The sequence below is a fragment of the Adiantum capillus-veneris genome, chromosome 4 (assembly GCF_014529385.1).
Source record: "Adiantum capillus-veneris isolate H3 chromosome 4, ASM1452938v2, whole genome shotgun sequence".
Lineage (NCBI taxonomy): Eukaryota > Viridiplantae > Streptophyta > Polypodiopsida > Polypodiales > Pteridaceae > Adiantum > Adiantum capillus-veneris.
In genome coordinates this window covers 171,069,589-171,357,946 of record NC_140934.1, presented here as the reverse complement: position 1 = coordinate 171,357,946, position 288,358 = coordinate 171,069,589, and positions in this window count along the sequence as shown.

Below are 288,358 nucleotides of genomic sequence, written 5' to 3'. Positions count from 1 at the left end.
TCTATGTACATTGGCAGCTCATTTCGGTTGCGATGTACATCAATCAGACATTGTTATTACTTTCTTGGATGGTGACATATTTGAGGAAGTTTATGTAATGCAGCCTCACAATTATGTCATTAAAGGGCGTGAAGATAAAGTGTGCAGATGTAAGAAAGGTTTTTATGGGTTGAAGCAATCTCCTCTTGCTTGGTATGAGAAGGATGTCCAACACTCATTTGGTCAAACAACATTTTTGTAACAATCCAATAGAAAGCACATATATTGTATGTAAAGTGTGAGGGTCATGTACTTCTCATTGTTGTTCTCTTCGGATGATTTGCTGATCATTGGACCAATGAGAGACATATTGTTGAATTTAAGGCTGATTTTAATGCTACTTTCAAAATGAAATATCAGGGGTTATTGCATCATTACTTGGGCATCCAACTTAAGTAGTGTGATGGTGGTTTTACCTTGTGTCAAACAAGTTACATGGAGACATTGCTATTTAAGTTTGGACTTGAGGATTGCAAACCTATTGCCACTCCCATGGAAATAGGTTTGAAATTGAGGCTTCATAATGTTGACGATCCTATCGATGTCACTCTTTACGAAACTTCTCTTGGCTACCTTATTTATGTATGCAACACGATGCCAGATATTTAGTTTGCAGTCTCACATTCAGTAGATTCATGCATAGCCCAGGGTCTAAGCATTGATAGACTGTCAAGAGGATTTTTTTCTACTTGAGTGGCACTTTACATCTTGGCTTGTTTTATCTTAAGGGGGGGTCATTGCCTCCAGACTTACCTTTTTTTCGGACTCAGATTGGGCCGGTTGTCTTGACACACGAGTGTCCACGAGTGGTTTTTGGTTCATGCTTGGGTAGTTTATGCATATCATGGTTGAGCAAGAAGCAACCTAATGTGGCCACTTCTAGTTGTGAGACTGAGTATAGGGAAGTCTTCAGAGCTATAGTTGAGTGTGTATGGCTCAGACGCCTTATGGTTGATTTGGGTGTTGGATAGGACACTGCCAAAACTATCTACACTGACAGTTAGAGTGCATTGGCAGTTGCAAGGAACCCAATTTTTCATGCTTGCGCCACAAAGCACATCGAGGTGCATTACCACTATGTTAGGGAGAGGTCCTCAACAAGAGAGATTATCTTGGCTTATGTGCCAACACATGACAACCTTGCAGATCTTTTCATAAGGGCATTTTCTCATGAGAAGTTCGAAGATTTATACAAAGCTTTGGGCTTACTCCCATTTGTGGCCTGATCATGTTCTCAGGGCATGTCATTTCCCTATACTCTATGTGCCATCTCTCATTCATCGCATCACTCCCAGGGGGATTTGTTACCATATACATGTGATAGTGATGTGTGTGAACACACTTAGAACCGCCGGGGCATTTTTTCCCTCACTAGCAGGTTTGTTCCCCCATGCATTGTATGTACACCATCACTCTAGGGCTATCTATCTTTCCATTGCACACTAAGTAATATACTCTTTGTTGTGTGCCTTGAGCTTCCTTCGTCTTCTCCAAGCTGTGTGTGTTTTCTTGCAACCATAATTCCAACAAGGGAGAAAGAGAGATTAGTGTAGATTTGATGCTTAATGTTAAGTTAGTGTTGAAGTAGATAGAGAAACCTTTTTTATTTTGTATGTTAAATGTTAAGTTAGTGTTATATTAGAGTTAAAAATGTCGTATTTGAAAGATGTGTAATCTTAAAAAAAGAATGACCAAAAAAGTTAAACATTAAACAAAAGACCTAAAAAAAGAGCTTTACAAGAAAGAGAGAGAGAGAGAGAGAGAGAGAGAGAGAGAGAGAGAGAGAGAGAGAGAGAGAGGAGGCAGGGATAGAGAGGGAGAGGGAGAGAGAGAGAGAGAGAGAGAGAGAGAGAGAGAGAGAGAGAGAGAGAGAGAGAGAGAGAGAGAGAGAGAATAGGGAGAGAAAGAGAGAGAGAGGGAGAGGGAGAGGGAGAGATAGAGATAGAGATAGAGAGATAGAAAGAGAGAAAGAGGCAGAAAATAGAGAGGTTAGAGAGGGAGGGGTTTAGAGAGAGATAGAGTGGTTACAGAGGGTAGGTAGAGAATAGGGAGGCTAGAGAGAGAGAGAGAGAGAGAGAGATAGATAGTTCTATTATCGTCCTGGGAGGTCAAATATGACCTATGGGACCAAATGAACATGTCACGTGGTGTGAGTGGAGTTCATAAGTGACTCTCGATGCTCAAAAATGGCTGAAATGAGTGTCGCAATAGAGAGTCCACATCGTGGTTGGGAGAGGAAGGTATGTAGGGAGAGCTCATGGCTGAATATATGGGGAAAAGAGGACCTAATGTGGTCAAAAGCTGAGCACTCAAGTAGTGTGTGGTACTCACTCTCTCGCACTTGACGAGGGCATAAGGTGCAAAGTCGATGACACTCCTCGCCAGTGCCCCAACGTCCTGTCTCGCAGCGTAGAGAATGGGAGCTAAGACGAATGGAGGCAATGGTGCGGATCGCACTCAACGGGATGGGCTCAAGGATGTAGGAAGGGGTTCGGTTACCTCGTTCCGAGAAGAAGAGAGATTTGTAGTTTGGGGTAACGTGTGTGGTGTAATGGTTGAAGCGAGAACCTCCAGATTTCTCCCAAGCCATGATACATTGGCGTTGTAAGAAGGCCTCATTAACTTGGGAGTCGATCGATGCATCCTTGACCAAGTGACATGCATCCCATCTTCCAAACCATTTCTTGATATCAAGCATCCACCCCGAACTTAGTATTTTGCTCTTGCATGTCTTTTGAACCTTTTGACTTGCTTCATATGCGATTCTAGGAAGTCGATGCAAAGGGCTACATTGTGTCTTACGCATGTACTCCACAACCCTTTCCATGCCCAAGACCTCAATGGGAAGCGATCCGGACTCAAGAAGTAAGAGCATGTAGGGTGTTTGTGTCTTGTGACTTGGAGAAAGTTGGTGAGAAAATGCTTTTGGACATTCTCAAACTCTTTCCAAGTAGACTTCCCGATGCTTCCACCCCACACCTCCACTCCATAAAGAAGCACCGGTGTCACCAATGTGTCAAAGAGGTACTTTTTGAGAGCCCAACACTTGATCTCTCCTGCATTGCACATGTTCTCAAATGCATAATAAGCCCTCTTTCCGGCTTCCAAGCGACGCATTGCACAATCCTTCCATTTATGATTGGATGGAACCTCAAGGCCAAGGTACTTGAAGTGATCTACCACTTCAAGTTTCTCATTGTTGTATACAATGCATGGATTTTCGTCATTGAGGGTCTTTACAAGCATAACCTTGGTTTTGGATCCATTCACGATCAGCCCGCTATGTAGGCAAAAGCGTTCCAAGACACTCATAAGCTTTTGTGCATCTTCTAAGGTATGTGCCAAGAGCACTACATCATCGGCATAAAGCAAAAGCATGATCACCGCATTTCCAATCTTAACCTCTTCTATGCCTTCTTGCTGCATAAAATCAAGAACCATGTATTCCAATTCATCAATGAGTAGCCCAAAGAGGGTTGGGGAAAGTGGGCATCCTTGTTTGACACCAATAGTGCTTGCAAAAAATTCTGAAATTCCATCTCCCATACGTAATCGACATATCACTTTTTGGTAGATGCGAAAGACTGCATGCATAAATTCTCTCGGCACTTGAAGGCTTTGCATACGTCTCCAAAGATTTCCTCGCGGTACCATGTCAAAAGCTTTCTTGAAATCCACAAAGCAACAATACAACTTTTTTCCTTTCAATCGAGACGCTTCCATAAGAACTCGAAGAGTGACAAGGTGATCAATAGTGCTATGATGCTTTCGAAAACCTGCTTGGCCAAGCGTACGTTTGCCATTCTTTTCAGCCCATTCACTTATCTTCATCTCCATGATACATCCAAATAACTTTGCCATCAAAGAACCAACCATTATAGTGCGATAGTTGTTCACATTGTTTACATCTCCTCCTTTGTGCAAAGGTTTGATCCAATTTGCACTCCAATCATGAGGCATGCCATACTGAAGTGCAAGGTTAAACATATCGCATATCCAATATCGTGTTTTCTTGCTTGTCCATTTAATCATTTCACCCTTGACACCTTGAAGGTCACCTGCCTTGCGAGTAGCAAGTTTCTCAAGCGCGCGGCATACATCTTCAATGGTAAAGAAGGGAGACATAAATGGAAGGGAGCTACAACCCTCCATCTTATCAACATTGGGTTGCTCATAGAGGTTCTTACAATGCATATACATATCCTCAAGAGTCAAGTCACCAAAGATCTTAACGCGCTTGCCTTTTAGATTTTGCCAAAACTTGCCACATGCATGTGCTTTCTCTTGTGCTAAAAGAAGTTGTTTTTCGACTTCCCACCTTCTCCTCTTCTTTTGAACAAGTGCTTTGTATGTGTGTGAACATTCCAAGTAAACTTCCTTGTCTTTGATTGCATCCAATCTTAGCAAGTGTTTTCGGGCTTGACTACATTCCATGTCAAACCATTTCTTCTTGGTGCTACCCTTCTTAGACCTTTTGCAAGACATGTGTTTCGCCGAAAAGCATTCCTTTGCACAAGAGAAAATTACTTCTTTGAAAACTTTCCACTTGCATTCTAATGTTGGGCTCCCTTGATGCTCTATCATGCTTAACATTTGGTCCACCATATCAGCATATATAAGTGCTCGTTTGAAGTCTAGACGTAGGTACAAATGATTCACATCATGATTGGAGGCTACATGCTCGGGCTGTTTACCTCACAAAGGGAGAGGGAGGGAGGGAGGGAGAGATAGAGAGAGGGATGTTAAGTACGGAGCCTGACTTACCCCTTGTAACTTTTTGTATTACAAATGCAAATTTGTAAGGACCTTGTTATGTGACGAAGCCATCGTGCGTGAAGAAAAATCACTCGTCGAAAATCAAAATTTTCACGGCCAGTTTTGAGCAAAGCTGGAGACTGCTGGCTTCATCGGAATATTCCTTTTCGTCGGAATATTATGGGCGGCCGGCGGCCGAAAATTGGTCAAAAATCGGCTGGTCGTTTGGTCGGTTGCCTGATGGTCGATAATCAATGGCCTGTGGGGCTGGTGGCCAAAGTCAATGTCCGATGGCCAATTTCAAAGGCGGACTTTTCTTCTCAAGGGAGGCTACACATGGGCGGAATGGAGAGTCCATTTGGGCTTGTCTACACAAGGGCGGCTACACACGACTGCCTCTCATGAGAGAGGGCAGCCCTTTTGGCCTATAAAAGAAGGCTACCTCTACACACATTTTGGTGTGTGAACTTGATGCAACAAGGTGGGTGTGAGGTGGTGAGAGTGAAGCAAGACGTGAGCTCTTTTAAGGGTATAATTCCTTTGTAACCTACTTGAAGTACTAAAGCCATTCAGTGGATGCTTTCCCATGGATGTAGCCCACATTGGGTGTTTCACGTATATCGTGCTCTCTCTCTCTCTCTCTCTCTCTCTCTCCATTCAGTAAGCTACTCAAGTATCTATTTAGCTACGTCCTATATCCTAACAAGGGAGGAGAGGGACGAAATAGAGAGAAATAAAGAGAGAGATAGATAGAGAGAAAGAGGTAGGGGGAGAGAGAGGGACAGGGAGGGAATAGAGAGAAAGAGAGAGGGAGGGAGAGGGAGAGAATAGAAAGAGGGGGAAGGAGATAGAGAAAGAGAGAAAGAGGGAGATAGGTATCTACCTCCCTCTCTATCTATACATTGGATAGATAGAGGACAATAAGAGTAGAGAGAGAGAGCAATAGGAGTAGATAAATCTCCTATTTCTCTCTCTACACTCTATTGCCCTCATCCTACCCCTCTCTACCTCTCTATAAAGAGAGTGCAGAGATAGATAGTTAATGATTAGATCCTAGGTTTCTTTCTTGTCTACCTAAGAAGAGATCCACCCCTCTAATCTATGAAAGGTTGGAGTTGTTCATTGCAATAGGATAAGTGGGACTGGGATTTATTATCTCTGCTGGTATACGTGTTTACAGGGTTTGGGGAACACCGTTAGGAACTATGGTTTTAATAATGGAGTCTTTTCAGAATTTCTTACGGCTTAACCATTATTAAGCTATTATGAGAAAGCTCGATAGGAATCGATGACAACTTAGCACTGTTAAACCCACTCCACTACTCTTTGTAATAAATAATACTCTAAACCACTGGTGTAGTTACTTGGGTGCATTTTTTTGAAGGCTTCTTGAAGGCTAAGAAAAGTAGTAATTAACACTAGGTTGGTAATGGGACACTTTTATGTCCTGTTAAGTGACCATTTTCCTTGAATTATGTCAAGAGTTTCAAAATGGATTTTGAGGTGCTATCTGTCTAGAAAGTTGTCTCATGACCTGAAAAAAACTCGACATTTTTTTGGAATATCAATTCCATCTTTAACCTTGTCCTTGCACAACATTTCACAACCTAAACTGTGTGAAAAAACGGGTCCTGTTTTTGGCTTTTTTCAACTTTTTGCAACTATACCCCTCTAGAATTCATGTTTGTGAGGTCTATAATGCTATAGAACTATCTTTAGTAGCCCTCAACATGTCGTGATGCTTCTAAGGAGAAATAAATGCTAAAGTTGTAAGTTATGACCAAATTACAAAAATTGTCAAATCCTGTTTTTTAGCCAATTTTAGCTCTTCTATGATTTTTTTGGTGGCTTTCATAATATCCAAATGCAGTTTTGATTTTCTATGTCGCATATTGTAACATAAAGCTAATATTCCTTGAGTTTTGGGGCACCTAATACCCTATTTTGCATAGTAGACAACGATGGTTAATTTTTTCAATTATAGAAGAAAACAAAACATTATAGTATATCAAGTATAGCTAGCTTTTTCAATATTGTTAGTTTCTTGTGACAACTACATGCATTTTGTAGGTAGTAACCATATTTAGTCATAAGGATCAAATTTGGCTAGATATTGAATAGTTTCTATGGGATTCTACAACCCATAATGTTGAACCCAGTTTTTTCATGTTTGCTGTATTTAGTACTTCATCTTTGTCCCCAAGATTCCCCTTGGTAAGAGATGTATTATTCTTTTAACATGCTCCATGGCTCCCTATGAACCTAAAGGACAATAGGGAACTAAGAAAACATGCATATATTATTTGTATTGAGTGTGGCTATAGAAACTTTGATGATAGGTTTGCAGAATGGTAGAAATTCAGCTTTTTTGTACCTATTTCTTTTGGCAAAACAAAAAATAGTGAGTGAGAAGCAATCATATGTTCTGATCACCAACCCATTGAAGTTAACTAGGGAATTTATCTCAAGTCCTACAAAAATCCCTAATCTTATTTTTATGCAACAAAACGTAAGAAATGACTGTTTTGATGAAAATGTACTCGTCCATCAACTTTGGAGGCTTGGTGTGACCAAAAGATGACAAATTTTACAAGTTTCTTATTTTTTCCATGTGTAGTAGGCCTTGAACTATAACCTCATGAAAGGATTTTACAAAATGAATGGATCTACTATGGTTTTGGAGGTTTTTTTCAAAACCTTGAAAGGACACTTTTATGTCCTATTAGGTTACCAACCTAGTGTTAAAGATTTAATCTCTATCTATCTCTACCCTCTCTATACATTAAATAGAGATATGCACTACTAGCCCTACTAGTTAGGTGTAATAGTATATATGTGTGTAAGATGTCCTAATACTTACCTACCTTGAATGTAGATGTCGGATGAGAGACCACCTACTACACCCCATCATTCTTTCTTTGGTTGATTCAAATTCCACATGGGCCCCCATCCAGGGGGGATGTCACCACCAGTGGACCCGACTCTTGAGCAGGCATGGCCCTCTTACACTTACGGAGGTGCTGGCCCATCTACCAAGGTTCCTCCTTAGACCTCCAACGTGCACTCTCTTTGCGAGACGAGTATCTCTGTTTGATGGAGGGATTGTTTGGCCGCTACACTCAACAACTTGCGGCCTACGGCCTTTCTCAGTAGGCCACGCCATGGACGTCGAGAGCCTCGCAGCAACATACCTCCTTCTACGATCCATTCTCACCGACCTACTTTCCTTCCTTTGTAGGGCCCCATTCCCCTTCCATCATAGGGCCCCACAACATTCCATTCAACTCTTGCTTCACCTGAGCATCATTGACAACCCACAACTGGTTGACGAACTTCTTCTAATAGTGCATCGACGTTTGTCTCAGGGCAGTGAGCACCGTGAGAGGCGGAGCAGTGGGGGATACTTTGGCTTTGCTTATTTTGATACCGAAGGGGGGATGGAGTCCCCTATTTTAGAGTGTGCCACTCTAGACACAAAGGACAAGGATACTGACGCACTTGTGCCAGATATGCATGGACGCTACTATAGAGTAAAGTATGCTGGAAAAGTGGTCTTTTGGAACAACACAGGTCATGGCATTTCGATTCCATCTTCAGATTCTTATACACTCAATATATAAGAATTGTTCTATAAAATTTAGAGACCAACAATCCGATCATGCATGCTACATTGAGAAAGAGTTGCATGCTCAATTTCCAAATGCCCCCAATGAGCGTTTTTGAGCACAGTGACTGGAGGGCTATATCAATTAACAAAAAAAAAGAAGTAATCAAGTATTCTTTGAAAAATAAGCAATCATGTATACTTCGGAAACAAGCAATCATTTGCAAATCTAGACAGGAGTTATCGTGCCAACAACATGGTAGATGCGGAGTGGGAGTGGGTAATGCAAGAAAAGGGCGAACAAGCTGCATAGTCAACAGTGCGATGCTAGGGCTAGAAAAACTCCCACACACTACAGTTCAAGAGACAAGCATCTTGGAAGTACAAATATGTAAGTTTTTTTAAAATTGGAGCCTCAACTAGTTTTTTTTTTTTTTAAGAATATGAATATTTTCTTTTGTTATTGCTACCACAGGAAAATATCACTCTGAGTGGCCACTCCTCCTTCTTCCTCTCCTCTTTAGGAGCCTTCCTAGTCGTTGCTTGGTCCTTGCCATTAATGAATTTCCCTCCCTATATCATCAACCATAATATAAGTAAAAAGAAGCATATAATTTAGAAGAATACTTGTCTTGATCTCCTACCATGTCTAGTGTGTTTGAGAAACTTGGTGCCTGATAGTGGGACTTCTTTACAGGATTGTGATTGTAGATAATGTGATGCACAAAAAAGATAAGTAAATTATCAACTTATGCGAGTATTGAAGAAAATTCGAAGAATCAAAACTCATAAGTATTCCCATGTAGTGTGTGAAGTGCTCGAGCTCCAAGCACTTGTCATAGCTTTCTTGAATTTGTTCAACTCTTTCTTAAAGTTGGAGAGATCATTCTTTCCCTAATGAATTTTATCACAGTAAGAAAAGTGCATGCAATGTGCAGAGGTGGATATTTGAAAGGGGAATATCTATTACAACTTGAAATTTTGGATCTTTAGGGTTTCTATTTGGGGCTTTGTTCCAGTTAGCAAGATTTAGCTTGTTTGCTTTTAGCATTGGCACCCCTTGACACATTGTACATATACTTTAGTGTCTTTAGGTCCCCCCTATGTGCCATTCTACCTTGTATCTACCCAACCCCTCAACATCTAGCTCCTCCCTAGCATATTGAGCTTTGATTATTGCAAGGATACTAGTGTGGTGGAATACCCAGTTTAACACATTGTGAAATCTTCAGTATCAACCTTAAAAGCACCCAACCATCAATTTTTTTCTCTAACTGCACACTAAAAGTTTTAGGGTTTTTCCCCCGTCTATGGTATGAAAAGCTCTATTCATGAGGGTTATTGATACTCTCTCAAGCTTTCTACCCTTCATGATTTCACTCTCATCTATTTTGATGACAAAAATGGCTTGCCCATTTACGTCAGTATATATGTTGATGATCATAAGAATTTTATCATTGCCCTCTGCAAAGTTTTCAAGTCAAAGAAAATATTGTTGAAAGAGTTAAACTTGAAGTCTAAGTTCTTCTTACCAGGATATATGTCATTGATGTGGAAAGGCTCTCCAACCATCTCCATGACCTTGGAATTTGGGCTTGGCCTATTGAGTAGTTGATGCCTTTGGAAGCAAGGAGCCCTTCACTCTTTACTGCTTCAAGTTTATATTGATGAGATTTTGGTAACCTACCCTGCTGATTGCAACTTTGTTCAAAGTGCCTCGAGCTTCATCTTTGTCAATATTAAAACTTTACAAAAATCCATTGATGGATTTCTACCTAGAGACCTTAGATCTTATTTCATTCAATAGGTTGCCAACAGCATGTGGAATCACTTCACAAAATGACTGTGATACACCTCTAATGTTTCTTTGTAACTTGGGGGGTACACTATGTAATCATGTTAATGTATAACATGAGTTCAATAGGAGGGATTTTCAAATGCAAAAATTTTAGGCAATCTAACAGAGATATTCCAAAATAAGGGGGTTTTATATTCAATTTTGGGAAAATTTCCTAAAACAAGGGGTCATTTTATTCATTCAGACATGTTAAAAGAGGGGGTTTTTTAATACCCCATCGGACGCACGTTATGTAGGGGGGTACTAAATGGTGAGCCCCCCGAGCCTTGTAAATAGTCTGGCTGAACTAAGAACCTAGGGTAAACACAAAGAAATACTATAGCAATCAAAAACCTGCAAAACAGATATCAATTGATTAAAAAAAAAACCAAGTTTACCTCACTACTTTGATTCTTCTACCGCCTCCACCTCCTCGCTTTAGAATCTCTATATTCTTTAATTTACTTGTCTTTGTCTAAGCCCAAGCTATGTCCTCTTTTCTTAATCTCACTGTATTCATCAATGATTTGAGATTCTGTAGCTTATCCTTGCTTTCTTGAATCTGAAGATTACGAGAATCCTTCAACTCTAATAACAAATGATTTTCCAGCTTAAGAATGTCCCTCTCTACTACCTACAAGGTTTTGCATATAGCCTAATAGCCCTTTCATACCATCTCCAACAAATCTCATCAATGAAGAACAATTGAAAAATTGTGGGGTTTATTTGGCGATGGGTTCGAAGGGATACAATCAGCCATCTATCCATAAACCAATGTGCTTCTTTGCTCTAATCTCAATGCTTCTATGGCAAAAGGAGGAGTTTCACAAAGCCTATTTATTTTTTGGAGAGGGGAACATTCATCTTTCAACTCGACATGGAGATGATATATACCTCTTTGAATAGGATTCATGGAGATGACGTGGGGAAGATGATGAACTGGATATGATGGAGAGAAAGGTGTAGAGAAAGAGCAGAATAAGCAAAGGTAAATTTAAAATTTGGACCAAAGAGAAAGACGGTGCATTAGGAGGGAGAATTTTTGAAAAGGGGACACATTCCCAAGAGATTTGAAAATGACACGAAATGTGGGCCCCCAAAAAGTGACATCGCGTACACCTAGTAAAAATATAAAATTTTCCCCCAATTTTGGGTTTAACAATTTCTTATTCATTTTTTCAAAAATGAAAAGTATTTTCTCTCTCTACCATTTCTTACAGGGAAAATTTGAGACCTCAAACTTCCCCAAATGAGTCGCGTCATAGCCAGGTCCCTCACCAGGATGACCATCACTTCTAGTAGATTTGGCTCTTGAGGTGGCATGTTCAAGCAAGAGATTTAGGTTCATCTATAGTTAGTTAAAGGCTTGTTAAAGGTGAGCTTGAGTATAACAAACATTTTGTTATTTGTAGGTATGGTGCTCTACAATTTAAGGGGGCAGGTCCATCTACTTAGGTTTCTCTTGGGGGGTTCACCTCTTAGATATGTAAGTACCACGTAAGCTCAAATGAATGAGTTTTTTAATTACAAGAATTTTAAAATTTTGACAAGATGATAGTAACAAAAGGGGTTTTTATAATTGATTTTAAGAAAAACCTGTAAGTTTTTTAAGAAAAAAGGGTCATTTTATTACCTTAAGCATGTAAGTAAAGGGTTTTTTTAATACCCTTGGAATGCACATTATATGAATAGTTTCTTAAAGGTGCACCCCCTGAGAGGTTCCTTAGCCAGTGATGGATCTGGACCTAAGTGCACACTTGCTTTATGAGAGGAGTACCTATGTTTAGTGCATGAATTTTTTGGCTACTACACTTCACAGTAGCTAGCAACCTATGGTCTTTCATAGCAGACTGAGTGAGAGAGGGACTCTATACGTCTAGAGCCTACATCTAGAGCCTTGCACCGACATCACCCCTTCTATCACGCCTTTGTACCAATCCACCCCCTTCCATCACAAAGACCCACACCATTCTACTCTATTCTTGCTTTTCCGGAGCCTTGTTGACAGTCCATGGGTGGTTGACAAACATCTTTGAGTAGTGCACATAGGCGTTCCTCTTAGGGTAGTGAGCACCATGATAGGTGGAGTGACGGGGGCTCCTCTTGGGATACCTCTTTTTTTGTGGTGGTGGTGGGGGGGGGGACGAGATGACCTTTTTTGGAGCGTGCCGCTCCAACTGCAGAGGATGAGAACTATCATGCACTTGTGCTAGATACACATGGGTGCTAATAATGGTGGCAAGATTGATATTGGTACTATGCAGGGCAAGGAATTTTTGTGTTACTTGTAGATTCTTATTCACTCAATGTATGTGAATTGCTTTATTAAGTTCAAAGACCAGCTTCTCGATCATGCACACTATGTCAAGGAAGTCTTGCATGCTTGCTTCTAAAACCCCTATAATTAATGGTTCTCCATGAAATGGTTGGACGGGTATACCGAGAATTTTCTTTAAAAAACTAAATCAAATAAATGGTGCATTGCATCCAACCAAGTCCTAAATCCATAACGAAGTTATTGTAGAGGCAATATGGCAGATGTAGTGTGTAAGTGGGCCATGTAAGAAAAGAGCGAGGAAGCAGCAACGAGCTCATCCCATAGAAAAAAATGCGAAGCGCAGGCTAGAAAAACTCCCACGTGCTATGGTTCAGGAGGCAAAGAACCCTTGAAAGGTAAATATGTAAATAATTTTTAATTGGTCAAGTACTATATAAGAGATGTTTTTTTGGTTATTCTTAACTTAGAAAAAATTCACTTTGACCCATCCTATTGGAGCGATAGTCAAGTATTGATAGAGACACGGAGTTCGATACTTGGCAATGGTTATTGGAAAACTATCATTTCTCTTGTGAGCAATTCGACTCAGCAACTGGATCTCTACAAGCGGTAAGTATAGTTGATGAATATGTTAGTAAATTTTTCTAAGTTATTGATCTATCTTATTTGGTTTTGGTTATTGTACAGTCTGAACGATTAGACTTATGAACCTTTGGACAAGGAGGAGGAGGAGGAGGAAGATGAGTACTTAGATTGATACCTTTTTTGTAGTCCTCTTTTACTAGAGTAAATATGGCACAACAAACACTCATTTTTACATAAAACTCATTGGAATTCTCGCTTTATTTGTAATTGAATTTTGGTATTGTTCTTTGTGATTCAATTTATGTAGGTAAGGTGTGATATGTATTTAAAGTATATTGTTAATTTAAAAATTTATTATTATTTTTTTGTACACTTTTTAAAATGCCCAATTGGGTATCTTTATTTTTCAAAAGCCGTGTAACTACAATATACACTCTAACATGCGCAATTATGTACTCAGTAATAGAAACGGATATATATCCGCATTTGTTACCACGTATATTGCTATTGGACCACTATTGCATCCTTTGTCATTGCTATTGTCGCTCATGCATTTTTTTAATCTTTCTATTTTCCTTTGTTAATCTGCAGCAATAGTGGCGATTCTTGAAATTTCCTCTTATTGTGGGGAACAAAGCTTTTCCTCAAGCCATCGCTCATACTCGAGACCTTTCAAAGGGCCACATCCATCCTAATCACCTTGTACATGCATGCAAGAGATCTACATTAATTCAATGTTTTTCAATAGACAAATTGCCTAAAAATGAACAGTATCTAGGTTGGAATAAAGTTAAATTATGAAAAGTGGAAGAAAGGACTAAAGCAATCATTTAAAAATAACTAATAAGTGTAAAAAATTAAAAAGACTACAAAGACTACTTAGGTAATTTCATTTTTAGTAGTAGTTGAAAAGTGCTTAGATCAAGTCTCAGCTTATTTTTTGAACATTTTAAAATTTTTGAATGTGATAATATGTGTGGTAATATCTTTGGTGATGGGTGACACTCTTAAAAAAGAAGTAGAGCAAGGTGTGCCACATTTTTTGTAGCATACCTTTCTCTTCTACTCCTCCTACTATAGTGCCTCCATCCATATTCTCTCTCTCTCTCTCTCTCTCTCTCTCTCTCTCTCTCTCTCTCTCTCTCTCTCTCTCTCTCTCTCTCTCTAAGCTCACACCCCTCTCTTTCTCTCTCCTTCATACATACATGTGCGCACCCGTGCGCGCGTGCACGCACACACTACTTACATTCCATGAAATTCTCTTGGGTAACCATAATTCATTTATTCAGTCTACACCTACCTTGGTCAACCCCATATATTCTCATGCATATTTCTTAAAGATATACACACTAACTTGACCTATGTGCTATTATGAAGCTTAATTTTGTCTCCTAATCACTACCTCTTCATGTTTTCTCTACTTCCTTTTTCCATCTCTTTCTCTCTTTTTTTTTCCTCTCTCTCCCCCCTTGCAAAGAAAGCTAATATAATGAAAAAAACCTTGCTATGAAAGTATCGACCTAGTGGGAAGGCCCCCCTAGACTACCTACCAAATTTAATAAGCGGGTACCACCCACTGTGTAAATTGCACCCTTCTTTAAAAAAATTCTACAACTAGCTACCCATTCTCACCCCTTACACCAAAACTATGGCGGGCTCATTCTAGTCCTCTAATTCCATTGCCTAAAATTCATTAATCCTATCATAGTCTATGTACCCTATATTGGTGCATACTAAGAGTATCTACATCCCTTGTTCATGGACACCATATCTTTCTTGCACGATCTCATGCTACTACCGTTGATTCTTAGAGGATGGAACCCAACTAGAATCCACTCATAGTCCACTAGCGTCATCTATATAACTAGTGAGCGATACATCCCTTTTTCCCTCACTTAGCCTTGCAATAATTTCCGAGAGAGTGAGTGTGAGGAACTGCTATGCATTTTTGTTGTGGTGTAAGGCTATCGGCTTTAACATGGAACTAGTTTTGAAAATTTTGCAGCTTCATAGGTTTCTTTATCACTAGTTTTGTTCTCTTACAATTAATGATGGCCTTTTGTTTGGTTTGAAATTATATCATGACCTATGCAGTTATTGAGGCTTACTTGATGTGGTGATAATATGGTGCATCTAGAGTTAATAGTTGGCTAACTTGACCAGTTAAATGGGGATTGGAACTCTTTTTCAATACGAAACTTGATATACCAAACAACCTAATTTTTGAAAAATAATTAGTGATGTGTTTGACTCTTTCTGCTAGTTGGCAGTGTTTATATAACACTTGTTGCATTATAACCTTCCTATTGTGTTTACTCAATTAATTATGCTATAAGGGATCTTCAAATTAATGTTTACTAGACTGAGATAGTATCTATCTAAACTTGAGTACATTAGAAATCAAGCGATTGACTCTAATTTGGTTCACCTTATGTTTTTCTCATTAGTTAACTGTGGTATGCAATATTTATCATGAAAATTCTTTTTTACTTTGAACACGATATTGCCATGTAGACTTATGAATTTGAAGTATGATGAAGCCTTAGTTTTTTGGGAAGTATACGGGTGATTTTAAGCTAATAACCTTGTTTTAGATGTTGCTGACCTGGCTACTCTTCAAATGTGATTGTTATCTAAATCCTTGTCATACCATTACTTTGCTACTTTTTTCTAGTATGTAACCTAATTCATTGCTAATAATATATCATTTTTGATAAATCGGCTAAACTTGTGCTTGGTAAAAGATGGATGCTCTACCTAATACACGAATGATAGACTAAGGACAAATGCACATTAACTTTATAAGGTTGGGTATAGGAATATAGTGTATTCACTAGAAATCTCGAGGAGTCCACTATGTAAAAATTGCATATAGCACGTGCGAACAAGAGGTATTTAAATAATCCCTTACCTGTATATTTTCAAGTATTTTATGTTCCCCTTATGTATGCAGTTTTGTTAAAAAAACTAGCCCTTATGTATGAAAATTCTCACTTTCTCAATTAAAAAACCCTTTATTATAAATCCCTTATTTTGTTCGTACATGCTATCTTACATATTTCCTAGTGGATGACTCGGGCTAGAAATTCTGAGTGGAGGTGGATTACTTAGCTGGCCGGCTGGGTGCTTTCACTAGTTGATACACTTTTTATACTTCGTGTATGTTAGGGCTTGGTCTCTACCTTGGAACACGATTATTTAATTGATATTACTTTTGGCTGATTCAAATGGTTGTAGTTGCTAAGAATGGCTTCTCAAATCACTTTTTAAATATAAATAAGGTTGTCTTAAGGACAAAATTTGAAATCTTGGATTGGGTAAAGGGCTATTTTAAGATAAGGCTTGCAAAGATCATGTGGATATTACTTGGAGAAAGTCATTTTGACTTAGAAACTTCAAATGGAAATAAGGGACTATTACTTGAGGTTTGTTCATACTTCTTAGACAATAAATTAAAAAACTATATCAAGATATTTTTGAAGAAAATAAAATGCTTTGTCACACATTAAATACAAGTTTTTCCACTTGCATCAGAAGGGGTAATGGCCTTCAGATGCATTACATTTACGTACTCTAAACTATATAAAAATAATTTATTTATTTTGGATAGTAGTCTAAGATAAAAACTTTAACTAAGACAAGGATAACATCTAATAAGTTCTTTGACACCTGTAATGCATATTCAAGGCTAATAGTTATGTTGTCTTGTTTGTATGGATACATGTGACAATGCTACCTTTACAGTAAGTGTTATATAAACACCATTAACAAGCAAAAAGAGTCAAACACATCAGTAATCCTAGAGGCTACACAACATCTACGACTAATTATTTTTCAAAAATTAGGTTGTTTGGTATATCAATATCATTAAAAAAAGTAGTTTCATTACTAGAAAAAGGGTTCCAATCCCCATTTACCCAGTCACGTTAGCCAACAATCAGTAAAACCATTTATTCATTCTAGATGCACTATTTTATCACCACGGCAAGCTAGCCTAAATAACTTCAAAGGTGATATAATTTAAAACCAAACAAAAGGTCATCATTAATTGTAACAAATTAAAATAAGTGAGAAAGAAACATGTGAAGTCGTAGTACTTTCAATCAGTTCCATGTTAAAGCCGATAGCATCACACCACAGTAAGGATGCACAACACTCCCTCACACTCGTAAGTGAGGGAAAAAGGGATCCCTCACTAGTTATATACTATGACAACAGCTGATTGTGAGTGGATTCTAGTTGGGTACGTGCCATCCTCCAAGCATCATGGGTATTAGTACGAGATTCTACAAGGCAGCTAGGGAATCCATGAATGAGGGCAGATACTCTCAATATGCACCAATATAGGGTACATAGACTATGGTAGTATTAATGAATGTCAAGTAGCAGAATCAGAGGATTAGAATGAGGACACCATCGTTTTGGTGCAGGGGGGAAAAATGGGTAGCAACAGAAAATTATTTTAAGAGGGGTGCAATTTACAGAGTGGATGGTACCCGCTTATTAAATTTGGTAGGTTGTCCAAGGGGGGAGTTTCCACTAGGTAGACACTTTCAAAGCAAGTTTCTTAAAAAAAAAAAAAATAGTAGCTTGCTAGGCAAGGGGAGAGTCAGAAAAAAGTGGAAAAAGAAAAGAGATGAAAAAAGGAATTAGAGAAAGCATAGAGGGGTAGTGATTAGGAACCAATATTAAGCTTCATAATAGCACATATGTCAAATTTAGTGTGTATATCTTCAATATATATATGATAGCATGTTGGTTTGACCATGGCAGTGTAGACTGAATAAATAGACTTTGGTAGCCCAAGAGAATTTCATGGAATGTCAGTATTATGTATGTGTGTGCGCACACCCACCCAATCCCAGGCACCGTACTCAATGAGTCCATAGTAGGTCCATTGGTATGGGCCTACTGCCTCATCAAATGGATGAGATTAATTAAATTTAATTTGATTCTAGGCCACTTAATGTGTGAAATGGCACATGTGATGGTGTTTAATAGTTCACATATTTAAAACCATTTAGAAAATATTTATTTATGAGGTGATAATTGATCTCCTTCAACGCAATAAAAATGTTGAAAGAAGAGTAAAGAATCATGTAGAGTATGCTCAAGCATGTGTTAATAGCGGCTTTAGCAAGCCTATTACTTTTTTTAAACAAATTCATCAAGAGGAATTTTCAAACAGGTAGGGTAGATTGAAGGAATTTCCAGTCGAAAGGATCTATCATTGATGCTAAGGAGATCATGTATCTATTTGTAAGTATGTGAAAAGAGAGTAGGCTTGTGAAGAGTGTTTGTCAGCCATGGCATAATTATTAAACCATTTATATCCAAAATAAGCAAGATAAAAATTACAAATTATAGGTACACAAAAATCCCATTGGAATCCCTTCATGTTTTCTAAGACATTGCCCACTAAATTGCATGAAAACATTCTTGAGTACCCAAGAAATGATACTAGAGAGCTATTGCTCTTCAAAGTGTGAAGGTGGTTTCAATTATATTTTTTAATCCATTTGGGCTTATGGGAAAATGAAATTTGAGAGAACCCTTGCAACTTAGAACTATCAAATGCCAATTAGACTATTTCGCTTAAAATGTTTATAAGAGAAACTTCTCGATCAAGAGGCTAGGAACATTTTCATAACATTGAGTGATATCAACCAAACAAAGGTAAAATATTTCGTATGGGAGATTAAGAGTGAATTTTGTGAAGTCCTTGATAAGCCACAATGGATTTGGTTAGCATATATTTAAGAAGTTTTTTCAAACATCCTTTTGATTTTTTGCACAAACTAGTTGAAACTTGGTGAGGATAAGATCAAGACAATAAGTAATGTCCATTGTAATATTTGTGTAAATACCATTAAAGTCATCAAAGATCCATCTAACCTTATGGAGAGCTCAAGCTTATGAATTTTATAGGTTGCGAACAACACTGATATTTTACTCAAATCCTTAGAATAGTAGTGGAGATAGCAATAGGAGATAAGGTGAGGGGAGTGAATTCAACCACATTACGTCAAATGTGGACAACATTCCAGAACAATTTTTTACATAAGACTGTAGGACTATTAGAAGCCCCACAATGAACCACTTTTGTGAGAGACTTTGTAAATAGCTACCTATTTCTAGGGTAATCCAAGAGTTTAGGGTGGATAACCATTTAGGTGAAAGTGAAGCATTTTTTTTGTAAGAAGCGATCTTTTACAAGATTGGCTAAGTCCATTTGGACTGTCATCTCCAGTTACAGAGTTTTGACTAAAACAATCAAAGTGACAAGTAACGCTAAAAGGGCTAGATGTGGATTTTTTAGTAAAATCGGGTGTGATTCAACCCTTTAGCAACAATTTTTTGAATTTTGAGATTGTCTAAGATCTTAAGATCATCACAAGTAAAAACATGTTTACCAAGAACATCAAAGTTTTTACCAAACTTATCATATTGTGAGCAAAGCATTCAGGAACAATATTATTTTGTAAAAGGTCAGTGTTGTATATACGAATTTTGATGGGATGGTGAAAGGTCCACCCAATCATGACATTGTTTAGCATATTATGGTGACCAAAAAGAGCATCAAAATTTTCACAAAAGATAGATTTAGGCAAAAATTAATCTAAAAGTTCATTGTGGTAGAGCCCATGTATGTAGACCAACCTTTCTCATGCGCCTTCTTGGAATTTTTCTTTCTCCCACACGGGCCAAAAAGAACCCACAAACCAGTTTAACTTAAATGTCAAGGAGGTGTTGATTAGGGGCATTACTCCCTCTCCCTCTAGTAAAACTTCTAGCTTTTCCTCTATTATGGCTAGTCGTGGAACCAAGGGTTAGGAAACAAGTTTCTATTGGGTGTGGTAACAGAGTTATCCCTTTTTAGAGAGGGTGTACTATCTTCTTCAATGCATGGCTTGAGCAAACTAGTCCCAATTTTGACCCCTTCAATATAATTGGCATAGGTAGTAAGGTAGGTGCCAGGTTCATCTCATTTTCTTTGAGAATATCAAGAATCATGCTTCTAAAAGCATTAAAAGAAATCTGGGAAATCACAAGGGTTTATGCATATCCCTTAAGCTAAGAGAAAAATATAGAAAGATGAAAATCCACTAGTTTTTCAGGGAAGAGATGCCCAAGATTGTTTAGAATGTACCAAATAGAATGGTCAAACCACATGATACTAGACTCATATGCTTCTTTAGTGTCAAGAAATTTGCATGCACACTTCAAGTATGGCCTATAGACATTCCAAATAGATTTGGTCAAATTACATGATACTAGATTCACATGCTGCTTTAGTGTCAAGAAATTTGCATGCACACTTCAAGTATGGCCTATAGGCATTCCGAAATAGATTTTGTGCAGTCATCAGCATTACTTTTGGCAAACTCCATGATCCCTTTTGTGCGGATATAGAGCCCTACATTAGAAGCACATTTAGCTTGATTTATAAAATTGAGGTTGAAAGGAGCCTTAATGAGTTCTCCTTTATCCAAAAACTATCCTCCTTTCAATATTTTAAGGCAAAAGCTCCTCAACACTAAATGCCAGAAGGTTAGCGAGATAAACCCAAGGTTCACTAAGTATGGAAGTAGAAAAGGCTTTATTAGGTAAAATCCAAAGTTGGTGGTCAAGCCCAAATGACTCTAATTTGATTTGTCTTATATATTAGAAGAAAGGGGAACACTTTAGAAAACTTAGGATCATTTCCAAAAGAGTAGATTCACTAAGATACAAAAATTATTTTGGAATTCTTTGAATGTTTCCAAAGTAGCTTTATCTCAACAAAAGAGACCACCTTCTTGTGGGACAATGGGGATGTTCGGAGTACCGACAAAGGCCGGATTTAGGCCACATAGATTTTTCAAAAAATTGGCAATCTCAACTCCAGACAAGGAAAAATGGGCCAATTATTGATTATATTGTTGAGCCAATATAAGAAACTAGGAGATAAAGAAGACAACATAGTATCAAATCAAAATGAGTGAGATTCTGGTAAGATAGAAAATCACTTCCACCTTTGTATCATTTGTTACTTAGGATAGTAGGTGCCCCAAAACTCAAGGAAGAAGAGTTACATAGTGAGAAATCTATAAACACACTCAAAATTGCCTTTTGATTTTACAAAGACACTTCCAAAATATTCATCAAAATGTGAATTCTAGTAGTGAATTAGCACATACATACTTTTGTAAATCGATCATAGCTTCCAATACATAGGCCTGCTTCCAGTTTATAGAAGCACAAGAGAACCTTTAGAACTACCTATTCTAGCTATGTAGCACTTTAGAGGTCACTAAGTTATGTTTTAGGGAAATGTAATGCCAATTTCATGAAAATTGGACAAAAACAACCCACAATTTTTTTTCTTAAGTTAGGATTGAAAAAGCTATTCAAACCAAACACTAGAGGTGGAATGAGTAGCCCCAAAAAATTCCAAGTTTTTTTCAATTCATAAGCTAGCTTTGATGGATATAGAGAACTTTAGAACCTCCTTGGCATCTCAAGAAATAATTCTAGGAAGTTGCTGAGTTAAGAGGACATAAAAGTATGCAAGGACATAAAAGTGCCTTGTTACCACTCTAGTGGTAAGGATGATTATACAAAATTTCAAATCCTAGATTAGGTAAAGGGTTAATGCAAGATAAGGCTTTCAAAGATCCTGTTGATACTACCTTGGAGAAAGTCATTTTAACTTAGAAACTTCAAATGGAAATAACGGACTATTTCTTGAGATTTGCTCATACTTCTTAGCCAATAAATAAATCAATATATATCAAGATATTTCTTAAGAATATAAATTTCTTTGTCACCCATTAAGTACAAGTATTACCACTTGCATCAGAAGGGGTGATGGCCTTCCGATGCAATACATTTACTTATTCTAAACTATATACAAATAAAACCTTTTCTGGATAGTATTCTAAGGTTAAAATTTTAAGTAGGACAACCTCGATAACAATCGATAGGTTCTTTGACACATGTATCAAGGCTAATAGTTATGTTGTCTTGTTTGTACGGATACATGTGACAATGTTACCTTTACTTAAAATGGTTTAGGTAATTAGCTATTGTTCGACTTTGAAGATCCTAACCTTGATGACATTCATAGCTCTAATACTTATGTATAGGATTATTGGAATCATGCATCATTCTTACTATATTGTACAAAAATGAATCTAATACTGAGTCATTCTTGTACCAATCTCTTGTATGGTTGTTGTAGGTGCTTGCTTGCTTCCTTATTTGTTTTAGATGTGTGATTATGGAGAGAGAAAAAGTGGGGGAGATAGAGATGTTAGTGTAGGTTCAATGTTTAATGTTAAACTAATGTTAAAATAGACGGAGGAAAGGAGAGAAAGAAAATGTTAAACAACAAACATCACAACTATATATTAAACTTGTTGTATGTTTAATGTTGAATTAGTTAAATTAGAGCAAGGAAAACTGTGAAAGATGTGTATGTTAAATTAGAGAGAGAAATAGAGAGAAAAAGTCAAACATTAGACATTAAAAATCACACCTATACATTAAACTTGTTGTATGTCTCCTAATGTTGATTGTGAGAGAGAGAGAGAGAGAGAGAGAGAGAGAGAGAGAGAGAGAGAGAGAGAGAGAGAGGAAAATTATAAATTAGTGTATGCTAAATTAGAGAGAGAAAAAGGAAAATAAAAAAAGTAATAAATTAGTAATGAATTAGAAAAAGTTATATATTAGTGTTAAATTAGACATTAAAAAATTAGAGAGAGAGAAAGTGTTGATATAGTATATGTTAAAATAGAGGGAGAAAAGGAGAGATTAGAGGAACACACACACACACACACACACACACACACACACACACACAGAGAGAGAGAGAGAGAGAGAGAGAGAGAGAGAGAGAGAGAGAGAGAGTTAAATAGTGTATGTTAGATTAGCAAGAAAAAAAGAGAGAGGAAAAGTGTTAAAATAGTGTATGCTAGATTAGAGAGAGGAAAAGAGGGAGAGAGAGAGAGAGAGAGAGAGAGAGAGAGAGAGAGAGAGAGAGTAGATAGAGGGTGTAGAAAGAGTATAGAGATAGATAGATAGAGTGTAGCGATAAAGAATGTAGAGAGAGAACCCAAATAGAGAGTAGATAAAGAGATTATAGAGTACGTAGATAGAGTACATAGAGAGATGATAGAGGATGTATGGATTAGATAGAGATTAGGTAGAGAGTAGATAGAGCACATAGTTTAGGTAGATAGATAAACAATGTAGAGAGCTCGAGGGGCTCACTTCAATAAAAAAGTGCATATCATGTGAGTTCAAAAGTAGGGATGATTTTATTATATATTTTTCACATGGTGTTGAAAAAATGATCTTAATTTTTTTTTTTAGATCGAATAGGAAAAAGGTCCCTTTCATTGGTGGAAAATTCACAGCTAAAGGGTTTTATAAATAGTCCTTGAACACAAATGATATATGCATTTTACACATAGTGACCCCCCCCCGCCCGAGGTAGAGAGTAGGGAGATAGAGAATACATAGAGAGAGTGTAGATAGATAGAGAGTAGAAAGAGTATGTAGAGTTAGAGTAGATAGAGGCTATAGATAGACTAGATAGAGAGAGTAGATAGCGGGTAGAGAGAGTAAATAGAGAGAGGATGTAGAGATTAGGTAGATAGAGGGTATGTAGATAAAGTAGAGATAGAGATGAGGTAGAGAGTAGATAGAGGGTGTAGATTAAGTAGATAGATAGATGTTGTAAATAGTTGAGAGATCGAGGAGGGTACATAGAGAGAGTGTATGTGTTGATATTAGGTAGATAGAGGGTACGTCGAGAGAGTGCAAATAGAGAGTAGATATAGGTGTATAGATAGAGTAGATAGAGGGAGAGATAGATTAGATAGAGAGTTAACAATATATCTACCTCTCTATCTACCTACCCTCTCTATATAATCTTTCTATCACTCTCTCTATCTACAACCCTCTCTATATAGAGGGTAGATATTAGGTGTAGAGAGGGTAGAGATATAGAGGCATGTAGACTAGGTATAGAGAGAGTAGATAGAGAGATAAGGTATAAAGGGTAAAGCACATCTCTCTCTCTATCTACCTAATTTATCTTCCTCTCTCTACACCTAATTTCTATCTACCTACCCTCTCTATATAATATACTTCTATTTGTAGATTCGATGTAGAGGATAGAGATATAGAGGTGTGTAGATTAGGTAGAGATAGGGTGTAGAGAGAGAGAGAGAGAGATAGATAGAAAGATTAGGTGTAGATAGATAGGGAGAGATGCCTCTCTCTCTAATCACCCTCTACCTCTACCTATCCTCTCTATATAGAGGGTACTCATTAAGTGTAGAGAGAGTAGAGACATAGAGGTGTGTATATTAAGTAGAGATTAGGTGTACATAGAGATGTAGATTAGGTATATATAGATATAGATAGAGGTACCTCTCTCTATATACCCTCTCTATCCTCTCTACATGTAGAGGGTATAGATAAATTGTAGGGTAGAGTTTATGTTAGATAGATAGGGTAGAGATGTGTAGAGAGGATAGAGATTAGGTATAGGGAGACTAGAGAGAGATTAGGTCAATACTTACAAACTAATCTCTTGTAGATGTCAGAACCACCTATTAGAGAGTAGCCCTTGTCTGCTTTCTTTGGTTGGTTCATGTCGTAGATGGGCCCTCCATCAGAGTGGATGTCACCTTTAGTGGATCCGGCTCTTGAGGTGGTAAGTTAATGCAATAAATTTAGATTTATTTGTAGCTAGTTAAAGGGGAGCTTAAGTGTAGCTATCTTTTTGTTGTCTACAGTTATGGCTCTCTTACAATTTTGCTGAAGCTTCTCATACACCTAGACTCCTCAATCTCAATCTTAAATCTGGATCTATAGCGAGCACTATCTTTTTGAGAGGAGTATCTCAGTTTGATGGTAGGGTTTGTTTGGCAGCTACAGTCCATAGTAGCTAGTGACGTATGGTTTTTCTAAGCAGAACACATGGTGGAGGAGGTAGGGAGGGACTCTATATGTTCATGATCAGAGTGTTGCACTAATAGCACCCCCTTTTATCATGTGTTCTTATCAACCCACCCTCCTTCCATCGTAGGGACCCACAACATTGCATTCTACTCCTGTGTTGTCCGAGCCTTGCCACCAATAGTCCATGGGTGGTCAATGAATATCTACCAGTAGTACATGTAGATGACCCCCTCCAGATAGCGGGCGCCATGACAAGCGGAGCATCGAGGGCTCTTGTTGGAATGCTTATTTTGGTAGTGGCGGGGGGCAAGCTCACCTATTTTGGAGCATGTTTCTCCAACTATAGAGGATGAGGACTGCAATGCACCCTTGCCATGTACACATCCATGGCACTACTATAGAGTGAAATATGGTGATGAGATGTATTTTGGCAACGTGCAAGAGAGAGCATTTTGATGCTACTTGCAGATTCTTATACACTCGACGTATAAAAATTGTTTTGTTAAGTTCAAAGAGAAACATTCCAAATATGCACAATATGTCGAGGAATTTTTTAATACTCTCTTTCCAAATCCCTCCAATGAACGTTTCTCCATGCAATGGTTGGAGAGGTATATAAAGAGATTTCTAAAAAATAAGCAATTAAGTGTATGGCGTGTTGTAGCCAATCATGTAGCAAATCCAGAGCGGAGTTGCCAGACAAAGTTCCATGCGCTATGGTTCGAGAGGCAAAGCATCTTGGAAAGACAAATATGTAAGCAATTTTTTTTATGAAAGCTTTTAAATAGGAAATTTTAACTTATGAAACTTTTTGGTTACCTTTAGCTTAGATCACTCTGACTTGTTATACTAGAGATGGTCAAATATCGAGAGAGACACATGGAGTTTGGTATTTAGTGATGGTTGTTGAAAAACAATCATATCTCTCGTGATAGCAATTCGACTTTGCAATGGGATCTCTACAAATGGTAAGTATAGTTAATAAATATTGTAATAATTTTTTTGAGTTGTCGATTTTTTTAATTTGGTTTTGATTGTTGTAGAGTCGGCATGATCAAACTTATGTACCTCTAGACGAGGAAGAGGAGGACTTAAATTGATACTTTTTTTTAGTTGTCTTTCACGAGTACAATGACGCAACAAACTCTCACTTGTACATAAAACTCATTCGAAATTTTGGCTTTGTTTGTGGTTAAGTCTCAATATTTTTCTTTTGTGGTTCAAATTATGTAGGTAACATGTGACATGCAGTAATCTAAAGTATGTTATTAATTTCAAAGTTTATACAAAACAAATTTGTTTGTAAACTTTTCAAAATGCAATTGATATTTGATATGTTTTATACGTATAAAAAGTAAAGATGCTCATTTGGGCCATCCAATTTGAATAGCCCAAATGAGCATCTTTGTTTCTGAATAGCCATACAACAATAATTCACGGGTAATGCAAGTGATAATGGACACAGTAATAGGCATGGATATATATCCACACCTACTGCCGTGTATATTGTTGTTGGGACCCCTACCACATCCTTTGCCACTATTATTGGCACTGTTAATCTATGGCAATAACAACAATTTTGGACTCCTCCTCTTATAATGTAGGTTGAGGGGTGTTCCCTCAAACCCCAAGTAGAGAAGCAAATGTACCCCTCTACACATTTCCCCAAGAAGGCTAGTGTAAAGACGCACATCAAAACAAAGTCTCTCTTTACAAACCATGTGTAATAAATCAGTTGCACATGCATTTAGCAATTTGACACATTGCCAACTTTCTTTGGAATACCATTCAACATCGAAAATGGGATCTACCAAAAAAGTGTGCCACTCATTAATACCTACTTCTCATATAGGGAGGCTCACAAAACAAACCTAGCCAATACTTACATAGTTATCTAAGGGTGGAATATTGTTATTCAACAAAACATAGTCAAGATGACAACCATAGGCTAACCATAACCATAAACTAGCTGGGTTGATGACCATTAGCTAATTATTATCATACTTCCTTTATAATAACAGTGAGAACCATAACCATAATAATTCAATGGTTATAACCATAACCACAATGGAAGTGATAACAAAGAGAAAATCATACATCCGTAGCCTTAACCATATCCAACTATTCTTTGAGCTAGGGATTTAATATTCACGTGATCACGTGAAATTTCTTGTGATCACAAGGTTTATTATCACATTCACATAATCACAATTAATGTGATCACAAAAAATTCAATAAGTGGTGACGCGAAAACCCACCAAAACCTCGCCGAAGTATGTGTTCTTCCTCATAGGCTTACTGGGAAACTATGTGAACCCTGAACCGGGCCCTCTTGGAAATGCAAAAATTTGAGTGGGCTTACCAAATTAGAAAATTTCTATAGGTTAATATAAGAGGAAGTCACATGATTATCTAAATTTATCACATACTTTGAAATGTGATCACTCAATGTTATTAAAGTGTTCATGTACTTGTGATCATGTTAATGAAATCCCTGCTTTGAGCCTTGTGTTTAAAACCTCCTACGTTGTTGTTGGGAAAAAGGCCCTATCTATGTATAAAACGAATGATCATATGTTGGAATTTAATAGCAACTTTGAACAAAATTCAATTTAACCTTCAACTACAACTGATTGGGGGGCTTCAACGACTACACATCTATACGTGCATCTATTACTAGATTCTAGGATGCATTGCATATGTAATAAGAAATGGAGTTTGAATAGTGATTCTACCTAGTAAATGTACTGAGATCAATTTGGATTCTTAAACTTTCCTTGAAATCAAGGTCTTTATTTAGAGAAAGTTGTCTAGGGCTCCGAGCTCTTTTAATAACAACCTTGTTGTAGAAAAAGGGGATAGGTGCCGGTTTACGTATTAAATATGGCTATATTGCAAATATTAGACATCTATTTTAGTCATGTAAGGTTCTATCTAAATGGTGGAGATGGTGCAAAAAATGGTGGGCAGATGCTTGGGCGGTGAAAATCACAAAGTACAATGTAACCTTTTGAATCTTTAAAACACAAGATGTAACATTTTTATTTTGTATATAGTGTTCTAGATCTTGGTTCTTATAATTTTTGGTTAATTTTTGGTGTATGAGAAAAGAGGGGGTTGTCATTTCTTGGCCTAAAACCCACATGGTAAAGATCCAAGGGTCAAATAACATACATAATTTATCCTTTATACATTATTTTTTTGGATCTGCGCAAACTATATCTTGAGTAGAAAATATATTTGTGTACAAGAAGCTATGCTCACCGCACAAAAATATTTTCTATACTCATCGGGCGTGGAAACCTTTGTATGGAAAAGAATATTGCACAAGGTAAAACACCCAATAAAAACTGGGTCCTTGTAGAGAAGCTGATGACCCCCAATTTAAGTTAATAATAATGCGAGTAATGAGACAACAACGCTTCAATGCATGTGTGGTTAGCGCAAGCGTAAAGAAATCTAGACCCTCAGATTGCAGGTTCTATCCTTGCTGGTGCACTCGCTTTTTACACCCATATTGTCTCAAAAAATGGCATATCCACAGCTTTGGACAAGATAAATGCGATTATCAAATTAATGCCTATACCAATCAATGCAAAGCAAGTACATTGTTTTATGGGACATTATGGTTATTACAGGAGGTTCATACACATGTATGCAATCGTCGCCAACCCTCTATATAGACTTACAATGATATTTGAATGGACAGATGAGTGCAAGGAGTCATTTAAGAAATTAAAAGATGCCATCGTATCCACTCCAGTGATAAAGGCGTCTGATTGGGAAAAAATCTTTCACGTTCATATTGATGCGTATGCATTTGCTATAGGATGTATTTTGGCTCAACGACGAGAAGGAACCATGGGTTTCCCAGTCTGCTATTCCAGCTGACAACTAAATAGTACTGAAAGAACTACACAACCACCAAAAGAGAGGGGTTTGGAATTATTTATGCTGGGAAGAAATTTTTGCATTATCTCCTAGCAAATAAGTTTGTGTTTTTCACAGACCATCAAGCCCTTTTATACCTTGTCAACAAAGCATGCAACATCGGGCGAATCGTAAGATGGTTCATCATACTGCTTGAGTTTGACTTTATGGTAGTGGTTAAAAAGGGGAAGATGCATCTCAGAGCAGACCACCTTTTCAATTGCCCAAATGGAGAAGCTCTAGGGGGAGTGGATTTGCATATCTCTTCAATATAGAAATGGTACCTAAGTAGTCCCAAGAACACAAGGTTTATCACAAATCCACATGACCAACACATGTGACTAAGGATAGAATAACAAAGGATTTCCTCACTACTATCCAAGGCATGTCTTGAGGGACTAGGAACTTCTTTATTTTGAGGTTGTAAGATAAATTTTGAGGTTGCCAGATATTTGCAAGCCAAATAGAGAGAGAGAGAGAGAGAGAGAGAGAGAGAGAGAGAGAGAGAGAGAGAGAGAGAGAGAGAGAAGGAGGGAGCACATCACACACGGATATCCAACCCTATTCTTCTCTATAGAACACAATAGATCATTGCCTTGTGTGTGCAGGCTCATAAATTGTATATCTACACAATTGAAGGTCAGTAGACATAAGTTAGTGATGGGCACGGACATCCGACCTACGTGGTCAGTAATTAACCCAACTTTCTCCCACTTGATGGTCAATGTGGGAGGACATAAAACCATACAACCTTGTAGTTAGTGGAAAATGCAGCAGCTTCACCTAATGCCCATCAACTAAAAATAGCATTGAAACTGATTGCTAGAGAGACTCTTGGTGAGTGTATCCCCTACATCCTTTGCATTCTCTAATCTAATGTTTCTTCACCAAGTCAAGGTTCTTGTTTACCAGGCAATCACAAATGAAGTGATAATGCATATGAATGTATTTTATCCTTGCATCAAACATCGGATTCTTAGTCAGGATTCTTAGACAAGGCAACAACACTCTGACTATGACAGTGTAAAACTGGTATCTTCTTCTCTAGTCCAAGGTATCCCTATCATAAAATCTAATATCGGACCAGGCATTTTCTCATATTAAATTGATCATTTAATGTGGGATAATAAATGGGAACAAGGGTTAGAACATAGACACGTGCTTACAGATCTATCTCAACACGGGGCCAATGGTAAAGGGGTTCAAATGAGAGATGGTATGTCAAAGAGCAAGGCTAGATAATGGAGCTTAAAGACCTTAGGGTTAGATTCATTAAAGACCTTAGGGTTAGATTCATTAAAGACCTCCAAAGGTTACTGTTAAAAGTTCTTTGACCTTAGGTAAGCTAGGACTGTGCTTGAGGTGGGAACCCGGCCCAAGCCTGAGGTGCTTGTCGTGCTTTCTTACTAAGGTGCTTGATGACTAAGGTGCTTGAGGTGCTTAATGACTAAGGTGATAAGTTGCTCCATGACTAAGGTGCTTGAGGGTAAAGCGTTCAAAAGTCAAATCATATCCCTACTCATGAGGGGGCGAGCCCTCATTCTAGGCCCTAGGGGCTAGAGAGAGAACACACACACCCTCACACAAGGCAAGCTTGGTACAAAGAAAGAAAATAGGACACTTGTCAAGATCCTCTTCATGTTGCCCTCATGGTGTGCCTAAAGCCTCTGCTTAGCCTCCCAAGGGGTCCAATAATAATTTAGTTAATTTAATTAATTGTTTTTCCTTTATAAAGTCCTCTCTCTCAAATGGGAAAGGGGGACACTTGTCCCAAGGCACGTGATTGTCCAGGCTTTAGGAGGTCCAATCAAATGTCAGATAGTGCTACAAGAGGGGGTCGACCAAAGCAAGGAGGGGGCTAGCTTGGGGGGTATACTCTCCCACACACAACGCACACACACACACACACACACACACACACACACACACACACACACACACACACTCATTGTGTGAAGTGCAAAGTGCAAGAGCTCCTTATCCTTCTCCAAGCTAGTAGAGAAGTTGAGAGCCTACACCAACACTCTTGGCTATGGAATGCAAATCCAACCAAGAGCCATGATTCAATACTTAAGCTTTCCATCTTCTCCATATTCATTACTAAGCTATTATGTATGCCAGCAAGAAGAGTGATGATAAGTGAGGAACTATTTCTTTCTCCTATGAATGTTTCTTCTTCCTCTTCCCTACCCTCATTCCCCGCTAGCTCTCTCCACCTTTGAATGTGTTTGAGGCCTTGGGACTGAGGCTGGAGATAGTTACTTCTTTTTACAAAGTCTATGTTATGCTCGTGATGCATGAAACTTTCCATCTTCATTGCATCACCTAGGTCATAAGGAACACAAAGATTGTATTGTACCAAGTCTTTATTGATGGGAAAATCTATAATACAAATGCCAATTGGAGGGGGACCAGTTCCACATAAATTTGGTCCTCAATTGTTGTCAAGTTCTGTAAACTCTCTCTCTCTTGCAAAAGTATTGTTCATGCCAAGTTAATAAAGTACTATGATTATGTTGCTACCATCAATTAAGTTCACCTTCTATGTTCTCAAAATAGTCTCACAAAAATGATCTCTTTAATTCTCCTAATTTCGTTGTTCTCAAAGTGTTAGGAAATATTACGTAGCTAAATAGATATTTGAGTAGATCATTTAATGGAGAGAGATTGATTTCACACACAAGAGATTATAGAGTAGAGAGAGAGAGATAGAGTACACACGATATATGTGGTTCACCCAATCTGGGCTACATCCACGGGAAAGCAGCCACTCAATGGCTTTAGTACTTCAATTCAAGAAGTAGTTTACAAAGGGATTATTCCCTTAATGGAGCTCCCGCCTTGCTTCACTTCACCACCTCACACCCACTTTGTTGCATCAACTTCACACTATGAAATGTGTGTAGAAATGGCCTCCTTTTATAGGCCAAAAGGGCTGCCCTCTCTCATGAGAGGCAGCCATGTGTAGCCGCCCTTGTGTAGATAAGTCCAAATCGGACCCTTCAATCCGCCCATGTTTGGCCGCCCTTGAGAAGACAAGTCCGCTTTTGAATTCGGCCACCAGCCACCAGCCACCGGCCATTGACTTCCGACCACCGGCCACCACCGGCCATTGACTATCGGCCATCGGCCAACCGACCGGTTGTTTTCCGACCACTTTTCGGCCGCCGGCCGGTCATAAATTTCCGGCGAAAAGGAATATTCCGACGAAGCTAAAGTTGCCCCTTATTTTTGGCCGTGAAAATTTTGGTTTCTGGTGAGTGATTTTCCTTCACGCACGATGGCTTCTCCTCATAATGGGGGCCTTACAAATGTGCGTTTTTACCACATAAAATTACAAGGGGTAAATCAAGCTCCATACTTAACACAAAGTTCATAGGCCATTCTCATTACACTGGTATCAGAGCTACTGGTTTCTCTTTTCTTGCTTAAGAAAAGAGGTCCTTCAGTTTTCCATGAAAGGTTGGGCCTGTTAATTGCAATAGGGTAAGTGGGACAGGGATCTATTATCTTGATTGAGAAGGACTTAGTTAGAGGTACACCGTTGGGAACTATAGTCTTAATGATGGAGCCTCTCGGGGCTTGCCTTTGGCTTTACCATTATTGAGCTACGAGCAAGCTCAACAAGAACCATAATCACTGAGCAATGTTAGATCCTCTTGACCACTAGTCTTTGCAATCAACAGCATCTAAACCATGGGTGTGGCTGCTTGATCGAGAACTTATTTTCAAAGGTGAATAAGAGTAGTGACTAAGGTTTCGGAGGGTACCAAAGCACAAAGTAATCTATACATAAGTTTAATTAGCATGGATGACAATAAATTTGATTTTTCATATGAAGGTGCTAATGAAGATACCCCCATATTTGTCAATTATCTTGTTACTAGGTTGCATCAAGCTATGGGCAACCCTACTTTGCAAGCCGAACCCAACAACTTCGTGCTTATGGGATTTCCCTTTCTCTCCAAGAGGAGAGAGAGCTTAGGAGTCCTCTTGATGAGGACCCCAAAAGAAGACTCTCTCCCATACAAGAGGAGGAATCCAAAGAACGAGAAAGGAATGAATCCCTAAGTTCGTTTGAAGATGTGGCTCCACAAAGATGGCGGTCTAGACGATCGCAAACTCCTTCCAAGAGGAAACGGTCAACCCACAGTCCTTCTCCTCATCACTCCAAAAGGGAAGAGAGGAAACAAAGGAAGAAAAGGGCAATAAAGAGGTCACCCTCTTTTCCTTCTTATTCATCTTCCTCCTCTTGCAATGAAAGTTATAACTATTCTCTTAGAGAATATAAGAGGGGAGGAGGAGGACATAGCAAATCTTACCTTGCATGGTGAAGGTCCCAAAAGCTATATAAGATCAAAGAGGGAGGAAATTTATCTCTTTTCTCACCTATGATGGCACCTTTGGTGCTACTGACAAAGTATTGGCCTTCATCCAACAATTTGATGCGGCCTTTGGATACAAGGGCTTCACAGAGTCCTCCAAGCTACGCCATGTAGCTATGCACTTCCAAAAATTGTCTCGTCAATGGTGGGCTAGCCTTTGTGGAAATGGTGAAGCCCCAAAGACATGGAAAACTTTACGAGCTTTCATCATGAAGCAATTCCTTGCAAACGATGCAAAGGACAAAGTGCTTACCAAATGGCGGAGTTTGAAGATTCTCTCCCATGAGTCTATCCACAAATATGTTGACAAGTTTTCGGATTTACATCACAAGGCTACCATCTTTCAGAAGATAGACTTTGCCAAGCAAAAGCAACAATTCTTTGTGGTATTACCTGAAGAGATGTCGAGTACGTTTACTCTCGACAGCGTGGTTCTATCACCGAAGTAATCCACCACACTATGGTTTTTTCACGCATCAATTTCCATAAGGGTCTAGATGGAATGTCAAGCCCATGGAAAGAAAAGACAAAAGTGATGCAAAGGGGAAAAGCAATGCCCAAAATGCTTCGCAAGGCAACTCCAACAACAACAACAACAACAACAACAATCGGTATAAGGAGAAGGGAGTTTACAAAGGTAAAAAAAAACTCTCTCCTAAAGAGCTCAAAGCTCTTTGTAAGGACCACAAATATTTTAAGTGTGGGGAGCAAGGACATGGCTATCCTTCTTGCCCTAAGAGAAATGCCCGCAATGAGACTCCTAGAGTTTTCACTATTAAATCTCCAAACGAGGGTGCTCATTGCAACAAAGGATCACCTCTCTCCTATTCTTGGGGAAAGGTAAGGAGCATGATTCCTTCATCTTGTTTGACCTTGGCTCTACTCACAATAGAGTTGGACACTAAGTTGGGCATTCAAGCTTTTGAGATGGGAGATATTGTAGCTGCCGATACCGCTTTCAAGGGACAACAAGCCTCCATTACTCCCTTGATTGGGAAGTTGAGGCTTCATGTCCAAAGCTATGTCGACAAAGAAGACTTTTTCATCTCTCCTCTCCAACATAAGGATGCTATCCTAGGGGCACCATGGTTTAACCGCATGGCTGCCAACATGAAGTTCCCTGAAAAGAGAATCTACTTTACCTATAGGGAAAAGAGAATATATATAGATGCTAGTGAGTCTAGTCGTACTATACACTTGTAAATCCTCCTGATTTTGATAAATCAATAAAGAGCTCAGTTTCTGCGTACATGATTTTTGTCTAAGAGTCCCTAAAATGTCCTAATGTTACATCAAATGTAAATGGTAGGAATCAAGAAGAACTAGACTTGTCTAATTTTCTAAAAGGATTCCAAGATGTGTTCATCAATGATATCCCTATGGAATTACCTCCAAAACAAGGGGATGATGACCATCGAATTGAGCTCCTACCAGGAAGCTCACGGCCTAACAAGCCTCCTTATCGAGTTTCCCAAGCTCAACAAGAGGAGATCATGAGGCAAGTACAAGAATTGGTAGACAAAGGGATGGTGAGGCCTAGCTCCTCTCCCTTTTTTTCTCCAGTCCTTTTAGTGCAAAAGAAAGATAGTACATATCGTATGTGTGTGGACTATCGAGCACTAAGCCATATCACTATCAAAAAAAAAAATTCCCGTGCCTCGGGTAGAAGGTCTGTTTGATAAGCTACAAGGCTCTACCTACTTCAGTAGGATTGACCTTAAAAGTGGCTATCATCAAATAAGGATAGTGGATGAAGATATCCTAAAGACCTTGTTTCGTACAACGTTGGTCTTTATGAATATCTAGTCATGTCTTTTGGCTTGAATAATGCACTAGCCATGTTCAATCGTTTAATGGAAAAAATCTTTAGACCCTATTGTTACCATATACATGTGGTAGTGATGTGTGTGAACACACTAGGACCACCGGGGCATTTTTTCCCTCTTTAGGAGGTTTTTTCCTTCGTGCATTGTATATACGCCCATCACTCTAGGGCTATCAATTTTTCCATTGCACACTAAGTAACACACTCTCTATTGTGTGCCTTGAGCTTCCTTCGTCTTCTCCAAGCTGTGTGTGTTTCTCTGCAACCCTAATTCCAACAATTGGTATCAAAGCAGGTCACGTCCTCCCGGGCTTAGTCGCCAGCTGCTCCAGCACACGCCTGCTCACTTTCTCCGATTTCAGTGAGCTTTGGCGAGCGTTCGCAGGTCGACAAAAATTTTGGGTGAGCTCAAAGAGCTTGGTCTACTCAGATTTTCGATTTGGGCTCATTTCGACATCCGTTTCCACTACAGGCAGTACTGCACATGCTATTTCGTCATTCTGTGTAGAATTTATGTCAGTGCCATTTTCTGCATAATAGGTGCCTTATAGTCTTCTACGGTTTGTGCTATATAGCACAGGATGTTCTCGCTCCGTTTCTCCTATTTTCAGGCAGTTTTCACATCAGGTGCAACATTTACCATGGCTGACAACAACAACACAGATATGTTCAAGATGTTTGCTGCTGAGGACAGGTTGGATGGGGATAACTACCCTATGTGGGCTTATATGATGCAACATGTTCTTGTGTCAAAGGGTGTCTAGAACATTGTGCAGGGCATTGATGTACGCCTGGTTCTGAGGATGTAGGCAATGTTGAGGATGTTGTAGGTCTTGCTGCAAGGATTACAGATGTAAGAGTTGTTTTGCCTAAGGCAGAACAAGCTCGTTGGGATGTTAAGGATGCGCAGGCTTATGCATTGATTGCGTTGTCTATGAAGCACACCATTGTTCCTCACATCCGTTTAGCGAAATCAGCAAAACAGGCTTGGGATATTTTAGCAGGTCTTTATGCAAAGCCGCAATGAGGCTAAAATTGCTTTGCTGCGTTAAAAGCTGGAGTCGAAGTGATAGCGGGAAAAAGAGCAATGCAATCGGGTGGCCTCTGTACTCGTGCACACTCCACAAACCACGCCTCATGCAAACAAGCAAAGAAACAAAACAAAGGGGGCACCACCCTAAATTAAGAGGTTTAGGGACCTTACACATAGTGCGCATAGGCAAGTGAGACTTCTGGCATTATGATGGCATCAAAACATATGGCAAAACACATAGAAACGAAGCTTAGGGACCTTATGTAGCATATATATACACAAGACATCAGCTTAACAATACAACGGCATCTGATCATACATAACAAGGATATAGAGAAGCAAGCCAAGGATGACATAATCCCTTATCAGAAACAATCAACCCAGCAAGTAGGTATGATCCTACTAGCAACACATCAATACCTTAGAGAATGATGGCGAAGATGGTGGCCATGGAGCATGAGAGAAGACTCCTTATTTAGGTTTTAGGGCTAGTAATGTAGCATACTAGAGGGAGAGAGAGAGAGGGAGAGAGAGTAGAGCTCCATCCATAGCTCCTCATTGTGAGCAATGTCGTCATAGCTTCGTTGCTTGGTGAAGTGGGTGAAGTGTTGGTTTTGAGTGAGAGAAGGCCTCCTTATATAGGTTTTTGAGAGGGTTTAGGATTAGGAATAAACATGCTTAAATCCACTGATTGGGGTTACTTTTTGCTTAGGGTGGTCAACAGATTGAGGTCACCTGATATGTCACCATCAAGATATTCTCTAGAGTGATGTGAGAGGGGAGGGTAAATGCTGATTTTTCTGATTGTGACACATGGGGATAAGGCCTTGACTAGCCTTTAAGAGCAGGTAAGGTGGCTGTTGAAACTGGAGGTTCTGCACATGTCAGGGGGGGACCTGCGGGGGGGAGGTGGCAGCTGGGTCCTCCTTAATATCAAATTCTCAAAAAATCCTCGACCATGGCTTCTTTTGACATGTGTTCTTTGAAAAAATCAGCATGTCTCTTTTCAACTCAAAAGTCTTTATCCCTGTTGACTCACCTTTACCATAAGATTTTCCCTTTTTCTCCTCCTGTAACTGCATTGTTGATGCCCAATCATTGCTTCTAGTAACAGTGAACTGTTACCTACCAAATACTTATGGTGCAGTAAAAAATATTTACCATGGGTAAGAAAAGTTACTGTAGGTAAAAAGTGATTTGTATTTACCATGTAGGTGAAAAATATTTACTGTAGGTAAAAAATATTTACTGTGGTAAAAAATATTTAATGTCGGTAAAAAAGTGAAAATGGAGTATGCTGTGTTGTGAGTCCACACGAACATCCTCGTATAAATTTCACTAGAAATTCACACCTAGAATGGGCTATTCTGTAAGATATAGGTTGTAGGCATGCATAAGAGCTCGTTCCCACGTATCTTCTGTCCATGGCACTTTTTACTCTTTGGTGCTTGTGAAGTAGATTTTTCTTCTCTTTCGAGATCCCTTGGACTAAAGTATCCTCATCTCCCCAACAACTGACTGTGCCTTTATTGCATCTTCAGAAGGGGTCCTAAAAACCATGCATCATATAGACCTCCCCCTTAAGCTAGAGGTATTTGATGCCTCTAGCTATAGGTTGTGCTACAATAGGGCTCTCTTGAATACTTACCCACCTGGTACCAATTGAATTTGCCATGTTACTGCTTTCTTGACTGATGCACCCTGTTTAGTCCTTTCTGATGAATAATTGTATCCATCCATGACTAAGAACTGGTCTCCTAGACCCTTGAAAGCCATACCCCATCCATTGTCAATATCCGCTTTCACTGGTAGCATTTTCTTTTTTTCTTTTTTTCTTCTCTTTTTTTCCTTTTTTTTTTCTGTTGAAACTACTATGTACATGATTGTTACCTTAGTTGGAGCTCGAATATGATGAGCTCTCCTCTGAAACATCCTTAGCATTGATTTCACCAGCATATGGCTGTGAAAGACGACATTGGTAGGCCTTCAATCGCCAACCATTTACCGGGGTCTGATGTACCTTACCATCTAGGTCACTTAGTTGGTAACTACCATTTGAGAACCTTTGTATCACTACAGAAGGGCCTTCCCACTTAAGCAAGAACTTACCATCCTTCCTGCGATCAAAGCGATTGTCGTATCTGAACACTAAAGAACCTTCCTTGATACCGTTCTTGACAAGGTTGCGATTGAACTTCTTTCGTTTCTTCTCTGCCTGGGCTGCATAATACTTTACTGCTGACTCTCGATCTAGCCCTAACCTCTCCAAATCGATGATTCTTCCTTCCACCTGCTTCTCTTGACTATCCTCTTGATGTGCTTTTAGAACTCGGAGGCTTGCTAGCTCCACTTCTATAGGCAATAGTGCCTCTTGCCCGTAAACCAAGTGAAAAGGTGTATACCCCAAGGATGTTTTAAAGGATGTTCTGTAGGCCCAAAGTGCTGCATCTAGGTGTTTGTCCCATGCCTTAGGATGTAAATGCACTTGCTTAGTGATGATTTTACATATAAGACCATTTACCTTTTCCACAAGACCATTGCACTGAGGGTAGTATGGTGTAGAGTGCCTGCGCTTGATTTTTAACTTGCTCATCAATTGCCCAACTAAATCAGCTCGAAATCCCGGTCCCCTATCCGAGAGAATCTCCAAAGGTGTGCCAAAACGGCAACAAAGGCATTCAAAAATGAAATCACTCACATCCTTGGCTGTGATGCGCTTTGTGGGACGAGCTTCTGCCCATCTGGTCATGTACTCCACCCCCATAATGATGTATTCCTTCCCTGATTGAGTGCAAGGTAGTGGCCCTATTGCATCTATCCCCCATTTTTCAAATGGCCCATAGGTTTTGATTGGATGCTGATTTTCATGGGTAAGACGCCTTGGTCCAGCTTTTTGGCAAACCTCACATGTGCGGCACCAATGTTGTACATCTCGATGGAGGCTTGGCCACGTGAACCCTACTTGTAAAATCTTTCTGCTAGTAATCTCTTGTGCAAAGTGTCCACCACACACACCTTCATGACAACTAAACAAAATATCCTTTATCTCTTGGGATGCAGGAACTCTCCTTAAGACAACATCTTTCCCTCTACAATACAAGTCCTCATTCACTAAGCTATAGCTGGTAGCCTTTTTTGCCAACCACCTACGTTCACTTTTACTCATACCAGAGGGTGCTTCACAATGCTCAAGAAAGTAAAGTAAATCATGCAGCTCCTCCTTTCCCTGGTATAAAGGACTTTTCACAAGGATAGCACCTACTATGAGAGTTTGTAGTTCTTCACCTGCTAAGGCATCTGCTTCTCAATTTTGATCTCTAGGTACAAAGTGCACTCGAACTTATTTAAAGCCCTTCAACAAGGCCTTTGCTTCCCTCATCTTAACAGACAATTTGTCATTTTTACAGGCCCATACACCAACCATTTGCTTAACAATCAACATGGAGTCACCAAAAACATTTAGCTTTGTGATGCCCTGAGAAAGACAACATTGCAACCCTAAAACAAGGGCATGGTACTCTGCTTCATTGTTAGAATGAACCTCTTTTAGTTGAAACCCTTTTGCAAAGATCTTCTCCTTCTCTGGACCTAATATTACTATGTTTGCTGATGCCTTGTCTTTGGTCCTCTTGTAAGCCCCATCAAAATACAGATTGTGTGCTCCCAGTAGAACTTCAGGCTCCGGGATAGGCGGTACCTTACTAGGTGCCTCTTTCTTGGCCTTCTCATAACACCTTTGTGTGAGGACATCTGCCAAACAAGCACGGGTGGAATCCTCTACTTGTAGTGTGTAGTCAAACTCTTGAAGCTGCACCACCCACTTTGCTATTCTTTGAGACAATTCCATGTGTTGTAGGGCATATGGAAAAACCTCCTCAGTTGTGATCACCACAAATTGTCTCGGAAGTAAGTAAGCCCAAAACTTCTCCACTGCAAACTTAAGAGCTAGCACCAATTGCTCAGTTGCGTTGAAACCCTTTTCAGCAGTTGTCATCACTCTACTAGAGAAGTAGACTGGTTTCATGAGAGATGTCTTTGGGTCTTTTTGCATCAAGACAACTCCTAGAGCTTCTAGGCCTACACTAGGATTTACATAGAATAATTCACCCCATGTGGGTTGTAGGACGACAGGCAATGAGCTCAAAATGGTTTTAACTTCTTGAAAGCACCTTTCACCCTCCTCACTCCATGTCAATGTAGTGTGTTTAGTGAGCTGCTGCAAAGGATAGATTGCCTGAGAAAGGAGATGTATGAATCGTCCCATGTAGCGAACCTTTTGAATGAAGGAGACTACTTGCTTCACGTTTGAAGGAGTAGGTAAAGCTAACAATGTCTTTACCTTTTCAGGGTCAGCCTCAATACCATCTTGAGACACAACATGGCCTAGTAGAGTGACCTTTCTCTCACCTATGTGGCACTTGTCTTTATTCAATTGCCCACCCAATTGGGCCAGACGGGTGAAACCTTCATCAACCTTGGACAGATGTACTTCCCTAGAGTTGTAAATGCAAAAATCATCAATGAAGACTCGTATGGACTTACCAAAGTAAGGTTGAAACACCAAGTTCATAAACCTCTGGAAAGTAGCTGGGGCATTAGTTAAACCAAAAGGTATAACTCTATAAGAAAAACACCCCCAAGGTGTTATGAAGGTAGTCTTTCTTTGGTCTTCATCTGCAATTCTGATTTGGAAGTAGCCTGAGTACCCATCACACACTGTGTACCTTTCATGACCAGCCACTTCATTTAGTATTTCATCTTGAAAAGGCAAAGGAAAATGGTCCCTTTTTGTGGCTGCGTTTAGAGGCTTGTAATCCACACATACCCTCCACTTCCCATTTTTCTTTGGTGCTACCACAACTGGAGACACCCACTCAGAATCTTCCACTGGGTAGATAAATCCTGCCTTGAGTAATCTTTTTACTTCTTTTAAGAGTGCATCTTGTTGCACTAGCCCTAATCTCCTTAGCCTTTGCACCACTGGTTTGACACCTTCCTTTAATTGGATATGGTGTTGGGTTACCGTCACTCGTTTAATGTGCTCGTAATCAGTTATAAAGAGGGCATCATGCTTCTTTAGTACCTGCAAATAGGGTTCTCTCTCTTCTTCTAGTAGGTCCTTAGCTAGCATCTCCTCTAAACCTGTGGCTTCTTCCTTGTTTAGAGAGTCTTGACCACCTTCTCCTTCTGGGTTTCGCAGTATTATACCCATGACTTCCAAAGAGCTAGCATCCTCCTCAGATGACTCATCCTCAGATGAAGAGCAGCTGCTTGTGCTCCATTCATCCATAGAAGTCTCCATCTCTAGGTCTTGTTGTCTACCCTGCTTCATGTCATACACAATTTTTTGTTGCTTGCCACCTACCTTATGATTTGGTCGCAACCCAAGGAAACCTGTCTCCCAATCTTGCCTAGCTTTCATAGCCATAAGCCAAGGTCTTCCAAGGATTAGCGGATAGCCCTCCCCCTTAGTTGGGATCACATAAGCATCAATTGAGATTGCAACACCAAAAGCTGAAACCTTCACTCCATTAACCTTTCCCACACAAGCCACCCTTACATTATTTGCCATCTTAGCTTGTAAGGAAGTTTGCTCGTTTACTTCCAAACCCAACCTGTGCATTAATTTCTCTGTCATAACACAAATCTCGGCTCCACCATCTACGTACACATTGGAGACTTGTTGACTCTTAATCTCTGCATCAATGACTGGCACGATATCCTTCATGCCTCTTGCACTAATAGACCCAACTGACTTTGCCTTAGCCCTCCTGGTGCTGACCATCTTAGACCAGGTTCTACGCATCTTTGGGGAAAGGTGGAGGAGTTGCTGCCATGAAGTCTTTGGTCCTTGCTTACTCACATCTGTTACCAGGTCGTAAGGTATGGATCCTACCCCAAGTGGAAAGTCTTCTACTCCTATGTGCCTCCTTGACCTACTCTTCCTTTTCTTGTCTCCTATCACTTGGGAGGAACCCTCATTCCCTTTATTGTGCTCTGAAGCTTCCATTTCATCAGTTCTTTGTCTCCTAACTCTCTTTATTGGCATGGCAACAGCTTCCTCCATTTTTTCTTTCCCTTTATCCTTACCATTGTCAAGACTAATGACAGAGACAGCCCTGTCCTCCCCTCCCGATGGTAGTGGAGGGATCTGTGCTGGTGCTTGTGGTGGTGGAGGAGGGGGTCTTAATATTTGGATTGGTGGAGCCACGTGTGCATTTTGTCCATTTAGTGGCCTAGCTCGAGGAGGAGTGACTTGCTGGCGAGGAGGCCGTCTTTGATTACCATTTCCTTGATAGCATCGTGGATGGGGGCAATAATACATGCCGTGACCTACCTCTCCATAGTTGTAGCAAATGTACTCACGTGCTTGCCTTTGTCCTTCTTGTCTATTTCGTTCATTTCCTGGCTGGGGAGCCCTTACACCTTGAACCAAATTGATGGACAGGCTCTCTAGTTGATTGGTGATTTGTTGAAGTAATACTTGTTGAGAGGACTCTTGGTCTGTTGCTCCTATCCCTGCTACTACCCTTGCCGTAGGTTGAGCTAGCGGTGGAGGCTCCATTCCCCCTTGTAGTTGAGCTTGGAATTTTAACTTCCTATCCTTCTCCCTTGCATAAGTCATAGCTTTATCAAAGGTATCTGGGAATTTACCTTTTACCTTTTCTCGAAGGATGGGGTAAAGCCCTGCTAGGAAACAGTCCTTCTTTAGGCATTCTGGCGCCCTTTCTCCTTCACCTAGTGATGCACACCATTTCTCCCACAGGTTGGAAAACTTTCCTTCATAGCTTCTATAGTCATTGGGTGATGTTTGGCGTAGCTCTAAGAGCTGTCTCCATATCTCCTCTGGAGGCTCATGGCGACGAAATTCTTCGATGAAGGCCATCTTTAAGGACTCCCAGTCTCTTCTTTCTTCAGGTGCCAAAGTTTGATACCATAATTTTGCACCTTCCCTCAAGACCAAAGGAAAGGCCCTTAACTTATTAGCTTCGTCATCCCTTCCCGATACCAGAAAGGCCATTTCCAAATTATCCAAAAAGTCTGGAGCAACCTCCCCAGGCTTACCATAAAAATTAGGGAAGGTCATAAGTGAGAGAGTAAACAATTACACAAACAGCTCCAATTTATTTTAAAATAGAGTATGGTAATTACAATTTGGAGCTTTAGCACAACTTAGCTCAAAATAGGATGAAGATCAACACATCAAAGGAATGGTAATAGTCTAGTAAGGGTAGAATGACAGGATGAGGAGAGCGCAAGATTTCCCCAAGTCTCTCGGCTCCAAACAACAGGGCTATTCTTTGCTGATAAAATATTTTTCTATCAATACAAATATTCACACGGATATGACGCACAAAATGGAAAGGAAACATGCTGGGATCATCATTCTCATTATTGGCATCCATACTTACACACAAGAGCCTAGCTTAGTTGCACCACCTTGGGACCAATGAGCCTGATCAGCCACAGAAGGTCAGCACCTCGGATCACTTTGACTCTTCCTAATGCATCTGTGAAGACGTAAGGCGTGATGGAAACACTTTGTACAATGCTGAGCCTTTTAGCAAGCAACAATTGGATGCTATTACCATAATCAGCATGACGAATGAAAGTGACACCATTAATGTGCAGCACATCATCAACTAAGATAGTTTCCTTAGATTGAGATAACTTCTTGAAAATTAGCAGCAAAGGTAGGGCAGGGAGGCTTTTCACCCGGTCTCCAAATCACTTTGGACAATATCCAAAGTGATCTTCACGCGGTCAGGAGGTTGGCTTGGGATTGGTGGTGTCTGGATTCACAAAGTGCACTGGGAGCACTCGCAGACGGGCGGCAATCTTGTAGGCAAGCCTTCGCCTCTTTGCTTTAGGAGGATTTAGAGGTGAGAGTCGTGGTTGCAAGTTGGAGGTTGAAGTTGGTTGCTCACTAGACTTTTTCTTGCCTGTAGTGGTCATGTAATCCCTTATTAATGAGATTAAGCCAAATGTTACCTTACGCTTGAGCACGCGCTGCGGCCTTGGGCCACTTAGGTGTAGAGGTGATCTTCCTCCTCTTAGTCGGCTCCTCAGGAAAGAGAGGTCTGGTGATGCTTTCTCTTCCCTTAATGTGTGTCACAGTACCTTCGTGTATGTTGATATAGAATATTTCAAGCTCGTGTGCGTTGGAGGTTTCTAGAGCACTCATAGGTTGAGAGGAGAGGTATATCAAACTCCTCTTCTCACTCTCCTTCGTTGGCGACGATCACGAACAAGGCATGTAGAAGAACTTACTTCTTGAATTTCAATGACACTGCAACTTGGTAACAAGACCTCAATGAAAGCTTTTAAGGCCTCTAAAGCCTCCTCCTCTTCTGTTCTCCAATTTGCAAACTCCTCACGCCATTTGTCCATGTTGTAGATTGCACATCTTCATTGCTTGTGGACTGAAGGTCTGTGTATCCCTCCTCAGTGGGGGCACCAAAATGATAGCAGGAAAAAGAGCAGTGCAATCGGGTGGCCTCTGTACTCGTGCACACTCCACTAACCACGCCTCATGAAAACAAGCAAAGAAACAAAACAAAGGGGGCACCACCCTAAATTAAGAGATTTAGGGACTTCACACATAGTGCGCATAGGCAAGTGAGACTTCTGGCATTATGATGGCATCAAAACATATGGCAAAACACAAAGAAACGAAGCTTAGAGACCTTATGTAGCATATATATACACAAGACATCAGCTTAACAATACAACGGCATCTGATCATACATAACAAGGATATAGAGAAGCAAGCCAAGGATGGCATAATCCCTTATCAAAAACAATCAACCCAACAAGTAGGTATGATCCTACTAGCAACACATCAATACCTTAGAGAATGATGGCGAAGATGGTGGCCATGGAGCATGAGAGAAGACTCCTTATTTAGGTTTTAGGGCTAGTAATGTAGCATACTAGAGGGAGAGAGAGAGAGGGAGAGAGAGTAGAGCTCCATCCATAGCTCCTCATTGTGAGCAATGTCGTCATAGCTTCGTTGCTTGGTGAAGTGGGTGAAGTGTTGATTTTGAGTGAGAGAAGGCCTCCTTATATAGGTTTTTGAGAGGGTTTAGGATTAGGGATAAACATGCTTAAATCCGCTGATTGGGGTTACTTTTTGCTTAGGGTGGTCAACAGATTGAGGTCACCTGATATGTCACCATCAAGATATTCTCTAGAGTGGTGTGAGAGGGGAGGGTAAATGCTGATTTTTTTGATTGTGACACATGGGGATAAGGCCTTGACCAGCATTTAAGAGCAGGTAAGGTGGCTGTTGAAACTGGAGGTTCTGCACATGTCAGGGGGGGACCTGCGGGGGGGAGGTGGCAGCTTGGTCCTCCTGAATATCAAATTCTCAAAAAATCCTCGACCATGGCTTCTTTTGACATGTGTTCTTTGAAAAAATCAGCATGTCTCTTTTCAACTCAAAAGTCTTTATCCCTGTTGACTCACCTTTACCATAAGATTTTCCCTTTTTCTCCTCCTGTAACTGCATTGTTGATGCCCAATCACTGCTTCTAGTAACAGTGAACTGTTACCTACCAAATACTTATGGTGCAGTAAAACATATTTACCATGGGTAAGAAAAGTTACTGTAGGTAAAAAGAGATTTGTATTTACCATGTAGGTGAAAAATATTTACTGTAGGTAAAAAATATTTACTGTCGGTAAAAAAGTGAAAACGGAGTATGCTGTGCTGTGAGTCCACACGAACATCCTCGTGTAAATTTCACTAGAAATTCACACCTAGAATGGGCTATTCTGTAAGATATAGGTTGTAGGCATGCATAAGAGCTCGTTCCCACGTATCTTCTGTCCATGGCACTTTTTACTCTTTGGTGCTTGTGAAGTAGATTTTTCTTCTCTTTCGAGATCCCTTGGACTAGAGTATCCTCATCTCCCCAACAACTGACTGTGCCTTTATTGCATCTTCAGAAGGGGTCCTAAAAACCATGCATCAGAAGATTATGCATGAGGAAGATGATATGGACACTTTCCTTGCTAGTGTCAAGGATATCAATGAGCAGCTTATTTCTGCAGGTGAAGTCATTTGAGACAGTTCCCTTGTGCAGACTGTTCTTGATGCCTTACCAGATTCCTACCAGACTTTTGCTAGTACTTGGAGACTGATGACCCAAGGAAATCCTGAAGTTGTGAAGTTTGATGCATTATGCACATTGTTGTTGCAAGAGTCACTTTCTAGAAAAAACAGGACTAGGCCGCGTGCACTTGAACAGGATTTTATTGCTTCTCAAAGAAAGGGTGGTTACAAAAATGCAACCACTTCTTATGGTTCTACTGCGAGTGGCAAAAATTCTGTTCCTAATGCTTCTGCTGGCAGTACTTTGTCTGGAAATTCTGGTGATAAGGGCAAAAAGAAGATGCGTTGCCATTATTGTAAAGCCAATGATCACTTGATCAAGTCGTGTCCTAAGTTGAAGGCCAAAGAGGCTAAGAAGAAAGAGGGTGGTTCCACTGCAAATGCTGGTTCCACTACAAATGCAGCCATTGTTGAGTCTTCTGTGAAAGGAGACTGTGTTGCTGATGTTGATGTAGAATGGGCTTTTAGCGCAGAGTGCACTTCCAATCCTGCTGTCCATGATGCATGCTTGTCAGTTTCTGCAGATTCACATGTTTGGTATTTGGATAGTTGTGCTAAAAAGCACATTACCTCACATCGTGAATTGTTTACCTCTCTCGAGTCAGTTCCTCATGGGAATTCAGTCACTTGTGCCAACAACGCCTCTTATCCAGTTCAGGGAGTTGGGAAGATTGTGCTCACTGCTGCTAATGGCAGTTCCTTCACACTTGTTGATGCACTTTATGTACCTGGGATCAAAAAGAATCTCTTGTCTGTATCCGCACTTGGTATACTTGGACTTGTAGTCAAATTTGTGGATGACAGATGTACAGTTCATGATCTCAGTTTTGGTGATGAAATTGTTGCATGTGGCCTTTTGTGACGTGGGCTGTATAAGCTCACTTTGTATGACAAGTGTGGACAAAATTTTGCAAATGCTGTTGTAGATTCAAGGGCTATTTCAGATGCGAAACTTTGGCATGCACATTTTGGTCATCTGAATTTTGCCAGTTTGCTATGTTTGAAGAAATTTGATATGGTTGCTTCTTTGCCGCCTCTTGAAGCACCTGTCAAACATGTTTGTGAAGGATGTATTTTGGGTAAGATGCAGCGTTCTAAATTTCCAAAGGATGGTTCAGTTCGGGCCACATGCAGGTTGCAGCTTGTGCATAGTGATGTTTGTGGGCCCATGCAAACTCCGTCCTTGGGAAATTACCTGTACTTCGTGACTTTCATTGATGATTACTCCAGGCATGCATGGGTATTTCCGCTTAAAGCAAAGTCCAAAGTTTTTATGTGCTTCAAAAAATTTCTGGCTATGGCTGAAAATGTCTCGAAATGTACTATGGGCACCCTCCGTTCTGATCGAGGGGGGGAGTATATGTCTCATGAATTTAATGCATTTCTGGCTAGTCGTGGGATAAAACACCAATGTACAGTGCCTTATACACCTCACCAAAATGGTGTTGCTGAGAGGAAAAACAGGTCACTGACAGAAATGGCACGATGTATGGTCAAAAGTCAAGCTTTGCCGCATTCTTTTTGGCTTGAGGCCATTATGTGTGCCACTTATGTACTTAACAGGTGTCCTACGAAAGCTTTGCAATCTATTACTCCATATGAAGCATGGCAACCTTCTATTGAGCACATGCGTGTTTTTGGTTGTTTGCATATGCTTTGGTGCCACAAGTGCAGCGCAGAAAATTGGATGATAAGGCTGTCAAATGTATTTTGTTGGTTATAGTGCTGAAAGCAAAGGTTACAGGTTGTATCATCCGCAAACAAAACGTATTCTGGTTTCTCGGGATGTAGTTTCATCGAAAGTCAGAGGCTCCTCAACATCATGTAAGCTAGACACAGCCAAAGCATAACAATCTGATGCATAAGATGCATGGTGAGAGCCTGAACGAGTACGACTAGACAAAGGTGCATCCAATTTACTGTCACGCATTAAAGTGTGCACCAGCCATTTTGGCATACCTCTAGCCTGCTCATTTTCAGCCCTTTCCTCATCAAGTACATCATGTACATCTGCATCAGTTATAGGCTGATCTAGAACATTTTCAGAAACCCCCATAGGCTGCACATTTGCCTCATTGGAACTTACAATCGTATTTCCACCACTGAAAAGAGGCAACAAAGTGTCATAAATGTCCTGTGAGCTTACATTACTATCTCTAGTACATGACAGCAAGGGCTGGAACAGAATCTTTCACAAACACGTGATTTGCCTCCTGGCAAAAAGGCCATTGGTACGAAGTGGGTTTACAAGTTGAAACGCAAGCCGGATGGTGAGATCGATCGCCATAAGGCTCGACTTGTTGCAAAGGGTTATGCACATCAAAAAGGCATAGATTATAAAGAGACTTTTGCTCCCACTTGTCGTATGACTACTGTGCGTTTTCTATGTCCATTAGTAGCTCATTTTGGTTGGGATGTACATCAATCAGACATTGTTACTGCTTTCTTGAATGGTGACATATTTGAGGAAGTTTATGTAACGCATCCTCGTGGTTTTGTCATAAAAGGACAAGAGGACAAAGTGTGCAAATGTAACAAGGCTTTGTATGGGTTGAAGCAATCTCCTCGTGCTTGGTATGAGAAAGCTGACACTCATTTGGTCAAACAAGGCTTTCGTAATAGTCCAACAGAAAGCACATTGTATGTAAAGCGTGAGAGTGATGTACTTCTCATTGTGGTTCTTTATGTTGATGATTTGCTGATCATTGGACCAAATGAGAGACATATTGCTGAATTTAAGGCTGATTTGAATGCTACTTTCAAAATGAAAGATTTGGGGCTGTTGCATCATTATTTGGGTATACAGTTTAAGCAGTGTGATGGTGGTATTGCCTTGTGTCAGAAAAGTTACATAGAGACATTGCTATGTAAGTTTGGACTTGAGGATTGAAAACCTATTGCCACTCCCATGGAAACAGGTTTGAAGTTGAGTCTACATGATGCTGGTGATCCTGCTGATGTCACTCTTTACCAAACTACTGTTGGCTGCCTCATTTATGTATGCAACACGAGGTCGAATATTTAGTTTGCAGTCTCACAGGTCAACAGATTTATGCATAGCCCAAGTTCTAAGCATTGGCAGGCTGTCAAGAGGATTTTCCGCTACCTTAATGGCACTTTACATCTTGGCTTGTTTTATCCCAAGGGGGGATCATTGCCGCCAAACTTACATGCTTTTTCTGACTCAGATTGGGCTGGTTGTTTTGACACGCGAGTGTCCACAAGTGGTTTTTGTTTCATACTTGGAAGTTCATGTATATCATGGTTGAGCAAGAAGCAACCTACTGTGGCCACTTCAAGTTGTGAGGCTGCGTACAGGGCAGTCTTCACAGCTACGGTTGAGTGTGTATGGCTCAGACGCCTTATGGTTGATTTGGGTGTTGGACAGGACACTACCAACACTATCTACACTGACAGTCAGAGCGCATTGGCAGTTGCGAGGAACCCAGTTTTTCATGCTCGCACAAAGCACATTGAGGTGCATTACCACTATGTCAGAGAGAGGCTCTCAGCAGGAGAGATCAGCTTGGCTTATGTGCCAACACAGGACAACCTTGCAGATCTTTTCACAAAGGCATTGTCTCCTGAGAAGCTTGAAGCTTTCTGCAAAGCTTTGGGCTAACTCCCCTTTGTGGATTGATCTTGTCCTCAGGGCATGGCACTTTCCTTTACTCATGTGCCAGCTCTCGTTCACCGCATCACTCCAGGGGGGGATTTGTTACCATATACATGTGGTAGTGATGTGTGTGAACACACTAGGACCGTCGGGGCATTTTTTCCCTCTTTAGGAGGTTTTTTCCCCCGTGCATTGTATATACGCCCATCACTCTAGGGCTATCAATTTTTCCATTGCACACTAAGTAACACACTCTCTATTGTGTGCCTTGAGCTTCCTTCGTCTTCTCCAAGCTGTGTGTGTTTCTCTGCAACCCTAATTCCAACACCTATTGCAAATTCACTGGAGTGTTGTTTGATGATATCATCATCTACCCCAAGTCCTTGGAGGAGCACAAGCAACATCTCCAAGTGATTTTTCAAGCTCTAAGGGAGAACAAGATTTTTCTCAATCAAAAGAAAAGTAAAATTTTCCTTCAAGAGATTCAATACTTGAGTCATATTATCTCTCAAGATGGTATCCGTATGGATCCATCAAAGTTAGAGGTAATAAAAGCATGGCCTAATATAAGGAATCTACATGAGCTAAGAAGATTTATTGGCATGTGTGCATACTATAGAGGCTTCATAGCAAAATTCTCTCAAATAGCAGGACCATTACATGAATTAACAAAGAAGAACGTTAAGTACTCATGGACTGCTAAGCAAAAAAATTCTTTTGACAAGCTTCTCAAAGAGAAGCTTACCTCCCAACAAGTACTTATGCTTCCGGGTCTCTCAAAGCCATTTGAGGGCCATAGCATATGAGAGCCGAAGGCTCAATATAGATGAACCGGTCTTGGGAATTAATGAAAAAGTGCTTTTAGTTGTTCTACATGTCCTAGGCACATGGAAACACTGTCCATTGGGGACTCCATTCATTTTGCAAAAAGACTACCAAAGTCTCAAGTACTTCATGATGCAAACCAAGCTTTTCAAAAAACAAATGAGGTGAGAAAAATTTCTTTCGCAATTTTATTTTCATATTGCTCAAATTGGTGGTAAGCACAATCAAGTGGCTGATACACTTTCACGGCAACCAAAAGTTAATGAGGCGTCTATAGCAACTCACAATGATCTATCTTCTATGATAGATGAGTATGCTACTAACCCTGACTTTAAAGATATAATGTCAACCCTTGCTTTGGGGAAGAAAGAGGAACCGTTCACCTTGCAGGATGTTTATCTTCTCCATGGAAATAGGCTATGTGTTACCCACTCCCTTCGTGAGAAAGTCATGTATGAATCCCATGCTCCTCCCTATATGGGACATAGAGGCATTCAACCTACTCTTCAAGGAGTAGAGACATATTTCTATTGGCCTACCATAAAAGTGGACATACAAGAGTATGTTTCAAAATGTGTGGTATGCCAAAATACCAAGCATGATAGAGGGAAGCAACCTAGATTACTCCAACCATTGCCTATCCCAAATTCACCATAGAAGAGTATATCCATGGATTTTATCTTTGGAATTACCCAAGTCTATCCATGGGAATACAGGAATATGGGCAATAGTCAAAAGGTTTAGCAGGCAAGCACACTTTATTCCTGTCATAAAGACTATTAAGGCACACCAAATGGCAAATCTCTTCATATCTCAGATTTTCAAACACCATGGGTTGCCAACATCCATCGTGTCAAATAGAGATCCTAGAATGACCAGTAATTTATGAAAATGTCTCTTTGAAAATCTAGGTACAAGATTGAATTTCTCTTCGGCCTATCACGCACAAACGGATGGCCAAAGTGAGATAGCCAATCTTACAATTCTTGATGTACTAAAGACTTATGTTACAGAAGTAGATCAGTGCTTACAATGGGGAAAATATTTACCTCTTGTAGAGTATGCGTATGATAATATTTTCCATCTTCTACGGGAAAAACACCTTTTGAAATCATTGAGGGAACCCAAAAAGTCCCTTGCTACTAAAAGTACATGGGAAGATCTTCACTGCCGATGAATATAGTCGTGACCTACAAGAATCTTTTCAAAAGATTAAGGAGTCTATATCCTTCTCTCAACAAAGGAAAAAAGCTGCTGCTGACAATAGAAGGGCCTTAACGTTTAAAGAAAATGATTGGGTCTTACTTAAGTTTCCCAAGGCTCGATTGAGGCAAACAAGGGGAAAAATTCTACGGGCCATCAAAAGTATTATGCTAAACTAGCAAAAATATACTATAGTCCTTTTTAAATCTTGAAGCCAATCAATGAGATGGATTATCAACTCAAGTTGCCCAACCATTGGCTCATACACAATTATTTTCATGTGACCCTACTTAAGCCCTACAAAGGAGAGCCACCAAGTGAACCAATTATTGAAGACCCTCCCAAAATCGAAGACCAAGAAGAGGTGCTACAACCCAAAGCTATCCTTTGGCATGAAGACAAGGTACTACGACATGGTAAGATTATCCAATGGTATCTTATTAAGCTCAAAATTTATCCTTTTGAAGATGCTAGATGGATGCAAGGAATACAGCTTAATGATAGTATGAACCTTGTCAATGCTTACAATGCTACATTAGAGTAAGCAAATGTACAAATTTCTTTCAAATGACCAATGTTTTTGTCTTATAACACTAATTCTCTTTTTATTGTGCACAAATTTAAATAGTATATATGCATGCTTTCAATGATGTTTGTGATGAGGACCTCTCTCAAACACCAAGTAGAATTAGTCATCCATCTTGGAAAGATATCATAGGGTAAAAAGGATCCTCTATCCACGTTAAGAAAAATTGACTAATTACTAAGGATTTATCTCTGCTACCTCATAGTCGAGGACGATTATGATTTCAAGAGAGAGGTAATTTCATAAGATATAATATCTAACCAAACCAAATGATTTCTCATATTAAACTGAGCATTTTATGTGGGAGAATAAATGGGAACAAGGGCTAGAATATAGACATGTTCTTACAAATCTATCTGAACACAGGGCCAATGGTAAAGGGGTGCAAATGAGAGATGGTTATTTATTCAGTGCGAGGTAGAGGTGCACTTTCTGGCCTAAAAATTTAGTATTTCACTAATAGTTCTTCACCAGTATATAATGACTCCTATTGAATTTACTTGAATTTATCTTGGAACATCTCTACTCATATTCTGACCCTTCACTGAGGGAATTCATCAAAAGTGTAAAATGATACTTTTCTGAGCTAGTAGATGATAATCGTACTTATTATCTCCTAACTAGTCGAAGAGGTCATTTTTGAAATTTTTTGGCTACCAAGGGTAGGGTATGGAATTAGGAAACTTAGAAAAAGTGTTTTGTGAGGTTACTTTGTGACCATAGAGGGTGAATTTAAATGATGGTAGCAACATAACATAGTACTTAGTTAACTTGGCATGAACAATACTTTTGCAAGAGAGAGAATTTAGAGAACATGACAACAATTGGGGACCGGATTTATGTGGATTCGGTCCCCCCGCCAATATACATTTGTATCATAGATTCTCCCATCAAGAGAGACATGGTACAATACAATCTTTGTGTTCCTTGTGACCTAGGTGATGCAATGAAGATGGAAAGCTTCATGCATCACGAGCATAACATAAACTTTGCAAAAGGCATTAACTATACCAAGCCTCACTCCCAAGGCCTCAAACACCTTCAAAGGTGGAGAGAGCTAGCGGGGAATGAGGGTAGGGAAGAGAAAGAAGAAACATTCCATAGGAGAAAGAAGTAGTTCCTCATCATCACTATTGTTGCTAACATACATAATAGCATATTAATGAAGATGGAGAATATGGAAAGCTTAAGCATTGAAGCATGGCTCTTGGTTGGATTTTCATTTCATAGCCAAGAGTGTTAGTGTAGGCTCTCAACTTATCTACTAGCCTAGAGAAGGAGATGGAGCTCTTGCACTTTGCACTTCATACAATGACAGTGTGTGTGGGAGAGTATACCCCCCAAGCAGCCCCCCTTCTTGCTTTGGTCGACCCCCCCCCCCCCCCCCCCCCCCCCCCCCCCCCCTTGTCTCTCATGCTTGAAGCTCATTGGGCCTTCCCAGGCCTCGCCAATCACATATAAGAGGGATATCAAGCAACAAGGGTAGGCTTGGGACAAGTGTCCCCCTTTCCCTTTGAGAGAGGACTTGATGAATGCTAAAACAATTAATTAAATTAACTAATTTATCATTGGACCCCTTGGAAGGCCAACCAATAGGCTTTAGGCACACCATGAGAGTGTCCTATTTGCTTTCTTTGTATCAATCTTGCCTTGTGTGAGGGTGTGTGTGTTCTCTCTCTAGCCCCTTCTTGTAGGGATCTTTGTTGACTTTGTGGAACACCTTACCCTCAAGCACCTTAGTCAGCAAGCATGACAGAGCACCTCAAGCTTGGGTAGTGTTCCCACAAGCACCTCAAGCTCCCTAGTCGGCAAGCACCTCAAGCATCTTAGTCAGCAAGCGCAACAAGCACCTCAAGCACCTTAGTCATCAAGCATGATAAGCACCTCAAGCACCTTAGTTAGCAAGCACGAGAAGCACCTCAAGCTTGGGTCGGGTTCCCACATCAAGCTCAGCCCTAAATTACCTAAAGTCAAAGGACTTTTAACACTAACCTTTGGAGTTCTTTAATGAATCTAACCCTAAGGTCTTTTAAGCTCCATTGGTTAACCTTGATCTTTGACATACCATCTCTATTTGGACCCCTTTAACATTGACCCCTTATTAAGATAGATCTGTAAGCACATGTCTAGATTCTAACTCTTGTTCCCGTTTATTCTCCCACATTAAATCATCAGTTTAATATGAGAAAATCATTTGGGTTGGTTAGATATATTAGATTTTATGACATTGATCTCCATAGTGGTATTAGAACAGAGGACAACAAGGGCAGGTGTTCTAAAATATTTTTGCAGAGGTGGTGGTCCTTTCAGCAAGGAGCTATGCACATGGTGTCCTAAAACACTACCCAAGATCCCGAGTTGGTGGCCTTGCAAGTATTTCTTGCATTCCAAAACACTATCGCTCAAGATGCAACAAAGGTAGCAAGTTGTTGGATTTGTTGGTGAGAGGTGTTCTAAAAATGCAGTCCAGTAGGTCCATCAAAGACATCCAATAGGTGCTTTTCAAAATATATCCCCCCCCCCCCCCGGGTTGCATGTGCTAAGCGAGCAAGCATTTCTAAATGATGTTGCTGCCAAGGGATAGTGGTCAAGGTTGCTTTCCAAAACACATGTGTCACTGAGCACCTTGCATAACATCTCAAAAGCGACTCCTGTCTTTGAATAGCTACAAAGAGCAATAGCAGTCACCAACCCACCTTGTCAAGAGTCCTCCGCATGTAGGAAAAGGGCAGTTATTTCTCATTGCCGTTGCTCAATTGTGTTTGTCATCAAATTTTTTTGGAGACTCAAATATGGAATCCAAAATCGACAGATTTGATGGGTCCGGATTTCAGACGTTAGAAATCAAATTAAAGGGATACCTCATGCAAAAAAACCTTTAGAGCGTCATCAAGCCTCTTTCAACACATGAAGCAAGAACAACAGCTATGGTAACGTATGCTTTATCTGCCAAACAACAAAGGAAAGACGAGCACACACTTAGTATTATTTAAGCTGTGTAGAAGATGATTATATTCATTATTTAAATGATATCACATATTCAAGGGAAGCCTAGATAGAATTTGAAACTCGTTTTGGTGCCAAAGTCAAATATTCAAAAATGAGCTTAAAGATGGAATTTTATTATTTAACCATGTGTGTTGATAAAAATATAGCGACATTAGCTAACACGTTTAAGAGCATCACGAACCCATATAGTTGAAGCCCCATTATTTGACAAAGATATTATTGTTGTTTTACTCAATAGCTTACTTGTTGAATTTTGTCAAATTGTGACGGTCTTGAAGGAAAAAGATCCTTTACCTTCTTAGGATGGTATTGTCAAGTCTTTGCAGGACGAGGAGAAAAGAGCATCCCGTGCTACTTCTCCTATGGTTCCCACAACATATGCGATCAATGTGTGCACTTCTACATCAACTTCAACAAGATCGCACACTAGTACTAGATTGCATGCTACTTCTCATATGGTTCCCATTGTTAGTGTTCATGCCAAGTGGACGGTCCTCCATCATTACCCATATCTTATTCTTTGTTTATATGGAAAGATTAAGGATCCGTGAACTATCTTCTCATCAAGAGCTCCACCAGATATGTGTTTTGCAGCATTGCACCAAACTTGCACTTGCACGCATGCATTTCATGCACACCCACTAGTGGTATCAAAGCTTGACGGGACTCGATCCACTCCCAGTGACATGTGCATAGACTTTGACATGAGATAAGGTTCAAAGCTTTAGCAGAGAGAGAGGTTCACTAAGTATTGGAGCTTGGACAGTGTGTAGAGTGAATTTATGAAGCGATTAATGTAGCGCTAGAGTTTGTTTAGAGAGAACTGTTTTTTTCAATTTTGAGTAGCACCACTAGTGGAGATTCTTAGTAGCACTTCAAGCAAGGCATTGAGTAGCATTAAATTTATTTTCAAGAAAAAGATTTGGTGGCCTTAGCAGCACTAGGTGGAAAGCATCATAGTGTTGGGTCTTGAAGGCTTCTAATGTAGCGCTACAGAAGGAGCGCTAGCAAGGAGAAGCAACAAGGAGACGAGAGAGAGAGAGAGAGAGAGAGAGAGAGAGAGAGAGAGAGAGAGAGAGAGAGAGAGAGAGAGAGAGAGAGAGAGAGAGAGAGAGAGAGAGAGAGAGAGAGAGAGAGCATTGGATCTTTTTGACAAGGAGAATTGTAGGAACAAGAAGTGGGTGTGTCGCATAGTGTTGGGTCTTGAAGGCTTCTAATGTAGCACTACAGAAGGAGCGCTATCAGGGAGAAGCAGCAAGCAGAGCAGGGAGACGAGAGAGAGAGAGAGAGAGAGAGAGAGAGAGAGAGAGAGAGAGAGAGAGAGAGAGAGAGAGAGAGAGAGAGAGAGAGAGAGAGAGAGAGAGAGAGAGAGAGAGAGAGCATTGGATATTTTTGACAAGGAGAAGCGTAGGAACAAGAAGTCGGTGTCTCGCATACACACACACACACACAGGGAATTCAACAAGCGAGTGTGTGTACACAGTGAGAGAAGAGGGATTGATTTCGGCACACACACAAATCAACATAGCATTCTTTCCCATACACACACACACTCTGTTGGATTTTCTTGATGGAACATCTTTTGGGGTTTTGGCATCGACATCAGCGTCAGCATTGTCATCGGCATCCAACAAGCAATTTTTGACGCACACATTAGAGTGCACATTGATGTATGCTTATTGTCGTTCACAATTTGATATTCTCTAAGTTTTTGCCATAGCCGGTCGGCTTACAGGTACAGGTGGAGATAGGTTCATGGGTGCTTGCTTGCTACGACTTTGCCCTCTTCTTTGGAATTTTGTCATGTATGGCATTTGTAGTTACTCATTATCGCTAGTCTTTTGGTTTTGTGATCCATTTTATGCCATTATGCTATCAAACTTCTATCAAAATTGGCATCTAGTATCTACCTCTTTATGCCATTGACAAATTTACCTATGGTTGGCAGATTCTTGCTCTAGTGGGAGCTTTATGCGTTATTATATGCGTGATTCGAACTTGTGGTGCTAATGTTCTCTGTCATTGAGAGCAATTTTCACTCGCAGTAGGGAGAGGCATCAATACATATTGCTTGCACTATTTTGGCGTATGTTTGTATGTAGATCCTACTACACTAGCAGTGAATAGCGTCGCATGTATGTTGAATTGTAGATACTACCTTTTGTACAATGTTGTGGATCCATTTTTTGGCTTGTTCTTACCAGTCTCTGCCATTTCTGAGACTCAGTCCAGAAGAGCCCTTTCTAAGATTGTGGCTAGCCATGTCTACATAGCCTTTTGCTAGGGTTGTTGCGTGAGATTTTTGGAAGCCGAGTACTGCGGGCTGAGTTACCTATTGTGAGGAATTAGGTTGATATAGATCCCCTTTTGTGGCCTCACCATTTGTTATGTATAGAAGGGTATAGGTACTTTGATGCCAAGTTGGCAATCATCCGGTGATAGTTTATTTGAGCAATACATGCCATTTTATGTCCAATGATCACTTTTGTTGGTTTATGTGCTATTTTTGGATCTGTTAAGCTTTATATTTTAATCTCCGAATAGAGGAGACTCGGTCAATTTTTTCCCGCGAGCCCTCCATACGCGTTCTTTCTGCACTTGATTATCCATTCAATGATTTTGTTGCATATTTTTTTGAAGTTTTTCTCCTATTTTAGGGCAAACCTATCAAAATTCTCTCAAAATTTTTTCCATAATGTTTTGGTCACGTTCTATGAAATTATGGATGCTAGTAGTGCTTTGTACAAGGAAAAGTACTACATCAAAAAGTTTAATGGCACAAACTTTGCAATTTAGAAGCAGCATATGCGCGATGTGTTGATCAATAAGGGTTTGATAGCATCATTGCATGAGAGAAAAGAGAATTCATACATTGATAATAAATGGGACAATCTAAATGAGCGTACTATGGAGACCATTTGCATGCACCTTGGTGAATTCATGCACATTACAGTTCACTAAGGAGATTAGATGCCAGTCTCTTGATGCACGTGGACATGGTGACGTGTATATGTCCAATGGCAATTTTTGTGACAAGGCACAATAGCGTGGTGGTAGCCGCTGTTGTTCTTAGGTCACAAGAACACTCGTAGAGCAAGAGCCATGGAAGAGACATGAATAATGTTGAATGTTATCACTACCATAAAAAGAAACACATGAGACTTATTTATTCATTATTTAAATGATCTTCACCTCAGATTTGAGCCATGATGCATTGCTAGCTCTTGACGAGTGTTATGCCTAGAATTGGATGGTGGACTCAGGTGCTAGCTTTCATGGGACTCCTCGTAAGGAATGATTCTCCATATATATTGCAACACATTGTACATTGAAGCTAGGTAATTCTTATCAGCTTCATATATGTGATATTGGGGACATAAAGCTTTGTATGCATAATGGCATCAAGTTTATGCTGTAGCATATAGTCCCAAACTGACAAAAAATTTAATGTCTATCGAGCAATTAGATGATTTGGATTACACTACCATTTTTGCACATGGTTCTTAAATCAACAATAAAGAAGACCTGGTCATGCTTAAAGGCAAGAATTCTAACTCGTTATATTGACCCTATGTCTCTTTAGTGAAAGAGAGTTCTATTTGTGTTGGCAAGCTACCATCTACAAAGTTGTGGCATATTCAGCTAGAACATATGAATCAAAAAGGAATGAAGGTAATGCAACATTATTTATCCCCATGTTAGATTACTCTAATTTTTCTTTGTGTGAGCATTGCATTTTATGTCAAACACACTAGGTTGACATCATCACCTTTAGATAAGGAGTTAGAATTAGAAAGCCCTCTAGATCTTGTTCATAGAGACTTATGTGGACCTATTCTTGTTAAGTCTCTTCGGGGGACACTATACTTCCTAACATTCATAGATTACTCTACTAAGAAGGTGTGGGTTTATATCTTTAAGCAAAAGAGCAAAGTCTTTAGTGTCTTTCAGAAGCTCTTAGCAATGGTAGAAAACCAATCAGGTAGAAATCTTACAAGCTGACAATGGAGACATATACATCTTCTCTAAGTTCAAGGACATCTACAACAAACGAGGCATTAGAAGAAAAATCACCATGCCGCCTTACACACCTCCGCAAAACGGTGTGGCAGAAGGATGAATAGGACTATCCAGAAACTGGTCATTTCTAGGTTTTCTATGGCCACTTTACCCTCGGGGGGTTCATCGGTACCCCCCTATGTAACGTGCGTTCATGGGGTATTAAAAAAAACCCCTCTTTAACATGTCTGAATGAATAAAATGACCCTTATTTTAGGATTTTTCCAAATTTGAATATAAAAATTGCTTATTTTTAATGTATCTTTGTTAAATTGTCTAAAATTTTTGCATTTTAAAACCCCTCCTTTGTAACTCATGTTAAACATAAAAATGATGAAATAGTGCACCCCCCAAGACTTTACCTCAGAAGTTTTTGGGGAAAGTTGTTATGACAGCTATTTAATTAACAAACCTAGTACACCACTAAAGTATAAGATTCCATAGGAGATGTGGATGGGCAAACAACTTAATTACACTAGGTTATGTGTATTTGGGTGTGAGGCATTCTCACAGGCGCCAAAAGAGCTTAGACAAAAGACAAACTTTCTCAACTATGGTTCCATAAGCATCATGAAAGTTGTGGGTGAATTGGTCAATCCAAATGGCATAACCAAAAACTCATAGTGTCAAAACCTTGTTCAGAATGTAGTTTTGGGTATATCAGCAAGTCTAATGTGCACTTCATGATACCTTGACCACAAGTCAATCTTTGTAAAGATACGAGCATGGATGAGTCTATCAAATAACTCATCCATCCTTGGCAATGGATACTTGTTCTTAACAGTAACTACATTCAATCCACAATAGTCTACGCACATGTGCATACTAACATCTTTTGTCTTCACCAATGAGATGAGAGAGGCCCATGGTGAAGGATTGGATAGTATAAAACCTCTACTAATATAGTCAGCAAGTTGATGTTCCACCTCAACAACCTCAAAATGACTCATTCTATAGGAAGGTTTACTTATAGGCTTACTGCTTGCAACCATGTTTATACCATGCTGCACAACACATGTTGATGGTAACACGAGTGGAAAATTATCTAGAGATACATCTTTGTACTCCATCAATAGATCTTTGAACTTATTAGCAAAATTTACTTGCTCTAGAGAGAGAGAGAAGTAGACATAGTTGGAAGAGAAGAGAGAGAAACCTACGACATTGAGGAAGTGTCATTCAAACATTATCAACATTTCAAAAAAAATGACACATGGAGTAACACAAAAGAGTTTTTATATTTCATCTTGAGAAGAGATCTTCATAATCTCGGACGATACAAATGAGTGGAGAGGAAGGAACATCCTTCTCTCCGAACAGTAGCACGTGCAAGCCATTGGATTGAACATCAAACTATTGTTCTCATAGCTACGTTTAAGTGATGATCTTAGACTATATAGCCACTCTCGATTAAGGACCACATATGCCCACTCCATATTCATGACTTGAAAACTAAAGAATGTGTGATAACCTTGAATCTCCAATGATACATCTTTCACTTGAGTATCCTATATCTCAGCGTCATGGTCGTTAATCATCGCTACTGTGTAACAGTGAGAACTCAGAGTCTAGGGCAACTTGAGATGTTTCACTAACTTATAGTTAATGAAATTGTGCAAAGAACCATTGTCCACCAAGATTTCACCCTCATCTTTGATAGACCCATGCATAAGCACCAACTTATGTGGATGGTTACTGCATTAAGGTTGTTATACAGCACTCGTACACCGCTTCGGTGTGTGTTACCTCCACATTGGAGAAACAAGAGGAGGAAGCAAGAGGAAACAGTTGCACCAACTTTATTCTTATCTTGGGTAACAAATCCCCCCTTGGGACAATCCTCTTTGCCGCGTCCACTCCCTAAACATGTAAAACATAAATTTTCCTTTTTAGCCTTCTCAAACTCTTCACTAGACAAAGGGTCCCTAGACCCCTTAGGTTTCTTGAATGCCTTAGATGCAACTACTATAAAATCTAGTTTATTTTTCCCATGTTGTGTGCATGTATTTACATGTGCAGTGCCAGGTAGGTGAGTTTTATGCAATGCTTTCTCATCGTGATTGTGTGTATAAGAGGAGGAAGCAAGAGGCAACAATTGCACCAAGTTCATCCTTATCTTGGGTAGCAGATTTCCCCTTGGGACAATTCTTTTTGTTGTGTCCACTACCTAAACATGTAAAACATATTTTTTCCTTTTTAGCCTTCTCAAACTCTTCACTAGACAAAGGGTCCCTAGACCCCTTAGGTTTCTTGGATGCCTTAGATGCAGCTATTATAAAGTTCAATTTATTTTTCCCATGTTGTGTGCATGTATTTGCATGTGCAGTGTCAGGCAGGTGAGTGTTATGCAATGCTTTCTCCCCGTGATTGTTGTGTACATGTGCTTGCATTGTTGCCTTCTCAAGAATCTAGGATCTTGGGTTTTGACATGCTTCTTAAGATCTGGTATCAACCCACGGATAAGTCCACACACTTGTTGAAATGTATCCAAATACTCTAGCTTGAGCATTACATCATGATAGTGTGAGATCTACTCCAATAGTGTCTTATGCTGACACATACAACATTTATCCTAAGTACATCAATTTCTATTTTCTTCATTTGTGGGTAGAAATTCTTTTCTAAACACAGTCTCAAAGGCTTCCTGAGTTTGTAGAATGATACCCCGCTCCTGGATAGCCATCCATCATTTGTAGGCCTTGGATTCTAGTGTCAGGCTTGTTTGCAGTGCCTTCACTGCATCTTGATTGCATTTACTATCAAGAAAATCACAAAAAGGGAGAATCCCTTGAAGACCTAGGAAGGCAAATTATGAAAAACAACTAGTCTATGTGTAGCACATGTGCTGCTTCAATCGACCCTCTCTCTCTCTCTCTCTCTCTCTCTCTCTCTCTCTCTCTCTCTCTCTCTCTCTCTCTCTCTCTCTCTCTCTCTCTCTCTCTCTCTCTCTCTCTCTCTCTCTCTCTCTCTCTCTCTCTCTCTCTCTCTCTCTCTCTCTCTCTCTCTCTCTCTCTCGCTTTGTGCATGCAATTTTTGGATAAGAGAAAAATAACAGAGTCAAGTGAAGCAACGACTACAACAAGTTGTTCCTATCTTTTTTTGAATAAGTTGGGAGGTAGCCCAATAGCATTGACCTTGCAGAGCAAGACTGGTCTAGGAAAAGTCTACAAAGATGTGTTAGTCTATCAGATCTGGGTTTCAAGCCCTTATTGTTGGGTCTAGCTTGTGGAAACATGCCTTTGCGGCAAGGAGATCTGCACATGATGTTCTAAAACCCTAACCAAGAGCCTGGGTTGGCAGTCTTGTAAGTATTTCTTGCGTTCCAAAACACTATCGCTCAAACACCAGAAAAGGTATCTAATCGGTGGAGTTGTTGGTAAGTGGAATTTTCAAAACACAGTCAAACAAGTGCATCAAAGACATCCAATATAGGTACTTTCCAAAATGCCCCACCCCCGGGTTGCATGTGCTAAGCGGTCAAGCATTTCAAAATGCTATTGCCGCTTGGGGATAGTGGTCAAGGTTGCTTTCCAAAACACGTGTCATTGAGCACCTTGTATAACATCTCAAAAGTGACTCCTCTCTTCAAATAGCTACAAAGTGAAATAGCAACCACCAACTCACCTTGTCAAGAGTCCTTCGCATGCAGGTGTAGGGCACTTATTTCTTATTGTTGTTGTTGCTCAATTGCGGTTGTCATCAAGTTTTCTTGGAGACTCAAATATGGCATCCAAAATCAAAAAAAAATGAAACGTTAGGATTTACCTCATGCAAAAAAACCATTAGAGAGCCATCAAGCCTCTTTCAACAGAAAAAGTGGGAACAACGACTACATAAACTTGTGATTTATTTGCCAAACAAAAAATGAAGGAATGATGACCTGGCACTCTGTATTATTTTAAGTTCTCTAGAAGACGCTTTTATTCATTATTTAGATGATATCACATGCTTAGATAGAATTAGAAACTCTTTTTAGTGCCAAAGACATATATTTAAAATGGAGCTTAAAGATGGAATTGTATTCTTTAACCATGCATGTTGATAAAAATATAGCAACATTAGCTAACACGTTAAAGAGCATCAGGAACCCAGCTAGTATATGTTGAAAATCCAGTACTTGACAAAGATCTTTTTGTCGTTTTACTCGATAGCTTACCTACTGAATTTTGTCAAATTATGACCATTTTGAAGGAAAAAGATCCTTTGCCTTCTTTGGATGGTATTGTTAATTCTTTGCAGGAAGAGGAGAAAAGAGCATCCCGTGCTACTTCTTCTATGGTTCCCACAACATATGTAGTTAATGTATGCACTTCTACATCAACTTGAACAAGACCGTCCACTAGTATTAGATCCCGTTCTACTTCTTTTGTGGCTCCCATTGTTAGGGTTCAGCAGGCCAAGCGGCTAGTCTCCCATCACTAACCATACCTTATTCTTTGGTTATAGCGGTGAGCTATCTTATCACCAAGAGCTCCACGACATCTGTGTTGTGTTTCACTGCACCGCACTCACACTTGCATGCGCGCACTCATGCCACTCACAAGTGGCATCAAAGCTTAATGATTCCACGACATCTGTGTTGTGTTTCACTGCACCGCACTCACACTTGCATGCGTGCACTCATGCCACTCACAAGTGGCATCAAAGCTTAATGATTCCTGATTTGCTCCTAGTAATGCATGCAAGCACTGACTTTGATATGAGCTACGGTTCAAAGCTTTAGCTGAGAGAGAGGTTCATTGAGTATATAATCTTGGACAGTCTGCAAAGTGAATTTTTGAAGCAATTACAAAAGCATTGGATTTTTTTTAGAGAGTTTTTTTTTGCAATTCTGAGTAGCATTGGTGCAGATTCTCAGCAGTGGTATAGGCAAGGCATTCAATAGCATTTAATATCTTCTAAGTACATAGGATAGGTGGTCTTAGTAGATAGCACTAAGTGAAAAGGCAACATAGAATTGGGTCTTGGAGGCTTCTACTGTAGTGCTACAGAGGGAGAGCCAACAAGAAAAAGTAGCAAGGAGAGCAAGGAGACTAGAGTGCGAGAGAGAGAGAGAGAGAGAGAGAGAGAGAGAGAGAGAGAGAGAGAGAGAGAGAGAGAGAGAGAGAGAGAGAGAGAGAGAGAGAGAGAGAGAGAGAGAGAGAGAGCATTGGATATTTTTGGCAAGGAGAAGTGAAGGAAGAAGAAGTATGTATGTCCCACACACACACACACTCACACATGGAATTTTGCAAGCGAGTGTCTGTATGCACATACACACATGCATACACCTTTGGCAAGCAAAACACAGTGAAAGAAGAGCCCGACATCCTTTCCCACACACACAAATCATCCGGACCTCCTCTCTCTCTCTCTCTCTCTCTCTCTCTCTCTCTCTCTCTCTCTCTCTCTCTCTCTCTCTCTCTCTCTCTCTCTCTCTCTCTCTCTCTCTCTCTCTCTCTCTCTCTCTCTCGGATTCGCTTGACGATGCCTTCTCTGGAATTTTTGGCATCGGCACCCACATTGATGTGCTCTCGACATCAGCATCCAATGAGAAGTTTTTGATGCACACATGAGAGTGCATAGTGATGTATGCTTATTGTGGTTCAAAGACAGATATTCTCTAAATTTTTTTATAGTCGTGTCGGCTTACAGATACAGGTGGAGACAGGTTCACACGTGCTTGTTTGCTAAGGATTTGCCATCTGCTCTGTAGTTTATAGAGAGATTGTTTTTGCAATACTAGTTTTGGCACATGTATGGCATCTATGGTTACTCATTATGGATGGTCTTTTGGTTTTGTGAGCCATTTTATGCCATTATGCTATCAAAATTATGCATCTAGTGTCTACCTCTTTATACCATTAACAGATTTTCCTACAATTGGTAGATTCTTTCTCTAGTGGGAGAAGTTGTTGTGCTCTATTGAGAGTGGTTTTCACTCCCCGCATGGAGAGGCATTAGTACAGATTGCTTGCACTATTTTGATGCATGTTTGTCCACGGATCCTGCTACACTAGCAGTGACTACCATTGTATCTAGATTGAGTTGTGAATACATCCTTTGGTATTCTGGCTTGTCCTTAGCAGCCTCGACCGTTTTCAAGATTCTCTCTAAAAGAGCCCTTCCGTAGACTTTTGCTAGTTGCGTCTAAATAGCCTTTTCTGAGGCTTGTTGCATGAGGTTTTTGGAATCCGAGCACTTGGGGTCAAGTTACCCAGTATGAGGTGGATTAGGCTAATGAGATCACCTTTTGTGGCCTTGCCATAGGTTATGTATAGATGGGTATAGGTGCTTTGATGTCAAGTTGGCAGTCATCCACAGTTTATTTGAGTAGTACATGCTAGTTTATGGCCAATGATTACTTTCTTTGGTTTATATGCACTATTGTTGAATCAATTCTTCTTGAGATTTTGATCTCCAAATAGAGGAGACTCTACGATATTTTTCCTACGAGTCCTCCATAATAATGCATTCTTGGCGCACTTGATTGTCCACACAATAATTTTGTTGCATATTGCTTTGAGGTTTTGCTCATGTTTTAGGGTAAAATCTGTCAAAATTCTCTCAAAAATTTGGTCATACATTTTGGTCACATTCTCTTGAATTATGGCTGCTAGTGGTGCTTGTGGCAAGGAAGAGTCACTACATCAAAAATTTCAATGGCACAAACTTTGCAATCTGGATTAAGCATATGCGCAATGTGTTGATCGATAAGAGTTTGATAGAGACATTGTGTGAGTGAAAAGAGAGTTCATACAGTGATGACGAGTGGGAAGATCTAAATGAGTGTGCTATGGTGATCATTTTTATGCACCATGGTGAATCCATTTACTTCACAATAATGGATAAAACCAATGCCAAAGATTTATATTATGGGATGCCTTATGTGCATCATGGGATGGAAAAAGTGCCTCAAATAAGATTTTCTCATGAAGAAACTTGTGCGCATGAACATGAAAGAAGGCAGTAGTCTTAGCTTTGATTTGAATGAGTTCAACAATGTCTTTTCTTAGGTTACTTCCAAAGGTCTTAACTTTGATAATGAGATGAAGGACACCTTCTTACTATGTTTGTTACCATCGTCATGGGACTCCACCCCTAAGGGAAAGCTTGTTTTCAGTATCTTTACTAGTGCATTGCTCACTAAGGAGATTAAAAAAATATATATCTTGATTCAAGTGGTCATGGTGATGCGTATATGGCTAGTGATAAACGTGGCAAGACAAGGTAGTGTGTTTGAAGTCGTGGTTGTTCTCAAGATTGCAAGAACAGACATAGCAAGAGACATGAAGAACATTGAATGTTATAACTCTCCCATAAAAAGAAACATGTGAATAATGGTTTTTGTGCATTACAATGTGGAAAGGGAAAAGAAAAATTGAATTCTCACACACCGAGAGCACCATGAAGATAAAAGAACTTAATGTTGTTGAGTCTCTAGTTGTTGAGACTATTGTGGTGAAGCCATCAGATGTGTTAATCTTCACCTCAAATTTGAATTCCGATGCATTGCTAGCTCTTAATGAGTGTTATGCCTAGAATTGGATAGTGGACTCAGGCGCTAGCTTTCATGAGACTCCTCATGTAAGGAGTGGTTCTCCACATATATTGCAACACATGGTACAGTGAAGCTAGGTAATCCTTATCAGCTTGATATATGCAATATTGGGGGCACAAATATTTTTGCATGTAATGGCATCAAGTTTATGCTACAGCATATCAGACATGTACCAATTTATTTGACAAAAAGTTTGATGTATGTCAGGCAATTAGATGATTTAGGTTATACTAATATTTTTTCACATGGTTCTTGGATCATCAAGAAAGGAAACATGGTCATGCTTAAAGGCCAAAAGTCTTGCTCATTGTATTCACTCTATGTCTCTCCAGTGAAAGAGAATTATGCTTGTGTAGCTAAGATGCTCTTTACAGAGTTGTGGCATAGCTAGTTGGGACATATTATTCTGAAAAGAATGAGGACACTATAGCATTTTGGTTATATCCTTGTGACAAATTACTATGATTTTTCTTTAGATGAGTATTGCATTTATGAAAAATAGACTAGGTTGACATCAATGCCTTTAGACAAGGACTTAGGAAGCCCTCTAGATCTTGTTCATAGTGACTTATACAAACCTATGCATGTTAAGTCTCTAGGGGGGCACTATACTTCCTAACATTCATAGATAACTCTACTAGGAAGGTGTCAGTTTATCTCTTGAAGTAGAAGAGCAAAGTATTTGGTGTCTTTTAGAAGCTCTTCACAATGGTAGAAAACTAGTCAGGTAGAAATCTTAAAGCTTTGCAAATTGACAATGGAGATGAGTACATCTCCTCTGAGTTCAAGGCCTTCTATAGATAAATCACCATGCCTTACACACCTACCCAAAAAAGTGTGGCCACTTCCAATAATGGCTCACTTCTATGTTTCCTACAACTACTTTACCTTAGGATTTTTGGGGGGAAGTTGTTATGTTGACTGTTTACTTGAAAAAACAGCTGCCAAGTACACCACTGAAGTATAAGATTCAACAAGAGATGTGGATAGGCGATTAACCTAATTGCAATAGGCAAGGAATTCACTGACGTGTTCACAATCATGTGATTACGTTAATAACACCAGTAATTACACAAGAAAAATACATGATCACGTAAATTGTTAATGTGATCCTGATGATGACCTGCAGAAACCAATAGAGCTGGTTAGCCCGCCGGGTTTCATCATTTTCCCTCCGGTCCCGTCGGTCTTTTTTATTTTCCTGGCAGGCCCGCCGGGAGACGAGCCCTCCAAGAAAATAAAAAAACTTGCAGGCATAAAAAGTAAAACCTCTTCTAACCTTAGTACTTTGACTAGGAAAATCTCTGGGGAGTGTATCTAAGCGTCGGGTACAGTCATCTACTTGTGAATTGACCTAAGGTTACAAAGTCACAGGTCCTTTTTTGGGCCAAATGTGATTCTTAATTTGGTAACCACTTCTAAAAAAAATTTAATCCTTCATCGAACATAAAGATACGAAGCCAAAACAATTGAGAATTTGGAGAGTCATGCTCATTGTGAGGAAGCCATTAGTCCATAAAAGGGCGGAAGTTGGTTTTATAAGGTGAGCATATGTAAATGACGAGTCGATAGTCAAGGTTCGGATGCCCTATACTAGTGTAGTGTGTATATAAAGATCCTTGAATTTTTGCATTTTTCACCATCATAGATTTGAGTTGATATACATTGTCACTGCACAATATGAGAGCTATAATCCTTAATTGGGTAAAAATAGATTTTATATATTGAATTGGATTCATAAGAGGGTTACAATCCTTGATTGGGTACAAGTAGTCCTCAATTGTGTGATTGTATTAAAGATTTCATTGTCTTGTTTTATGCATCGGCTTATATAGGGAGTGCATTATGTATTATGAAAGATTGTTAGTGCATGACATGACCAATCATAGGTATTATTGCTTTCGTGTGTCTTTTGCAAATAACTATCACCGTTTCAGTGTAGAAGTTGATTATTCTTTGTAGAATTTGAAAATAGATGTGTCATATTTTTAAAAAATTGAAGAGGATGTATAACTAATCATCATATTTATAATTGCATTGACAAATTCATAGCATTGTTGTATTCATAATACCGTGTAGAAAGTGCATTGCAATGTGTATGTTTGCTCACAACATATGTGATCGATATGTGGATTGGCTAGAGTTTATTGCAAATCTCATACTGTGTAGATATTATTACTTTCTTAGTGATTGTTTTTCTAATATATATTGAAAATAAGAAAAATGTTTTTAAAATTGAAAATCTAGTTCTCATGCCTTCAATATTAAATTAAAAGCAATGGAGAAAAATGTCGGCACAATTGGTACGAAGAAGGCAAAGAATAAAAAAGCCCCTGTCAAAGAGTGGGATTATGATCACAACATGTGCGGTCGATATATGGAGTGGCAATGTAAATTTTGCTTCACTACAAAATCAGGCTATGTATCATGTGTTGGGACCATTAATTTCTGGGTAGCATTAAAAAGAATTGTAAGCAATGTGAATATCCTTAGGCACTTGCAATTGCAAAGCGTTTGAGAAAAGAGCTCGCCAAAAAGGGTGGCAAGAGACAACGGATACACAGCTCTATTATGGATGCATGTCACGAGCAGTCAGAGCCAAATATTAACTCTACAGATCCAGTGGTGACAATAATTAACCGTGCCTAACAGCCTATGCAGGGAGAGGAAATGTGAAGTAGTGTTCCTTTTAAGCGTCACAATGAAGGTGGATCTAGACAAATGCGTCAAAAATCATTGCATTAAAGATTTCAAACGTAGTCTCTAGAAGAAGCACAAACCGCACTCGCCAAAGCTTTTTTTTATTGGAAGTGCTCTAGTCATGGTAAACAGCAATCATTGGAAGGCCGCATGGAAGAAAATTGGTGAGTTTGGCCCAAGATTTTCATCCCCTTTGTATCGCACAATACGAACTAATCTCTTGGACAAATGTTACAGCGAAGTCAAAGAGCATGTTTCCAAAATAATACTAAAGAATATTTTTCTTTCAGGATGTACAATTGTGAGTGATGGTTGGTCAAATGCTCAAAGAAGACCACTGATCAATGTAATTCTAGATTGTCCAAGGGAAAAAACGTTCATAAAGGCGATTGGAAATTTTGGTGCAATTAAAAGTGGAAAATAAATTTTTGAGGTCTTGATTAATGTACTTAAAGAAATTGGTGTTGAACATGTTGTTAAAGTAGTCATGGATAATGCAAAGAACTATAAAAATGCTGGCAAATTATTAAAAAAGTGCTTTTCATACATTTTTGCCAATGGTTGTAATACGCACAGCTTAAACTTGGTGCTGAAGGATTGGTACACTAGTGAAGAAACCACATATTCGCCAAAATAATTAATACAACGCGATAAGTTATGAAATTCATCTTGATTTGACAAAGAGTGCTAGATTTGTACAAAACGTACATGTCAGTGATGTTGAAACTTGATTTTGTACGCACTTTTATACACTGGAATCACTTCTCCGCAATAAGTGTGTTGTGATTGACACTTTCAACTGCACGGCCTTTAATGAATGCCAGCTTGAATAGAAAGAAAAAGTAAAAAAGAAAATCACATGTCTACGTGGGTCCATAAACAAGCCCACTTGGTGGAGGAGTGTAATGGATGGATACAATGTAATGATGCCCGTTATGTTCACCATTTGCAACTTTGATCGAAAGGCTTCAAATATGGGCAAAGTGTCAATGACATGGTGGTCAATCCAACAAAGTCTTGAAAATCTTGAGGAGCTAAAAGAGTCTGTAATAGAGAAGGAGTGGCGACTAGCATTCTCTATCAACCAACGAAGAATTTTGGCCAAGTATTTTCATGCAAGATGGAAGAGCGCTCATAGTTCACTCCATAGTGTGGCTTACATGCTCGATCTAGAGTATTGGAAGGTATTCAACGTGTTTTGATCATATACAATGCTTCATAGTAGCGATTATACATAATCTATCGATCTCAATTGTTATGCTGAGAACCTGCATCTTTGTTCCTAGCTAGATTTCTAATTATGCTAGGGGTGTCTTGTCGGGCTTGCTTGAATTTATACTCATTTTCCATGCCAAACATATAATATATATATATGTGGAATATCTTGTGAATAGATTATACATCGGATACTATTTTGCATTAAACAAATTTAACACACGAGGTGATAATAATAACACATGCCAATGTATAGAATCCACTCCATCCATCAATAATCCTTGTAGCATACTGGATACCATTAGGAAAAATATGAACCCTCTAGGGACCCTTTGGGATTAAGATTAATTAGAGGCCAGCCAATAGGAAGAGGGTGGTGGACACACTCTATACCCTAAAAAAGTACGGGGACAAGGTAGCCTTGCACCTCTTAATGGTCTCTTACCACTTTGACCTCTTTTCCCCACTTTTTGGCCCAGATTTAAAAATACACTAAAAATTTCAAATTTTCAAAAAAAAATCAAATTTCAAGTTTTTCCTCCTTAAAAGGTCCCCAAACCTATTTCATGGTCAAAAAAGTATTTTTGACCTCCAAAAGTAAAAAACGTGCACTAAAAAATCCAAAAAATTGAATTTTTTCAAAAAAATCAAAACATCATTTTCTACCTTTCAAAGTCTTTCCAAACCTATTCTATAGCTAAAAAGTGATTTTCTCTCTCTATAAAGCCTTTTTCAAGCTCTCCATTACTGCAACAGCCACATGCACCCCCTAGTCTAGCATTATCTCTCTGCTAGCTTTTTTCCACCTCCATTATAGCACCAAGCAAGCTCCTCCCCCACATTAAAAAATTTCGAAGGTCATTTGAAGGGCCTTGTAAGAAATTGTATTTCTCTCTCTAGAAACTTTTTTTAAAATGCACTTGCACCTAGTGAGTACGTCCAAAAGGACAACCAGACACTGTAAAAAGTAGATTTATATTCCCAATCGTCCTTGAAAACGGTCATTTTTTATTTAATGAGAGCGTCTTTTTCAAGAGGCAGGTGCGGCGCATTCAATGCAGCTGCTTTCGTCATCACTGAAAGTTGAAAAGTCACAAATTGTCAAATAGTGATAGATTTTGAGGCTTTTGACACCACCAATGTGTCCGGAACGCCAAAATACCCTAAAAACGAATGTCTACTTGTCTCATTCCGACATCCGGAGAGGCAAAAAATGTCAAAAAACCCCAAAAAATGGGTTTTTCACTTAAAGCGCGCGAGGAGGCATTCTATAATTCTAGAATGCCCCTCTACGCGTCGTTAGTACAAAGCTCCCTTTAGTGATTTTTGGACAATTATCTTTCAAGAAAGCCCCTTTTTAGAGGTTTTTTGATATTTTTCTCTCAAAAAGCTCCCTAAAAGAGGAAAAAAGGGGCTTTTTACTAACGGCGCGCGAGGAGGCATTCCAAAATTTTGGAATGCCCCCTCGTGCGCCGTTAGTAAAATGTTTCTTTAGGGGTTTTTGACATTTTTTGCCTCTTTGGATGTCGGAGCGAGGCAATTGAACATTCATTTCTAGGATATTTGGGCGTTCCGGACGCATTGACAGTATCAAAAGTTTCAAAATCTTCCACCACTTGATAGTTTTGTAACTTTTTGAGTTCTAGTGATGACGTAAGCCATATCAAATGCACCGCATCTACCTTCTGAAAAAGGTGCTCGCATTAAATGAAAGAGAGTGATCGTCTTCAAGGACCACTAGATTATTAAATGAGGAGAGGGACACATTTTATATTTTTTTAAATATAAATCTATTTTTCTACGTAATGTAGGCTCTTCTCTCATTGGAGGAACTTATTTTCCTCTCTCTTCCAAAAGGCCCTCCAAAAGACCTCCGAAATCTCCTAATGTCTCTTCCCCTTGCCCACGTACCACATAGTTTCACAGCAAACTGGCTCCTCCCCATCTCTTCCCCTTGCCCACCACATAGTTTCATAGCAAGCTGGCTCCTCTCCCTTCTCTCACCTCCATTACAGCATGAAACAAGATTCTACTCCTTCTACTTTCATTCACTCACACTACATGGAAACCTCTACTCCCGAAGGTGGCAAAAGTATGATCTCACATGACTTGCATTCCACAACAACAAGAGGTGTGAATAGTGTGTGGGCATTGCAAGGGTTCATCTCCAGCATAAAGATAGAATGGTAAGAAAACTACCCTTGTAGCTTACATTCATAGCTTAATATCATCTCCATCTTTAAGTTTATCATGCTAGAGAGAACAAACCTCTTTATGGCTTTCAATGTTTAGGCTTCACACCTCTTAACACTGGGTGGTGCTATTTTGTTGATGGCTTTGGTGTGCCATCTATAGTTGTGTAGCATGTGATTGAGTCTCACAATGCAAGTAAGTTGTGCTATCTATGGAGAGTCATGAAAGATTTTTATTATAATTTATACTTTGTATAGTTGTCATTAGATTATTAGAATGATATCATTTTGAACTTTATAACTTTGTGCTCACATAATCTATTGTTTACTTACAAAGTCAAATTTTTTTCAGAGGACATGAGCAAGCAATCATGTGCAGAGATGGAAACCACTATATTTTTGTTCCATGAGGAACCTTTCACTACCATGTTAGAGGATTTTGATAAGAATAGTAGAATTCTTGTAGAATCTTGAACCAATAAGTACTCTCTAGGAGCTCTTAGAAAAGCCATCCATATAGTACTACTATCTTCCCTAGTGTCATAGACACACAAATACTCAAGTGTATATGAATCTCTAGAAGAGGAAGAAAAATACTTGTAGGAGACGCCTAACAACAACAACATTGTCTCCGTTTGTAATTATTTTCATGAGGCTCGATTCCTCTATAAATGCAATATAAATATGTTTTTTTGTTAAATGGTGTCGCATTGAGTGAGAGTATTTAATTTAGATTACTGGAGTTTCATACAGATTTGAGAAATATTGTTGACCTTTATGGATATTTTGATTTTTGTATAAGACGTTTCAAGTATCAAGTCTTGATCACTCCACCATGAAGAACTTCAAGCAATATTTTGATTTCAGTTTAATCATTAATGGTTATTCTTATTAAAGTGGATCATAACCTTTTTCAAGATGTCCTCATTTGGGGATGTTTAATATATATCATTAGCAACATTTCACAAGTTGAGAAAGCTAAATTATTGCTTTTCAACATGTTATTGTTTCCATACTATGCCTATGCCAAGCTTGACTTAGCGAAATGACAACTTGAGATGGAGGTGTCGATGTATAGGGGTGACTTATTATTGATTCGTGTTTCATCATACATATATTGTAAAGCCTGTGAGTTTCCACCTTTTTAAGTAGTGTTGACAAGTTTTTGGTATCAAATGTTCTTAAATATCCCTATTCATGATCTATTGGTAGTTATCTCTTTGGTATTGCTAAAGAGTAGTGTTGACAAGTTTTTGGTATCAAATGTTCTTAAATATCCCTATTCATGATCTATTGGTAGTTATCTCTTTGGTATTGCTAAAGATGATACCAATCGCTACTACCTTGTGAACTTAATTGTTAAATTGCGAATTTGATTTTTACTATGTAGCTCATTTGGATAGAGAAAGTGTAACATAAATTATAGATACATGCATTGTTAACATAGAAGATATGTACCACTTGAGCCTATGTAAACCGCTAATCAAGAAACCTTTGGTTGGATACTATAACAATAGGGGTCACATGTGGTTTCAAATACCAAAGAAATGGCTTAACCAAAACATTCCCAAGAACATGAGGTGGACACAAGGAAGTAAAAATTGGCTCCTTGTTTGGTCGATTTCTAGTGCTGAATGTTTAGTGCACAGGATTTGTGAGGCCTTTGACCTGGGGAGTTCACTAAGTATATGTAACATAGCACATGTGTTCAACAGAAGGGATTTTATATTCTTGTAAAGTTACAGAAACATGTGTAGATAAGGCCTATAAGGGGTACTTTTAATCCATTCTGGTGAACGCACATGATATAGGAAAAGTTTACATAGTGAATGTGCCGGACCTTTGAACACAGAGAAAAGGCCGGGGGAGGGGAGGTGCTCTGATTACATCTAACACTAGACCTCTATCTCATGGACATGCATTAAAAAAAGTCCCTATTTGTCATTATAAGGCCCCAGGGACCCTCAAAAAGAAGGGCCACAAGGACGCGCAGAATGGCCATCCAGGGTCCCCGGATGGCCATTCTGCGCGTCCTTGTGGCCCTCACTACAAGCCATGCTTAACATTAGCGACGCTCATACTGCGACGCTGAAATATGAAAATTGTTGGCGTCGCTATGATCTTCGCTATGACCATCGCTATGTCAAGAGTAACATAGCGACGCCGGCAGGGGAAAAAAAAATAACCAAGGGCGTCCGAAAACTCAAATCTCAGATCTGAGTTTTCGACGCGCGCTCAAGAAAGCAAGGTAACTCTCTCTCTCTCTCTCTCTCTCTCTCTCTCTCTCTCTCTCTCTCTCTCTCTCTCTCTCTTTCTTCTCCACGCACACACACACACGAGGAGAGGAAGGAGAGCGAGGTATGCTCCTTCCCTCTCCTCACTCTCATGTTCCCTTCCCCTCTTTCTCTCTCCTTCTCTCTCTCTCTCTCTCACACACACACACACACACACACACACACGAGGAGAGGAAGGAGAGCCAAGTATGCTCCTTCCCTCTCCTCACTCTCATGGTCCCTTCCCCTCTTTCTCTCTCCCTCTCTTTCACTCACACACACACACACATTGTGTTTTTGAGAGAGAGAGAGAGAGAGAGAGAGAGAGAGAGAGATAGAGCGAGAAAGAGAGAGAGAGAGAGAGAGAGAGAGAGAGAGAGAGAGAGAGAGCACAAGCATAAACAAAAAACGCACACACACATGCATACACAAAGAAAGCACACACACATTGAGAGAGGAAAAGAGAGAGAGCTTGCATAAACCAAAAAAGCGCACACACACATGCATAATCAAAGAAAGCACACACACATTGAGAGAGGAAAAGAGAGAGAGAGAGAGCATGCATAAACCAAAAAACCGCACACACACACATGCATAATCAAAGAATACACACACATTGAGAGAGGAAAAGAGAGAAAGAGAGAGATATATATAAAACAAAGAGAGAGAGAGAGAGAGAGAGAGATAAAAGAAGAAGAAGAAGAGAGTTTTAACATCGTAGGAAAGTATCCCAAGAGACAGGCTTAAAGATCTAGTCGACAGGAGTTGAACTCAAGACATGTTATTCATAAGAAAAATGGCATAACCAATCTATCACACTTCGGTGATAGAATAGTTATACCATTTTTCTCCTATTTTTATTGGCATGCACACACACTCGAGAAGAAGAGAGTTTAATTTAACGTCGTAGGAAACTAATTAAAGAGACCTAAAAATCTAGCTGACGAGGAGTTGAAACCAAGACTTGCTATTCAAGAGGAAAATGGCATAACCAATCTACCACACTTGAGTGATAGAAAGGTTATACCATTTTTCTCTTTTTATTGGCACACACACATACACAAGAAGAAGAGAGTTTGAACGCCGTAGGAAACTATCCCAAAAGACGTTAAAGATTAGGGTTTTAGTAGACTTAATTACGTTAAATTAGATCTAGGTTTATTTAAATTAGATTCACTACAACACTAAATGAAGATATCGACGTGTATATATCGACGGCCATGCTTTTCCACGCGTATATCGATGACATTAGCGGGCGTCCCTATATGCGTCGCTATACACGTCGCAGTGTGCGTCGATATACGCATGGAAAGGCTTTTATTTGCTACACGTATAGAGATGCGTATATCGACGCGTATAGCGACGCAAAAAAATTTGGGGGAAAAAAGCAAAGCCCGCGCGCAGGGGCCATTTTCGCCTGCTCGAGTCTTGGCCGAAACCTGCTGCGTAGGTATTATGTCCATCTCAACCCTCCCCAACTCCTCTCTCTCTCTCTCTCTCTCTCTCTCTCTACCTCCACATCCTGTGTGTGTGTGTAGGAAAGAGAGAGAGAGAGAGAGAGATAGATAGATAGATAGATAGATAGTTCTATTATCGTCCTGGGAGGTCAAATATGACCTATGGGACCAAATGAACATGTCACGTGGTGTGAGTGGAGTTCAAAAGTGACTCTCGATGCTCAAAAATGGTTGAAATGAGTGTCGCAATAGAGAGTCCACATCGTGGTTGGGAGAGGAAGGTATGTAGGGAGAGATCATGGCTGAATATATGGGGAAAAGAGGACCTAATGTGGTAAAAAAGCTGAGCACTCAAGTAGTGTGCGGTACTCACTCTCTCGCACTTGACGAGGGCGTAAGGTGCAAAGTCGATGACACTCCTCGCCAGTGCCCCAACGTCCTGTCTCGCAGCGTAGAGAATGGGAGCTAAGAGGAATGGAGGCAATGGTGCGGATCGCACTCAACGGGATGGGCTCAAGGATGTAGGAATGGGTTCGGTTACCTCGTTCCAAGAAGAAGAGATATTTGTAGTTTGGGGCAACATGTGTGGTGTAATGGCTGAAGCGAGAACCTCCGGATTTCTCCCAAGCCGTGATACATTGGCGTTGTAAGAAGGCCTCATTAACTTGGGAGTCGATCGACGCATCCTTGACCAAGTGACATGCATCCCATCTTCCAAACCATTTCTTGATATCAAGCATCCACCCCGAACTTAGTATTTTGCTCTTGCATGTCTTTTGAACCATTTGACTTGCTTCATATGCGATTCTAGGAAGTCGATGCAAAGGGCTACGTTGTGTCTTACGCATGTACTCCACAACCCTTTGCATGCCCAAGACCTCAATGGGAAGCAATCCGGACTCAAGAAGTAAGAGCATGTAGGGTGTTTGTGTCTTGACTTGGAGAAAGTTGGTGAGAAAACGCTTTTGGACATTCTCAAACTCTTTCCAAGTAGACTTCCCGATGCTTCCACCCCACACCTCCACTCCATAAAGAAGCACCGGTGTCACCAATGTGTCAAAGAGGTACTTTTTGAGAGCCCAACACTTGATCTCTCCTGCATTGCACATGTTCTCAAATGCATAATAGGCCCTCTTTCCAGCTTCCAAACGACCCATTGCACAATCCTTCCATTTATGATTGGATGGAACTTCAAGGCCAAGGTACTTGAAGTGATCTACCACTTCAAGTTTCTCATTGTTATATACAATGCATGGATTTTCATCATTGAGGGTCTTTACAAGCATAACCTTGGTTTTGGATCCATTCACGATCAGCCCGCTGTCGAGAAATTTGCGGTCTTGCCAGAAAAGCACCGGGCTTATGGCTGTGAGAGTTTGTGAGAGAACTCAACAAAAACTATATGAAGGAGTTAAACCATAGATGCCATGAAGACTAGGGTTTGGAAAGAAGTGCAATCAAAGAAGACTCACTCTTTCTCTCTTGCATTCACACACACAAAGAAAAAACGCAAAAGAGAATGTCAAAACAATACGAAGATGAAAACATCAAGGCTATGGTCATATCGTATCATGGGTAATATGAAAGGGTTAATGGATGAGTTAATGGCATTTAATCTTGGCTGACCAAATAGGCTACGAATTGTTCTTTGGAATTGTAGTTTTGTGCTTACCATAATATAGATATTTTGTATGGTGATTGGGATTAATTGTGTGTACAAATCCTCTTGGTTCATAGCAAGATAACTACGCTTACATCAAAAGAAAAATTATAGTCTATGAGAGGTAGTATGATGGGATCCGGTGATAGAAGTATTTCATTGAGCCTTTCAGGGCCGAAGAGAAACACTATACGTTGTTGAAAGTGTATTTTACGGCTAATCCATACGTTAATTCTAGTAGATTGTACAGAGTGAAAGCGATAGAAATGATCATCATGTGGGTTATTCATCTAGGATAGTATGTGAGAAATGTAGATATGAGAGAAGTGAAGAGATAAGAATTTTCCCTCCCAAGCCCTGTTCTTGTCCGTAGACAATAAGGATACTGCGGGAAGAGATGTACCTGTAGCAAAGAGAACCTAGAGAGGATGAATTACTAAGAATGAGAGAGATAGGTTTGGTTAAGGAGATGAGATTAGATACATATATATGTATATGTTGGATTAGAGATAAAAATGAAAACAACAAGAAATCAAGAAAACATCAATGTAGAACACATCTTACTTGACAAACCCTTTGGCACCATTATTCATGGAGAGAGAAGAAGAGTGGATGATTCCACTTTGATTGATACACCAAGTGCAAGACGATCTTTGATTAGAGTTGATCTTCCAAGGTTAGCTTGTTGCAAGAATGGCTAGTCTCCCTCTAGGAGAAAGTGTAGGCTTGGGCTTATGTTAATGGCTAAGTACAATTAGGCATTACTACTCACTCCCTCAAGAATTCCTCTCATCAATGGCTTGAATGCTTGAGTTCTTTCCAAGGAAGAAGAGGTCCCCTTTTACAGGTGAAGGGATCCCACAAGGGTTTACACAAGAAGAGAGGAGCCAGTGTGAACAGGAATTGGAAAAGTTGGAAATGAGCTGTCCCTGCATGATGTGGGCAGACTGGGGTCCAGTATTTTGATCATATCTCCTCAACCGTAGCTCCAAATAAAAAAGTAAAAATATGGGCAAAAACTTCAGCTCATTAGCTACGATGTTCATTTTTAAATTTTTTTCCAATTCAGATTGGAACCTTGTGTAAAAAATTCATCAAAATAGGTCCATTTATGGCAGCAAAAGTCTTCATGTGGTCTCCTTAGCCTAGACTTTCATTTAATTCCAAAGGACACCTCATGCCATATGAAAGCATGACATTGCTCCTTGACAAAGTTTTGTAATCATGCTTGCAATAATGCATTAAAATAAGTGTATCTTTTAAATCATGCCACCTAGTGTCCCACTAGGATTTGATTCTCTCCTAGTAGCTATTTAAAAAGAAATATAAGAAAAGTATAAAAAATACATAGAATATATATATATTGGAGTTTACCCTAGATATAGGATCTAGCTAGGGTGTGAGATGATAATGAAATAGTAGAAATAAAGAATCAATGCTTTTTGTCCCAAGTTAAAGAGGCGGAGCTATTGATGCTTTTCCCATAGTATTTTCTGATGGTAAAGTAAGGATATGTTACCCTTGAGAAAAATAATCGGATGAGATAGAAGGCTTATTATTATACTTAAATATGCATATGTACACTATAGGAAATATAATTATGTATCTAAAAAAATACAAGATAGATCTTGTAGCATGCGTTCCCACTATGTACGTGTCACAGCACGACATCCACCCCCTCTAAACCTGCACATCCTCCGGTATGTGCCACATTGTCTCTTTGTAAGATTAGACCTTTGGTACATCTTCCTTGTCTTCTTCTTCACTGGATGATTCCAGAGCTTCATGTTCACTTTGATCTTCACCTATGTTTTTCTCTTCTTCCTCATCTATATCTTCTAGATCATTGTCTCCTCTTCTCTTAAACATTTTAATCCTTTTTCCTGCAATGGGAATCTTTACTTCTGTACCATCTAGTTCAGACAAGCTGTAAGTAGCATTTTCATGCACATGCTTTACAACATACGGTCCAAACCATCTTTTTGAGAACTTACGCATGACTGTGTGCTGGTTATCAAGGCTACTATCATACACTAAAACCCAGTCACCTTTGTCAATTGCTTTGCTCCTGAGTCGATGTCGCTTATCAAAATAGTCCTTGTTTTTCAACCTTGCATTTTTGAGTCGTTCTTTTGCAGCTTCAATGTCTCCAGGTCTTCTCTCTAGCTGCCTTATACGCAGTGCAAGGAGATCTTCCCTACTAAGCCCCTCTTGCCAAGGTAGTACATTCCATGTGGGAATTGTATCCTCAATCGGCATCACTGGCTTTTGACCATGCATTAGCTCCGCAGGCATGTAGCCAGTTACTGAGCTATGTGTTGTACGATCAGCCCATAAAGCATATGGTAACAATTTTGTCCACTCACCAACTCTTCCTTCGCAAGCCTTGGCCAAAGCTTTGATGATAGGAGGATGCCCTCTTTCACTCTTTCCATTGCCTTCAGGGTTGTAAGCTGTAGTAAGAGAAATCTTGATCCCTAATCTAGAAAAAAACTCCCTTGCTTCTTCGGCATCCAGTTCACCTCGATCTGCAGTGATTTTTCCCACACAACCATAACGGCAAATCACCTCATCAATAAGGAATTTGCACACAGCTTCTGTGGTCTTAGCTCTTAATGCTCTTCCTTCAACCTGGTTAGTTAGGTCCTCTCGTGCAAGAACCAAGTATCTCATCTGTAGAGTCCTAAAGGCATCGTGACTAGATCCACAACCCATTTATAGTTCATGGCTAGTGGATATGTAGGGTGCAATCCATCACGATGTCGAACATTTGAATACATTTGACAAGTTACACATGACTCTACAAACTGAGATACATCTTTATACATACCCTTCCACCAGTATTTTTCTTTCAACTTGGAGAAGGTTGCCCACACACCCCTGTGTCCAGCCCATAGACTCTCATGAAACTCTTGCATGAGCTTTACTTGAGTCTCTTTTTTAAATATAACCCGTTGTGGTGTAGCACCCTTTTGTTTAGGATGTTTCCACAAGTAACCATCCCTCAAAAAGTACCCATATGCTTTCCTGCGTATCCTCTTGAATTCTTGTTCAGACCAATCATCCTGTTTTTTTAGAGTACTCAAGTACCTTCCAATAGAAAGCCAATCACCTTCATAAAGATCTTTCAAGAACAATTCAAGTGAATTAGTCATGCAGACATTGTTACCTTTGACATGAGAGATAGAATAGAATTTTGTGCCTACATCAACTCCCTCATCAATCATTTGTGACTCATCTTCATACCTTGCCCTTGATAGCATATCTGCCACTGTATTGTCTTTACCCGCAATGTGCTTAAACTCGGGATTTAAGGACTTAATGTAGGCAATCCACCGCAACATAGCAATGTCTGGTGTTGAGCAGCTTGTAATCATCCCAAGAAGTGGTAGACAATCTGTTTCTACAACCACACATGCACCAATTAGGTACTATTTCCCACTTTTCAAGGCTGTAACCATACCCCATAACTCTCTCTTTATCTGTGGATAGTTTCTTTGGCGAGCACTTAGTACCTTTGCTCCAAATCTTACCACATACCTGTGTCCTTCTTTGTCATCTTGCCCTATTGCCCATCCAATCCCTGTAGGACTGGTATCTACTGTCACAATCACTGGCCTTTGACACTCATAGTATACCTTTCTCAAGGTCGTTGCTGACTGGAGTAACTCCTTTAGCTTTTTCATGGATTTTACATGTGCTTCTGTCCATTTAAACTTTTGATTCTTTCTAAGCAGCTGATAAAGAGGATCAGCTACATGTGCATAATATGGAATTCAAATAACATAGAAGACACATGCTCCCAGAAACCTTCTAACCTCAATGATGCTAGTGCATGTTTCTTTCATTCTTTGGATGGCATCTACCTTTGATGGACAAGGTTTCCTACCATATGGCCCGCACATGTGCCCCACAATGAGCATTTCTTTGACACCAAACATAGACTTTTTCCCTGACAATGTAAGATTCACTTCTTCCAACCTAGACAAAATTTTATCACAATCATTTATGTGATTTACCACAAACCTGCGACATCCCTTGAGATCCAAAGCTTCATCTTTGTCACTTTCTTCACATCCTTTGATAGGCAAATCATCAATGAAAGGCATTGTGATTTGAGGAATAAAGTCACGTAAGACCTTATTCATCCCATTCATCATATGTGCAACCGAGTTGGTTGCTCCCTGTGGCAAGGTACACAACCTTACCAAACCCAAAGGTGTCCTCATGGTTGTCAAGTCTCTGCTTTCGATTGCAAGCTGAAATTGATCATACCCTGAGTAGAGATCCCCCATTGAGTAGATTGCCCTCCCTGCAAACGCCTCTGCAAATTCATCCACAATTGGACCTGTACCTACATTTCTAATTGTCACTTTTTTCACTGGTTGCATATCTTGGATGAAGCGTACAGAACCATTCTTCTTTGGAACTGTGAACCACCTGTTTGAGTATGGAGCACAAGAAGGCTCCAAGATTCCCATTTTGATTTTCTTATTCAGTAGCTCTACTAACTTTGGCAAATGAGCCTTTGGAACCGGAATAGGCCGCAGATTCCAAGGCACATGAGGTATTGTGAAAATTACCATAGGAGCTACAATATAAGGATCAACACATCCTATCTCATGCGGCTCAAATGCAAAAGCCTTACCATGCTTTGAAAGCATTTCTTTGAAGCACTTTGTCTCCTCCTGTGTTAGAAACTCTTCGCAACCAATCTGCAACTCTTGAAAGGACTCCTTTGTTAAGGTATGCCCGATCTTTTTAGGATTCCGCAAACTTGGTTGTAAAGAAGCCTGTTCAATCTTTTCCTTGTTGTTGGGTGGTAAGGGTGAAGCTACTGGTTTCACCTTCTTTGCTACACTCTTGTATTTAGTTTCAACATGGACTTCTGGGCCAACTGTTTGGCTTTCTTTAAAGGCTTCTATTACTTGATACATTTCCATAGAGCAAACTTTCACAACTTCATTTTCAAGATGCAAACTAGACCTCATTATAGCATCAAGCTCACCCATAGTATCTACAAAAGAAACTTGTTCACACAAACCCAAAACATTTTCAGTAGGCTTTAGCAACCCACTCTTTTTCATGCCTATTTGTACATTATGCACATATTGCCTCTCATATCTCTTCAAATCTTCAAGTTTTGTAAAACATATTGATCCATTCCTTGTTACCAAGGAGCCCATCGAGAAAGTTTCACCTATTTTTGGATCAAGCGAGACCCTTTTTCTTTCTGTACCACTGCAATCCCGCTTTACAATGGTACTTGGCCAAAACCCATCATTTCTCTATGATCATGAAACTTTTTGCTTACCTTTGGTAGAGGATGTTCTCTGAGGTTGTCACGATTTCTTTCATGGTTTACACAGACTGTGAGAAATTGGACAGCTCGTTTACCATCTTTGCTACATATTCTAGCATATGTTGAACCATCGTCCATTACCTTTGTTTCCATTCGAACTCCCACAATGTAGGGTTGTCCAAGGATGAGATGATATGAAGATGTATCCTGTACAAAGAAGTTTTGGTCAATCTTTACATCACCTATTGTTACCTTCACACCTGGACATGCTGCATACAATTCACCGGATGAATTGTTTGCCACTTTTACCATCCAACCATGATCTGTGTCCATCGGCCATTTGCACTTGTTGTAGAGGCTCTTTGACATTATGTTTATTTCTGAACCATGGTCAATCAAGGCAACAAATGGCTCTTCAAGATCACCTACCTTGACCAAAGTTTCTGTAGTAGCCCTTGCCCAATGACTTCGTGAATAGTAACTCCTAGGAATATCTTCAACTTCTTCATCATCATTTGAGAAATACACTTGCTTCACTCTCCCACTAGATTGGTAGCATCCTACCATAGCTCCGTCATTCTCCTTATTTTGCAGTTGCATCCCTCGTGTCTTTCAGGTTTCCCCTTCAACCTGTGGACGAGAAACTTCAGCCAAGGTTTGCCTCTTTCTCTTGATGATGTCAATGATCTCCTCATGGAATTCACGCTTTGCAATGCCAAGAACTTCTCCCAGAGTAAACTCAATCTTGCTATTCAAGATCCTTTCCTCCAAGACTTTCTTTAAATCTGTAGCAACCTCAATATCAGATTGTAGTTTATAAGTTGGGCCTTTTGTCTTACCTTTCGTTGGCTCTTTCTTCTTTCCTGTTGTAGACTCCTCCATGAGTACTTCAGGTGGAGATTCTCCTTGTGTTGAGGGTGTTTGAGAAGGCATTGAGTCGCTTCTTCCCCCACTTCTAGAAGCTCTTTTTGATGGTCCTTCATCAGCATTCTCACGTCTGCGCTTCTCTTCTACAATTGCCTCATTTTGTTGGCATTTTGTAATATAGGCATGTACTGACAATAAGTCCACTGGATCATTCCATCCTATTTCTAGACGTATGCAATCACCTGCTTCATGTAGAATCTCTTTTGTAAGCTTTCCCTTTGTAGCTAATTGCATGACATTTGGCCAAATTCGACCATGATGGTCACTCACCTCTTCATCACAAAAATGTTCAATTTTTACTCCATAAGTAGCTGCCTCAACTGAAGAGGTGGCATGCTTGGTTGCCATATCTTCAACTAAGGTTTACATTCCCCCCTTCCCAAAGTTAGTTCTCAAGGGTAGACGTGTCTCTCTTAAGTGGATTTTACCATCCTTAAAAAAGACAACATCTTTTGACAAAGCATCACTAAAATCATCACAATCCCTTCTTACATGGTCTGTACTATCACACCAAATACATCTATTAACAAACCCTTCTTTGGGCTGTTGTCTTTGCCTAGGAAGTGGCCCTGATGGTTGGCCTTTTTCTTCAAGCTTTGCAAGCTTCACCTTCAAGTCACGCATTCCCTTCACAAGCTCATCTAGCATGGACTCATCAAACTTAGGAGCGATAAAAGTAGGCTTTACCATTTTGTCAGGAGTTGAGGTGGAAGGACTTGTAGTGTTTAGTACCATCTTGTCCCTTCTTCTTTGTCGTTTGGCAAGCAGTGAGACAGCACCTTCAACCTCATTCCAGTCGGTCTTTAGTCCTTGCTCAGCATCTTTATCTTCAAGAAGAAGCTCCAAATTTTCTTGAAACTCTTTACCTACAGCTTGTAAGAAAAGATCTGTCTTCTCTGCATCTAGTGTGGCCCTTTCTGTCCTAGTGAGTTGTGCATAGCGCCGCTCAAATTCCCTAAGTAGCTCTGTTATTGATAGTCCTTGCTTTGGCTTGACTACCCATTCTAAGAATGTCCTTTTGGTCACTCTCTCCGAGTCCTCCATGAAGTATTCCTCCTTTAAAGCTACTTTGATTTCTTCCCAATTTCTCCCATGCCCATCTTTAACTGCCCTAACATGCTCCCTAATTTCTGGAGCAACAACTAGCTCAAAGCTTTATATCATCTCACCTTCTGACACGCGATGCAGCTCCATCTCCTTCACATACTCGCGTAAGTACTTGGTTACATCTTTGCCATTGAACTGATCCATTCTGTTGACGACCACTTGTATGGCCTTCGTTGCTGAAATCTCCCTTCTTTTAGTAGCATGTTGTTGTTACATGAACATTGCAAATGCTGGAAACATTTGCATTGTTGCTAGGTCAAAATGCATATCCTGTTGCTCAACATGATCACCCATGGTTACCCACAAACTCTCACCCTAGCAGATTCGCGTCGGGTTCACCAAAAATATGTCGAGAAATTTGCGGTCTTGCCAGGAAAGCACCGGGCTTATGGCTGTGAGAGTTTGTGAGAGAACTCAACAAAAACTATATGAAGGAGTTAAACCATAGATGCCATGAAGACTAGGGTTTGGAAAGAAGTGCAATCAAATAAGACTCACTCTTTCTCTCTTGCATTCACACACACAAAGAAAGAACGAAAAAGAGAATGTCAAAACAATACGAAGATGAAAACATCAAGGCTATGGTCCTATCGTATCATGGGTAATATGAAAGGATTAATGGATGAGTTAATGGCATTCAATCTTGGCTGACCGAATAGGCTACGAATTGTTCTTTGGAATTGTAGTTTTGTGCTTACCATAATATAGATATTTTGTATGGTGATTGGGATTAATTGTGTGTACAAATCCTCTTGGTTCATAGCAAGATAACTACGCTTACATCAAAAGAAAAATTATAGTCTATGACAGGTAGTATGATGGGATCCGGTGATAGAAGTATTTCATTGAGCCTTTCAGGGCCGAAGAGAAACACTATACGTTGTTGAAAGTGTATTTTACAGCTAATCCATACGTTAATTCTAATAGATTGTACAGAGTGAAAGCGATAGAAATGATCATCATGTGGGTTATTCATCTAGGATAGTATGTGAGAAATGTAGATATGAGAGAAGTGAAGAGATGATAATTTTCCCTCCCAAGCCCTATTCTTGTCCGTAGACAATAAGGATACTGCGGATGTACCTGTAGCAAAGAGAACCTAGAGAGGATGAATTACTAAGAATGAGAGAGATAGGTTTGGTTAAGGAGATGAAATTAGATACATATATATGTATATGTTGGATTAGAGATAAAAACGAAAACAACAAGAAATCAAGAAAACATCAATGTAGAACACATCTTACTTGACAAACCCTTTGGCACCATTATTGATGGAGAGAGAAGAAGAGTGGATAATTCCACTTTGATTGATACACCAAGTGCAAGACCATCTTTGATTAGAGTTGATCTTCCAAGGTTAGCTTGTTGCAAGAATGGCTAGTCTCCCTCTAGGAGAAAGTGTAGGCTTGGGCTTATGTTAATGGCTAAGTACAATTAGGCATTACTACTCACTCCCTCAAGAATTCCTCTCATCAATGGCTTGAATGCTTGAGTTCTTTCCAAGGAAGAAGAGGTCCCCTTTTATAGGTGAAGGGAACCCACAAGGGTTTACACAAGAAGAGAGGAGCCAGTGTGAACAAGAATTGGAAAAGTTGGAAATGAGCTGTCCTTGCATGATGTGGGCAGACTGGGGTCCAGTATTTTGATCATATCTCCTCAACCGTAGCTCTAAATAAAAAAGTAAAAATATGGGCAAAAACTTCAGCTCATTAGCTACGATGTTCATTTTAAAATCGTTTTCCAATTCGGATTGGAACCTTGTGTAAAAAACTCATCAAAATAGGGTCCATTTATGGCAGCAAAAGTCTTCATGTGGTCTCCTTAGCCTAGACTTTCATTTAATTCCAAAGGACACCTCATGCCATATGAAAGCATGACATTGCTCCTTGACAAAGTTTTGTAATCATGCTTGAAATAATGCATTAAAATAAGTGTATCTTTGAAATCATGCCACCTAGTGTCCCACTAGGATTTGATTCTCTCCTAGTAGCTATTTAAAAAGAAATATAAGAAAGGTGTAAAAAATACATAGAATATATATATATTGGAGTTTAGCCAAAATATAGGATTTAGCTAGGGTGTGAGATGATAATGAAATAGTAAAAATAAAGAATCAATGCTTTTTGCCCCAAGTTAAAGAGGCGGAGCTATTGATGCTTTTCCCATAGTATTTTCTGATGGTAAAGTAAGGATATGTTACCCTTGAGAAAAATAATAGGATGAGATAGAAGGCTTATTATTATACTTAAATATGCATATGTACACTATAGGAAATATAATTATGTATCTAAAAAAATACAAGATAGATCTTTTAGCATGCGTTCCCACTATGTATGTGTCACAGCACGACACCGCTATGTAGGCAAAAGCGTTCCAAGACACTCATAAGCTTTTGTGCATCTTCTAAGGTATGTGCCAAGAGCACTACATCATCGGCATAAAGCAAAAGCATGATCACCGCATTTTCAATCTTAACCTCTTCTATGCCTTCTTGCTGCATAAAGTCAAGAACCATGCATTCCAGTTCATCAATCAATAGCCCAAAGAGAGTTGGGGAAAGTGGGCATCCTTGTTTGACACCAATAGTGCTTGCAAAAAATTCTGAAATTCCATCTCCCATACGTAATCGACATATCACTTTTTGGTAGATGTGAAAGACTGCATGCATAAATTCTCTCGGCACTTGAAGGCTTTGCATACGTCTCCAAAGATTTCCTCGCGATACCATGTCAAAAGCTTTCTTGAAATCCACAAAGCAGCAATACAACTTTTTTCCTTTCAATCGAGATGCTTCCATAAGAACTCGAAGAGTGACAAGGTGATCAATAGTGCTATGATGCTTTCGAAAACCTGCTTGGCCAAGTGCACGTTTGCCATTCTTTTCAGCCCATTCACTTATCTTCATCTCCATGATACATCCAAATAACTTTGCCATTAAAGAACCAACCATTATAGTGCGATACTTGTTCACATTGTTTACATCTCCTCCTTTGTGCAAAGGTTTGATCCAATTTGCACTCCAATCATGAGGCATGCCATACTGAAGTGCAAGGTTAAACATATTGCATATCCAATATTGTGTTTTCTTTCTTGTCCATTTAATCATTTTAGCCTTGACACCTTGAAGGTCACCTGCCTTACGAGTAGCAAGTTTCTCAAGCGCACAGCATACATCTTCAATGGTAAAGAAGGGAGACATAAACGGAAGGGAGCTACAACACTCCATCTTATCAACATTGGGTTGCTCATAGAGATTCTTACAATGCATATACATATCCTCAAGAGTCAAGTCACCAAAGCTCTCAACGCGCTTGCCTTTTAGATTTTTCCAAAACTTGCCACATGCATGTGCTTTCTCTTGTGCTAAAAGAAGTTTTTTTTCGACTTCCCACCTTCTCCTTTTCTTTTGAACAAGTGCTTTGTATGTGTGTGAACATTCCAAGTAAACTTCCTTGTCTTTGATTGCATCCAATCTTAGCAAGTATTTTCGGGCTTGACTACATTCCATGTCAAACCATTTCTTCTTGGTGCTACCCTTCTTAGACCTTTTGCAAGACATGTGTTTCACCGAAAAGCATTCCTTCGCACAAGAGAAAATTACTTCTTTGAAAACTTTCCACTTGCATTCTAATGTTGGGCTCTCTTGATGCTCTATCATGCTTAACATTTGGTCCACCATATCAGCATATATAAGTGCTCGTTTGAAGTCTAGATGTAGGTACAAATGATTCACATCATTATTGAGGCTACATGCTCGGGCCGTTTACCACACTTGAGGTCAATACATAACATCCTATGATCCGATTCCGGATTCCATTCACCAAGTGTAAAGCTTTGTATGCATTCTAGAGTGGCTTCCGAGAACAACATATAGTCAATCACGCTAGCACCGTTGTGCTTTCTACATGTAAAGTCATTGGTGCCTTGCCATAGAGATACACCATTTGCAATGAGCATTCCGGTACTATTGCACATATGTAGAAGTGACTTTCCATAGTGATCCACTTCTTTTGCATCATTAGAGCTTCGATTATACATGTATGAGTCATCCATTCTTCTTGAGACATGCGGCATGTCTACTTGTTGTGTGTCGTGTTGTAGCATATTTGTGCGAGCATTCATGTCTCCAAAAACAATGACTTCACCTTGATCCTTGTAATGAGCAATGTCTTCCTCTAGTTCAACAAAGGGCTGATCTCTATCCATATTCAAGCAAGCATAAAAGTTGGAGTCATTGTGAGGAATGTAGCAACCGGCCACAAACATGACTTGACCATTTGGTGGGCTGATTTTCAGCCATAAGTAGCATTTATACTTATCTTCTTTGACAATGGAAACATCTTTTAAACCCTTTTTGGTCATACATGCTACGCCTCCTTGGCCTCTTCGTTGCTTTGCATTTTTGGCCCACATCAAAGAATGCACATCGTATTTGTCAAATCCAAGAATTCGTTGCGCATCATGCTCCTATGTTTCGACAAGAAGTATCACATCGGAGTCATTGGTAAGCTCATCAATGCCAATTCCCGCATTCCATGGATACCCGTTACAATTCCAAAAGCTTATTCGCAAGCGTGAGTTGGTCTCATAGATCATGTGTCCCTATTTGTTGGGTGGACTTGCATCCTCCTTAAGTGGCTTTTCTTCTTGAGGTGATACCTTAACCTTCTTGCTTCTTTCCTCATATGCTTTGCGACGTACATTTTGTTGCATAATAGTGCGATCCTCATATACATTACAACCTGTTCCTTTGAGGTAGATCCAACCATTGTCAAGGATGATCTTTCTCTTTACCTCATCAGCCATGGTACATACAATAGGTCTTTCTCCCGAGCGAGGGACTCCTTGTTTTCCAACTCGATGTGCACCATAAGCCATGATTCCTGACATGCCAAAGTGTGTAGCAAAAAACTCTTCAACAGCAACTGCAAGAGATTGGGGTGTTTCCATGCTTTCCTCCTTGATTCCACAAATGACGATGTTCTTTGAGCGTTTTTGTCGTTCGTGCAATTCTTGAGTGTCCACATTCTCTACATTCTTTGCTTGGACAACGGCTTACGTGATAGGAGATGTAGAAACCACATTATCCTTACATATATCAGCCCATGATTTGGATGCATTTCTCATCTCACATACATCATGTCGTATTGTATCTATTGTTTCCTCTTTCAATACATGATCACTCTCGACTTTGCTCAAGCGCTCTTTCAATACATTCATGTCAACAAGAGAGCGTTTACATTCTTGAACTTCATTCTCAAGATGCATCAAGCGTGTTGTTTGCATTTCAAGAACCTTCTTGAGGTGCTCATTCTCCACAACGAGAACTCTTAAAGTACCATTCTCCATTGCAAGTGCGCGCAACTCTTCACCTTGTTTGTTGACGGTTTCTTGTAACGAGATCAAGTAATCCATGATCATTGCTTCCGTTGTTGTAGATGATGTGGTTGGATTAGCATCCAAATTCCTTGGAGATTTTGCATCATTCTCCATGGCGAGTGTGGCTTTTCCACCCTTGCAAGTTTTGTCTGACATTGCCTTCAAGTTGGCAACAAAAACGCAAAGTTTTGACAGTTTTTTCAGTTCTGAGATGCTGTTACAGCAAAGCCTTCCATTACACAAAAAAATTCTGTCTTTACATCAATGCGTAGAGGGCTTCGTGCTCTTCGATTGAGGCTATAGATCACCTAAATCGGAGTTCGGATGAGCAAGTTTCGGAGAGAGAGAGAGAGAGAGAGCGGTGTCAGTGTGTGTGTGTGTGTGTGTGTGTGTGTGTGTAGAGGAGAGAGAGAGAGAGAGAGAGAGAGAGAGAGAGAGAGAGAGAGAGAGAGAGAGAGAGAGAGAGAATGTGTGTTTGTGTGTGTGTAGGAAAGAGAGAGAGAGAGAGAGAGAGAGAGAGAGAGAGAGAGAGAGAGAGAGAGAGAGAGAGAGAAATGTGTGTGTGTGTGTAGGTAATCAAAGAGAGAGAGAGAGAGAGAGAGAGAGAGAGAGAGAGAGAGAGACAGAGCTAGAGAATTAATGTATGTTTAGGAAATTAAAATTAAAGAAAAAGAAATTAAAGAGAGAAATGAAATGAAATGTTATATTAACGTCTTCCAAGTGACCTATGAGACATGAGACAAGAAAGTTACAATGTGATGGATCTGATACAAAGTCAGAGTAAGAAGATGACAAAATAAAATATTATGGAATCCTAAACTGCTGGGTGTGGACTAAACGGCTAAACGAGCTAGTTGGGATATGTAGATCTCCTCCATGGTCAGTACTTTGACCGGGCGTTGTGCATGTCGAGCCAAAGTGACCTAGCTAGATCCTCTGATGCAGCCTCTGTCGATGTTGTGTAGTCCTCCGCAGTCGTGGGCGTCTAGATCTCCCTAGATCAGCCGCTCGTTCAATCATTAGAGAGATAGGGAACTAGAGAGCGAGAGAGAGAGAGAGAGAGAGAGAGAGAGAGAGAGAGAGAGAGAGAAAGAGAGAGAGAGAGAGAGATAGAAAATAGAGAGATAGAGAAAGAGAGTTATATATATATATATATATATATATATATATATATATAGAGAGAGAGAGAGAGAGAGAGAGAGAGAGAGAGAGAGAGGGAAGTGGAGCTCCGTGAGTTATGGCAGAGAAATAGGAAAATAGAGAAATAGAGAGAGATAGGAAAATAATGAAATAGAGAGAGAAAGAGAGATAGCGAGAGCGAGATCGAGAGAGAAAGAATGAGAGATAGGGTACGTAGACAGAGAAGAAAATATGGAACTAAAAGAGGCACAAGGGTTTTGCATGCTACATGCATTGCCATGTACACCTGGCAGTACACGTATGTGTCTACCCATATAGGATTTGACGAATAAAGATGAGATTTTGACCTGGTGGTCCTGATCTCCGTACACCTCTGGACCGAGGTGTAAGGAGATTGGGCAAGACTAGAGAATGCGAGGTAGTTTACATTGTGAGGAGTATATATATATATATATATATATATATTAAAACAACATTCATAATCATTGTAGATGGCAACGTCATCAACTAACATGGAGGAAAAGATTGCATGCTCGTGCACGCTCTGCAAGTATCAAATCCCGTGCAAGCGTAGGATATGTAATGAGCATGTGCACAAGTACGGAGAGTTTGCTAGAGAAACCGTACAGAATCCGCGATACGACTCCTACGGAACGGGCATTGATTTCCGCGACATAGCACCTACATCTGAGAGAGGTGCGCTAGTCTACCTCTCTTTGAAAGACAATTTATCAAGGCCACCACCGTTATCCTCCAGATGTCCATCACTTGCGCGAAGGCCAGCTTGGTCGCGTCGAATGTCGTCCTATGCATGTACAAGAGTGGCGTCGCCGATGGGAGCAACATGAGGGGCAACCTGTTCCATGAATGAAACGTTTGTCCATTCTCCATACGTTGCCGTACTGGGGTGATCTACTAATTAACCATTTGCTGGATCCAATGCATATATTCAAGAATGTGGGAGAGCTCCTCTGGAAGACAATAATGGGAATGAAAGACAATCGAGCTTCACAAGATGATTTGCAGTCGGTTGGAAAGATGCCAGAGCTGTGGCCTTTCACCAATGCAGCTGGTCAAACAAAACTTCCAAGAGCGCTATGGGTATTGCTAAAAAACGAAGAGCGACAAGTGAAAAGGGTGATTTCAGAGTTCAAGATGCCAACAGGATATATGCGATGTCTCAAGACAGCATTCACCCGTGACGATCAACTGTTTGGGTTGAAATCGCACGACTGGCATAAGTTCTTGCAATTCATTCTTCCAATTGCGATCAAGGGGTGTTTAACGGAGGAAGTGCGGACCTGCATATACAAGATTTCAGAGCTAGTGCGGTGGATCTCTTCCAAGGAGATACGAGAGGAATCTATTGCAGTCGCAAGGGCTAACTCCATTGAGGCAATTTGCATGATTGAGAAGTATCTACCCACGAGCTGCCTAACTATCCAAATGCACTTGCTCGTCCATGTAGTAGATGAGGTTGCAGTGGCAGGTACAGTCCACAGCCGTTGGATGTTCTTTCTAGAGCGGTTCATGAAAACACTTAAGGGTTTTGTTCGCCAAAAAGCGCGTCCAGAGGGGAGCAAGAAAAAGAAAAAGTCACTTACATAGTGGAGATCGTCCTCAGAGAGTACCGGCCTGCTCCGAGTTCTTCCATTGTTCCGGTTCGGTGGATCAAGGGTGTTGCACGGGACACCTTGAAACATCGACGAGATGCAGCTCGGAAGGCTTTCAGGACCGGCTCGCCGAAGCCTTCGGGCATCCCACACGAGACGTGGCTACAGATCAGGGACGATGACCGGAAAGCGGCCACGCGGTTCTGATAGCAGCGTGAGGCCGCGCAGGTACGACAGATGACTAGGGGGACATCTCATCTTGGCAGCGGAGGCTTCGACACCTTTCGCTATGAGTTTGTGAGTTTCTAATCCAATCTTAACTATGGAGTTTTTTAAAACGCGATGAATCATGTATTCTTATTACTTTGATTTTTGTATAAACGCAGAATCTTGCGATGCATCGAGCTCCGACACGCGAGGAGGAGTCAGATGGATATCAGAAGAGCCTATAGACTGGGAGGCCTTACAGTCTCGCTGATCGCTTGAAGTGAGACGTTAATATGTGTAAGTTGAGACGTTAATATGTGTAAGTTGATTTAATTAACACTAGAATGGTAACAGGACACTTTTATGTCCTTGGACACTTTTGTGTCCTGTTAAGTGACCATTTTGCTTGAATTATTTGAAGAGTATGAAAATGAATTTCTAGGTGCTATATATCCACAAATTTTCCTTATGAGTTGAAAAAAACTTAGCATTTTTTTTGAGTATCGATCTCACCATTAACCTTACTCTTGCACAACATTTTTGAACCTAAACTGTGTGAAAAAACGGGTCCTATTTTTGGCTTTTTTCAAATTTTGGCAACTGTACCACTCTAACCTTCATGTTTGTGAGGTTTAGATGTCTAGAGGTTAGGCCTTCATAGTTCTCAACATGTTTCGATGCTTGTAGGAAGAGCTAATTGTTAAAATTGAAAGTTATGACCAATTTACAAGAATTGCATAATCCTGTTTTTTGGCCAAAATTAGCACTTTTATGATTTTTTTGGTGGCTTTCTTGATATCCAAATTCATTTTTGATTATGTAAGTGTAATGTATAACATAAAGCTAATCTTCCTTGAGTTTTGGGGGACCTAATATGCTATATAGCATAGTATATGATGATGGTAGAGTTTTTTGATTGCTGAAGAATACGATACATTTTAGAGTAGCATGTATAACTTTCTCAATATTGCTAGTTTCTTAGGCCAATTGTGCGTATTTTGTAGGTAGTAACTATATCTAATCATAGACTACAAACTTGGCTAGATATTGAGTAGTTTCTATGGGTTTCTAGAGGTCATAATGCTAAACCCAGTTTTTTCATGTTTGTTGTATTTAGCACTTTATCATTGCCCCCAAGGTTCCAATTGTAAGAGATCCATTATCCTTTTGACATGCTCCATGGATCCTTTTGAATTTAGAGGCCCAAAGGGAACTAAGAAAACATGTATATAGTACCTGTATTGAGCGTGACTATAAAAACATTGATGATACGTCCGCAGAATGGCAAAAATGCAACTTTTTTGTACCTATGTTTTTTGCCCAAAAAAAAAATAGTGAGGTAAAAGCAACCACATGTTTTGGTCACCAACCCATTGAAGTTAACGGGGCATTTTATCTCATGTCCTACAAAAATCTCCACTCTTATTTATATGCAATCAACCGTAAGAAATTGCTGTTTTGGGAAAAATGCACTGGTCGATCAACTTTGGAGGCTTGTAGTGACCAAGGGATGAGAAAAATTACAAGTTTCTCATTTTTTCCATATGTAGTAGTTATTGAACTATAAGCTCATGAAAGGATTTTTCAAAATGAGTGGATCTACTATGGTTTTGGTTTTTTTTTCCAAAACCCTGAAAGGACTATATATGCTTTGTGAGACACAGACACGCTTCTGTGTCTCTTTTTTGTACAAACAGTTAGTGTTCAGACAGTTATTGTTTCCCTTATGGTTATGATTATTGTCATTGTCATTTTATAGACAGTTATTGTTTCTCTTTCTGGTTATGCTTATGGTTATTGTTAATTTTGTTTATGGTTATGGTTATCTGCATTATGGTTTTGATCAAAGTGGTTATAGCCGGTTATAGTTTGAAGTTATGGTTTTAAGTTATGGTTATGCTTTTAAGTTATGGTTATGGTTCGTTATGGTTATGCTTTTAAGTTATGGTTGTGGTTCGTTATGGTTATGCTTTTAAGTTATGGTTATGCTTTTCAGTTGGTACGGTTGTCTTTCATTGGCCTTAAATCTCATGTGAGATCCTACATGGATAGCATGTAGGAGGCGTATACATGATATGGTTTTTTTTTTTAATTTTATGTAAAAACAAAGGGAACTCTGCCGAAATTTCTGCGCGCGGGAGCATGGTTGATATTTTGGTGCTGCTCGCTTTCTTGTGCAGAGGGCAGGAAGTCTGGCTGTGGCTGTGTCCATCTTTTAACTGGGCACAGGACAGGCTACCTGCCCTCTGCCCAAGAAAAAAAAAATTGTTATGGTCATCGCTATGTGCGTGGCAATCTGTGTCGCTATATGTGTGGCAATCTGCGTCTCTATACACATCTATACCTGTGTCGCAAATAGCGACTGGTTTCACAACGATGCGGATAGCGACGCGCCGCGTCGATATCTGCGTCGATGACACCTTATTTTGTTGTAGGGATTAGATTAGATTTAGGTTCATTTTTAGTTAGATTTACGTTAGATTAGATTTAGGTTTATTTACGTTAGATTTAGATTTACGTTATATTATATTAGATTTAGGTTTATTAATTTAGATTTATATATGTTATATTAAATTAGATTTACGTTATATTATATTAGATTTAGCTTTATTAATTTAGATTTATATATGTTATATTAAATTAGATTTAGGTTATTTAATTAAGGTTAGAAGAAATGATGAGGAAATCGTTTAAGATAAGGTTAGAAGAAATGGCGAGAAAATTTCTTGCGCTCACAGCCTCGACAGTCCATGCGGACCAGTAATTCCACCTGCATGTTCGACATCTACTACCATACAATAAGCCGTCATGTTCAGCTAATGGAAGATAAAATTGAGCATACACAGAAATTAGTGATGCAAGATGACGATTCCAAGGGTCACACACACACACACACCACATCCCGTCAAATCTAGAATAAGAATTAAGTGCCTTGAGCAGACATCAGCTACATTGCAAGAATGACGTACCTGCATGCTACAAACAAAGATCTACTATGAAAAGATGTTAAGATGCTGTGAAATGCTACAACTAGAGAAGAGGCAAAGGGGTTTTGTCCACTACATGCAGTATCATGTAGACGTGGGTGTGTAGATTTCTTGTACCCACAAATATAGGCATTGACCAATAAAGACGAGATTATAACCCGGTGGTTCTGATCTCCATGCACCTCTAGACCTAGGTGTGCGGGGATTAGACATGACTAGAGAATGTGAGGTAGTTTACAGTGTGAACAGAGAGAGAGAGAGAGAGAGAGAGAGAGAGAGAGAGAGAGAGAAAAGATGAAGAATGTCAATAGAAGATTAAATTTGTTGTCCAGGTTATAAGAATTTTGCCCTCATTATGAGTAGTGACGAGGATGTGGGGCCGTCCAACCGAAACACCTATCTCTCAACGAGGATCTTATGTCCTTGTAACCATTGCAAGCATGCTGTGCGACGGACAAGACGCATTTCTTTGCAGCACGTTCGCAAATTCGGCGAGTTCGATCCATCTATTATAGATCTAGTTGTTGCCAATTATAACTCTTCGGACTCTGACGCTGGCCAACAGGCAGCTATCTTGCAACCCAATAGACGTGTTCGCAGGCGCTTTGGTCAAGCAGCATATGTGAGGCCACAAAATGTAGTCTCTGACAGCTCGGGGGATGATCATGCAGACCACATTTCCAACGAGGCAATGTTTGAGCCCGAAATTGATGAAATGATCGAGATGATCATGGATTCAGAAAGGCTTGTCTACGATGATATGAAAAGTGAAGCCGATACGCCATTGTATAATGGAGCACGTGTGTCTAGATTGAAAGCGCTCCTGGTTCTTCTCAACATGCAGACAAAGTTTGGATGGAGTGACACTAGCGTCACAGCGCTTTTCACGTGATCTATTAAAATAATTAGTTTACTTTAATAAAACTCTAAATGTATAATGATCTAATAGATTTTTACACAATTGTACCGTATTTTTATGTTGTGTAGATTGCTCAAAGAGCACATACTACCAGTTGATAATGTGATGCCAGATTCTCGAGAGGAAGCAAGAAAGATTTAATTTGCGAAACTTGGGGATGGATTATAATTCGATCCATGCTTGTCCTAATGACATTATTTTCAGAGGGGAATACATAGACATAGAGAAGTGTCCGAAATGTGATTCCGAAATATATCGAGTAGATCTCCACGGAACAAAAATTCCGCAAAAGGTTTTGCGACATTTTCCTCTGCTTCCTCGCATCAAGCATTTCTTCGAATGTAAGTCCATGGCCGCCCTAGCATCATGGCATGAGGAGAATAAATCTTCGGATGGTGTGCTACGGATTCCTGCAGATTGTGCAGCCTGGAAACATATAGATGGAACATGGACGGATTTTGCCAGGGAAGCTCGAAATTTGCGCTTAGGCCTGGCTATGGATGGCGTAAATCCATTTGGTCAAAGATCAACATCTTACAGTGTATGGCCCGTTGTCATCGTCAACTACAACATTCCCCCGTGGTTGACTACGAAGAAGGGGCACCTATGGCTAAGATTGATTGTGCCGGGGCGATATAAAGTGAAGAATATGGATGTGTATCTTCGTCCACTATTGGAAGAGCTACAACCATTGTGGATTGGCATAGAGGTGGTGGATATGAGCCGACACACAGGTCGATGGAATGCTTTGATCAGAGGCATTCTAATGTGGACCATGCATGACTATCCCTGACTAGCAGAATGCTCAGGTGATCTATTTACACTCCTCACTCAGACACTATAAATCTTGCTTTTTCTCAAGTTGATCTATTATCATGTGTATACATGTAGGGCTTCAAACAAGCGGATAAAGAGCATGTGTCACATGTGGACCTAGACTGAATGCACGTAGGGCGCCCTCACTGAAGAAGCAAATCTACGAAGGTCATCAAGCGTATCTTCTAGAGAATCATGTGTTACGCGACGGCTTTTTGGGAAGAGAGCCACCGAGGATGTTTGCACAAGCATGGTTAGAGCAGAAGGAGATGTGTGATGACGGATTGCCCCCAGGGATGAAGAGACTATCTATATGGTACGAGTTACTGGCCTCAACTCATGATCAATCACTTGCTCGATTCAATGCACATATTCAAGAATGTGGGTAATCTACTATGGGACCATCTGACCGGCAAGAAAGATACTTTGGGAGCCAGAGATGACCTTAGAAATGTGGATCGTATGGAGCAATATTGGCCTCAAAAAGCGTCCGATGGATCGATAAAACTCCCTAAAGCACCATGGATTTTCACAGGAGCCCAAGAACGCAAAGTAAAAGAGACCATTCGATCTTTGCGGACCCCCATTGGCGTAATGCACTCGCTCCGAACGTGTTTTACCAAAGAAGGAAAGCTTACCGGTTTGAAGTCACACGACTGGCATAAAATGTGTCAGGTATGTTCATAGTGGAGTATATCATAGTGAGAATTGTGTAACAAATTCATGTGTGGACGTACTTTAATATCATTGCTGCACGTGTTTTGTAGTTTATTTTACCGATTTCCATTGAGGGATGTCTGTCTCTTGACATCTGTAACACAATCTACAAACTTGCGAAGTTGGTACAATGGATCTCACAAAAGGAGATCAACATAGACTCCATACCATTCGCCAAACTAAATGCTGCGGAGGTTGTGTGTATGTTTGAGAAACATTTTTCTACTACCATGCTAACCATTCAGGTGCATCTTCTTGTTCACATAGTTGATGAGGTGGAAATAGCCGGCACAGTATATTCCAGATGGATGTTCTTTTTAGAATGTTTCATGAAAATGCTTAAGGGATATGTGCGTCAGAAGGCACATCCGGAGGGTAGCATGGCAGAAGGTTGGCTGGTATCAGAGTCCCTAGTGTACATTGGAGAGTGGCTAGACGGATTTGATAAAGCCCGGGACACGCTATGGCAAACCATAGATGATGAGCGCATATCTAGAATTGTCATGTGCAATCTCGGTATTGAGAAGAAGATGACGGAAGATCTAGAGGCTAAAATCAACCGATTTTGCATGCTTCACAATCCAGTCATGCAAAAGTGGATCTCACAATATGAGGATGCAAAGCAAGAGCAACAAAGGGCAAGAATCGAGTGGAGACGGGGAAGACGACCACCGATGCACTATCCGACGGGTCTGGAGAGCCTACCAGCATTCATGAGCTTAAGATGGTTGCACAGCCAACTGAAAAGCGCACAACAATGCGGTGAAGAAGTGACTGAGGAAGAGTGGGAGTACTCTAGGGGTTGCGCGACCAAGGTAAGTTTGCAATGTACGACAGTAACTTTCTAGATGTTTGAACGGCCACTCATAATCTTTGTTGGTTGTAGTATAAGTCATACACAGCAGCATGGTGTAAAGGTCAATATTTTAGGGTGGAACGGATCGACAAAAAACGTTTTACTCAAGATTGTGGAATCATGGCAAAATTTGAACAGTCTAGTCGACGACGGTCCTCTGATGCAGATCCTATGGTGGCAGAACTCACTTACTTCGGCACGCTACAAGAGATTTTGAGGATCGATTAAAGAGGATTTTTTGTCGACTTGTTCGACGTGCAATGGTTCAAGATAATCATGGAGGGTTGCAACGCTGCGTAGAGGAGAGTCTGGTTTTCTTGAGGTGGATTCAACTAAGAAATGGACTGACCTAAGAGACACCTTTGTACTACCCGAGCATTGTGAACAAGTAAGTATGTAAATAGTTAACGTGTGTTTTAGAATTTATGTACTTGGAAGCTCTCATGTAAGTTATGTGGCTCTGGCAGGTGATATTTCATCCCACAAAGTCTGCATCAAACTGGTGGTATGTCATAGAGGTAGCCCCTCGTAGTGCACAGACGTATGAAGGCTACCATGTGCCAATCACAGCGGCATCAATGGAGGAGATTGGAGAAGATGCTCAGTCAGAAGCCGTGGAGGTGGTGCCAGACGAACATCAACCTGTTACTCTCTATGGGTTGAATGCAGAGGATCTACAAAATGAAACAGAGGACATCTGTTTAAACGGAGAGCTCTATATAGATATAGGAAGTTATGATGAGCTATGCGAGGATGAGAGAGAGATCTCTTAAAGCCATAAATATTGTTTTGTAAATTCAGAGTTATGCACTTGCCTCTTTCATCACTCAAGTTGAATAGAAGAAAAACGCTTTCTATTGCGGCTAGCCTTTGAACATTCCAAAGCTACAAGCACTGGAGTGTTCTTGTATGATTCTCCGGCTCTAAGTATTTGCATCATTGCATCATTGTATTTATCTCTCTCTCTCTCTCTCTCTCTCTCTCTCTCTCTCTCTCTCTCTCTCTCTCTCTCTCTCTCTCTCTCTATCTATCTATCTATCTATCTATCTATCTACTTGTCCATGTTTTCTACTCCATTCATTCAATATTAAGTGTAAATGTTCGTGTGTTTAATGTAGGTATGGATGATGATGAGTTTCTTTCTTCTTTGTCACCCCAGCAGAGACAGTGGTACGTGGAGCGTCATCGCTCAGGCGCACCATCGCGCGTTCCTACTCCATCCACATCTCCCTCTGTTTCGGGGTCCTCAACGCGCTCTGAAGCTTCGGTGTCGACGAGACGATCTTCACACTCGTCTAGGCACCGGCGCTCTAGTGGTGGCAGTGGAGGTGGCGGTTGTTGTGGGGGTGGCGCCACCGATGCTTTGACACTGCCTCGTGTTCGACGAGGCTCTTTACCCTCCCCTTCTTTGCCCATCGCGACACCAGCCACGGCATCGCCATCGACACCAGGTTTTGCGCAGCTGAGTGCCGTTCCCCACAGCTACACACCACTAGCTACTCCTCCAGGAGTCACTCCAGTGAACACTTCTCGCTTCAGGGCTCATACTCCAGTGGAGACACCTGGCGTTCGTACCCCCGTTGACACGCCGCTAGAGACCCTTGTCGAGACACCCAGGTTCACGCGTCAGCGGCGAGAGGGCTTGCCTTACTCCGTCGACTTCAGCGGCGGCATCATCTTGGATGATTACTGCAAGAAGGTGATTTCGCGCATGCGCGGTCTTTGCTCTCAGGTGTTTAGACACTACATACTAGACACCTGGAGTGAAATACCGAAAGAATTAAAAGACAGAGTCATCAGCATGCTTCATGATGAGTTTCCCGTTCCAACACGGGATGACCGCTTCAATGAAGATGTGATGAAGGTTCGAATGCGCAAATACTGCAAGCATAAGCGTTCCGAAGTGCAAAAAGCAATCAAGCATGGATGGAACAGACCAGATTGGCTGGCCAAAGAAGATTGGAAGCATGCGAAGAAAGAAGCGCGCGAGAATCCCGACAAGTGGAAGCAACAAAAGGAGGCATCCAGAGCGCGAGTAGAGGCAGGGAGCTCGCACCACTTGGGGAGCGGCGGGTGGGCATCATTTGAGGCCGATTTTGTAAGTGTTTTCGCATCTATGTTTGATAGTTTAGGGTTTATGGGATTTGAAATTCTAACATAATGGATTATTTGTATGTTTTGACAGGGGTCATTTACAGGACGTGATCCCACTCCGTACGAGCGTGAGTACGCAGGCAGGAAGGGCTTAAACTCCCTTATAGACATCCCGACTTCTCACGACGACATGGTTAGTATTAGTGTTTATTCTTTTCTATTTATTATATTGTTTTATAAACGTCGCTCGCTATATGTTTAATTATACTTACAAAAAGCTATCTTATTGTTTTTTTTTGCAGAATCCGACAAATACGCCGCTTGGACGCGATGAGACGTCTGATTAGACGACGTCAGTTTAGCCATAGCTAGATATCATTAGTTTCTTTTTGTCCTAGCTTATGTATCATGAGACCATGTAACTATGTATTTTTGAAAACCATGTATATTTTTTAAATAATGACAATGGTTTGTATCTATTACATTTGCAATGATTAACAATCAAGTGATTTTGCTGCTGTGTACAATTGTCATTTATTTACTTCCATCAATTCACGCTTGTCATTTTTGTATCTTTATTTTGCAAACAATACGTACTATGGATGATGGAGTTAATGATTATATTGTCTTGTGGCTGACTATTTTGGGTCTATATTTACCTTTGTACTTTTTTTCAAAGGTAAATTGACCAATGAAACATTCAATATGGTTGATGGGTGGCAAGGCATTCAATGCCCTGCCACCAAAAAAAAATAATCTCGGGCGTCGCTACATTGTGCACTGCAGCGTCTCTATAAGTGTTGGTATTTACGGCCCTGCAGCGTCGCTATATGTGTCTCTATATAGCGACGCTCATAGCGACGCATATAGCGACGTTCTCTTATCGACGTTGTTAGCGACGCTTTTTGCGACGCCGGGGGATTAAAAAACCCAATGTATTTCCGTCGCTATAAGCGTCACAAGAGTACACAACCTCTTGTAGTGCCTTCTTTTTGAGGGTCCTTGGGGCCTTATAATGACAAAAACATACCAAGAACAAAGGTAGTGGACACAAGGAAGCAAAAAATGGTTGATGAGCATGACAAGGGTTAGGTATTTTCCATTGGGAGGGGGGAGTTTGCTATGAATACATCAAATTGCACACTTCTATCTCATGGCCATGGATAAAAAGAGATTTTATTTGCCATCTTAAGGCCCCAGGGATCCTCAACAAGAGGGGCCATAAGGGCATGAGAATGGCCATCCAGGCCATAGCAAAATGGTGGGGGGAAGCTCTTGCTCTGTGTACATCCAACATAGCATCTCTACATCATCCTCATACACAATAATTTTGCATTTTTTTTCATCGTAAAAGCCCCCAGGGCCCTCAACAAGACTGGCCACAAGGGCGCGCAAAATGCCCATCCGGGACTTTTGGATGGGCTTTTTGCGCGCCCTTGTGGCCAGTCTTGCTAAGGGCCTTGGGGACCTTTACAATGAAAAAAATTGCAAAATTATTGTGTAGGAGGATGATACAAAGTTTATGTTTTTTTTTTTTTAAAACAAGTGTTGAACTTTTAGGCTACTTTCAACAGCTTCTAGCTTCCAATCAGCTCCGAATCTATTTGGGCTTGTCTCACATGAATTCATTCATCTCGTCACGCTCTTCGACATCGTGTGATGCAAAAAAATCATATCGTGCTAGGATTCTCCAAAAATCAACGTGCAAGTTGGCAATTTCTAAAAAAATGATGTAAAACAGACATTTCTTACTGTTTTCTTAATCTACGGGCTCCAACAAGCATTAAAACCATGGAATCTGAAAATACTCAAAGAACCAATGTTTTTATTGTGGTAAGGACTATATTTCCTACTTACAAAACTTCGCCCTAACACCTTCAAAAGTGGCTTTCAAGGAGTGCCCTCAGTCAAAATTTGAACTGAAGGAAAACAATCAGAATGAACTCCTAGACTGTGTACAAACTTTAAAATAACCAAAAGTTTCTTCAAAAAAAAGTTACTGCTAAAAATTGGAAAATAGGCTTCCCTTGGACTTCCCACTACGATAGAAATCAAAGGGTTCAAGGTATGGTGTCACAAGTGCATGGTAGGTATCTCACCGAGGTTTTTTTCGTCAAGATCTCTAGTACTTTATCATGTCTTCTCATGTATAATCTTACCAAACAAAAACAAATTTACACTTTAAATGACTACAAATCTTATTTAACTTATCAAACAATCTAAAATATGATAGACCTAGAGTGCTCTTACACATAAACAAACAAAAAAGTCCAAATTTCTTCTCATTAACTTTGATAAACATACATTCGTGAACAACTTCCAATGGGTAGTGCGGTCATAGTTCTTACATCCAATCCATGACATAATATGCTCATGGGTGACCTATCAAATAAAAATATCTTTGGTGGGGGTGCCCTCATGTTAGGAAAAGATGTGTTGCTGATGAAAAGCTATTGTATTGTCCTACTAGGGATCTCTCCATGTTAGCATAATGATTTTTGGCGTAGTGGGAGCCACATTGCTTGAGGAGAGCTTTGTGCCATCGTAAAAGCTTCGTGTTATGCCAGTTCCTTGAGCCATTCTTGCAAACAACACCACTCAACTAGCATAGTAAGAGGTCACCTTGTATCATGACATGTTAGAGACATGTTCTTCAAACAAAAACATTCAACATTAGCAAGTTGTATAATAAAGACACTTGTTAAGTATATGATGTACTTGCAAGTATTTCCATCCAATAATCCTAAAATATACATTAGGATGAGATTACCCACCTCTAATAAGCATGGACTTGAAGCACCTACGTGCAAGATGTAAGAAAGAAGGCTATTTTAGAGAAAAAGTGGTAACACTTGACCTCTCTAACCTGCAACCTTTCAATATTTGTGTACAAAAGCAACCTTTGTGCTAAGCACTACAAAACAAGTAGAGGAAACACCTTAAACTTCAAAGTCTGTGATAAGAAGAACACAACCACACATCCTTTTCTTGCAACTGTTGTTGGAGAGTTTCAACCTCCCTCTTCGAAGAGGCAATACTGTGTTGTAATGCCACTCTTTTGAGCTGAAGAGCTTGACATTTGTGCATCCAACAAATGCAAAGATGCACCTGCACCCATACACAACCAATTGCAATAATTTAACAAGCATACTTCTCCCCTCCCAAGATATTGAAGAACCATCAACATTCGTCTCACCGATGGTACGACATTCCTGGGATGACCTGTGCTCACCCTCACGTGCGAACTTCGGTGCAAACACCATCGATAAGTAAATATGTACGCTTTTGGTGTGCGGAGGACATGGTAGTGCAGGCATACAATTTGTGATGTCCATGAGCACCATGTCAGTTGTTTCTTGAGGAAGCAAAGGATGAAAAGAGAGGGCGGGGAGGGAGAGGGAGGAACATTGGAGGAGAGAAGGGGGTAGAGGAGGAGAGGGAGAGAGAGGAGAGGAGGAGGAGAGAAGGGATCAGGGAGGGATGAGAAGGGAGGAGGGAGGAGGGAGGAGGAAAGAGGGAGAGGACAGGGAGTGAGGAGAGAAGAGGAGGAAAGAACAAAGGTTTTTTATTTTTGGGGGGGATTTTCTTTTTAAAAATGGGCTTTCAGTGTTTGTAGGTTTAAAAAAAGGTCAAAAAATGTTTTTGTTCATATGTATATATGTTGGGGGGAAGTTTTAAGTAAAAATAAGTTTAAAAAAACTTTTTGAAAAAAAAAGTCAATTTTTGGCTCTTAGTGACCCACGTTTTTGCTGATGTGGCCACACTCCTTTACTCCCTTCACTTTCAAAAAGCGAGAGAGAGAAAGTGACCTCCTAGGTCCACATCTTACATGTGTCTTAAAAAAAGGCTAGAAAATCCTACTCATAACTAGCTTCTTAAATTCTCTTGTCCCCTTAACCCTACGCAACATTAGCCTTAATCCCTTAAAATTAGGATTCCTTAAAAGGCCCATGCAAGGTCCATATTTCTCCTAATGACTGGGAAGATGAATATGCATTTGAATGTGACGTGGGAAGAAACTCTAACTGCAGGACAATGTGACTAATTTGTGTCCCTTGTACAGGTGGAGGATTCACTTGTTGTGTCAAAGTTTTAACATCCTAGCTTAAACGATGAATACTTTTCTCCATTCAGACCTAGGATGCTTGTAGCTTGGGATGTTTGGGTTTCTATAGATAGCCATGTTATTTTGCATCTTCCTCTACCAATTGTATCATTAAAATATCTTTCTCCTTTTTTAATTGTATGTCGGCACCTTCAACTATCAATGCCAGCTCATCCCGTGTAAATGTGACACAACTCTCCCCGATATCATGGGTGGCTACAATTGTCTCCATCAAGGAAAAGTCTATTGTCATTGTTGTACATTAGTACACACAATATTATTGCAAAATATAACGCACAATTTACATTGTGCAATGGATGGCCAAAAACTTTCAAGTAGATCCTCTCGGTGTTATCTTTGATCTCTTGGTGAAGGCACTTAGATACTTTTCATCGTCCTTTTTTTATCTCCGTGTCCTCACATGGCCATAGTGTTCTAATCATATCCTTGGTCACTTCTTGATATCTTTTCATTGCAAAAGGTTTGGGTTTTTCCATTTTGATAGTCGTTGAGTAGTGCGCGTTGCTTGTTGTGCCGACATACAGTGTGTTAGAGATTTCATGCGCTAAAACACATTAACATCCACTTGTTGTTGATCATCTGGCACCGTTTGGCTACCACAAACTTGTTCTTCGTCAGCCATAGTATCTTAGAACTGCAATCGAAAAACAGAAAAATATTCAATATCTTTGAGAAAATTTTGTTTTCACAATTCAGCAGTCTCAAAGATACCACAATTGGCGTATCGCAAAAAACAAAATCACAACTAATCCAATTGAACCACAAGACAATTGACTAAAGACATACAGATTCAAATATACTTCAAATGACTCAATGAGGTGAACCGCCCAAAACCCACAAAATAGACTTCAATGCAAATAAAATAACCAGACAACAAGACAAAGTACAAAGTACAAAATGTTCACGCCAAGTAAAAATACAGTGCAAGTTCAACAAGTGATTGTTGGACAGGATTAGGGTCTGTCTTTAGATGCTCTTTAAAAAAGATAAAAACATTTGACGTGTTTCTTCTAGATTCCCCCTCTCTTAACTTCATCCAACAATCCACTTTTATTTGAATAGCCCTCATGGCATCTTGATCAGGGTCGTAAAATACTTATTGTGGGAAATAGACTTTCCTAGTTGCACTCCCAAAGTCTACCATCATGTGAAATAGAAAACTTAATGCATAAGTTTTGCTTGCTTTTGTGTATGCATTTGCGCATCGTGGATGATATATTTCTAAATCAATCCACGATTGCTTTGCAATATCTCCTTCCCCTGCTTCCTTTGTCTCCAAAATTGCAAAGTCCGATTGAGCGCTCGAATGCAAATAATTATTTGATACACGCTTGGTTGGCATTCTAAGCATCATGCACCAATAAATGATACCAACGCGGGGTTTATTTGTGCGAGTGAAGTCTAACATTATGTTGAAAGGATGCAGGTCGTTGTGCACTATATCAACTGAGTGAACAGCAGCAACGTCCTCAAATAGAGCGTGTAAGATTTCTGGCATCTGCTCAATCACTACTTTAATCAGTGTAGTCTCTATCTCTAGTAAGTAATGACTTGCTGGTGGAAGAGTCCTTTAGCCTTATTGTAGCCTATGCATGTAGCATTTGAATGCTCCGTGGGCGAATGGCAGGCGGCACATCATGTCCCCCAAGGTGCCCCCATTGTAGTATGGAAAGATTGTGATCCAGAGAGCCTCAATGGTAAATTCAATTCATCTTACAATGGAGGGTTGAAGTGTTTGCATTCCTTACTTTGTCTGAAAGCTATCAAAGTTTGCCTCACTCCCTCCCTTGTAGCACTTTCCTACATATGTGATGTACTCTAGAAATAAAGAAATGCCTTGAATGTGTATAATGTGCATACACCAAAAGAGCCTGCTCCAACCCTTGCACCTTCCACCAGGGCCTCTTGGGAAATGCCGATCAGATGAGCGCACTTGGAATTCAATGCTATGTGCATGATTGTGGCAGTGCCATTGGCATCTGATCGACCACCCACAGCCGCTGGCGCATCTTGGGCCATCTTCAATCTTTTGGGTAAGAAATCTTGGTCTTGAGAGTTCACCCGCTTCATCTTGAACTTTTGCTCCTCCCATAGTTTGTCCCACAACTCTATTTTTTCCATATCACAAGTGGAAGGGAGATCTTCTTTTAAGTCTCTGCAGCAAACTTTCATATTGCCCAACATTGTCCTGACCTTGTGGTGGAGGTCAATTTCTTAGATCCGTGTAGGAATCAACAACTCATACTGGCCTTCACTTTGTAGCCTGCACTCTGCGTTCTCCCATATAGCGCTAGTGAGGTCTTAAGTAACTCCTAAGAAAATCATCCAGATCCAACAGAACATGTTAAATACCCAAAACATTTCAAAATATTCTGATGGAATATAAGACATGAGTTTATATTTTGCACGTTATCACCTCAAAATAAATTGATTCAGTAGAAGACATATGCATTGTGATGTACATATTACCAATCTCATTTTAGCTCATTTTAAAATATTGATAGTACGCAAACAACTCATAAATTGAAAAGAAAGTTTTGCTCTATAAAAAGATTAAAATGAATGTCTTACATGCAAAATGTGTGCATATTCTTTTTAAATTGAAAGTATATTAACTATTTGTAGACATAGAGAAATAGTGTAGTGTGAATATTACTTATGTAAATGTAGCATTTAAAATAGCAACGATGATTGATGAATAAAAATTTATTTTGAATATGATTAGATAGTATATTTTCACAAGAACACTTAAAAACAATAATTTCAGACAATTCAAACATTTGTATATGAAATACTCTTCACAACCGTGTTACCAACCAAGTGTTTTATATACTTAATACTTTAAAAATTGAAATGCACATGCACATGCAAATTATATGGCGTTCATAAGGTCGGGTTAACAACTAGAATGCCACATTTATGCAAAAACAAATGCTTCTAACAAACGCCACTCAATAAGCCGCGTTACCGATCGAGTGCCGCCCGAATCTAAAGAGCAATAATGGCTTGCATACCAGCATCATATAGTCGCATTAACGATCGATGCCCATATGTTTTTTTGAAAAGGGGAAGGAAGGTTGACTCACCATAAGGATATCAGAATCGCCGTGTTACCGACGTAGCATCATGCAATACGATAAAAGGCACGTGACCATGCAATGCACACACACACACACACACACACACACACACAAAACACACCAAAATCGTGTGGTTAGGTACTGCGCTATTGCCGTGCACTGTGACATAAAGCACGCTCCCATAAAACTCTCTCTCTCTCTCTCTCTCTCTCTCTCTCTCTCTCTCTCTCTCTCTCTCTCTCTCTAAGTGGCTCAAGAAATAACACCCAGCAGGCCCAATCGAGGCCCTATATATTTAGTTGCGGACCCGCCGAGCATTAGGGTTTTCTCGAAGGGCCCGCACGTTTTTCCACCCTCTCTCTCTCTCTCTCTCTCTCTCTCTCTCTCTCTCTCTCACAGACACACACACACACATAGTGGCTCAAGAAATAACACCCAGCGGGTGCAATCGGGATCCTATATATATTTAGTTGTGGGCCCGCTAGGCATTAGCGTTTTCTCGGCGGGCCCACAAGGAAAATGTAAATGCCCAACGGGCTTTTTATGGGTTTTCAGGTTTCAATCAGCGTGTTTGTGATCATGTTGAGTGTGATTATGTAAATATGTTAATAAGACCTTGTGATCACACAAAATTTTAGGTAATTACGTAATTATTAAATCCTTGATGACAGGTTATATGTATTTGGGTGTGAGGCATTCACATGTGCCAAAAGAGCTTAGACAGAAGCTAAATCCCAAATCACACAAGTGCATCTTCATTGGATATGGTGGAGACAAAGAGATGGGATATCATCTCTGGCACCTAGAGTCTAAGAAAGTTATACATAGCTCACATAAGCATCATGAAAGCAATGGGCACATTGGTCAACCTAAAGGGCATAACCAAAAACTCAAGTGTCCAAACCTTGTTTGAAAAGTAGTTTGGGTGCCTAATGCAAACTTGATGATACCATGAACACAAATCTATCTCTATAAAGATACAAGCATGGGTGATCTTATCAAATAATGCATCCACTCTATGCAACAATAATTGCATTCAAGCCACGATAATCTATGCACATGTGCATATCACTATCCCTTCTCTTCACCAACAAAATGAGAGAGGCACATGGTGAAGGGCTGGGTTGTATAGACCCTCTATTGAGGTAGCCAGCAAGCTGATGTTTCACCTCAATAGCCTCAGAATGACTCATTTTATAGGGCGGTTTACTATAAAGCTTCCTAATAACAACCATATCTATGTCATCTTACATCACTACAACACTACATGGAGATATCAACGCGCGTATATCGACGAAATTAGCGGGCGTCGATATACGCATCGCAATGTGCGTCGATATACACGTGGAAAGGCTTTATTTCCCACGCGTATAGCGACGCAAAAAAATTTGGGGAAAAAAAGCGAAACCCGCGAGTAGCAGGGGCCATTTTTGCCTGCGTTCTGCTGAAATCTTGGCCTCCACCTGCTACGCAGGTATTATGCCCCCCCCCCAACCCCCCTCTCTCTCTCTCTACATCGTGTATGTGTGTGTAGGAAAGAGAGAGAGAGAGAGAGAGAGAGAGAGAGAGAGAGAGAGAGAGAGAGAGAAATGTGTGTGTGTGTGTGTGTGTAGGTAATCAAAGAGAGAGAGAGAGAGAGAGAGAGAGAGAGAGAGAGAGAGAATTAATGTATGCTTAGGAAATTAAAATTAAAGAAAAATAATTAAAGAGAGAAATGAAATGAAATGTTATATTAACGTCTTCGAAAGGCCAAAGTGACCTATGAGACATGAGACAAGAAAGTTACAATGTGATGGATCTGATACAAAGTCAGAGTAAGAAGATGACAAAATAAAATATTATGGAATCCTAAACTGCTGGGTATGGACTAAACGGCTAAACCAGCTAGCTGGGATAGGTAGATCATAGGAGATCCAGCAGCTGTCGCTGGCGGATCTCATCAATCTCCTCCATGGTCAGTAGTCTGACCGGGCGTTATGCATGTCGAGCCAAAGTGACCTAGCTAGATCCTCTGATGCAGCCTCTGTTGATTTTGTGTAGTCCTCCGCAGTCATGGACGTCTAGATCTCCCTAGCTCAGTCGCTCGTTCGATCAGTAGAGAGATAGGGAAGTAGAGAGAGAGAGAGAGAGAGAGAGAGAGAGAGAGAGAGAGAGAGAGAGAGAGAGAGAGAGAGAGAGAGAGAGAGAGAGAGGTAAGTAGAGAGAGAGAGAGATAGGAATTAGCTACAGAGATATAGAAAGAGAGTTATATATATATATATAGAGAGAGAGAGAGAGATAGGAAATAGAGAGATAGAGAAAGAGAGTTATATATATATATATATATATATTATATATATATATATATAGAGAGAGAGAGAGAGAGAGAGGTAGGGAAGTGAAGAGCGAGACAGAGAGAGAGATAGGAAAATAAGGAAATAGAGAGAGAAAGAGAGATAGCGAGAGTGAGATCGAGAGAGAAAGAGAGATCGAGATCGCTTTTTTGAGCAAGAACCTTGCAAGGCTTCTGAATCTTTCTCAAGTTGCTCATCCATCTCCACATTATCTTCTGGCTTGGACATGGAGGCCCCGTCCGGTTTACAATCAGGTAGAAAACTTTCATTGGGCTGAGAACTTCCACGACTTGTGCATGTGGTGAAAAAAACACCAGGATGGGCATAATATCCTTGGAAAAACCTGTGCAAAAAATTGCAAACAGACGGAACATTACAAAAATGACAAAAATGGTCATGCTTTAATATAGGATTCATCAAGTGCGGCATTGGAAAGCTTTCTCTGACAGGCTACCTCGGAATGGAGGCAGGTGGGTTCGTAGACAGAGAAGAAACTATGGAACTAAAAGAGGCAAAGGGGTTTTGCCTGCTACATGCATTGCCATGTACACCTGGGAGTGCACGTATGTGTCTACCCATATAGGATTTGACCAATAAAGACGAGATTTTGACCCGGTGGTCCTGATCTCCGTACACCTCTGGACCGAGGTGTACGGAGATTGGGCAAGACTAGAGAATGCGAGGTAGTTTACATTGTGAGGAGTATATATATATATATATATATATATATATATATATATTAAAACAACATTCATAATCATTGTAGATGGCAACGTCATCAACTAACATGGAGGAAAAGATTGCATGCTCGTGCACGCTCTGCAAGTATCAAATCCTGCGCAAGCGTAGGATATGTAATGAGCATGTGCACAAGTATGGAGAGTTTGCTAGAGAAACCGTACAGAATCTGCGATACGACTCCTATGGAACGGGCATTGATTTTCGCGACATAGCACCTACATCTGAGAGAGAGAGAGAGAGAGAGAGAGAGAGAGAGAGAGAGAGAGAGAGAGAGAGAGAGAGAGAGAGAGAGAGAGAGAGAGAGAGAGAGAGAGAGAGAGAGAGAGAGACAGGGAGAAAAGATTATGCGTGAAGGTCCGACCAATATAGAGCCATGGATGGAAGTAGAAAAGGGCTTACAGACAGAAGACGACGGCATGGAGGAGATGCTAGAGAACTTCTTCCAGACAAGCGAGGCGAACGCGAACGAAGCAGCACTAGAAGCCGTGTGCCTATCTCCTGAATACATATTGAGGAAGTTGGCACGTCAACCAATCTATGAAGGCGCCAAAATATATGTGCTTCGTACTTGTCTGGCGTTTTTGAATCTTCAATGAGTGTACAGGTGGTCAGATGCAAGCGTCACTGCTTTGTTTAGGTACGTAATTTACAAAAGAGATTTTCCGATTGCAACGGTGATGTGCTCCGAGAGCTTTTTAATTTAATGTGGCTTAAACAGGTTATTGCGGGAGCAACTTCTCCCGGCTGGCAATGAAATGCCCCCCTCCAGGCCAGACGCAAAGCAACTTCTGACCTCAGTTGGCTTGGACTACAACAAGATTCATGCATGTCCAAATGATTGCATTCTTTTTTGCAATGAATTCGCAGATTGTCTGTCATGTCCTAAGTGCGGAGAAATGCGCTACAAACAAGATGCAGTTGGTGAGACAATGCCAGCTAAAGTGTTGCAGCATTTCCCTATTATTCCTAGGATAAAAAGCATGTTTCTTTGTGGTTCCATTGCAAAGTTGATGTGGTGGCATTCTACGAATAGATCCACTGATGCAACATTTAGGGTGCCCGCTGATTCGAAGCCTTGGAGGCACATTGAAGATACCTGGCCACATTTTAAGAGTGAACCACACAATTTGCGATTGGGCATGGCAATGGATGGAGTCAATCCATTTGGCTTGAGAAGCTCATCATGGAGCACTTGGCCTGTGTGCCTTATCAATTACAACCTCCCACCGTGGCTTGCTATCAAGAAGGGTCATTTGATTTTAAGCTTGATTGTACCTGGTAAGTTCAAGGAAAAAAACATGGATTTTTATCTAGCTCCACTAGTTGACGAGCTCCAGGAGTTATGGCATGGGATCGACATAGCAGATGCGGTTGAACCAGTAGGACAACAACATGCAAGGATCCATGGACTTCTTATGTGGACTATGCATGATTGGCCAGGATACGAAGAAGCTTCTGGTAATGGTTATTGATTTACAAAATTCTCGCTATTCGCAAGCCCTTTGCCTTGGCCTGATTCATGCTTTGATATGTGCAGGACTAACAACTTCGCGATACAATGCATGTCCAATTTGCGGGCAGTCTTTGGATGTGCACTATTCTACCTCTCTTCGAAAGAAAATTTATCAAGGCCACCACCGTTATCTTCCAGATGGCCATCACTTGCGCGAAGGCCAGCTCGGTCGCGTCGAATGTCGTCCTATGCATGTACAAGAGTGGCGTTGCCGATGGGAGCAACATGAGGGGAAACCTGTTCCAGGAATGAAACGTTTGTCCATTCTCCATACGTTGTCGTACTGGGGTGATCTACTAATTAACCATTTGCTGGATCCAATGCATATATTCAAGAATGTGGGAGAGCTCCTCTGAAAGACAATCATGGGAATGAAAGACAATCGAGCTTCACGAGATGATTTGCAGTCGGTTGGAAAGATGCCAGAGTTGTGGCCTCTCACCAATGCAGCTGGGCAAACAAAACTTCCAAGAGCGCCATGGGTATTGCTAAAAAACGAAGAGCGACAAGTGAAAAGGGTGATTTCGGAGTTCAGGACGCCAACAGGATATATGCGATGTCTCAAGACAGCATTCACCTGTGACAATCAACTGTCAGGGTTGAAATCGCATGACTGGCATAAGTTCTTGCAATTCATTCTTCCAATTGCGATCAAGGGGTGTTTAACGGAGGAAGTGCGGTCCTGCATATACAAGATTTCAGAGCTAGTGCGGTGGATCTCTTCTAGTCATTAGTGCGACGCCTAGTCATTAGTGGACCAGATTTCATCTACATGCTTTGTGAGACACAAACACGCTTCTATGTCTCTTTTTTGTACAAACAGTTAGTGTTCAGATAGTTATTGTTTCCCTTATGGTTATGATTATTGTCATTGTCATTGTATAGACAATTATTGTTTCTTTTTCTGGTTATGCTTATGGTTATTGTTAATTTTGTTTATGGTTATGGTTATCTGCATTATGGTTTTGATCAAAGTGATTATAGCCGGTTATGGTTTTAAGTTATGGTTATGGTTCGTTATGGTTATGCTTTTAAGTTATGGTTATGGTTCGTTATGGTTATGCTTTTAAGTTATGGCTATGCTTTTCAGCTGGTACGGTTGTCTTTCATTGGCCTTAAATCTCATGTGAGATCCTACATGGATAGCATGTAGGAGGCGTATACATGATATGGTTTTTTTTGAAAAGTTTATGTAAAAACAAAGGGAACTCTGCCGAAATTTCTGCGCTCGGGAGCATGGTTGATATTTTGGTGCTGCTCACTTTCTTGGGCAGAGGGCAGGAAGTCTGGTTGTGGCTGTGTCCATCTTTTAACTCGGCACAGGCCAGGCTACCTGCCCTCTGCCCAAGAAAAAAAAAATCTGCTATGGTCGTCGCTATATGCGTCACTATGCGCGTCGCTATGCACGTCGCTAATAGCGACTGGTTTCACAGCGACGCATATAGCGACGCTCATAGCAATGGGCAGCGTCGATATATGCGTTGATAACACCTTCTTTTATTGTAGTGCATAGAACGTGTTGATGGTAGCTGAAGAGTGTGTGTGCATGGATGAGTGTGTGTGCAATGCGGTGTGTGCGTGCAAGAAAGAGAGAGAGAGAGAGAGAGAGAGAGAGAGAGAGAGAGAGAGAGAGTAGATGCTATGTGTGGGTGGAGAAAAACAAAAATGAGCTACTCCTTATTCTTGGTATATGTACAAGAATAAGGTGAGTAGTGAGCGGGAACCCATAGCTTGGGCACTCGGGCGCCGTATCGACTCTAGGGGTAGGCGAGTGTGCATACCCACGCTAGAACCTATATGTGAATCTCATAGACTACTATGTATAGTCTACAAAACTCCACTATGCATCATGCTAGTGTTAGTCACTGTATGACTAACAATCCTTGCTACAAATTCTCCCAATGTAGTTGTTAGGTCGAGCCTCGACACTAGTAGGTCACACATGAGACACCCGAATACTGACAAAACCTGCACAAACCTGGCTATACTCACCTCCCCTTCCCTATTTACAGGTACTTCATCATCAAGACAATCCATCACGTATGGATGTGTCAATGCTGACATTCAGATAGTTGCATCCCTCTCACCCATAGGCGGAATTTTGCATCCTATCGCCAACTCATAAGCCTCTAGCATGAGCATACCAAAGAAATCCATGTCTATCATCTCTGTCTGTGTCTCTAGGGAGTAGACCTGCTCTACCTTTGTCTGCACAGACTCTGATAACACCTATTGTGTCTCACTAGATCACTAATGCTCTACCACTTTCTTTATAGAGTCTACTGGCACATCTTGCGCAACTAAAATTCTCTTTCTTGTGAGTGCGATGAAGCTCACTTGCAAAGGAGACACATCTTGTCTCTCACTCAAAGAATGCCAGCAACAAAATTGAGACTATGTTGTCTCAACCTCAAACACATGCGGTTGGAATTAGGGTTGCAGGAAAACACACACAGCTTGGAGAAGACGAAGGAAGCAAGGAACACAAAAGAGAGTGAATTACTTAGTGTGCAATGGAAAGATAGACAGCCCTAGAATGAATGGGCGTATATACAATGCACGGAGGGAAAAACCTCCTAAAGAGGGGACCTAAGTGTGTTCACACACATCACTACCACATGTATATGGATGGTACCGAATCCTCCCTGGAGTGATGTGGTGAACAAGAGCTTACACATGAGTAAAGGGACGTGCCATGCCCTGAGAACATGGTCAGTCCACAAAGAGGAGTAAGCCCAAAGCTTTGAGAAAAGCTTCGAACTTCTCACGAGACAATGCCTTTGTGAAAAGATTTGCAAGGTTGTCCTGTGTTGGCACATAAGCCAAGTTGATCTCTCCTCTTGAGAGCCTCTCTCCCTGACATAGTGGTAATGCACCTCAATGTGCTTTGTGCGAGCATGCAAAATTGGGTTCTTCGCAACTGCCAATGCGCTTTGACTGTCAGTGTAGATAGTGTTGGCAGTGTCATGTCCAACACTCAAATCATCCATAAGGCCTCTGAGCCATACACACTCAATTGTAGTTGTGAAGACTGCCTTGTACTTAGCCTCATGATTAGGAGTGGCCACAATAGGTTGCTTCTTGCTCAACCCTGATATACATGAACTGCCAAGCATGAAACAAAAACCACTTGTGGACACTCGCATGTCAAAACAACCAGCCCAATCTGAGTCCAAGAAAGCTGTAAGTCTGGCAGCAATGATCCCCCCTTGGGATAAAACAAGACAAGATGTAAAGTGCCACTCAAGTAGTGGAAAATCCTCTTGATAGCCTATCAGCGCTTAGACCCTGGCGTATGCATAAATTTGATGACCTGTGAGACTGCAAACTGAATATCTGGCCTCGTGTTGCATACATAAATGAGGCTTCCAATAGCACTTTGGTAAAGAGTGACATCTGCAGTAGGATCACCAACATCGTGAAGACTCAATTTCAAACCTATTTCCATGGGAGTGGCAATAGGTTTTCAATCCTTAAGTCCAAAATTACATAGCAATGTCTCTATGTAACTTTTCTGACATAATGCAATACCATCACCACACTGCTTAAATTGTATACCCAAGTAATGATCTAGCAACCCCAAATCTTTCATCTTGACAGTAGCATTCAAATGAGTCTTAAATTCAGCAATATGTCTCTCATTTGGTCCAGTGATCAGCAAATCATCTACATAAAGAACCACAATGAGAAGTACATCACCCTCATGCTTTACATACAATGTGCTTTCTGTTGGACTGTTACGAAATCCTCGTTTGACCAAATGAGTGTCAACCTTCTCATACCAAGCAGGAGGAGATTGCTTCAATCCATACAAAGCTTTGTTAAATTTGCACACCTTATCCTCTTGTCCTTTCTTGACAAAACCGCGAGGCTGCCTTACATAAACTTCCTCAAATATGTTACCATTCAAGAAAGCAGTAACAATGTCTGATTGATGTACATCCCAACCAAAATGAGATGTCAATGCACATAGAAAACACACAGTAGTCATACGACAAGTGGGAGCAAAAGTCTCTTCATAATCTATGCCTTTTTGTTGTGCATAACCCTTTGCAACAAGTTGTTAGCGGGTACGCCGTGACGGACGATGGAGCACAGCGAGAACACAGACCAACAAACTGTCAATCCGAGGACGTAGCTGACCCGACTAGGGCATGGAGGAAATCTTTGGGTTGTCAACCCTGAGCTAGACACGAACAACACTCTACAGTCACTAATCCTACCACAACACTACCATAAAGCAAAGAAACAGACAACGCATCCTACGAAACACTACAAGCTCGAAACAGTCTCAAATCATATCAGAATGACTCGAAATCGGAGGGCAAGACTCACAAGGACATATCCTATATGGTCAAACACCTAAAACCTGAAAACAATAACTGTAAGACCTCTAATTGCTATCGCAATAGACTCAAAACAGCAATTTCCAAAGTGTCCGAAACTAATCTACAAAGACATCAACACGAAGAGCTTCTCTCCCTGATTCTAACGACTACTCGATCATTCAGAACGGATGTTTTTTGAGATACTTACGACCAAATATAGCTCGTAGCAGGGGGGCTCGCGATGTGGTCCTCGGCTTGCATTGCTTGCGTCGATGCGGAGAGCTCCTCGATGTTAACACGCTCCTACTCTCATATCTGCAATGTGATTAGTGTGCGTGACGGTGTGTGTGCGTGAAGCTCACTACTGTGTGCTGCAGAACCCACGAATGTATATTATTTGAGATAACGTAATGTGTTTTTTACAAAGCCTTAGGTTTCAACTTATATACAAAGCCTTCAAACCTAATGTCCGGCCAAATGACCTGAATTGTCCCTAGGCTTCTATAGAGCTTAATTACAAGAAACTGAGTTGGCTTTACTCATGATACAAGCATTTGCGGCCAAAATACAAGTGCCGATTTAAAATATGAGGTTCCCATAAACATTACAAAAGTGGCCGTAATGACTCAAAATAATAATAACGGGATATTCGATGACGTCCATGAACTCGTATCTTCATGTTGCAGCATCCATCTTCATCTTCATTACTTCATCACCATCTTCATGTGGAATTTTTACAGAATCTTTGAGGAATCTTAATGGAATCTTTGTGGAAATGTTGTTGAAAGGGCGTCCTTTCAACACTCTCCCCCTCCAAATTCTTGTCGTCCCTGACAAGACCCTATGTCTTTGTTGGCCTTGATGAGTTCCTGATGTCTTGGTGTTGGTTGAAGTTGTTGTGGCAGCCTCTTCTGCAGTTGGTTGCTTTGCGTGATATTAAAGCTGCCTTGAAGTTATACATGTAGTGTATTTGAAGCCTGGAACTCTCCCCCTCCGATTGGTTGTTGTATCTTGAATTGCATGAGGTTGTATCGACTTGTTGGTGCAACAGGTCATTGTCATTGTAGCTCTAGTTTGCTTTTCCTGTGGTTGTTATCTGGAAGTCGTACCTGTAAGTTGACTTGAAGATCTATCAAGCTGTTTTTTGGCCTCTCCCTTTTGACTTGTTAGTAGATTTGCAATTAGTAGTGTGGGGATATCGTGGTTCTTCTTGTTTTTGTTGTTATAAAAAATAAAAGAGTAAAAGTAAAATGTAGCGTATATACAAAATTAAGGTCTTGTATACCTGGATAAGACTAAAGGGAAAAAACCATTGGGAAAAAATGTCTTTAGTCATAATTAAATGTGAGGCTATATGTACTTAGGTTCTGCTGTTATAGAGTTATGCTGAGTTAAAGTACATATGGCCATATGGCTACTAGTATGGGCTTGATATACATGGATAAGTGTTAGTAGCTTGAAGTCAGAGTCATTGCTGTTGAGCAAAGGCTTATAAAACCTATTTCCGCTTGGTCATCGTCATTTGTTTTTGTAAGTGCATGGGTGGAATAAAAAAGAGTGCCTAATGCATATGTCCAATGATGGGACATCTATATGCTTGCACAGAGTTATGCATGTTAAACAAGATGTGGTGCGAGAGAAGAGTATTGATGGGTTCTTCATGGAGTTAGTGTAGCGAGCAAAACATATAACATGAGTGCTTCAAAAGCTTTCACTAATCACAGAAGAGTTTTTGTTGTCGAGGTTTCTCCACTCTTCCTCACTGTGTCAAGTGCGTGAGTGTTTTTGTTTTGGACTACTCCGCCTTCTCCACCTTATATATTATATGGACTTTGACTCTTATGCTCACCTCTTCCAGCATAAGAGACATGACTTTATGTATGCTCAACTCTCCAGCTTGAGCTTATACCTATTAGCTAGACTCATAGACCACAGAAAAATATTAACTTGAAGCTTGGGTCTGACACTTTGCTTATTTAGTGGCTTAGCTGCTCGACTCTAGACTCTTATGCCATGTAAGTTTAATGGCGACTTGGACTTACCTGATCGCGGCCTGAAATCCAATTCCATATGCTTTTGATGTTTAGGCCTTTCTCGTTAGTTTCTGTTTGAGATGCCATGTTGTCCAATACATTGGCATATATCTTCTCTTCATTCCTTGGTAGCAAATTGTGGTCGCTTGATGAGACAGGTATTGATGTTGAAGCAATGGTTGACGAAGTCTTCTTCTTCCAGATAGTGTTCTTCAAAACTGTGACCTCCGCATTTACCGTTGCTTTCTTTTTGCTGTTAAGAGGCTGTAAAGGAGTTTTGTATCTTTCTTGTTGTTGAGCCTCAATCGCGGATTTTGGAACCCACATTGTTCTTGGGCCTAGTGTGATCTCCTTTGCCACTTTCCTTGTTTCTTCTTTGACTTGATGGTACCTTGTCTTTAATTTCCAAATATGGCTGTTACTTTTGTAAAAGCCTTGCTCTTGTAGTAATTGACGAGGGATCCATCTATAGGCTGTAGTAATCTTGGGTGTAGCGGGTGGCTGTTCTTGATTTCTTGATTTTTCTTGCTTTTCCTGGGTGATTCCTTGATAAGCTACTACCTTAGGTAACCAGATTTGAAAATTACCCTCATAGAATCCTTGTGCTTCGAGTAACTCGACTGGAATGAATCTTTGGACTTTCTTGGAGGTGATCTTCACTTGACTTTGTTGGGTAGTCTGGTAGAATTCTGATTTCATTACCCAGACTTGTCGTATGGTTTGTCCAGTGGAAGACCTTCTCTTTTGCTTTTTCTACCTGTCCTTTCTCTTGGTTGAGTTATGTGATTGACGTTGACGACTTTGTTGATTCTTGATTGAGTGGTTGGCATGGGATGGATATCGCTAGGCTGTTATCTTGGGCTTGTTGACCCAAACATCTGAATTTCCTTTCTTGTAGCCTTGTGCAATAATTGACTCGCTTGATGTGATCCATCCTGTTACCTTTTCTTGTTGAGGTTGTTCCTGTGATTGTATCCAAATTGGATCATTAACTTTAATATGTGCCTTGGATACTAGCACTTGGTTGACCTGTTTTGACTTCCTTTGAAGACTTTCGGGCGATGGAAACTTCGGTTGATAGACTTTTTGCTTGGGTTTCCATTGTTTTGTTGATGGTTTGGCTTTTGATGTAGAGGCTTTGTCTTGCACTTGCATTGGCTGGGCTAGAGACTGTGGGCTTACTTTAGCTTTGCCTTTTCCAATAGCCAAGAATCTTTGAACTGTTGTAGGCTTGACCTCTGTAATCCCCATACTTATAACATCTACTTCAGGTGAGAGATTTACCTTCTGAATATCATAAAGCTTTGGCTTACCTAGACGTAACCACATGCCATATGACATGACATTAGTCGTGGAATTTGTATCAATTTCTTCCATAAAATTCATCTTGACTCCATCTTGTGCACTTAGCAAAAAGTTGATCTTCTTTGGTACTAGATTTCCTGTGTTCTCTTGAGTGACTTGAGCAATCTTTGGCCTGGACTCCTTGTCGTCTGAGGTTCCAGTGGTGAGAGATGCATCATGTGGTGGTGATTTGCATCTAGCACTTTGGATAGCTGTCATACCTCCCTCCGTTGTAGCAAGTGTAGCAATACCACCCAATGATATTGTAGACATCATTGAGGTATTCACTTCTTGCCTATCTGACCCTTCATTATATGCATCACAAGCAGGATCACCCATAGAGTCATTTGTCTTGACTTTGAGTTCATCATACTCAGATTCTTCATCTGTCTCACACATAACCCTTAGCATGTAGTAGGGGACTATGTCATACCCATTCTAATCGCAAAATTTTGTTGGTGTGGTCTCATTAACACAGACATCCAAAGTAGCCAATATCTGAGTCCACTCTAACGGTTCTAACGCCTCTTCCGGAAAAGGTTCCCTTATGTAAGCATCATCTTCTAAGACCCTCTCTAAGGAATTCTCATTTCTCCCAAAGTCACTACACTCCGATGCTCCGCACATCCACGGATGGTCTGTTGATCCACTTTGTGTTGCAGAATCAAAATCTTCCACGAGCGTTCTAGTTACATCTTGGTAACTATGATTTCTCATATTTACACGTGTTGTGGTTTCAGCATGTCTCAAGTATAGATAATCATAACCCCAATCTTGTACCATCTTGAGTTGTCTCATGAATGGTCTTCCAAGGATGATTTCATAGTTATTTTTCTTGCCAAAGTCAACTATGGCAAAAGTATGCGCATACTCTATACCACAAGAAGACACCACTATCGCTTCTAGAAATCCCATGGGTCTTTCCACATGCCCATCCGCTAACTTTAATTTTATTCTGGTTGTTCTAAAGGCGGGCCTACCCCATTTCTCCCATATTCTTTTTGTTGCTATGGCAATTCCTACTCCGCTGTCAAGTATAGATTTTTTTTCAATCCCATTGTACTCGGTAGGCAAAGTGGCATTACCATCTTCTCCTTCACAGTACTCTCCTACTTTGTTCAGAGGTACCGGTCTTACATTTGATCTAGGCTTCTCAATCTCATCTAGCTCTTTTTCCAGGAACCTTAACGGGCTTTTGATCCCAATTTTTTCCAAGCATTTTCCTATATCCGTCCACATACTTGGCCTGATTTTCAAAAGTTCTGACAACGTAATTGTGCACTTCACTGGCGTGGATAGCAAGTCGGTCAAAATTTTTGTGTCCAATTCTTTTGTCCCTCCTAGCCTTTGTGATGGAACTCTCACAATCTGAGACTTTGCCTCAATATCTCCCATGTACTGTGGCAAAGTTCTTAACGATGCAGGTCTACTGTCTTCGGAGGCTATCGATCCTACGTCACCATGATATGACCTCGCATCAACACTCATTTGTGGTCTATCTAATGTGATTTCAGGAAATGGTGCTGGTCCAGCATCCTCTTCTCTTTTTTTGGCATCTCGGACAACCTTCCATAACTCCTCTGGCCACTGCTCCTCAACTATAGGAACATAGGGTGGGAAATCCCTCATTGATTCATCTGTTGTATTTTGGACTACCCTCAAGTCTTGCGACCTTGGCAGTGGTTCTTCCCTATGATCTACTTCTTCTCTAGGAAATTCGTCTTCTTTAATGCTCTCATCTATGTGCACTGGGGTGACTATCCTATCCTTCACTTCTGGTGGAGGTGGTTCTAGCAATGCTTGAGCAGTTTCAATGAGCTGCTTACACATTTCTAGCCTCTGCTTCTCTAGTTCAGGATAAGGATAAGTCATCCATCTTTGTTCTAAGGTCTGTCTATTTTCCAATCTAGCCTCATAAGCCTGTAAAATTGCGTCTAAAGGCTCATTCACTTTGTCCACTAGGACAGATCCTCCTGAACTAGCACTCTTGGGTTCTTCAGCTGGTTTAAGGGTTTCAACTTCCCTTTGTTGTGTCTGTTGCTCTTTAGTTGTTCCCAACTCAGCTGTAACAGCCTTTTCTTCTCCTTTCTCCCTTTCTAGTCTCGCTTTCATTCTAGTCCTTCTTGCTCGTCTAGAGTTTCTACAGCTTTTGGAACTCTTACTAGTCTCTCCATCTGTAGGCTTCTGCTCTTGCACTTTTTCTTGTGCTCTTGTGACAACGTTTACTGGAGCAACTTGCTTACTTTCATCTTCTTGTTGCTTAAGCACCTGTTCTTTTGCAATTGTTTCTTGCTCTGTCGTTGTTGTCGTCTCTCCTTTTGCTATGGCTCGTTCTTTCTCTGATTTGCTGGTAGAAGGAAAGGTAACATGTGGTTGCATTTTACCTTTCTTTCTTGGATTCTTAGGAAAATCCAAAATCATATGTGTGATTTCACACTCATTACAATATACATTTATCATGATATCATGGTGTGGACAATCCTTAATCAAGTGATCACTACTACCACATCTGTCACATGGACGTATTGGTTGTTGTGGCAATACTTGATATTGAACTTGAAGTGGCCTCTGATCTACCATACATATTTCTGTTTGAAGCTCATGACTCTCATATGCATTTCTAGTAGCTATGGGTCTTTCACTTAAGAACACTTGTTTCGCTATAGGATGATATCTAGGTGGTTGAGAGTCTTAGGTCTATAGTCAGGACAATGTTGTGTCGGATGGTCCCCTCCACATGTCATGCACCTTCGTTGTTTAGGAACTGTATAGGCTGGTACTCTGTCAGAGTGGTTGATGCGTTGCATCACATTCTCTATGATTTTCTCCTCAATATTTACTTGGTTTTGTCCTAGATTCCCTCTTTGATCCTCAAGATCTGCGGTTTTCTTTTTCTCACTCGCATCATTCATCTTCTTCTGACCATCTTCATAGAATTCGAAATTGTCAACTAGGTCAACCGCCACTTTGGTCACCTCTTCCAAGGTTTGGTATCTTTTCATGTATAGGTCCTTTTGGAGATTCTCATTCCTAAGCCCTCTGATGAAGCATAGGATCTGACGTTCTGGCGTGGGTAACTCTTGGGTAGGAAATCTAGCAACATATTTCTTGAAACGTAGTATTGCATGTCGCAATGTTTCTGTTTCGTCTTGTTTAAATTCCTGAATCTTAGGAAGGGTGTTATGTTTTATGCCCCTCGTGGAGAATTCTTGAACAAATTCATCCAACATTTTCTCAATGGTTGTGGACTCTCTCCGGTTCAATAGTTCAAACCATGCTTGTGCATTGTCCTCCAATGTAAGTCCAAAACCCTCATACTGCGTGTGGAAGTCCTCTACTCGTTCTGCTCGTAGGACTTGCTTGAAAGCCGAGACATGGGCGTATGGGTCTCCTATGCCATTGTACTTTCTATTTACCCATTTCCTTAGCTAAGATGGTCTTATACTTTGGGGTGCAAAGTATGGAACCATACTCCTCTCTGATATCGTTTCATCTCCCGTTATCGCTCTAGGAGGAAATCTAGGTGGTGGTTCCCTCTTTGGAATTCTCTTAGAGGTTCCTGTGTTTTGTGGATGTATCTGAGGTCCTTCAGTGACCAAATATCCACTCATCTCTAATTTGGTTCGCGGATTTGTGCTTTCTACAGCTCTATATTCTCGTCCATACTTGTCAACAAATAAAGATGTCCATTGTCGGTTGACCTCGTATGTATAGACATATAAGAGCTTGTACTCTGTCAGCTCATCTGGGTAAGGCTCTAAGCAACTGTAAAGGTTGAATTGATTTCCATAAATATACCTATATAGTCCTTCACTTTCATGGTTATACGTCCAAACTCTCTCCACAAAATTGGTCTTTATGTACTGTAGGTTTGGAAGATCTATTCTGGGAGGGTGCTCATCTATCCCTGCAATCCATGTGCTTGTATAAGCTGAGTCTGAGTCTGAGTCTGATGTAGACATGACTTCTAGGCTTAACAGATCTAGCTTGCTGTAGTAATACCTCTCTCAGTGTGTTCAAGTGTTTTGGTCAGGGAAAATCCAAAACTATGTCCAAAACCGTGAGCGTTTTCTCACAATTCTCTCAAATTGTTGGTTTTAGACACCCCTGACTTCCGGATGCATTTTGAGGCCTTAAACAACGTTTTTTTCAAAACTGACCAAAATGTACGTTGTTTTGGTCACTTTACTCTAAGATTTGTAGTACTGCTCTCAAGCTACGTTTTGATAAAAAAAAGTTTTGGAATCGGAGTCCATATGTGAAAGTTACGACCAAAACAGTGAGATGTAATTTGGAAAGTTGCTCTATCTGATGTTTTTTCAAGTGGTCAGTTTGAGCCCAAAATTGGTGTGTGCACTCCTTAGGCAATGATAAACCCAGTGGTATACTTGGTTTCAAAAATTTTCTCAAAATTTTTTCCTCACTTGTCTATCGCGATAGACTCACCAAGTACCCCTTGCAGATGTCCAAATGCACTCAAACTTTGTGTACATGGTATAATGGGCCTTCTGAACCCAAATATGAAGTCAGATTTGAATTTTTATTTTTCTATAGTGAATTTCTGAGTCTATCGCGATAGACTCACCAGAGTGTTACTGGGATATAGTTTTTCAACTGTTTTTACAGATTTGAGTTTCCCCTTCTCTTGAGATACTACTCACCAAGTTTCAACCAATTTGGAATACTTTTCCTTTGTAACTTGCATCAAACAACAGTCTCTTTTCTGATCTTATGAAGTAATCCTCTTAGTAGCACTTACAATACTCCAAATTTACTCAAATTTTAACCATAGGCTCACAACAACATGTAGAACAAGGCCCTAAGGTCAATTTTCAAAAATTTCAATTTTTTGAAAAAACCCTAGTCTATCGTGATAGACTCAGCAGATTCTTCAATTTTGAAAATTTTCCAGATTTCTCTTCACCACTGTGTTCCCTATGCTCTGTACACCTTGCTCACCAATTTCCACTTGTTTTGGAGTTTTTCTTAGGTCTCTAACTCCAACTCTAGAATTGTGAGTCTATCTGATCACTAGAAAATAGACTTAGGATGACTTCCACCAATGTCCAAAATCCACCACATTTTGTGTGTAACCTCCTGAGAGGCTAAACAAGCTATGCTCCAGAGGGTTTTGAAAATTTCAATTTCTTTGGCCTTGCTTTGAGTCTATTGCGATAGACTCATCAAGTACCCCTTTTATAGGTCAAACTTGAACTTTGACTATACCATTGTGTTCCAACACCTCTCCTTAGTCCTCTTACCAATTTTCAAGTGGTTTGGACTTTTACTTTGTCAGTTAGACCAGATCTAGTGTTTTCTTCAAGTTGATCCTCTCAAATGGTCTTAGACCCACTTTATGATGTCCAAATGACTTCAAAATTTTTATGTGTCCTTGATAGCACCTTTCCAAGCTATGCCACAGAGGTTTTTGAAAAATTCAGTTTCTATCATTGGGTTCTTAGTCTATCGCGATAGACTCACCAAGTATGCTAAAATGACACTTTTTTCAAATTTTCTCTTCACAGATGTATTCCCTACCCTCTGTAGGTCATGTATACCAAGTTTCACAAGGTTTGGAAATTTGGTCAAGTCCCTTTACCCAATTTGTCTCTGAAGTCTGACTCAAAATACCAGACAAGTGCTTTGGTGGTCTTCTTGATGTCCAATTTCAAATTTGAAATGATGGTTAAGGTCTAGGTGAGGAGTGGATTCAAGCTATCTAGTCACAATTTCCAAAAACTGTCCCACTCAAAATGTCATGAGTTTATCGCGATAGACTAGGTAGATTGTGCAAGAAAAGTCAACTCAAAATTGTGACTTCACTTTTAGATTCCCCTTACTCTCTTGTGTCTATCCCTCAAATTTCATGCAATTTGGACACTTGGTTTGTGTTTTGGGCCATTTTTAGTGTTTTTGTCTAAACCTGAATCTCTATCTGGGCTTTAGATTCACTTCTAGTGATCCAAACACCTTGAAATTTGGTGTGTATGATATGTAGGTTCTGCTTAAGCTATCCCTAGGAGGGATTTGCAAAATAAGGTCCACAGCTAAATATCCCCAACCTATCGCGATAGGCTCATAAAGTTTCCCAGTTTTGGTCTTTTTACAAAGTTCTCTTCACAACTAGTTTCCTTATCCTCTGTATAGTGAATACACAAAGTTGTGCAATGTTTGGACTATTGGTCAAGGTCTTTTTACCACTTTGTCTCTGAACTTAGACTCTAAACACTAGACTTGAGGTTTAGTGGTCAAGCAGGTGTCCAAGTACACTCAATTTTTGGGAGCATCCTTGTATTGATGTGTTTTACATGTGGTGTGAGGGGTTTTGCCTATTTCTAAGTCTATCTCCAATTCACCAGTCTATCGCGATAGACTAGGCAGAGAGCCACTGGAAATTTTTTTTTTTTTTTTTTTGGACAGTTTGGTTCCCAATGCCCTTAGAAGCCTATCCCCAAAGTTTCATTCAGTTTGGACTTCTTTTCCTTTGGATTCAAGTATTTCACAGTTCACTTCTTTACACTCGAAAAAAGTAAATTCCCACTTAGATACACAAGCACTGATGCAAATGCTTTGAAATTTCACATACAAGCTCTAGAGCATATGCAAAACAAGGTCTTGAGGTCAAACTTTTTGTTTTTTGAAAATTACAGATTTGGTTTCAAATTTTTGTTTTTTGGGTTTTTTAGGGTTTTTTTTTTTTTGGATTGGACCAAATCTGTGTTTTCCCCCTACCTTAAGGTCTCCAATGCAAAAACAAGCACTGATATCAGCTTTCAAACAACCATTTTAGAGCACTTTTACCATAATCATCACAATTCCGCCTTTTGTGTTTTCAAGCACATTTTCATGTCAAAATTGCTCTAGATCAACATCAGATGTCCTACACTACCTAAAGTCCTACTTTGGATGGTTGAATGGTTGTTTTTGCTTTCTGGCAAGCAAATAGCTTCCTGCTTACCTTTTGCGTTTTTTTTTTTTTCAAGTTCTTCACAATCATAAGTCACAACCAAACACACAAACCATAAAACCTAATCTAAACACATAACAAAAAAATATAACCATACCTCAACCTCATGGTGGACCACCTCGGCGAGACGCAAGCTCCCTGGCTATCCCTCAATCAAGAGATCCGCTCTCTGACTTCCCACTAAGAAGGCAAATGGTGACAACACTCTAGAAAACTCTAGATAAACGCTATACTATCAAACACGAGTGATGCGGTCTACGCTAGTTTAGGCGCTTCATCCCCGACAACGACGTCAATGTTAGCGGGTATGCCGCGACGGATGATGGAGCACAGCGACAACACAGACCAACAAACTATCAATCCGAGGACGTAGCTGACCCAACTAGGGCATGGAGTCAATCTCTGGATTGTCAACCCTGATCTAGACACGAACAACACTCTACAGTCACTAATCCTACCACAACACTACAATAAAGCAAAGAAACAGACAACGCATCCTACGAAACACTACAAGCTCGAAACAGTCTCAAATCATATCAGAATGACTCGAAACCGCCTCCAAAACTTCCCTCTTGGACATGGTATGGCTCCGTACAACTTGTTGGAAGACATGAGAGGTAAGGGTCCTGATATTTCATGGCCTCAATTTCTTGCATTATGTCCACAAGTTAGGAGGGATTTAACAAGGCCAGTTAGCACTAGGAGAAAGGTAAAAGAGAGTGTGCCTGTTGTAAAAATTGCACAAGCTGAAATGAATGAGGACATTACACCGGTGCTAGACTGTTACATCAAAGGAAGATTGGTTAGGAAAGGTCTAGTGGATGGGGGTGCACAAATTTGCATCATGACAGAAGGGCTCATGCAAAGACTAGGCATGCACATCCAAGAGACACCTGAAATCAAAGTCAAGATGGCAAACAATAGCAAGGCTAGGTGTGTAGGCCTTCACCCTCAACAACCCCTCCCCCCCCAGAGTTCTCCCCCTCCTCATCATCCTCCCCCCGCCTCCTACTCCCGCCGCACAATATAGCAAGTCGTATAAAGTGGACAAATGAAATGAAAAGAATTATCATCACTAGAGGATGACAATGGAGATCATCTTGGAGAATCAGGACCTTTTTGAAGTTGTTAATGTCACAATGCAGTGCCCACCTTAAGCCAACCTTGTAATTGTCGTTAACACGCAGGAGATTGCTAATTGCAAATCCATTGGCCTAAGTGCAAGGGTGATGATGACCATGCAATTAGGTCAACTCTTGTTCAAATGTGATGAAACTTGATGGCTAGAATGTATAAGCTATGTAGAAGCTGTGTATGAGGTGAGATATTGAGTTGGGTGCCCAAACATGGCCTTGAGACATCCTACGCATAGGATGTCTCCTTATGAATTCTTTGGAAGAAGTGCTACTAGTATATGCCCTTAGCCCCTCTAAGTCCCCTTTAAGCCTTATTTCAATAAAAAAGTCAAAAAGATAGATAGAAACTCCATGTTTGGCTTTCAGAGCCTTTGAGTCGTTTTCTGACTCTTGGAGTGCTTTTCTGCGATGAAATTTCTTAATGTTAGTCTCCATAGCTTCATTTCCTGACGAATTTTTGCCAGCAGAAGCATTAGGAACATATGATTTTCCACTCACAGAAGAACCATAAGAAGTGGTTGCATTACTGTTACCACCCTTTCTTTGAGAAGCAATAAAATCCTGTTCAATTGCATGCTGTCTAGTCCTGTTTTTTTTTGGAAAGTGACTCTTGCAACAGCAATGTGCACAATGCATCAAACTTCACAACTTCAGGATTTCCTTGGGTCATCAGTCTCCAAGTACTAGCAAAAGTCTGGTAGGAATCTGGTAAGGCATCAAGAACAGTCTGCACAAGGGAACTGTCTGAAATGACTTCACCTACAAAAATAAGTTGCTTATTGATATCCTAATTTACACCAGCAAGGAAAGCGTCCATAGCATCTTCCTCATGCATAATCTTTGACTCCAGCTCTTTACGTAGCAATGCAATTTTTTGCCTCATTGCGGCTTTTGCATGAAGACCAACCAGAATATCCCAAGCCTGTTTTGCAAATTTCGTTGAACAAATGTGAAGAGTAATGTTGCGTTTTGCATAAAACGCAATCAATGCATGAGTCTGTGCATCCTTTACATCCCAACAATATTTTTCTATCGTAAGAAAAACAACTCTAACAGCAAACATCCTTGGAGCAAGACCTGCAACATCCTCAACATCGCTTACATCCTTAGAACCAGGATGTACATCAATGCCCTACATAATATTCCAGACGCCTTTTGACACAAGAACATGTTGCATCATGTAAGCCCACATAGGATAATTGTCCCCATCCAATCTGTCCTCAGTAGCAAACATCTTGAACACATTTTTGTTGTTGTCAGCCATGGAAACCTGATGTGAAAACTGCTCGAAAAGAGGAGAAATGAAGCAAGAACAACACATGCTTTATAGCACAAACCATAGAAGACTATAAGGGACCTGTTATGCAAAAAATGGCACTGATAGAAATTTTGCACAAAATGATGAAATAGCATGTGCAGTACTGCTTGTAGTGGAAACGGAGACCTCTGAACACTCACCAAAGCTCACAGAAATCAAAGAAAGTGAGCAGGCATGTGTTGGAGCTACTGGCGACTAACCTCGGGAGGACGCAACCTGCTCTGATACCAATTGTTGGAATTAGGTTCATAGGAAAATACACACAGCTTGGAGAAGATGAAGGAAGCTTAAGGCACACAACAGAGATTGAATTACTTAGTGCAATGGAAAGATAGATAGTCCTAGAATGAATGGGCGTATATACAATGCACGAGGGAAAAAACCTCCTAAAGAGGGAAAAAATGCCCCAGTGGTCTAAGTGTGTTCACACACATCACTACCACATGTATATGGTACACACATACATGGGATATACCAAGCCATTGTGGGTTCCTCTGGCAATCACGAATGAACCACAATGCATCTGAAAAGACTCCTCTTTAAGCAGTGGTTGACACCCAAACTCTTCTAACCATCTCACTGAGATCAAGCTCTATCTCAACTAAGGAACATAGCACACATGTCGTGGAGTATATGATGCACCACTAGGCAATGACAAGAAAACATCTCATGCACCCTCTATGTCAAACGTTGAACCATCATCCAAGTGTACACAGCCAAATCTTCCACTAGAGAAGGTGTTAAACCACTCACAATATGGCATGGCGTGGAAAAATACATCCTCATCTAACCAATGGGAATAAGTGTCACTACTCAAAGACCTGTAAATAGGAGGAACGCTAAAGGCAAACATGAAATCATCGTCACTGGCATATGAATCCATCACTCTTGCATGTATCAAAATCTTATCTACATCTTGCATACATCTCCGCTGCTATCTCATACGTTTGAAACAATGGCACTTAATGTGCTTTATGTGACCACAATGCCAACATCGCATATATCGACAAGAACGAGACCGTCGTCTCTCACAAGTCATCACTGTAGACTCTAAACTATCACACATGTCTACAATATGGATGCCAAGAAATAATGTCTCCCTTGTAAACTGAGCAAAAAAACTCAATTACAATCTCTACCATAAACCATGCCAAATTGGCAACAAAGTGGGAGATAACTCGACCACTACGGAATCATGAAAAGCATGATTAATCTCATAAAAACCGATGCTCATATATACATAAAATCATCTCCACAATCTACAAACTGCAAGCTCACTACGTGGGACAAACAACTCAACTAAGCGTAAAACGCATAACCATACACGCAAGTAGTGAGAGAACTAACTCAAAACGCATCCCACAAGAGAAACTACCTGCAAAAATTTGCAGAGAACCAATGAAACTTGTGACTATCTATCTAAAGCTACACAAGCATACGCAATCCTCACTCATGCAAGAGTGGGTACAAGAACACTAAACTATGTCCAAGCTCAAAAAACCTGTCAAAGTGGGAGTAAACACTCGATCAATGTCAAAGTGGGAGTCAAACTCAACCACTAAACCATCAGAGAGTAGAACTACAAATACGCATAGAACATGGTGAGAATTTGGGAAAAATACCAATAGAGTTTCCCTTGAAAACTGAGTAAAAACTCAAAAAATCTCATCAATACCACTTAACAGATCCACAAATGGTATACATGCACTACCAAAACTTTGGCAAACTGGCTCACTCCTAAGTGAGTGGCTCTATGACCGAGCTACCTATCCAAAAATAGTGTAAACCTATGAACCTGGTACTTGCAAGCTATATCTAGCTCAGGTTGTATCCACATATGAATACATGGCATAAGCTGCACAATATCGTGTTAAACAATGCTTTATGGAATGCCCAACACAATCATACATAGTCTGCATTGCAAAGTACATGTAACCTATGAGAAAAACATGTGAAAACGACTTCCATCACCGAATGGAAGTATGCTAGATGCCATAGCCGCCTAAATCGGTGTCGAATCCACTATCGATCCGATGCCGAGTCGATAAAAGCAAAAAATTTATGCCAAGCTAGATAAGGACACCAAAGTCGGACCGATGCCAAGTGATGCTTGAGCTTACTAGCCAAAGCTCACAAACGCTTGTGTGTGTATACATGAGTGTGCCAAGTGCACACACTCTCTCCTCTCTCCATGACCAAGAGAGTTGAGGATCTCTCTCTCTTTCACTTTCCCTCTCTCTTGTGAGGTTGTGTGTGAATACACCCTTGCACACAAAATTTTAAGAAAACATTTTCTCTGTTGATTCTCTAAAAAACTGCCGACTACACTGCACAGAGAGAGAGAGAGAGAGAGAGAGTGTGTGTGTGTGTGTGTGCGCGCGCGTGTGCACATGCATGCAACACACGCAATTCCTCTTCTCTTGCTCATGTTGCTCGCTACCCAAATTACCTGCACAACGGCCGATTTCCCCCAAATCTCATCTCGATGGTGTTCACAAGAAGATTTAGAAATTTTGTCATGTAGGAAAATGGAGTCTTTTCCAGTGTTTTTCATACAATGAATAACATCATGAGCTTCTGTTCGAGACGCACCGCATACCTAGCTAGGTCGATTGGGGACAGGGGATCACCGGCCCCGTGGGGGGGGCGGTGGTCCCCTACCCCCAATCGTACCTAGCTAGGGATGTGGTGCCTCCCTCACAGAAGCTCATGATGTTGAGGTAAGTGACAATGTGGGAATTTTTGTGAGAATTTGTCCAAAACTTCTTGTGGTTGTTCAACTCAATTCCCTACTTCCAGTGATTCCCAAGAGCTTGAGTTGCTATCGATTCAAGCTCAATCCAATGTGCCCAATTGCACTAAGTTTCTCTTCAATGTTCTTGCAGTGCTATTCAACCGGCTCAATTTGCTTGAATTTTCTTTCTTTTCCTCCATTTACCCATTGGCATTTCATTGCTTGCAAGGCTTGGTGTTCCCAAGCTGACTCTGTACACTTGCATGATCTCCAATGTGGTAGCTTCCTCCTGATGGCTAGGAGGAGGGGTAGTTTTCTGCTTTGGTGACAAATTGAAGCCAGCTTGGCATCCCAAGTAGCAAAAGGGCATCCTTAAAGGGATTCAACAAAAGCCTTCTCCAGGAATCCAGTCAGGTGGGGAGCATCACCAACCCAAAAAGCAACTATCTTTTACCAGTTGATCAATGCTCCCGATGCACAATAAAACATCTCGAGAGCCTACTCCTCACACTTGTGAAAATTGGCCTCATTGTCCTCGAAAAACATGCATGAGTCATCAATAAACTCATCATCCAGAAGATCCTCTCCATGAATGGGTAATTATAGGCCACTCAAACCAACCTCCTATGAGGTCAAGATTCTTCTCATCACCTCTTCATAGAAAAGAAACAAGAAGGGGGCAAGAGGGCACTTGTACCATACTAAGCATGTAAGCATGAATCATTCCCCTCAACCTCGTACTAGCAACACCTGACTATGAGCATGCCTATATAGATAAGACACCCCTTTGATCCATGCATCTAAAAAACCCATCATGTGAAAAGTGCGCTCCATGAAGTCCCAGTCAACTCTATCATAGGCCTTCTCAAAGTCAAGAAGGAGAACCACAAGGTCCTCTCCTCATAGGTGAGTGAGGGTGGTCCCCTCCCAAAATTTAAAGATGTTGTCAAGGGATGCTACGCTCCTGGACAAATCCCATCTGAATCTCATATATGATGTTCTCAAGTAGTGGCTGAACTCCCAAACTCAGAGCCTTTGCAAGTATTTTGTAGGCTGATGATGGGTTTCCACTATCAAATCTCATCTAGAGATCCTCCCTCCTTAGGGATGAGGTAGATCAAACCCTTGCTCATGCTATCAGGCATCTTTCCAGTCTTTAAAATGTGATGGTATGCACTACATAGGTCCTATCCAAGAACCCGCCTCCCATTACTCTAAGAGAAAATTGGGAGTCAAACCATCCTCTTTTGGGAAGCTACCATGAGGGAATGCTCTAAGAGCCTCCTGAAGCTCCTCTGGCAGGAGAGGGTTCTCAGGCATTTGTTGCATCTCCTTAACAATGAGGCAAGGCATCTATGCCCACATGAGCTCTTTGCATGCATCCGTGTGCTTTGAATGTGAGAAGCTCTTGGTAAAGTTCAGTAGCTATTGCCCACGGTATGTCCTCAGGCTCTATGGCAATCGTCCCATCTTGTCTCCTCAATTGGAAAACACTGGTGTGCACATGACGGGGACCCACCATCTAAAAAAGATAAAGAAGAAAATTGAGTAAGGTGCATCAGGCTACAAAGTGGTGGCCTCTACCCAATTGCAAAGTCCACGTGAGAAAGCCCAAATAGAGGTATCGTAGCTATTCCACATCAAAGGATATCCAAATTCAAAGGGAAAATATAACTTTTGGTCAATTTTTGACATTAAGTCCTAAGCTGAGAAGACAGTGATCCACCAGTGTTAGTGCTATGCTTCCTTAAGCCAAAAGAGGTGGCACATGTTGCGTTGAATATAATGTTAAGAGTGGGAACGTGCTTCCTTTTTTTGGATGCTTTCATCAAGAAAAAGAAGAGACAGATCCAAGCATACATTGATGGTGGGGCTCATATATGTCTTATGATGGAGTTTGCCATGAGGGATACATGTGTTAAGCCAGTTGCTAGCAAGTCAATGTGTACTTGAGGATGGATACTCGTGCTATGGTGAGATGGTTGGGTAGAGCTCAAGATATGAAAGTACCCTCTCCGTTGAATTACTGCAACATATTTAGAGCATCTCTTATAGAGATATATCACATAGATGTAGAGCTACAAAGGGTGGATCACTACTGCATTTGGTCAGGTGAGGCAAGCTGTCGCATAAATGTAGAGGTAAAGAGGGTGGATCACTAATGCACATGGTGATGTGACACAAGATGTTGACCAATGTCACCGTGAAATGCGTTTCACTAACCTTGAAATGCAAAACAGTTGAAGCATTTCGCCTCGTAGATGTTCGGGGGGTGGACTATGCAATCATGTTAATGTATAACGTGAGTCCGAAAGGAGGGGTTTTTTAATGCAAAAAAATAGGCAACTTAACAGAGATACAATAAAATAAGGTGTTTTCATATTCAATTTTGGAAAACAAATCCTTAAGTAAAGGTCATTTTATTCATTCAGACACGTTAAAAGAGGGATTTTTTTAATACCCCACGAATGCACGTTATATAGGGGGTTACTGAACGGTGAACCCCTCGGGCGTAGATGAAATGCCAGAAGATAAAATCTCTCCATAGAAACTTGGCCATAAAAATTTATGTTTTCTCTTTTAATTTTTATGGATTATAAGGTTGAGAAATGGAATGTAGCTTGTGCCTTTTGTCTGCTACAAGCAACAATATGTTTAACCTATTGAGCGATTATCTTGCGAAGACCTTGTTGGTCCTATCTCTTTTCAGCACATCCCACACAAATTCACCATAAGAGGTTGACAATCTCTTTCATTATCATCCTCAGAGGTCAAATATGACCTATGGGACCAAAGGTACACGTGATGTACTATCTCCAAGCGGGCTAGGCCGTTGCAAATCCAGGCTTTGGAAAAACTTCAAATGGCCATAACTTCATCGCTTAGTCTCCTATTTGGGATCTGGCTTCGAGAGCATGCTCTCCACCTCAAAACCCTATCCAATGTTTAGTGTTGCTATTGTCAAATTCACTAATCATGGTGCACATTTGCCACCAACTCCCTATCAAAATACAACTTGATTTTCACCCTATTGACATGATGCTTGAGATGCTTATTGTTCATTCTCACAAGTAGGTAAGTGTAGGGTGCATAGTAGAATCCAATGGCCTCGCAAATGGAGTACATGGCGTGCAAAATAGAGTAGACAAGAGAGAAGGTGGATAGGATAACGCAACAATGGATCAAATGAAAAAAATGAGTTTTTTCCATTACATTTTAGGCCTTTACAATCAATTACAATCTGTTCACATGAGGGTTGCCCCCCCAAGTTGGGAAGACCCTAACAATTGCCCCCTTCAAAACTTGATGTACTCATAATCATAATCATAACCTGTAGGCTCTACTCATACATCTAGGTGTAGTGCTTGATACATCATGGAGGTTCTCATAATGAGTTTATTGCTAAGGTTCAAAAGAGCACTCATCCTAGGCTCACAAGGTAGTCCGATATGCGGGTCATAGGGAAGGTCTTACCTACAGCATCTTTCATCATCATATCATCATGGTATTGTCTAATCCCTTACCAACATCATCATATTCATATAAGAATGACTTGAGGGCTTTTCATCATACAAGGTTATGCAATCATCAACAGAAAACATTGTCATAGACATGATCATAAAGGTCTTGAAGGAGAGTGTGAGGTTTTGTGCCAAGATCATGTACAATCATAAGAAAAGGATTCCATTAATTTTTTATTTTTATTTTTTTAAAGGATTCAATTAAAAGTCGTTATCTGTGAGCATCATTATTTATGTGTGTCGTGTCTCCGCCTGCTCAGCCGGGTTGTTGAGCCCTCTTTCGCCGCCCCCTAGGGACCCTGTGTGCTCCATCACTACCATCCTAGCCCTTTGATAAGCTAATATGCAGTCGGTTGAGCCGCTGCACCCTCTCGTGAGAGTTGCCAACACCGCCATTGGAAACTATCACCACCACCCCTTTGATGGGCGGCGCTACTCTCCGCCTCTCATACCACGAACTTCAAAACCTCCAACACTCATCTTTTATGAGCTTCACAGCTCACAGTACATAGAGTATCAATCTCTAATAAAACAATGCACGCAGATCGTTGGGAAACTCTCATGCACACGGAGCTCACCAATCCCACAAAACTCAAACCACCTACCGCACCACAAAACTTGAACCATGTACTTATCATTGTCTTCATGCTGAGTAACCTCAATCTCCAATTTCCCACGTGCAAGAAGCAGGGAGGACAACTTGGTGCTCTGATACCACTTGTAGGGTGCGCAATAGATGGAGCAAATGAAATAAAGAGTTTTTCCAGTAGGCCCAGTGTTCGGGAAAAACTTTGTCTCAGCTTAATATCGTGCCGTTTTCAATTTCCAAAATGCCGGTTCACGGCAAGGGAAAAAGGAGAAATTCCGCCCCATAATAGAGAAAAATAGTGTAAAAACCTGAAAAAGTAGCCTAATTTTCTAAAATTTCCTCTTAGTGCAAATTCAAGGAAAGGAATTTTGTATGTTTGGCAAAGTGATTTTTCCCGAACACTGAGTAGGCCTCCCCCCATCTCAGAAAAAGGAAAAATCGTTGTATTGATAGCTAGTAAAAGGACTCCAGCATGGCATGAGAAGGTATATCGTCACAGAATTGGGAAGGTCGAGCACGATTCAGTATTAGTCAGTGAGGCCTACTCCTCACCCTATGCGTAGTGCTCATCCTCCCTCTCACAAGGCACCACCTCGCGCTCTTTCTCAACACGCCCCTCCACCAAGTGGCGGTGGGAGTGGCTCCCACCTTGGTGTCCTTGGGGCCACCATCGCTCAAGGAATGGCTTTGGGACTGGGCCGCAAACTGTGACGCATGAGCATGTAACCCCTGATGCACGCAGCTTCCCCAAATCTGACCATAGCTAGTGGGTCAAACGCGTGCACAAACCAGACTAAGTCCTTCCAAGATTGCATCGATGCTTATGGCAGTGACATTGGAAAGTGTCGTTGTGGACCATCATCATCAATGACCCTGCAATGCAGCATGGAGGGCGGCAATGGAGTAAAAGTTAGGGGAATTGAATGGAATTATGGTTGGTCCTGTGGTGTGAGATGTACAATCTATTCTGCTAGAATCCTCAAATGGATTATTTTAGTAATTTGATTTGGTTCGTGTTGTGATGGCAATATTGTTTGGTCTAGAGAGAGAGAGAGAGAGAGAGAGAGAGAGAGAGAGAGAGAGAGAGAGAGAGAGAGAGAGGGGGGGAGACCCATCGCCAACTCTGCCTGCATCTTGTGCTACCTCCTGTGACAAGCACATTCTTCCTTGGGCTCTATGAGAGAGAGAGAGAGAGAGAGAGAGAGAGAGAGAGAGAGAGAGAGAGAGAGAAATTTTCCATGCTGCGTTAACGTCCTTGTAAACTTGGGTATGAAAAAAAAAACCTACATAAGTGGGATTATACCAAACCTGTGTCTTTTTGAAATTTTTGGAATCTTTAAGTTTTTGGCCTTTTAATTTTTTTGAAGCCATTAGGAATACCTTTTGATTTAGGCCTTTATAATCAATTATATTCTTGACATGAGGGGTGCCCGCCAATTGGTTGGGCTGTGACCCTAGCAGTAAGTACCATTGGGGAATTCCTCCTGTACCCTATATGGACCAGTCCACCTCTTTTTTAACTTTTTTGGAAGGTAAAATGAACATAGCTTTCATACTTCATGACCAAATCTCCTTCATGTATACTTTTCTCTGGCAAGCTTTTGTTAAACTTGGTGACTCTTTTCTCCCTTTGGCTTACATAAAAGTCTACAACCGCTTCCTTGTTCATATGCAAAGTCTCAAGGCAATTAGTAATTTGATCCTATAAACATCTCTTCAAGAGCCTTGTCAACATGCCATATACATTTCAAAGCTCCCAATTGTGCATGATTATGCAAAACACTTTCTTACCATAAACCAAGTCAAAGGGAGTGAAACAAGTAGCAACTTTGTAAAAAGACCTATAAGCCCATAAACATTTCACAAGACTAGCTTCCCACTCTTCCAACTACTTGTAAATATACTTGGTGAGCATGTATATTTGGTGAACATGTTGATGATTTTCCATTTTCACTTTCAATCATGCCATTGCACTGAGGATGATACAGGGAGTAAGACACATGTTGAATACCCAACTTCTCAACCAAAGCACGCATTAGTTTGCTACTAAATATTTGACCACTATCCCCATGGCACATCAAAATGGTAGCAAATATAGCCAAACACAAACTCCACTACATTATGAGCATTTACTTTCTTGACTACATTTGCTTCTATCCATCTGGTAAGATAATCAATGGCAACAACTACATACTTCTTCCCGCTTCATAACATGGGAAGAGGATCAATAGCGTCAAAACCCCAATTCTTGAATGCACCATGAGATTTGATAGCTCCTTGTGACTCTGCTACCAGTTTTCACGGCTAGTGACACATATAGACCTGTTACATATTGCATATGCAAGTGGTTACAAGATGATCTTCCATGGCCATTTGATTTTTCTCCCGCTTGACATACTTGAACTATATAGCTTCAGCAATATTCAAAACATTTCTAATTGAATAACTACGAGCCTAGAAATCAAAAACTCTATGCACTGCTTCAATCCCAAGTACTCTGCTTTGTTCTTGGTATGAACATTTTTGAGATCATTAAATTTGGAAAATACCACTTTACCTTGAGGATTGTGAATGGAAACTCCTCCATTAGATTTGTGCACCACTCTCCTATAGGCACCTTCGAACCAAATCAGAAAGACTCATTCTATCTCTCACTCTTCACCTACTTCTTCTCATACTACCCCTAGATACACAAGTAAATCTACACTCTTGCTCACCAAAATGTCTACTTAGCTAGACGTGCTAGTATGATTAATCTTAGATTCAAAACAAATCCTTCATTAGGGGAATTTTGAGGTCACTTTTGTGCCCTATAAGAATATGTAGAGAGAGAATATATACTTTATTTTAAAAATAGTGAAATGTTTGTAAAAAGGTGAGTTTGTGTCCTTTTTACCTCCACCGAAACATGTCATTGTCAAATCTTTCTAGGATCTTTCGTATTCTAAAAAATACTCCCTCCAAAACTAACGAAAACGTCAGTTCTGGCCCAAAATTCAAAATTTCCAAAAGCTGAAACAAACCTTTTCTGTGTCGTCTTCTTCCTCGTATCTGCACAGGTTTTTCCTATAGTACTATCTCTAACAAATACTGTTAACAGACTTCCATGAGGAAGAGAAGAATCTTATACCATCTACACATTGAGCTATATGAAGAATATTGTCCAGTGCGCAAGAGAAACAAATGTACATAGGTGTCCTCGTCCATATTTGAAGCAATGCGGCAAGATCAAAAAAATCACATTGATCTCTGGACTGATGGAAGATTGTATCCAGTGGACCCAATGACAAAGAGCACTCCCCCATTCTCAAATTGTTCATCTTTGATAAAATTTGTGGGTGATGGTCAAAGAGGGTTGCTGGGTTATACACAGAGTCTTGCGGCAGAGAGAGATATTCTTAAGTTAGAAGATCATTTGACCAAACAAATGATAAATACTCTTAAACAACAACTTGAGGAATGTAAAGAGAGCAACGAAAAGCTACAAACTCAGCTCAAACAAGCTAGAAGCAAGAATACAATGTTAGGAAACAGACAAAGAGAAAAGAAGTTAAAGAACATTGAAGCCTTGAGACATGGTGGAGGAGGTTGTAGCAGGAGAATCAGAGCAGCAAGGTATTGTTATTTTATATGATTCCGCTTATGTTAGGTTGTTAATCTTTTTGTTAGGTTGTTATGCTTATTTTATATGATTCTGCTTATGTTAGGTTGTTAATCTTTTTGTTAAGTTGTATTGTGATTCTGCTCCACATTATTATGCTTATGTTATTGTTATTATGCTATTGTTCTTTATTAAATGATTAATATTCAGTTAACTTTAATTTAGTTTGCTTATTTTGTTGGTGTCATTTGGACAATAATCAGTTAATTTTGTACCTTTTGATTTAGGACTTTGCTACAACCAAACTCTGCATCAAACATGGAAATGGCAGCTAAACATTATTGTGATGTTTTACCTCTCAAGGTTGCCAAAAATATTTTCACAGAGAAGAAGTTTAAAAAGGCAAAGGAGTAGTGCATTGAGGGATTTTTGCAGAGCTCTTGCTTGGACAAGGAGGATGTGCAATATACTATGGATAAGGTAGGCATTAGCAGAGATGGTTATAGCAAGCTGTTCAGAAATATGAAGTCAAGGTTAAAGCAATGTAAGGTCAGGTCCTCTTTGCTTCCAAAGCCATCCATTGTGCAGCAGGCAAGGAAAAAGATCAATGAGAGGATAATGGAGATGTTGGGTGAGCCTCACCACATTCATGGTACCTATCATGGTAAAAAGAGGGATCTTCAATTTGACGAGTTCAATAATATTTTCCTTGACTTGAAGACACTTCAGAAGGAAATGATCAGATTCTATGAGCTGGAGCATACAGAAGCAAATGGTGTTGTCAGTTTTGTGATAAAGCTTGATGAATGTGAGATTGTTAAGAACAGAAAAATTGAGAGGATTTCCATAACTTTAATGAACAGAGCATTGAAACCGAAGGATACCAAGTACTTCAGCGTGCAATCGGAGAAGAATGTCTGGTGGCTAGGTGCTTTTGAAGTAGAGAGTGAAGACTTTGATGTTCTGGATTGGGTTTTCCATCAAACAACAATACCTGAAGTCATTAATGCACAAGAATTAGGGGAAGAGCTTGAAGTTGAAGGGTTTGGAAGTTACAGGGTGGAATGGCACATGGGAGGAGACCTTAAAACCCTTAAATGTATGTACAATGTCTCCAAAGGAGCTATGGCAAAGAGCCCTTGTCTGTATTGTATGGCATCAGCAAAAGAATGTAATCCTGCAAATTGGAACAAAGCACCCAATAGGCATACTCAAGATCCAAACTTCAAAGCAGTTTTAAATATTCCACTTGCTAATGTCCACATATGCACTCTGCATGCTCTTTGCAGAATTGTGGAGAAAATTGTACATCTCTATGTGGGGTTTGCCTGGAAGTTACAGCCAAAAGCAGCTAGAGATGCTGCAATCAAATGTATTGAAACGGTTTTATCAGAAATTGGCCTTCACAGTGGTAAGGTTAAGATTGAAACAGACCTGAAGAGGTCTTCAAATGGAAACAATGTGCCTAGAAAGGTATCTGTTGGTGGTGTGAAGGCCAGAGCTTTCCTAGGGTCTCATGGCAAACTAAGAAAGGTAAATGCCAAGAAGGGTTCATCCAATGTGAAGTATAACCAGTGGAAAGCTCTCCACAATGCCATCAAAGATCATGGTCTTGAAGGTACATCAAGAAACAAAAAGGCAGAGGTATGGGAATCACTAGACAAAGTATTTTCCTACTGTGATAAGACATCCTGGGGAAAAAATGATGTGCCAAATTTCAAGAAAGTGCTCAATAACTTCAGAAGTGCAATGAAAGATGCTTGGGATCAGGAATTCACACATTACATGGTAAGTTTTTTATTCCTTTTTAATATGTACATACTTTTAGTTTGGAAGCATATGATTAATCTCATACTTACTAATTATTGACACACTTTTACTTTGCCAGCATATAATTTACAATCACACTCCCTGGTTTGTAAAGAGATGGGGCTCCCTGTCCATATGGTCTACACAAGGCATGGAGAAATCCCATTATCAAGCAAGAACCAAGTTTTTCAAGCATACAAGACATGGAGGAGGTGCAGTGAAGGCAAACAGCTTGCTTGAGGTTTTCCAATGGTTCTATAGACAAATATGGCATAGAACCAGATCAAAAATGACAAAGAAAGCACTACTGAACTCAGATTTAGCAAATGCCTTACACAGGAACAAGCAGAAAAGACAAAATTCATATAATAGTTCATCTACAAATGAAAAATTCTTACAATGGCTAGCTACAAGAGAGAGACAAGGTAGAAAGTGGGCCAAGTCAGTCTTTTGATGAAGGTACATCAACTTCACCCCTAAACTTCAGAAACTTCTGCTTATTGTAGCCTATCATTTGTCTCTTGAGGTCCCCAGAGTGGGCAAGCACATAGGATGCCATTGTTGCAAAATAACCAGCTCTAGAACCAGTAAGGCTAGGGAAGAATCCAAAAATTCTGATGGCTTCCTCCTTTTCCACCAATATTAACTTCTCTAACCCTGGAGGAAGCTGATATGAACCAACAACCTTTGTAAGTGCTTTAATTGCAAGCATTGGCAGCAATGGTTCTCTTGTAAACTTGTTATGGAATATAATGACAGTCTCTTTGTTGAGCTTCCCAATAAAGTGTCCCAAGCTCTGGTTCCTTCCTAAATTTAAGGGTCTGGAACCCTTCCCCCTGCCAAGGAATTTGTCTGTGTCCAGTATTTCAATCTGCAAAAATATGTCTTGGTTAATTGTTCAGCACATTAATAAGACAGGGCAAAATGGTCATTAACATACCTTAGGAGACTCATCCTCCTCAAACAAGGCACGTTCCCATATATCAATGGATCTAGTTGGCCTTACTTCATAATCTCTGGTCTTTTCCTCTCCCATATGCTCTATTTTAAGCCTTTTCTGGATCTCATTGAACTCCTCTTCAGAAGGTACACCCTGTTGCTCATATCTCATAACAATGTCCTGCACATGCTTTCCAACACTTGAGCTGTCAATAAAATTTTCTGCCTCTGTGTCCAAGACTGCTAAGGGGCAAGGTGAGTAATCAATAAATCCTATGTCATTAGATCCCCACTCAGCCAAAACTGCCAAAGCATAATCTTCCCTTAGATCAAAAAGATGCTGATTGTCATTCAGCAAAACATATTCCTTTTTGTTAACTTTGTATGTGGGAAATGTTGCTGTGCAATGCAAAGGATCAACATCTTCATCCTCAATGTCAACATTCTCCACTTTAGTGATGTTTTCTGCTTTAAATTTTGCAATGTCCAGCATCTCAGTGCTTTGTAGCTTCTCTTCCTCTTCATGGAACTCCATCTCTATCTCCTCTTTCTCCTGGTCCTCCTCAGCCTGGGAAATCTGCTTTGGAATCTCTTTGCCCTCTGGTGTTGGGAGTACACTGAAGAAAATGATAAGTCCAAGGTCATAATCTACCAACTGGCAATGCATATTACCATGAAATTTGCAAGGCTTTATGATCTTTTGCCAGTCTGGATGAAGGCTTGACCACTTCTTTGCAATACCTGTCCTTGACAAGCTACCTGCTTTGTATATATCAACAAAATGAACAAGATTGTCAAGCATGTGATCTCTGATCAATTCTGTATATATCTCTTTCATGTCACTAATTTGTGTAGAGAAGCCATCCACAAGTGCTTGAAGATCAAAGGCAGCATTAAAAATCTATTTGACACTTTGAAATCTTGTAAGTTCATTAAGTTTGTAAAGAAAAGACATCAGCCTATCATCAGCGGTCTCTTGTATATCCTCTGTATCCATTATGACAATCCACAAATGCTCAGCTGAAAAAGAGAAAAGAGAAGTCTATCAAGACATTAACCACCCTTCTTTATATCAAGTCTACAAACAAATTAAAAGCATAAAATTGTCAAGCAAATTAGGCGCACAAATTAAGCGCAAGCAAAAAAGAATTACATAAAATTGTGACATGCTATGTTTGTCACTTGCTATGCGAACTTTGAGAAGTTAAGAGAAACTCGTCACTCACTAACAACGCGCACAGAGTGACACTTGGTACGCGATTTCCTATTGCTAGGAAGAGGTTGACGTCCACCAAAATCGCGCACGGGTGTCGCGGTGTGTCGCTTGGAGGGTTGGAGGCTTAAATTCGAAGCCTTGTGAATGAAAATAAACGAATCAAGGGGTTGGGTAGGTTCCTTTTATTGGCAAAAACGCCGCCTCGGGAAGTGTGCAAATCCGTTGCCGCCTCGAAGTTTGGTCCAACGGCTAGTTTTTATGCGCCTAGGGACTTGCACCATGCACCCTATATAAACATCCTCAGAGCCCAAACTAAGCGCATTTTGAAGGAGGTTTTGAAGAAAGTCCACAACCCAAAACTTCGAGCGCTTTGAACGTCACACCGTGCGCGATATTCGTAAGTGAGAAGACTTTGCCTCCTTTGTCATTTCGCGTACCGAGTTTCAAAGCAATGTGTTCCACTATGTCCACATATGTGATCATGTTTACGATGTGTACCGCAATGTGTGCCGTTATTTTCACCATGCGTACAATATGTGTCTCAAGATGTTTAAGAGGTTTTCACCGCTTGGGATTCCCGTCACCCCGTGCGCGAATTTGGTAAGTGGGAGGACTATGCTCCCTTCGAAATTTCGCGTACGAAGTGTCACCGTATCTGTGTAATGCTCCGTCACATCGTGCGCGATCACCGTTAGTGTTAGGACATTGGTCCCTTTGTGATTTCGCGTACGGGGTGTCATCGCAATGTGTTCCACTATGTACGGAAATGTGTGCCACTAAATATACATTTTGAAGGAGGTTTTGAAAGAGGATACTTCGAGCGCTTTGACCGTCACACCATGCGGGATATTCGTAAGTGAGAAGACTTTGCCTCCTTTGTCATTTCGCTTACCGAGTTTCAAAGCAAGGTGTTCCACTATGTCCACATATGTGATCATGTTTACGATGTGTACCGCATGTGTGCCATTATTTTCACCATGCGTACAATATGTGTCTCAAGATGTTTAAGAGGTTATCACCGCTTGGGACTCCCGTCACCCCGTGCGCGAATTTGGTAAGTGGGAGGACTGTGCTCCCTTCGCAATTTCGCGTACGAAGTGTCACCGTATCTGTGTAATGCTCCATCACCGCGTGCGCGACCACCGTTAGTGTGAGGACATTGGTCCCTTTGTGATTTCGCCTACGGGGTGTCACCGCAATGTGTTCCACTATGTACGGAAATGTGTGCCACTAAATATACATCGTTTACTTTTTTTTACTAATGTTTGTTGTGTAACAATCATTCCTATCCCTTTTGAAGATGGCAAGGACCAAGAAGACTTCAAGGAAGGTTGATAAGCCGGTTGATAAGCCTCTATCCGAAGATGAAGAAGAAGCTCAGCCTAGCAAAGCTTTAGCTGGTACTTCAAAACCAAAGGAGAGCACATCTCAGAGGAAGGACCCTAAACCAAGTACACCTGACCCTCAACCAAGCAAAAGAAAGACTACACATCAGAGGAAAGCTTTCAAGCCAGTGCAGCTTAAGCCTCTCCTTACAAAGAGAAAGTTCAAGCAGGGGGTCAAATGTCTAAGAGAGATAAGGAAGGCCATAAAGGCCATCAATCTTGCAATTCCCAAACTGCCCTTCCAAAGACTATGCAGACAAGTTGCAGAGGAGTACAAGATTGACATGAGGTGGACTAGAACTGCATTAGCATGTATCCAAGAGGCTTCTGAGGACTTTATCATTGAGCTTTTCCAAGATGCCTATATCTGTGCAGCTCATGCCCATAGGGTTACTTTCATGGACAAAGACATGATCACCCTCAGGAGGCTGAGATACAGGTTTTCAAGAATGTTGGAGCCTGTCCCTATGCATGATATTAAGGCCTTTAATATTCTCAACATTCCTCCATGGAGGAAGCCCAAGGAGCCTGAAGTAGGAGTAGTTGATATTACTGAAGAAGAGGAAAAGGAAAGGAAAAAGAGAGCAAAGGAAGAGAAGGAAATTGCAGAGAGAAAGGAGCTTGACCTGTTGGAACCTCAACTAGTGCCCCTCTTGAGGAGTGTCAATCCTACTGGTTTTGTTGTCGCTCTATTCAGTGAGGAGGATCCTAGGGAGGATTACAATTCACTTGACTCTGAGACCTTGGAAATTCTCAAGGACTGGACCAAGGAGATCAATTCTCCACTCCTTATCACATGCCTCAGGTTGTTTTTTTTTTCCTATGTATTTTTGTTTATAGCAAGAACTCTTTATATAACAATATCTTGTACCAGGTTAATGATGCATACATATGAGCCAGACCTTCAAAAAAAGGTGGAATTTTTAGACCCTTCTATCTCCCACTTTCTCAGGACAGAGACAAATATTAGAGAGCTCACAAAGTGGTTGATTCATGTGGACTTGGAAATCTGTGAAATTTTCTTGATTCCTTATCATGAGAGGTAAGTTTCCTACCTACACCTTGTGAAGAGAATTTACTAATTCATGTTAGAAGGCTAACTGAGGCTTGTTTTTATAGCTCACATTGGAGTTTAATTGCAATTGATATTGTGAAAAGAAAATGCTACTTTGTCAATTCTCTTGCTGGAGTACATGGTCAAGCAAATTTGTAAGTATAGTAGCAGACACATTTTGTAAACCACAAGCAGAACCTCAAGCACATACTTTTAATTAAGAATTTTGGACAGTGTTGCTACAAGATTTATAGAGACACTGGAGAATTGTCCACCCATGCCAAAGATGCTGACTGAAATCCAATTTTCAGTTGTGAAGGTTGGAATTCTTTATGCTTTGTTCACTTCAATGGATTATCCTCAAATATTTTTTCCCATAAATACATGTAATGAGTTGCAGGTTCCAATCCAGCCTGAAAGCCATTCATGTGGATGGAGGGTAGTGACAAATGCCAAGCTCCTCTTGGACTTCATATACTGCAATGACAATCAGAATATAGAAGTATAGCATATTTCATATTTGCTAGCTGTATTTTTTCTCATTTTATTGTTCCTAAAACTTGCTTTCTATTGCCTTGTATAGATCAACAGAGAGTGCTATAGTGAGAACCATGTATGGTTGACAAGAGCAAAGATTATCAAGTATTTGATTGAAGCAAATGGACAACTGCAAGAGGTATTTAAAGATGATGATGCTGAAGAGCTAGAAAAGGCAAAGGGGAAGGCAAAACTAGAAAAGGCAAAGGGGAAAGCAAAACTAGAAGAGGCAAAGGGGAAAGCAAAGCTAGAAAAGGCAAAGGGGAAAGCAAAGCTAGAAAAGGCAAAGGGAAGTGAAGAGGAAGAAGAGAGTGGTGAGCAGGAAAAGGAAAGTGAAGAGATGGATGATAAGAGAAAGAGGAAGCAGCCCTCAAGCCCTCCTGCCAAAGAGCCCACAAGAAAATCTCCCAGGACAATAGAGCCCACTGCAAAAGCACCAACCCCTAGGGACAGGAAAACTCCTGGCAGAAAACTATTCTAGCTTTTTGTAGCCCACTTGTATCAAGCTTCCCACTTGTATCCAATTGTCTATTCTATAGCCCTTTGTATCAAGCTTGTATCAAGCTTTTTGTATCAAGCTTGTATCAAGCTTTTTGCAGGCCACTTGTATCAAGCTTCCCACTTGTATCTAATTGTAGCCCACTTGTATCAAGCTTCCCACTTGTATCCAATTGTCTATTCTATAGCCCACTTGTATCCAATTGTCTATTCTATAGCCCACTTGTATCCAATTGTCTATGTAATTGCAAATATTTGAAATTGAATACATTTTGATCACCTTGTTTTAAGACTCTGTTACAAAATCAAATCATTGAAGTAAAATCATTGATGTTTGGAAAAGTTGCATTTCAATAACAAAATAAAGATCCTTTTAGATCTTTATTTCAATAAGATCCTTGCAGGTCATGTGATACAAAACAAGATCCTTGCAGGTCATGTGATACAAAACAAGATCCTTGCAGGTCATGTGTTACAAAATTGCCTTAAAGGATGTTCAAGGCACCAAATGTACAATGCCATCCAAGATGTCCTTGCACTGTAGCCTCTTTTCATTCCTTTTTGATACCTACAAAAACAGCCCAAGTTAAATAAAGAACCAATAAGAGAACAAGAGACTTTTAGGGATAACAGTTACCTTTCCACCATTTATTTGAAAGCAGAATGTTGTGGGCAATTCAATTTCATCATTTTGCAGGTCCAATCTCAATTGATGTAAGCTACACATGCCTCTTATCTTTACAATTGACAGATGCTCATTGTTTACCCATATATCAATGTCTTCTATTGGGCTGTCAATGAAGTCCTCCATGTCTTGATCAAGTGGAGTTAGCTGACCACCAACATAGTGCCATCTTCTGTAATAAAATGACATAATGAAGTTTTGTGTCCCTATCATGTATTTGCAAGCAATTGAGCCAGCTTGCACATTACAAGTGATTCCATTCACTGTTTTGGTGTTCCAACCCTCATCCACAAATTCAAGTACATTTGATGAGTCTAAAGTCTTCACTGAAAACATTGTTCTAGATTTTCTGACTTCAGCATTAGAGAAGAAGTCTACAAAAACTGTAATGGGCATGAATATAGAAATTCTACTCTGTTTGCTTGCTATGTTTGCTTTCAAACACTTTTGAATCTCACAAAATAGTTTGCACCTGTAGCCCTCACTTGTATTTGAGCTAGGGAGTGACCATTCTCCACTTTTGAAATCAGGCAAGTCTAGCTTAGTTGTGGCTCCAAGTTCTCCAGTCCTTCTAGGTGGAACATAATAATGGTCAAAGAAGAATATTCCATTCTCTGCCAATGAACCCTTAGTCCTTCCCTTGTATATTTCTTCACCAATTGATCCATGACACACATCCAGAATATTTATAACACATTCTACTGGCTGCCATTCCATAATATATGTTTGAAGGATACAAATCTGTACAACAAATAACCTTATACAACATGCATTACAAATAAGAATTTAAGTTAAGAGACTTATAGTTTGGTCTATGTAATGGCAAAGCAGAACTCTCTGAGTTAATATGCAGATCTTTATGCATGTACACATGCTGCACCAGCACCTCTTTGATTGATTTTTTGTTGTCGCCAAAGCTGAAATCTTTAACAATGCCCTTCCATCCCGCCAAGAAAGAGTTTTTGGTGGAAGACTTTATTCTCTTGTTCTGTTGCATCAGTATCCACGTTCCTTTGTGTATAGTTATTGGAATCCATTCTCCATTTTGATCAGTCGTGTTGTAAGTGACAATGGCTTCAATGGAAGTTCTTGGTCATTTTGATCGTGATGAAGATTCCATGGTGAAAAAATAAATGAGCAGAGAAGTCTAGTATGAGTTCAAGAGAAGAATAAGCAGAATGTGCAAAAAACGGTTCAAATCTGGAAAAGATCATGAGATAGAATCCAAACGTTGTTTTATGATGACGACGTGCAAAATGAAAACAATATAATATGAGAAGTACATCTTTCTAAAAGCGACAGCTATTGAATGCCTTTGCACTTTTACTTGTTTACATTGCTATTTACCAGCTCAAAGTTGCGGTAAAGATAGAATATTTGCTTTTTTTGTGAGTTTTCAAAAATAGAGGTTCCGTAACGGAAGCTCTTCAACCATTGGTTGAGAACACTCTCTCTCTACATGCTAAAAGGCACAAAAATGACCTCAAAATTCCCCTAATGGTAACTCTAACACCCAATTCATGATAAAGCTTCTCTAGCTTCAAATGTAGAGCCACTTTAGGCAAGAGATTATCGGAAGTTGTAACATTTAATGGTTTAGTAACTTGTGTGTAGCGGAAAATAGCATGAACATAGTGAGCATTTCATTAGCATAGATTCCTAATGAGAATAACAAGAGTGCTTGGGTGGGGAGAGCAACAAAAAGTATAACCCCTAGTTAGGTAGCATGAACAATACTTCAAAAGAGAGAGAAATTAAGCAATTGACAACAGTTGAGGACCGGGTTTACATGGAGCCGGTCCCCCCTCCAAAAGGCTTTCTATTATGGTTTCTCCCATCAAGAGAGACATTTTACAATACAATTCTTTGTGTTCCTTCAATACTAGCTAGTGCAATCAAGATGCAAACTTCAAGCACTAAGCAAAACACTTATCAAACACAACATCAATTCCCTCACGGTCTCAGACCCAAGACCTCACACACCTTTGAAGATGCTGAGAGCTAGCGGGGTATGAGAGTAGATTGAGAGGAAGGAGTAGTCTTACGAGAAAGATGTACATCTCCTCACATGATCACTCATATTAGCATAGCTTAGCTTAGTAATTAGCATGGTAGAGGAGATGAGCATGCATTGAAGCTTGGCCCTTGGTTGGATTTGCATCACAAAGCCAAGAGTTATTGGTGTAGGCCTCCCTTCTCACAAGCTTGCAGTAGGTAATAAGCTTTCCATTGAAGCTTGAGAAGAGAGATAGGGTCTTCTTACTCTACACATGAGCTTGTGTGAGTGTGCATGGATAATTGCCTTTGAAAAATCAGTCCCCCTCTCTCTCTTGGTTGACCCCTCTTGCTATTTGCTCTTGCTAGCACCTCATTGGACCTCCGCAGGCTTAGCCAATAGGATTTCAAGAGCATAAGTGATAGCCTTCTGACGTGTGTCCCCCTTTCCCCTTTTGTGAGAGCTTTAGGTAATTAATAAATGCAATTAAACTCTCATTGTCCGATCCCTTTGTCTTCTGGTCAATAGGAATCAGGCAAGCCATTGGGCTATTGAATGCTCATTGGACCCCTTGGGAGACTGTCCAATAGTCTTCTAGAGAGCTTAATTCCTATTGGTTCTTTTATCAAGTGTTTTTAAATTAATTAAACTAGATTTACTCTAGCCTACTAATCCTCATTGGTCCACCTCCATGGCCATCCAATAGGATTTGAGTACACCTTGTGGGCATCTGGCCTAGGGAGCTGACATGTGTCCCTCTTTCCCCTTGTGTACAAAGGAAGCTTGTGAGTGTGTGTGTGTGTGTGTGTGTGTGTGTGTGTGTGTGTGTGTGTGTGTGTGTGTGTGTGTGTGTGTTTCTCTCTCATCCCCTACTTATTGGGCTCGCCCCCTCCTATGTAGGAGTTTGTGAAGACATTTTGGGACACACACAAAGCATCCAATTTCCTAAGCCTTTGACCATTGGACACAACCTTTGAATTTTCGAACCTTAGCATTTTGGAAGTCTTAATGGGCTGAACCCTAAGGTCTTTTGAGCCCATTTTTGCGCATAGCTCTTTTGCAAATGGCCCCCCTTTGGATCCCTATTTTCCCTCCTTTGGATCCCTACTGTGGCCGGTCTGCTAGCTTAACCAATATTCTAGCTTTTTCTCCCTGGCACTTCCCCATATTAAATGATCAGTTTAACATGAAAATCATTTAGGAGAATTAGATATTAGTTATTATGACATTACCTCTCTCTTGAAATCATATTCGTCCTCGACTATGGGGTAGACAAGATAAATTATATTCATTCGTCCTTTTTCTAGCGGGTAGAGGATCCCTATGTTACCCTACGACATCGTTCCAGAATGGATGACTAGTCCATTTGGTGCTTGAGAGCCTAAGCTGCCGCAAGCATGTCTGCACATTAGTCCTATCAATCTTGCATAGTAGAGTGACAAGCTCTACGTGGTGTTTGGGAGACGTCATCTCCGCAAACTTGATCTAAGCATGCATACTACTTCACATTTGTGCACAATAACAAAAAAGAGAGTCATTCTAGGATCTCTATCCAATACTATGGACATTGGCAAGCCATGGTACTTGAAAATTTGTGAAATGAAGAGGGTTGCCATTTGATGGGCTTTCATAGTCTTTTTGACAGGTATAAAATGAGCTTGTTTAATGAACCTGTCTACTATCGTCCATATTCCCGTATTCCCATGGATAGACTTAGGCAATCCAAAGATAAAATCCACGGATATTCTCTCCCATGGTGAATTAGGGATTGGCAAAGGTTGAAGCAATCTAGGTTGCTTCCCTCTATCAAACTTTGTCTTTTGGCATACTACACATTTAGAAACATACTCTTGTCTGTTTTCTTTCATGGTAGGCCAATAGAAATATGTTTCAATCCCCTTTAGGGTAGACTGAATCCCTCTATGCCCCGCATATGGAGGAGCATGAGATTCATATATTACTTTCTCACGGAGTGAGTTAGTAACGCATAGTCTATTACCATAGAGAAGATAACCATCTTGTAAAGTAATTGGTTCCTCTTTCTTTCCTAGTGCAAGGGCTGAAATCACATCTCTAAAATCGGGATCAATAGCATACTCATCTATCATAGAAGATAGATCATTGTGAGTTGCTATAGAGACCGCATTCACTCTCGGCCTTCTTGAGAGTGCATCGGCTACTTAATTATGCTTGCCAGCAATGTGAGCAATGTGAAAGGAAATTGCAAAAGGAAATTTGCCCACCTCATTTGTTTGTCGGAGAGCTTGGTCTACGTCCTGAAGTACTTAAAACTTTGGTGATCCATTCACAGAATGAAAGGAGTCCCTAATAAATAGTGCTTCCATGAGTCTAAGGTATGTAGAACTGCAAGAGTTCCTTTTCATATATGCCTAGAGCTTGCTCAACAGGGTCAAGCCTTTGACTTTCATAGCCTATGGTGTGCCCTTCTTGGAGCAAAACAGCTCCAAGACAATCAGCACAAGCATCACATTGGACCTCAAATGGCTTTTAGAGATTCGATAGTGTAAGCACAGGTTGAGAGATAAGCTTTTCTTTAAGCTTTTCGAAAGCATGGTTCTCCTTGGCAGACCATGTGTACCTAACATTTTTCTTTGTTAGGCCATGTAATGGTCCTGCTATTAGTGAGAACTTTTCTATGAAGCGTCTATAGTATGCACACATACCTATAAAGCTTCTTAGTTCATGAAGATTCCTTGGTTTAGGCCATCCTTTTATTACCTCTAGCTTTGATGGATCCATTTGGATACCATCTTGAGAGATAATGTGACCTAAATACTGAATCTCTTGTGAGAAAAAAATCACTTTTCTTTTGATTAACATAAAGTTTATTCTCTCTTAAAACTTGAAATATAACCTGGAGGTGTTGCTTGTGTTCGTCTAATGAGTTAGAGTAGATGATGATATCATCAAAGAACACTCCAGTAAAGGTTCGGTGAGGCCTGAATAGCTTCTCCATCAAGCGGTTGAGTGTGGCTGGTGCATTGGTCAAGCCAAAAGGCATGACAATGTATTCGTAAAGACCGAACGTAGTGTGAAATGCGGTCTTTACAATGTCTTGATCAACTATCCTTATTTGATGATAGCCACTTTTTAGGTCAATCCTACTAAGTACGTGGACCCTTGTAGCGTATCAAATAGGTCTTCTACCTGTGGAACGGGAAACCTATTCTTCATAGTGATCCTATTTAATGCTCTATAGTCGACACACATACGATCTGTTTCTTTTGCACTAGTAGCACAGGAGAACAAAATGGAGATGATCTAGGCCTAACCATGCCCTTCTCAACTAGCTCATGCACTTGCCACATAATCTCCTCTTGTTGAGCTTGAGAAACTCTATAAAGAGGTTTGTTAGGAGGTTTGTTAGGCGGTGAAATTCCTGGAAGAAGTTCAATTGCAGGGTCATCATTGCCTCGTTTAGGAGGTAGCTCACAAGGGATGTCGTCAATAAAGACATCTTGAAACCCCTTGAGAAAATTGGATAAGTCTAATTCCTTTTGATTGTGTATATTTTCTTTTGCTAAAACATTAGGTTCATTTTGAGAGTCTTTAACAAAAATCATGTACACGGAAATAGAGCTCTTTATTGACTTATTGAAAGCTTGCATATGTACAATGGGTATGGTGTTACCCATTTCCTTAGCATCTATGTAAATATCTGAACCTAAAGGAGATTCTCCTTTCAGGGAATTTAACATTGGCAGCCATGTGATCAAACCATGGTGCCCCTAGGATTACATCCTCATGCTCGAGAGGAGAGATAAAGAAGTCCTCTTTGTCCACATAGATTTGGACATGGAGCCTCAATTTCCCCATTAAGGGAGTGACTGAAGCTTCTTGCCCCTTGAAAACACCGTCTGCGGGTAGGACATCTCCCATCTCATAAGTTTGTATGCCTAGCTTGGTGCCAAACTCTGTGGATATGAAATTGTGAGTAGAACCAGGGTCAAAGAGAATAAAAGAATCATGTTCTCTTAATTACCTTTCCCCAAGCATGGCATAGAGGAGATCGTTTGTGGTGAGTTTCCTCCTCTTGGATTTTGACCAAGGTAGCTCTAGGAGGCTCATGACGGGTGTTCTTTTGGGGACAAGTGCGGTATGCATGCCCTTGCTCGCCGCACTTGAAACAGTGATTATCCTTGTGATAACACTCAAGCTCTTCAAGAGAGAGTTTGTTTTTACTTTTGTAAACTCCCTTCTCCTTAGCTTTGTTGGAGTTGCCCTTAGGAGACTTTTGGACATTGTCCTCCCCTTAGGCTCATTGGAGCCCTTGTTTTCTGTGGGCTTAAAATTTCTTTTAGCCCCATTTTGAAATTGATTCGAGAAGCCACCATAGTATGGTGTATAACCACCGATATGGTGCGTGGCCTTCGGGAGTTGACATACTCCACCATTTCTTCAGTTAAGCCCGCACAAAATTGTTGCTTTTGCTCTCCAAAATCCAGCTTCTTAAAGACAATGGCTTTGAGTTTTAAGTCCCAAAAGTTGTCTACATATTTGTGAATGGATTCATAGGGAGAGAGCTTCAAGCTTCGCCATTCGGTGAGTTGAGTACTTTGTCTTTGGCATCGGTGGCCAAAAACTGCTTCATAATGGAATCTCTTAAAGCTTTCCATGTTCGTGGAGCTTCACCGTTGGCCCGTAGGCTAGACCACCATTGCATGGCAAACTTTTGAAAGTGCATAGCTACATGGAGTAGCTTAGAGGACTCCATGAAGCCCTCTTCTCCAAATGCCACATCGAACCGTTGGATAAAGGCCAAGACTTTGTCCCTAGCACCAAAGGTGCCATCGTAGGTAAGGAAAGAGATGCTCTTCCCTCTCTCTTTGAACTTCTTGACCTTCGACGACCTCTTCCACGTGGCATAGGATTTCCTATAGCCTCTTCTTTTTTATGGTTCAAAGGTTGCACCATCACTTTCTTTAGAAGGTGAAGAATTTGAGGAAGATGGAGAAGAGGGTGACCTCTTTCTTGCCTTGATCTTCCTTGTCTTCACCATCACTTTCATAAGAGGAAGAGGATGAAGAAGATGGAGAAGAGGGTGTCCTCTTTCTCACTTTTTTCTTCTCTTGCTTTTTGTCATCCCTCTTTGAATTATGGTGTGGAGAAGCATGCGATGGTCTTCTCTGTTTTGGAGGTGATGGAGAGCGTTTAGCCCGCCTTCTTCGTGGAGCCATCTCCACCGAGGTGGCAGGAAACTCACTTCTTTCTCGTTCCTTCGCTGGGGGCTCTTGAATTCTCCTTTGAGAAGGAGATGCGTCATCAAGGAGAAAAGTTTTGAGCCCTTCATATGGATCCTCTTCTTCTTCCCGAACTGGAGAGAGACCTCTTTTGGAAGTCTCGCAAGGAGGCTTCCTAGGTGCTCTCTCGTCATGGTGGGGAGCTTGGAGAATCCCATGAGCACGAAGCTGCCATTGCACTTCAGTTTGGAGGGATGGATTTCCCATGGCTTGTTGAAGCCTAGAAACAAGATAGTTAACAACCATCGGGGCATCATTACTAACTTCAGTTTGGAGGGATGGATTGCCCATGGCTTGTTGAAGCCTAGAAACAAGATAGTTAACAACCATCAGGGCATCATTAGTAGCCTGCTTATTAGCAAAATCAAAGTTATCAACATTAATTTCACTCTCTTTACTATTGTCAGCCATTCTAACAACTTTTAGGTATAGACTTTTTAGGTGTACTTTGGCACCTTAAACCCTAGTTGCTACTCCTCTTTACCCCTTTAGAAAAAGCACTCAAGCTATTGTACCCGTGGCTTGAATACCATTAATTGCAAGGAATAGAAGAGATGGTCGTTCAACACCAAAACAGCACCGGCTCTTGTCAAGCTTCTAATAGCTCAATAGTGGTTAAAGTTGTAGGCAAGCCCCATAGTACTCCACTATTAAGACCATAGCTCTTGATGGCGATGCCCCGTTAACTGCACAAAGGTAGACGCAGTGCAAGGCTGAAAAATCCCTATTCTACTTACTCACATGCAATTAATAATACCAACCATTTATAGCTAGCTTGAGGACCTCCCTTCTTGATCAAGAAAAGAGAAACCTTGTGCTCGGATACCAATGTAACATTTAATAGTCTAGTAACTTGTGTGTAGCGGAAAATAGCATGAACATAGTAAGCATTCCATTAGAATAGATTCCTAATGAGAATAACAAGAGTGCTTGGGTGGGGAGAGCAACAAAAAGTATAACACCTAGTTAGATAGCATGAACAATACTTCAAAAGAGAGAATAATTAAGCAATTGACAACAGTTGAGGACCGGATTTGCATGGAGCCGGTCCCCCCTCCAAAAGGCTTTCTATTATGGTTTCTCCCATCAAGAGAGACATTTTACAATACAATTCTTTGTGTTCCTAGTGCAATGAAGATGGAAACTTCAATCACTAAGCAAAAAACTTATCAAACACAACATCAATTCCCTCACGGTCTCAGGCCCAAGACCTCACACACCTTCGAAGATGCTGAGAGCTAGCGGGGTATGAGAGTAGATTGAGAGGAAGAAGGAGTAGTCTTACGAGAAAGATGTGCATATCCTCACATAATCACTCATATTAGCATAGATTAGCTTAGTAATTAGCATGGTAGAGGAGATGAGCATGCATTGAAGCTTGGCTCTTGGTTGGATTTGCATCACAAAGCTAAGGGTTTTCGGTGTAGGCCACCCTTCTCACAAGCTTGGAGTAGGTGATAAGCTTTCCATTAAATCTTGAGAAGAGAGAGGGTCTTCTTACTCTACACATGAGCTTGTGTGAGTGTGTGTGGATAATTGCCTTTGAAAAATCAGCCCCCTCTCTCTCTTGGTCGACCCCTCTTGCTATTTTCTCTTGCTAGCACCTCATTGGATCTCCCCAGGCTTAGCCCAATAGGATTTCAGGAGCATAAGTGATAGCCTTCTGACATGTGTCCCTCTTTCCCCTTTTGTGAGAGATTTAGGTAATTAATAAATTCAATTAAACTCTCATTGGAACCCTTTGTCTCCTGGCCAATAGGAATCAGGCAAGCCATTGGGCTATTGAATGCTCATTGGACCCCTTGGGAGACTGTCCAATAGTCTTCTAGAGAGCTTAATTCCTATTGGTTCTTTTATCAAGTGTTTTTAAATTAATTAAACTAGATTTAATATAGCCTAAATCTCATTGGTCCACCTCCATGGCCATCCAATAGTATTTGAGTACACCTTGTGGGCATCTGGCCTAGGGAGCTGACATGTGTCCCTCTTTCCCCTTGTGTACAAAGGAAGCTTGTGAGTTTGTGTGTGTGTGTGTGTGTGTGTGTGTGTGTGTGTGTGTGTGTGTGTGTGTGTGTGTGTGTGTGTGTGTGTGTGTGTGTGTGTGTGTGTGTGTGCATGCGTGTGTGTGTGTGTGTGTGTGTGTGTGTGTGTGTGTGTGTGTGTGTGTGTGTGTGTGTGTGTGTGTGTGTGTGTGTGTGTGTGTGTGTGTGTGTGTGTGTGTGTGTGTGTGTGTGTGTGTGTGTGTTTCTCTCTTATCCCCTACTTCTTGGGCTCGCCCCCTCCTATGTAGGAGTGAAGACTTTTTGGGACACACACAAAGCATCCAATTTCTTAAGCCTTTGACCATTGACCACAACCTTTGAATTTTCGAACCTTAGCATTTTGGAAGTCTTAATGGGCTAAACCCTAAGGTCTTTGGAGCCCATTGTTGCACATAGCTCTTTTGCAGATGGCCCCCCCTTTGGATCCCTATTTTCCATCCTTTGGATCCCTATTGTGGCCGGTCTGCCAGATTCACCAATATTCTAGCTTTTTCTTCCCTGGCACTTCCCCATATTAAATGATCAGTTTAACATGAGAAAATCATTTAGGAGAATTAGATATTAGTTATTATGATAGAAGTGATCACATAAAACTTGCAAATAATAAGGTAAGCTTTGAACATTTGGCATGATGCAAACATTAAATTCATCACCCACTATTCAGCCTCTATGTAGTCCATTTTCCCAAAACTTATAAGCCTATTATCAAAATAGATGGGCTTGTAGCACCTGCCCACCTTCTCCAATAGAACAGCTCCAATGTCAACAATACCCACAATCATAGCAATGTAAAAATCATCCTCTTTGTTTAGAGGACAATTGTAGGCAATTGACCAACAATATCCTTAACCTATCAAAAGCTTCCTGTGCATCCTTAGTCCATTGAAAACCATGAACTTGGTGTCCCATCTTTAAAGAGGATACCATATTGAAAGTTCAACTAAAGGGGGGCCATTTACAGAACTTTTATAGCAGGAAAAGATACATTCCATTCAAAATTTTAAGAAGTGCACACAAGCTCAACAATTTGCCTAATTTATTTTGTGATTTTTGAAGCTCATAGTTCCGAGATATCATGTTTTTGGTGGATCTCAGTCTACCCACACTTTCACACAAAAAGTCATTCTAGTCTCTTTCACTCCTTGCACATTTCTACATACATACACCTACTCATTCTCTCCATCCCTCACTCAAACCTAAAATTACATCTTTCCTCTCAACTTCTTTAGCATTCTTCAAATCAATGTCTCTACACACATAAACACTCCCAGACCTCTTTACAGTCATTTCTACCATTCCCTCTTCACCCATTCCAAAACCACACAAAAAATCAGTAAAATATCCAAGTTAACCTCTACAAAAGGATGATTTATCAACTTTGAGCACTCCAAATTCTTCACTTCAATGGGAGTTCAGCGACAAATGCAACTATGCAGGAGACAATTTTATTCATTATTTAGATGGTCTCACATCTTTGAGCGAAGCCTAGATAGAATTAGAAACTCTTTTTAGTGCCAAAGGCAAATATTCATGAATGATCTTAAAGATGGAATTGTATTCTTTAACCATGCATGCTGATGAGAGTATAGCAACATTAGCTAACATGTTAAAGAGCATCAGGAACCCAACTAGGATATCTTGAAGCTCCATTACTTGACAAAGATCTTTTTGTCCTTTTCCTTGATAGCTTACTACTGCTGAGTTTTGTCAAATTGTGGCCGTCTTGAAGCAAGAAGATCATTTTCCTTCTTTGGATGTTATTGTTTATTATTTGCAGGAAGAGGAGAAAAGATCATCCCATGCTACATCAACTTCAACAAGACAGTCCAGTAGTACTAGATCCCGTGCTACTTCTCCTATGCTTCCCATTGTTAAGGTTTAGGCCAAGTGGCTACTCACCCATCACTAACCATACCTTATTCTTTGGTTATAGTGGTGAGCAATATTTTCACCAAGAGCTCCACTAGTTCTATGTTGTAATGCATTGCAACACACTTTCACTTGCATGCACGCGCTCCTTGCACTCACAAGTGGTATAGAGCTTGATGATTCTTGGTCCACTCCTGGCAATGTATGCATTGACTTTGATATGAGCTAACGTTCAAAGCTTTAGCAGAGAGAGAGGTTCATTGAGTATTTAATATTGGACAGTTTGCAAAGTGAAATTTTGAAGCAATAACGAAAGTACTAGAGTTTCTTTAGAGAGGCTTTTTCTTTTTTACAATTCTAAGTAGTATTGGTGGAGATTCTTATAGGCAAGGCATTCAGTAGCATTAAATTTCTTTTCAAGGCATAGCATTGGTGGCCTTAGCAGATAGCACTAAGTGAAAAGGTAGCATAGCATTGGGTCTTGGAGGCTTCTACTATGGCACTACAGAGGGAGAGCCAACAAGGAGAACTAGCAAATAGAGCAAGGAGACTAGAGAGAGAGAAAGAGAGAAAGAGAGAGAGAGAGAGAGAGAGAGAGAGAGAGAGAGTAAGCATTGGATCTTTTTGGCAAGGAGAAATGTAGGAAGAAGAAGTGTGTATGTCGCATACACACACACACACACACACACATGGAATTTGGCAAGTGAGTGTGTCTATGCATATACACACACGCATACTCCTTGGGCAAGCAAAATGCAATGAAAGAAGAGCATGGCGTCCTTTCCCACACACAAAAATCAGCCCGACCTCCTTTCCCACACACACACACACACTTTTGGATTCGCTCGACGGTGCCTTTTCTGGAATTTTTGGCAAGTGAGTGTGTCTATGCATATACACACACGCATACTCCTTAGGCAAGCAAAATGCAATGAAAGAAGAGCCCGGCGTCCTTTCCCACACACAAAAATCATCCCGACCTCCTTTCCCACACACACACACTTTTGGATTCACTCGACGGTGCCTTTTCTGGCATTCTTGGCATTAACAACAGCATTGACGCTCTTGACATCAGCATCCAAATAGTAGTTTTTGATTCACACATCACAATGCATAGTGATGTATGATTATTGTGGTTTAGAGATTGATATTCTTTGATTTTTTTCATAGTTGTGTCAGCTTACAAGTACAGGTGGAGATAGGTTCACATGTGCTTGTTTGTTGTGGATTTGTCATCTTCTTTATAGTTTTCAGAGAGCTTGTTTATGCAATACTAGTTTTGGCACATGTATGGCATCTTTGATTACTCATTATGGCTGGTCTTTTGGTTTTTTGAGCCATTTTATTTCATTATGCTATCAAAGTTCTATCAAAATTTTCCTCTAGTGTCTACCTCTTTATGCCATTGACAGATTTGCCTACAATTGGTAGATAATTTCTCTAGTGGGAGCTTTATGTGTTATTTTATGTTGTGTGATTAGCACTTGTGGTGCTATTGTGCTCTATTGAGAGTGGTTCTCACTCCCCACAGGGAGAGGAATTAGTATAGATTGCTTGCACTATTTTGGTGCATGTTTGTGCACGAATCCTACTACACTAGCAGTGACTATCATTGCATCTACATTGAGTTGTGGATACATCCTTTGGTATATGACCTTCTAGAGACATTTTTTGGCTTGTTCTTAGCAATCCCAATAATTTCTCAGATTCTCTCTGAAAGAGCCTTCCTGAGACTGTGGCTAGTTGTGTCTTTATAGCCTTTTTTGAGTCTTGTTGGGTGAGGATTTTGGAAGCCGAGCATTGGGGGCTACATTACCCAGTATGAAGTGGATTAGGTTGCTAGAGATCACCTTTTGTGGCCTTGCCATAGGTTATGTATAGACAGGTATAGTTGCTTTGATGCCGAGTTGGCAGTCATCCACATTTTATTTGAGCAGTACATGCCAGTTTATGCCCAATGATTACTTTCGTTGGTTAATGCACTAATTTTGAATTAATTTTTCTTGAGATTTTGATCTCCAAATAAAGGAAACTCTGCTAATTTTTTCTCGTGAGTCCTCTATACGAGTTCTTGGCGCACTTGATTGTTGACATAGTGATTTTGTCGCATATTGTTTTGAGGTTTTGCAAATGTTTTAGGGTAAACTTTGTCAAAATTCTCTTAAAAATTTGGCCATATGTTTTGGTCACATTCTCTTGTATTATAGCTGCTAGTAGTGCTTATGACAAGGAAGACTACCACATCAGAAAGTTTGATGGCACAAACTTTGCACTTTGGAAGCAGCATATGTGCAATGTGTTGATCGATAAGAGTTTGGTAGTGCCAATGTGTACGAAAAGAGAATGAGCGTGCTATGGTGACCATTTGCATGCACTTTGGGGAATCCATTTACTTCACAATAATGGATAAAACCAATGCCAAAGATTTATGGGATGCCTTATGTGCAACATGGGATGAAAGAAGTGCTTTGAATAAGGTTATTCTCATGAAGAAACTTATGCACATGAACATGGAAGAAGGCAACATTGTTAGCTCTCATTTGAATGAGTTCAACGATGTCTTTTCATAGGTTACTTCCAAAGGTCTTAACTTTGATAATGAGATGAAGGTCATCTTCTTGTTGTGTTTGTTACCATTGTCATGGGAGAAACGAGAAGAGGACTCAAGAGAAAATATTTGCACCATGTGCACTACTTTCTCTTTACCATGGGCAACAAATTTCCCCTTGGGACAATCCGTTTTTTGTGTCCACTCGTTAAACATGTAAAACATACTTTGTCCTTTTTTGCCTTCTCAAACTCTTCAGTAGTAGACAAAGGGTCCCTAGACCCCTTGGGTTTCTTGGATGCCTTAGATGTAGCTACTATAAACTTATTTTATTGTGCACATGTTGTGTGTGTGTATTTGCATGTGTAGTGTCAGATATGTGAGTGTCATGCAATGCTTTCTCATCGTATCGTCGTGTATATGTGCTTGCACTATTGCCTCCTCAAGTGTCATGGGTCTTGGGTTCTTACATGCTTCTTAATATCTAGTACCAACCCACAAATAAAACCACATACTTATTGGAAGGTATCTAGACCCTCCAGCTTGAGAATTACATCACGATAGTGTGAGATATACTCCAACTGTGTCTTATGCTAACACATAGAGCACTTATCCCAAGCAGATTAATTTCTAGCCACTTCATTTGTGGGTAAAAATTATTTTTTGAACAGAGTATGAAAGGCTACCCAAGTCTATACAATGATGCCCTTCTCCTTGAGAGACATCCACCATTTGTATGCCTTGCCTTCTAGTGTGGGCTCATTTGCAGTGCCTTGACTGCATCTCGAGTTCGCCTAAGATTGTACATCCCGTCCTATTTACTGAGGAATATATTCACAGTATCTTTGTTGCATTCCCTTTCCTCTCTCTCCCAAAAGTTGGTGGCTCGGTGTTCTTTCACAAGTCATCCACCTCTTATTGAGAGAGAAGGTGAAACCCTCTAGTTTGAAGCCTTGCTCCAATAGACCAGGTGTGCTCCCACCACGCATGGGGGATGTAGAAACCCAAGTTTGCTCATTAATGTGGCCCTTGGCTAACTGTTTCATGGAGGATTTCACAAAAATATGAGATATTATGGCAAAATCCTCATTCGATTTTAAAAAATTAGAATCTAAAATAGTCATGCGTGTTTGCAGTGCTCTAAACTCTTGGATGTCGAGCAATTTTTAGCTACATCCAACCTCATTGTCGTGTAGATACCTTTCATGGGAGTAGCTGACCACAGAGCATTAGTAAGTGGAACTTGTATAGGATTCTCAAAATCAAATGTATGTTGCATGTCAATGTCTGAATCCATGGCGATCTTGTGATGTGCTAGCAAGAGAAAAAGATGTATTTTAGAGAAAATTCCCTCCCAATGGCAACTACAAATTGTAGAAGTTCCACCCAAGCACTAACTTTGTTGGTAGTGGAACGTTCATTGGAAGAGACCTTATTGAATACGTCGTTTAGATAAGGTGTGGCTAGCAGCAACCCAATTGAATGGTGGAATATATATTTATTTGGCCAATCAAAATAGGACGTGGAATCAATAATATTGAAAGAGTTGCTTTAAAATTTGCTGAAGTTAGAAAAATTGTTGGAATTTGTAGAGATTTCTTACTTCAAAAATTGCAGAGATTCCGTGCAACACACTTGGTTTATCTTGCCTTTACCCGTTTTCTCTCTGGATTTGTAGCCGAGGATAGAAGAGAAGTTGGGAAAGAAGTTGGGGGGGATAGCCCGTGGGCACCTCCCTAAGACTTTTTTAGATTGCTCTAGGGTTGGGTGGCCAAGGTGAGAAACAAACATCAACCAAGAAACGACATGACGTGACAGAATGTGAGCTGGTTATGTTGATGTCAACTGAGGAGAGAAGTGAGGCCACACTTCAGGGGATTCACCTCTTAGACATGTAATTTACCAAGTGAGGGTTTTTTAATTGTCAAAATTTTAAAATATCAACAGGATTATATTAACAAAAGGGGTTTTTAAATTGACTTTGAAGAAAAACTTGTAAGTTTTTAAGGAAAAAGGGGTCATTCAATTACCTTAAGCATGTAAGTAAAGGGGTTTTTTAAATACCCTTTGAACGCACGTTATAAGAGTAATTTCTTAAAGTTGCACCCCTTGAGGGCCACACATGTACAACTCGATTCCAAGCACTATAGAGTCAAAAGTTCTTCCTCATGCCAACATGCACCCAATGGAAGTGACCATAAGCAATTTGGTGCAGGTCAATATCACCCTCTCCTTTGATTAAGGTGACCTTCCCACTACTTTGTCTTCTTCCCCACAACATGCAAAAGCATTTTCTAAAAAATGAGACCACACCCTTGCTTGTCCAAAAATAGCATGTTCTCTGATACCAACATTAGGCAAGGGTTTTAACTTTGTGCTCTCCTCCCAACCTCTTGCCATTAAATAGGCAACCCTCGAGCTAAGTTCAAACCTTGCCCTAGCCTCTAGGCCCTTGACCAGACATTTTGGGGCAAAAACACAATAGTCAAGTCATTGAAGCTTCAAGCCCTTGAAAAAAAAGTCAAGGGAATTTCCCATCTCTCTCTCTCTCTCTCTCTCTCTCTATATATATATATATATATATATATATATATATATATATATATATATATATATATATATATATATATATACACACACACACATATATACATACATACACACGCACATGCACACACACACACACACACACACATATATACATAACGAAGTCAAAGAAAATTTTTGTATGCAAGAGAAAAATTTCCTGCTTATGTTTACACATCCATCGTTAAGGATACTGTCATATGCAATTGTCTGGAGTTCAGCCACTAGCTGTGGGATAAAATCCAATGCTAGATTTCTCCAAATCATGGTGTGCTATGAGGAGAGAAACCAAGAGAAAATATGCCTTCAAGGAGAGGAGAATAAGTTGTGTTTTGCATTAGTGTTGTTTAGCTGCATTGCCATTCAATAAATCTCGTGAGAAGCTAGGCAACATCATCAATAATGTCGAAACACTGAAGTCAGAAGACAAAGACAAAGCTCTTCCCAATAGAATTTGAGATGCTCCCCGCCCTAGACTTCAACTCCATAAAGAAGAGCTGGTGTCACCAATGTGTCAAAAATGTACTTCTTGAGAATCCAACATTTGACATCCTCCACATTATGCATGTTCTCAAATTCATTAGTACGTTCTCTTCCCAGTTTCCAAATGATGCATAGCACATTCATGCCACTTGTGATTTGCTAAAACCTCAAGGCCAAGGTACTTAAAGTTGTCAACAACTTCAAGATTCTCATTGTTGTACACAATGCATGGCTTCTCCTTATGTTTGGTTTTCACAAGCATAGCCTTGTTTTGGATTCAGTCATAATCAGCCCATTATGCTAGAAAAGGTTCTCAAGGACAACCATAAGCATTTGTGCATCCTCTAAAGTGTGTAATAGAAGCACTATAGCCTTCGCATACAATAATAAAGCTTCTTAGCTCTTGTAGATTCCTTGGATTAAGCCATGCTTTTATTTCCTCCAACTTTGATAGATCCATATGAAACCATCTTGAGAGATAATATGACCTAAGTATTGAATCTCTTGAAGAAAAAATTCACTCTTCTTTTGATTGATAAAACGCTTGTTCTCCCTTAAAGCTTGAAAATTTACCTGGAGATGTTTATTGTGCTCCTTTAAGGACTTGGATAGATGATGATATTATCAAAGAACACTCCATTTAATTTGCGGTAGGGTCTAAAGATTTTCTCCATCAAATGATTGAATGTGGCTAGAGCATTTGTCTAACCAAAAGTCATGACAAGATATTCATAAAGACCAAACATTGTACAGAATGCAGTCTTTACAGTATCTTCATTCACTATCCTTTTTTATGATAGCCACTTTTAAGGTCAACCCTATTGAAGTAGGTCAAACCTTGTAGCTTATCAAATATATCTTCTACACGTGGTACGAGAAATCTATTTTTTATAGTGATATGGTTTAGTGCTCGATAGTCCACACACATGCGGTATGCACCATCTTTCTTTTGCACTAAAAGGATTGGAGAACAAAGAGAGAGGATTTAGGCCTCACCATCCCTTTGTCTACAAATTCTTGTACTTGCCTCATGATCTCCTCTTGTTGAGCTTGGGAAACTCAATAAGGAGGCTTGTTAGGCGGTGAGCTTCCTGATAGGAGCTCAATTCAATGGTCATCATACCCTCGCTTTGGAGGTAAGTCCATAGGGATATCATCGATAAAAACATCTTGGAATCCATTTAAAAGAATTGACAAGTCTAACTCTTCTTGATTCTTACCATCTTCATTTGATAAAACATTAGGACCTTTTATAGACTGTTTGACAAAAATCATGTACGCAAAAACTGAGCTTTTTGTTGATTTTTCAAAAGCAAGAGAATTTACAAGGGGTATGGTACGACCAGGCTCATTAGCACCTATGTACATGTTCTTTTCCTTGTACTTGAACTACAACCTTCTTTCAGGGAATTTTACATTAACAACCATACGGTCAAACCATGGTACCCCTAAGATGACATTTTCATGCTTGAGAGGAGAGATGAAGAAATCGTTTTTGTCAACATAGCCTTGGATATGAAGCCTCAAATTCCCAATCAAGGGAGTAACTATAGCTTCTTGCCCCTTGAAGGCTCCATTGGCTACAACAACATCTCCCATCTCATGAGCTTGAATGCCTAACTTGGTGGCCAATTGGATATGAAATTGTGAGTAGAGCCACGGTCAAATAAGAAGATGAAGGTATCATGCTCCCTTAGCTTTCTCCAAGAGAGGTGAATCTTTGCACTGAGCATCCTCTTTTGGAGCTTTGATTGTGGAATCTCTAGGAGTCTCATTGCGGGCATTTCTTTTGGGGCAAGAATGATAGCCATGTCCTTGCCCCCCAAACTTGAATCATTTGTGGTCCTTACAAAAAGCTTAAAGCTCTACAAGAGAGTTTATTTTTACCTTTGTAAACTCCCTTCTCCTTGGACCGATTGTTTTTGTTGTTGTTGAAATTGCCTTGGGAAGAGTTTTGTGAGGTCCCCACCCCGCCGACTCCAATGGCGGATCTGATGGTGAACCCGGTGGCCACTAGATCTATTGCGGAAGCAAACAAAATGGTTCAAGGTGTGACTAGCGGACGATCTCTCATCACAAAGTGAGTCGAGTTTGAGCCCACTAGTAGGGAGATCTAGCTCCACCTCGCAGGGGAAGCGTACTTGAACTATCTAGTGATCCTAAGACTCACCTTCCAAGAGGAGAGAAAACCCGAGTGCCTTTGTCCCCATGTTTCAAAGGCACGTACTATCGAGATTTCACCGCTCAAGGTGCAATGAGTATTACTAATATCGAAGTAAGCACTATGGGGACAGAGAGTTCCCGACCAATCGGGACCACCCATCTCGTAGGCATTGGCAACCTGAGCCAAGCCCCCACTTTCCACCCCCACACTCACACTTCCTTGTGTGACCTAATTACTACCACAAAGGTTGTTCAACATAAACATTCCTTGTTTTAATTCCGAAGCACATTGTTCGTTAAGACAGCCCTTCAACCAGTATTGCAAACAACACCAAGACAGAATTCTAGTAAAAATTCTACTCAAACTTATTCATTAAAATTCCAATGTTCTGGAGGTACAACATCCCCCCTCTAGCGAGAGTTCACTCCTCACGTTGTCGCCTAGCTTCCCATACAACTAGGTATGTCCACCGCATAGAAAGCATGTCATGGACACTCCCACCGCATAGAAAGAAAGATGTGGGTTCCCACCGCATAGAAAGCAAGTCGTGGGTATCCACCGCATAAAAAGCATGTCGTGGATTCAAGAGCCCTTAACGAGGAACTCTGCCCCCTGTGATCAGTAGGGGAGTCAGGACTGATTCAACATTGGAAGTAAAATGAACATGTCGAGCTAAATTTTCCCTAGCAGACATTCTTTTCTATTGCAACCAGCATACCCATCAATCATTTCCTTCCTACTTTAGAACTTAATGTACAATGAATTCAATGCCGAGGTTTCCGTCGGATTTCTCCAACATGTTTGGGGATATTTTCATTCCTAACTAAACGTGTGCAATGTTAAATTAAACAACTTGAATGAAATTATGATCTACCTCTTCCATTTCTTCGTCGATGGCCCGTGAGATGGCCGGTATTTGTTCCTCCATGGGAGCTTTTCCCTTTCCGTTCACCTTGCTCGTTCCTGCCTCGTGGTCGTGGGCTCCACCAAAGCGAGTTCTCTTAACCGGAGCCATTTTTCACTACTTTAAATAATTAACTTGGAGAAAAAAGCTAATGTCCGCAAGCGTCATAACAACCCAATAGATAGATTAGCAACATTAATTAATCCCTCCTATATGAGAGGTCTAGATTTCCCATATAGCAATCATTATGAATGACACATAATCCTATGGGAACCGGCTCTAAAGATAATTACTCGGCTTACATGATTAAGAATAATAGGATTTCACTAATGGAATTACGAGAGAGATGAATTAAGTATGATTAATCTCTTTCCTAGCAAATAGATGGTGCAGATTCACCTTATGCATAGGCGTAAGAAAATTCAACTCTTAGAGACTTAACGACGGATTAATTTTCCCTTAATTACATCTTAATGCATAAGATAAATGAATTTAATTTAGCTACAATATTGATGAGTGACAGAAAGAGTAATTCTCATCAATCTACACAATTACCGGCTTATCGATTAATTACTATGCTACCTAGAGAGAGAAAATTCTAATAATCATGCACTTAATCATTAATTAAGAGTGATGAATGGCTGATAATTCAGCTATGGAATGATGATTACATAATAGAATATGGTTAAGGAGAAATTAGAGAGTAATTATAAAGAATTACGACTAGGAATAAGCATAATAGACGAGGAATTTAGATGGTAATGAAAAGAATTTACAGAAGGCATTAATTAAACCGTGGTTACCGTGATTAAGGGATGATAATCTTCTCGATTCTCTGATCTAATCGAGCTTCTTGAGGCGAGAATTTGACAGCACCTCCCTCCTTGGTTCTCCTTCAAAAGGTGTGTGTACCGGCAGCACCTTCCCAGAGTATGTGTAGGTATGTGTGTGTGCACTGTGTGTGTGTAAGCATATGTGTGTGTGTGTGTGTGTGTGTGTGTGTGTGTGTGTGTGTGTGTGTGTGTGTGTGTGTGTGTGTGTGTGTGTGTGTGCAGGCCTTTAAATAGGCTCCTACAGGCTGAAAATCGACCAGTCGTGCTATTTGCATCTGGAGGAGCACTCAGTTCATTGCATTGGCAAGTCTAGTTGCCTACTCACCAAGTGTCAGGTTGGCTAGGTTAACTGACTCTGAGACTTAGTTATTGGCTTGGCAGCTTTCCCAGGACTCCCACAAGGCAAGAGGGCGCCCCCTAGCTGCTAAATCTGATCTGGAGTGGCCTGGGACCTGTTCCCACACAGTCCCGGGTCCCCCGGTACCTCCTTGGACAATTTTTAGGAAAATTGGTTCTAGGCTAAAATGGGTCATACGAGTCGGATTTTGATGCCGTAAATTGCTATACGAAGCTCTAACTAAGACGTACTGGACCGAGTACCTGCCATATTTAGCAGCCCCCGGGGTCCGAAATTGCATTTTTTTCAAATTCGGGGTACGGGTGTAGTTTTTCGAGACAATCAAAACTGGACGGGTCGGGTGACCAAAAACTTGCTATTTTTGGATTTTTTTGCAAAAAATTATTTTAATTCACATTTCGAAGCTTTAAAACATTTTAAAAATCATGGCACTGACAGAATTTGGAGAACTGCTAAAAATAGTAACTTTTTCCATTATGTTCATTTCAAGGTACAATGGTGTTCTTTTTGATCGGGGTCAGAGACCTTACAAGTTTTGGGCATTGTTCTTCCCCTTTGCATCATTTTGATCTTTGTTTTCCATGGGCTTAGCATTACTTTTTTCTTCTTGTTGGAAATTGATGCGCAAAGCAACCATAGGGTGGTGGATTACTTCGGTGATAGATCCAGGCCATTGGGAGTTGACATACATGGCCATTTCTTCAATTAATCCTATACAAAATTGTTGTATTTTCTTGGCAAAGTCTAGGCTTTTGAAAGACATTAGCCTTGAGATTTAACTCCCAAAAATTGTCCACATATTTGTGGATAGACTCATTGGAGATCAACTTAAAACTTGGCCATTTGGTAAGCACTTTGTCCTTTGCATCCCTTGCAAGGAATTTCTTCATGATGGAAATTTGTAAAGTTTTACATGTCTTTGGGGCTTTGTTGTTGCCACGAAGGCTAGCCCACCATTGACGAGCAAATTTTTGGAAGTGCATAGCTACATGATGTAGCTTGGAGGACTCTGTGAATCCCTCATCTTCAAAGGCCGCGTTGAATTGTTGGATGAAGGCCAATACTTTGTCAAAGTAGCACCAAAGGTGCCATCATAGGTGAGAAAAGAGGTACTCCTTCCTCCCTCCTTGAACTTCTTAAGCTTTTGGGACCTTCTCCATGCAGGGTAGGATTTGTGATGTCCTGATCTTCTCTTGTATTCTCTAGGAGGATAGCTATTGATTTCGTTGGAAGAGGAGGAAGGCGAAGAAGAAGGAGAAGAAGGTGACCTCTTTCTTGCCTTTTTCTTCCTTTGTTTCCTCTCTTTTCTTTCGGAATGATGAGGAGAAGGACTATGGGTTGACCATTTCCTCTTGGGAGTTGGCAATCATCTAGATCGCCGTCTTCATGGAGCCACATCTTCAGAGGAATCTAGTGATTCATGTAACATTTAATGGCCTAAAAACTTGTGTGTAGCGGAAATTAGCATGAACATAGTGTGCATTTCATTAGAATAGATTCCTAATGAGAATTACAAGAGTGCTTGGGTGGAGAGAGCAACAAAAAGCATAACACCTAGTTAGATAGCATGAACAATACTTTCAAAAGAGAGAGAAATTAAGCTATTGACAACAGTTGAGGACCGGATTTTCATGGAGCCGGTCCCCCCTTCAAAAGGCTTTGTATTATGGTTTCTCCCATCAAGAGATACATTGTACAATACAATTCTTTGTGTTCCTTCAAGACTAGCTAGTGCAATGAAGATGAAAGCTTCATGCACTAAGCAAAACACTTAGCAAACACAACATCAATTATCCCGGGTCTCAGACCCAAGACCTCACACACCTTCGAAGATGGTGAGAGCTAGCAGTGTATGAGAGTAGATTGAGAGGAAGAAGGATTATCTTACGAGAAAGATGTACATCTCCTCACATAATCACTCATATTATCATAGCTTAGCTTAGTAATTAGCTTGGTAGAGAAGATGAGCATGCATTGAAGCTTGTCTCTTGGTTGGATTTGCATCCACAAGCCAAGAGTATGTCGATGTAGGCTTCTATCTCACAAGCTTGGAGTAGGAGATGAGCTCTCCATTAAAGCTTGGGAAGAGATAGTCTTCTCTTTCTTCACACGTGAGATTGTGTGAGTGTGTGTGTGTGTGTGATAATGCCTTGCAAAAATCAGCCCCAACTCTCTCTTGTGCGAGCCCTCTTGCTATTTGCTCTTGCTCAAACCTCATTGGCCCTTCCCAATTAAGTCAAGCCAATGACTATTAAGCAGCATAGGTGATAGCCTTCTGACATGTGTTCCCCTTTCCCCTTTTGTGAGAGATTTAGGTAATTTATTAATTAAACTAAACTCTCATTGGACCCCTTTGCCTCCTGGCCAATAGGAATCAGGCAAGTCATTGGGCTGTTGAATGCTCATTGGACCCCTTGGGAGACTGTCCAATAGTCATCTAGGAGACTTAATTCTCATTGGTTCTTTTATTAAGTGTTTTTAAATTAATTAAACTAGATTTACTCTAGCCTAATTCTCATTGGTCCACCTAATTCTCATTGGTCCACCTCCAAGGCCATCCAATAGGAATTGGGTACACCTTGTGGGCATCTGGCCTAGGGAGCTGACATGTGTCCCTCATTCCCTTTGTGTAAAGGGAGCTTGTGTGTGTGTGTGTGGCTTTCTCTCTCATCCCCTAGAAGAAAGGCTCGCCCCCTCCCAAGTAGGGATTTGAAAAGACTTTTTGGTCACACACAAAGCATCCAATTTCCCCTAGGGTTGACCTTTGGACACAACCTTTGAATTTTGGAACCTTAGCATTTTGGAAGTCTTAATGGGCTGAACCTTAGGGTCTTTTTAGCCCATTGTTGCACATGGCTCTTTTGCAGATGGCCCCCCCCTTTGGATCCCTATTTTCCCTCCTTCGGATCCCTACTGTGGCTGGTCTGCTAGCTTAACCAATATTCTAGCTTTTTCTCCCATGGCACTTCCCCATATTAAATGATCAGTTTAACATGAGAAAATCATTTAGGAGAATTAGATATTGATTATTATGACATTACCTCTCTCTTGAAATCATAGTCGTCCTCGACTATGGTGTAGAGAAGATAAAGCATATTCATGAGTCCTTTTCTTAGCGGGTAGAGGATCCCTATGTTACCCTACGACATCATTCCACAATGGATGACTAGTCCATTTGGCGCTTGAGAGCCTGAGGCTGCCGCAAGCATGTCTGCACATTAGTCCTATCAGTCTTCCATAGTAGAGTGACAAGCTCTACTTGGTGTTTGGGAGACGTCGTCTCTGCAAACTTGATCTAAGCATGCATACTACTTTATTTTTGTGCACAATAAAGAAAAAGAGAGTCTTATAAGACAAAAACTTTGTTCATTTTTAACATTTTGTACATTTGCTTACTCTTGGGAATCATTGTAAGCATTGACAAGGTTTAGTTTATTCTTTAATTGTATGCCTTGCATCCATCTAGCATCTTCAAAAGGATAATTCTTAAACTTAATAAGATATCCTCGGATAGTCTTACCACCTCTTAGTACCTTGTCTTCATGTCGGAAAATGGACTCGGGCTGCAGCACCTCCTCTTGGTCCTCGATCTCCGGTGGGTCTTCAATAGTTGGTTCTTGAGGTGGCTCTCCTTTGTAAGGCTTTAATAGGCTCACATGGAAAGCATTGTGTATGAGCCAATGATTGGGCAACTTGAGTTGATAGGCTATCTCATTGATTGGCCTAAGAATCTGGAAGGGACCATAGTACCTTTTTGCTAGTTTAGCATAGTACTTTTGGTGGCCCTTAGGATTCTTGCCCATCGTGTGCCTTAATCGAGCCTTGGGAAACTTTAGTAAGACCCAATCATTTTATTTAAAGGCTTGGGCTCTTCTATGCTTGTCAGCAGGCAGCCTTTTGCCTTTGCTGTGAGATAGAGATAGCATTCTTAATCTTTTGAAAAGATTCTTGTAGGTCTCGGCTATACTCATCTGCAGCACCGAAGATCTTCCCATGTACCTTAAGTAGCAAGGGACTTTTTGATCTTCCCTCAATTACCTCGAAAGGTGCTTTTCCCGTGGAAGTATGTACAGTGTTATTGTAAGCATACTCCACTAAGGGTAAGTACTTCTCCCATTGGGATCTTTGATCTACTTCCGTTACGTAGGCTTTTAGTAGATCGAGAATGGTTAGGTTAGCTATTTCACTTTGGCCATCCGTTTGTGGATGATAGGCCGAAGAGAAGTTTAACCTTGTCCCTAAATTTTCAAAGAGACCCTTCCAAAAATTATTGGTCATTCCAGGATCTCTATCCGACACTATGGACATTGGCAAGCCATGGTACTTGAAAATTTGGGAAATGAAGAGGGTTGCCATTTGAAGGGCTTTGATAGTCTTTTTGACAGGTATAAAATGAGCTTGTTTACTGAACCTGTCTACTATCGTCCATATTCCCACATTCCCATGGATAGACTTAGGCAATCCAAAGATAAAATCCATGGATATTCTCTCCCATGGTGAATTAAGGATTGGCAAGGGTTGAAGCAATCCAAGTTGCTTCCCTCTATCAAATTTTGTCTTTTGGCATACCACACATTTAGAAACATACTCTTGTATGTTCAGTTTCATGGTAGGCCAATAGAAATATGTTTCAATTCCCTTTAAGGTAGACTGAATCCCTCTATGCCCCGCATAAGGTGGAGCATGAGATTCATACATTACTTTCTCACGTAGTGAGTTAGTAACGCATAGTCTATTGCCATAGAGAAGATAACCATCTTGTAAAGTAAATGGTTCTTCTTTCTTCCCTAATGCAAGGGCTGAAATCACATCCCTAAAAACGGGATCAATCGCATACTCATCTATCATTGAGGATAGATCATTGTGAGTTGCTATGGAAACCGCATTCACTCTTGGCCATCTTGAGAGTGCATCAGCTACTTGATTATGCTTGCCAGCAATGTGAGCAATATGAAAATGAAATTGCGAAAGGAAATTTTCCCACCTTATTTGTTTGTCGAAGAGCTTGGTCTGTGTCATGAAGTACTTAAGACTTTGGTGATCCGTTCGCAGAATGAAAGGAGTCTCCAATAAATAGTGCTTCCATGTGTCTAAGGCATGTAGAACTGCAAGGAGTTCCTTTTCATATATGCCTAGAGCTTGCTCAACAAGGTCGTGCCTTCGACTCTCATAGCCTATGGCGTACCCTTTTGTTGGACGGGTACGCCACGACGGACATCAGCACAGCGAGAACTCACCTAACAAGTAATGTCAGCTAAGGACGAAGATCGACCCACAGGCGCGTGGAAGCAAGCATAAGGTGTCAACCTACACTCGACCGACTCCTAACTAATTCCTACAGAGGTCCCTACCAATTGTCTAAGTCATAGTCTTCAAAAGTGCAAAAGAGGAATCTTCCTACAACTCTTGCTAGAGCCGAACTAAACACCACAGAACTTGAAGGAGACCCTACTAATACCTATAGGCCACTCTCCCTAAGGTCTATAAACCAAAATCACGACCCAAAACACCCGGTACGTGAGAGAGAGTGTGAGCTTCATCTTGACGCTACGTGTGCTACGGTGGTCGGAATCGAGTGCAGCTTGTTGCCCCCGACTAGAGCTACGAGCCGATACTAACATTGCGCGCGTACGGTCCGGCTTTGGGAGCTCCTTCTACGAGCTTCATCAGTTGTTTGGGTGAGCATACATTATCTGATTTTGCATTGAAGCATATCCACGCGTTCACATTGAGTAGAGCTACACATTAGGCACTTTAGATTTCGAAAACAAAGACCTACAGATTTTGGCCAGACATCCTACGTGTAAGTCCCAATATGTACAATGTGAAAAATCGGGTTTTCCTCAATGAATGAATAATTACAAAAATAATAGTCCGCCGAGTAGTTAGATGCCGTGGGGTGTGTCCAGCTTCTAACACCCCCCCCCCTCCTTGTTCATGTCGTCCCCGACATGGCCTTGATCATTTGCTTCATCTTATGGTCTCCCGCATCTTTAGGAGTGATTCGTACCGTGCATGTAGATTTAGCATTGTTGGGCCAAAGATATCTGTATGCATGGTGAAGAACCCCGTGTAGAATGGTTCTTCAAAATCCTGGAGGTGATAGGATGGTAGAAACATAATTTTTTGATACAACGCATGTATCACCTCCTTGGAAGGCTGACCTGGCATATCATAAGCACATCTGTATGTATCCTGGAAGAAGAATATGCTGTCAGTCACCTGGCCTAGCTTGAAGGTCTCGAACACTGCTAGGATGGTTCTGCAGATCTTTCTCAGCATAATGCATATAAGGTCAGGTGAGCCAGTGAACAACTTTATGGCGCCCGTTAGGGTTTTCACCATGTATTGTACACTTATTCTCTCACCTGCCTTCACACTCGGCAGCTTTGGGTAGTTCAACCAAGTGGGTTGGATTCTTTGTAAGATTTCTTGTGCTTTCCACGTCCTAACCCTTGGTAGAGGACAGAAGCTGAGGTTGTCTCTGATGTGTTTAGGTGCCTCTACCAAGTGTATTAGGTATTGTAGGTACTTGGTAAGCCAATCCTTCCTACACTTTGGCTGAGAATCCACTATGAGCTTTACTCCTTCTGGCCTCGAGGTGTCTGCGTTGTAGAGAGGGACCGTTGGCTCTTCTTTGATTCGCTTGTTTATTGTTGCCGCCTCATATTTCAGCAATGGATATGGGAGAGAGGGTTGAAGCCATTCACGTCTGAGATTGCTGACGTCGATTTTCTGAATTGTCATAGATTTGAAAACCCTTTGTTCCCATTCCAAGGCTTCCCTTGTGCTTTCTCTGAGCTCTGCCTCTATTGCTTTACGCAATTTTTCCTCCTCTTCTTGTGTTAGATCCTGTGGCTCTTGAGAGGATCCTGCTGTGCTTTCCTCTAGCATGGGTGTGTCCACAGGTTCTGCCACATTGTCGAGGTCGATGCCCTCATTGGCAGCTGGCCATGAGCTTTCTGCTTCTGCTTGTTGCCGGCCTTTCAACTCCTCAATTTTCTTGAGGAGTGTCTGCATTTCCGCTTCGGCTTCGCCGCCCATAGTCACGAGGAGGTCATTGAGTTCAGTATTTACTTTTTCAAATTTCTCGAGCTTTATCTTTATGCTCTCCAATTCTTCTTGTAGGGCTTTTTGGTTGTCCTCCATTCTGGTTTGCATTGCGATAGAACCTTCAGCCATCATCAACCTCTGCTTCTTCTCGAGAGTCAGCTCCTTCTGGAGTTCTTGCATCTGCTCTTCATATATTTGACTCTCGGAAATGATTTGAGTCGAGCTCATAGCTCTAACTCTAGCGGGTGATGCTCGCAGCCTCTGGATTGTTTGATCTTTGACTTTTAATCGATCCTTGAGCTCAAGGACTTCATCCAGGCTTGCTTCTTGTTCTATCTCCACCTTTTCCTTGGCATTCCTCATGGCCTCTACTTCTTTAGTGTCTTCTGCTAGCTGGAGCGTCAGATTATCCCGTTCTTTTTCGGCATCTTGCAATGACTTGCTAAGTTGCAGACACTCTTCTTCAGCTGCTTGTAATCTTTTTGCTACTGCCTCATTTGCTTCTTCCTTTGCTTGGCAGTTTTGTAGAGCTATTGCCAAGCTGGCCTGGAGGTCAGCTTCTCTCTCTTTTTGTCCTTAGCTTTGTGCCTGCAGAGTATCCCTTTCCATCTTGGTCTTTTCTTCGGTGGCCTTTAGAGTTATCAATTCTTCGTCTGATGCCACAGATTGTGTTCTTATTCCAGCTAGCATTGTCATCACCACGTCCCAATCATTAGAGGGCGGGTGCAGATCTATCGTGTCAGTAACAATTTCCTTTAGCTCAACTAGCCGGATGCTTGGCATCTGTTCTTTATGCCCTGTCCTTGCCAAGTCGAATGCGACTGTGGCGGCTTCTTCCCTTGTATAGCCTATAGCTAGCAGGTCCAAAAATGCATAATATGCCTCATCTAGTCCTTTTTGCTCAGACGCACGCTTGGCCTCTTCTTTGGGCTCAAGTTCTTACCTTTGCTCTTGCTCCTCAGCCTGGTGTTCTTCTTGATTGTCCTCAGCCTCCTTATCTTCTAGTGGAGGGCTGCTAGGAGGTGGTGATGGTTGTGGGTTGGGTTTAGGGCTATCTGGTAAAGCTGCAGGTTTTCCCTTTAAGTCTTTGTCTGCTTTTGTTTTTCTTTCTCTTTCTTGGCTTTCTTGTTCATCTAGCAATGTCTGCCTTATCTGCTCCACTTCTTCCTCGGTGAAAGGGACATGGGGAATGTTTTCTGCTGCAGCATCAAGAATCTCGAAATTCTTGATATAGTCTTCAAAGCGGTCTCTCTGCACTCTTCTGGATGATCCGGACATAGACTCGAGAGATGGCTTCCATAGTTCGTTTAAATCACCCTTGAGGGCTCTTTCTGCTCAAAAACTCTCCATCAGCCTCTTGAGTCTAGCCGCTTTTTGTGATCTTGTCTCTTTGGCCGGCACTTGAGCAGATTTCTTTTTTCCTTTCTTCTGCTCAAGTTGCTCCTCTGCAACTGGCTCTAGCCGTCTCTTCAACCTTGTAGCCACCCTTGGTGCTCGTTGTGGCTCGTCTTCTTTGTCTTCCTTTACCCTTAGCCAATCATTCTGAGATGGGGGGTCACGCCACCTTCCCTTGGCGTGTAGTGCTACATAAATTACCTTGGTTATCATTTCTCCTGGCACTATGTAGGTTGGCTTTTTGTTGCCCATTTTTACCAAGCTGTCATGTATGTATGCCGCATAGTTGATTATCTTTGGGGTTCCTTTTGTCAGTGCCCAAGTAAACGTTGTAGCAATTGCACCTGGTGGCATCCTGTACTTCTGTGGCCTCTTCGTGCACATGTGGAAGTACTGGTTGTACAATTGGCTCATGATCGCCACCTTTGTGTTGGCGATGTCTTCAAAGGTGTAATTGGCCTTTTTCTCTTTGTACACCTTGACTTCATCCCTTCTTTTTGTCACACTGTCTCCCTGATTGGAGAGATCTAGTGCATGGGCTACAACCCGCTCCGTGATAATGATCTCTGTATCGGGTTTGCCGTGCAAATCTGTCACCTTGGCCACTTCATCCTCTTTGATTCTTGTTACAAACTCCCATACTCTTTTGATGTCCACCCCTGCTGGTATTGCTTCGAAATAGTTATGGAGGTCAATTTTCTCCAAGTAGCCGGCCATTTTTCTTCGGAAAAATTCATTGAGCTCTCTTGGCAGCATTGGCAGCTCTACTACATTGCCTTCATTGTCTTACCCCCTGGTAGATCTTTCGGTTGTTTGACTCTAACAGATCTTCCTGTATCCAGGTGCTGGTGGGCTTTAGTGTTCCCTCTGGAATGAAAAAAGGGTCCACCTCGTCCAGATAATCTTTGATTGTCATTCTCTTCTTCTTTGCCGGTGACTTCGAGGCTGCCATAGATCCTGTCGCACTCAGTAGTCCAAAGTTAGCGTTTTTTTCCATATCATCTGCTAAACTGAGTTTTACTTATCCAAATGACTTGAAAATTGAAATTATAGCTTAAAAGGAACTTGTGAAGCTGTGCATGTGCTCACAGTGCAAATCTGGCCAAAAAATTCCATCTAGACATCCTACGCGTAGGATGTCTTTTTCTTCAGAATTGGTTCATACTTGACATGCAGGTGGTGTAAGGCTCATGGAACATGGTTATAAGCTTGGATTTGAATTTGGATGACAAAAAGTGGATTTTTGGGCTGATTTAGGCTTTAGGTCACAATTTGGGTAGATTGTCCATCATGGGTAGCAATTGATGTCCAAATGGGTTGAAAATTGGTATATGGGCTCAATGCATCATGGTATTGGCTCCTATGATGTCATTTCTTGCACAGAAGGATAAATTTATGCTGAAGACATCCTACGCGTAGGATGTCTTTTTCATCAAAATTGCATGAAACTTGTTCTGTGGGTTGTCCTTGGCCTATGGAACATGGCCATGTTCTTGGATTTGAATTTGGATAAGATTTGATGCATGTAGGACTCTATGAGGTGTTTTTGGGCCCAAAAAGTGTATCTTGAAGGTGTTGGGGGTCAAAAGTCATTAGAATGGCTTCAAACTTGACATATGGGCTCTTGCTGATGAGGTAATTAAATCTGGAATGAAAAAGCTTCTTTTCCATGCCAAAAAGGTCCATTAGACATCCTACGCGTAGGATGTCTAATTCATCATTTTTACTCCCTGACCACACAGATGGTTTGCTGATGTGTATGTGAATATGTTGTGCAAGTTTCATGAGATTTGGACAAGATTTGGTAGGTCAATGGCCCATTATTGCCTCTATGCCCTAACTTTGCGTTTTTCCATGCATATGAGGTCAAATCTGGTCCAAATGTGATGAAACTTGGTGTAGGGCTTGTAAATGACATTCAGAACATGTGCATGACAAAAATTGTTGGGTTTTGTGCCAAAAAGTGCCTTTGAGACATCCTAAGCGTAGGATGTCTCCTGATGATTTTTTCAGTGTTAGTGCTCCCAGTGCTTGCCCTTTGCCCCCTTAAGTCCCTTTTGAGCCTAATTTCAACAAAAAAGTCAAATGGATAGAGTATAACTCCCTATGTGGACTTCAGAGCCTTCGAGCCGTTTTCTGACTTTTGGAGTGCGTTTTGGTGATGAAATTTCTCGATGTTGGTCTCCATAGCTTCCCAATCCCTTGAGGATCCTTGCCGTATGGTTTTTGTCGACTTTGGCTTCACCGGAGCTCCATTTGTCAATTTGTCGCTCTAGAAGCACCCTAGTTGCGTTTACATACCTTTGATGATTTGTGGTGATCTACCACCATAGGACTTGGTTGTTGATGGTCTAAGAAAGCCGCTCGTGAAGTTTGGTGGCAAACGGACTTGTGGTTTGGCCGCAAGTGCATTTTGACGCTTTGTGTGTCTGATGCCGTTTCTGAGGTTTAGTGCCGCTTCGGGTCACTTTTTGGTCATGCGGGTCATATGGACTTGTCGAGCATGTCGAGATGCTCCTACCCATAAATTTTGGTAGCATTTGGTCGCCGATTCGCCGATTTCCCATTTGGTGGCCTCTTGCAGTTTTCTGGGAATTAGGGTTTTTCCCGATGGTCTCCCACTGCCTTTGGCTATCCAGGACTGGTCTCCTAGACTAGGGTAAGCTGCCGATGAAGTCTTGTTGCTTTCAGGTTAGCCGTTAGGCCGCCGTCTCTACTTGCAGGTCTCTACCGCTCGCTTTGTGTGTGACCTCTACGCTAGTTTTCGCGACATAATGACAAACATGCGCGAAAAGCTCAAGGTGGTGAGCCTACCTCTCATGTCTGGAGCTGGTCGGGTAGACGTGCGCGTCGTAGAAGCTGTTGGAAGGTCGATCCGCTCTAGGTGGTAGAAGCTCTCTCCACAAGGTCAATAATGAGAATGAGCTAAAAATGGGGTAGAAATTTCTTATAATGGAGGTCCCCGAACCATTTTTCATGAAATTTGACATGTGCTCCTATCTTTCTGCGAGATGTAGTTTAGGCTCAAAAATTTCTTGATTTGGACTCCATTTGCCCTGTTTACCAGAAATGTGTCATTTCGGTCAAAACCTAACCAAAACACGCTTTCCGTTCCAGTCTCATAATTGCACCCCCACTGTACCATAGGTTGTCCTTTAGTCACTGGTCATCCCCATATTTTTTTGTTTTTCATTACGACTGTTTTTCACCTGCTTTTTGTATTTTTGAAGTTTTTCTGCCGAAAATTAACAAAATTAAAAGGAAAATAGAAAATCAAACCCAGAAAATTCCCAAAAATCATAATAGATCACAAACATCACCGCAACACATTATATACACTCACATGCAATTTTTATGGCCGGATTTCTCCGTTTTACCAATATTTTGCCTGAAAAAATGGCTATTTCTACTTATATACACACACCTAGGGGCTTGATTTGGTGTTTGGCCCCCTATACCTGTAGCTTCATGATGTATAAGGGCATCTATACTTGGGTTACTCCAGAAAATTTCGCAGTCAAACGTCAACCCTTAAAATAGTCGAAAATCATGCCCTTTTTTGCTATTTCTGTTATTGGTTCCGCATTGAGAATGCCTCCCCCCCTCCTAGCCGGAGTCCTCCCGGACTACAAGGTTTCGCATCGCAGTATGTGCCGTGCATAGGTTGAAAAAGTTGTGCTAATGCCTAGCCGATTAATGTGGCCCTATTTTATGCATACTCGGTTAATGCATGGAAAAATTAATGTTGTGCAAGAGAAGGGAATAAGCAAGATGCTTATTGGTATTCGTCGTCGAGGCTTCCTGCTTTCTTTGCAAGTAGCATCTGTAACTCTACTGCTCTCTGTTTAATTGTCTTTTTGGCAAGAGGCAATTGCTTTGCCGACACGGTTGATGGAGTCGTAGTTGTTTCTGAGGATAGAATTGGCTGGGATGTGATAGCTATGGGCCTTATGGCCTTGGCTTTCCATTGGTAGTTTGGTGCTGCCAACTTTTGTAGATGGTTTGGCACTTTCTTGTTTGCCACTGGTTTGTCTGTCATCGGCATCCACATATATCGGTTCTCCTTGTTGACCTGCAGATGTCTGCTTTCCATTGTTGCTTGTACCGTAGGGATTTCCTTTGGCTTTTGCTTTGGTATCCAAATGTGAGTGATAGTTTGGTTATGGCTAAGCATTTTCTTTGGGATCCATATCTGTTTTATGACCTTGGTTTTGGGTTGCACCATCTGCTTTGTTGGAATCCGGTTGTTACATTGTTTCTTTCCCGCCATGGCATTTCTATCCTTCCGCATCCATACTTGTTTACCTTGTTTTGGTAACCTAGATTTGTGCATTGTGGCCGGTGACTTCAGCTGTCTGTGATTAGCATGGTTGGCTACCTGGTTGTTGGTCTTAGGTTTCATGGTGTTCTTTGATGGTATTTGTTCTTTTTTCTCTGTTGCCACTGATTGCATGGCTTGCAGTTGATCATGATGGTATTTCTGAGCAAAAGCTATCACTTGTTGTTCATGTTCGTGCTGAATTTTGACCGCCTGTGTTTTCCAGTCTATCTGGACATTGTATGCTTTTTGCCAAGGTTGCCCTAGCATCATTGGGTGTTGTGTGCTTTCATCTGTCACCACATAGAACTTGTGTGGGTAAATATATTGATGTATATGTACATGCAATATAGTCCATCCTAATGTTTTCAATGGGTGTGATGTGCTACTTTCCAGCACTTGGGGAGTAGGATGAAGTTGATCTGTGACTTTGAGCTGTTGGTATAATCCGTAAGAGATCAAATTTGCTTGAGCACCCGAATCAAGCAAGGCTGTTGATTCAACTTGATTGTTGCCCACTTTGACTGTAATTATTGGCTCTACTGTTTCCTCCTCCAAGTTCATCAGTCGAATGGCATTGACTCTCAATGGTGATTTACTCTGTTGTTGTTGTCGCAGAAGCCGTCTTTTTGCAATGCGTTCTTGTGCTTCGGCTTGAGCTTCCTCCCATACTCTCTCTTTTTTCTTCATTCTTTGCTTTCCTTGATGAATCTCTTGGAGCATCTCCTGTGTGAGGGGTAGAAGATATCTCCTCATTCGACACCCACTAATCCAGTTTGGCATTTCTTCACCTGCTAATGTAACAAGCTTGACAGCTCCACTTTGTGATGGATCACTAATCACAAATGGTCCCATCCCTCGCTTTTTAAGTTTCTTGGCATGTTGCTTCAAGGTATAAACAAGTACGTAATCACCTATTTTGAACTCTTTGGTACGCACATGTTTGTCAAAAAATTCCTTTTGTCTTCTCTTTTTAGCATAGATTGAAGCGACAGCTCGTAAGCAGAGTTCATCTAGCTTTTCAAGATCATTAATTCTTGAAGAGAGTTCATGCCCTGTCCATTCCAAGCTTGTTGCTACTCGTAGAGTTGGGATTAAAAACTCTATAGGTAGTATAGCATTTAGCCCAAACACCATGTTGTATGGTGTTGTTCCTATTGATGTTTTGTAAGCTACCCTGTATGCCCATAGTGTTGAGTGTAGCTGTTGATCCCAATCGGTTCTTGATGCTGACACTATTTTATTGAGAACCATGCAGTGTTTTATTTGTGGCCTCAGCTTGCCCATTGGCATGTGGATGGTATGGTGCTGATTTCCTATGTATGACCATGAATTCCTCTAGTAGATATTCAATGACTTCATTGAGGAAGTGTGTTCCACGGTCACTGACAATTTCTATTGGTAACCCGTAACGTACAAAAACATTCTCATACAAAAATTGAGCCGTGGTGCGTGCATCAGCTTTTTGTGTTGCTTTGGCTTCGACCCATTTTGTGAGATAGTCCGTAGCCACAATGATATATTGGGTATGGGTGCGATATGCAGGGGGTGATATAGGTCCCACAAAATCAATGCCCCATTTTGCAAATGCTCTTGCCCCCATCATTGGCCGTAATGGCATCTCATCTCTTTTTATTGGTATCTTGGTGCGTTGACATGCATCACAATGCTTTACAAACTCATCGGCATCCATGTGCAATGTAGGCCACCAAATTCCTACGGTTAAGACAATTTTTGATGTCTTATCGCCCGAAAAATGGCCTCCACTTACTCCACTTACTCCGCTATGTGCATGTTCTAGAATCAGTAGGTATTCGCTTTCACTTGCACAGATTCTAAGTTGATTGTCCTTTCCCCGCTTATAGAGTTGATTTCCAATTAACTGAAAGTCACGAGCTTCCAGCTCTATAGCTTTTTCCCGTGCTCTTGTAATGTTCTCAGGGAACGTTCTAGTGGTTATGAAGTCAATGATATATTGACTCCATGTAGGTGCTATGTTCACCCGAAACAAAGTTGCGTGATCCACTGGTCATTTGGCACTACATATTGTACAATTGGTAACATAAGAATGTGTATCCGCATACATAGTTGGCCAATAAACCCCTAATTGTTTCAGTCTCTGGTGTGTTTTCACTATCGAACAATGAAATGCACAACCCTGGACATGTGCCTCTTCAAGGTAGCACTAGAATTCTTTCGGATTTATACATAATCGTAGGATTAGGTCGAATTCAAGATGATACAGCCGTCCTGCTATCAACTGGAAGTTTTTTGTTTGTCGAATTGTTTGTTGTTTGGATCTGCATCCTGTATTATCAAACTCACTTCCGAAGGAGAGAATGCTAACTATTTCCTGAGACCATTTGGGTACCATTTCAATGTTGAAAAGATAAGCATCGGGTATGTCATCATCTACCCCTTGAGGAGCTTCCCCATTGTGTATTCTTCAAAGATGATCATCTCGCAGATGGGTTTTACCCTTTTTGACCACCACAGTGAAGTCAAATTCTAGCAATATAATAAACCAGCGTACGATTCTCCCTGTATTGCAAGGTTTATTTACTAGGTATAAAAGAGCTTGATGATCTGTGAAGAACACAAATTTGTTTGCAAGCAAATAATGCTGAAATTTCTTCACCACATAAATCATTCCTAACCCTTCCCTCTCGGTGGTTGTGTAGTTCTTTTTTGCATTGTTTCATTGTCGGCTCGCATAGCAAACCGGAAAGTCCATTGTTCCATCTCCAGGTTGAGCTAGAATACTTCCAATGGCATATGCTGAAGCATCAATGTGCACATGGAATATTGTAACATTTAATGGACTAATAACTTATGTGTAGCGGAAATTAGCATGAACATAGTGGGCATTTCATTAGAATAGATTCCTAATGAGAATTACAAGAGTGCTTGGGTGGAGAGAGCAACAAAAAGCATAACACCTAGTTAGATAGCATCGACAATACTTTCAAAAGAGAGAGAAATTAAGCTATTGACAACAGTTGAGGACCGGATTTGCATGGAGCCGGTCCCCCCTCCAAAAAGTCTTTGTATTATGGTTTCTCCCATCAAGAGAGACATTGTACAATACAATTCTTTGTGTTCCTTCAAGACTAGCTAGTGCAATGAAGATGGAAGCTTCATACACCAAGCAAAACACTTAATCAAACACAACTTGAATTATCCCCGTTCTCAGACCCAAGACCTCACACACCTTCGAAGATGGTGAGAGCTAGCAGGGTATGAGAGTAGATTGAGAGAAAGAAGGAGTATCTTACGAGAAAGATGTACATCTCCTCACATAATCACTTATATTAGCATAACTTAGCTTAGTAATTAGCTTGGTAGAGGAGATGAGCATGCATTGAAGCTTGGCTCTTGGTTGGATTTGCATCCACATGCCAAGAGAGTGTTGATGTAGGCTTCTATCTCACAAGCTTGGAGTAGGTGATGAGCTCTCCATTAAAGCTTGGAGTAGGTGATGAGCTCTCCATTAAAGCTTGGGAGGAGATAGAGTATTCTTCCTTCACACATGGTCAAGTGTGAGTGTGTGTGTGTCAATGCCAAGCAAAAATCAGCCCCCTCTCTCTCTTGGGCGATCCCTAGCTGCTAATTTGGTCTAGCTTTTGCCTTATTGGACCTCCCCAAATTAGGCCAATAGGTATTAAGCAGCATAAGTGATAGCCTTCTGACATGTGTCCCCCTTTCCCCTTTTGTGAGAGCTTTAGGTAATTAAATAATTAAACTAAACTCTCATTGGACCCCTTTGTCTCCTGGCCAATAGAAATCAGGCAAGCCATAGGGCTTCTGAATGCTCATTGGACCCTTTGGGAGACTGCCCAATCGTCTTCTAGGAGACTTAATTCTCATTGGTTTCTTTTATTAAATGTTTTTAAATTAATAAAACTACATTTACTCTAGCTTAATTCTCATTGGTCCACTTCAAAGGTCTTCCAATAGGAATTGGGCACACCTTGTGGGCATCTGGCCTAGGGAGCTGACATGTGTCCCTCATTCCCTTTGTGTAAAGGGAGCCTGTGTGTGTGTGTGTGGCTTTCTCTCTCATCCCCTACCTTTGGGGCTCGCCCCCTCCCATGTAGGGATGTGCAAAGACTTTTAGGGCACACACAAAGCATCCAATTTTCCTTAGGGTTGACCTTTGGACACAACCTTTGAATTTTGGAACCTTAGCATTTTGGAAGTCTTAATGGGCTGAACCGTAGGGTCTTTTTAGCCCATTGTTGCACATGGCTCTTTTGCAGATGGCCCCCCCTTTGGATCCCTATTTTCCCTCCTTTGGATCCCTAATGTGGTCGGTCTGCTAGCTTAACCAATATTCTAGCTTTTTCTCCCTTGGCATTTCCCCACATTAAATGATCAGTTTAATATGAGAAAATCATTTAGGAGAATTAGATATTGATTATTATGACATTACCTCTCTCTTGAAATCATAGTCGTCCTCGACTATGGTGTAGAGAAGATAAAGCATATTCATGAGTCCTTTTCTTAGCGGGTAGAGGATCCCTATGTTACCCTACGACATCATTCCATAATGGATGACTAGTCCATTTGGCACTTGAGAGCCTGAGGCTGCCGCAAGCATGTCTGCACATTAGTCCTATCAGTCTTCCATAGTAGAGTGACAAGCTCTACTTGGTGTTTGGGAGACGTCGTCTCCGCAAACTTGATCTAAGCATGCATACTACTTCATTTTTGTGCACAAATAAAGAAAAAGAGAGTCTTATAAGACAAAAATTTTGTTCATTTTTAACATTTTGTACATTTGCTTACTCTTGGGAAGCATTGTAAGCATTGACAAGGTTTAGGTTATCCTTTAATTGTATGCCTTGCATCCATCTAGCATCTTCAAAAGGATAATTCTTAAACTTAATAAGATATCGTCGGATAGTCTTACCGCCTCTTAATACCTTGTCTTCATGTCGGAGAATGGACTCGGGCTGCAGCACCTCCTCTTGGTCCTCGATCTCCGGTGGGTCTTCAATAGTTGGTTCTTGAGGTGGCTCTCCTTTGTAAGGCTTTAATAGGCTCACATGAAAAGCATTGTGTATGAGCCAATGATTGGGCAACTTAAGTTGATAGGCCATCTCATTGATTGGCCTAAGAATCTGGAAGGGACCATAGTACCTTTTTGCTAGTTTAGCATAGTACTTTTGGTGGCCCGTAGGATTCTTGCCCGTCGTGTGCCTTAATCGAGCCTTGGGGAACTTTAACAAGACCCAATCGTTTTCTTTAAAGGCTTGGGCTCTTCTATGCTTGTCAGCAGCAGCCTTTTGCCTTTGCTGTGAGATAAAGATAGCATCCTTAATCTTTTGGAAAGATTCTTGTAGGTCTCGGCTATACTCATCTGCAGCGAAGATCTTCCCATGTACCTTAAGTAGCAAGGGACTTTTTTATCTTCCCTCAATTACCTCGAAAGGTGCTTTTCCTGTGGAAGTATGTACAGTGTTATTGTAAGCATACTCTACTAAGGGTAAGTACTTCTCCCATTGGGATCTTTGATCTACTTCCCTTACATAGGCTTTTAGTAGATCGAGAATGGTTAGGTTAGCTATTTCACTTTGGCCATCAGTTTGTGGATGATAGGCTGAAGAGAAGTTTAGCCTTGTTCCTAAATTCTCAAAGAGACCCTTCCAGAAATTACTGGTCATTCTACGATCTCTATCCGACACTATGGACATTGGCAAACCATGGTACTTGAAAATTTGTGAAATGAAGAGGGTTGCCATTTGATGGGCTTTGATAGTCTTTTTGACAGGTATAAAATGAGCCTTTTTACTGAACCTGTCTACTATCGTCCATATCCCCGTATTCCCATGGATAGACTTAGGCAATCCAAAGATTAAATCCATGGATATGCTCTCCCAAGGTGAATTAGGGATTGGCAAGGGTTGAAGCAATCCAGGTTGCTTCCCTCTATCAAATTTTGTCTTTTGACATACCACACATTTGGAAACATACTCTTGTATGTTCACTTTCATGGTAGGCCAATAGAAATATGTTTCAATTCCCTTTAAGGTAGACTGAATCCCTCTATGCCCCGCATATGGGGGAGCATGAGATTCATACATTACTTTCTCACGTAGTGAGTTAGTAACGCATAGTCTATTGCCATAGAGAAGATAACCATCTTGTAAAGTAAATGGTTCTTCTTTCTTCCCTAATGCAAGGGCTGAAATCACATCTCTAAAATCGGGATCAATAGCATACTCATCTATCATTGAAGATAGATCATTGTGAGTTGCTATGGAAACCGCATTCACTCTCGGTCGTCTTGAGAGTGCATCGGCTACTTGATTATGCTTGCCAGCAATGTGAGCAATATGAAAATGAAATTGCGAAAGGAAATTTGCCCACCTCATTTGTTTGTCGGAGAGCTTGGTCTGCGTCATGAAGTACTTAAGACTTTGGTGATCCGTTCACAGAATGAAAGGAGTCCCCAATAAATAGTGCTTCCATGAGTCTAAGGCATGTAGAACTGCAAGGAGTTCTTTTTTCGTATATGCCTAGAGCTTGCTCAACAGGGTCGAGCCTTCGACTCTCATAGCCTATGGCGTGCCCTTCTTGGAGCAAAATAGCCCCAAGGCAATCACCACAAGCATCACATTGGACCTCAAATGGTTTTGAGAGATCCGGTAGTGTAAGCACAGGTTGATAGATAAGATTTTCGAAAGCATTGTTCTCCTTAGCAGACCATGTATACCTAACACTTTTCTTTGTTAGGTCATGTAATGGTCCCGCAATTTGTGAGAACTTTTCTATGAAGCGTCTATAGTATGCACACATACCTATAAAGCTTCTTAGTTCATGAAGATTCCTTGGTTTAGGCCATCCTTTTATTACCTCTAACTTGGATGGATCCATTTGGATGCCATCTTGAGAGATAATGTGACCTAAATACTGAATCTCTTGCAAGAAAAATTCACTTTTCTTTCGATTAACATAAAGTTTATTCTCTCTTAAAACTTGAAATATTACCTGGAGGTGTTGCTTGTGTTCCTCCAATGAATTAGAGTAGATGATAATATCATCAAAGAACACTCCAGTGAAGGTTCGATGAGGCCTGAACAGCTTCTCCATCAAGTGGTTGAATGTGGCTGGTGCATTGGTCAAGCCAAAAGGCATGACAATGTATTCGTAAAGACCAAATGTAGTACGAAATGCGGTCTTTACAATGTCTTGATCAACTATCCTTCTTTGATGATAACCACTTTTTAGGTCAATCCTACTGAAGTAGGTCGATCCTTGTAGCTTATCAAATAGGTCTTCTACCCGTGGAACGGGAAACCTATTCTTGATAGTGATCCTATTTAGTGCTCTATAGTCAACACACATACGATATGTGCCGTCTTTCTTTTGCACTAATAGCACAGGTGAGCAAAATGGAGATGAGCTAGGCCTAACCATGCCCTTCTCAACTAACTCATGCACTTGCCGCATAATCTCCTCTTGTTGAGCTTGAGAAACTCTATAAGGAGGTTTGTTAGGCGGTGAACTTCCTAGAAGAAGTTCAATTGCATGGTCATCATTACCTCGTTTAGGAGGTAGCTCACAAGGGATGTCGTCAATAAAAACATCTTGAAACCCCTTGAGAAAATTGGATAACTCTAATTCCTTTTAGTTGCTTTTATTTTCTTTTCTTAAAGCATTAGGTTCATTTTGAGAATCTTTAACAAAAATCATGTACACAGAAATAGAGCTCTTTATTGACTTGTTGAAAGCTGGTGTATGTACAATGGGGATGGTGTTACCCATCTCCTTAGCATCTATATACATGTCTTTTTCCCTGAACTTAAAGGAGATTCTCCTTTCAGGAAATTTAACATCGGCAGCCAGGCGGTCAAACGATGGTGCCCCTAGGATTACATCCTCATGCTTGAGAGGAGAGATAAATAAGTCCTCTTTGTCCACATAGCCTTGGACATGAAGCCTCAATTTCCCGATTAAGGGAGTGACTGAAGCTTCTTGCCCCTTGAAGGCACTGTCTGCGGGTAGGATATCTCCCATCTCGTAGGATTGTATGCCTAGCTTGGTGGCTAACTCCATATATATAAAATTGTGAGTAGAACCAGGGTCAAAGAGAATAAAAGCATCATGTTCTCTTACCTTTCCCCAAGCATGGCATAGAGGAGATCCTTTGTGGTGAGTTTGGTGAATGTCCTCCTCTTGGATTTCAACCAAAGAAGCTCTAGGAGGATCTTGGCGGTTGTTCTTTTGGGGACAAGCGCGGTACGCATGCCCTTGTTCGCCGCACTTGAAACACCGGTTATCTTTACGATAACGTTCACGCTCTTCAGGAGAGAGTTTATTCTTTCCTTTGTAAACTCCCTTCTCTTTAGCTTTGTTGTAATTGCCCTTAGGAGACTTTTGGACATTGTCCTTCCCCTTAGGCTCATTGGAACCCTTGTTTTCCGGTGGCTTATTATTTCTTTTACCCCCCGTTTGAAATTGATTCGAGAGGCCACCATAGTATGGTGTATTACCGCCGATATGGTACGTGGCCTTTGGGAGTTGACATACTCCGCCATTTCTTCGGTTAAGCCCGCACAAAATTGTTGCTTTTGCTCTCCAAAATCCAACTTTTTGAAGACAGTGGCTTTGAGTTGTAGGTCCCAAAACTTGTCTACATATTTGTGGATGGATTCATTGGGAGAGAGCTTTAAGCTTCGCCATTCGGTGAGTACTTTGTCTTTGGCATCGGTGGCCAAAAACTGCTTCATAATGGAAGCTCTTAAAGCCTTCCATGTTCGTGGAGCTTCACCATTGGCTCGTAGGCTAGACCACCATTGTCTGGCGGACTTTTGAAAGTGCATAGCTACATAGCGTAGCTTAGAGGACTCCGTGAAGCCCTCATCTCCAAACGCCGCATCGAATTGCTGGATAAAGGCCAAGACTTTGTCCGTAGCACCGAAGGTGCCATCATAGGTAAGGAAAGAGATGCTCTTCCCTCCCTCTTTGAATTTCTTCAGCTTGGACGACCTCTTCCATGCGGCAAAGGATTTCCTATGGCCTCTAGTTTTTGATGGTTCAAAACTTGCACCATCACTTTCTTCAGAAGGTGAAGAATTTGAAGAAGGTGGAGAAGGGGGTGACCTCTTTCTCGCCTTTTTCTTGTCTTGATCTTTGTCATCTTCACCATAGCTTTCATAAGAGGAAGAGGATGAAGAAGATGGAGAAGAGGGTGTCCTCTTTCTCGCCTTTTTCTTCTCTTGTTTTTTATCATCCCTCTTTGAATTGTGGTGAGGAGAAGAATACGATGGTCTTCTCCGCTTTGGTGGTGATGGAGAGCGTTTAGCCCGCCGTCTTCGTGGAGCCATCTCCGCCGAGGTGGCGGGAGACTCGCTTCTTTCTCGTTCCTTCGGTGGAGGCTCTTGAGTTCTCCTTTGGGAAGGAGATGCATCATCAAGAAGTAAATTCTTGAGCCCTTCATATGGATACTCTTCTTCTTCCCGAATCGGAGAGAGACCTCTTTTGGTAGTCTCACAAGGAGGCTTCCTAGGTGTTCTCTCGTCATGGTGATGAGCTTGGAGAATCCCGTGAGCACGAAGCTGCCGTTGCACTTCACTTTGGAGAGATGGATTGCCCATGGCTTGTTGAAGCCTAGAAACAAGATAGTTAACAAGCATTGAAGCATCATTAGTAGCTTGCTCATGAGCAAAATCAAAGTTATCAACATTAATTTCACTCTCTTTACTATTGTCAGCCATTCTAACAACTTTTAGGTGTAAACTTTTTAGGTATACTTTGGCACTTCAAGCCCTAGTTGCTACTCCTCTTTACCCCTTTAGAAAAAGCACTCAAGCTACTGTACCCGCGGCTCGAATACCATTAATTGCAAGGAATAGAAGAGAGGGTCTTTCGACACCAAAACAACACCGGCTCCTGTCAAGCTTCTAATAGCTCAATAGTGGTTAAGCCATAGGCAACCCCGTAGGACTCCACTATTAAGACCATAGCTCTCGACGGTGATGCCCCGTTAACTGCACAAAGGCAGGCGCATTGCAAGGCTGAAAAATCCCTATTCTACTTACTCACAGGCAATTAATAATACCAACCATTTGTAGCTAGCTTGAGGACCTCCCTTCTTGAGCAAGAAAAGAGAAACCTTGTGCTCTGATACCAATGTAACATTTAATGGCCTAATAACTTATGTGTAGCGGAAATTAGCATGAACATAGTGGGCATTTCATTAGAATAGATTCCTAATGAGAATTACAAGAGTGCTTGGGTGGAGAGAGCAACAAAAAGCATAACACCTAGTTAGATAGCATCGACAATGCTTTCAAAAGAGAGAGAAATTAAGCTATTGACAACAGTTGAGGACCGGATTTGCATGGAGCCGGTCCCCCCTCCAAAAAGGCTTTGTATTATGGTTTCTCCCATCAAGAGAGACATTGTACAATACAATTCTTTGTGTTCCTTCAAGACTAGCTAGTGCAATGAAGATGGAAGCTTCATACACCAAGCAAAACACTTAATCAAACACAACTTGAATTATCCCCGTTCTCAGACCCAAGACCTCACACACCTTCGAAGATGGTGAGAGCTAGCAGGGTATGAGAGTAGATTGAGAGGAAGAAGGAGTATCTTACGAGAAAGATGTACATCTCCTCACATAATCACTCATATTAGCATAGCTTAGCTTAGTAATTAGCTTGGTAGAGGAGATGAGCATGCATTGAAGCTTGGCTCTTGGTTGGATTTGCATCCACATGCCAAGAGAGTGTTGATGTAGGCTTCTATCTCACAAGCTTGGAGTAGGTGATGAGCTCTCCATTAAAGCTTGGGAGGAGATAGAGTATTCTTCCTTCACACATGGTCAAGTGTGAGTGTGTGTGTGTGTCAATGCCAAGCAAAAATCAGCCCCCTCTCTCTCTTGGGCGATCCCTAGCTGCTAATTTGGTCTGGCTTTTGCCTTATTGGACCTCCCCAAATTAAGCCAATAGGTATTAAGCATCATAAGTGATAGCCTTCTGACATGTGTCCCCCTTTCCCCTTTTGTGAGAGCTTTAGGTAATTAAATAATTAAACTAAACTCTCATTGGACCCCTTTGTCTCCTGGCCAATAGAAATCAGGCAAGCCATAGGGCTTCTGAATGCTCATTGGACCCTTTGGGAGACTGCCCAATAGTCTTCTAGGAGACTTAATTCTCATTGGTTTCTTTTGTTAAATGTTTTTAAATTAATTAAACTACATTTACTCTAGCTTAATTCTCATTGGTCCACTTCAAGGGTCTTCCAATAGGAATTGGGCACACCTTGTGGGCATGTGGCCTAGGGAGCTGACATGTGTCCCTCATTCCCTTTGTGTAAAGGGAGCCTGTGTGTGTGTGTGTGGCTTTCTCTCTCATCCCCTACCTTTGGGGCTCACCCCCTCCCATGTAGGGATGTGCAAAGACTTTTAGGGCACACACAAAGCATCCAATTTTCCCTAGGGTTGACCTTTGGACACAACCTTTGAATTTTGGAACCTTAGCATTTTGGAAGTCTTAATGGGCTGAACCTTAGGGTCTTTTTAGCCCATTGTTGCACATGGCTCTTTTGCAGATGGCCCCCCCTTTGGATCCCTATTTTCCCTCCTTTGGATCCCTAATGTGGCCGGTCTGCTAGCTTTTTCTCCCTTGGCACTTCCCCACATTAAATGATCAGTTTAATATGAGAAAATTATTTAGGAGAATTAGATATTGATTATTATGACAAATATCTTTTCCCAATCTGGTGCCTTTAGTACAGGTGCTGGTATAAGGTTTTCCTTCAGCCTTTGGAATGAGGTTTCACTCTCCTTGGTCCATTCGAAATTGACTAGCAAACGATACAGAGGTTGTGCGATAACCACATACATGTATATGAATCTTCGATAATATCCGTAGTGCCCCATGAAGGATTGCACTTGTTTTGCATTAGTAGGTCTGGGCAGGTCTACAATGACTTTGACTTTGTCTAGGTCTATGGTTATTCCGTTTCTTGAGACAATGTGTCCTAAGATTCGTGCTTGCTTAACCATAAATACACACTTTTCCGGGTTTAGACAGATTCGATATGTTCTGCACTTTTCAAAGACCTTTTGCAAATGGTCAATATGTTCCTCTCGCAGAAGAGAGTGTACACACAGGTCATCCATGTAAATTTCTAAGAATATTCTTAGGTATTCCTTGAAAGCGTGAGTCATTAACCTCTGGAAAGTGGCTGGTGCATTTGTTAATCCAAATGGCATAACTCGATATGCATAAATCCCCCATTCTGTGGCAAACGTTGTTTTGTGTTGATCCTCCCTTGCTATTGCCAGTTGGTTGTATCCTGAAAACCCATCCAGAAAGGAATAAGCCCGTTTCCCAGCCACTCGCTCAAGGACATGTTCTGTAATTGGCAAGGGATAATTATCCCTTATGGTTGCTGCATTCACCTTTTTGAGGTTTACACACACCCGCAGTTTTCCATTCTTCTTGGGAACTACCACAATGGGTGACACCCAATCTGTATGTTCAATTTCATAGATGAACTCTGCTTCCATCAGTTTATCAATCTCTTCTTTGATTCGTTTGGCAAATGTGTCATTATATGTATAAGGACGTTGTTTGCTAAGTTTTGCATCCGATTTCAAAGGAATTGTATGTTGACATATCAATGGATCAACTCCTTTGAGGTCTTTATAGGACCAAGCGACCACATCTTTATACTTCGTGAGAAGTTGTGTTAGCTGTGCTTCCTCCTCAGGTTCTAAATCGTTAGCTATATAGACCAGCTGAGGCTTTTCACCTGGTTCTGCGAGGTCTATTCTCTTTGCATTTTCAGGCCCATTGTAAGATTCTTGGTTGGTCCTCTTCCTAATTGGTAGTGTCATGATGATTTTTCTATCTTAGATAGTAAATTTCCGATAGTGTGCCGGTACGTTCATGTTGCCCTTTTCTAACTCCCCTTTTCTATCACTATCTTCTTTAGTAGTCCATATCTCTCTCAAAGACCGTTTTAGTTCTTGGTATTTCTATTTACACTCCAGTTTGGTCCACTCTTGGTCTTTTGTTGGTTCTTTTTTTTATTTTTCAGATTTTTGTGATTTTGTTTCGGTTTTAACTTTTCTTACCTGTTTTATTTCTTCTCGCGTTCGTTCTTTTCGATTTTCTGAGAATTTCCCTCATATTTGATCCTTCACACAATCCTCTGCTTTTACAAGCATCAAATAGTGAGTTTTACCTTTTATCCTGGGCATCAGGTTCTCTCTCGCTTTCCTTCCTGCTCTTTTCCTCCTATAGCGTTCTTGGCGTCTAGGGTATTGATTAGCAAAATCATAAAACTTGATATTCTCGGCTTCATTCCCACGCTCACTTGAGGTGTCTGAACACTCATTATCTGCCTCATAATTTACTTCCAATTGTTCAGAGGAGTTGTAAAACTCTTCTTGTTCTGGAGGTTCTACCGTCTCTTTCTTTGGCACAACGCTTACCATGTAATAGGGTAGCACATGATCGTAGTTATCCTTATCGCAAAATTTTGTTGTTGGACTGTCGGTAATGGTACAGACATCTAATGTTGCCAGTATGTGTTCCCATTCTAGAGGTTCCAAGGCATCTTCAGGGAAAGGTTCCAGAATATACTCCTTGTCCTCAATTGCGCATTCCTCTTTTCTTAAGCTTCCACATTAATGTGAAGCTCCGCACATCCATAGCTCTTTTGGTTGCCCTAACCATGCTGGTAGTTCTCATTCTGCTATTGTAGCCGAATCAAACTCTTCCACTGGTGTTTGGTTTACATCTTTGTAACTATGGTCTTTCAGGTGTATTTTAGTTGTCGTCTCGCCATGTCTGAGGTATATGTAGTCATAACCCCAATCTTGGACCATGTTTAGTTGTCGCATGAATGGTCGTCCCAAGATTATCTCATAATTGTTCTTTTTGTCGAAATCGACTATTGCAAATGTATGCTCATACTCGATCCCGCACGAAGTGACAATTACTTTTTCTAAGAGTCCGAGAGGCTTCTCCATGAACCCATCTGCCAACTGCAGCTTCATTCTGGTAGCCCTCAGAGCTGGTTTTCCCCATTTTTTCCAGATTTCCTTGGTGGCGATAGCAACTCCCGCTCCACTGTCAAGAATAGCTTTGGAAACTACTCCTTGGAATTCTACCGATAGCGTCGTGTTTCCGTCTTCTCCCTCGCAATATTCTCCAACCTTATTCAATGGTACAGGTCTAGTGTTCAGGTTAGGTCTCTCCAACTCCCTGATTCCTTCTTGTAGCTTCAAGGTGGGGTCTTTCACTCCAAATTTTTCTATGCATTTTCCTACTGTGGTCCACATGTTTGGCCTTAACCTTAGGAGTTCTGCTAACGTGATTGTGCATGCCACCAGGGTGGATAACACCTCAATCAATCCTTGTGAATCCATCACCTTGTTAGAAGGAAGTCTTTGAGATGGGAGTGCTCTCACTTCCGACTTAGCTTCATATTCTCCCAGGTAAGAGGGTAAAGTTCTCAAAGAGTCTGGTTGGCTGTGCCTTGAACTAATAGATCCTTGGTCTCCCCCTTGTGAATGTATCTCAAAGTTCATTTGTGATGTTGCCTCAAATTCTTCAATAGGAGGTAAGATCACGTTATTTTCTTTTCTCGTGCTATTCATGTGGTGACTCATCCTATGAGCCTCGTTGGCCTCCCTGATTTGCTTCCACAGATCATCTAGACCGTTACCATCCTTTCCCATTTCTGCCAATATTTTAGGAAGGACCCCGTCACTTGCCTCATCGATGGTATTTGGCACTATGATAGGCTCTCCTCTGGACTCATAATCATTAGTGAGTATTTCCTTTTTTTCTTCATGTTTCTCTAACGTTGGTTGGATAGGGGTTGGAGCTGGTGCGTCATGACAATTTGCCGGTTTACCCAACGAGTCTTCCATCAATGATTGAGCTGTCTCGATCATCTTTTTACACATACCCAACCTTTGTTTTTCTATTTCTGCATATGGATAATTCATCCACCTTTGCTCCTGGGTTGGTTTTTTTTAAGTCGAGCTTCATAAGCTTTTAGAAGCTCCTCCAGCTGCTCGTTTACCTTGTCTGCCAGTACAGATCCTCCTGATCCTGCACTTTTGGGCTCTGCTATTTCCTTGGGTGCTATGGCTGCTGTTGTGTGTGAGCTTAAGCTAGCTAGATCTTCTAACCATTCCAATCTATTCTTTGTATGTTTCAACTCATCGGATAGGGCTGTTTGCTCTCGTTCTTTCTTGGCTTTCCTACGCGCCTTTCTCGCTTTCCAAGTGCTTCTCTGATTTTTCGTTTCTGAACTTTGGGCATCTGTTTTTGGTTCTTCTATTATGGGTTCGTTGGTCCTTCTTTGGGCTTGTGCTCGTGTTACCGCCTGAATAGGTATGATTGTTTCATTTTCCGATCCTCCACTGGAAGGTACAGTTTTCAACAGGTTCAAGGTGGTTTTTGCTCCTTTGCTGGGGTTTTTAGGGCAATCGGGAATCAAATGATTAATTCCACATTCTGGGCAATACGCATTGACTCTAATGATTTCATCATGAGGACAATCTCTCAGCCAATGGTCTCCGCCACACTTGTAACAGGGGCCCTTGGGTTGTTGAGGTGCTCCTTGAGCCCCTCTTTGTTGGTAAGTCTGTCTCTGTCCGCCCATGCCTCCATTGGCTATGAACAACAATGTTCATTCATCTAAGCTATATCTTCCTTCTCCTGCGGCCTGTGCAGCAGTTGGTGGTCCTTGATTCCCTATCATGCTCCATGGTTCTGATGTCGAGGGTTCTTCCGGTGGATAATAGACAGGGTTTGCCGCATATCCATTGGGATCTTCATAATATGCATACATAGGCACCAAAGCCTTTTTCTCTGATTCAGTTACCGTTGGTGTGTATCTTATACCAACTGGTCGTAAACCTGGTAGGGGTGGTTGTTGCCCCAACACCGGTTGTGGTCTTTCTACACCTACAGGTCCTGGCAAGTTGCCTGCTTGATATCTAGGCATCGGTGGAACTTGAGGGGAAGCTACGGGAGCTTGGGGAGCGTAAGGTCTCTCCCTCACATATCCCTTGTTATAGTAATATTCCTCGGTCCCATGGTTTGTCCATTTTTGTTCAATAGCACACCACTTGGGCTGTTTAGCCTGGGGTTTGGCGTACAAGTTGATCTCTTTTAACACTTCATCTACAAGCTGCTCGTGGTTTACCACTATTTCTCCTTTTAGTGTTGTCTTGGAAGACTTGCTCCCACTTTGCTGTGAAGATGAATCGTCATCAAGGTCCTTGAACTCCCCTTCTTTGTAGACCGCACAATTGTCCACAAGGTACAGAGCCTCCTTGGTCAACTCATTCAACGTCGTGTTCCTCTTCATATGTAAGTCTTTCTGGAGATCTGCATTCCTTAGTCCTTGGATGAATATCAGCATAAGTCTGGACTGAGTTGGCAGTTCTTCAACAGGACAGAACTTAACATATCTTTTTAGTCTTAGGGCTGCCTTTCGTATAGATTCTCCATCTTTTTGTTTGAATTTATGGATTTGTGAGACGGTATTATGAGCTATTCCCCTTTGAGAGAATTCCTCAATAAACTCGTCAAACACTTCCTCCGTCGACTCAAAGTCTCTACGCTCCACAGAGTCAAACCAAGTTGCAGCATCATCCTCTAGGGTTAGTCCAAACCCTGCAAATTGGGTAGGAAAATCTAACACCTCTTCGGCTCTAATTACACGCACAAAGGCTGCTACATGATCTCTTGGGTCTCTGTTTCCTGTGTATTTCTTGTTTACCCATTTTTGCACTTGAGAAGGTCTAATTCTACGATGGTCTACAAACCTCATCATTGGATCACCCCGTCCAAGTCTATACACCTCCTCAGGCCTTCTGTAATAGGCTCGTTCCTCTCCCAACGGTGCTCCTAAGCCATAATTCTAACGGTTCTTGCTGGAGGTGGTTCTTCTCTTCGAACTCGTTCAATGGGTGGTCCTCCAAGCTCGGTCGACCCTTGTGTCTTTGGCTTACTCTCTGCTTGATACCTTGAATAGTGTTGGTTCTTGCAAATCCCTGAGCCCTCGTGCGGCTTGATAACCATCTCGGTTTCGGTCTGGTTCCATTGTTGCACTCTGTCAAAGCCATGCCGCAATGATGGCTGGTTTGCTAGTTGGTCTTGGTTGTTGAATACTTGTTGTCTGGTGGAATGTGAGGTAGTGTCATACTCATCTGAAAATGGATTTTTTGACTTGCTTGGGGTGTGGGCGGCTCTCGGCATTTCCTCAGGGGCATATGCTGATGCTCCTGAACCTGTTGCTCTTTCTACTTCCTCTGGGAGAATACGTTGGTATTCTCGCCCATATCTATCAACAAAAACTATGCCCTTCCCCGTAGCAATTTCATAAGAGAATAAGTAAAGAACCTTGTATTTGCTTAGTTCGTTTACGTATGGTTCTTTGCTGCGAAAGTAAGAGACAATACCCTCGCTGTCGTGTTTGTAGATTCCCACATTCTCGTTATAAGTTGGAATCCTGATTGTTTTCTTATCGTACATAAAAATAGCTCCGTGCCGATCAATGTTTGGTGGCAGCTCTTGAGTTTCTGAAACCATTTTCCCTTTAGCCACGTTATCTCCATATCTGTTGTAATCTTCAAGGTTGCTAATTATTAAATAGTGGTTCCCCTTTTCGTCTCGGAATCTATCTCCATCATCATACACAGATTATCTCCAATCTTTGTGCTGGCCTCTCTTCGATACAAATGCACTTGCGGTCTCGATAGTCAGAATAGACTAGGGCTCCTCTTGAGTTTTTTCCCTCTAAGAAGATCACCGTAAGCCTGGAATCATTCAAAGGATTTTGGGAGGTGCTTCCTCCTCGCATAGGTCCATCATAGGTGAAACCTCCTGGCTGTTGACTACCCATCATGAAGAAAGATTTGTCTGATGAAGTGTCAGTATCACTACCTTCCTCAATAATCGGTGCTAGCGGATCTAGCCTTGCCTGAGTTACACTCTCTTCAGTGGACACTAAGCTACCTTGGTCACCTGTCACCTTTTGGTCTCTAACAATGTATCTTCCTGATCTTAAATTCATCAAACTTATCAATGCAACTTATCACAAATTCAACCACTCACCTGGCAACGGATCAGTTTCTACACAACTTGTTGCTTTGTTGTTGAATATACCTGTACACAAGAGTTTTAATTTCGGCAATTGAATCGAAGCATTTATCTGCTAGAGGTTATCTTAGTAATGATTGGTATAACTAGAGAGTTAATCTCAACCACTACTGTATTTTATACACTGCTGATGCTCTGGATTAGGTTGCTAATCTGCAACAGTACTTCCTTCTGATGTTGGCCAATTTACGTGAAAAAGTCTGAATTCAGTCTTTGCTTTGTCAAATGGGCAACCAAGGTCCAAATTCACTTCTGAAAGAAGTTCTAGAACCCTTAAGCCAAATGGAACCTCACTGTCTAGGCCAGGTCAAATTTTCTCTGTAGTCTGCCTCAATAGACATCCTACACGTAGGATGTCTCCTGCTTTATTTTGCCTGGATTTTTGCACTGTTGTTTCCCCTTGTTGTGCTGAGCTTACAGCTGCTTTTACTTTTTGATTTGGACTTCTATGAGCTGGTCAATGAGTCAGGAATCTGTTCCGACGGCTTGTTGATGGTACTGATCAGTCTAATCAACTCCAAGTTGGACCAAAATTGACTAGCAGGCTTGCCTTAGGCCATATAACACCTTACAATGCTCAAAGTCAAATTATGGCTTCATTTTCTTGCATTAGACATCCTACGCGTAGGATGTCTTTTTCTTCAGAATGGCTTCAAACTAAAGGCTCAAGCTCCCCTTGAGTTGCTGATCACCTTGGTATACTCAGATTTCAGTTTGGAGTCCCAAATCACTCAGAAGACATCCTACGCGTAGGATGTCTTTTTGGCCTGTTTGACCCCAGATTTGTCCCACAGGTTCCCCTTGATGTCAGTATCCCAGTGGTATGCTTAGATTTTGATTTGGATGTCAAAAGTCCCAAACTTCAGCTATTTTTTGCTTTGTCAGTCAAAAGTACTTAAGTCCACTTTGAACCCAATTTTCTTGCCCAAATGAGGTGAAACCCCTTTCAGTCACTCAATATATCATGCAAGACACACTCATACAGCCATCTTATGGTTTTGGTCTCAAGTTAATGTTTTGGCACTATTTGGGTAGGATGTCTTGCAATTTCAGTCTATCTGGCCTTATCCTGTCAAGATATGGCCAAATTTCTACTTTCTAGTTGAAATTAGGGTAAATCCTACCTTCTGAACACACTGGTCAACTCAAAATCCCAAAATTCTTTCCAGATTGGCTTGTAGACATCCTATGCGTAGGATGTCTCCTGGCTTAAAATTAAAGTTTTTTCTGACAGGAATGCTCCTGATGCTCTGTAGGCCTATCAGAAACACTCACAGTAACTTTTGGACTTCAATTAGGCTTTCAACCACACTTTTGCGTCTTTTACAAACTTGTAATGATTCTACCAAGCAAGTGTACATGCATGAAATGCTCTAGATCTGAATCATGATGTCCTACTTACTCTACTCCTACCTATCATAAAGAAATGGTGATAATGGTGTTTTTGGTTGCTTTTTGGCCTCTCCGGACTCTCAAGCTGACCTCTCACCACTTCTACCACTCCAACTCCTACTCTAGAACTCGACTATTACCTAAAACTACCTAAGTCTACCTCCTATACCTAAGTCGAAGGATCTAGGCCAAGCACATGCTTCCTAGACTTCCTCTAAGACCTAGAGAGTCCTCCACCCTCTGATCCTGTCTAAATGTAAAGTGAGACTCTTGGCAAGCCAAAAATCCCAATCCTCAAGGATTAGTCTCGGTCACCTACCTAAGGTTTTCGTCCCCGGCAGCGGTGCCAATGTTGGACGGGTACGTCGCAACGGACGTCAACACAGCGAGAACTCACCTAACAAGTAATGTCAGCTAAGGACAAAGCTCGACCCGCAGGCGCGTGGAAGCAATCATAAGGTGTCAACCTACACTCGACCGACTCCTAACTAATTCCTACAGAGGTCCCTACCAATTGTCTAAGTCATAGTCTTCAAAAGTGCAAAAGAGGAATCTTCCTACAACGCTTGCTAGAGCTAAACACCCATCAAACACTTTCAAAACACAATAGAACTTGAAGGAGACCCTACTAATACCTATAGGCCACTCTCCCTAAGGTCTATAAACCAAAATCACGACCCAAAACACACGGTGCAGAAACACGTAGGATGTCTGGCCGAAATCTGCAGGTCTTTGTTTCCAAAATCTGAAGTGCCTAATGTGTAGCTCTACTCAATGTGAAAGCGTGGATATGTTGCAATGCGAAATCAGATAACGTATGCTCACCCAAAAAACTGATGAAGCTCGTAGAAGGAGCTCCCAAAGCCGGACCGTACGCGCGCAATGTTAGTATCGGCTCGTAGCTCTAGTAGGGGGCAACAAGCTGCACTCTTCCACACTCGATTCCGACCACCGTAACACACGTAACGTCAAGACGAAGCTCACACTCTCTCTCACGTACACACACAGTACGCTCACTCACAGACTTAAAAACTTGTTTAAAATGACAAAAGGTTTTTTCATTAAGGTCAAAAAGTGGTATATATACCTTACAACTTCTCAAACCTAAAGTTCCAAAATCAACCATCTACTCAAGCTAACTATCAAAACTGGGATACAATCTGGAAACTTCTGCAAGTCCCAATATGTACAATGTGAAAAATCGGGTTTTCCTCAATGAATGAATAATTACAAAAATAATAGTCCGCCGAGTAGTTAGATGCCGTGGGGTATGTCCAGCTTCTAACACCTTCTTGGAGCAAAACAGCTCCAACGCAATCACCACAAGCATCACATTGGACCTCAAATGGTTTTGAGAGATCCGGTAGTGTAAGCACAGGTTGAGAGAAATAATAGTTCGCCGAGTAGTTAGATGTCGTGGGGTGTGTCCAACTTCTAACACCTTCTTGGAGCAAAACAGCTCCAAGGCAATCACCACAAGCATCACATTGGACCTCAAATGGTTTTGAGAGATCCGGTAGTGTAAGCACAGGTTGAGAGATAAGCTTTTCTTTAAGATTTTCGAAAGCGTTGTTCTCCTTAGCAGAGCATGTATACCTAACGCTTTTCTTTGTTAGGTCATGTAATGGTCCCGCAATTTGTGAGAACTTTTCTATGAAGCGTCTATAGTATGCACACATACCTATAAAGCTTCTTAGTTCATGAAGATTCCTTGGTTTATGCCATTCTTTTATTACCTCTAATTTGATGGATCCATTTGGATTCCATCTTGAGAGATAATGTGACCTAAACACTGAATCTCTTGCAAGAAAAATTCACTTTTCTTTCGATTAACATAAAGTTTATTCTCTCTCAAAACTTGAAATATTACCTTGACATGTTGCTTGTGTCCGTCCAATGAATTAGAGTAGATGATAATATCATCAAAGAACACTCCAGTGAAGGTTCGATAAGGCCTGAACAGCTTCTCCATCAAGCGGTTGAATGTGGCTGGTGCATTGGTCAAGCCAAAAGGCATGACAATCTATTCATAAAGACTAAATGTGGTGCGAAATGCGGTCTTTACAATGTCTTGATCAACTATCCTTATTTGATGATAGTAGCCACTTTTTAGGTCAGTCCTACTGAAGTAGGTCGATCCTTGTAGCTTATCAAATAGGTCTTCTACCCGTGGAACGGGAAACCTATTCTTGATAGTGATCCTATTTAGTGCTCTATAGTCGACACACATACGATATGTGTCGTCTTTCTTTTGCACTAACCATGGAGATGAGCTAGGCCTAACCATGCCCTTCTCAACTAACTCATGCACTTGCCACATAATCTCCTCTTGTTGAGCTTGAGAAACTCTTTAAGGAGGTTTGTTAAGCGGTGAACTTCCTGGAAGAAGTTCAATTTCATGGTCATCATTACCTCGTTTAGGAGGTAGCTCACAAGGGATGTCGTCAATAAAAACATCTTGAAACCCCTTGAGAAAATTGGATAACTCTAATTCCTTTTGGTTGCTTTTATTTTCTTTTCCTAAAGCATTAGGTTCATTTTGAGAATCTTTAACAAAAATCATGTACATGGAAATAGAGCTCTTTATTGACTTGTTGAAAGCTGGTGTATGTACACTGGGGATAGTGTTACCCATTTCTTTAGCATCTATATACATGTCTTTTTCCCTGAACTTAAAGGAGATTCTCCTTTCAGGAAATTTAGCATTAGCAGCCAAGCGGTCAAACCATGGTGCCCCTAGGATTACATCCTCATGCTTGAGAGGAGAGATAAAGAAGTCCTCTTTGTCCACATAGCTTTGAACATGAAGCCTCAATTTCCCGATTAAGGGAGTGACTGAAGCTTCTTGCTCCTTGAAAGCACTGTCTGCGGGTAGGACATCTCCCATCTCGTAGGCTTGTATGCCTAGCTTGGTGGCCAACTCTATAGATATAAAATTGTGAGTAGAACCAAGGTCAAAGAGAATAAAACATCATGTTCTCTTACCTTTTCCCAAGCATGGCATAGAGGAGATCCTTTGTGGTGAGTTTGGTGAGTCTCCTCCTCTTGGATTTCAACCAAGGAAGCTCTAGGAGGATCTTGGCGGTTGTTCTTTTGGGGACAAGCGCAGTATGCATGCCCTTGTTCACCGCACTTGAAACACCGGTTATCCTTGCGATAACGCTCAAGCTCTTCAGGAGAGAGTTTGTTTTTACCTTTGTTAACTCCCTTCTCTTTAGCGTTGTTGGAGTTGCCCTTAAGAGACTTTTCGACATTGTCCTTCCCCTTAGGCTCGTTCAAACCATTGTTTTTCGTGGGCTTATTATTTCTTTTAGCCCCCGTTTGGAAATTGATTAGAGAGGCCACCATAGTATGGTGTATTACCGCCGATATGATACATGGCCTTTGGGAGTTGACATACTCCACCATTTCTTGTGTTAAGCCCACACAAAATTATTGCTTTTGATCTCCAAAATCCAACTTTTTGAAGACAGTGGCTTTGAGTTGTAGGTCCCAAAACTTGTCTACATATTTGTGGATGGATTCATAGGGAAAGAGTTTTAAGCTTTGCCATTCGCTGAGTACTTTGTCTTTGGCATCTGTGGCCAAAAACTGCTTCATAATGGAAGCTCTTAAAGCTTTCCATGTTTGTGGAGCTTCACCGTTGGCTCGTAGGCTAGACCACCATTGCTTGGTGGACTTTTGAAAGTGCATAGCTACATGGCGTAGCTTAGAGGACTCCGTGAAGCCTTCATCTCCAAACGCCGCATCGAACTGTTGGATAAAGGCCAAGACCGTAGCACCAAAGGTACCATCATAGGTAAGGAAAGAGATCATCTTCCCTCCCTCTTTGAACTTCTTTAGCTTGGATGACCTCTTCCATGCGGCATAGGATTTCCTATGGCCTCTTCTTTTTGATGGTTCAAAGGGTGCACCATCACTTTCTTCAGAAGGTGAAGAATTTGAAGAAGGTGGAGAAGAGGGTGACCTCTTTCTCGCCTTTTTCTTGTCTTGATCTTCGTTGTCTTCACCATCACTTTCATAAGAGGAAGAGGATGGAGAAGAGGGTGTCCTCTTTCTCGCCTTTTTCTTCTCTTGCTTTTTATCATCCCTCTTTGAATTATGGCGTGGAGAAGAGTGTGATGGTCTTCTCCGCTTTGGTGGTGATGGAGAGCATTTAGCCCGCCGTCTTCGTGGAGCCATCTCCGCCGAGGTGACGGGAGACTCACTTCTTTCTCGTTCCTTCGGTGGAGGCTCTTGAGTTCTCCTTTGGGAAGGAGATCATCATCCAGAAGTAAATTCTTTAGCCCTTTGTATGGATTCTCTTCTTCTTCCCGAATCGGAGACAGACCTCTTTTGGAAGTCTCACAAGGAGGCTTCCTAGGTGTTCTCTCGTCATGGTGATGAGCTTGGAGAATCCCGTGAGCACGGAGCTGTCGTTGCACTTCACTTTGGAGAGATGGATTTCCCATGGCTTGTTGAAGTCTACAAACAAGGTAGTTAACAAGCATCGGAGCATCATTAGTAGCTTGCTCATTAGCAAAATCAAAGTTATCAACATTAATTTCACTCTCTTTACTATTGTCAGCCATTCTAACAACTTTTAGGTGTAAACTTTTTAGGTGTACTTTGGCACTTCAAGCCCTTGTTGCTACTCCTCTTTATCCCTTTAGAAAAATCACTCAATCTACTGTACCCGTGGCTCGAATACCATTAATTGCAAGGAAAAGAAGAGAGGGTCTTTCAACATCAAAATAGCACCAGCTCTTGTCAAGCTTCTAATAGCTCAATAGTGGTTAAGCCGTAGGCAAGCCCCGTAGGACTCCACTATTAAGACCATAGCTCTCGACGGTGATGCCCCGTTATCTGCACGAAGACAGGCGCATTGCAAGGCTAAAAAATCCCTATTCTACTTACTCACAGGCAATTAATAATACCAACCATTTATAGATAGCTTGAGGACCTCCCTTCTTGAGCAAGAAAAGAGAAACCTTGTGCTCTGATACCAATGTTGTTAGGTAAAGGCGGTGTGCCTCACCGTGCTTTACTCGTGTCCGCCGGCCAGTATCCGGCTGCCCACATTTATCTTCTTATTCTTTATACATACAATGAATAAGGAGCTCTTACTCACACTCTCACATGGTACTCACACAGTGAGATTTGGGAGCTCCACCCCACATCCTGTGTCCTGCTCTCTCTCTCTCCCTCTCTCCCCTTCGCACTCTCTGCGCATGCGCACCGCATCCGCGCACTCACAATTGGTATCAGAGCCATGGTGACCGCGGAGAGCACGACGGCTTCGAGATCTTCGAGGCGATAGCTCGCTCGCTCTTGACGATAGAGAGATTAAGAAAGCTCGGAAGCTTTGTGAGAATGCAATGGGAGCTTGTGAGCTCAGTTGAGAGTGATGTATGCTCTTGTGGAAGCTCAGAGAGGAGTGTGGAAGATTGTGTGTAAGTGAAGGTGCTGCCCTAAAACTATTTGCGCAGCAGCACTGTTTTCAGATTCTTTTTTCTCCTTGTAGAATGCAGATCTAAGAATTCAGTTCATGCTCCCATCCGTTTCGACGTGGTCTACAACTTTGCAGAAGAAACTTTTTGCAAATTCCTCACCGTTTTGTTGATATTCAGCTCAGACTGACTGTATACAAAAATTCCAGATTTTCTGTTGTCGCATTATGTGCGAGTTTGATGCACTTTTGGAAGCACGGGAGATGCTTGAAGTTGAGTGCATAAATTTTGAGCTGAAGATGCAATTGCAGCTTGTGTTAAGCTTGTGGTTTGAGGGTTTTTTGGTAGACTTGGGCAACGAAGTACAGAGGCGTTTACACACCATCGAAGCAGTCTCTTGAGAGACACAATTTTTTTTTTTGGCAATCTCAAGTAGAGAAGATATTTGTGTACTAGATTTGCAGGTGTTTGCAATGATGTATGCAAAGTGTGGAGATTGGTGCATGCATTTAGAGTGCGGTTTGATGCGCTTTGGTTGCTCATGGTTTTGAGCGTGCAGTCAGTTTGGTTACTGGTTTTGTGGCCGTTTTACTGACAAAACTCTGGCGAAATTTTCCCATGAGTTTTATGCGCATTGTTGGTGCGATCGAGATTGTGATTGCTTATAGCACTCAGGATTTGTGTGCAGTGTTTTTCCTTTTGGGTGGTGCATTGTGAGAATGTTTTGCTATGCTTTTTTGGTCTTGAGCTGTGTGTGCTCGGCCATTTGGAGCTTCCAGTTTTGACTCCCGGCTACAGGTTGAGTCTAGTACTCCCACAGGTGTTGCCATTTGCAGTTGAGGACATCTTCTGTAGTGTTTTGGCTTGCATACCGGTATCGACACAGTAGGTGTCTTGAGCTTTTGCTTTGTGTATGCTTTTTGTGGGATAGTGGTTGGAGATTACTCGCCATAGTTTGTGATCGAGCTTGGCTCTCACATTGACAGGTTTTGTCAGTTTGGACAGAGTTTGATGTTCTTGTACCCACTCTCGTAGGAGTGAGGAGTTGTATATGCTATGGTTATCTGGCACATTGGTCATTCATTGACACATTTTGACAGCAGTTTTTCACTCACATATGTATGTCATTTGTAGCGCCGTTGAGTGATACTTTGGCTAGAGCGGTTTGGCTCTGTGTATGACTTTGTGAGGTGATTCCGGACAAGTACATTCCCGGATTGGCCATTTGGGCATTTGTTGTTGTCTCCATTGCGATTTACTGTTGAGTTTTTTACTCCAGTTACAGAGGAGACTTTGCCAAAATTTTGCCAGATATGTATGCCTGTTGTAGAGGCTAGTGCGCTTGACCTCTTGGTCACCTTCTTTGCTTGAGACAGTGGTTTGCTCTCGGGTGGGAGAGTCTTGTTATCTCGAGCATTGTTTGCCATAGTTTTGGCATGGAAACGCTTCGGGTTAGAGGCGGTTCTCGTTCACGATCGCAACTGACATGCATGCTTCCTTGCCTTTGTGTCAGCAGAGCACTGAGACAGTTGTGTGTGTGCCTACTGAGGTTAGGCAATTAGAGTAGGCAGGCTCTTGTGAGACACAGCAGGTTGTGCATTTGTCTTGTGGTGATGTTCACGTAGACAGTGGTATCTCTGGGGATGCACAGCTCTGCCAGTCATCAGTTGAGATGACATCGGTTGAGCCAGAGACCGATGCATTGTTCTATGATGCATCTGATACGTTTGAGGGCGACAGTGTCCTTCAGATAGCTGTGTGTGATTGCAGTGGTGCTGATTTTTCGGTTTTGCTGTCATTCTCAACAGATATGCCTTTGCCAGAGGATGCTGACATAGTGATGCATAGTCAGGTGGTTCCTGATGAGGATGCATATGGCACTGAGGTTGCTGATAGGGATAGGTTGGCACACATAGTGCATGTTTCGTCGGCTTTCGGGTCTCTCATGTCTGACCTTTTGGTCTCGAGACCTAATCTTGCTTATGCGGTTGGTGCATTTGCAGTGGGAGTTGTCAGTCGTGCGATGACTGACATTGGTATTGTGCATTGTGGAGCCATGCAGGTTGTCACGCGATACCTGCATCAGGAGTGTCATCGTAGCTCTAGCCGTAGTGGTGTGCATGTTGCATCTACACTAGAGCGGTTACAGAGTGAGCCAGTGGGCATAGGTTGAGAGCTGTCTTCTCTCACCTTTTGTATATACTAGTTGTAGGCTAGTCTTCTCGCCACTTATCGGCACACAGCCTTTAGTGGGAGAATGTTAGGTAAAGGCGGTGTGGCTCACCATGCTTTACTCGTGTCCGCCGGCCAATGTCCAGCTGCCCACATTTATCTCCTTATTCTTTATACATACAAAGAATAAGGAGCTCTTACTCACACTCTCACATGGTACTCACATAGTGAGATTTGGGAGCTCCACCCCACATCCTGTGTCCTGCTCTCTCTCTCTCCCTCTCTCCCCTTCGCACTCTCTGCACACGCGCACCGCATCCGCACACACACAAATGTAACATTTAATGGCCTAAAAACTTGTGCGTAGCAGAAATTAGCATGAACATATTGGACATTTCATTAGAATAGATTCCTAATGAGAATTACAAGAGTGCTTGGGTGGAGAGAGCAACAAAAAGCATAACACCTAGTTAGATAGCATGAACAATACTTTCAAAAGAGAGAGAAATTAAGCTATTGACAACAGTTGAGGACCGGATTTGCATGGAGCCGGTCCCCCCTCCAAAAGGCTTTGTATTATGGTTTCTCCCATCAAGAGAGACATTGTACAATACAATTCTTTGTGTTCCTTCAAGACTAGCTAGTGCAATGAAGATGAAAGCTTCGTGCACTAAGCAAAACACTTAGCAAACACAAAATCAATTATCCCCGGTCTTAGACCCAAGACCTCACACACCTTCGAAGATGGTGAGAGCTAGCAGGGTATAAGAGTAGATTGAGAGGAAGAAGGAGTATCTTACAAGAAAGATGTACATCTCCTCACATAATCACTCATATTAGCATAACTTAACTTAGTAATTAGCTTGGTAGAGGAGATGAGCATGCATTGAAGCTTGGATCTTGGTTGGATTTTCATACACAAGCCAAGAGTATGTCGATGTAGGCTTCTATCTCACAAGCTTGGAGTAGGAGATGAGCTCTCCATTAAAGCTTGGGAAGAGATAGTCTTCTCTTTCTTCACACGTGAGATTGTGTGAGTGTGTGTGTGATAATGCCTTGCAAAAATCAGCCCCCTCTCTCTCTTGGGCGAGCCCTCTTGCTATTTGCTCTTGCTCAACCCTCATTGGCCCTCCCCAAGTCAAGCCAATGACTAATAAGCAGCATAAGTGATAGCCTTCTGACATGTGTCCCCCTTTCCCCTTTTGTGAGAGCTTTAGGTAATTTAATAATTAACATAAACTCTCATTGGTCCCCTTTGCCTCCTGGCCAATAGGAATCAGGCAAGCCATTGGGCTGTTGAATGCTCATTGGATCCCTTGGGAGACTGTCCAATAGTCATCTAGGAGACTTAATTCTCATTGGTTCTTTTATTAAGTGTTTTTAAATTAATTAAACTAGATTTACTCTAGCCTAATTCTCATTGGTCCACCTCCAAGGTCATCCAATAGGAATTGGGTACACCTTGTGGGCATCTGGCCTAGGGATCTGACATGTGTCCCTCATTCCCTTTGTGTAAAGGGAGCTTGTGTGTGTGTGTGTGTGGCTTTCTCTCTCATCCCCTAGAAGAAAGGATCGCCCCCTCCCAAGTAGGGATTTGAAAAGGTCACACACAAAGCATCCAATTTCCCCTAGGTTGACCTTTGGACACAACCTTTAAATTTTTGAAGCTTAGCATTTTGGAAGTCTTAATGGGCTGAACCATAGGGTCTTTTTATCCCATTGTTGCACATGGCTCTTTTGCATATGGCCCCCCCCTTTGGATCCCTATTTTTCCTCCTTTGGATCCCTACTGTGGCCGGTCTACTAGCTTAACCAATATTCTAGCTTTTTCTCCCCTGGCACTTCCCCATATAAATGATCAGTTTAACATCATTTAGGAGAATTAGATATTGATTATTATGAGAGATTCACTTCTTTCTCGTTCTTTGGATTCCTCCTCTCTTATGGGAGAGAGTCTTCTTCTGGGAGTCTCATCAAGAGGCCTCCTAAGCTCTCTCTCCTCTTGGTGAGGAAGGGAAATCTCATAAGCACGAAGTTGTTGTGTAACTTCGGCTTGCAAAGCCCTATGCTTATTTAGTGTTCAATTAGCTAGCATGAGAAAGTTCTTGAGTTCAAAGACTTTTGAGCCACTATTTAGTAGCTTATCAGGAACATAATTAGCGAATTCATCAGATAGTAGGATTTTGCTAATTAGGTTTAGAAACCTAATTAGCATTAGATTAGTACTAAGGAGCTGGCATTTATATTAATAAGACAACTTTGGCTATCTTGAAGCTTCTTTTACTCTCTCTGTAACAATTAATGGCCTAGTAACTTGTGTGTGGTGCAAAATAACATAGACATAGTGAGCATTTCATTAGAATAGATTCCTAATGAGCATACCAAGAGTGCTTGGATGGAGAGAGCAGCAAAAATCATAACACCTAGTTAGATAGGCATGAACAATACTTCAAAAGAGAGATAAATTAAGCTATTGACAAAAGTCGAGGACCGGATTTACATGGAGCCGGTCCCCCCTCCAAAAGGCTTTGTATTATAGGTTTTCCCCATCAAGGGAGACATTTTACAATACAATTCTTTGTGTTCCTTCAATAACCAGCTAGTGCAATGAAGATGGAAGCTTCAAGCACTAAGCAAACACTTATAAAACACAACATCAATTCCCCCACGGTCTCAGACCCAAGACTTCACACACCTTCAAAGATGGTCAGAGCTAGCGGGGGTATGAGAGTAGATTGAGAGGAAGAAGGAGTAGTCTTATGAGAAAGAAGTATATCTCCTCACATAATCACTCGTAAAAGCTTAGCATAGCTAAGTAATTAGCATGGTAGAGGATATGAGCATGCATTGAAGCTTGGCTCTTGGTTGGATTTGCATCACAAAGCCAAGAGTTGCTAGTGTAGGCCTCCCTTCTCACAAGCTTGGAGTAGATGATGAGCTTCCCATTAAAGCTTGAGAAGGAGAGAGAGAGTCTTCTTGCTTCACACATGAGATTGTGTGAGTGTGTGTGTGATAATGCCTTGCCAAATTAAGCCCCCTCTCTCTCTTGGTCGACCCCTCTTGCAAATTACTCTTGTTGGCACCCTATTGGACCCTGCAAAGCTTAGCCAATCATAATTGAGAAGCATAAGTGATAGCCTTGTGACATGTGTCTCCCTTTCCCCTTTTGTGAGAGATTTAGGTAATTAAATAATGCAACTAAACTCTCATTGGACCCCTTTGTCTTCTAGCCAATAGGAATCAGGCAAGCCATTGGGCTGTTGAATGCTCATTGGACCCCTTTGGAGACTGTCCAATAGTCTTCTAGAGAGCTTAATTCTTATTGATTCTTTTATCAAGTGTTTTTAAATGAATTGAACTAAGAACTAGATTTACTCTAGCCTAATTCTCATTGGTCCACCTCTATGGCCATCCAATAGGATTTGAGTGCACCTTGTGGGCAATTGGCCTAGGGAACTAACATGTGTCCATTATGCCCTGTGTGTAAAGGGGCTTGCATGAGTGTGTGTGTGTGTGTGTGTGTGAGAGTGTGTGTGTGTGTGTGTGTGTAGCAATTTAAATCTTAACTAATAAGACATAATTGAATTTTTACATTCAAAAGACAGCTGGCCAAGGAATAATGAACTGATATGTACAAAAATAGCTCAGTATTAGAATTATTTAGGTACAATGATTGTAGGAAAGAGATCCTCTTTCAGTAAGACTAGTAGTAAAAGAACTTCCCCGTTCCTCAGTGAGTATTTCAGTAACACTAGTAGTAAAAGAACTTCCCCGTTCCTCAGTGAGTATTACAGAAAGGTTGCTTGCCAAAGAAATAAAATCCATCCAAGATAAGATAGAGTCCTTACCTACATCCATCCAAACAAGACATTAATTCAATTAGCCTTGGATGTGTTTTACAGGTATCAATGGGCCATACCAGTTGTTATCCGTGTCCATCTTACAAAACTTTTTTAACTTTAAACAAGCTAGGTCCACAGTAAATTCTTTTTGTATATAAGTTAAATTATTACTTTTTACCTAAGTGACTGAGTTTTCCTTTTAATCCAAGTGGCATATTCCCCAAAGAGAATATCCTTCATGAGTTATTTAACTGTCATTTTAGTGAGGTTCTATCAATAAGCATAGATACTATCTCCTAGGTATAGAACAGATGTTGTATTTATCATACAAATGGAATCCAATGTAATCTATAAGCTACAACCTTATAGCTAGCCAAGTAGAAGAAGCCTAGCCCGACCAAAAAAAGAAACAGACTGTGATGTAAAAGTTGTAAACCATCAAAAAAAAAATAACGATCTGGTTCTTCATAGAGTGCAACGGATCATATTCCATCCTATAAAAGCAACATAAACTAGAACACGGGTCCGAAAACTGTGGTTCAACAGTTTACCACTCCCTCCATACGAAAGGTTCTTCCAAGTCACAAAAAGTAGACAACAAGCCATTCATTAATACCAGTCAATGCATTAGAAGCAGTATTCCATCCTTATCCGAGGTACAACCCTTTCCGAGCTTCTGTTGAAGCCAAAACTGCCATATACTTACCTTCACAAACAGTTTGAACAGAGAACCATTTCATAAACCATAAGCAAACCCAAAACGTTGGGTTATATCCAGCTTTATTTTCAAATATAGATGATGATCCTTTCCTCAGAATGTCAGCACGCACAGTGATATAGAGTACCTAGTGCCTCAGTTGCTACAAGGGCTAACAGTAACCCTATTTTTTTAAAAGAACCAGTTATGCCGAGACTAGGAAAATGTGAGAACGCACAATAATGCAAAATTATACAGTGCCTCAGTTATTATAAAGGTCAAGAATAACCCCATTTTTTTGAGAAAAACCAGTTATGCCAAGATTAAGCATGCAGACGGTAATTCCCTGCAGCGGTTTTAACAGAAACCCATTTACAAGATCATATCGCAGTTTAAAGCCATACTGCACACAGTTCCTTTCAAAAAAAACACCAAAAAACCCCTATCACCGATGTATGCCAAAGCATTCCAGCCAATCATTATCTTTTACTGGCCTAAGAGGTGCCAACCACACACAGTATGAAGAGCCGACAGACCCCGACACCTTACGAAAGAAGCGGCATAACCAGTCCAAGGTCAGGAGCACCTCCCATTTATATTACCATGATGTTATATCATACCATGTCAGCCCATAGCATACGGGGGTGTATCATGCCCATAGTTACCATACTAAGCTAACACCATTCCCTCAGGTGTTTATCTCCATTGGTACAGTCAACAAGATAGACCAAAAAAAACAATTGCTTTGTATGCACAAGCAGTCCCAAGGCCCACGATAATGTCCATGTACATTAGTTATGATTATGCAGCGGCTTCTTTCTGAGACGATACCTAAATTACATGCAGGTACTTCAAAGAGTCCATTATTTTGCTCAAATGCTAGGCAAAAAAGTTTGTCTCTCTAAGTCTAAGACAAATACACAGTGTATAACTCAGATGACATCATTCTTCTCTTACCATGCAAGGTACTGCAACAACATTTAAACAAAAACCAAAGCTTTGTAGTAAGGTACCTGTGTTACTTGAGCTACAAGCTCCATTTTAGCAAGATCAGATAGCAGCGAAAAAAGAGCAGAAAGAAAGACCTACTCCAGGGCTAAGTGAGGGCCAGATTATGTCCTCACCTCAGTATATATAGGATGTCATGCACGCTCCCAGAGTCATCGGTTTGAATGCAATCAGCTGCCCTCAACTGCTCAAGCCTGTAGGTGCCATAGCTTGGGGAAGGTGATCAAGAGTGGACAGGGGCCGCCTACCCCATGAAATAATTACACTTCACGCTTTGGTCTAAGCGGGGGCCAAGTCCCCAGTTATCTTTATTATGCAACCATGGCGGGGGGGGGTTTGTTTCTTTTGGGAAGTTTTTCTTTTTAAAAAAACCACTTATGATCAGTATACTAGTGTGTGTGTGTGTGTGTGTGTGTGTGTGTGTGTGTGTGTGTGTGTGTGTGTGTGTGTGTGTGTGTGTGTGTGTGTGTGTGTGTGTGTGTGTGTGTGTGTGTGTGTGTGTGTGTGTGTGTGTGTGTGTGTGTGTGTGTGTGTGTGTGTGTGTACCCGCCCTAACCCAGGCACCACACACAATGGGTCGGTAGTAGGCCCATTGTGTATGGGCCTACTACCTTATGAGAGGGATGAGACTCTCTTTTTGAAACAATAGTCCAGGCCAGTTATGCCGATGAGAGCTTGTATGATGGTGTTCCGGATCTGATTATGGTTAAATCCGTTCTGGCAGTATTTTTTAACTAATACAGATATCTCTTCCTAGGCCAAAGAGGGGGTAGATGAATAGTAGCAAATTAAGTAAAGAAGGCCAATACATGAGTAAATAGAGGCTTTGTATGGCCTATTTCTATTTCTTTTAATGAATTCTATGTAAGGAAGCTTAAGAAGATCCTTTCTCCAGATAAATCTAAGATCATATCCACCTGTAGATGGGGAGTGAAGGGATATTGAAAGGTTAAGAAATTGGGTTGATTTGCAAAAGTCCCCAAAAACATTCGAATTATCTGGGAGGGAAGTAAACTCAATTTTTAGGCAGTGGGGGTAGATTAGATCAATCTCTTTAGAGAACATTTTGTTGTTAACACTAAGTAGGTCATCCATATATCTAAAAGTATGATTGAATAATGGAAGTATTTTATGGTTGGTTTCCATGTTCTTAAGACACCATTTGTATTCAAAAAAATCTAGGTAAATGTTACACATAAGTGGTGAGCAACAGAAGCCCATAGGGATGCCAAGGCATTGGTTAAAGCAGCAGCCGCCTGCAATAATAGTGCATTATTCAACAGCCAAAAAATATAGGAGCAGAGTTTTGTTTCATTGAAGTGTAGAGGGTGTATGGAGTGAGATGCTTGAATCCATCTGGGTTTCTTGGATAGGGAGATAAAACGATACTTTCTCTTTTTAGCATTGGTAAACGCTAAATTAATAACCTGAGCTAAAACAGTCTTAAGGCCAAGATCTCCACTAAGTGGAATGTTTTCGTAGCATTGTGTAATATCAGCTGCTGTAAAGATGTGGAAGATATGTTGAGGAAGGTTAAGTGTGACTTCTGCAGTGTTTTTTGTTAACCAGAAGGGGTTATATTGGATATTTAGAAAATCCTTGCAGATTCTCTGCTTCTCTGCACAAATGAGCTCAAATTCTGTGAGAATAATATCAAGGCAAAGAGTAATATATTTGGTGATATCTGTGAAGATACAGTTAGAGGCATCAGATATCCATTTGAATTTATGGTTGTGGAATTTATATGTAGGAAATAGTACTGGTAACCTGGTGTAACTAATTGAGTAACCAAGCTGTCCTAGATGTTTAGAGATCTTGTTAGAGATATCTTGCGGCGTATTGTTAGTATGACAGAATTCTTTACCTGATACTCAATCTTGAGCTGCTTTCCAAGCAAGGTATTTGCACATAATAGTAGGACAGTTGGAGCTTTTTTCAAGCCCAACCACAAGCCATTTATCTGAGATTAGTTGAAAATCAAGAGCTAGTTGAGGTGTAAGCCAAGAGCTATCAGAAGAAAGCCACTTCCTAGGAAGTAGAGAAATTTTATGGAGGAAGCCTTCCTTCACTAATTCCTTTAAGTCCGGTAGGACTGTCATCTCCAGTCGGAGAGCACTGACAAGGTCAGTGAGGCAACTAAGTAAAGCTGATAGGGCAAGGTAAGGGTTTTTTGGATAGTTAGGTATGTGATTGAGCCCTTTGGCTAGTAACTTATGTATTGTGACATTATCGATAATGCTAAGGTACTGAGTACAGACATGGTTACCAAATCCTTCAAAATTCCTACGGAATGAGGCAAATTGAATGCATGTACATTAAGGGATTGTTTCTTGTCTAAGAAAGTCATTATTTAAAACTAATCCTTTTATAGGATGATGGTATTTCCATCCTATGAGAATATTGTCAAGCAGTTTATGATTCCCAAAAAACAAGTCAAAGCACTCACAAAAAAGATTTTTTGGTAAGATCCAATCGAGAAGGATATTGTGAAACAGACAGTGTATGTAGATAGCACCACAATTCAAATCTTCTTTGCTGAGAACTCTTCTTCCACATGGGTTTGTAGAGACCTGCAATATATTCATGGGTTAGATTTCAGGAAAGTTTTTGATTGCAGGGAACCTGCCTCTCCCTCTTGTAAAGCTACGAGTTTTTCCTCGATTAGACATTAGATGAGGAGCTAGGTGTAAAAAACGAGGTGAAGGAGTTGGGAGTAGCCAAAGAGTTAGCTCTTTTTGTTAAGTATGGAGCCTGATTTACCCTTGTAATTTTCTGTGGTAAAAGCGCACATTTGTAAGGCCCCCATTATGAGGAGAAGCCATCGTGCGTGAAGGAAAATCACTCACCGGAAACCAAAATTTTCACGGACAAGAATCAGGGGCAACTTTAAAGGCCTCGAGGGCGGAGGCCCCCGAGACTTTTTTCGTTGGAATATTCCTTTTCGCCGGAATATTATGGCCGAACGACGGCCCGAAAGTGGTCGAAAAACAACCGGTCAGTTGGCCGATGGCCGGTAGTCAATGGCCGATGGCCAGTGGTCGGAAGTCAATGGCCGGTGGCCGGTGGCCGAATTCAAAAGCGAACTTGTCTTCTCAAGAGCGGCCACACATGGGCGGATTGGAGGGTCCGCTTTGGACTTATTCGCACAAGGGCGGCTACACATGGCTGTCTCTCATAAGAGAGGGCAGCCCTTTTGGCCTATAAAAGGAGGCCATTTCTACACACATTTCATAGTGTGAAGTTGATGCAACAAGGTGAGTGTGAGGTGGTGAGAGTGAAGCAAGGCGGGAGCTCCATTAAGGGTATAATCTCTTTGTAAACTACTTCTTGTTTTGAAGTACTAAATCCATTGAGTGGCTGCTTTCCCGTGGACGTAGCCCACATTGGGTGAACCACGTATATCGTGTGTACTCTCTCTCTCTCTCCCTCTCTACTCTATAATCTCGTGTATATAAATCTGTCTCTCTCCATTAAGTAATCTACTCAATTATCTATTTAGCTACGTCTTATTTCCTAACAACTGGTATCAGAGCAAGGTTTGCTCATAGCTAAATTATCTCAAGGAAAGGATTCCTTGAATTGAGTGGGAGTTATGGCGGAGGAAGGGAAGCTCAAGATTGAGAAGTTCAACGGCAAAAACTACCAACATTGGAAGATGCAGATTGAAGACTATCTCTACCAGAAGGACCTCTATTTGCCACTAGGAGGTCTTGCGAAGAAGCCCGCAACAATGGCAGATGAAGCATGGATTGTCCTTGATCGAAAGGCACTGGGAACAATCCGGTTAAGCTTGGCGTCAACGGTGGCCTTCAATGTTTCGGAGATGAAGACCACGGAGGACTTGATGAAGTCACTTGACGACTTCTACGAGAAACCATCGGCATCCAATAAGGTATTTCTTATGAAGCGCTTGTTCAATCTAAAGATGGCAGAGAATGGTTTAGTTGCAGAACACCTAAATGACTTTAACACAAACATAAGTCAACTTCGATCAGTGAAAATCAATTTCGATGACAAAGTGCGAGCTCTCCTTATACTATCATCTCTATCGGATAGTTGGGACAGCCTTGTGATGGTTGTAAGTAATTCTATCTCTGGCACAAATACTCTTAAGTTTGATGATGTTGTGGGTGTTCTTCTAAGCGAGGAAATGCGAAGGAGAAGCACAGGAGAATCATCAAGTGCTGCACTATCAGTGGAAACAAGAGGAAGGCTTAAGGAGAGGTTCAAAAACCAAAAGGGTCGTGATCGCTCAAGGCGGAGCAGGTCACGCACAAAGTCAGTTCTTGAATGTTGGAACTGCAGCAAGAAGGGCCACGTCAAGAAGGATTGCTGGTCCAAGAAGAAGAAGGAGACAGAGTCTCAAGAAAACAAGCCAACATCGGAGGCCAATGTGGCAGGTAAAGTAGAGCAAGATGCACTAATTCTCTCATTAGACAATGTGTCTAATTCCTGGATAGTAGATTCCGGGGCTTCATTCCATGCGACACCACACAAGCAACATTTCCAAGACTACACCAAAGGTAATTTTGGGTATGTATACTTGGGAGATGATGAAGCTTGTGAGATTGTCTGCAAAGGTACAGTTTCTGTCAAAACTGCTAACGGAAAGGAATGGAAGCTTAAAGATGTTAGGCATGTTCCTTCTCTTCGCAAAAATTTGATCTCTACAGGACAATTGGACGATGAAGGTCACAACATTGCATTCGAAAACAAACGGTGGAAGATCTCAAAGGGATCTTTGGTGATTGCCAAGGGTGAAAAAGTCGGTACACTTTACTTGTGTACTGTTAACACGCAACCTTCAGCTTGTGCAGCAACTACAGAAGTTGACAGTGCGGTGTGGCACTACCGACTTGGGCATATGAGTGCCAAAGGAATGCAAATCCTTCAAACAAAGAAGCTTCTACCAGGTTTGAAAGAAGCGGACTTAGAGTTCTGTGAAGATTGTGTTTATGGTAAACAAAAGAGGGTAAAATTTCAAAAATCAGGAAATGAAAGAAAAAATTAAAAAACTTGAGTTGGTTCATTCTGATGTTTGGGGTCCTGCAAGTACACCATCACTTGGTGGCTCATTGTACTATGTAACATTCATAGACGATGCGACTAGAAAAACATGGGTTTATGTCATGAAGAATAAATCCGATGTATTTTCCATATTTCAAAGGTGGAAAGCCTTTGTGGAGAATGAAACAGGTACCAAGGTTAAATGCCTCAGATCCGACAATGGAGGCGAATATTGCAGCCAAGCTTTTGAAAGCTTTTGTGCTAGCAATGGGATTCAGAGGCAAAGGACAATCCCAAGGACACCTCAACAAAATGGGATTTTGGAAAGGATGAACAGAACAATCATGGAACGAGCACGAAGCATGCGGCTACATGCAGGCCTACCGCTTGAGCTTTGGGCGGAAGCTGTAAGTACGTCTGTGTACTTAATCAATCGGTCACCCTCAACGGCATTGGATGGGGGAGTTCCAGAAGAGGCATGGACAGGTAAACCGGTGAATTATGCATTTCTCAAAGTGTTTGGGTGTGAGGCTTTCATGCACATAGATAGAAGCCTAAGATCAAAGTTAGATAAAAAGTCCAAAAAGTGTTTCTTCATTGGCTATGGAGAAGGAGACTTTGGGTATCGCCTATGGAATCCTGAAGATAGTAAAATCTTAAGGAGTAGGGATGTAATTTTTAACGAACAAAATATGTACAAAGATTACTTGGAAAGAAAACAAACAAAAGAAACAGGTGATGAGTACATGGAGCTTGAGGACGGTGAAGACTCAAGGACTGCAAACGGTGACAATGTGCAACAACGTCAACCAAATGAGGAGCCTCAACCTATTCCCCGAAGATCTACAAGAGCAAGTAGACCTCCAGAAAGGTTTGTTCCTTCCTTCAACCATCTCTTGATCTCAGATTCTGGAGAGCCGGAATCATATGAAGAAGCTATGCAACATGAATCCAAAGAAGAATGGACGAAGAGCATGCAAGTGGAGATGGACTCACTACATCGCAACCAAACATGGGAGTTGGTTGAGTTGCGTAAAGGTAAGCAGGTACTTCAAAAAAAATGGGTGTACAAGCTAAAGGAAGAAGAAGATGGGAAGAAAAGGTACAAGTCTAGGCTTGTGGTAAAAGTTTTTTCTCAAAATAAAGATATTGACTTCAATGAAATATTTTCTCCTGTTGTAAAAATGAACTCAATTAGGCTTGTCTTAAGCCTTGTGGCTGCTCATGATCTAAATCTTGAGCAAATGGATGTAAATACGGCATTCCCTCACGGTGACTTAGAGGAGGAAATCTACATGCTTCAACCAAAGGGGTATGAAGTAAAAGGTAAGGAGAAAATGGTTTACAGATTAAAGAAGAGCTTGTATGGTTTAAAGCAAGCATCAAGACAATGGTACTTGAAGTTTGATCGATGGATGTTGGATCATGGATTCAAAAGATGCAACTCAAATCACTGCGTCTACACGGAGAATTTGGGAGATGGGAAATTCATCATCCTAATGTTGTATGTTGATGACATGTTGATTGCAAGTGCTAACATGCATGACATCAAAGACCTAAAAGAGGAGCTGTCCAAATCTTTTTCAATGAAAGATTTAGGTGCTGCAAAGAGGATACTTGGTATGAAAATATCAAGGGACGGGACGAAGAAGACAATAAAGCTATCTCAAGAAGATTACATCAAGAAGGTACTAGAAAAGTTTGCAATGCAAAATGCAAAACCAGTTTCTACACCTTTGGCTGGTCATTTTAAACTAACGAAGGATATGTGTCCAAAGACACAAGAGGAGATAGCCTATATGTCTAAAGTTCCATATGCTGCAGCGGTAGGTTCTTTAATGTATGCTATGGTCTGGACAAGGCCAGACATTGCACATGCAGTGGGAGTTGTGAGTAGGTTCATGGACAACCCAGGTAAAGAGCATTGGCAAGCTGTGAAGTGGATACTTAGGTATCTAAAAGGGACAACAACAAATGCTTTGTATTTTGGAGGAACTGATATTTTTCTAGAAGGGTATGCTGATGCAGATATGGCAGGTGACAAAGATACTCGAAGGAGCACTACTGGCTATGTGTTCACGGTTGGAGGCACAGCAGTAAGCTGGGCTTCAAAGCTGCAGAAAGTGGTTTCACTTTCTACCACGGAAGCAGAGTATGTAGCAATGACGGAGGCAAGCAAAGAAATTTTGTGGCTTCACAGATTCTTAGAAGAGCTTGGATTCAAACAAGACAATTGTGTCTTGTACAGTGATAGCCAAAGCGCTATCCATCTTGCGAAGAACTCATCCTTTCATTCAAGGACAAAGCACATTGAGGTGAGATATCACTTCATACGTACTCTTTTGGAAGAGTGACAACTAAAGCTAGGAAAGGTGCATACAAGTGAAAATCCTGCAGACATGTTTACAAAGGTGGTCAACAAGGAGAAGTTGAGCTTTTGCTCATCCTCAATCGGCATTCAAGGATAAAAAGCCAGAATGGAAAGCAGTCACAGGTTTGGTTTGGAGATCAGTCTCCAAGTGGGAGATTGTTAAGTATGGAGCCTGATTTACCCTTGTAATTTTCTGTGGTAAAAGCGCACATTTGTAAGGCCCCCATTATGAGGAGAAGCCATCGTGCGTGAAGGAAAATCACTCACCGGAAACCAAAATTTTCACGGACAAGAATTAGGGGCAACTTTAAAGGCCTCGGGGGCGGAGGCCCCCGAGACTTTTTTTTCGCCGGAATATTATGGCCGGACGGCGGCCGGAAAGTGGTCGGAAAACAACCGGTCAGTTGGCCAATGGCCGGAGGTTGGAAGTCAATGGCCGGTGGCCGGTGGCCGAATTCAAAAGCGAACTTGTCTTCTCAAGGGCGGCCACACATGGGCGGATTGGAGGGTCCGATTTGGACTTATTCGCACAAGGGCGGCTACACATGGCTGTCTCTCATAAGAGAGGGCAGCCCTTTTGGCCTATAAAAGGAGGCCATTTCTACACACATTTCATAGTGTGAAGTTGATGCAACAAGGTGAGTGTGAGGTGGTGAGAGTGAAGCAAGGCGGGAGCTCCATTAAGGGTATAATCCCTTTGTAAACTACTTCTTGTTTTGAAGTACTAAATCCATTGAGTGGCTGCTTTCCCGTGGACGTAGCCCACATTGGGTGAACCACGTATATCGTGTGTACTCTCTCTCTCTCTCTCTCTCTACTCTATAATCTCGTGTATATAAATCTGTCTCTCTCCATTAAGTAATCTACTCAATTAGCTATTTAGCTACGTCTTATTTCCTAACACTTTTCAGAGTAGGAGAATCATCGTCTTCAATACAAGGTTTAAGCAAATCAGTGATGAACCTGACCCCTTTAAAGTTAGCATAAGTGGTGAGGTATAGACCGGGCTCATTTGCTTTAAGCTCTTTCGGGATATCATGCATAAGACCACAGAAGATATTAAAGGCTATTTATGCAATCACAATCTGCTTAGCCTGTCCACCTAGCCATGAGCAGATGAGGGATAGATGAAATTCGACTAGTTTCTCTGGGAATAACAAATCCAAATGGTTGAGGATAAACCATATTGCATGATCAAACCACATGATGCTTGATTCACAGGTAGCTTTGGGGTCAAGAAACCTGCAAGCACATTTCACATAGGGGCAAAAGATATTCTAGATAGACTCTGTGTAGAAATCTGAGTTGCTTTTTGCAAATTCCATGCTACCTTTAGTACGTATGTACAATCTAGCATTTGAGGGGCATCTGGAGTGGTCGATGAGATGAAGGTTAAAGGGTGCTTTAATCAGTTCTCCCTTGTCCAAGAACTGCCCACCTTTTAGAATCTTGAGTTTACAGTCTTCCACGGTTGAGGCAGGAAGGTTGGCCAAGTACACCCAGGTTTCACTAAGAATAGGAGCCAGGAAGGCTTTGTTAGGCAGAACCCACAGTTGATGGTCAACTCTGAGAGATTCAATTTCTATTTTTCTTATTGGTAAGACGGGAAACACTTTAGAGATTTTTGGTACCACCTCAAGGAGGTTAACATCATTGAGGGACCAAAGGTTATTTTGAAATTCTTTTACTGCTTCTAGTGCTTCACTATCTCGACAGAAAATGCCACCAGTTGGAGGGATGGAGGGGGTATTTGGGGTGCAGACAAACGAGGGGTTAAGCCCACAGAGTTTTCTAAGGAAGTTTGACAGCTCAGCTCCAGATGAGGAGAACTGGGCAAGCTCTTGCTGATATTGTGAAGCAAGGACAGGAAGTTGGGCAATATATTGGGACAACACATTAACACCTTCTAGGGGGTCTTTGTCCAATGTAGCCAGAATTTTTACCCAGTCATTAAATGACAACATATGCAAGACAGATAGTTTTTTATTCGAGACAAGAGCTGAATCATAAATAAGTTGTGAAGCATCCAAATTGCTAATACATCTAAGGACAAGAGAGGGGCTCTGAGATAAGTTCCAATCCTTGAGATAAAGCAAGAGTCTGCAAAAATAGTGAGGTCAGGTTTACTTTTTCTTGCCATAGTATGTAATACATAATTGGCTTTCCTAGCAAGGAAAGGTCTAGTTCTAGTAGCCAAGGCATTCTTTGGTGTATGGTCTTTAAGATAAAGATTAATTTGATCAAGAATCTTTGCATGATTCTTAGGGTTGTGATTAGTACTCATGCGAGCTGTCATTCTATAACATGAGCAGTCATGAAATAGAGATGACATAAAGATTATCAAAGTGTCTATATTGTAAAGTATACTTGGTCCTGCAAACCTTCAACCGGCAAAGTCAGAGACTATGGTAGTCGTGAGCAGGGAACCAAAAAAAGAGTCTAAAATGGGCCACCTAACACCAGTCTACCAATGAAGGATTTACAGACTGTGGGTCCAATTCAGAGCTCCATTCCTAAGATAATTTCCTAGGCCAGCATCCCGGTTTCCCTCGAAAAGAAGAAACCTTATGTATAGAATGTGTGTGTAGCTCTTTAAATCTTAACTAATAAGACATAATTGAATTTTTACATTCAAAAGACGGCTGGCCAAGGAATAATGAACTGATATGTATAAAAATAACCCAGTATTAGAATTATTTAGGTACAATGATTGTAGGAAAGACATCCTCTTTCAGTAAGACTAGTAGTAAAAGAACTTCCGCGTTCCTCAGTGAGTATTTCCTTACAGAAAGGTTTCTTGCCAAAGAAAAGAAAGCCATCCAAGATAAGATAGAGTCCTTACGTGCATCCATCCAAACAAGACAACAATTTAGTTATCCTTGGATGTGTTTTACAGGTATCAATGGACCATACCAGTTGTTATCCATGTCCATCTCACAAAACTTTTTTAACTTTAAACAAGCTAGGTCCACAGTAAATTCTTTTTGTATATAAGTTAAATTATTACTTTTCACCTAAGTGACAGAGTTTTCCTTTTAATCCAAGTGGCATATTCCCCAAAGAGAATATCCTTCATGAGTTATTTAACTATCATTTTAGTGAAATTCTATCAATAAGCATAGATACTATCTCCAAGGTATAGAACAGATGTTGTATTTATCATACAAATGGAATCCAATGTAATCTATAAGTTACAACCTTATAGCTAGCCAAGTAGTAGAAGCCTAGCCCGGAAGCCTAGCCCGACCAAAAAAAGAAATAGACCGTGAATGTAAATGTTGTAAACCATTAAAAAAAAAATAACGATCTGGTTCTTCATAGAGTGCAACGGATCATATTCCATCCTCTAAAAGCAACATAAACTAGAACACGGGTCCGAAAACTGTGGTTCAACAGTTTACCACGCCCACCATACGGAAGGTTCTTCCAAGTCACAAAAAGTAGGCAACGAGCCATTCATTAATACCAGTCAATGCATTAGAAGAAGTATTCCATCCTTATCCGAGGTACAACCCTTTCCGAGCTTCTGTTGAATCCAAAACTGCCATATACTTACCTTCACAAACAGTTTGAACAGAGAACCATTTCATAAACCATAAGCAAACCCAAAACCTTGGGTTATATCCAGCTTTATTTTCAAATACAGATGATGATCCTTTCCTCAGAATGTCAACACGCACAGTGATATAGAGTACCTAGTGCCTCAGTTGCTACAAGGGCTAAGAGTAACCCCATTTTTTTAAAAGAACCAGTTATGCCGAGACTAGGAAATGTGAGAACGCACAGTAATGCAAAATTAAACAGTGCCTTAGTTATTATAAAGGTCAAGAATAACCCCATTTTTCTGAGAAAAACTAGTTATGCCAAGATTAAGCATGCAGACGGTAATTCCCTGCAGCGGTTTTAACAGAAACCCATTTACAAGATCATATCGCAGTTTAAAGCCATACTGCACACAGTTCCTTTCCAAAAAAAACACCAAAAAACCCCTATCACCGATGTATGCCAAAGCATTCCAGCCAATCATTATCTTTTACTGGCCTAAGAGGTGCCAACCACACACAGTATGAAGAGCCGACAGACCCCGACACCTTACGAAAGAAGCGGCATAACCAGTCCAAGATCAGGAGCACCTCCCATTTATATTACCATGATGTTATATCATACCATGTCAACCCATAGCATACGGGGGTGTATCATGCCCATAGTTACCATACTAAGCTAACACCATTCCCTCAGGTGTTTATCTCCGTTGGTACACTCAACAAGATAGACCAAAAAAAAAAAAAATCTTTGTATGCACAAGCTGTCCCAAGGCCCACAATAATGTCCATGTACATTAGTTATGATTATGCAGCGGCTTCTTTCTGAGATGATACCTAAATTACATGCAGGTACTTCAAAGAGTCCATTATTTTGCTCAAATGCTAGGCAAAAAAGTTTGTCTCTCTAAGTCTAAGACAAATACACAGTGTATAACTCAGATGACATCATTCTTCTCTTACCATGCAAGGTACTGCAACAACATTTAAACAAAAACCAAAGCTTTGTAGTAAGGTACCTGTGTTACTTGAGCTACAAGCTCCATTTTAGCAAGATCAGACAGCAGTGAAAAAAGAGCAGAAAGAAAGACCTACTCCAGGGCTAAGTGAGGGCCAGATTATGCCCTCACCTCAGTATATATAGGATGTCATGCACGCTCCCAGAGTCATCGGTTTGAATGCAATCAGCTGCCCTCAACTGCTCAAGCCTGTAGGTGCCATAGCTTGGGGAAGGTGATCAAGAGTGGACAGGGGCCGCCTACCCCATGAAATAATTACACTTCACGCTTTGGTCTAAGCGGGGGCCAAGTCCCCAGTTATCTTTATTATGCAACCATGGCGGGGGGGGGGGGGGGGGGGGGGGGGGGGGGGGGGGGGGGTTGTTTCTTTTGGGAAGTTTTTCTTTTTAAAAAAACCACTTATGACCAGTATACTAGTGTGTGTGTGTGTGTGTGTGTGTGTCTGTGTGTCTGTGTGTGTGTGTGTGTGTGTGTGTGTGTGTGTGTGTGTGTGTGTGTGTGTGTGTGTGTGTGTGTGTGTGTGTGTGTGTGTGTGTGTTGTTTTTTTTCTCTCTGATCCTCTAGTAAAAGCGCTTGCCCCCTCCTGCATAGGAGCTTGCAAAGACGTTTTTGGCACAATACAAAGCATCCAATTCCACTAAGCTTGACCATTTGGACTTACCTTTGAATTTTAAAATCTTAGCATTTTGGAAGTCTTAATGGGCTGAACCTTAGGGTCTTTGAAGCCGATTGTTGCGCATTGCTCTTTTGCAGATGGCCCCCCTTTTAGATCCCTACTTTCCCCTCCTTTGGATCCCTATTGTTGCCTATTTGCCAGCTTAACCAATATTCTAGCTTTTTCTCCCCTAGTACTTCCCCATATTAAATGATCAGTTTAACATGAGAAAATCATTTGTGAGAATTAGATATTAGTTATTGTGACACTCTCCATAGGCCCACATTCAAGTTGTCATTTATGTGTGGAAGATCTCTATAACAAAAGCTTTCATTATCACTCTTAAGCTCTAGAATTGGTGGAGATTATCACCCTTAACTTGTCTTCCACGTTTGGGTGTGGATGTATGGTTATACCTCTACAAAGTTGTAAAGACTTGTGAACAGAAACATGCTCTTCTCCACCCAATTGTGCCATATATAGGACCCTTGGCCCCAACTATATATAGACCCTCTGTACCACATGTGCGTGTCCTAGCCCTTGGCTTGACATTACTCCCCCCCTTGGAGAAGTGTTTTTGTCCTTGAAAACAAAGGTGGTGAGATCTTCTCAAGAACAATAATGTTTTCCATAGTGACGCCTTTCACAGGTCCCGCTATCCATTTGACCAATACACAGTTCAATTGGAGGTTCAATGAAAACAAGAAGAACATCTTGATTGTCTACATTGTTGTCCCTTTGTAAATGATGTATATCCAAAACCAGATGAATACGATAGTGTGTAGACTCAATTTGTAACTCACTTGAGTATTTTGAATGAATTACCACAACTAAGAGGCGTCTAAATGAATGACCAGATTTCCTAATTGTTGAAGGTGTTGGAACATCCACAAATCGTACCAGTAAACATGTTAGGTGTAGCACATATAACCTCTAATAATAAAAGAGAGATAGACCTACCTAAGAGTGAAACTGATGATACCTAAGGGGATTCTCGTCCACACACCGCAATCTCAGGGAGAGATTTATTCAGGGCTAGAGGAAATGACCAATGAATCAAGTCAAGAAACTAAACACTCAAGGCCTAATACAACGAGCTATGGTGATTTATCCGAGAGTGAAGAGGGTACAAGCGAAGACATATCAAGCGGGTTTGATCATAACCCAAAATTGCAACCTTAGCAAGAAAAGAAGGTCATACAAGAGACGACGATATCGAGCAAATGTGCGTGCTAGAATAAATGAAAAGAAATCTACCGCAGAATGGCTTAATTATATGGAGGTAGAGCTTAAAAAGATCCAAGCAAGAGTTGAGACTCAAGAAAGACAACAACGTCTTAGACGCCAATGAGAGGCTAATCTGGGGATCATGACAGCATTTTTTGAAGACATCGATGATGATTCATTGGGATCTGAGCCACCTCTACTATATCCAATTGAACTAAATAGCCTCTATGGAAGAGTACTATATAACACATTATTGGATATAGGAGCTCAACATAATTTGTTATCCTATAGAGTTTGGTGTCAGTTAGGGAAGCCAGCTCTATATGAGAGTATTATCCAAGTCAAGGGTGTCAACAAGAAAAAAATTACGATTTTTGGAATCTGGCACACTTCTGTCAGTTATGACAATGGGGTTGTAGCTCAAGACGTTTTGGTCATGCCTGCTGGAACTGTGGAGGCATATCAAAGTGAGATGGTGTTTTAACAAGGGTGACTTGAGATCCAAACTGTATTGATGCATTCAATGTTTGAAATTGTCTATGAGATGGTAGTAGACTTTGCAAGAAATATGCACTAAGGATGAGCTTTCCATCTATAAGTTGAACCTCCCGTTCAAGTTCTTGATCACCAATTGTCCAGGTGATGATGGATGCTCTTTCATCCATGCTAGCGAGGTGGAGAAGACAGAGAGACAGTGGGGTCAATATATGGCAACGAATGTGGAAAAATAGTTTTTAATTAAATGAATATATACATTAGGATATGTATAGATGTAACCCATTTAACTCTGAGTGTAAATACACAAATTTTTATGCAAGTGGCATAATTGTTCATCATTATCATCTTTGGTAAAAAAAATTAAGATTACAATATATTTTTCCTCTTATAAGTGGGCATAAGAAGGCGATGGTTATAGAGTTCACCTACTTATGTGTGGTCTATAAAGAAACCAGAGTTTGCGATAATATTTGGCTCAAATCTCAAAATGTTTAGATAATGAGTTCACCTTCTTATGAGTGGGTATTCTAAGCGACTTAAATTGTAAAAATGAGTCTAAATATTGATAAAAAGAGTGGGTATTTTAAGCGACTTAAATTTTAAGATGTATAGATACTGAGTTCACCTTCTTAGATTTTGAGTCTAAATATTGATAAAAAGAGTGGGTATTTTAAGCGACTTAAATTTTAAGATGTATAGATACTGAGTTCACCTTCTTAGATTTTGAGCTTTTCTTTAAGAAAATCAGAAAATTAACACAGTTTTTAGTGTGATTATCAGCAAAAGCTTCAAATTTTGACCCAAAAACTAGGAGAATATCAAGTTTTCCCTTAATTGAATTTTTTTTACCTAGAGCATGGAGCTCCTACTTGTTCCATCTCCTGTGTGAAGCCTCTTTGAAGCAAGGTACCATCCGTGTGTCTACTCCTCCTCCCCCGCACCCATGCTCCCACAGCTCGGTAATCGTCAATGTGCGTACTGACGGTTCTCGAGCCGTGGGGGCATGGGTGCGGGGAGGAGGGAGAGCTTGTTTTTGCCTTTTTACCAAATGTTCAGTAGTGTGGGGGAGGAGGGAGAGCTCATTTTTGTTTTGAGACTTAACCTAAGACAAATGAGAGTTAACCTATTACAGCTTCCCAATTGTAAGTGCAGGATCTCTACTTGCAGGTTTGTTAACCATCACAGCACAGCAATCAGTGCAGCAAATTCAAACCAAAAGCAAGAGACTCTCGCAACTCTATATAGTAGACTCAGCACAACTCTGCAATAGTTTAGGCGGCAGATCCGAACTCAGCGCAGCAATTCACGTTGCAACTCAATGCAACAGTTCAGGAAAAAAATCCGGACTGCAAATTTGGACAGGAAATCTGGACAAGACAGTGCAAACCCGGAGAGCAAATTTGGACAAGAAATCTGCAGTTTAGGCGCAAATCTAGATCGCAAATTCACAAGTTCAGACCGCAATCTTGAGCGCAAATCTAACAGCAATTGGGCAGCAAATCCGGCAGCAATTTTGGTATTCTAGACAAATTCTCGTACATGGGTGTTTGGCATGAAATGGGTATTTACATGGGTGTTTGCCATGAAATGGGTACATGGGTGTTTGCCATGAAATGCGTTAAACTATGTAGATGCGTGTTTGGCATGAAATGCAGCCACATTAACAAGTGGTTAAGTGGCGCTTTGTCATGGGTTAGCTTTGTTTTTAGATGTAGATATTTCAACTGACCTTTCTGACGGCCATGTTAATCTTTGTGCTTTTTGTATGATGATGTAGAAATTCATGGCTCCCAAAAGACAAGGCAGCAAGTCAATCAAGAGAACATTTGATTCTCCATGCAAGACCTTGAGATCCAGTCCTTCCAAGTGAAGGCATCTAATCGATCAAGAGGCATCTTCTCATGCAATTGCTACTCGTAGTCCCACATTTCAAACGAGGGAGAAAGAGACATAGAAAATGCATCTTTGTTGATGACGAAGCTACCGTGGAGGAAGGTTCTAACCATTTGGAGAGTGAGGATTTTGTAAGAGGAGATGAGTCTCGAGAGTTGACAGTGGAGGTTTACAATTGTTTACAATTTTTTTAGATTGTTTACAATCCATTCATTGAATGTAATTGTGGTTATGTAGGATGATTTTAATGCATTTATAACAAAGGAAAATGCAAAATTGAAATCTCTTGGATTAAATAATGTGGAGTGTGAAAGGCGATTGCAAAAGGCAACTAGACAAGAAGAAGCTCGATTGAAGGATAGAGGATATAATTTTTTGACAATCGCCAATCCAACTCATGGCGAGGAATTTTTTTAGTTGCTCTCTAATGTGAAGTGGGATGATCCATCCATGGTAAAAATCACACGAGACAAGTTAAATGCTTTGTGCTCCTCACTACTACCTTTTGAAAGGTATCAATACTTTTTTTTAGTGTTTTGTTTATGTTTTTAAATTCTACTAAAAATAGTGACATTAAAAGAGAGTTAAATTCTACTTGAGCATAGAATTTTTACATGAACAGTATATGAATATACTTATATAAGATGGTGTTTAAGTTTTTGATATATTTTGGTTTATAATGAAGGAAAAAATATATCTTGGAGATGATGAGTCTTACAAAGGCCAAAGATCCAGTCTTTTCTCACTTTGGTGATGTGAAGCACTTTAGGGCTAACATTAGAAAAGAAGTTTATTGGGCTCACATGCATGATGAAGCTTTGTTGATAATAAGAAGGTTAGAGGTTGAAGAGTTCAAATTGCCAAATAAATTTGAAGCTTTTTTCAAGGTTGTTTTCTAAACCGGTCATTTTTTCCTAATAAATGCAGATTTTTTTGCATTTGATCTCTCTCTCTCTAATTATCATAGGTGCAATTAAGAAATCATGCAATAATTTCTTAATTGCATGGAAATTAATTACCTAATTTATTATTGCATTTTCCTAATTACCATAGGTGCAATTAAGAAATCATGGCTTGCAAGCTTTTCCTCAACTTATAGGAGATGTTAAAAGTGCCGGGGACTCTTCCAAAATGCCAAAGCTACAAGAGTCTTGTAAAAGGATTTTATACAGACGAAATCACATGAACCAACAATGTCCTTGGCTCTTATTGAAATTATTTTTCTCAAGAGATTAAATGTTGTTATGGTGTAGATGGATGTGTGAATGTGTTTTAAATGGTACACTTGCTACTATACCTATGGTTACTGAAGATTGGTCAAAGCTAGAGGATGAAAATACCATGTATCCTGATTCTATGGTAGAGAAGGGTATTTCTATGTGGGAGTGCAGAATTTGCCCATGGTGGTTGGACTACCCTTTGGGGGTGATCCCAAAGCAAGAACTAGACTTACAAACAAGTAAGTATAACACTTTTTTTCTAACATCAAGTTAATTCTAAGCAAAATAGAGTTTGTTGTTCTCATATTCAATTTCTCTGTTCTCATATTATTATATTCTTCTATTATAATATTCAATTTCCCTATTATCATTCAAGTCCACTAGCCTTAAACTCGTTAGCATTTGATCTCTCTCTCTCTCTCTCTCTCTCTCTCTCTCTCTCTCTCTCTCTCTCTCTCTCTCTCTCTCATGCATGAAAAAATGCACAAGAAAGTATGTTCTAGCTTTTTATAAACGACTCGAGTTTGTGGATGCTAAATTAATTTTCATTATATCATTAAACTTTTCTTTTGGTAGAGTTTTTGGAAGAGAATAAAGACAAAGATAAAAACCAATTTGCTTCTTTAGAGCACTTAGAAGACATGGATCACAATCATGACTTGACTGTGGATGGGGGCTCACAAAGAACACAAGAAAGAAAACATTCACTACCTCCTCAAAGAGAGCATCAAAATCATGCGAGTGGGTCAAACATGGGTGACCACAGCAAAACAACCTATGCATTAGGAGGGCTAAAGATTGACATGCCTAAAGAAAGCAATGAAAAAAGCGTTTCAGTAGTGGTTGAGACTGTCATGGAGCGACCAACTTCAATAAGGAGACCAACCTCATGGAATACCGGTAAGTTTCTACTTGTTAAATATTTGTTTTTTTGATAGTACAAAATAATTCTATGTTGCTTGTAATTAAGATAATTTTTTAATGAAAATTTGTAGGTTTTCAATTTTTTACTGTGGTAGATGCTCTTCTAGTTGATATGGCTAATGTTGATGATTTTGCCATTCAAAGGTAAAAAAAAGGTTTTGTGGCTTGTGTTATCAACATCAATTGAATGTTCAAGGTGGATGATGTACTAAGAAACAAATGTTTTGTGTGTAGCATTAAAAAAAATTTGAGCACTCAAAGTCTTGGCTTGTATCACCATTGTGGAACACCTTGTTGAGAGGTGTTTTATCTTATCTTTGCGGATTTCCCTACTTCTTTGTTGGTGGATGGTTTAGGCCCAATTCGAGCAAGTTACTCAAAGTTTTTTTTTATGCTTTTTGTTTTGATCCATATTACTTGAAAAACTCATTCTAAACATCTTTAAAAGATGGATTAAGCAAAACAATTCCGCTATGGAATATATTTTTGCCTTCTCTTGTGCAAGGTGTGATGGATGTAGCAGAACCTTTCTTGGCAGATGAAGGTTTTTTCGTGACTCTATGTCTTGCACAACATATTGGAGAGATTATTACCCATTCTATAAAGGCTGGTTTAAGACTTCTTCGCACATGGACTCTCATGTGTAATGGGGGATATAGACACCCAGATACCCTAGAAGAGGTAAATCAAAATACCATGTTGTTGTGAAAGATTGCATCATTAACTTGATATTGATTTAAGTGTGTACAATGTATGCTTATACGTAGGTAATTGATCTCATGGTGGTACTTTTTTTGTCGAGCGGATGTTGCTATTCCCACATACAATAGGGAGGCAAGGGAGAAAGTCTCTCCTCGCATGTTTCCTACATCACGAAGCTTTTTAATGGAGGAGCATCAAGAATGCCCCATTGTGCTTAATATACCTATCAAAGGTGGAGCAGAGAGGTCATCGTACTTCTACAGGTGAGAAGATAATCATTGTAATGTGAATTAAGCTTTAATTTATAGTGAAAAAATGACTTACATATTTTAAATTTGCAGGTGTAGATGGCTTCTGGCAACCTTCACGGATGACTCAGATTATGTGCTAGATGTGTTTTCAGGATGTGGAGGTCTTGGCAAGGCATGTGGTGAGGTTTATCAATATTGCTTGGAGGGGGATGACATAGTCTATGAGGAGTGTCTCAAACAGATGGTTTGTGGTCCATATGTGGAAAAGAGAGTTTAGTATCACATCCTTAGTTTTTTGAAACAATTATTGAACACACTCTCTATTTTTCGTTTCAAGAATGTTGACATAGGACATCTAGGGTTTTATCGTGCATGTTCTTGAAGTGACCTTAATTGCATTGCTTTTGTGAACTATCTACTCTCTCTAACATCCATATCAAACACTAATGCAGACACCTTATTAATCTTTGTTTTGGATATGTATTTCTTTGAATGATCTCTCTCTCTCTCTCTCTCTAGCTTAGCATATTAAAGAGAGTAAGTTTGAGGTGTTTAGTTATTCATTGTGAGATGATATTGTCCTATTGAATATTTCTTTGTGAATTGCAAGAATGTAAAAGATGTGCATATTCTTGGGCTTCAACCAAAAGAGCACATGGTCATTCATCAGCCTGCACTAACTCCCACATACCTTGCATTTGTATTAGGGCAAACCCGCAAGATAAAGCATGTGGTGTAGTGAAACTAAACCTTAGAGAATGTTGTGTGGAGGTATGCATTGAAGGAGATTTCTCTTATGTATGAGCTGTGGAGTAGCTTTTCCCCACCTTTTGAAACTTTTTTGAATACCTTTTAGTTATAGAAGCATGCTTTGTGATATCTATGTAGACAGTTGTACAAGCTCAAAACTAGCGCTTTTGGAAACTTGTACATGTTTTTGGTGTGTATCATGTGAGTAATGTCTCTTTTTGTGAACATTTTTTGCGTTGTTAAAAGAGATTCTAAATCTAAAGCCAAGTTGTTGCAAGATGATAGATGTTTTTTGGTGTGTATCATATACTGATGTCTTTGTTTTGGATTAATTTTTTTGTGTCGTTAGAAAAGGTTCTAAAACTAAAATCAAAAAGCTCGCAAAACTGATTTTGATTGCAAATGCTCTAAATCAAAAGCTTGCAAATAAAACACACACTCCGCTAGAGTCATCCACTCCACTCCTGTCTTTCTGGTGCTTGTCTGTGAATGGGATTTGGTAGGTACGCTAGCATGTGAGAGGAATTTTGACGAGTTAGAATGGCTGATATGTCTCTTAACCACGACTGATCCTCCATACTTAGTAGAGAGCGTTTCTCCCATTGCACAAGCCTACCCTTTGAACCAAGATGACTATAGACGTCTAGTGACTTTGTTAGTAATAGGTGCCTCTAATGATGAAGACAATTTACATGATTACACGGATGGCACATATGGTCTTACGGATGATGACTTTGTTTTTCTTGACGATGAGGATAGGGGTTTAGCCTTTGGGTTTCCCCCCAATCTCTACAATATCCTATTCCCTTGACTCTCTAGGGGGAGTGCAAATAATTAGGTTAGGGTTCTTTATGCTGTTTAATTGTGTTCAATAAGGGTTGGTAACTCTTTCCACTAATGTGCCTCCTAGAGTTATTCTTTGTGTTTCCTAGTGTGTACACGAACGTGTTGCTGTTGTTAGGATTTGGACCTTCATGGAATCTTTCTCTCGTTCACTCTTCAAATCAAGCGCGATCATCAACACAAACAGGTGTTTCTTATCCATTAGCATTGCCCTTTATCTTTTTTGCATCCATGTTTGTCTGCTTTAATTGTAATCGGTAGCATAATATTTAGCACATTTGCTTAGTATCAAACATTAAATTCAATGTAATTTTTTGTCATAATCACCTTTCTGGGTTTAAAAATCAAGCAGTCCGCCGACTAAGCTAGTTTGACCAAGCTAGGCGTTAAACATCTTTACATAATACCATGGGGAATGCCTTCCTAATAATCAATGGTTACTTAGGTTCTTAATCCGATTTAAGCAGCATTGTGTGCAATGTACTAGGGCTTTCTAGTGGGCTTAGTCCCTATTGACCTTTAGCTTAAGTATTATAAAGGGAGTTTACTAATGTGATGAGCATGGGAAGGTTAACATTGTTATATGACCCCCCAAAGTTACAAAATCAAAATGCTGAAAATGACCAAAAAAAAAATCAAAGTGCCACAATGTAAAATTTTAAGCGGAAAGAGAAATCTCAGCTTGATTTGGTACTTCACTCACATGTATCGCCTATGGTACGAGAGCCCTAGAGTTTCCCATTGTGGGCGCTTTTCCTTGAAAATCCAAAAATCCAAGGCATACAAAATAAGCACACACATCAAAATTGAATCACTGTGAAAAGACTTTGGGGGGTCAAAGAAAAGGGAATCAGTCAGGTGATGATTTCATGAGCAATTCCTTTTATCATAGCTTAACTACAAGGTCTTCTAAATATATCCTCTAGTCAGTCGTCAGACATGAAATACTTGGCTATCGCGATTAAACAGCTTAATTGACCAGAGAAAATCAAGAAGCTTGCCCATGGTATTAATAGTTGACCTCTAGTGTCTTTCGACTGTTAAAATTAGCAACCCCATACTTTTTTTGTTTTTTACCTTTGCAACTGTTTATGCGTTGCTTAAATTACAATTTAATGTTTATAGCTGACAAATTGTTTACTATTCTGTTACCAATCAATTTATCTGCCGACAACTACATATGCTTTTTAATTGTATATAAGAATGCAATTACCGTGGCAATTTTGTTTGATTTTGCAATGATTGAAGAAGGCTAAGGACATTCAAATGCTCTTCCGCCTTGACAAACGAGCTTCAACACAGTAGATTCTGAGGATGGAATCTACATCAGGAAGGGGGGCATGTTAATCGACAAGTGAGACAATGGAGTCAGCACTGGGCGAATAGGAGGCTTGGGGACAGCCCAACGCCCCCTATCGCTTGGTCTTGACCTTGGTGTTAAAGTCATTGCAAGAGGCAGTTGAGTCAATATTGGGCGAATATGAGGCCTAGGGTCTGCCCAATGCTTCCTATCACTTGGTACCGACCTTGGTGTCAAAGACATTACATGCGACAAAGAAGTCAATACTGGGAAAATAGGACGCTTAGGGACTTCCCAAAACCACCTATCGCTTGGTGTTGACCTTGGTGCAACAGTGAAGTCAACACCAGGCGAATATGAGGCTTGGGGACTACCCAACTCCACCTATCGCTTGGTACTGACCTTGGCAAACGAATGTCGACCTAGTAAACATACACGACTATCACATTGTTTTGAGTCAAGGGTCGAGCTGGTCGTCCAATAGGTAAAGGGTAAGAGTGATCGCCGATGAGAGGCGCACTCTAACTAGAACATTCAAGGGTTAGTTGGCTAAGCATGGGTGCCCAAGCGTGAATGGGTGAGCTCATATAAAAGTCACATAAACCTCAAAATCACTCACTCTCTCATTTGTGCAATTGAAGAGTGCTCTTGCTCTATCTCCATCTTCTTATTCTTCTCCTTGTGTGTGTGTGTGTGTGTGTATGCAAGAGAGAGAGAGACAGAGAGAGAGTGTGTGTGTCATCAAGCATTACGAAGGCACAACGACGGCGAGGCGGTTGAGAGCGGCACGGTGGTAGCTCCCTCTTCTTCGTGGCAAGGAATCCTCCACGATTGCGAGCATAGGGCGGTGAGTGACACACCCTTGCTCTCTTGAGCTTGATAGATTAGTCTGGTTGTGTTCTTGCAACCATTTGTGGCTCGCACAAAGTGTACGTCAAGTCCCTTGCATTGACCCATGCAACAGACGTGCACAGTGTGGAGATAATGGGAAACATTCAGTGACATGAGTGAGAGATACTCTCATGAACCTTGATCCACACTGGCTAAACTAAACTCCCATGACTTCCTAGACCATGTTGGACAGTTGACTAAAAACATGTGCAAAAAATAATCCTACCATGTAGGCTTATAATTGTTTCAATAGGGAATGATCCCTTGATTGTATCATAATGAATAGTTAAGAGAGAAAGTAATAGGTTGCAGAAATGGTACTTAGTACAATTCTTGCTCAAAATCCTTTGCTCATACTTGACCTTGTCATGTGTCTAAAAAGTTAATGAAACCATTGCCACATATGCATCCCACTTGTAGAGCTCAACCAAAACATATTAAAAAACGTAACTAAACCAAATAATATGCTTACTATGAGGTGGAAAATATCTTATACTTACTCAAAGGTCAAGTATAATTTTCAAACTTTATAGAGGGGGAATGGGGGAAAACATCTTGCACAAAAAATACTGCCTCTCTATAGCCAAGAGCATACATAGCACCCCAATCCACTAGAGTTCACCTTCGAAACTCACAACACACGCTGGCAAGCCACGGTCTGCACACACATTGATGCATAAACATGCATAGAACAGCTAACAAGCATTTCACCGCTCGTTTTGAGCAACACACCATTGTCGCACACAAAACCACACTCTTACTCCCATTTCGCACACAAAAAGGGTCCCGGGGGGAACACACATCCGCACTGGCACCGCACACACAAGCAAAAGAAGTATAGAAGGGGGAGAGGGGAAACGACACGAGAGAAACACAAGGAGGCTTCACCATTGCTCAAGCACTCTTTACAACTCATTTACATCAAACGGCAAACCCACATGGTCATCGGGCAAGAAAATGCACACTTGGGTCTTTGTAGGCACACACCTCTGCACAAAAAGCTAACTTCAAGAACTCATACACACACTCTATTTTGGCTCTCTGCAGACTCACCAGCTCAAGGCCCTTGCAAGAAGCCTACAATGGAAAAAGGCATGAAAAATGGCTTAAAAAGCTTATATAGGGGTGCCCCTTTCTATTTGGGCTGGGCTCTAATTGGTCCACCTTGGCATCCTTTTTCGGCAAATTTGGGATGGTAGCCACCTTTGGCTTTATCTGTTCTCTAACTCCTTCCTTTGCACTTGAGGGGGGTGCAATAGCGACATGCCTAGTGCCCCTTGGCCCTTTTTTTTTTTGCCCCCCTCATTTTCACCCTTTGGGAGGCCTAGCCTTGCACAACTCATTTGACTCCCTCTTTTGACCCTTTTGCTTGTCCTTTGATTGCTCTCTTTGGCTACCTTTTCGGCGCACTCTCTCTCTATCACTCTCATCCCATGCCGACATGACACGTCCCCTTGGGCCCTCTGCTCATTTGACCCTCTTCTCACCTACCCTCTTGGCTCGAGCCTTGGGACCTGCCCCTTGGATGGGCCTTTCTCCCTCTCTCTCTCTCTCTCTCTCTCTCTCTCTCTCTCTCTCTCTCTCTCTCTCTCTCTCTCTCTCTCTCTCTCTCTCTCTCTCTCTCTCTCTCTCTCTCGTGGGACTCACCCACCATCCCTAGGCCCCTAACACTAGCGATAGCACGCCACCTTCACCAAGCAAAACTGCCACTGATGCTCGACTTCACCAACCCGCACGGCCAACACAGAGCTCGCATGAGGCCCGCCATTGCTAGGCACGCAGGGAGCTCTCTCTCTCCTTCACGCTTAGCTAATGGGCCACCACCCCAGCTATTATACCCCGGCTGCCAGTTCGCATATGGGATCATGTCAGCCCACGTGGTGCATCCCGGGCACTCCGTGCTCCCAAGCTTCCAACCCTTTATATAAAAATCTTCACAAGGCATATAAACAAGCTCTTTTTGGTCCCCCTTTCAAGTACTACCATTACCTTCTCGACAGTCCAAATCTCGAGTTGTCAAGTCGTGTCAGATCTCAAGCACGTCGGCTCCAAAACATGCACGCCTCATCCCCTTTTGACTCCTCTGAGCCCATTATCTGAGGCTGTAAAAACCCGACAAAATCATCTGAGTGCATCCTTCTTCCAAATGTCCCCAACTTTACCAGACCGTAGCTCAGCGCTTGTGCATCCGTTTTCCAAGCCATTTGTTTCGACTAACTCCATACATCACCTGCTATATTCTTGAACCTTGTTGAGATCTAAAAAATGCGAGATGGCATGATTCTCCATGCGGTCAACTTAGCCCATAACTAGCCCCCGTCAAATCTTCTAATGGCCATAACTTGCAATCCAAAGCTCTGATTAGCAATCCAAAAAGACCGACATGCTCCATAATTGAGGCACTACGCGTTGGAGAGGGGGAATAGGGAACACACCCAGCACACAAACTACTTGCCTCTCTATAGCCCACAGATTCCACAACACCCCTAACCTCTCAAAAAACACCTTCAAATTGGCTAATTTGAACTAGCAACTCCACTTTAGCATACAAAGCAACTACCTCACTCCTTGCACAATAACACCCACGACACAAATGCACCCACACTGCTTAACTCACCCATTCTGACTCATAAAACACCCCTAATCTACCCTCTTAATAGCAACCTTCAAGCTGCAGGCAAACCCTCTGCAAATAATGGTTAATACACCAAGAGTGAGAGAGAAGGAGGGGATTGGGGAGAAGCAACACAAGAGATTGGGCAGAACGGTTGGTATTATGGCATAGAGGGTAGTACAATTAATGTATGCAACTTCAATGGCAAACTCGACACTACACAGGCTTCAAGTTTCCACTCACGCACACAGGCAAAAAAGCCCTTAAATTTTCACATTTACAACCTTTTATAGGGGTACCTCTAAGAGGCCCAAAAAAAGAAAAAAGGGTGAGTTTCTCTTGCCGTGGCCTTCACTTAGAGCTTCTTTTAGTATTTTATTGCCTTGCCAACACTTGGCCTAGTTTAGTTTTGGAAACATTTACATGGTGTGCACATTGGGCTTTGGTCCTTCCATCTTGGCCGGCCAAATCTCCCTCCCTTTGGCCTTACCTTTGGCTTTACCTTTGGCCTTACCTTTGGCTTTGCGTCCTTTGATTTGCCCCTTTGGTGCTTTGCATAGGCTCTCTGACTCTCCTTCTTGCTTTCCTTGCATGCTGATGTGGGACCTCTCCCTTACACGAGGGGGGAAGGCAATAGCGATGTCGCTATTGCCCTCTCTCCCTCCTTTTAAAATATCGGGGCCCCAAGGTCCGCGGGACCCACCTCTAAGTCGGGCGCGACACATCATCACAGTCAGCTATCCACCGGCGGGCGCGCGCCACCGCGTCGACACCCCGCTCTGCCAACCGCCACCAAAACCGGCCAAATATCCGCCTGCGCAGCACCCCTGACGCCGCCTGCGCTCAACTCCATAGCCAGGCTCTCCACGCCTCCTTATACAACGATTAGGCTCCACGCCCCAGCCTCTATACCCCGAGCTGTCGAGTTCCGTGTCCGCATGTGGGGCAATAGGGCACCACGTGGCATCTGCTCATCAGCTCCACCCAATGGACTTGGAAAATTTTCTTGAACACAATGAAAACTTGATTTTTATCATCTCCCTTCACACCCTGGCCATTCTCTGCTTAAAAATCCACTGCTCCGGTCATCAAATCCCACCAAAAGTCTACATTCCAGGCTTCCATCCCTCACCCCGGCTTGGCATTTCGACCACACTGCGTCCTCGAACCATGAACTCCAAAACGAAAAAAAATCATTTGTAGCTGCACCTCCATTGTCCACTGCCAACTTTGACTGGCCGTTTCTCCGCGCTCCGACCTCGGAATGGCACGCCGTCTCTTCCCGCATGTCCCATATGCTGCATACCAACTCTGCAAACCCTGGCAATGCCCAAAAAATCACCGCAGGCACACTTTCCAGTGCGGCCAAACCGCACATTTCCATCCCGTCGAGAATCTGCAACCACTTTCACCTTCAAACTAGCATATCTCTCCCCATATAGCTCCGTTTGATGAGCCGTCTGGACCAGCATGGAAAGCACACTGAGCACCACATTCTAGCACATAAAACCATCATCTCGGGCATAGAATTCCATCACCATGCTTAGCTCTTTGCAGCACACCTTTGGCCAAAAAACACTGCATCAAGCATACATTCCCATAGCCGCCTCGCTGCACATGCACTTCACACCTGCTGTAGCACCTCCTCATGCACCTGTAGGCATACACACCTCCACTTGTGCTCACTTCCACCATCGACAGGGTTTGGGTGCACTAGCGTCTATACACTGACATTGACTTGGGCCACATGTCCCCATATGTCCTACCCATCGGAGATCTACAACACCCTCTAACTTAAAACTTCAGTATCTTGCACACTAGGGCTCCATTTGACGAGCCATCTGTTTCGACTTCTAGATCACCTCGAACACTACATTCCAGAGCACTGACTTGGCACTTCGGGCACCTTTACCTGATATCCCATCTAGACCATTCTTGAGCCTTTTTGGCCTAAGAAGCCATAGTGAGCATACATTCCCACTACCATTGGTTTTTCTAGGGACTCCATACCTGCTCTAGCCTTCTGCATGCACCTACCTACCGCCTTAGCCTGGCATCACACACTTTCCAGCTTGGACCAACTTTGGTTGCACCATCATTGTCCACCCCCTAGTTGAACATTTATGTTCAACCACACATAGGCTTATCGCACTAAAAAAATTCACACCAAACACACACTCTGTACACCACAAAAACACCTAGCATATGTACAAAAACTGGTTGTTTCCACCCGCCGTTGTTGCTCAAGCGGGTTGCCCAACCCCGTGCTTTACATGCCATCATCTGCCTGGGTCAAACACCTTGCATTGATCTCTTCCACCCACCTGTAACACCCTTGCATAGTGCCACATCAAGGCACATAACCAACTACATACCCAAACTGCAAACAACATACTTCTACCACTCCATCCACCTAATGGCATACTCCCCACTCACAACAAAGCACCTCCAAACACATCAACACTCTCATCAGTCAAGGAAAAACCTGACCCACCATGTCAAACATGTAAAGTGAGATCTTCTTCGAGCAGATCCTGTACCTTTTCCAACGGCCCATTGCACAGCCGCTTTTATCACCATTCCTTTCAACTACCACTCACAAATCTCCTTGGGAAGCTTGGACACCACTTTGGAATCCGCATCATGTGTCATAGAGTGCACCTACTACACTAGAAGCTCCTCTATCTTTGGCTCCACATTGCCCTTCTCACCTGCCAAGCACTCAATTCCAGCATCATCAACTCTTTCTAGTCTGCTAGCCCTTCAAGGTTAGCACCACTTGCTTGTCGACTTCCATCACTTGCTCTTCAAGCACTTGCTCTACCGATGCATCATGCTCTACCAAGGAAGAGAGAAACTTGTTCTCTATCACATCATCGTCGTCTTCCTCCATAGGCATGACTGCTCTATCCCTCTTCGCAAAACTCTGCACATGTTGCACCACCATGGCACATTCCACTGCTACTTTCATCGACATGGCCATTAGCATGGCACCGCACGTCAGCTTTACCTGCTCATCATCATTTGTAGGTCTAGACCGCTCCACTTGGTTTCCATCATGCACTTTGGCTTGCTCTCCATGCTGCTCTTTGCATACATTCACTTCTTCTCTACTCACATGCAAGAGATCAAACTCATCACACCTCGATTGAGTCAACTCGGTCTCGCAACTCATGTCGGCATCCATAGAGCTACTGTCACTCAGCTCAGTCTCTTCCTCAATCTCAAGCTCCGAAATCTCCTCTAGCTTCACAGCTTTGACCTCATCTGCAAACCGCATTCTTTGGCCTTTATCATACTTTGATGGAGCTTCAACAACCACACTTGATCTTGGCAGCACCTTTTTTGTCCACTCTAGAACCACCTGCACATCCTCCACAATTGAATCCACTCTATCTGGCATCCTTGGCATAGGAACCATCATGTCTCTCTGTAGCCAAAGAACCTCTGGCTCTCCTTGCACATGCACTTCCCTTTGCACTACATGTGGCTCGACTACCACTGCATCAACTCGCTTTAACACCACAGCGCCTGGCAAACCCTATCTAGCTTCACGCTTCTTCAGAATCTTTTTGGCCCTCCATTTTTCTAGTGCTACCAACTATTCATATGACACTAGGCCATTTATCTCAACCTTATCATGCACTTCGTCATGCAGGCAATTCCATGAATTTACTCAACTTTACAAAATTTTCTGCAGCAATTACCTTGATCAATTTCCCCCAAAGGGCTTCAAACTCCCATGCGAACGCTTGAAAATTGGCTTCCAAGTCCATCTTTTTCTTGACTTCATCTAGCCACACATCTGTTGCATATCTTCTTTGAAAATCCTCCTCTAGGGCTTTGCAATCTGCCTTTTCTTCTTCACGCAGGCCATGAAACCATAGCCTTGCTTTACCACAAACTAGGAGCGGGAACAACTATACCGCACCTTCTTCTCTTGATAAACCACTTTCCAACACGAACAATCCGTAGTCTTGGAGCCATGTTTCCACATCTTTGACCCCAATGAAAATGGGAAAATTGGACCACGCCATCTCTTGCAGCACTTGCTCTTCAAAGATTGCACCTTTGGCATCACCAAAATTGCCACTTCGACATCAAATAGGAGCATCAGACAGCTACTCAATGGGGGCACTAGAAGATAGAGAGGGGGAATGGGGGAACACACCCGGCACAAAAAATACTGCCTCTCTATAGTCCCAAACACCCCAATCCACTAGAGTTCACCTTCAAAACTCACAGCACACACTGGCAGGCCACCACCCACACACACATCAACGCATAAACATGCACACAATAGCTAACCAAGCATTTCACCACTCGTTTCAAGCACACACACCAGTCCCGCACACGAAACCACACTCTTACTTCCATTTTTCACACAACAAGGGGCCCAAGAGCGCGCACATCCGCATCGGCACTACACACAGAAGCAGAAGAAGTATAGAAGGGGGCACCGAAAAAAACTCGAGAGAAGCTCCGCGCTCGTGCATCCATTTTTGAGTCGTCTGTTCCACTTCTTGAACCTTGTCAAGATCTAAAAAATGCCAGATGGCACAATTCCCCATGCGGTCTCTTGGCCCATAACTGGTCCCCGGCAAATATTCTAATGGCCATAAATTGCAATCCAGAGCTCTGATTAGCAATTCAAAAAGATGGGTATGCTCCATAATTTAGGCACTACACGTCTATACATTGACATTGACTTGGGACAGCTGTACCCATCCATTCTGACCATCGGGGATCTGCAAAACCCTCTAAGTTAAAACTTCCGTATCATACACACCAGGGCTCCGTTTGAGGAGCCATCCGTTCCGGCTTCTAGAGAAACTTGAACACTACATTTCAAAGCACTGACTTGGCACTTTGGGCACCTTTACCTGCTATCCCATTTGAACCATTCTTGAGACTTTTTGGCCTAAAAATCCGCATTGAGCATACATTCTCGTTGCCATTGGTATGCCCAGGGACTCCATAACTACTCTAACCTTTTGCATTGCACTTGTGTGCCACCTTAGCCTGGCATCACACACTTTCCAGCTTGGACCAACTTTGGATGCACCAATACATTACCAAAATTCCTTTGACTTGTTAAATACTAAAAGTAGAGATTAGTGAAAATAAATAAATGTTTAACTAATAACCCTAGTTGTTGCCTTGGCAATCCAAAACCCATGGTTAGATTCTGCAAATCCAAAGCCCTTGGTTACATTCTGCAAACAAATTGCTTAAGCTAACAATTAACTATGACTAGCATAGTCTACCATCGTATCACAAATAGTGCTTGTAAACAACTCGATAAGGTGAACTTATCTACTACCCCTTGGAAAATTGAGAGCTTATTTTTTGGAGAGTACAAATGTGAAAAGGCTAATTGGTGATCCTCAACACTTATGGACTGATTTATTAGCCACCAAAAATACCACTCCCACACAATTTAGTGTTATGGACTTAACATGAGATCCTCTCAAGTTAGGAATCTTATTCACAATTGGACCTTGAAACAATCATAGCTCCTCATTGGAAGAAGAGAAAAACTCCCCATACAAAAAAGAAGGCTCTCTTTTAGTAGATTCATGGTATCCCATGAGTTAGTTGCTTGATAGTAAGGCCTTGCCTGCTTGATATAGACAAAAATCAGCATTTTTAGTGCATGCACCTTGTACATATAAGCAATGATCTAGAATGCCGGCCACTACCGTCATATACAATGAACACGAGTAAATATACCAACCTTAACTATTATTAAGTAGAAGAGTACACCTATGGGTAAACCCAACAACAACATCAGCATGAGAATCATCAATAAAAATCATTGGAAACAAAAAAATTCACCTTGTTGTAAAGAATCTTGCAATTCCAATGCATGTGGAGACCATGCCAAGTTGAGTCCACCGTTGACAAGTAGGTGGATAATGATGTCCTTTTGATAGATGAGCTTGTGTTGTAGCAAAAGTGTAAACAATGATTAAATGGAATTAATTCCATCTTATGTGCAAGCCATGCATGCAAGCGAGAGATATATATTGATAAGACCTTGGCTACCATGATGACCTCCATAGTTTGAGCCAATACCGTACGTGCCTTGCACAATCTATACTGGCATGGATACATCACAATTTGATGTTTCTATAGATAAAATGTGAGCCTATATCCTTATATTGCTAATGCTCAAAACCCAATATGTCATTGCCCTTGATCCTAAGTCAATGAGTAGTACCTTGGTATGGGGTTGAATCCTTTATTCTCATATAGCCTACAAAGCACTTTACTTTGCAAAGCAGAAGATCTTTTCCAATTTGAAAATTGAAAACATAGAAAGACAAGAATAACTTGCAATTGTCTAGCTTTGTTGCCACTTTGTGGCTAGTTGTCTTGAAATTCCGAAGTAAAGGCTGTCATAATAATCAATATCTAATTCTCCTAAATGATTTTCTCATATTAAACTGATCATTTAATGTGGGGAAGTGCCAAAGGAGAAAAAGCTAGAATATTGGTTAAGTTAGCAGACCGGCCACAGTAGGGATCCAAAGGAGGGAAAATAGGGATCCAAAGGGGGGGCCATCTGCAAAAGAGCCATGTGAAACAACGGGCTAAAAAGACCCTAAGGTTCAGCCCATTAAGACTTCCAAAATGCTAAGGTTCCAAAATTCAAAGGTTGTGTCCAAAGGTCAACCTTAGGGAAAATTGGATGCTTAGTGTGTGTGCCCAAAAAGTCTTTCTGCATCCCTACATGGGAGGGGGCGAGCCCCAAAGCTAGGGGATGAGAGAGAAAACCACACACACACACACACAGGCTCCCTTTACACAAAGGGAATGAGGGACACATGTCAGCTCCCTAGGCCAGATGCCCACAAGGTGTGCCCAATTCCTATTGGAAGACCCTTGAAGTGGACCAATGAGAATTAAGCTAGAGTAAATCTAGTTTAATTAATTTAAAAACATTTAATAAAAGAAACCAATAAGAATTAAGTGTCCTAGAAGACTATTGGGCAGTCTCCCAAGGGGTCCAATGAGCATTCAGAAGCCCCATGGCTTGCCTAATTCCTATTGGCCAGGAGGCAAAGGGGTCCAATGAGAGTTTAGTTTAATTATTTAATTATCTAAAGCTCTCACAAAAGGGGAAAGGGGGACACATGTCAGAAGGCTATCACTTATGCTGCTTAATTCCTATTGGCTTGACCTGGGGAGGTCCAATGAGGAAAAAGCCAGCCTAACTTAGCAGCTAGGGCTCGCCCAAGAGAGAGGGGGGGCTGATTTTTGCAGGGCATTCACTCTCAACACTCTCACACTTGACCATGTGTGAAGGGAAAACACTCTATCTCCTCCCAAGCTTTAATGGAGAGCTCATCACCTACTCCAAGCTTGTGAGATAGAAGCCTACATCAACACTCTCTTGGCATGTGGATGCAAATCCAACCAAGAGCCAAGCTTCAATGCATGCTCATCTTCTCTACCAAGCTAATTACTAAGCTAAGCTATGCTAATATGAGTGATTATGTGAGGAGATGTACTTCTTTCTCGTAAGATACTTCTTTTTCCTCTCAATCTACTCTCATACCCTGCTAGCTCTCACCATCTTCGAAGGTGTGTGAGGTCTTGGGTCTGAGAACGGGGATAATTCAAGTTGTGTTTGATTAAGAGTTTTGCTTGGTGTATGAAGCTTCCATCTTCATTGCACTAGCTGGTCTTGAAGGAACACAAAGAATTGTATTGTACAATGTCTCTCTTGATGGGAGAAACCATAATACAAAGCCTTTTGGAGGGGGGACCGGCTCCATGCAAATCCGGTCCTCAACTGTTGTCAATAGTTTAATTGCTCTCTCTCTTTTGAAAGTATTGTCGATGCTATCTAACTAGGTGTTATGCTTTTTGTTGCTCTCTCCACCCAAGCACTCTTGTAATTCTCATTAGGAATCTATTCTAATGAAATGCCCACTATGTTCATGCTAATTTCCGCTACAAATAAGATTTTAGGCCCCTAAATGTTACATTGGTATCAGAGCTCAAGGTTTCTCTTTTCTTGCTCAAGAAGGGAGGTCCTCAAGCTAGCTACAAATGGTTGGTATTATTAATTGCCTGTGAGTAAGTAGAATAGGGATTTTTCAGCCTTGCAGTGCGCCTGCCTTTGTGCAGTTAACGGGGCATCACCGTCGAGAGCTATGGTCTTAATAGTGGAGTCCTACGGGGCTTGCCTACAGCTTAACCACTATTGAGCTATTAGAAGCTTGACAGGAGCCGGTGCTGTTTTGGTGTCGAAAGACCCTCTCTTCTATTCCTTGCAATTAATGGTATTCGAGCCGCGGGTACAGTAGCTTGAGTGCTTTTTCTAAAAGGGTAAAGAGGAGTAGCAACTAGGGCTTGAAGTGCCAAAGTACACCTAAAAAGTTTACACCTAAAAATTGTTAGAATGGCTGACAATATTAAAGAGAGTGAAATTAATGTTGATAACTTTGATTTTGCTCATGAGCAAGCTACTAATGATGCTTCAATGCTTGTTAATTATCTTGTTTCTAGGGTTCAACAAGCCATGGGCAATCCATCTCTCCAAAGTGAAGTGCAACGGCAGCTCCGTGCTCACGGGATTCTCCAAGCTCATCACCATGACGAGAGAACACCTAGGAAGCCTCCTTGTGAGACTTCCAAAAGAGGTCTCTCTCCGATTCGGGAAGAAGAAGAGAATCCATATGAAGGGCTCAAGAACTTACTTCTTGATGATGCATCTCCTTCCCAAAGGAGAACTCAAGAGCCTCCACCGAAGGAACGAGAAAGAAGCGAGTCTCCCGCCACCTCGGCGGAGATGGCTCCACGAAGACGGCGGGCTAAACGCTCTCCATCACCACCAAAGCAGAGAAGACCATCACACTCTTCTCCACGCCATAATTCAAAGAGGGATGATAAAAAGCAAGAGAAGAAAAAGGCGAGAAAGAGGACACCCTCTTCTCCATCTTCTTTATCCTCTTCCTCTTATGAAAGCTATGGTGAAGACAACAAAGATCAAGACAAGAAAAAGGCGAGAAAGAGGTCACCCTCTTCTCCACCTTCTTCAAATTCTTCATCTTCTGAAGAAAGTGATGGTGCAACTTTTGAACCATCAAAAAGAAGAGGCCATAGGAAATCCTATGCCGCATGGAAGAGGTCGTCCAAGCTGAAGAAATTCAAAGAGGGAGGGAAGAGCATCTCTTTCCTTACCTATGATGGCACCTTCGGTGCTACAGACAAAGTTTTGGCCTTTATCCAGCAATTCGATGCGGCGTTTGGAGATGAGGGCTTCACGGAGTCCTCTAAGCTACGCCATGTAGCTATGCACTTTCAAAAGTCCGCCAGACAATGGTGGTCTAGCCTACGAGCCAACGGTGACGCTCCACGAACATGGAAGGCTTTAAGAGCTTCCATTATGAAGCAGTTTTTGGCCACCGATGCCAAAGACAAAGTACTCACCGAATGGCGAAGTTTAAAGCTCTCTCCCAATGAATCCATCCACAAATATGTAGACAAGTTTTGGGACCTACAACTCAAAGCCACTGTCTTCAAAAAGTTGGATTTTGGAGAGCAAAAGCAACAATTTTGTGCGGGCTTAACCGAAGAAATAGCGGAGTATGTCAACTCCCAAAGGCCACGTACCATATCGGCGGTAATACACCATACTATGGTGGCCTCGTGAATCAATTTCCAAACGGGGGGTAAAAGAAATAATAAGCCCCCGGAAAACAAAGGTACCAATGAGCCTAAGGGGAAGGACAATGTCCAAAAGTCTACAAGGGGAATTCCAACAAAGCTAAAGAGAAGGGAGTTTACAAAGGAAAGAATAAACTCTCTCCTGAAGAGCTTGAGCGTTATCGTAAAGATAACCGGTGTTTCAAGTGCGGCGAACAAGGGCATGCGTACCGCGCTTGTCCCCAAAAGAACAACCGCCAAGATCCTCCTAGAGCTTCTTTGGTTGAAATCCAAGAGGAGGAGATTCACCAAACTCACCACAAAGGATCTCCTCTATGCCATGCTTGGGGAAAGGTAAGAGAACATGATGCTTTTATTCTCTTTGATCCTAGTTCTACTCACAATTTCATATCTATGGAGTTAGCCACCAAGCTAGGCATACAATCCTACGAGATGGGAGATATCCTACCCGCAGACAGTGCCTTCAAGGGGCAAGAAGCTTCAGTCACTCCCTTAATCGGGAAATTGAGACTTCATGTCCAAGGCTATGTGGACAAAGAGGATTTCTTTATCTCTCCTCTCAAGCATGAGGATGTAATCCTAGGGGCACCATGGTTTGACCGTTTGGCTGCCCATGTTAAATTTCCTGAAAGGAGAATCTCCTTTAAGTTCAGGGAAAAGGACATGTATATAGATGCTAGGGAGATGGGTAACACCATCCCCATTGTACATACACCAGCTTTCAACAAGTCAATAAAGAGCTCTATTTCCGTGTACATGATTTTTGTTAAAAATTCTCAAAATGAACCTAATGCTTTAGCAAAAGAAAATAAAAGCAACCAAAAGGAATTAGAGTTATCCAATTTTCTCAAGGGGTTTCAAGATGTCTTTATTGACGACATCCCTTGTGAGCTACCTCCTAAACGAGGTAATGACGACCATGCAATTGAACTTCTTCCAGGAAGTTCACCGCCTAACAAACCTCCTTATAGAGTTTCTCAAGCTCAACAAGAGGAGATTATGCGGCAAGTGCATGAGTTAATTGAGAAGGGCATGGTTAGGCCTAGCTCATCTCCATTTTGCTCACCTGTGCTATTAGTGCAAAAGAAAGACGGCACATATCGTATGTGTGTCGACTATAGAGCACTAAATAGGATCACTATCAAGAATAGGTTTCCCGTTCCACGGGTAGAAGACCTATTTGATAAGCTACAAGGATCGACCTACTTCAGTAGGATTGACCTAAAAAGTGGCTATCATCAAATAAGGATAGTTGATCAAGACATTGTAAAGACCGCATTTCGTACTACATTTGGTCTTTACGAATACATTGTCATGCCTTTTGGCTTGACTAATGCACCAGCCACATTTAACCGCTTGATGGAGAAGCTGTTCAGACCTCATCGAACCTTCACTGGAGTGTTCTTTGATGATATTATCATCTACTCTAATTCATTAGAGGAACATAAGCAACACCTCCAGGTAATATTTCAAGTTTTAAGAGAGAATAAACTTTATGTTAATCGAAAGAAAAGTGAATTTTTCTTGCAAGAGATTCAATATTTAGGTCACATTATCTCTCAAGATGGAATCCAAATGGATCCATCCAAGTTAGAGGTAATAAAAGGATGGCCTAAACCAAGGAATCTTCATGAACTAAGAAGCTTTATAGGTATGTGTGCATACTATAGACGCTTCATAGAAAAGTTCTCATAAATTGCGGGACCATTACATGACCTAACAAAGAAAAATGTTAGGTATACGTGGTCTGCTAAGGAGAACAATGCTTTCGAAAAGCTTAAAGAAAAGCTTATCTCTCAACCTGTGCTTACACTACCGGATCTCTCAAAACCATTTGAGGTCCAATGTGATGCTTGTGGTGATTGCCTTGGGGCTGTTTTGCTCCAAGAAGGGCACGCCATAGGCTATGAGAGTCGAAGACTCGACCCTGTTGAGCAAGCTCTAGGCATATACGAAAAAGAACTCCTTGCAGTTCTACATGCCTTAGACTCATGGAAGCACTATTTATTGGGGACTCCTTTTATTCTGCGAACGGATCACCAAAGTCTTAAGTACTTCATGACGCAGACCAAGCTCTCCGACAAACAAATGAGGTGGGCAAATTTCCTTTCGCAATTTCATTTTCATATTGCTCACATTGCTGGCAAGCATAATCAAGTAGCCGATGCACTCTCAAGACGACCGAGAGTGAATGCGGTTTCCATAGCAACTCACAATGATCTATCTTTAATGATAGATGAGTATGCTATTGATCCCGATTTTAGAGATGTGATTTCAGCCCTTGCCTTAGGGAAGAAAGAAGAACCATTTACTTTACAAGATGGCTATCTTCTCTATGGCAATAGACTCTGCGTTACTAACTCACTACGTGAGAAAGTAATGTATGAATCTCATGCTCCCCCATATGCGGGGCATAGAGGGATTCAGTCTACTCTAAAGGGAATTGAAACATATTTCTATTGGCCTACCATGAAAGTGAACATACATGAGTATGTTTCCAAATGTGTGGTATGTCAAAAGACAAAATTTGATAGAGGGAAGCAACTTGGATTGCTTCAACCCTTGCCAATTCCTAATTCACCGTGGGAGAGCATATCCATGGATTTTATCTTTGGATTGCCTAAGTCTATCCATGGGAATACGGGAATATGGACGATAGTAGACAGGTTCAGTAAACAAGCTCATTTTATACCTGTCAAAAAGACTATCAAAGCCCATCAAATGGCAACCCTCTTCATTTCACAAATTTTCAAGTACCATGGCTTGCCAATGTCCATAGTGTCGGATAGAGATCCTAGAATGACCAGTAATTTCTGGAAGGGTCTCTTTGAGAATTTAGGAACAAGGCTAAACTTCTCTTCGGCCTATCATCCACAAACTGATGGCCAAAGTGAAATAGCTAACCTAACTATTCTCGATCTACTAAAAGCCTATGTAACGGAAGTAGATCAAAGATCCCAATGGGAGAAGTACTTACCCTTAGTAGAGTATGCTTACAATAACACTGTACATACTTCTACAGGAAAAGCACCTTTCGAGGTAATTGAGGGAAGATCAAAAAGTCCCTTGCTACTTAAGGTACATGGGAAGATCTTCGCTGCAGATGAGTATAGCCGAGACCTACAAGAATCTTTCCAAAAGATTAAGGATGCTATCTCTATCTCACAGCAAAGGCAAAAGGCTGCTGCTGATAAGCACAGAAGAGCCCAAGCCTTTAAAGAAAACGATTGGGTCTTCTTAAAGTTTCCCAAGGCTCGCTTAAGGCACACGACGGGCAAGAATCCTACGGGCCACCAAAAGTACTATGCTAAACTAGCAAAAAGGTACTATGGTCCCTTCCAGATTCTTAGGCCAATCAATGAGATGGCCTATCAACTTAAGTTGCCCAATCATTGGCTCATACACAATGCTTTTCATGTGAGCCTCTTAAAGCCTTACAAAGGAGAGCCACCTCAAGAACCAACTATTGAAGACCCACCGGAGATCGAGGACCACGAGGAGGTGCTGCAGCCCGAGTCCATTCTCCGACATGAAGACAAGGTATTAAGAGGCGGTAAGACTATCCGACGATATCTTATTAAGTTTAAGAATTATCCTTTTGAAGATGCTAGATGGATGCAAGGCATACAATTAAAGGATAACTTAAACCTTGTCAATGCTTACAATGCTTCCCAAGAGTAAGCAAATGTACAAAATGTTAAAAAATGAACAAAAATTTTTGTCTTATAAGACTCTTTTTCTTTATTTGTGCACAAAAATAAAGTAGTATGCATGCTTAGATCAAGTTTGTGGAGACGACGTCTCCCAAACACCAAGTAGAGCTTGTCACTCTACTATGGAAGACTGATAGGACTAATGTGCAGACATGCTTGCGGCAGCCTCAGGCTCTCAAGCGCCAAATGGACTAGTCATCCATTATGGAATGATGTCGTAGGGTAACATAGGGATCCTCTACCCGCTAAGAAAAGGACTCATGCATATGCTTTATCTTCTCTACACCATAGTCGAGGACGACTATGATTTCAAGAGAGAGGTAATGTCATAATAATCAATATCTAATTCTCCTAAATGATTTTCTCATATTAAACTGATCATTTAATGTGGGGAAGTGCCAAGGGAGAAAAATCTATAATATTGGTTAAGTTAGCAGACCGGCCACAGTAGGGATCCAAAGGAGGGAAAATAGGGATCCAAAGGGGGGGCCATCTGCAAAAGAGCCATGTGAAACAACGGGCTAAAAAGACCCTAAGGTTCAGCCCATTAAGACTTCCAAAATGCTAAGGTTCCAAAATTCAAAGGTTGTGTCCAAAGGTCAACCTTAGGGAAAATTGGATGCTTAGTGTGTGTGCCCAAAAAGTCTTTCTGCATCCCTACATGGGAGGGGGCGAGCCCCAAAGCTAGGGGATGAGAGAGAAAACCACACACACACACACACAGGCTCCCTTTACACAAAGGGAATGAGGGACACATGTCAGCTCCCTAGGCCAGATGCCCACAAGGTGTGCCCAATTCCTATTGGAAGACCCTTGAAGTGGACCAATGAGAATTAAGCTAGAGTAAATCTAGTTTAATTAATTTAAAAACATTTAATAAAAGAAACCAATAAGAATTAAGTGTCCTAGAAGACTATTGGGCAGTCTCCCAAGGGGTCCAATGAGCATTCAGAAGCCCCATGGCTTGCCTGATTCCTATTGGCCAGGAGGCAAAGGGGTCCAATGAGAGTTTAGTTTAATTATTTAATTATCTAAAGCTCTCACAAAAGGGGAAAGGGGGACACATGTCAGAAGGCTATCACTTATGCTGCTTAATTCCTATTGGCTTGACCTGGGGAGGTCCAATGAGGAAAAAGCCAGCCTAACTTAGCAGCTAGGGCTCGCCCAAGAGAGAGGGGGGCCTGATTTTTGCAGGGCATTCACTCTCAACACTCTCACACTTGACCATGTGTGAAGGGAAAACACTCTATCTCCTCCCAAGCTTTAATGGAGAGCTCATCACCTACTCCAAGCTTGTGAGATAGAAGCCTACATCAACACTCTCTTGGCATGTGGATGCAAATCCAACCAAGAGCCAAGCTTCAATGCATGCTCATCTTCTCTACCAAGCTAATTACTAAGCTAAGCTATGCTAATATGAGTGATTATGTGAGGAGATGTACTTCTTTCTCGTAAGATACTTCTTTTTCCTCTCAATCTACTCTCATACCCTGCTAGCTCTCACCATCTTCGAAGGTGTGTGAGGTCTTGGGTCTGAGAACGGGGATAATTCAAGTTGTGTTTGATTAAGAGTTTTGCTTGGTGTATGAAGCTTCCATCTTCATTGCACTAGCTGGTCTTGAAGGAACACAAAGAATTGTATTGTACAATGTCTCTCTTGATGGGAGAAACCATAATACAAAGCCTTTTGGAGGGGGGACCGGCTCCATGCAAATCCGGTCCTCAACTGTTGTCAATAGTTTAATTGCTCTCTCTCTTTTGAAAGTATTGTCGATGCTATCTAACTAGGTGTTATGCTTTTTGTTGCTCTCTCCACCCAAGCACTCTTGTAATTCTCATTAGGAATCTATTCTAATGAAATGCCCACTATGTTCATGCTAATTTCCGCTACAAATAAGATTTTAGGCCCCTAAATGTTACATGGCTCACTTCGAAGAGCATGTGGTGTGTACGGAGTGCGAGGGAGAAGAAGGGCAGACACGAGCACGATGTGGGTGGAGCTTTTGGTGAGGATTTGGAATTACCTCACTACTCCTTGTGCGCTCCTTGCCACACTGTCGAAGCAAGGGACTTGCCGATACACCGTGTGCGAGCCACAAACGGCTCCAAGCACACAACAAGCCTAAACTAGCAAGCTCAAGAGAACAAAGGGTGTGTCACTCACCGCTCTACGCTCGCCTTCGTGGTGGATTCCTCGCCGCGATGAAGAAGAAGCTGCAGTCGTGCCGCGCTCAACCGCTTCGCCGCCGTCGTGCCTTCGTAATGCTCGATTGCACACACACTCTCCCTCTCTCTCTCTCTCACACACACACACACACAAGGAGGTGAAGAAGAAGAAGATGGAGATGGAGCAAGAGCACTCTTCTATTGCACAAATGAGAGAATGAGTAAAAATTAGGTTTAGTTGGCTTTTATAGGAGCTCACCCCATTCACACTTGGGCGCCCATGCTTAACCAACTAATCCCTTGAATGTCCAAGTTAAAGTGCGCCTCTCATCGGCGATCACTCCTACCCTTTTCCTATTGGTCCGACAAGCCCGGTACCTGACTCTAAATAATACATAATACACGTCCATCGTAGGCGATAGGGTGTCCGTGTGCCGTGAGGGTTAACATGCCCCCCTTCCTGATGTAGATTCCGTCCTCGGAAGCTATTGAGTTGAAGCTGGTTTGTCGAGGTGGAAGAGCATTTGAGATGAATGTCCTTAGCCTTCTTCAGTCACTGCAAAATCAAACAACATTGGCACAGTAATTGCATTCTCTTAAAAAGCATATGCAGTTTTAGGTAGACAAATTGATTGGTCAAAGAATTTCAAACAATTTGTTAGCAAACATTTAATTCAATGTAATGTTTTGTCATAATCACTTGTCTAGGTTTAAAAATCAAGCAGTCTGACTAAGCTAGTTTGACCAAGCTAGATATTAGAAATCTTCTCTTAATACCATGGGGAATGCCTTCCTAATAAGAAATGGTTACTTAGGTTCTTAATCCGATTTAGGCAGCATTGTATGAAATGTACTAGGGCTTTCTAGTGGGCTTAACCCTAGTGACCTTTAGCTTAAGTATTATAAAGGGAGTTTACTAATGTGATGAGCCTGGGGAGGGTAACAATGTTATATGACCCCCCAAAGTTACAAAATTAAAATGCTGAAAATGAACAAACAAAAAATCAAAGTGCCACAAATGAAAAATCTTAAGCTGGAAGAGAAATCCTGGCTTGAATTGGTACTTCACTCACATGTATTGTCTATGGTACTAGAGCCCTAGAGGTTCCCAGTGTGGGCGCTTTTCCTTGAAAAGCAAAAAACCCAAGGCATACAAAATAAGCACACACATCATAATTGAATCAATGTGAAAAGACTTGGGGGGGTCAAAGAAAAAGTAATCAGTCAGGCGATGATTTCATGCGAAATTCCTTTTATGGTAGCTTAACTACAAAGTCTTCTAGATATAGCCTCTAGTCAGCCCTCGAACATCAATACTTGGCTCTCGCGATTAAACAACTTAATTGACCACAAATAATTAAGAAGCTTACCCATGGTATAAATATTCGATCTCTAGTGCCTTTCGACCGTCAAATTAGCGACCCCAGACTTGTTTAATTTTTTGCCTTTACATCTGTTTATGCATTTGATTACATTGCAATTTAATGTTCATTGCTAACAAATGCGCTGAATATTATGCTACCAATCACAATCAAAGCAGACAAACATGGATGCAAAAAGATAAAGGCAATGCTAATGGACAAGAAACACCTGTTTGTGTCGATGGTCGTGCTTGATTTGAAGGTTCCATGAAGGTCCAAATCCTATCAATAGCAACACGCTCCTGTACACACTAGTGAACAGAAGGACTACCTCTAGGAGGCACATCAGTGGGAAAAGTTAAAACTCCTAAAAAACAAACTCAAAACACAATCTAGACCCCTAACCTACCTATCTGTCACCCCTTTTAGAATCAAGGAAAGAGGATATTATATAAACCGGGTGGCCACCCTAAGGCTAGGCCTCTATCCTCATCATCTAGATAAATAAAATCGTTGTCCGTGAGGCCATAGTCTTCATCGGTCTCTATTAGTTCCTCTTCATCATCCTCTTGTGCAAGCATGCTAATCAAGAACCTCGTGATGCGTGGATACTCATCTTGTGCAAAAGAATAAGCATGTGCCATTGGAGACACATTCGCTACTGGGTAGGGATCACTAGTTAGCCATAGACGTATCAGCCATTCTAACTCCTCAAAATTTCTCTCACATGCAAGGCTCTCTATCAAATCCCATTCGCAAGAAAGTATAGGGTAGCATACGTAGAACACTTGTTGAAAAGACAAGGGGTACCTTTCATCAAAAATAGAAGTGCATGCCTCTGGTGAAGTAGCCATTTTTGACAAGACAGATAGATTTGGTTAGGCCTTTAAAACATAAGAGTTGTTTTTGTGTGTTGCTTGAATTGACACGGTGAATTTGGACTTATATGTAAGATCTGATAGGGTGCTCTCTCATTGGTAGGCGCTCTTGCTCTTTACTATTTTTGTTTTTTTGTGAGTATAAGGCTATATATATACATTCCCTGAGATCGGAGATTGAGAGGTCAGGGAAAAAGGTTGAGAGGGAAACAAATGAATGATGACTGTCAGCAAACACTCCCCCCTTCCTTGGGTAGATCATACCGTTTGAAATGAGCTTGTCACCCTTTGAAACCAATTGTTCCAGTTGGTAATAGGTGAGGATTTTAACCAATAGTTTTCGACCGCCCTATGCGTTTCATCTAGTTGCAAGGGTGGTAAGATACTCTCCCATGATTTTATTTGCAACGTTGTTGTAGGTGGTGAACTTACCCCGAAAGGTGCAAACTCTTTCGTGCTTGTATGGATATGTACAGTGGTAGGTGGAGGTTGTGTCGAAGCTTCTATTTGCGTATAGGAACTACATGAAGAGCAAGAAGCTTCATTTGATTTCCCTGTTCCTGAGCTAGGTGGAACAAATCGTTCTTTCTTTGGTACCCAAACTAGCTCTAGAACGGGTGTGTAACATTCTGTGATTTTTTTCTTTCCACGATCATTGATTCGTTTTGGAGCTACGGGATTGGGCTCACTTGGGTCAGGTGATAGGTAAGAGCACAATCTACGTTTTGGCACCCAGATTTGATCATTTCCTTGATAGTATCCTTGGGCTTCCAATAGTCGTTTAGGAATCCAACGCAGCGTTTCTTTACATTTCTTGGAGTGAGTGGTACGGTTCTTACTAGGTTTCCGTTTTTTTGCATCAACCATGCTCACTACAGAGGTTTTAGGGACCCACTTGTATGTTTTCTCTGTTATATTAGGATGCTTCTTGTGTGTCTCAAGCTTTCTTTCAACTACATCAGTTGAAGCTCTAGAGAGTTGGGCTATGGGGACGTATGGTTCAACCTCCTGGACATGCAATGTCTTGGGTTTTATTTCCTTGGGTAATATCTCAGGGACTATGGCTTGAGTGGTAGGGCTAAGAGTTGGTTTTTGCGTTGTAACACCCCCAGTCCCCCAATCAATAGTGCATTTGGTGGCTATCATCCACGTGCGGCCTAGGTTTATATTACCCTCCATAGTTCCAGTAGGCATGACCAAAAAGTCTTGAGCTACAACCCCATTGTCATAACTGACAGAAGTGTGCCAGATTCCAAAAACCGTAGTTTTTTTCTTGTTGACACCCTTGACTTGGATAATACTCTCAGATAGAGGTGGCTTCCCTAACTGACACCACACCCCATAGGATAGTAGATTGTATTTAGCACCCGTGTCCAATAAGGCGTTATATAGCACTTTTCCATAGGCACTATTTAACTCAATGGGGTATCGTAGAGGTGTGTCAGAGTCCAACCCATCCTCTTCGATTTCCACGTGGAATGCATTTGTGACCCCAAGGTTAGCCTCTCGTTTTTGTCTTATACGTTGTTGTCGCTCCTTAGCCTCAGCTTGAGCTTGTATCTTGTTTAACTCGGTTTGTGCTTTGGCGGCCTTCTTTTGATGAATGGCCCGTAGTTCTTCTTGGCTTAAAGGATCATAATATCTTTTGAATTTACTCCCATTGAGGAATCCAATGGTTTCAACTCCATCAAGAGTTTCCACACGAAGGGTACCTTGTGGGGTAATTTCACATACTCTATATGGTCCTTTACCAGCATATTTCAACTTTTTCTTCTCTTTACGTACTCCATACATAAGGACTTTATCACCAACTTTGATGTCCTTGTCCTTCACATGGCGATCAAACCACTTCTTTCTCCTATCCTTTTCCACAAGAGCATTTTGCACAGCCAACTGTCTCTCTTCGTCTAGTTTTTCTAAGATAAACAAACGCTCGGTTAAGGGGTTACCATTCCATCCTTCTTGCGAAGCTACCCTAAGACTAGGAATGACAAACTCCCAAGGCATAACCGCTTCTTGGCCGTATACCATTTTGAATGGCGTACAATTAATAGCCACTTTATAAGCAGTACGATAAGCCCATAGAGCAGATGTCAACTTCAAATCCCAATCAGTGCGATGAGCTTCTACCGTCTTGGTTAAAATAGAGATTAGAGTCTTGTCGGTGCTCTCGGCTTGTCCATTAGCTTGCGGGTAATAAGGTGTAGACTTATGGTGGGATATCATAAAGGTCGTGGTAAGCTCTCTTATTACCTCATTTATAAAATGGGTACCATTATCACTAACAATTTCAAAAGGGCAACCAAATCTTTTGATAATGTTCTCAAAAAGAAACTTAGCTGTTGTCCTCGCGTCAGCTTTTTGTGAAGCCTTAGCTTGATCCCACTTTGTTACATAGTCCGTAGCAACTAGAATATATTGAGATTGAGTGTTGCGAGCTGCGGGACTAATTGGACCTACAAAGTCTAAGCCCCATTTTTCAAATGGTTGGGTTACTTTAATAGGATGTAAGGGCATTCTGTCCTTGCGCTGTGTGGTCTTGTAACGTTGGCACTCATCACACCCTTTTGTAAAAAGTGATGCATCCTTAAATAAAGTTGGCCACCAATAGCCTGATTGCAGCACCTTTCTAGCAGTCAGGTCCCCTGAAAAATGTCCTCCTGCTATGCCCATATGTGCTTCTTGCAAGATATACAAATATTCATCCTCGCGGGCACAACGCCTAAGAATATCGTCCTTGCCTAATCTATACAGGGTTCCGGCAATCAAACAATAGGGTTCACATTCTTTTACTAGCCTTCGAGCGATATCCTTACGAAGTTCCTTGGGTGGAAAACCATTAACTAAAAAGTTAACAATGTTCTCACTCCATTCAGGCATAGTCTCAACTATGAATAGGGAAGTATCGGGTAATTCATCATCAACCCCTGTAGGGGCTTCACCATTGGGTATGCGAAACAAATGATCAGCCATGACGTGCCTTTTACCGGGTCTCACTACAATCGTGAAATCAAACTCCAAAAGAATTAACAACCATCGTGTGATTCTTCCTGTGGAGCATGGCTTGTTTACCAGATACAACAACGCTTGATGATCCACATAAAATACAAACTTGTTTGCCAGAAGGTAGTAGCGAAATTTCTTTACTGCATAAACCATTGCCAAACCTTCTCGCTCTGTAGTGGTGTAGTTCCTTTCAGCATCGTTCAATTGACGGCTTGCAAAGCTAATGGGATAGTCCAATTTATGTTCTTCTGGTTGAGTGAGAACACACCCAATAGCAAAGTTTGATGCATCAATATGCACATGGAAAATGACATCCCAGTTAGGTGTCCTTAAAATCGGAGCACTTGCTAGTGTTTTCTTCAATTGTTCATAGGCCTGGTCACACTCTTCAGTCCATTTAAATTCAATGAGAAGCTTGTACAAAGGACGTGCTATCTCAGCGAAAAATAAAATAAACCGTCGATAATAACCCACGTGTCCCATGAACCTTTGAACTCCCTTGTAATTGGTTGGTGGTGGTAACTCTAGAATCACTTTAATTTTGCTCTCATCGGTTGAGATACCATTCTTGGATACTATATGCCCTAAAATAACTCCATGCTTGACCCAAAATTGGCATTTGAACGGGCTCAATGAGATACGATATAACCTACATTTTTCAAACACCTTCCGCAAACATGATAGATGTTCTTTCCAAGAAGAGTAAACACAAAGGTCGTCTAAGAAAGCTTCACAAAACTCTCTCAAATATTCTTTAAAAGCAGTGTTTATTAATCGTTGGAATGTAGCAGGGGCATTTGTTAAGCCAAAAGCCATCACACGAAATGCAAACACGCCCAATTCTGTGATGAAGGCAGTTTTAGCTTGGTCCTCTAGCGCTATCGTGATTTGGTTGTAGCCTGAGTACCCATCTAGAAAGCTATAAGCTTCCTTGCCTACAACTCTTTCGAGTACATGTTCGGAATATGGTAGGGGGTAATGGTCTCTTCTAGTAGCTGCATTAACTTTTTTGAGGTCCACGCACACCCTGAGTTTCCCATTCTTTTTTGGCACGATAACTATTGGCGACACCCATTCAGAGTGTTCAATAGGATATATGAACCCACATTTGATAAGCTTTTCTAGTTCTTCTTGAATGATCTTTGCGTACTTAGGATTCATCGGGTAGGGTCTTTGTTGTACGGGCTTCGCAGTGCTAATCATAGGGATTGCATGTTGGACCACAGAAGGCGGAACACCTTTCATATCATGGTATGTCCAAGCGAATACATCCTTGAATTCCTTGAGAAGCTCTTTGAGGACCGCCTCTTCAACTTCTGTGAGGTCTTGGGCAATAAAAACAGGTTTTGATTCTTCACCGGGGTCAGCTAATTCTATTTCTTTAACTATTGCCGGACCATCATAGATTCCATTATTCCCATCGATAGGTATTCTTTGGGCTTTTGTGTACACAACCTTTGCTTCCCCTGTGGTGTAAGATTTGAAATGTTCTGGTGCAGGATGCAAGTCTGTGGATTCTGGTTGTGCGTTGGTTTGTGCTTCCATTTCTGCTTTCTTGTGTTGTCGAGCTAACTCTTGGTTTTGACGCCTCCTTGCAGTGCGGCTCAACTTTGGCTTGTCTATGATCTCTAATTGGGCTATGTCATGGGGTCGTGGTCTACACCACATAACATTTTGGAGATATTCACCCCAATTGTCTACCAATTTTCGATGAGCATCACATGCTCCTATATAACTGAGCCATTCTGCTGAGGATCTCTTCTTGTTTATCCTAGCACGTACATTGGCTCGATATCGACGCCTCTTAAGGTTTTTCTTTTTCTTATTTGAGACCTGCTTTTGATTTGCATTTAGATCTGGCTCACTAAAGGAGTCCTCGTTGGTGTCCTCTTCACTCTCGGAGGAGCTATCATCGGTTGATGTGCTCGGTCCTTCCGAATGTTTTGACTCTGAACTTGCTCCACTCTCTAATTCATGAGATTCAGAATCCGTTTCACTCTGGGAGTCAGTGTCCAAGTCGTGTTGGTCAAAGTCTTCTATTGAGCTATCGGTGTCACTGTCAGATTGGTCCACAATTGCCTTGCCCTTAGAAGATGCATGTATGGCACTTATCATGTTCAGAGGTGCAATTTGTGGTACCTCTTCCCCCTCTGGTGTGACCCAAGTGGTTCCTCTATTTCCCCAGGTATCTATGGTTGCAGCTAGGTGTACCCAATCCACATTGTCCGACTCAGTCATCCCAGGTAGGATATCCATATAAGGAGAATCTTGGCCAATGTCTGTATCCTTCTTACAAGTGTAACAATATTGTAGTGGGGCCGAGTGAACTGTGGTGTCAGAGCGATGATCAATAATGGTTTTACTCCCTAAGGGGTGTACCTTACCAGTCACCAAATCCACTCTAAGGACAGAGTCTTGGAATTGCAAATAGACATGATTTTTAGACCAATCATGAACCATTTGTGCTTCCCTCATGAATGGTCGTCCTAAAATCATTTCATATGACATAAGGTGTTTAGAGAAATCCATTACAATGAACGTATGTCGTAACTTGTGTCCTAGAACTTTGATCTTAAGATCCTTGAGCATCCCCATAGGTTTGGCTATGGTACCATTTGCCATCTTTACCACAATGTTAGTAACACTGAGGCGGGGTTTTCCCATGGATTCCCAACAATCTTTTGTAACGATGCTAACTCCCGCACCACCATCAAGAATTCCCTTTATAGTTAATCCCTTGGTAGTGATGGGTAGGGTCGCATTAGACTCGTCGCCTTCAAAATACTGCCCTAATTCGTTAATGGGTACCTCAATCACAGACTCGTGTCCATCTAAGTCAAGTGATTGCACATGATTTTCCTCATCAATCACAATCGAGTCAGGCCTATTTGGTTGCGCAAACTGCGGTAATCCCGTTCGTAGCTCTCCGTTAAGGAATGCTCGAAGTGCAAGGAATAACTCAGGATCTCCATACAGCTTTGCTATGATCGTGGTTCGGACCTCAGAAGACATGAAGTCCACTAGTTTGGCAACATTCATTGGCGTTTTGCAGGGTGTAGGTCCTTGACTAGGAACTGGTGAGGATGGAATCTCATATTCCTCAATGGGATCAGGTATTCCTTCGTTAAACATCCTTTCCAACAAGAAGGGTGTATGCTCACTTTCTGATGTCCCGTCCTCACTCCCTTCTTGGATGATACTAGATATGGCTAACGGTCTATGGTTCATGTGGCGTGGATGAACTTGCGTGGGAAACACTGTGTCATTAATTTTGATATGCATGGGTTCTGGTTCTAGTTTCCTTTGAGTCTCCTCCACTAAACCTCTTAGATGTTTCACCTGCTCAATCTCGTCTACTGGGTTTGGGTACGTCCCAATCTTCTTTTTACGATTCTTCCCTTTTTGCCCCTGCGGTTTATCTTGGGGGTCTTGGATTGGATTTGGAAACACTTGTGGTGTTTTCAGAGGCTCTTTATGGTTTTCTCTTATTCGGTTTTCATTTGGTTCCATGTTACGGTTTTCTTTGTCAGTCTTTCTCTTTGTGGTATTGGTTCTAGTCTCCATTGTCTCGACTGAATCTGAATCATCCTCAAGGTCATTCATATACACGGGGTCATCTCCTGTTCCTATGTTTGTTTTGGAACTTGGCTCTGAATTTTCCGTATTCTGCGACTTCTTCCTTCGTGTCTTCTTTTTCTTTGCTTGGATAACTGACGCGGTATCTCTCTCTTCGAGGATATGGCCTGGCCCTTGAAGCATGGACCGTGTAATCGCATAAGCGGGTGCGACGGGTGGTATTGGCGATGTCACACTAGCAATTTTGACCAAATTCAGGGGTGTGATTTTAGGCGCATTTGGGTTATAGGGGCATTGGGCAATCAAGTGATCTATGCCACAACGATTACATGTGAGTATTGGCATTGCAGACGTGCTCCCTTGATTCATTTGCATCTGTGCAGCATTCTTTTGCAGCCTAATAGGGCACTCCGCTGCCCGATGTGGTCCACCACACTCGTAGCATTGAAGAGCTGGCCTCCTAGCCTGGGTGTTGATATTTTGACCTCTGGATGCGAGAGCAGCAGCTTGATAAACCGGCTTGACTTGCCCCCAACAATCTTCCATGTAGTATATAGGACACTCTTCCAATGTATCAAGTCCGTAGGCAATACTAGTGTCTATTTCCTCCTCACAGCCATCTGGATAAGCATTTGATGGCTCGCAACCCACTTGGTTCATAGGGGCGACTCTTGGATGCGGGGGCTGCGGTCCTAGCACAGGAGGTGGTAGCGGTGTAGCTTGTACAACATTTTGAGGTCTAGGGACCATGTGTTGCGGTAGTTGCTCAACAGGTGGAGCAGGCATCAATACAGGAGCTCGAGGTGCATCCGTCCAGGCTACAGGTTGTCTATTTGCCATCATACGTTTGATCATTAAACAATCCTTAGCTTGGTGACCATACCTACCACATGCGTTGCAAGTTCCATTAAATTTTACTCTAAACGTAGGGCACTCACTAGTGCTATGTGGACCTAAGCAAATGGAACACCATTGTTGCTCCCTTCTTGGATACATGTGACTATTTTGAGGGGGTCGATTATCCTTAAGAGACTCTTGGATTGCCTTGGTGAGGTCTGTCAAGAATGTCTCAAATACCATTGGCTCATTGGCAATGGGCTTTGCAGTCATGGGTTCATACTCAATGGCTTGTGAGCTAGTGGATCTCGTGTCAGTAGACACCCTCATGCCTGCTATCATCAAGTTGTCCTCTAATTGGATTGCATTGGCAGTGACATCTTCCCAGGTTGTGATACCTCTAATCACTAGTCCATTATAGATTCCTTCATTCCTCAACCCTCGAATGAATCGATCAAGCAGTTGGTTATTGTTGAAGCACTCATTTACAGGGCAGCGAGAGTTTAAGTGCTTTAGACGACTAATGAAGTCCCTTACTGACTCTCCTTCCTTACGTTCGGCCTTCTGTAGCTGAGATGCTACACCCCAAAGCACACCTTCTCGTATGTACTCCTTTAGAAACAACCTTCGAAGGGTAGGGTAGATTGTTTTCTCGTCCATCCTTAGGGTTCTATACCAATCTCCAACCTTCCCACTTAATGTCAAGCTTAAGGCATTGCACTTATGTAGTTCGTTGCGTTCCCCTAAGGAATCATATACTTGTTCAAACACTTCAATGTGTTTTCTAGCATCTTCATCCCCATTGAATTTTTGCGTGAGTTTGGCAATTTGTACTGCCTTACTTCTAGGCTCTCTATCAGATGCGTGACGCATATTTTCCGCGATAGATCGACCTATGGTTTGAGCAAACGCTGCCAAGTCACCTATGTGAGGAGGCAGGGCCGGTGGAGGTACTCTTGGAATCATATGTGGGAGAGGAACGGGTGCCGGTCTTGGCATATGTGTGGATGATGTAGGATATGGAACATAACCGGGCATAGGTCCACTCGGATAAGAGCTAGGGAGCGGCACTCGAGTAGCATAAGCAAGTGGTACAATTGGAGGTGTGGGGGCCATGTGTGCATAAGGGGCTAGAGGCACATACGGTCGAGGCCCCATATTAGGTACTACGACACTAGGTAGTGGCACTGCGCTAACCGTAGATGTCATCGGTACATTCTCTGTCAGGCTTATCCCTGGAGTGAGCACTGTGTTTTCCTTAATAGAGGGTTGAGCCAAGTTAGGGAAGCTAAAGTTTTCGCTCGGAGGCTCAGATTGCATAGAGACCCCAAGTGAAATGACGTAAGATGGGTCCATGGGGCTCATTAGAGGAGTCTCCATTTGTGATAGAGTAGGCTGTTGAGCCTTGCTCGTATCCAGAAATCTCATGGGGCCAGTTGAGAGTATATTTACCCCTCGGTTTTGCCTTTCTGATTGAATAATGCCATGGATAACATTACAGATCATTTTCTGTTGATCTTCGATGCTCGTGGCAATAGAGGTGGATTGTACAATCTCTATCCATCCTACATGGTAGGCGTGGCCAGAGTGTAGATCCGTCAACACCTCAGTGTGGAGGTCGTATGTCCAATGATCATTAATGAACAATCCTTCTAGAGTCGACGTGTTAACGGTTTCTTGTGAGGTAGAAGCAATGTTGCTCCCCGTGGTTTTACTTGTCACCAACGGTACTCTAGAGGGAACTTCTGAAGGAGGCAGCTCAACAGGGCCTTCTTGGTAAGAAGTTGGTAGGATATCCACATGGACACTCTTTGCGGGTGTGGGGTCCACGTGCGATGTGAAAGGAGAGTCCACTTCCCCACCCCCTTCGTGTGCTTCATTTGCATCAGGTTCCGAGCGAGTAGCTCTACCTAATGTTTCCATGAAACGGCTAAACATACTAGTACTAGGCTGTGGAGCTTCGGGAGGTGCATGGCCTTCTCTCTCAGTGTTTTGGGTAGGGTATGCTTCCATGATTTCTGAGTCGGAGGAGGAATCACTAGCGGCTATTTTAGGGTCTTGGGTGGTGCTACCTTGTGTCCCCGCTGAGGGTCTAGAGCTTATCGTGGATGGGTAATGGGTGTCAGTATGAACAGAGGCACCCTCAATATGCTCGTGTTCTAGCACCCGCCCAGAGCGTAAGTGCATGTGCTTCTGATACCCTAAGGTGTCAAAAAGCTGCTCTAGGAGGCCTGGGCTTGGGCTTGGGCTTGGGGAACCGATCCAGATCTATCTTTTATATAAACCAACCCGTCCGTTTTAAGAGTCACGTTTTTTATTTTCGAAAAATTTAACCGCCCGCTCGCTCGCGTTTTTATTTTCCGATTTTTCGAATTTATTTTTTTTTTCCAAAAAAAACTTTTTTTTTTTTTGATGCAGAAAATACAGAAATTGAAAATGCAGAAAATTGAAAAAACGCAAAAATGCAAAAAAACGCAGAAATTGAAAACGCAAAAATGCAGAAAATTGAAAAAACGCAGAAATGCAGAAAATTGCAGAAATTGAAAACGCCGAACTTGAAAATGCAGAAATTGCAGAAATTGAAAAAACGCAGACAATAGCAGAAATTGAAACTTGACAGCAAATGCAGAAAACGCAAAAAACAGAAATCTCCACACACTCCTTCCCTGCCTTTCCTATGATAGAAATTGCACCACAAGGAAGCGTAAAGTGCTAACCGAGCTTAGTGTAGGGCATATCCCCGGCAACGGCGCCAAAAATGTGCGCTCCTTGCCACACTGTCGAAGCAAGGGACTTGCCGATACACTGTGTGCGAGCCACAAACGGCTCCAAGCACACAACAAGCCTAAACTAGCAAGCTCAAGAGAACAAAGGGTGTGTCACTCACCGCTCTACGCTCGCCTTCGTGGTGGATTCCTCGCCGCAATGAAGAAGAAGTTGCAGTGGTGCCGCGCTCAACCGCTTCGCCGCCGTCGTGCCTTTGTAATGCTCGATCGCACACACACTCTCCCTCTCTCTCTCTCTCTCTCTCACACACACACAAGGAGGTGAAGAAGAAGAAGATGGAGATGGAGCAAGAGCACTCTTCTATTGCACAAATGAGAGAATGAGTAAAAATTAGGTTTAGTTGGCTTTTATAGGAGCTCACCCCATTCACACTTGGGCGTCCATGCTTAACCAACTAATCCCTTGAATGTCCAAGTTAAAGTGTGCCTCTCATTGGCGATCACTCCTACCCTTTTCCTATTGGTCCGACAAGCCCGGTACCTGACTCTAAATAATACATAATACACGTCCATCGTAGGCGATAGGGTGTCCGTGTGCCGTGAGGGTTAACACTCCTTATTGTTCTATATGATCAAAATAATAGATAAGGTTAGTACGTTCAGTGTGATGGGTGTCTGGCCAGTTGCCCTGAAACCTAACAATTGGTAGCAGTCTTAAAGAGTGTGTGATGCGTGCAAAGTGTGAGGGAGAAGAAGAGCAAACACGAGCACGATGTGGATGGAGGTCTCAACAAGGATTCAAAATTACCTCACTACTCCTTATTGTTCTATATGTTTAAAAGAATAGATAAGGCTAGTACAGTTAGTGTGATGGGTGTCCGACTAGTTGGCATGAACCTTAACAGTCTCCCACTTGAAGGCCAATGTGGCCTAAGTGGTCTATGTGTGTAAGTATGCACATATGTACAATCATGAAGTAATCATATGGCTTTACCCTATACCCATCATCTCCATGCAATGTGAAAACCACTTAGAGGGTAGGCTCTTCGTGAGAGCATATGCAGGGTTGTCATCCGCATGAACCTTGACTAGTCAATGCGCTTGCTAGCCAATATGTCTCGTATCACATGATAGAATAATTCTATGTGCTTTGACTCAGAGTAAAACACAGGGTTCTTTGCTAATTCAATTGCACTCTGACTATCACAATGTAACATTGGAGTCTGTGTAATGCCAAGATCTCCCACTAGACAAGCTATCCATATAGCTTCCTTGCTAGCATTAGAAGCTTCCACATACTCTGACTCTACAATAGAAGATGACATACAATTTTGGAGATACAATCTCTATGACACAGCTACTCCAGCAAATACAAAATCATAGCCAGACATGGATCTTTGGCTATCTACACAACCTACATAATCCACATCTGAGTAACCCACAATGGATGCATCACTATTCCCAAAGTGCAAGTACTTGTCTGTCATACCTTTCAAATATCTCAAAAATTGCTTCACAGCTTCCCATTGCTTCCTATGAAGGTTTTCCATAGATTTGCTAACCACTCCCATTTCAAAAGCAATGTTCGGTCTCGTGGCCTTGGTTTAGGCCATAAAATTCCTTACACAATCTACACACCATTTCTACCCTTGTAGGGTTTTTAGGTTTGACTTCAAAACCCTTTGTCTGCTTCATGTAGACATCCTCATCAAGATCCCTATGAAGTACAGTGGTATTCACTTCCATCTGAGCAAGTTCCATGTCCTCAGTGGCTACTAGTCCATGCACAAGATGCAATGTAGTCATCTTGACTACTACGTCTTTCTTCTTCTTGAAACCCCTAGCAATCAATCTAACCTTATAATCAGACTTGGATCTTTTGTTGTGTACTTCTTCTTGTACACCCATTTGCAAGACAAGGCTTGTTTGCCCTCTAGAAACTCTCTCAGTTCCCAAGTTTCATTTTTCATAATCAAGTTATAATCATTGCATTGCATGTTCCCACTTCATGCTATCTTTCATCTCAATAGACTCTTGGTAGCAGGTAGGCTGTCCAAATTCAATGACCAACAAATACCTAATTATGGCTAGGGGCACAAGATACATGTGTAAATCTCCTTGTTGCCTAACTGTTGGACTCTGCTCTCTCAGGAGCATCACTAGCTCTCTTTGAAGCACTACTCGTGGTAGGTACATCGCTAGTAGACTAAGTTGTTTGTGTGATTGGACTTGAGGCTACATCCTCACATTTCACCTTGTGATAATCAACCTCTTTCACAGGTTATCTATGCATCTTTGATTCATTGAAGATCACTTGTGAGCTACGAATAAGTCTTTGAAATTTTGGGTGCAACAATAATCCATCTCTCCATATGCACCATAGCCAATGAAAATGTATTTGCGTTACTTGGGGTTCAAACTTGTTTCTAAGTTCTTTGGGCACATATGAGAATGCCTCACACCCAAAGAACTTAGAAACAAGTTTCACAGGTTATCTATGCATCTTTGATTCATTGAAGATCACTTGTGAGCTACGAATAAGTCTTTGAAATTTTGGGTGCAACAATAATCCATCTCTCCATATGCACCATAGCCAATGAAAATGTATTTGCGTTACTTGGGGTTCAAACTTGTTTCTAAGTTCTTTGGGCACATATGAGAATGCCTCACACCCAAAAACAAATAATCTATCATAATTAGGCTTCTTGCTTGTCCACATCTCTTGTAGAATCTTGTAGTTCAATTGTGTACTATTCACGTTCTTAGCAACTCCATTCTGAGCAGGTGCGTATAGTATGGTAGATTGTCTTCTAATGCCTCATTTGCTACAAAAATCCTTAAACTCATTGGATATGTACTCTCCCCCATTGCCAGTGCACAAAGCCTTCAACTTCTTGCATGATTGGTTCTCGACCATAGCTAGAAACTTCTAGAATGTAGCAAAAACTTTGTCTTTTCTCCTCAAGAGGTAGAGCCATATCTTTCGAGTAGAGTCATCTATGAAACTCAAGAAATATAATGTCCCCCTAGAGACTTATGCGGCATAGGCCCACATAGATCACTATGAACCAAATCTAGAAGATTTTCTAACTTTCTATCGAATGTCTATGAGGTGAGCCTAGTTTGATTTTTGTATATGCAATGCTCACACACACTAAAATCAGAATAGTTTAACACAAGGATATAGCCAAACACTGCCATTGCTTCATTCCCTTCTAGCTCATATGACCAATCTAGCCTACCCACAACCCAATAGAAGGTAGCTTGGCTACATAGATAGAGTTCTCTTTCATAGAAGGTAGCTTGGCTACATAGATAGAGCTCTCTTTCATAGAAGGTAGCTTGGCTACATAGATAGAGTTCTCTTTCATAGAAGAAGCATACAAGGAATATAATGAGCCAGAATTTTAGTCTTTGAGCATGGCCAAGTCGCCTTCTTTGATTATCCCAGGAATCATTTAAACATTGTAGTGTATCCAAGATCATCAAGATATCTTATTGAAACCAAGCTTTTAGTTAGATTTGGCACATCTCTAACACCTTGAATCATGAACTTAGTACCATTACGCATACACATATTCATACCTCACATGCCGCATATCTCAATCTGATGAGAACCACACAGCTTAACTGAACCATGTGTAGAATCATAACTAGAGAACCACTCCTTGTGAGGAGTAACATGAAAACTGGCACCTCGGTCAATGATCCAATTCTACGCATAGCAATTCTACACAACCCAATAGAAGGTAGCTTGGCTACATAGATAGAGTTCTCTTTCATAGAAGAAGCATACAAGGAATATAATGAGCCAGAATTTTAGTCTTTGAGCATGGCCAAGTCGCCTTCTTTGATTATCCCAGGAATCATTTAAACATTGTAGTGTATCCAAGATCATCAAGATATCTTATTGAAACCAAGCTTTTAGTTAGATTTGGCACATCTCTAACACCTTGAATCATGAACTTAGTACCATTACGCATACACATATTCATGCCTCACATGCCGCATATCTCAATCTGATGAGAACCACACAGCTTAACTGAACCATGTGTAGAATCATAACTAGAGAACCACTCCTTGTGAGGAGTAACATGAAAACTGGCACCTCGGTCAATGATCCAATTCTACGCATAGCATTTGTCAATAGCTAACAACACCTCTGGACTCAAATTGAAAGTGAAGACTAGTATGTCTAACGGCTACGGTGGCACGTCAAAAACAAAATCAACATGTGGAGACTCAATGACATTGAACTCCTCTATCTTCACACTGCTTTTAGAAGGTGCAGGACTTACGACAATGGCTTTACCATTTTCTCTTTTCAATAAACGACAATCGTTCTTCATAAGCCCTTCCTTGTGACAATGGTAGCCTTTAATGTTTCTTGTGTCACGTCCACGACTCTTGCTACGTTCATTATTGCAATCCTAAGAATGACCGTGACTGCGGCTATGACCTCTCTATCTTTGATTGTTTTGTGGCTACTTTCACTTGCCCTATACACATCACCATGCCCACTAGTGTCAAGAGATTGAGGTCAAATCTCTTCTATGAGAAAAGCACTAGTAACATCACTAAAAACAAGCTTTCCCTAAGGGATAGAGTTACTAATGAATGTGTTAAATATATCCCATGATGTAGGCAAAGAGCATAGCAAGAAATTGGCTTTCAATTCATCATTGAAATTCAGCCCTGTAGAAGTGAACTATGTGAAAACACTATTGAACTCAGTCAAATACGAATTGACACGACCCTCTTTTATATTCAAGAACATAAGCTTCTTCATCTCATGAATAATTTGTTTGATGCACTCTTATGATCCCAAGCTGAGCATAATGACTCCCACAATTCCTTGTAGTAGTCTTATCCATAATCATAAAGAAAATAGACTCACCAAGGTGTAGGCAAATGGTCGCCATAGCATGAGCATCAAGCTCCTCCCATTCATCATCACTGTAAACACCATCTTTACGCTCTTTCAATGGCATTTCAAGGTTGAAATGCCCTTATTGACCAAGACATCAAGTATATGTTGCTTCAATATCGTGAAGTTTGTACCATTAAACTTCTTGATATAATACTCTTCTTTCTCTCTCTTCCCGCAATTTAACTTCAAAAATATTTTGCGTCCATAGCACAATCAAGGATAAGTTGCAACATATGTTTCATATGCATCTATAGGGATTATTTGATATTGGTTGTGCTATTTGAAAGAGGCCAACAACTAATCAAAGGAGAGTCTCTTTGATTAAGACCACTCAATAGCACAATGGGAGAGATGGGGACTGATTTCACACATGGCAAACTAAGCTTTAAATGTTACCTAATCAATAAGGGGTTATGAAGCATAATTAAACCAGCTAGAGAACAACCATTAGCGATCCCATTGTAAAACAGCTATGTACACATTACAAATGATTGTGAGACTTCACATCTACATGGGAGGTTTTAGAGAGGAAAAATAGTAGGGTGAGCCATAAAAAGGACCTCTACAAATTGAAGATGGAGCCTGATGAAGATATAGCAAGTTTTTTCAACCGCCTCAAAAGTATGATCACAACTTACTTTTGGGTATGTGGGCTTTGTCCAAAGGCTCCAACTACTCCTTGTTGTGAACTCCACCTTGTATCTTTTTAAGGGTCTTCATGTGTAATTCCTCCTCTCTAGTCATATATTCTGGTGGCAACTAGTCATGTGGCTTCTAGATGCACTTGTTGAGTTGTAGATGAGTCCAAAAGAGGTGTACATCATGCCAAAACACTTCCTTCACTTCATAAGTTGTTCTCACATTTGTAGGATGATCTGGGGTGTCTCTTGGTGTTCTCTAGAGCTAGATTGTACTTCACTAACTACTTCCACTTAAGTAGCCCATCTTGTATGCACTTCTAGTGTGACTTTATGGTCAATAATCTAGTTCATTTTCAGCTTGCTACGTCTTGTGTATTGTGCCATTAATCCTTACAATTTGTATCAAATCCATGAGAAGTAATTAACTTCTTGTGATTGTGCCATTCTAATAGATGTCATTATCACTATTTTAATATTTTATTAATTAAGTGTGGATATGCCCTTGGAAGACCTAAGTGATCCACTATCCTCCATTGCTAATTAGTGTTTGATTGAAAGTAATCTAGGCACATAATCTAATAAAGTTTCTTCATTCTTGCATTTGCCAATATTCCCATTGATTAAATAATCAATTAAACTCTAGTTGAATCCTAGTACCTTATTTTGGGATGGCCAATGGATGATTTGATTGATTAACTACATCTTTGGCATTAGGGTACTTCGTTTATTTAGCCCCATTTTCTTTTATTTACACTTTCAATTAGTTCTTTTGGCTTCATCTTCAACTTGTATTTTCAATATCACCTCAAAGTACTCCTTGCACACTTTCCAACAAGCCCCTAAGCTCATCATTAGGTGTCATTAGACCCTCAACCACTTTTTATAAAATTGTGTGTGTGGTTGACTCGGTGAAGCTGACCATATGAAGCTCAAAGTTAGAGAGGTCTCACGAACAACCCACATGGGTGTCTTGGTATGGGTTATCCAAATAAAGCATATCTTCAAGTGCTCATGGATTTAAGCTATACTAATTTTGGTGTGGGAATGTGGACGAAATTCAAATAAAGTGCCAAAGTAGATTTTATGAGGTTTTAGTCCCCTAGGGGAAGTTCATGCATGTGTGCCTTTTGGACATCACGAATTTCTTCAAATCGGCTTTTGTAACCTTTTGGGTCCACAAAGTAGTGGTCCCATAGGTAGGGTTTCCCTGCAAGGGCTCAAGCCTTAAAGCTTCTTAGTTTAGAGCTCATTCCCACGAGCCTCAAAGATCCAAGGGCCTAACCCCTCACCATTTAGCCTAGGATTGTTCCCACCAACAATTCAAGGAGTTCCTATCTAGCACTCGATGCTAACCCTATCCAAAGGAGTTGTTCCCCCTAGAACTTGATCAATCATTAAGTCTCAAAAAACCTTCAAACTTCAAATCCTTTGAAGCTTGAAATTGACACTCAAGAAGACAATAGCTTGATGGCGACAATGTCAACTTGCAGACAATATGGGTAATCCTTGGCCTCATCACCATTAGAGTCCTTTATGAGGGACAACTTGGTCCTAGGTGATTCTTGGTTCAAAGGGAAGAATCTTTAGCCTTTGTGGAACCATATTCCATTGAGATATAGCAAGGTCTGCATGGCTTGATTTTCCTTTTTGGCATAGCTTGTGTGGCATAGCCTTTGTGGCAGTGTAGTCTCTTTGCAACTTATCATTGGTCCAAACCCCAAGTGGAGGTTTCTTGGGCATATGGCGTTTGTCTCAAGGCTCCAACTACTTATTGTGAAATCCACCTTGTATCTTATTAAGGGTCTTCATTTTTTATGTCTCCTCTCTAGTCATATCATATGTGGCAGCTAGTCATTTGACTTCTATATGCACTTGATGAGTCCAAATCCAGTGTCCTCATGCCAAAACACTCCCTTGGATTCTTGGGCTTCTCTCACATTTGTAGGGTGGATATGGAGGCAATTTGGGGTGCCTCTTGGTGTCCTCTAGAGATAGATTCATTCATAGTACACCCATGTACTACACTAGATACTTCTGCTTAAGTATCCCATCTTGTACACACTTATAGTGTGAGTTTATGATCAAAAATCTAGTTCATTTTCAGCTTGCTACATATTGTGTATTATGACATTGATCATTGCTTAATTATCATTAATATATTATGAATCTTATACTAATCAACCCACCCTAATCCTTACACTTACCTATGGGAAGTACATTGTGCACAAAAAGGACAAGATTGTTGTTCTATTGGGTGCTTTTCCATCTATTTATGACCAACTTGTCAGCATCATTGAGGAGAAGAAAACCATGTCTTTTATTTTTGGCCTAAGAATGCCAGTTACATCGGTTCACCGTTTCGATAATCTCCCTTATCATTGTACATACCCCCTATTTTATAAATAAATCTATTCATATAAAAGTCCCTAAATTTTTGTCTGAATCCACTTTTAAAAAATGCAAAAAAATTAATTGTCACACAGTCATTCATTTTTTCTAGATAATTATTTTCTACAACCATTGTCCCTTTACATCAAGAAAATGAAATTGCATCAATAAAAAAAAAAAAGGGTTTTGTCACTTGATTCCCTTATATTTTTCATGCCCATTATTATTTTCATATTTTCTTGGAATTTTATATATATGTAAAGGTGTCATTATTGTAGATTCCATGAATAGTCTATTGTACTAGCTTGTTTTTTTCATCATTTCCATTATTTTTTCATATTTTCTTGGAATTTTATATCTAGTAAAGGTGCCATTATTGTAGATTCCATGAATAGTCTGTGCATTAGCTTGTTTTTTCCCATCATATATATTTATAATATTTAAGAATAATCCTCCTCCATACATGTGTTCGTGATCAATTAATTGTCCTATGTTGTCATAAAATCTAATATCTAACTAGCCCAAATGATTTTCTCATATTGAACTTATCATTTAATGTGGGCAAATAAACAGGAACAAGAGTTAGAATATAGACATGTGCTTTTAGGTCTATGTCAGCACAAGACCAAAAGGAGAGAAGGCAACGGGTCCAAAAGGGAGATGGTCTATCATAGAGAAATGACCAGATAATTGAGCTTAAAAGACCTTAGGGTTAGCTTCATTAAAGATCTCCAAAGATTAGGGCTAAAGGTCCTTAGACCTAGGACCTTAGGGTATTTTACACCTTAGACAAGCTAAGCCTGTGCTTGAGGTGCTTATCATGCTTGAGCTGACTAAGGTGCTTGAGGTGCGTGTCATGCTTTATGACTAAGGTGCTTGTCATGGTTTATGAGGTGCTTAAGGTGCTTCATGACTAAGGTGCTTGAGGGGTTGGAGGTGTTCCAAAAATTCAACAACACCTACACAAGGGGGGGCGAGCCCTAAAAGTAGGGGCATGAGAGAGAACAAACACTCACACACTCACTCACTCAAGGCAAGCCAAGTCTAAAGAGGCAACACGGACACATGTCAAGCTCCTCCCAATGTTGTCCTCATAAGGTGCTTAAAGCCTATCGGTTGGACTCTAAAGGTATCCAATGAGAATTTAGTTTGTTTAATTAAATGTTTAAGCATTACTCAAGCCATCTCTTTCAAAGGGGAAAGGGGGAAACTTTTCCAAAGGCTACCTCTATTGCTTGAAATGACCTAGGCTTGTGATTGTCTAGGCTTGACATGAGCCAATGAGCTTCAAGCATGAGCTACAAGGAGGCGTCGATCCAAGAAACGAGGGGGTGTGCTTGCCCATATATCCTCTCTCACACACTCTCATTCTCATAGTGTTTTGTGCAAGAACTCCGTCTCCTTCTCCAAGCTTGAGAAGTGGAGATCCTACAACAACAACTCTTGGCAATAAAATGCAAATCCAACCAAGATCCATGCTCCAAAGTGCATGCTTGCCATCTCCTTCATCTCCATACTATGCTATTATGCTATGCTAAGCAACAAGAGTAATAACAACTGAGGAGTCTATTTCTTTTTCATATGTTACTTCTTCTTCCTCTTCCCTTCCCTCACTCCCTCCTAGCTCTCTCCACCTTTGAAGGTGTCTGAGGTCTTGGATTGAGTCCGGGGATATGTTAATGATGTTGCAGGTTAACTAAGGGCATGATTTTGGTATATGAAGTCTACCATCTTGATTGCACCAACGAGGTCTCAAGGAACACAAGCTTGTATTGTACCAAGTCTCTCTTTATGGGGAAATCTATAATACAAAAGCCTTTTGGAGGGGAACTAGCTCCACATAAATCCAGTCCTCAATTGTTGTCAATTTCTCTAATCCTTTCTCTCTCTCTCTTTTACACGTATTGTTCATGCCAAGCTAATTAGGTGTAATGTTCATCTTGCTACCTTGAATCAATTAGAAGAGTAATTGATTGAAGGTAGCAAGATGAACATTACACATAATTAGCTTGGCATAAACAATACATGTAAAAGAGAGGGAGAAAGAATTAGAGAAATTGACAACAGTTGAGGACAGGATTTATGTGGAGCTGGTTCCCCCTCCAAAGGCTTTTGTATTATAGAGAAAGAATTAGAAAAATTGACAACAATTGAGGACAGGATTTATGTGGAGCTGGTTCCCCCTCCAAAGGCTTTTGTATTATAGATTCCCCCATAAAGAGAGACTTGGTACAATACAAGCTTGTGTTCCTTGAGACCTCGTTGGTGCAATCAAGATGGTAGAATTCATACACCAAAATTATGCCCTTAATTAACCTGCAAAATCATTAACATATGCCCGGCCTCAATCCCAAGACCTCAGACACCTTCAAAGGTGGAGAGAGCTAGCAAGGAGTGAGGGAAAGGAAGAGGAAGAAGTAACTAACATACGAGAAATAAATAGACTCCTCACTTGTTATTACTCTTATTTCTTAGCATAGCATAATAGCATAGTAATGGAGATGAAGGAGATGGCAAGCATGCACTTTGGAGCATGGATCTTGGTTGAATTTGCATTCCATTGCCAAGAGTTGTTGGTGTAGGCTCGCCACTTCTCAAGCTTGGATAAGGAGATGGAGTTCTTGCACAACACACTATGAGAATGAGAGTGTGTGTGAGTGTGTGAGAGAGGGTATATGGGCAAGCACATCCCCTTGTTGCCCGAGTCGACCCCTCCTTTGTAGCTCATGCTGCTTGAAGCTCATTGGCTCATTTCAAGCCTAGACAATCACAAGCCTAGTTCGTTTCAAACACTAGAGGTAGCCTTTGGACAAGTGTCCCCCTCTCCCCTTCGAAAGAGATGGCTTGAGTAATGCTTAAACAATCAATTAAACAAACTAAATTCTCATTGGACCCCTTTAGAGGCCAACCAATAGGCTTTAGGTACCTTATGAGGGCAACATGGGGAGGATCTTGACATGTGTCCTTGTTGCCTCTTTAGACTTGGCTTGCCTTGAGTGGGTGAGTGTGTGTGTTCTCTCTCATACCCCTACTTGTAGGGCTCCCCCCCCCCCCCCCCCCCCCCCCCCCTCTGTGTAGGGATGTTGTTGACTTTTTGGAACACCTCCAACCCCTCAAGAACCTTAGTCATGAAGCACCTTAGTCATAATTGGATGAGAATGGATTTCTTTAGTCTTCAAATCCAACACTACATGCCAACCATTCTCTTTATTAAAAAATATAAACATGCCACTTCCCCAATCTTGCCTATCCCGCATGGCAAGTAGCCATGGCCTCCCCAGATTGACAAGGTGCTAACTTGGGCATGTATTCATATGATACATAGCATCCCTTTCTTCCCCCTCCCCTCCCCCTCCCCCTCTCTCTAAGTTCAACCAACCCCTTCCCTTATTTTCAAGTTTAGGGGGGTAATTATTAGGGCCCTACCCTAACTTATATGCTCCTTTCAAAAAATCATGCAAGACAAGCAAGGAAGCTTTGGATATCTTCTCAATATTTTCATAGTTGTTTGGAAACAAGAATGAAGCTCGTATCTCATTCTTCAAGAAAAAATTAGACAGGTGAAAAAATCTAGAGGATGTGGACCAATGGCTTCTATTTTGTGCTCAAGCTTCAAATACTTTTGCATTTCAATGATGAATTCACATGCTTTACAAAGTGGTGTATGCTTTGAAAGAAAATATGATGTAACGAATATATTTAAAGCTTTAGTTACACGTGTGGAATTGTAAAGTGGTTGCAAGATTGATACCTTGCACGATGATAGAGGTGGAGAGTATATGTCTCATGCATTGAAAATCCTAAAGCATCAGGTGACACTCCTAAAGCATCAAGTGACACTGCCATACATGCCACAATAGAATGGAGTTTTTAAGCCCTAGATTCATTCTCTTATGGAAATGGTTAGATGTATTTCAAAGGGAAAACATCTTTCGCATAAATTGTGGATAGAAGCCATTGCTTGTACGACTTATGTTTTGAATGGATGCCTAAAATGGCATTAAAGAATGTAGCTACCTTTTGAGGCTTAATATGATCATAAGCCTTATGCTCATTAGTTGAAGGTTTTTGGTTCTCTTGCTTATGTACTTGTCTCTTCACAGCTTTGCAAAAAGCTTAATGATAAGGGAAAAAAATGGAATTTTGTGGGTTATGCTTTTGATAGCAAAGGATATTGATTCTTTAATCCTTTGACCCCAAAAATCATTGAGAGTAGAGATGTTGTTTTTGTTGAGGATGCTCATTATCCTCTTGTTGATTTTTGTGTAGAGAAGCATAGGACACAGTTTATGAGAAACAAAAACAGATACATGAAGCATGTAGATTACCTAAATGGGTTCAAAAAACATTAGTAGATGTTAAGCATGATACTCATTACTAGGGGGTCACTTAATAATTATATGACTATTATGTCAAGCTAAGGTTCTAGAGGCCACGAGCTAGTTTGAACTGAGCTCGAGGGCTGCCTATAAAAGGGCAAGAGACTAGGAGGAGAGACATGTTGCAGAAACCTAAGCCTCGCACTGGTATTTGAGATAATTTTAGGAGAGGAAAAGCATGGTCCTTTTTTGGCGAGGCTTGCATGTGTTGAGCACTGGAGAAGAAGGTGAAGTGCCCTCTATCAAGAAATGCATGGAAACGTCCACTTTGGGGGAAGAAGGAGAGGAAAAGCATGGTCCTTTTTTGGGCGAGGCTTGCATGTGTTGAGCAATGGAGAAGAAGGTGAAGTGCCCTCTATCAGATAATTTTAGGAGAGGAAAATCATGGTCCTTTTTTGGGCGAGGCTTGCATGTGTTGAGAAGTGGAGAAGAAGGTGAAGTGCTCTCTATCAAGAAATGCATGGAAACAGCCACTTTGGGGGGGAGAAGCTCGGCATTAACCTCTATGAAACACACCACTTTTGGGGTATGTGCGTGTGCCCTACCATTGAGAGCAAAGTTTGTTTCATGGTCATCCCCTTTAGGCTCTACTTTGCTTGTTATGGTGTCTTCTCTCTCTCCCTCTCTCACTCTCTCTCTCTCTCTCTCTCTCTCTCTCCCCTTACATCACAATAAGCTACCATCAATTAGAGCTCTAGTTTTCAAATGTGGGTGCCCTAAGGGGACATAGTTTAATTCAAAAAATAGAGGAAATTTGGAAAGATCTTGCAAGCATGGGTAATCGGCATCGACAACATCGACTTGTAGTAGAAATTTTCTGGTTCGTAGAAATTACCTTTTGCGGAAAAGTCTTTGTATAAGTCAAAGATGACCATGTCTCTCAAGTAAAGATCTTCTTGCTACATTCAACTTGAAGGCTCTTTCTTCATTGAAATTGATAAGGTCAATTTAGATAAATTTTTAAAGCACTTTGGCAAGCTTTTTTGGCGGACCATGAGTTTTGACGTTCAAAATTGACATCGACACTTTATTACAAATTAACAACTTTGATGTAGCAAAGGCTAATCAACTTCTCTTATGATTACTCATTGATGGTTACTCTTTAGTTTTGACATGCATTTTTTACAACAAGGCACTCATCTTTTCTTGCTCACATATCACTTTCTACCATGGATTCAGATGTTAACATGCATCATATTACACCAATTCTCCTGCTCCTACCCCGCAGTAGGCTAACCACTACCCTACAATTAGCCACACTCATGGAGGGTGCTTGGGCTAGATGATAGCATCAAACTGCTTTTCATCCAAGAATTTAGGGCCAACACATATGACTTTTTTAGAGTCCAATTTTGCACATTTGAATGTGAATGTCACCAAGATGTCTAATATGCTTGTGCAATTCATGCAACAGTTAGCCAAGGGCCTAGTTAATGAGTAGACTAGGGTTTCTTTGACCCTTATGCCTAGTGATAGCACCCTTGGTTTGCAAGACCAAGGGTCTAATATGGAGGGGTTGCACCTTCTCTCTTGAAAAGAGGTGGATGACTTGTTAAAGAATACCAAGCCATCGGTTTTTCAAGGAGAGGAAAAGGAGCACCACAAAGAAACTGTGAATATATTCTTAAGCAAATGGGATGGTAATCACAATCTTAGTTGCACTCCAGATGCAGTCCAGGCACTATAGATAAGTCTAACACTAAAGGGGTTGAAGGTGTCGCGGGAAGCGTGTGCGAGTGCAAGTGCAAGAGCAGAGAGAGAGAGAGAGAGAGAGAGAGAGAGACCTGCTTTGGGTGGAGCGCACACCAATGTTATCATGTTGCAGAGCCTTATTCTATTGTATTAAAGAATAAGTGTATACATGGTTTAGTTAGTAGATGGGTTAGTAGTAAGTGGGATGCGTGTGCGAGTGCAAGTGCGAGAAGCAGAGAGAGAGAGAGAGAGAGAGAGAGAGAGAGAGAGAGAGAGAGAGAGAGACCTGCTTTGGGTGGAGCGCACACCAATGTTATCATGTTGCAGAGCCTTATTCTATTGTATTAAAGAATAAGTGTATACATGGTTTAGTTAGTAGATGGGTTAGTAGTAAGTGGGATGCGTGTGCGAGTGCAAGTGCGAGAAGCAGAGAGAGAGAGAGAGAGAGAGAGAGAGACATGCTTTGGGTGGAGTGCATACCAACGTTATCCTGTTGCAGCTCCTTATTTTGTTGTGTTAAAGAATAAGTGTATACATGGTTAAGTTAGTAGATGGGTTAGTAGTAAGTGCGATGTCCGGCCAGTTGGCCTGAATCCCAACAAACTCCCACTTGAAGGCCAATGCAGCCCAAGTGACCTAGTATGTACAACCGTGAAGCAATCTAGTGGCTGCAACCTACACCCATCAACTCACTGCAATGTGTAAACCGCTCCAAAGCTAAGCCTTTCGCCAAAGCATCTGCTGGGTTGTCGTCAGTGTGTACCTTGACCAAATCAATGAGCTCTTTGGCAAAGAAATCTCTCACGAGAAGATACCTAACTTCAATGTGTTTTGATTTGGAGTGAAACACGGGATTCCTTGCCAATGCAAGAGCACTCTGACTATCACAATATATCACTGGCGTCTCATCAATGCCAAGATTTCTGACCAAGCGAGATAACCATACAGCCTCTTTACTTGCATCCCACAATGCAACGTACTCTGCTTCTTTAGTGAAAGACGATGTACAATCTTGAAGACATGACCTCCAAGATATTGCTGCTCCATCAAATATGAAGACATAGTTAGATGTCGATCTCCTATTGTCAACACAACCCGCATAGTCTGCATCCGCATAACCCACAATGGATGCATCACTATTCTTGAAGTGTAAACACCTGCCGACCATACCTTTGAGGTACCTAAGAATGTGCTTCACTGCTTCCCAATGCTTGCTGCCAGGATTTGCCATATATCGGCTCACCACTCCCACTGCAAAAGCAATGTCTGGTCTTGTGGCCACCATAGCATACATGAGACTGCCCACTGCCAAAGAATATGGTACCTTAGCCATTTTAGCTCGCTCAGCATCAGATTTGGGTGCATCTTCCTTGCTGAGTTTCAAGAATTCCTGCATCGGGGTACTCAATGCTTTCCCCCCCTGCATATTGAAATGCTACAAAAATTTATCAATGTATGTTTCCTGAGATAACTCAAGAATACGACGTTTGCGATCTCTTTTGATTTGCATGCCAAGAAAGTGTGTAGCATCCCCCAAATCTTTCATTGCAAAATTATTGCTAAGTGTTTTCTTCAAGTTGGCAATTTCCTCAATGGATTTCCCAGCTGTAAGCATGTCATCAACATACAAAACTAGAATGATCATCGAGCCATCATCTAGCTTTCTTGTGTACAAGCAATGATCCTCTTCGCTCCTTTTATATCCTTGAGATGATACCACTGCCTTGAACCTTGCTTTAAGCCATAAAGTGCCTTTTTGAGCTTACATACTAGCTCCTCACGAGATGCGTTCTCCTGAGCAAACCCTTCAGGCAGCTGCATGTAAACATCCTCATGGAGATCCCCGTGAAGAAATGTTGTCTTCACATCCATTTGGACAAGTTCCATGTCCTCAATCACTACAAGACCAAGTACGGTTCTAAGCGTTGTCATCTTGACCATAGGCGAGAAGATTTCATCAAAATCGACTCCGTTTTGTTGTTTGAACCCTTTGGCTACAAGTCTAGCCTTGTACTTTGGATTTGGATCACCTGAGGTAAATTTCTTCTTGTAAACCCATTTGGAAGGTAAAGCTTTCGCATCATTTGGCAGTTCTACCAAGTCCCAAGTGTCATTAGCCAGAATCGAGTTATACTCAGATTGCATAGCTTGCTCCCACTTCACCACATCATCCGTCATCATGGCTTCTTGGTAACATCTTGGCTCACCGCAATCAGTCAACATGATGTAATCAAGACCTGGCTCGAAACGCACAGGTGGACGAGAGACTCTAGTAGACCGTCTCACTCCTTGACCATTGCTATCCGCTCCCTCTGGAGCATTGCTAATGGAAGGTACATCACTAGCCCGCTGAGATGATTTCACTGTCTCCGAGGCAACATCCTCAAAAGTGACACTCCGAATCTCTATTTCCTTGATAGGTTGTTAATGCATCTTTGACTCATTGAAGATCACATCTAAACTACGGATGACTCGACGAGATTCCGGGTGCTAGAGACGATATCCCATCTCTGCATCTGCACCATATCCAATGAAAATACATTTGTGTGACTTTGGCTCTAACTTCTATCGAAGTTGTTTAGGCACGTGAGCATAAGCTTCACAACCAAAGACACGTAGATGGTGATAGTGGGGCTTACTTTTAGACCCTAACTCTTCTGGAATCTCATAATTCAATGGCGTACTAGGCGAACGATTTATAATGTGCATTGCAGTCAAGACGGCTTCTGCCCAAAAGCCTTGTGTGAGATTTGCCCTAGAAAGCATGGTTGTGACTCATTCTTGAATCGTACGATTCATGCGTTCAGCAACTCCATTCTGAGCTGGTGTGTATGGTGCAGTAAACTGCCTTTTAATCCCCCTTTTAGCACAAAAATTGTCAAACTCCTTGGAGACATACTCTCCACCGTTTCCAGTCCGCAACCTCTTGAGTTTCTTGCCAGATTGATTCTCAGCGAGTGCTAAAAATTTTTGGAACACAGAAAGAACTCGATCCTTATGTTTCAAAGGATATTCCCACACCTTTCGAGTAGAGTCATCTATGAATGTCACAAAATAGCTAGCCCCCCCTAGAGATTTGGTTGGCATAGGACCACAAACATCACTATGCACTAAATCTAAAGGTTCAGCTCGCTTTTGACCCAATGGTAAGTGCACAGACCTAGTCTGTTTGCCATAGATACAGTGCTCACAAATAGGAAAGTCAACATAAGACAAGACAGGTAAGTAGCCAAAACAAGTCAGAGTTCTCATTCCTTTTTGGCTAATATGACCTAGCCGGCAATGCCACAACTCAGTAGACGGCAGCTCGGCTATAGATATGTAATCATGACCAACATCTAACACATGCATGGAATACAAGGTACCATGCTTCTAACCTCTAAGTACAACAAGATTACCTTTGCATACTATCCACGAACCATTGCCAAATGTGGTGTTGTAGCCCAAATCATCAAGCTGACCAACAGAAATCAACATAAGACAAGACAGGTAAGTAGCCAAAACAAGTCAGAGTTCTCATTCCTTTTTGGCTAATATGACCTAGCCGGCAATGCCACAACTCAATAGACGGCAGCTCGGCTATAGATATGTAATCATGACCAACATCTAACACATGCATGGAATACAAGGTACCATGCTTCTGACCTCTAAGTACAACAAGATTACCTTTGCATACTATCCACGAACCATTGCCAAATGTGGTGTTGTAGCCCAAATCATCAAGCTGATCAACAGAAATCAAGCTTTTAGTCAACTTGGGCACATGTCTGACATTACATAAAGTAAAGTGCATGCCGTTCCTTAGATGCAATTTGACGTTTCCGACACCCTCAATGTCTAGTTCATAAGCATCACCAAGTCTCACTTTGCCAGAAGAGTGAGAATAAGTAGAGAACCACTCTCTATGTGGTGTCACATGGAAACTTGCACCAGAATCTACTATCCAATT